Source organism: Colletotrichum fructicola (assembly GCF_000319635.2).
Source record: "Colletotrichum fructicola Nara gc5 chromosome Unknown KSG_Nara_v1_contig02, whole genome shotgun sequence".
NCBI classification, from domain to species: Eukaryota; Fungi; Ascomycota; class Sordariomycetes; order Glomerellales; family Glomerellaceae; genus Colletotrichum; species Colletotrichum fructicola.
The window spans coordinates 3,645,708-3,912,137 of record NW_027094052.1 but is presented as its reverse complement, the minus strand read 5'-3'; the positions used below and the strand labels follow the sequence as shown (position 1 = coordinate 3,912,137).

The 266,430-nt window shown below is 54.1% G+C and overlaps 81 protein-coding genes across 81 annotated transcripts; 39 read left to right on the top strand and 42 right to left on the bottom strand.

The window, feature by feature from the left end:
* Positions 1-11,088: 11,088 nt before the first annotated feature.
* ZBTB7B (Zinc finger and BTB domain-containing protein 7B) lies at positions 11,089-12,494 on the top strand (the record flags this gene model as incomplete). Its single annotated transcript, XM_066151196.1, has 4 exons — positions 11,089-11,091; positions 11,154-11,781; positions 11,840-12,412; positions 12,466-12,494. The coding sequence occupies 4 exons, from the start codon at positions 11,089-11,091 to the stop codon at positions 12,492-12,494; spliced, it is 1,233 nt and encodes a 410-aa protein (XP_066009393.1).
* Positions 12,495-12,861: 367 nt separating this feature from the next.
* Positions 12,862-14,136, top strand: CGGC5_v003834 (uncharacterized protein; the record flags this gene model as incomplete). The annotated part of the gene is made up of 1 exon (XM_066151195.1): positions 12,862-14,136. The coding sequence occupies one exon, from the start codon at positions 12,862-12,864 to the stop codon at positions 14,134-14,136; it is 1,275 nt and encodes a 424-aa protein (XP_066009394.1).
* A 627-nt stretch (positions 14,137-14,763) lies between these two features.
* On the bottom strand, positions 14,764-15,296 carry CGGC5_v003833 (uncharacterized protein; the record flags this gene model as incomplete). Its single annotated transcript, XM_032022589.1, has 4 exons — positions 14,764-14,941; positions 15,042-15,049; positions 15,108-15,135; positions 15,196-15,296. The coding sequence occupies 4 exons, from the start codon at positions 15,294-15,296 to the stop codon at positions 14,764-14,766; spliced, it is 315 nt and encodes a 104-aa protein (XP_031880519.1).
* Positions 15,297-20,089: 4,793 nt separating this feature from the next.
* CGGC5_v003832 (uncharacterized protein) lies at positions 20,090-20,529 on the top strand (the record flags this gene model as incomplete). The annotated part of the gene is made up of 3 exons (XM_032022591.1): positions 20,090-20,208; positions 20,290-20,375; positions 20,450-20,529. The coding sequence occupies 3 exons, from the start codon at positions 20,090-20,092 to the stop codon at positions 20,527-20,529; spliced, it is 285 nt and encodes a 94-aa protein (XP_031880607.1).
* A 7,557-nt stretch (positions 20,530-28,086) lies between these two features.
* SH3YL1 (SH3 domain-containing YSC84-like protein 1) lies at positions 28,087-30,329 on the top strand (the record flags this gene model as incomplete). Its single annotated transcript, XM_032022592.1, has 2 exons — positions 28,087-28,351; positions 28,429-30,329. 2 exons carry the CDS (start codon positions 28,087-28,089, stop codon positions 30,327-30,329), a joined length of 2,166 nt encoding a protein of 721 aa, XP_031880606.1.
* A 677-nt stretch (positions 30,330-31,006) lies between these two features.
* On the top strand, positions 31,007-33,576 carry arp9 (SWI/SNF and RSC complexes subunit arp9; the record flags this gene model as incomplete). Its single annotated transcript, XM_032022593.1, has 3 exons — positions 31,007-31,643; positions 31,709-33,467; positions 33,531-33,576. The coding sequence occupies 3 exons, from the start codon at positions 31,007-31,009 to the stop codon at positions 33,574-33,576; spliced, it is 2,442 nt and encodes an 813-aa protein (XP_031880602.1).
* A 734-nt stretch (positions 33,577-34,310) lies between these two features.
* On the bottom strand, positions 34,311-35,393 carry CGGC5_v003829 (uncharacterized protein; the record flags this gene model as incomplete). Its single annotated transcript, XM_066151194.1, has 3 exons — positions 34,311-34,614; positions 34,713-34,753; positions 34,809-35,393. 3 exons carry the CDS (start codon positions 35,391-35,393, stop codon positions 34,311-34,313), a joined length of 930 nt encoding a protein of 309 aa, XP_066009549.1.
* A 1,115-nt stretch (positions 35,394-36,508) lies between these two features.
* Positions 36,509-36,948, top strand: CGGC5_v003828 (RutC family protein; the record flags this gene model as incomplete). The annotated part of the gene is made up of 2 exons (XM_032022595.1): positions 36,509-36,612; positions 36,663-36,948. The coding sequence occupies 2 exons, from the start codon at positions 36,509-36,511 to the stop codon at positions 36,946-36,948; spliced, it is 390 nt and encodes a 129-aa protein (XP_031880604.1).
* Positions 36,949-37,455: 507 nt separating this feature from the next.
* CGGC5_v003827 (UPF0394 membrane protein) lies at positions 37,456-38,500 on the bottom strand (the record flags this gene model as incomplete). Its single annotated transcript, XM_032022596.1, has 2 exons — positions 37,456-38,302; positions 38,358-38,500. The coding sequence occupies 2 exons, from the start codon at positions 38,498-38,500 to the stop codon at positions 37,456-37,458; spliced, it is 990 nt and encodes a 329-aa protein (XP_031880603.1).
* Positions 38,501-39,757: 1,257 nt separating this feature from the next.
* On the top strand, positions 39,758-42,346 carry CGGC5_v003826 (putative metallo-hydrolase; the record flags this gene model as incomplete). Its single annotated transcript, XM_032022597.2, has 4 exons — positions 39,758-40,244; positions 40,295-40,697; positions 41,133-41,258; positions 41,314-42,346. 4 exons carry the CDS (start codon positions 39,758-39,760, stop codon positions 42,344-42,346), a joined length of 2,049 nt encoding a protein of 682 aa, XP_031880600.2.
* Positions 42,347-43,110: 764 nt separating this feature from the next.
* Positions 43,111-43,914, top strand: CGGC5_v003825 (uncharacterized protein; the record flags this gene model as incomplete). Its single annotated transcript, XM_032022600.1, has 1 exon — positions 43,111-43,914. One exon carries the CDS (start codon positions 43,111-43,113, stop codon positions 43,912-43,914), a length of 804 nt encoding a protein of 267 aa, XP_031880492.1.
* Positions 43,915-44,390: 476 nt separating this feature from the next.
* KRR1 (KRR1 small subunit processome component) lies at positions 44,391-45,424 on the bottom strand (the record flags this gene model as incomplete). Its single annotated transcript, XM_032022601.1, has 2 exons — positions 44,391-45,108; positions 45,171-45,424. The coding sequence occupies 2 exons, from the start codon at positions 45,422-45,424 to the stop codon at positions 44,391-44,393; spliced, it is 972 nt and encodes a 323-aa protein (XP_031880518.1).
* Positions 45,425-47,045: 1,621 nt separating this feature from the next.
* asd-4 (GATA type zinc finger protein asd-4) lies at positions 47,046-48,906 on the top strand (the record flags this gene model as incomplete). Its single annotated transcript, XM_066151193.1, has 6 exons — positions 47,046-47,115; positions 47,154-47,212; positions 47,347-47,506; positions 47,959-48,040; positions 48,146-48,206; positions 48,271-48,906. 6 exons carry the CDS (start codon positions 47,046-47,048, stop codon positions 48,904-48,906), a joined length of 1,068 nt encoding a protein of 355 aa, XP_066009548.1.
* Positions 48,907-54,351: 5,445 nt separating this feature from the next.
* Positions 54,352-54,945, top strand: CGGC5_v003822 (uncharacterized protein; the record flags this gene model as incomplete). Its single annotated transcript, XM_032022605.2, has 1 exon — positions 54,352-54,945. The coding sequence occupies one exon, from the start codon at positions 54,352-54,354 to the stop codon at positions 54,943-54,945; it is 594 nt and encodes a 197-aa protein (XP_031880512.2).
* Positions 54,946-55,178: 233 nt separating this feature from the next.
* On the bottom strand, positions 55,179-56,121 carry CGGC5_v003821 (Uncharacterized protein; the record flags this gene model as incomplete). Its single annotated transcript, XM_032022606.1, has 2 exons — positions 55,179-55,623; positions 55,685-56,121. 2 exons carry the CDS (start codon positions 56,119-56,121, stop codon positions 55,179-55,181), a joined length of 882 nt encoding a protein of 293 aa, XP_031880513.1.
* Positions 56,122-58,073: 1,952 nt separating this feature from the next.
* CUL1 (Cullin-1) lies at positions 58,074-63,592 on the top strand (the record flags this gene model as incomplete). Its single annotated transcript, XM_066151192.1, has 10 exons — positions 58,074-58,197; positions 58,275-59,081; positions 59,136-59,219; positions 60,368-60,505; positions 60,791-61,016; positions 61,091-61,160; positions 61,248-61,264; positions 61,314-61,399; positions 61,463-63,348; positions 63,404-63,592. 10 exons carry the CDS (start codon positions 58,074-58,076, stop codon positions 63,590-63,592), a joined length of 3,627 nt encoding a protein of 1,208 aa, XP_066009547.1.
* Positions 63,593-65,169: 1,577 nt separating this feature from the next.
* CGGC5_v003819 (uncharacterized protein) lies at positions 65,170-65,427 on the top strand (the record flags this gene model as incomplete). The annotated part of the gene is made up of 1 exon (XM_032022609.1): positions 65,170-65,427. The coding sequence occupies one exon, from the start codon at positions 65,170-65,172 to the stop codon at positions 65,425-65,427; it is 258 nt and encodes an 85-aa protein (XP_031880508.1).
* Positions 65,428-65,443: 16 nt separating this feature from the next.
* Positions 65,444-65,828, top strand: CGGC5_v003818 (uncharacterized protein; the record flags this gene model as incomplete). Its single annotated transcript, XM_066151191.1, has 3 exons — positions 65,444-65,500; positions 65,566-65,628; positions 65,715-65,828. 3 exons carry the CDS (start codon positions 65,444-65,446, stop codon positions 65,826-65,828), a joined length of 234 nt encoding a protein of 77 aa, XP_066009383.1.
* Positions 65,829-66,263: 435 nt separating this feature from the next.
* On the bottom strand, positions 66,264-68,006 carry CGGC5_v003817 (Bifunctional solanapyrone synthase; the record flags this gene model as incomplete). The annotated part of the gene is made up of 3 exons (XM_032022610.1): positions 66,264-67,199; positions 67,258-67,664; positions 67,832-68,006. 3 exons carry the CDS (start codon positions 68,004-68,006, stop codon positions 66,264-66,266), a joined length of 1,518 nt encoding a protein of 505 aa, XP_031880509.1.
* A 2,156-nt stretch (positions 68,007-70,162) lies between these two features.
* On the top strand, positions 70,163-70,700 carry srb-7 (Mediator of RNA polymerase II transcription subunit 21; the record flags this gene model as incomplete). Its single annotated transcript, XM_032022613.1, has 3 exons — positions 70,163-70,204; positions 70,264-70,378; positions 70,441-70,700. The coding sequence occupies 3 exons, from the start codon at positions 70,163-70,165 to the stop codon at positions 70,698-70,700; spliced, it is 417 nt and encodes a 138-aa protein (XP_031880613.1).
* Positions 70,701-70,932: 232 nt separating this feature from the next.
* CGGC5_v003815 (Uncharacterized protein) lies at positions 70,933-71,804 on the bottom strand (the record flags this gene model as incomplete). Its single annotated transcript, XM_032022614.1, has 4 exons — positions 70,933-71,102; positions 71,157-71,618; positions 71,670-71,698; positions 71,749-71,804. The coding sequence occupies 4 exons, from the start codon at positions 71,802-71,804 to the stop codon at positions 70,933-70,935; spliced, it is 717 nt and encodes a 238-aa protein (XP_031880532.1).
* An 870-nt stretch (positions 71,805-72,674) lies between these two features.
* Positions 72,675-75,293, top strand: CGGC5_v003814 (uncharacterized protein; the record flags this gene model as incomplete). Its single annotated transcript, XM_066151190.1, has 2 exons — positions 72,675-73,659; positions 73,741-75,293. 2 exons carry the CDS (start codon positions 72,675-72,677, stop codon positions 75,291-75,293), a joined length of 2,538 nt encoding a protein of 845 aa, XP_066009385.1.
* A 1,298-nt stretch (positions 75,294-76,591) lies between these two features.
* On the bottom strand, positions 76,592-76,874 carry CGGC5_v003813 (uncharacterized protein; the record flags this gene model as incomplete). The annotated part of the gene is made up of 2 exons (XM_066151189.1): positions 76,592-76,643; positions 76,702-76,874. 2 exons carry the CDS (start codon positions 76,872-76,874, stop codon positions 76,592-76,594), a joined length of 225 nt encoding a protein of 74 aa, XP_066009384.1.
* Positions 76,875-81,412: 4,538 nt separating this feature from the next.
* Positions 81,413-84,614, top strand: CGGC5_v003812 (KH domain-containing protein; the record flags this gene model as incomplete). Its single annotated transcript, XM_032022616.1, has 6 exons — positions 81,413-81,907; positions 81,970-82,239; positions 82,297-82,758; positions 82,817-83,494; positions 83,546-83,743; positions 83,802-84,614. 6 exons carry the CDS (start codon positions 81,413-81,415, stop codon positions 84,612-84,614), a joined length of 2,916 nt encoding a protein of 971 aa, XP_031880611.1.
* A 1,058-nt stretch (positions 84,615-85,672) lies between these two features.
* irc3 (putative mitochondrial ATP-dependent helicase irc3) lies at positions 85,673-87,695 on the bottom strand (the record flags this gene model as incomplete). Its single annotated transcript, XM_032022617.1, has 2 exons — positions 85,673-87,406; positions 87,465-87,695. 2 exons carry the CDS (start codon positions 87,693-87,695, stop codon positions 85,673-85,675), a joined length of 1,965 nt encoding a protein of 654 aa, XP_031880531.1.
* Positions 87,696-88,198: 503 nt separating this feature from the next.
* Positions 88,199-89,908, top strand: rrn5 (RNA polymerase I-specific transcription initiation factor rrn5; the record flags this gene model as incomplete). Its single annotated transcript, XM_032022618.1, has 1 exon — positions 88,199-89,908. The coding sequence occupies one exon, from the start codon at positions 88,199-88,201 to the stop codon at positions 89,906-89,908; it is 1,710 nt and encodes a 569-aa protein (XP_031880610.1).
* A 247-nt stretch (positions 89,909-90,155) lies between these two features.
* On the bottom strand, positions 90,156-91,326 carry EAF7 (Chromatin modification-related protein EAF7; the record flags this gene model as incomplete). The annotated part of the gene is made up of 2 exons (XM_032022619.1): positions 90,156-91,042; positions 91,107-91,326. The coding sequence occupies 2 exons, from the start codon at positions 91,324-91,326 to the stop codon at positions 90,156-90,158; spliced, it is 1,107 nt and encodes a 368-aa protein (XP_031880609.1).
* Positions 91,327-91,792: 466 nt separating this feature from the next.
* Positions 91,793-94,695, top strand: CGGC5_v003808 (uncharacterized protein; the record flags this gene model as incomplete). Its single annotated transcript, XM_032022620.1, has 2 exons — positions 91,793-91,904; positions 91,958-94,695. 2 exons carry the CDS (start codon positions 91,793-91,795, stop codon positions 94,693-94,695), a joined length of 2,850 nt encoding a protein of 949 aa, XP_031880615.1.
* A 432-nt stretch (positions 94,696-95,127) lies between these two features.
* On the top strand, positions 95,128-96,626 carry ask1 (DASH complex subunit ask1; the record flags this gene model as incomplete). Its single annotated transcript, XM_032022621.1, has 4 exons — positions 95,128-95,215; positions 95,284-95,390; positions 95,441-96,446; positions 96,502-96,626. The coding sequence occupies 4 exons, from the start codon at positions 95,128-95,130 to the stop codon at positions 96,624-96,626; spliced, it is 1,326 nt and encodes a 441-aa protein (XP_031880614.1).
* Positions 96,627-96,976: 350 nt separating this feature from the next.
* CGGC5_v003806 (uncharacterized protein) lies at positions 96,977-97,473 on the bottom strand (the record flags this gene model as incomplete). Its single annotated transcript, XM_032022623.1, has 2 exons — positions 96,977-97,015; positions 97,165-97,473. 2 exons carry the CDS (start codon positions 97,471-97,473, stop codon positions 96,977-96,979), a joined length of 348 nt encoding a protein of 115 aa, XP_031880523.1.
* A 5,000-nt stretch (positions 97,474-102,473) lies between these two features.
* Positions 102,474-104,278, top strand: ERG5-0 (Cytochrome P450 61; the record flags this gene model as incomplete). The annotated part of the gene is made up of 5 exons (XM_032022624.1): positions 102,474-102,636; positions 102,694-102,844; positions 102,895-103,859; positions 103,908-104,191; positions 104,243-104,278. The coding sequence occupies 5 exons, from the start codon at positions 102,474-102,476 to the stop codon at positions 104,276-104,278; spliced, it is 1,599 nt and encodes a 532-aa protein (XP_031880595.1).
* An 825-nt stretch (positions 104,279-105,103) lies between these two features.
* Positions 105,104-105,797, top strand: CGGC5_v003804 (Thiosulfate sulfurtransferase RDL2; the record flags this gene model as incomplete). The annotated part of the gene is made up of 2 exons (XM_032022625.1): positions 105,104-105,398; positions 105,499-105,797. The coding sequence occupies 2 exons, from the start codon at positions 105,104-105,106 to the stop codon at positions 105,795-105,797; spliced, it is 594 nt and encodes a 197-aa protein (XP_031880524.1).
* Positions 105,798-106,081: 284 nt separating this feature from the next.
* Positions 106,082-107,068, bottom strand: yip5 (the record flags this gene model as incomplete). Its single annotated transcript, XM_032022626.1, has 3 exons — positions 106,082-106,509; positions 106,574-106,964; positions 107,021-107,068. The coding sequence occupies 3 exons, from the start codon at positions 107,066-107,068 to the stop codon at positions 106,082-106,084; spliced, it is 867 nt and encodes a 288-aa protein (XP_031880493.1).
* Positions 107,069-107,812: 744 nt separating this feature from the next.
* crp-79 (Ubiquitin-60S ribosomal protein L40) lies at positions 107,813-111,038 on the bottom strand (the record flags this gene model as incomplete). Its single annotated transcript, XM_066151188.1, has 9 exons — positions 107,813-107,899; positions 107,964-108,074; positions 108,187-108,475; positions 108,559-108,602; positions 109,361-109,605; positions 109,670-110,035; positions 110,085-110,298; positions 110,347-110,859; positions 110,916-111,038. 9 exons carry the CDS (start codon positions 111,036-111,038, stop codon positions 107,813-107,815), a joined length of 1,992 nt encoding a protein of 663 aa, XP_066009538.1.
* Positions 111,039-111,820: 782 nt separating this feature from the next.
* ANB1 (Eukaryotic translation initiation factor 5A) lies at positions 111,821-112,730 on the bottom strand (the record flags this gene model as incomplete). The annotated part of the gene is made up of 4 exons (XM_032022628.1): positions 111,821-111,891; positions 111,951-112,083; positions 112,150-112,416; positions 112,713-112,730. The coding sequence occupies 4 exons, from the start codon at positions 112,728-112,730 to the stop codon at positions 111,821-111,823; spliced, it is 489 nt and encodes a 162-aa protein (XP_031880597.1).
* Positions 112,731-114,593: 1,863 nt separating this feature from the next.
* VPS52 (Vacuolar protein sorting-associated protein 52 A) lies at positions 114,594-116,646 on the top strand (the record flags this gene model as incomplete). The annotated part of the gene is made up of 2 exons (XM_032022629.1): positions 114,594-115,044; positions 115,109-116,646. The coding sequence occupies 2 exons, from the start codon at positions 114,594-114,596 to the stop codon at positions 116,644-116,646; spliced, it is 1,989 nt and encodes a 662-aa protein (XP_031880525.1).
* A 163-nt stretch (positions 116,647-116,809) lies between these two features.
* Positions 116,810-118,176, bottom strand: gyp10 (GTPase-activating protein gyp10; the record flags this gene model as incomplete). The annotated part of the gene is made up of 3 exons (XM_032022630.1): positions 116,810-117,702; positions 117,782-117,937; positions 118,005-118,176. 3 exons carry the CDS (start codon positions 118,174-118,176, stop codon positions 116,810-116,812), a joined length of 1,221 nt encoding a protein of 406 aa, XP_031880598.1.
* A 2,956-nt stretch (positions 118,177-121,132) lies between these two features.
* Positions 121,133-125,457, top strand: CGGC5_v003798 (uncharacterized protein; the record flags this gene model as incomplete). The annotated part of the gene is made up of 7 exons (XM_066151187.1): positions 121,133-121,366; positions 121,443-122,588; positions 122,643-123,163; positions 123,249-123,313; positions 123,470-123,562; positions 123,620-124,312; positions 124,523-125,457. The coding sequence occupies 7 exons, from the start codon at positions 121,133-121,135 to the stop codon at positions 125,455-125,457; spliced, it is 3,687 nt and encodes a 1,228-aa protein (XP_066009315.1).
* Positions 125,458-126,341: 884 nt separating this feature from the next.
* CGGC5_v003797 (Eukaryotic translation initiation factor 5B) lies at positions 126,342-129,738 on the top strand (the record flags this gene model as incomplete). Its single annotated transcript, XM_032022632.1, has 4 exons — positions 126,342-126,800; positions 126,859-127,365; positions 127,439-129,438; positions 129,492-129,738. The coding sequence occupies 4 exons, from the start codon at positions 126,342-126,344 to the stop codon at positions 129,736-129,738; spliced, it is 3,213 nt and encodes a 1,070-aa protein (XP_031880522.1).
* A 620-nt stretch (positions 129,739-130,358) lies between these two features.
* Positions 130,359-132,979, bottom strand: hsp88 (Heat shock protein hsp88; the record flags this gene model as incomplete). The annotated part of the gene is made up of 6 exons (XM_032022634.1): positions 130,359-130,646; positions 130,703-131,008; positions 131,177-132,626; positions 132,694-132,725; positions 132,819-132,880; positions 132,967-132,979. The coding sequence occupies 6 exons, from the start codon at positions 132,977-132,979 to the stop codon at positions 130,359-130,361; spliced, it is 2,151 nt and encodes a 716-aa protein (XP_031880500.1).
* A 2,167-nt stretch (positions 132,980-135,146) lies between these two features.
* On the bottom strand, positions 135,147-138,663 carry chsD (Chitin synthase D; the record flags this gene model as incomplete). The annotated part of the gene is made up of 7 exons (XM_066151186.1): positions 135,147-135,170; positions 135,235-137,143; positions 137,197-137,363; positions 137,423-137,492; positions 137,814-137,886; positions 137,947-138,027; positions 138,546-138,663. The coding sequence occupies 7 exons, from the start codon at positions 138,661-138,663 to the stop codon at positions 135,147-135,149; spliced, it is 2,442 nt and encodes an 813-aa protein (XP_066009313.1).
* A 3,599-nt stretch (positions 138,664-142,262) lies between these two features.
* Positions 142,263-146,327, bottom strand: UPF2 (Regulator of nonsense transcripts 2; the record flags this gene model as incomplete). Its single annotated transcript, XM_032022636.1, has 9 exons — positions 142,263-142,269; positions 142,524-142,623; positions 142,681-142,819; positions 142,871-143,176; positions 143,226-143,513; positions 143,567-144,013; positions 144,073-146,120; positions 146,190-146,234; positions 146,309-146,327. 9 exons carry the CDS (start codon positions 146,325-146,327, stop codon positions 142,263-142,265), a joined length of 3,399 nt encoding a protein of 1,132 aa, XP_031880526.1.
* Positions 146,328-147,779: 1,452 nt separating this feature from the next.
* Positions 147,780-151,308, top strand: CGGC5_v003793 (Nitrate reductase; the record flags this gene model as incomplete). Its single annotated transcript, XM_032022637.2, has 5 exons — positions 147,780-147,842; positions 147,897-147,958; positions 148,105-148,191; positions 148,664-150,333; positions 150,401-151,308. The coding sequence occupies 5 exons, from the start codon at positions 147,780-147,782 to the stop codon at positions 151,306-151,308; spliced, it is 2,790 nt and encodes a 929-aa protein (XP_031880501.2).
* Positions 151,309-152,440: 1,132 nt separating this feature from the next.
* VCX1-2 (Vacuolar calcium ion transporter) lies at positions 152,441-154,114 on the bottom strand (the record flags this gene model as incomplete). Its single annotated transcript, XM_032022638.1, has 5 exons — positions 152,441-152,527; positions 152,582-153,272; positions 153,328-153,534; positions 153,587-153,725; positions 153,778-154,114. The coding sequence occupies 5 exons, from the start codon at positions 154,112-154,114 to the stop codon at positions 152,441-152,443; spliced, it is 1,461 nt and encodes a 486-aa protein (XP_031880561.1).
* A 1,934-nt stretch (positions 154,115-156,048) lies between these two features.
* Positions 156,049-157,581, bottom strand: HRQ1-1 (ATP-dependent helicase HRQ1; the record flags this gene model as incomplete). Its single annotated transcript, XM_066151185.1, has 1 exon — positions 156,049-157,581. One exon carries the CDS (start codon positions 157,579-157,581, stop codon positions 156,049-156,051), a length of 1,533 nt encoding a protein of 510 aa, XP_066009314.1.
* Positions 157,582-157,821: 240 nt separating this feature from the next.
* On the bottom strand, positions 157,822-159,591 carry hrq1-0 (ATP-dependent helicase hrq1; the record flags this gene model as incomplete). Its single annotated transcript, XM_032022639.2, has 1 exon — positions 157,822-159,591. One exon carries the CDS (start codon positions 159,589-159,591, stop codon positions 157,822-157,824), a length of 1,770 nt encoding a protein of 589 aa, XP_031880560.2.
* Positions 159,592-160,232: 641 nt separating this feature from the next.
* On the bottom strand, positions 160,233-161,890 carry NUP56 (Nucleoporin NUP56; the record flags this gene model as incomplete). Its single annotated transcript, XM_066151184.1, has 4 exons — positions 160,233-160,304; positions 160,360-160,760; positions 160,811-161,441; positions 161,525-161,890. 4 exons carry the CDS (start codon positions 161,888-161,890, stop codon positions 160,233-160,235), a joined length of 1,470 nt encoding a protein of 489 aa, XP_066009479.1.
* A 1,298-nt stretch (positions 161,891-163,188) lies between these two features.
* On the bottom strand, positions 163,189-164,220 carry CGGC5_v003788 (Protein YIP4; the record flags this gene model as incomplete). Its single annotated transcript, XM_032027064.1, has 3 exons — positions 163,189-163,438; positions 163,510-164,083; positions 164,145-164,220. The coding sequence occupies 3 exons, from the start codon at positions 164,218-164,220 to the stop codon at positions 163,189-163,191; spliced, it is 900 nt and encodes a 299-aa protein (XP_031876530.1).
* Positions 164,221-165,105: 885 nt separating this feature from the next.
* Positions 165,106-167,046, bottom strand: CGGC5_v003787 (uncharacterized protein; the record flags this gene model as incomplete). The annotated part of the gene is made up of 2 exons (XM_032027063.2): positions 165,106-166,667; positions 166,722-167,046. 2 exons carry the CDS (start codon positions 167,044-167,046, stop codon positions 165,106-165,108), a joined length of 1,887 nt encoding a protein of 628 aa, XP_031876523.2.
* A 5,363-nt stretch (positions 167,047-172,409) lies between these two features.
* CGGC5_v003786 (uncharacterized protein) lies at positions 172,410-172,779 on the bottom strand (the record flags this gene model as incomplete). The annotated part of the gene is made up of 3 exons (XM_066151183.1): positions 172,410-172,457; positions 172,535-172,635; positions 172,698-172,779. The coding sequence occupies 3 exons, from the start codon at positions 172,777-172,779 to the stop codon at positions 172,410-172,412; spliced, it is 231 nt and encodes a 76-aa protein (XP_066009477.1).
* A 976-nt stretch (positions 172,780-173,755) lies between these two features.
* eed-b (Polycomb protein eed-B) lies at positions 173,756-175,638 on the top strand (the record flags this gene model as incomplete). The annotated part of the gene is made up of 8 exons (XM_032027061.1): positions 173,756-173,938; positions 174,010-174,087; positions 174,151-174,276; positions 174,332-174,352; positions 174,418-174,579; positions 174,634-174,693; positions 174,745-174,845; positions 174,897-175,638. 8 exons carry the CDS (start codon positions 173,756-173,758, stop codon positions 175,636-175,638), a joined length of 1,473 nt encoding a protein of 490 aa, XP_031876547.1.
* Positions 175,639-175,721: 83 nt separating this feature from the next.
* Positions 175,722-176,999, bottom strand: CGGC5_v003784 (uncharacterized protein; the record flags this gene model as incomplete). The annotated part of the gene is made up of 1 exon (XM_032027060.1): positions 175,722-176,999. One exon carries the CDS (start codon positions 176,997-176,999, stop codon positions 175,722-175,724), a length of 1,278 nt encoding a protein of 425 aa, XP_031876546.1.
* A 749-nt stretch (positions 177,000-177,748) lies between these two features.
* CGGC5_v003783 (NADH-ubiquinone oxidoreductase 29.9 kDa subunit) lies at positions 177,749-178,595 on the bottom strand (the record flags this gene model as incomplete). Its single annotated transcript, XM_032027059.1, has 3 exons — positions 177,749-177,809; positions 177,873-177,977; positions 178,039-178,595. The coding sequence occupies 3 exons, from the start codon at positions 178,593-178,595 to the stop codon at positions 177,749-177,751; spliced, it is 723 nt and encodes a 240-aa protein (XP_031876553.1).
* A 719-nt stretch (positions 178,596-179,314) lies between these two features.
* Positions 179,315-180,618, bottom strand: GVP36 (the record flags this gene model as incomplete). The annotated part of the gene is made up of 6 exons (XM_032027058.1): positions 179,315-179,350; positions 179,416-179,547; positions 179,602-180,202; positions 180,274-180,356; positions 180,431-180,512; positions 180,587-180,618. 6 exons carry the CDS (start codon positions 180,616-180,618, stop codon positions 179,315-179,317), a joined length of 966 nt encoding a protein of 321 aa, XP_031876552.1.
* Positions 180,619-181,368: 750 nt separating this feature from the next.
* Positions 181,369-183,485, bottom strand: CGGC5_v003781 (Amino-acid acetyltransferase; the record flags this gene model as incomplete). The annotated part of the gene is made up of 3 exons (XM_032027057.1): positions 181,369-183,153; positions 183,209-183,370; positions 183,441-183,485. 3 exons carry the CDS (start codon positions 183,483-183,485, stop codon positions 181,369-181,371), a joined length of 1,992 nt encoding a protein of 663 aa, XP_031876554.1.
* Positions 183,486-184,684: 1,199 nt separating this feature from the next.
* Positions 184,685-186,493, top strand: yfjR-0 (putative oxidoreductase YfjR; the record flags this gene model as incomplete). The annotated part of the gene is made up of 4 exons (XM_066151182.1): positions 184,685-184,729; positions 184,814-185,673; positions 186,198-186,281; positions 186,361-186,493. 4 exons carry the CDS (start codon positions 184,685-184,687, stop codon positions 186,491-186,493), a joined length of 1,122 nt encoding a protein of 373 aa, XP_066009478.1.
* Positions 186,494-186,830: 337 nt separating this feature from the next.
* arv1 lies at positions 186,831-187,830 on the bottom strand (the record flags this gene model as incomplete). Its single annotated transcript, XM_032027054.1, has 3 exons — positions 186,831-187,294; positions 187,360-187,519; positions 187,588-187,830. The coding sequence occupies 3 exons, from the start codon at positions 187,828-187,830 to the stop codon at positions 186,831-186,833; spliced, it is 867 nt and encodes a 288-aa protein (XP_031876548.1).
* A 1,431-nt stretch (positions 187,831-189,261) lies between these two features.
* On the top strand, positions 189,262-191,211 carry CGGC5_v003778 (Uncharacterized protein; the record flags this gene model as incomplete). The annotated part of the gene is made up of 1 exon (XM_032027053.1): positions 189,262-191,211. One exon carries the CDS (start codon positions 189,262-189,264, stop codon positions 191,209-191,211), a length of 1,950 nt encoding a protein of 649 aa, XP_031876551.1.
* Positions 191,212-192,078: 867 nt separating this feature from the next.
* Positions 192,079-197,056, bottom strand: CGGC5_v003777 (Cutinase transcription factor 1 alpha; the record flags this gene model as incomplete). The annotated part of the gene is made up of 6 exons (XM_032027052.2): positions 192,079-192,151; positions 192,218-194,635; positions 194,699-194,826; positions 194,984-195,001; positions 195,192-195,216; positions 195,312-197,056. The coding sequence occupies 6 exons, from the start codon at positions 197,054-197,056 to the stop codon at positions 192,079-192,081; spliced, it is 4,407 nt and encodes a 1,468-aa protein (XP_031876550.2).
* Positions 197,057-200,425: 3,369 nt separating this feature from the next.
* On the bottom strand, positions 200,426-203,680 carry mcd-4 (GPI ethanolamine phosphate transferase 1; the record flags this gene model as incomplete). Its single annotated transcript, XM_032027050.1, has 6 exons — positions 200,426-201,246; positions 201,297-201,405; positions 201,460-201,595; positions 201,650-201,837; positions 201,888-203,443; positions 203,503-203,680. 6 exons carry the CDS (start codon positions 203,678-203,680, stop codon positions 200,426-200,428), a joined length of 2,988 nt encoding a protein of 995 aa, XP_031876536.1.
* An 847-nt stretch (positions 203,681-204,527) lies between these two features.
* On the top strand, positions 204,528-204,828 carry CGGC5_v003775 (uncharacterized protein; the record flags this gene model as incomplete). The annotated part of the gene is made up of 2 exons (XM_066151181.1): positions 204,528-204,564; positions 204,623-204,828. The coding sequence occupies 2 exons, from the start codon at positions 204,528-204,530 to the stop codon at positions 204,826-204,828; spliced, it is 243 nt and encodes an 80-aa protein (XP_066009305.1).
* Positions 204,829-204,839: 11 nt separating this feature from the next.
* Positions 204,840-206,657, bottom strand: pcs1 (Monopolin complex subunit pcs1; the record flags this gene model as incomplete). Its single annotated transcript, XM_032027049.2, has 4 exons — positions 204,840-205,045; positions 205,109-205,519; positions 205,570-206,553; positions 206,624-206,657. 4 exons carry the CDS (start codon positions 206,655-206,657, stop codon positions 204,840-204,842), a joined length of 1,635 nt encoding a protein of 544 aa, XP_031876537.2.
* Positions 206,658-207,255: 598 nt separating this feature from the next.
* On the top strand, positions 207,256-208,709 carry MSP1-1 (Protein MSP1; the record flags this gene model as incomplete). Its single annotated transcript, XM_032027048.1, has 4 exons — positions 207,256-207,369; positions 207,434-207,716; positions 207,775-208,147; positions 208,202-208,709. The coding sequence occupies 4 exons, from the start codon at positions 207,256-207,258 to the stop codon at positions 208,707-208,709; spliced, it is 1,278 nt and encodes a 425-aa protein (XP_031876557.1).
* Positions 208,710-209,159: 450 nt separating this feature from the next.
* met-2 (Cystathionine beta-lyase) lies at positions 209,160-211,266 on the top strand (the record flags this gene model as incomplete). Its single annotated transcript, XM_032027047.1, has 4 exons — positions 209,160-209,291; positions 209,730-209,739; positions 209,797-211,124; positions 211,180-211,266. The coding sequence occupies 4 exons, from the start codon at positions 209,160-209,162 to the stop codon at positions 211,264-211,266; spliced, it is 1,557 nt and encodes a 518-aa protein (XP_031876559.1).
* Positions 211,267-211,730: 464 nt separating this feature from the next.
* On the bottom strand, positions 211,731-213,300 carry TMS1 (Membrane protein TMS1; the record flags this gene model as incomplete). Its single annotated transcript, XM_032027046.1, has 3 exons — positions 211,731-213,027; positions 213,080-213,159; positions 213,250-213,300. The coding sequence occupies 3 exons, from the start codon at positions 213,298-213,300 to the stop codon at positions 211,731-211,733; spliced, it is 1,428 nt and encodes a 475-aa protein (XP_031876540.1).
* Positions 213,301-215,432: 2,132 nt separating this feature from the next.
* MCH1 (putative transporter MCH1) lies at positions 215,433-217,322 on the top strand (the record flags this gene model as incomplete). Its single annotated transcript, XM_032027045.1, has 5 exons — positions 215,433-215,528; positions 215,610-216,237; positions 216,490-216,583; positions 216,645-216,778; positions 216,838-217,322. The coding sequence occupies 5 exons, from the start codon at positions 215,433-215,435 to the stop codon at positions 217,320-217,322; spliced, it is 1,437 nt and encodes a 478-aa protein (XP_031876529.1).
* A 2,834-nt stretch (positions 217,323-220,156) lies between these two features.
* bst-1 (GPI inositol-deacylase) lies at positions 220,157-222,151 on the bottom strand (the record flags this gene model as incomplete). The annotated part of the gene is made up of 3 exons (XM_032027044.2): positions 220,157-220,294; positions 220,348-221,364; positions 221,420-222,151. 3 exons carry the CDS (start codon positions 222,149-222,151, stop codon positions 220,157-220,159), a joined length of 1,887 nt encoding a protein of 628 aa, XP_031876534.2.
* A 2,237-nt stretch (positions 222,152-224,388) lies between these two features.
* PMS2 (Mismatch repair endonuclease PMS2) lies at positions 224,389-227,691 on the top strand (the record flags this gene model as incomplete). Its single annotated transcript, XM_032027043.1, has 3 exons — positions 224,389-224,421; positions 224,488-224,584; positions 224,669-227,691. 3 exons carry the CDS (start codon positions 224,389-224,391, stop codon positions 227,689-227,691), a joined length of 3,153 nt encoding a protein of 1,050 aa, XP_031876538.1.
* Positions 227,692-228,122: 431 nt separating this feature from the next.
* CGGC5_v003767 (uncharacterized protein) lies at positions 228,123-230,009 on the bottom strand (the record flags this gene model as incomplete). Its single annotated transcript, XM_032027042.1, has 3 exons — positions 228,123-229,511; positions 229,566-229,761; positions 229,846-230,009. 3 exons carry the CDS (start codon positions 230,007-230,009, stop codon positions 228,123-228,125), a joined length of 1,749 nt encoding a protein of 582 aa, XP_031876528.1.
* Positions 230,010-231,120: 1,111 nt separating this feature from the next.
* Positions 231,121-232,797, top strand: CGGC5_v003766 (putative NADPH:adrenodoxin oxidoreductase; the record flags this gene model as incomplete). Its single annotated transcript, XM_032027041.1, has 3 exons — positions 231,121-231,417; positions 231,472-231,930; positions 231,985-232,797. 3 exons carry the CDS (start codon positions 231,121-231,123, stop codon positions 232,795-232,797), a joined length of 1,569 nt encoding a protein of 522 aa, XP_031876539.1.
* A 59-nt stretch (positions 232,798-232,856) lies between these two features.
* On the bottom strand, positions 232,857-233,983 carry CGGC5_v003765 (putative electron transfer flavoprotein subunit alpha; the record flags this gene model as incomplete). The annotated part of the gene is made up of 2 exons (XM_032027039.1): positions 232,857-233,600; positions 233,690-233,983. 2 exons carry the CDS (start codon positions 233,981-233,983, stop codon positions 232,857-232,859), a joined length of 1,038 nt encoding a protein of 345 aa, XP_031876556.1.
* Positions 233,984-234,759: 776 nt separating this feature from the next.
* ssr2 (SWI/SNF and RSC complexes subunit ssr2) lies at positions 234,760-236,959 on the top strand (the record flags this gene model as incomplete). Its single annotated transcript, XM_032027038.1, has 3 exons — positions 234,760-234,874; positions 234,941-235,497; positions 235,565-236,959. 3 exons carry the CDS (start codon positions 234,760-234,762, stop codon positions 236,957-236,959), a joined length of 2,067 nt encoding a protein of 688 aa, XP_031876555.1.
* A 2,006-nt stretch (positions 236,960-238,965) lies between these two features.
* CGGC5_v003763 (Carnitine O-acetyltransferase) lies at positions 238,966-241,233 on the top strand (the record flags this gene model as incomplete). Its single annotated transcript, XM_032027037.1, has 4 exons — positions 238,966-239,046; positions 239,237-239,291; positions 239,392-241,054; positions 241,107-241,233. 4 exons carry the CDS (start codon positions 238,966-238,968, stop codon positions 241,231-241,233), a joined length of 1,926 nt encoding a protein of 641 aa, XP_031876543.1.
* Positions 241,234-241,740: 507 nt separating this feature from the next.
* Positions 241,741-243,680, bottom strand: SRV2 (Adenylyl cyclase-associated protein; the record flags this gene model as incomplete). The annotated part of the gene is made up of 5 exons (XM_032027036.2): positions 241,741-242,184; positions 242,247-242,757; positions 242,825-243,147; positions 243,215-243,488; positions 243,637-243,680. 5 exons carry the CDS (start codon positions 243,678-243,680, stop codon positions 241,741-241,743), a joined length of 1,596 nt encoding a protein of 531 aa, XP_031876542.2.
* Positions 243,681-245,112: 1,432 nt separating this feature from the next.
* CGGC5_v003761 (Uncharacterized protein) lies at positions 245,113-246,429 on the top strand (the record flags this gene model as incomplete). The annotated part of the gene is made up of 2 exons (XM_032027035.1): positions 245,113-245,218; positions 245,288-246,429. The coding sequence occupies 2 exons, from the start codon at positions 245,113-245,115 to the stop codon at positions 246,427-246,429; spliced, it is 1,248 nt and encodes a 415-aa protein (XP_031876541.1).
* A 237-nt stretch (positions 246,430-246,666) lies between these two features.
* Positions 246,667-249,520, bottom strand: mcm3 (DNA replication licensing factor mcm3; the record flags this gene model as incomplete). The annotated part of the gene is made up of 5 exons (XM_066151180.1): positions 246,667-246,700; positions 246,766-247,037; positions 247,121-247,209; positions 247,337-249,367; positions 249,448-249,520. The coding sequence occupies 5 exons, from the start codon at positions 249,518-249,520 to the stop codon at positions 246,667-246,669; spliced, it is 2,499 nt and encodes an 832-aa protein (XP_066009469.1).
* Positions 249,521-251,977: 2,457 nt separating this feature from the next.
* On the top strand, positions 251,978-253,583 carry CGGC5_v003759 (putative aminotransferase; the record flags this gene model as incomplete). Its single annotated transcript, XM_032027033.1, has 4 exons — positions 251,978-252,317; positions 252,370-252,719; positions 252,791-253,044; positions 253,121-253,583. 4 exons carry the CDS (start codon positions 251,978-251,980, stop codon positions 253,581-253,583), a joined length of 1,407 nt encoding a protein of 468 aa, XP_031876545.1.
* Positions 253,584-254,593: 1,010 nt separating this feature from the next.
* exo70 (Exocyst complex protein exo70) lies at positions 254,594-256,630 on the top strand (the record flags this gene model as incomplete). Its single annotated transcript, XM_032027032.1, has 3 exons — positions 254,594-254,804; positions 254,931-256,403; positions 256,479-256,630. 3 exons carry the CDS (start codon positions 254,594-254,596, stop codon positions 256,628-256,630), a joined length of 1,836 nt encoding a protein of 611 aa, XP_031876533.1.
* A 412-nt stretch (positions 256,631-257,042) lies between these two features.
* On the bottom strand, positions 257,043-260,758 carry PAPS1 (Nuclear poly(A) polymerase 1; the record flags this gene model as incomplete). The annotated part of the gene is made up of 3 exons (XM_066151179.1): positions 257,043-257,800; positions 257,858-259,539; positions 259,593-260,758. The coding sequence occupies 3 exons, from the start codon at positions 260,756-260,758 to the stop codon at positions 257,043-257,045; spliced, it is 3,606 nt and encodes a 1,201-aa protein (XP_066009609.1).
* Positions 260,759-261,585: 827 nt separating this feature from the next.
* Positions 261,586-263,193, bottom strand: CGGC5_v003756 (uncharacterized protein; the record flags this gene model as incomplete). The annotated part of the gene is made up of 6 exons (XM_066151178.1): positions 261,586-261,756; positions 261,848-262,140; positions 262,205-262,466; positions 262,522-262,585; positions 262,733-262,940; positions 263,169-263,193. The coding sequence occupies 6 exons, from the start codon at positions 263,191-263,193 to the stop codon at positions 261,586-261,588; spliced, it is 1,023 nt and encodes a 340-aa protein (XP_066009608.1).
* Positions 263,194-263,874: 681 nt separating this feature from the next.
* On the bottom strand, positions 263,875-264,535 carry CGGC5_v003755 (uncharacterized protein; the record flags this gene model as incomplete). Its single annotated transcript, XM_032027028.1, has 2 exons — positions 263,875-264,271; positions 264,324-264,535. 2 exons carry the CDS (start codon positions 264,533-264,535, stop codon positions 263,875-263,877), a joined length of 609 nt encoding a protein of 202 aa, XP_031876526.1.
* Positions 264,536-266,430: the final 1,895 nt, after the last annotated feature.

Sequence of the window (266,430 nt, the reverse complement as noted above, 5' to 3'; positions counted from 1 at the left end):
TGAGCGCCTAAGTGGTTGTGGTATTGTGTATTTCAAAAGGTAGTAGTCATTGCCCACAAATGATGTATCGTCCGCATCGTCTGCATCGTCTTCTTGCTGGCATCAGGTATCTGGTAAGGCAGCCCTACATGGAGTTTTGCTGCTTAACACCGAGTTTTATTGCGGCGGCGGTAGCAACTTCACCAGTCAGCATCAACAACTGTAGCACCACACCACTCGACCACGATGTTTCCCGTTGTCTCCGTACCCGCAATCTGTAGCGCGTGTGTGCGCCGCCGCACTGCTCTGCTGGTGGTACTGGTGCTGCTCTGCTGGTGCTGAGTGTACGTAACGAATTTTCCAGAAGCAAATCGCCTCAACCTCGGAGCGACGGTTTGGCATGGGTTCGCATACCGCTCCCACGTGGATGATCGTGGGTCTGCTGTTCCAAGTGGAGTTTTCATGCGCCCTCGTCCATGGTCCGTCGTGTCACCAAAGGCACCTCGAGGTGGTATCTGTTAGCGTCAGGTAGACAATTGAAGGGGCCCACGGCGTCTTTCTCGGAAGCAGTTGACGAACTTTTGACAAGTCTGTCACTCTTGCGTTAGGGTCTGTTGAACAATCGGTCTCCATGCAAACGCCGCATGTATGTATGTACTTATACAAAAAGCAGGTAGCGCGTGGTGGTTGTTGCTGCTCCCCCTTGCCGGCTGGAAGAGGGAATAAAAAAAATCCAAAATCCAAGCCAAAAAACCAAACCAGCTGGTCTGCGGCACCCTTGCAATCTCGGGGATAATTCGACTTGTCGACTCAGTGGCCTGCCAGCCTATCGTGCTAACGTAGCCGTGCAGCATCTTGCAGGCAGGACCCTGACATAATCCAAGTCTACCACAGGGTTCGGCCGTCTAGTCGACCTATCAAGGACGGGTGAGGGGTATGTCCAACAGGAGAAACTCCTCCCATCGTGTCAAAGCCTGACTAGCTGCCATCCGGCCGGCACTTTCTGTGTACGTACTTCCGCACAGCGGAACTCGAGGGACATGGGGCCTTACCGCTTCCGAAGCCGCCCTTCGGATACGAGCGAGTCAGAATCAGATAGTGTCGTGTAGTTCCGCGACGGGAGCTGAAGCCCAGAGTCGCTGCTGGCCAAACCGCCTAATTTAACTGACAGATGAGAAACGTAACGGCATCCTAACAAAAGTGCGCGAGAATGTGAAGCCTTTGCTGAGATCGTGTTGACGTAGTTGCTCTTCATGACTCGCGCGCCAACGACCCCATGTTCGTTATACGGTCATCGGCATCCTGAGCACGACGACGCGCTCTCTTGTTCCGACTCCCCCAAGACCAGCCTCCTCCCACCCTCCCAAGTGGCGGTCAATGGTCAGTCTAAGTACAGCCGGGGGAGCAAACTTGAAGAGGGGTTCGGTTTGGTGCGGAAACCGCCAGATAATACTGCCGCCGCGACAGATGGTCGCATCAAGCTCGTGCTGCTGCAGGGTAGAGTTTTCAGCTCAAGCGTGCCATCTCAACGCAAGGTCCGCCGAGGTGCCTCAGTGGCCAATGGTGGAGTCTTCAGGGGGAACCGCAAAACAGCCTCAACACTGCTGAAGCCACGCGGGAGAGGAGACCAGTAGAAAGCAGCTCCACCGAGACCGCGCTTGTTGTTGGAGTAGAGGGTCCATGATGTGAAGAAGCTTCAGATCCATCCCGCCGCTGTTGAATCTCCAAATCTCCAAGACAGCCTCCTCCGGGAACACCAACGCGACCGACTAGGTTGCCAGAACCACATGCCCCGCAAAGAAGGCTGGACGACCGTTGCAGCATCCCATCCACAACCAAACCAAACCCATCCGATAGATGGCTAAAGGCGGAGAATTATCAAAAGTAGCTTTATCGACGGTTTGGAGAACTGAACATCGTCGGCCGCGAGCGTGCATCGAATGCTATGGTTTCATGCTCAAGAGCTCTTCTGTATCAGGAGCGCAGCACAACCTGCGCTGATTTGGACATAAGGGCGCATGCACTTGCCATTGCTGGAAGGACGCCTTGGCAAGCAGGATTTTTTTTCCCTCCTTCGCTTTCTCTGACACGACAGAATACTGCTGATGAATAAACGATGATGAATCGATCAAAGGGACGGAACCTCCATCAGACCGAGAGGCCCTGACGCGAATCCCTGCCGAGATCGCCAGCCACAACTCAGCATCGGATTTCCTCACCTAGCACTCCGACTGCTAGTTCAGGGATCTGCTGCCAGGAGGTGCTGTCCGGCTCGTTCTCGTTCGTGGTTGATACCAGCACTTATCAGCTGATAGTACGCAATTTGTCCATCCCAATGTACTTGCAACATGGCCCAAGTCATTGCTGAAGTCGTCGTCGTCGTCTGTTCTCGCTCGCTTTAGCCGCTTTTGCTGCTGCCCCCCCTCCCCGGCTCTTCGTCTAGTCGGCGAGCATATTGTAGCTTTTCGTTGGGGCGCTTTCCCAGCCAGCTAGCCAGCCGCATGGGACTCGTCGAACCGTGGCTTCGTCACACAAGATTAGCGGACATGAGTTCCCAATTTGACTGGACTAAGCCGTGACTAGTTCCATTTGTCATTTCTCTCGGCCGATTGTAGGAGGGCGTTAAGCTTTGGACGCCAGCCGCTGGCAGACGGGAAAAGGTTCCCATCGGAGCTTCGTGCGAATCCGCCGACGATCACGGACGTGAGCCTCGCACAGGGCTGCTACCGAGTCTCGCGCAGGCCACGCGCAAGCTGTCCCAAAACAACAGACGCGATGCGGTGCCGTCGGACGGAAGCCGCTTGGCGGCGTTTGTTACTGTCGGATATCTCTCCGCTCCAACACAACACCCCCTCCCCAGCACTTTCTTATGAATACTGTGCGCGCTCTCATCGCGCCTGGAGTGAACCTTGATGCCGGACCCAGGACAGAAGCACTTGGTACTGAAGTATTCCATGTCAAACTTGTCTCTGTCGTCGGGCAAAGTTCGGACAAAAGAAGTTTTGCACCCTCCCATGACCCATGATGCAAGCGTGGCGTGAGTATTCGTCACTTGGAATTGGCTCGCATCAGAGTTTGTAAACACAGAAGCTCATTGCCACCGTCTGATGTCAAGGCGTCGACAGTGTGATTTTGACGATGAAATCTCGAGATATGGCCAAAGCTCCCGGATCCTGTGCTTCTAGAAAATAATAATGGGGAATAGAAATACCGGCAAGAAGGGTTGAATGGGGCCGTGGACCCTCTTCACCACGCACGAGCGTCATCGTCCCACGACTCTCGAGCTGTCCAGTGCGTCCCACGGCGTCTCTGGCGTCCCTCGGGTTCAGAGAAATGCGGCCAGCGACGCCACCCGGCCAAAAGGGGGGGGGGGGGGGCTGCTGCTGTCAAGCACTACGAATAGGAGCGCGCTATGCCGAAGACCCGGGTATGCCACACACACCCACGGGAATGTCGCTTCTTTGCACGCTGCAACCTCACCACCAAAAACGGTCACCAGCTCAGCGCGGCCGTTCTCAGGTGAAGGTCGTTGGTAACTCCCTTGAACCATGCGGGGGGTTAGGCCATCGCCAATGGCACCTGAGAGAGAGCACTGTGAGAAGCCAAGCGTGCGGTCGTTCGTTGCTCGCGTCCATGATCCCGTGGTATTGTCCTGATGTAAACACCCTGGTATCCTGGCAAGGGATCTGGGAAGTCGGAGCTGCAATGCAGGTTAAGAGTTGGTCCTGCAATTGTTTGGATTCCCCTCATCCCTGTTGTGCATCGTGGTCAAAGTGGCTGGGGCAGCATGCGTGCGTGGTGCGGTAGAAACGCACAGTACGCAAGGTACGGGTGCAGCGACCGGTTTGCATAGCAGAAGGAAAAATAGAAGACGACGGCTCTCAGGGGTAAAAAAGCATTTTTCCGCCCGAGGCGACCGGAATCGAGTCAGACTGCCAAATGCCAGCGTTCCCCGACAAGCGCTCGGGAAGAAAGAAGAAAGCCTTTGGAGGACGAACTGCAGGCGCGCCAGTCCGCGACAGCTTTCTGATATCTCCAATATATTCGTGATCAAAGTAGTTCGTGGTCATGGCTGCGATGGGTCCAGCGAGATCGATCTCTGTGCCCCATTCTCCGTCACCCATCTCAGATGGTCCCGTCCCGTTGCGAACGAAAAAGAAGTGCGACGGCTGACCCCATTGGATGGCGGGCGCGGGTAGAGATGGGTCGCGAGGCTCTGTGGCTCTTTTTGGGGGCAACCTCCAAAGAAACGTCCATGCCTCCTCAATTAGCCACTTGCTGGATATAATAACCGACAGGCGACACAATTGCAGAACGCGCTCTTGTTTCACAGACCGTTTCCCCGTGGCGGGATCTGAGCAAACCCCGGCCTTACAACCTCGGCCCTGGGTGTTGCTGCTGCTGGCATGGCGAATTTGGCAGCTGGGCAGCATAGAAAACGGTCGGACATACGCGACCGTAGACGACGGTGAAGCGGTGACTCGGGCAAAGTCCGATCTTCTTTGCGCAGAAAAGGGTGTTTTGGGGCCGTTTCGCTTGACTCGTGGATCCTGCACAACATCCCTCAACTCCCGTCATGGAGCAAAAATTCCCTGTCTTCGAGGCGCGCACAGTATGCAGTGGTGCGGCTTGTAGTCGGTACGTAGCGTTGTGTGCCCTTTTCGTAGGCCATCCCAGGCTGATTGGAGGTTCAAATTGCAAAGCTGCTCAATGTGCGCGATATTTCATCCAGTGCTATCCGTACCGCCATGCCAAGTACGGCATGGAACCGTGGTGTCTATCTTGGCCCCTAATCATAGGCGTGCCAAGGGCAATGGCTACTAGACCTTGATGTGAGTGTCTTCTGATCAGCAAAAAGTCGTGTCGACGGCCGTTCCAATCTTGCCTATCGTGCGCGCTATCTGGCCCGTCATCCCTGGCGCCTGAACACTCGACCGGAAAACCAGCGCTGACGCGTGTGGTAGCAAGGTTTGCCCAGCCTCCTAGCCTCGGAGCCGTCGAATCATCCGGGACTAACATGTTCTGGAGAATTTCTGGACTTGAGCATCCGCGTCGACGAGGGGTAGCCTTGTTTCTGGCAGTATGGTTGTCAATGTCAGCGGACTATCGTATAATCGCCATCATGAATGGCATGATAGCTCGAAACAGCAGTTTTGGACGCCGAGGTGACGATAACTCGGCGCAGTCGCCAGCCAGTGTGACCCGACACAGACACGCGCCGGAACCGTCCCATCATGTGACCCGACGAGAAACATTTGATGGTCATGCCGAATCAACTCTGATTTGTTATGATTAGGAGAACAAACCAAGACAGGGGCCGTCAATACCCTTGACCAACTGAGATTCTCTCTTGACGGATGGGTTGGCTGGGGACGAATCGACCAAGCGCTACAGAGTACACACTGTCTGTTTGATTGGAACGCTTCGGGCAAAGACTCCGAACATTGCCGGTGGTCTCGAGTTCCCAACACGAGATGGAAAGAGACATTGGTTCAAGCGTTGGGCGACATACGTCAAAGTGAGGAAATAGTGAAGTCTCAAGGACTCCTGGAGGGTAGTAATTGCGCATATGGTGAATTGCCGCGGCGAATCACTTTCGTCGCACGCTGCCTCGTCTTGGCCTGAGAAGAAGCCGTCTGGGTCTATTGATGGACGGCGCGCGGCGATTTGGTAACCTGCCTGGACATCTGCACGGTGAGTGAATCTTGCTGCATCTTCTTGTTGGGTGGCAGGAGGTTCATCCGGGATGGCTTGGCACTTGGGAAAGACTTGGAGACGTCCACGTCGGTACTCGGCCCCGAAGTACCCGCTTGCCGCTGCGAAGAGCTGACTTCCAATTTTGCGCGAACGGCGTGATGCCGGCAGCATTGGACTGTCAAGATTAAGTCGCCCCATGTGGTGGAGCAAGCCGTTCGGAGCATGTCCGCGTCCCGGTGATCGGAAGGAAATGGATACCTCGCGGTCATCTTTTTGTGTGCATGCACAACGACACAGGATGTTCCTCCTTTCGTTCGCGCGCAGGTTGAGGTTAGGGTTGCCGTTGCAGCAGCTGGCGGAATGCCAGATGAGGGATGAGCCGACCATCGCCAGCATGGCACCGCGTACCAGGCATCGTACAGCCGGTCTTGTCAGAGACCGATGATGAAGGGCAATTTCGTGCGCGGTTTTTGACAGTGTCGCCAGCCTTCCATGCAGCCAGATCCCTGGCGGGTGTTTGTTCTGCAGCAGACAGCAGGCGCCAAGAACAGTTCCCGGGCCAGAAAGGAGGAACGAATGCCGCCCATTATCCCACGCCCAGCGCGCATCTGCAACATTGCATCCTTGATGCACCTCGAGGGGCAGGGGCCGATCCTCGTAAGATGCAGCTGGCGGGTACCTCGGATCTCTGAGGCGGCGGCGGCGGTGGGCAGCACAGCAAGGTGCCCTATTCGTACCGTACGTTGCCCTGCCCTACCCTGGTTGCCCTGCCCTGGGCCCTGGTCTCTCCCGCGGTGAACTGTACTTGCGGTGCACTAGCCTGTGTGCTGTTCAGGTAAGGTACCCATACATTGAGCGTGCCGTGGCCGTACAGTAGTAGCCTGCCTGCTGGGAGTTGGAACGCTCAATACCACGTCGATTCGCGTGCGGTGGCCGTGACGCTTGCAGGGTTCGCCATCGTCTCATCATTTTTGGCAGAGCAGGGTCAGAGACGACCTTGCCCGATTAGACGGCCACCCTTGTGTGCTGACCGTTACAGGCAATCCATACTGTGTGCTGTGTGAGCCGCGCGACGAGACTTGGGAACGGCTTGCGTTGTGTGTACTAAGTATTCTTCGAGACGGCCTGACATGGGTGTTCCAGGCCGTCAGAGCTGCCAATTGGCGACAGAGGAAGGCGGGATTTGACGTAAAACCATTGTGTGTCTTCTCGGAAGCATTTTTAGGTGTAGGAGAGGCCGCCAGAGGGCGAGTTGGAGGGATTCGACGGCGTGTATCGTGTATCGTGGGTGTATCAAATGTACCTCTGGAAATACAGGACGGCCCCCAAAGAGGCCGAAGAACGGAGACTAGTGCAAGTCGACCGCCGAGAGACGGAAACAGAGTAGATGTCGATGTCGCGAGGTTGGCTTGGTGAGGGAAAGCGGCACGACATGTATATGTGTAATTGGCCAGGAAAGCGACCAGAATAAGGGTTCATCACATCTGCTGGCGCGTGCTGGCATGCAGGTGGAATCAATCCACTCACGCACGTATCCTCATCCTGAAGAAACGGGAGTTGGGGTTGGGGGTCGGGTTGGTGAGGAGGAGAAGAGGAGCTGAGGGGACTGAGGAGAAAGGGAGGGTCGGGGAGGGGGAACCCTTAGATTCCGCGTAGGTTGGGGGTTAGCGACGCGCGGGATAGGGAGGGGAACAGGGCCAAAGGGACGGGAAGGGCACGCTGCACAGGCGCTGGACATTGGACACCACGCCTGTAGAGCGCCCCGTGAGGGTACACCTGTAGGGCGCGACGGCGCTGCGGCAGCGCAGGTAGCGTGGGGACCTTGGGGAGAAGGGCGGCGGGAAAAGAGCTTGTGTGGATAGGATTTTGACGTCGGACGATGCGAGGGAATCTCATCTCGGGTTTTCCTGGGGCCTCGGAGTTGGAGTTGGGGGGGGGATATATTGGGGCCCCCCTCTGCCTATGCCGAACCGACGTCCCTTCCCTGGGAAACCTACCACAGGCTACAGGCCACCAGACATGGCCATGGTGCTGAGGTAAGGTTTGGGGGTGGGTGCGTTCTACAGAACTAAGGCAAGGACGACAATGTTCGGGGCAAAAGCGCACGAGGAACGACAACCGGGTCTGGAAGAGGAGCTGACTGAAAGAACGGGGACCATGGAAGACATGGAAGGCGTAGAAGCTGTGGAAGACGTGGAAGGGGCCACGCACGAGCTGGGAAGGTGCGACTAAGGAGTCGTCCATGTCCTCGTCCATCAGCCATCAGGTAGGTAGGAAGGCACCGCACTCGCTCGTCCATCGTCGCTCTCGGCAGGCACGAAGGTAGGCGCAGACAGATACCAGATACCTACGTACCTGAGATAGTGCGGACAGACGCAGCAGGAGCACTGTCTTGTCCCATACCCAAGGTGCCATACGATGCGATGCAAACACGATACCTTACGACACAGTGGTGCAGTGCAGAGACGCCGAACATGCTCAACTGGGGTTTCATTTTCGGGAAGGTGTGTGATGCGGAGTTCGTTCCGCCATTGCCTACACTACCTGCCCGCCTACCTACCTGGTGGCCTGTAAAAGGAGGCAGGTGCAAATATCTCAGGCATGGGAGCCAAGGCAAGGCCAAAAAGTCACAGTGCCCTGCCTTGCCTTGCCTTGCCTGCCAGGGAGGGAGGTCACGAAGGAGACAGGCACCTTCCCGTACGCCTCCTTGACATGACGGAAAAGCACTGGTGCAAAAAAAGATTATTTCCTTCCCTTCCCCTCACTTTCCTTATTGCCTCATTAGAGATATGAGGTAACAAGATGCGACCAGGTGAGGGTTTCCCTGGAGAAATTGGCACAATCTTTGATGAGGATCACGCGGGAAGGCATGCGCACGACGAGTACCAGTATGGGATGTGATTGCCCTGAGCAGCAGACACAGTGAGACAGTGACTCGATACCCTGGGGACTCGGCCGATGCGCCGACGGTGAGGTCAGTTGAGAAAACATGCCTGCCTACCTACCTACCTACCGGTAGAAGCCTGTCAAAGAGCCCAGGGTTTGTAGGTAGAGGTATTCAGCGAGCATAACGCAGCGATGGATAAAGGATGGCATGGGCATAGCATAGCCCGTTGATCTAATGCAGACTTTGACGATGACATGCCTGTTTCTCTCACCTCATCTCGCGCTAGACTGCGAATTATTCGTGTAGTCTCTCGCTCCCATCACTCTCTCACATCTCACGCGTCCAGCCCCCAAGGCGCAGTTATCAATCTACGGCAAGGAATTCTTTCTATCTGCCTGCCTACCTACCTAATAGTGCAGTCCGTGTGATTCCGTTTCGCCGTACCCGCAGATTCGGCGCTAAGAGAAGGTGAGGACGATCGGGTGGTTTAGGTTCGCGTCACCGCCCTGTTTGGAGGCAATAGCACCCTGAAGGCGTCGGGTAGCCTGTGCAAATGTTGACAGGCCTGCGTCCCGGCAAAGCGTGAGCCTAACTGCTGGGCGGGCCAGCCATGTACGGATAATGACAAGCCAGGCAAGGGTAGCTCGATTTTGACACTCGCCTGGACGACGACCGAGCCGACAGTTCGCATTACCTCACCATCTTTTTCTTTTCTGGTGCTTCTTTCCTCAGTGCACACCGCCGTCTCCTGAATGACGTCCCCCCTTGACCTTCACCTTCCTGGCCAAAGCTCAAGGGCCTTGTCATCCTCGTCGTCCTGTCTGTCTGCTACGGTACGGTACCGCACCACGGTATCTGATCATACACATTACCTGACCGTACAGTCGCCGCTCACAGTGCTCACCCTGTGTACATAGGACCATCTCCGAGGAAGCAGCAGCAGCAGTGCAAGAGCAGGCCCTGGGCAGGCATCAGGTTGTGGCCATTGGCAGCTGCTTCCCTCGAAATTTTCTCGACTTCCCTGGCAGAGAGCGGCATGGTGAGCCAGGCGGGTACTTGTGCCTTTGTACCCTTCTGGCTTTGCCTGCCAATTTATTCTTCCTTCTTCGTGTTGTGTATTTGAATTTCTCTTCTCCTTGGGACTTTCCTCTGCCTTCCATCTCCTCTCGTCCTTCATTCGTTTTGCCTCTCCGTCCTCATCCCAACTGCGACCTTTTATCTGCTGCCCAGCAAGTCTGACTCGACCCGAATTCCATCGAGAACCGAATCGCGGACGCGGCAAATCCTCTGATATTTATCAATTAGCCCCGAAGTGGACATCCCGAGAGAGGAAAAAAAAGGAAAAGGAAAACGGGTCCGCTTCCCTTCCTGCCCCCCCTCCCGGCTCACCTCCCACACCTCTCACTTCACCACTCCCACACCCTCCCCCCGAAAAATTTACACCAGGCGTCATCCACCGCAGATGCTTTGATCTTGTACCGCGGTCTCCAACTTTCTTGTTCTGGTCACCATCTGCACACGATACCTGGAAACTGTGCTGTGCTGTACTCGACTTGGTTCACGCGCAGCAAACCGTCCTGTCTGTACCTTCCCTCTGTACCAGATCGAGAACCTACGCGCCCAGTCACCAGCACAAAACGAAAAAAAATTCATCCCAGGTACCTTTCGCGCCTGCCGCTGGAGCAAGAAAGTTTGCCCACTTGCCTTCATCACTTACCGAACCCCCCCCCCCCCCATCCAACCATCCACACCTTTTCTCTTCTCTGTCTCCCATCGCCCACCACGGTGTCAACCAACTCAAGCGACCAACGGTCCAACCTCCCACACATTCTCCGAAAAAGGGCCTTCATAAAGGGCAGACAGGATCCACTCCTCCCAGAAGGGGCGACGTCCAAACCCACATCTTCCCTTTTTTCCTCCACCCTTTGGACGGACCACTACTCAACGGTTCCTGCTTCGCACACCCTCGGCACCCACCCCGGCAAGACCACTTTTTTTTCTGACCCCCTCTCGGCGCCGCCAGGTACCTGACAGCTTTTTTTTTTCTGCCGAAAAAGAGCAACGCGAGAGAGAAAAAAAAAAAATAAGAAGGATCGAGCCCCGTCGACCCACTCCCGACCCTCCCCAAAACCACCTCCAAACGGGATCAACTGGAGCCTCATCCCACCACAAAACCCACCTTCTCACAAAACAACACCTCTTCGCGTGTTGTCTCTTTTCTTGGGTTCGCGATTTCCATCATTCATTCACTGGTGGAATTTGTCTTCGAGCTCCTCGACCTCTCTCCTGCACTCACACGAGTATTTCCTTTCTGCTCGGCGCGCGCAGAAAATTCAGATCGGCTGGGTCGACGACTTCATTGTCCTTGTCCCACAAAATTTTCCCACGAGGCCGTTGACGAGTCCCCGTACAGACGTAGGAACGCGTCTCGACACCTCGCAACAACTTAAAGCTCTGTGCGCCTTTGTCTCGACAAAAGGCCATCAGACTCGCGGATAGCATGGACGCTTCCCAGTACCCTACCAATGGTATAAACACGAGCTCGGCCTCCTACCCGTCGCCGCCCGCAATCACGCCTCACCAGCTGCAGCACACCAACTCTCCCCTGCCTCACCAGACTCTGCCGCCTCTCCAGCCGCAGACCTCCGCGGCCATGAACCAGATGTACGGCAGCAACCCTCACACTCCTCGCACTCCCGCGACCCCCAACACTCCGGGCTCTGCGAACAACATGCCCGCCTACCCTCAGCAACCTGGAGCTCAGGCTGGACGCGGCGGTCCTTACCAGCAGATGGGCCAGTACCCTCCCCCGCCCCAGGGCTACGGCACTCAGTCTATGCTGCCCCAGACCACGATGGCTTCCTCTCACCCGCAGCCCATCGCGCCTGCTCCTGCCTCCGGTCGCGTCCCGCCCGTCCTTCGCCCCATGCCTGCTGGTGGCGTTATGCCTCAGCCCGGCATGAACTCTCCCTACGGACCTGGCTCCGTTCTCCCTGGAGGTATGGGCGATGGCGACCAGCCTACTCACGTGGTTGGCTCTCAGGGCCGCCGCGGCATCCTTCCCAGCGCTCCTGGACGCCCTGCCGCCACTCCTGCTGGCCCTGGCAACGCAAAGAGCACCGTCATTCCCGTCAAGGATGCGGACGGCAAGTTCCCGTGCCCTCACTGCACCAAGACTTACCTCCACGCCAAGCACTTGAAGCGTCATCTCCTGCGCCGTGAGTATCCCCCAATTGAGACCCCCGAAGCTGACGCTGACCAAAACGCGACTCCCAGACACGGGTGACCGCCCCTACATGTGCGTTCTGTGCCGCGACACTTTCTCGCGTAGTGACATTCTCAAGCGTCACTTCCAGAAGTGCTCCATTCGCCGAGGCAACCCGACTGGTGCTAGCCACTTGTCTCACCCTCAGGCCCACGTCAAGAAGAACGCTGCTGCGCAGAAGGCGGCTCTTGGTCAGGATGGCGGACTGAACCACCTCAATGGTCTAGGTAACATCCCTGCGGATGGCATGGTTCAGCCCTTCGGTATGATGCCTGTGTCGGATGGAATGGGCAACCTCGCGAACGATCAGAGCCAGCTGTCTCGCTCCAGCAGCCTGACCAGAATTGATAATGGCAGTAACCAAGACAGAAGGGGTTTGACAGGTTCTGTCATGGATGCTCAGGGCCGTAACGGCCAGTTCGAGCAGGCATACAACGGCGATGTCCCTAGCTCCATGACGCCCAATATGAATCAACAGATGCAAAACTACAATATGCCCCCGGGTCAAAATGGAATGTCCATGTATGGCGGGTCGAACTCGAACCAACAATCGGGCCTTGATTGGTCTCAAATGTTCCAGGCTGGTGCGCAACAAACCTACGCAAATACCTTCGAAACAACTCCTAATCTTGGACAGACGCAGATCGCAACCAACAAAGAGCCTAATGCTGGCACCCAAAGAACTGAAGGTCTCCCTGGCCCAACCCACTCCGCCGATTCCCTATTCTTCTCTACCTGGGGCGTTCCGCCATCGATTCAGGACCCTTACACCCATATTTCCAACCAGATCCTAAATTTCTTCTACCCTCCCGGCTCCCCGATTACCAACGAAAGCGCCGGCTTCAACCTGTATTTCTCGGCCGAAAACATTCGCGATTTTCTGGAGAAGTACACGCACTTCCATGTGCACTTCCCCATCCTTCATACCCCGACGTTCCGTATCCTGGAATCGTATACTGGCTTACTTGCAGGCATGTGTTGCATGGGCGCCTGCTACTCAGACCGTCTCTCTCCAGATCACGTGCGCGACATGATGAACTTCCTTCGGGCGGCTTTGATCCGCGATGTCCCATTCCTGGCCAACACCGTGGGCTCACGGCAGACTGGCAACGCTGACAACAGTTCTTCGGGCGATAGCAGTCGCGAGCTTGAGGAACTTCAGGCTGTCATGCTGCTCCAAATTCTGCTGCTCTGGAACGGCACACCTGGGCACCGTGAAAGCGCGCGTGAGATCTTGCCAGCAATGGCGGAGCAGACTCGCAAACTGCGTCTGATGGAAGTTTCCACAGCCATGCCCCTCTTCAGCCCGCTGCACCAAGTCAACTTTACCCCTCAGAACTTCGACGTCTCCACATTCGATTGGGGTGTGTGGGTTGAACAGGAAAAGCGGATACGCCTCATGCACATTATCTTCCTCTGCAACTCTGCCATGGAACTTTATTTCAACGCCAACTCCGAACTCGACAGTTTCGAGATGCGCATACCTCTTCCTTCGGACGACGCTGCATGGGATGCGCGGACGAAGAAGGATTGTGAGGACGCTCTCGGTTTCCACGGGGGGGAGCTTGTGCGACAAAAGAACCCGAATGGCACACAACGCAGCAAACAGCCGGAGATGGACCTTGCTCTCAGAGCGCTGTTGCACGGGTCGTATCAGATACAACCTGGCAGCACAAACCTGTACGGCAAGTTCATCCTGATCCACGCCATCCTCTCCTTGATCCGACGCGCTCAACTGGACGGTAACGCCGTAATGAAGGGTTACGCGACGCCCCCGTTGAGTGACTGGATGGTGAATGGAGGATCTGATGGCACTGGTACAAACAGCGGAAGAGCAACACCTGTCGACCCCGCCACAAAAGCGATGCCCGCTCACGTTCAAGAATCTTTCCGCGTGGCGCTGCAAAAGTTCAAGGTCAACTGGGACGCGGACATGGTCAATCAGTTTCCCCCTGGTATGGCCAAGAACGCGCGCAGATATGGATTCTCTAGAGATGGCATCCATTTCTACTGGTTGGCGAGATACATGTTGAAGCACACGCGGGCAACGGATCTGCAGATGGATTCGGATCGTCGCTTCATGCAGGTGATGCAACTTCTGAAGTCGGTGAAGACATGGGTACAAACGGATGGAGCCTCGAGGGGCGAGGAATTGGGATCGGTTGGAGAAATCGACAAGGATTTTGGGTCGGAAAACCTCACACTCGACCTGGCGCGACTTTTCAAACATCTTTCGGCGGTGGTGGAAGACCCGGGAATCCCTTCAGTTCAGACGGATATCAGCACAGTGGCCGGCGGCACTCTCTGACACAACAAAACTCATCTGCATTTGGTGGCGTTTGTTTTATTTTTTCATTTCATTTTCATTTTCCTTTTCACGTTGTATCCTCACGGATCCGTTTTCATCGACTCATACGCGTTGTTGTTGAAAAGCAACCTCGATTCCCTACTGCATCAAAGCCGGACACGGTGGTTATTTTTGATATGCATCTTGTGGCGGGTGGTTTTGCGCAATGATAGACGGGGATGGTGGAGTTGGCACTGCATTAGACTGCGATCAGATAGAACTTGGGAGGCTCTCGGGTGACACCACAGGTGGCCCGGCGAGGTTGTCACGATATTCATGGCTTTTCGCTCATAATGATTTTCGTGGAAGCGGTTGCGCACGGCTAGGCTGGTCTGGTCTAATGTTAGATGTCTCAAAATGGGTGGTACTCGTCGTTTATCGCGAAAACAAAAAAAGGCGGTCCGCAGCAGCGGTCTACCGCCAGCGCAGTTTCTCAGTGCTTCTTTTGGAAGTCGGCATGAACTTAGAGATTAGACATTGCAAAATTGAATCGACTGTACAAAATCACCACTTTGTCCTTGAATGATTGTGACTGCTCCAGAGACACCGTCCCTCACAAAATCGTAGTCTGGTCTCTTGACTTCTGCCTCACGACCTGTCGACGACGTGAACCTTGGGGACGTACTTGTCGACAACAGCCTTCTCCTCGACGGTGGGCTGGTACTTCTCCTCAGCCCTGTCGGAAAGGTAGAGGCCTGCTCCGCCCCAGGCCAGGACGGCGACGCCAAACCCGAGGCGGGTCTTGGGAGACAGGTTCTTGTAGGCTCTGTGGGCGTGCGGGTGTCAGCTTAGCGGGCGCGACTTGAAGTGGAACATCCCATGCCAAGACGTGGCCGGCAGAGAGTGGGAGGAGTTTTTAAGCTTACTTTAACATCTTGAGCTCGTGCGTGGGTGGGTGGATGCGTGGATGAAGGAAGTGAGTGGGTGATTACGCAGAAGAGCTTGACGGCATCACCGGCTCTAGTACACAGTCAGTCGGATGGCTCATCGAGCAGGTCGTCTGGTGGCTGGTTTCCTTACTGCAGCAACCTTGGCGGATTGGACGCGGTGAGGGAATCGGCAATGGCGCTGGCTGAGGGAAAGTTTTGGCGATGGGTTGATGGAGGAGGAGAGGTTCTCATGTTGGAAAAGGGCTGGGTCTGATTGGTTGGATGTCGAAATGTGGGTCAGTGGGAGAGTCTCTACCATCCACCACCCCTCGCTCGTTTGATTTAAGAATGTTGCAATGTCAGTTCCTGGATTTCATGTAACGCCTAGAGTTTAGATGGCAGATTGATGGCCAGGCTCAAAAGATGTCCATGGCGTTCAAGCCACCCGCCGAGGTTGTGGAACTCATCCTCAACCACATATCCTGCGGGAACCTTCGGCAGGTCGGCTACACGTCTGTCTGGTCTGTGAATCTCTGGGCTATCTAGAGCTTCTAGCCTTGTCCCTCTGCCTAATTTTAGTCCTTCTCAACTACTGGATAAAGTACCTTTTCCGGCACAAGGTCGCCCTCCCCTCTATTGTTGAAAGGAATGCGGTTTTACTTACTCCCCGATTGAGGCTCTCAGCCAAGACTGGTATAAGCCCAAGTTCGGGATCTGGAGTTCAATCATAGACTTAAGGAGTGTGATAGTGATACAACAGAGCGAGAAGTGATGAGATGGAAATCTGAGATGCTTCTGCTGGTGATAAGTGAGAAGATTTGAGCAACCCAATGAGGCTAGGACTTCGCTGAACTAATACTCGGTTTGGAAATTCTTGCGTAAGAGGAGGCTTGAGCATCAAACTTCAAGACGATTGAACACGGCACAATTTCAAGGCTCGTTTGACCTGCTGGTAAGTATGGTAGTAAAGTCTCAGGCACTTCAGGCGTTCCGAAGGTGCACGGGTGCCTGGACATGGGACCGCTGCTTGAAACTGACTATATAACTGAACGCGTTCGCAAGATGAGTTAGGAGGAAGCTAGAGAACGCAAAGCTGAGACTTAATTCAAAAGGCGTATGTTGGTTGCTCGGATGTGATTATGATAGCTGGGGCGAGCGAGCATGTCGTCGCCCTCCTAGATACGTTCAAAGGCTATCTATCAGCAAAAAGAGGAGATGAGCAAAACATACAACACCGGGCATTCGCCGGTCGTCACCGACCCGACTACTACTCCAGCCCTCACTGGCTTATCTATGGGAGAGCGGACGGGATCCCGAGTTCTCCAGTGGGTATGGTCGTATGTGATGATTGTTGGAGGTCAACATACTTAGATACCAATCATCCACACATGACTAGCTAGGTCAGTATCATCTTTTCAATGTACGTTCCGTTTCAACAGACTTATCTGGACATTGAGGGAATCAAAGCAGTGCCTGCTTAACTGAAGTTCGCAGAAGTAGCTCTAGGTACAGCTGTCTATCATGCGAATACCCTACGCTTGTCATTCAGCTCTAAACCGCAACCTCACTTCGCTTCATGAGCTGCCATCGACCGTATACAACAAAATCTGAGTTTGTACTACTGCCTTTTCATCAGGCTGCAGTTCAGTCGATCTGAAGTAAGCTTTTGATTAAGATACACTCTATCACCTATATTCTCTCAAGGCCACTCCGACCTCGTAAAGAAACCTAGACTGGGCCTCCCGTGTCGAGAACATGCAACCAATCGACTCACTTATTAAGCATGTCAACTCTGGGCCACCGAGCTTAAACCTTGTCAGAAACTGTGCTTGCGAGACGGCTTCTGGCAACCTTTCTATGAGAGATTTACCTAGTATAGGGCACTGTTCATACCGATATACTACACGAGTCAAGACTTGTGACCTCTATAGTAGAAGAAAGAGTTGATACTTGCGTTGTTGATACTTCTGACGAAGAACCTCTTGTAATCTTCAACGTAACACGGCCGAATGCATTTCAGCTGCCTGTATCTCCGTCAAACGTGTTGGTGAGGTTCCCGGCTATGCTCTCGAGGTGGCTTCACCCGACGTTTTAGAAAGGATGTTGATCTCTCTACTCAAGTTGCGTAGAGATGACTTTACAGTTGAAGAGCCCCTCGTAGCCACGAGAAAAGTATCCCCACAGGGGGCTGGGCGTAATACGCTTTCTTTATCCTCATCATCAAGTTCATATCAACAGCCTGTCCTCATCCGAGTAAATCAATACAGGGGCATCGTATTGTTTTCTTCAAGATAGCAGCACCACACCCGGTGTTCACATAAGCCAAGCACCAGCGAAGCATTCTCGTGATCGTCAAAAGTGCCCGGGAGATAAACCAACTGCTCAGCATCGAAACGCATCACGAGATCCTCAGGCTCGGACACCCTTCCCTCCCATACCAACAACGTCTCGCCAGTATTCCCCTGAAGATCGTCAAAGTCAATACGCCTACTAGTCGACCATACAGCCCACGGGTTGATCGTAGCCACAAGTCAAGTAAGTTGCTTTAGTCCGCAGTCTGGACCGTTCCAACACTCTCGCGAGATTTGATGGAATTTGGACAAGGGGAGACAACAACTTCCTACCATGAAGCAGTCACATTGTTTGCAGATTCAGACATCATACGTGGGAATCCCTGAAAGACACCGGGAACGATCGTTCGCGGCTGGTATTAGCTCACCAATCAATACCCTTGAGTCACACTATGAGAATACCCTTGAGTCATACTATGAGAGCTTCACATCTTGACATAAGGGCGATACTCGTCTGAATTCATCCCATTCTTAGCCCTTGATCTACTGACGAAGCGTCACCGCCGTGTGATTGCAGACCAAACCGCATGAGCATATCTGGCATTAGGAGCTCTCGGATCGGACTATGGTCAAGGCCAGAGCTGGCCTGTTGAAGCACTTTTCCGAGCACACGAAGATATTTGTGTGACTGACCTATGATTAGAAAACACCTCGAGCAGAGAGCTATTGGTGTCGCCCATGGGTCAGTATTCAGTTGTGGTCGTTGTCAACTGCCTGTCTGGCCGCGTCACGAAGCTCAGATGGTCGGTGGAAGTTGTGATCCTTGAAATCTACATGAATTCACCGAGCATATCAAATGACTGAAAGCTCGCTACATCAACACTGCCGCACAACGTTCACGAGCCTTGTGGCTTAGTGGCAACACCGGCAGGTGTCCACACCTACCTGTCAACGCCATCCTGATTCTACGTGATGCCACCCGGAGGCCGATCTGTTGTTTCAAGAAACCAAGTCATCTATACGGCAAGAGGACGGATCCCACCAAAGTCTCCTCTAGACAGTGATTACATACGTACTCACACAACACCGAAAACTGACGCATCGTCGGAGGCAACGAGTTGGGTCGCAATGGCTTTCAATACAGTCCGACTTGGCGTGGTGGAGTAGCTTGAGATCGAATGTAGAATTCGTCATGTTTTCATTAAAGCGAAGCGGTGATATCAAGATGACGACTTGGCCCCTGTTCCATCGCTAGTTCACTCGATGCTGTAAGCCTTCAATGAGTTTACAGGAGAAGAATATTGTTGAGGTTTCTGGCGACCTCCTGGAGTGCTGGATGTATCGTAGCCGGCTGGTAGATTATGATCAGACACCAGAACCATGGCATGTGGGCGTGAATAAGCGTAACGCCCGGAACAGGGGCATACACCCGACCCTGGACGTCATTATCGGCGCCGAGGATGTTTGCCAGAGACGATTGTTGCCCCCTGACCTCACGTTCTTCAGCATAGAGCTGCATCCCATTAAAGCATTCCTCGCGTGCTATAATGATCGACTCATGTGACCTGTAGTGAACGACTACAACAAACACAGAACAATCTCATTAGCCCTTCCCGTCTGCTCGAAGATGGCATAGATAGTGTTCAGGAAGAATGTCACACTCGCTCCCGAACTCCCAGGTCGGAAAGGAACACGCGAGGGGCACAAGAACTCACCAGAAGCGAAAGGGCAGTTGGAACCTTGGTACAAACCAACATCTGCTCCTTGACGCTAGCACTCACTTGAGGCGTAAACAGAGAAACGCTTACTTCTCCAGACCCTGCAGTGTAAATATCTTGACGTTACAGACTCAAATGAGCGTAACTCAATAATTGAAGCCGCCAACCGATAGATGCCAATCCAGGAAACCAACGGCCGTCTTCATCCGTCCAGCGTTCTACGCGGCAGCATAATCTTCATACCGGCCAGACCAACATTTGGCTAGTCAAGCGAGTGAACTGCTCGGGCGCCGTATAAGGAAAAGCAACTGCCGACCTTAAGAAGCGTGATAATAGAGCACGAGCAATCAATGCCAGCGCAGCAGGAACACGGCCCCGACACCACATCCTCACGCCCTTATGCTAGCCGTCAGCATGCACGATGAGATCGCTACAGCCGGGGGGTTCCAGAACAGCCCACCACCCGGTTGTGCTCCCCCTCCCCCGCCACGTCGCTGAAGTCATCATGCCGATAGCCACACTTGGCTTCCGGCCGGGTGGGGTCTCGTGCGACTTCATCGGGGGGTTTACGAAAAACATCCATACGTACAAAAGAAAGACACGGATAATTGCGTATGCTCCCGGGGCAAATAGGCCCAGTCTTTGATCTCACCCGCCAGAGGAATGATGTTGTTCTCGCTGCCCGCTGACGCGGTTCGCAGGCTGAATCTTGGTTCCAACAAGGCAAAAGGTGGGCGAGGACCCTGATTTTGTTCACCCTTGTCCCCCACGCAATCAGGTTCGGAGGACGTCATTGCCGATCATCTGGCTCCCGCGGGGTTGCACACAACGAGGGAAAGCTGCGAACCAGCAAGTTTTGAGGACGATGCTTGGAGAGATATAAAACGAGCAGAGTAGATGGAGGGAAATATGGAAAGAGAAGGGTAGTGACATCTCACGCTTGTGATTCACGGCGAACCTCATAGACACAGAACGCCTCTGCGCCCCTAGACATCAACTTCGAAAACACAACTTCTCACACACAAATTCAGAAACAATGGAGTCGTCAACCACGCAGTCCCTCCTCATCTCCCTCGCGATCATCGTCGCCGTGTTCGCCGGAGGCTTCTTTGCGTACCAGCAGGGAATGCTGGACCCTATCATCGAGCAGATTGGGTGAGTTTGACGGAGGCAGAAAGCACCTGCTGGATCTCGCGACCGTCCTTGCGGCAATGGCTAACCACTTATCGTCACCAGTGTCATGATGTTCAAGGCAAAGGCGGAAGCCGAGAAGAAGAAACTCCAGGCTCAGGGGCAGAAGGCCGGCCAGGATTTTGTCGATGGTAAGTCTTTGACAGCGGCAACCATGGGGCGCAAAATATCCCGAGATAACCCAACTAACAAGCCCCCCCGGCAGACCAACTCAAGGGGAACAAGCAGGCGGCCGATGTGGCGGACGGCATTGGTTCTTTTGGCGGACTGAAGAAGCAGCTTTAATATCAACCCATGATGGCTGAATGAAGCTTATTAGCCGGGTCAGTCAAGCATCACCATGGTCGACAATGCGAGCAACGAAATTACGAAGTCAAGATTATTAGGGGGTTGGAAACTCGGGATTAGACGTTGAGCGTTAACGGCGTGGGAAACAGACTTGGGCCGGCGTCTTTTGCTAGTTCTTCTCAAGCTGTTCTCGAACATTTCTTTGGCGCTAGGAATCTAGGAGGTGAATGAAAACGGCGTTTGTCAGCAGTAATCTCGCTCGGGTGCTCGAATGCTCGAATGCTCCAGTGCGAAGTCTCCGTTGCCTGTTGGTTACATCTTGTTGACATTGAGGGGCGACGAAAAGAAGAAAGAAAAAAAAACAAGTGTTTCAACCAACTTGCTTTCCAGGAACAACCTGTTGCGGAGAGATTAAGTAGAGCATGGGTTTTGATGACCTCATGGCTCCTGAAGCAGGCAAGGACCCTGGACGCTGCATGCCTAGAAACCAGCTCAAGAACACCCGTAGGCTGTGGCTCCCCCTAGCAGTTTGGAAAGTGCAATTCCGTTTGGCGGAAGGGAACAGGGCGCAGAGGACAAGGCAAGGGCTAGAGCATGCCATGCCTTGCCTTAGTGGACGGGTGCAAAGTTGCAGGGCTCTCGTGGCCCCGGCTCCGTGCAACCGTGAATCTGAACCTGTGACGATCGGCGGCGAGCTCGGGCTCTGCCTCCACCCTGAGCGTGCTGTCTTTCCACTTGGCTGTCACCTTTTACGCTTGAATATGCCGTCTGTCGACGCCAATGGGACTCTTGGACTCCAGTTTGGGGGCTATGGCGAGCAGTCCAAAAGTCCAGACAACATTGACCGGCTATATTTGGTCTTTGTTAATGGAGGGTCTAGCCATCCCTTTTGCTCAAACCACTCGTTCGAATCCTCCTGACATGCTGTTGCCACGAGGTCGACTCGGTACTTGCGGCTGCCCCATGACCAACGGTTTTTTTTTTTTTGTTCGTTCGTCCTCTCTCCCCGATCCGTCATTAGACAACCCGGTGAATCCGAATTGTCCCCCCTAATAACGGGTGGCCTGGGTTGCACAGACGGATTGACCGGCTGCGTCCGTCCGGAGGCCCTGCCAGGCCTCAAGAGTTCCGCGGGAGAGCTCCTGGCCTCATGCCCTTCGCAGCACAAGCGGAGCCCGTCGAGTTGTATATCCGGCACACGGCTCATCTGCGCTCGAAACTCGTCCGCTGCAGGGCCTGAAAGCCGCCCTGTATCGACAGCCAATTGCCGCTCACATCCCCTCCCTGAGGTTCAACGGCCTGCGGGCAGTAGCACAAAAAGCCGAGAAAATCTGTATCAAAATCTTCATCGAATGTGTGGAGTTGGGATGCCTGCTGTGGTCTCCCCTAGTACGCATGCGGCCCTTGGATTCAACGACGCCGATGAGTCAAGAACAAAGAAACGAAAGCCCCTGCTGGCTAAGCGCCGCGTATGGGTCGTCCGAAGTGGCTTGGATCCCCGAGTGACATCTCAACTCTGAAGTTTTTGCGGCCCACTCATCGCGGAATTCGCTTGGACAAGCGGAGATTTTCATTTCCCATCCATGGACAGACTTCAAGGTTGATCCTGCTATTTTTAAGTCCCTCTCGAGGCTATGCGTTCGTCGAAATAGCAACGACGGCCAAGACTTGTTTTCGGATTGCTAGCAACACGCGAGATGACTTTTGAATGTGGAATTCCCGCCAATGCTGGAGAATGCTTCCATGTGGCATTGGATCCGTTGAGGCAGAACACACGCTCTGGCGGGTCCCCTGTTTGCGTGCCATGTCTCCTGAAGGAATCGATATGTTTGGGCGAATGAAGCCGCATGGGCATTAGAAAACGAGTGAGAGGTCAGACACGTTGAAGAGCGTTGTGAAGAACGTTCGAGCGAGCCGTTTCCCGGTTTGACCTGTCTGGCGCAAGCTTGCCATCTGTAAACTTGGTTGGATGTGAAAATCTTCTGGTTGGACTCGATGCAAACGATCGAGGCCGGGAGAGCAACAAGGCCCACGGGCCGTGTTTGATTGGCGCGTACTGGCGGCGCTAGGTTTAGAGTGGGGTCTGCCCTGCCTGCATTCCGGGGTTGAAGTGAAGTTTCCGGGTGGCTGGGACCAGATGGCAGTGTCCGTATCCGCATCTTCCATTCCGGAACCGATCCTCGCCGGGCGTTCTGTCGCGGGCGGATTGATAACCTCATCAGGTCGTTGGCAAAGACAGGTCCTGCCAAAAAATCTTTTCCAGGACAAAGAGACACGAAGACGGGTGGAATCCGCGAGTTCTTGGCGACAACGTGGTGTGGTGATTGACACCTCAGTGACCCCGTTGGCATTCGATCGGCTTCGGCCATGTGCGTGTCTGGGTTGACGGACCCAACTTTGGCGCACCCCGCCTTGGAAGAATCCGGACGCAATCCGGACTGCCGATGGCAATGCTGGGCTGATGAGTTGGAATCTCAAGCCGCGAAAGGCCCGGCTCACGGCCCAAGCTGGCTGGCTGGCACTCGAGGCAGACCAGAGCTAGCCGCGCAACAGAGGCTAACTGCGGCAGCATGGCATGGCCCTTCCTGCGTGCTTTGTATCCGTCTGTAGCTACTGCGTAGGCTGCCAGGAACCCCACCTGCGTTCCCCGCGCGAAGGGAGGGAATGGAGAGGAGAGGAGCGGCTGATCGCATGAACGGCACGGGTGACGACGTTTTCTCCTCGGTCGACAACTCACGAGATCAAAGTCGGTTGGCTGCAGTTCTCGTGGAACAATTTTGAGACAAGGAGGGGCATGTGAGGCAGCTAGCCAGTAATAATGCTCTGAGAAGCAGTCAAGACAGAGACTTGCAACCCGTCGTTGAAGGTTCTGGCAGAAAGTCGAACAGTAGTGGTCACAGACCGACGCCGAATTGCAGCAAGAAAACGTCTCATGGATGCATGCACATTCCGCCCCCAAGGTAGTGAGGAGATGCAGGCCGCACCTCTGCACCTCTTGGGTCCAAGGACGCGGGCTTGAGACATTGGTGTGATAGCGTCAGATGCCACTGTCAGTTCGCACTGGAGCGATAATCTTCGGGCGCACGGGTTGCCGATGAGTAACTCTGAATCGTCTCAATCTGTGAAGAGGCGCGCTTGCAGATGCTCGGGGCAGAGATTCTCAAATTCCTTTGACACGGCAGGGTCGGGGGAGCGGCAGCGGGCGACCACGCCGAGTGAAATGAAACAATTCCCGAGTTGGTTGAGGTGCTTCATTGTCGCAGTGTGTTTGCTTTTTGCCTTTCTCCCCTGGTGGTGGCTCAAGCCCAGTGGATGTGGCGGGTTCCTCGGTTCGCTGTCGAGGTTCGTCGGCCTCTGATTTGCACGAGCTAACCCGGCGGTCGATGGCGGTGTTGTATCCGTAAGGACATCGACGAGTCAACCACGCGCAGGCTGGAAGCAAGCTTACCCGTTCCCCTTCCCGGTCGCGAGGCGAGAGGTGAGAATGACGGATGACAGCGGGGTCGGATGAGCAGACCAGCCAAAACGAGACGAACCGACCCAAATCGGCCAGAGAGGGGACGACGACGATACGACGATACGGGGCCAACAGACGGCTCAGACTGAAGCAGGCTGCCGGATACCACGCACATACGAGAAAATGGCGATTTGGGTGCGTCGATATTGGCGCAACCGCCGTGCTGCTGCGTTCCTTAGTCAGGAACACTGAATAGAGCATCACACCCTTACAAAGGAACCTGAAAGAACCCGTCACCAGAGAGCCGTCAGACTCGACATCGTTAGGGGGGCGGTTGGTCGGTTGGGTGTAGTGTAGTAAGTGTGGTGGGATGCCAGGTGGGTGGACGAGGTAGACCAAAAGTACCGATAGTCTGAAGTGTATGACGAGTGGGGAGCCGATGTGAAGAGGTGGATGGGCCGGACGACAAACCGATCCATTCCTTCGGACTATTGTTGGACTTGGGTACAGCAGTCACTGCAGCGAAATGCAGCTGAGGTGCAGCGAGCCGGGCCCCGCGAGGAGAGATGACTGCGTTGCGTAGCAGCTGCTCTGCAATGGTGGTGCGAAGTCGGCCAAGCGAGCTAGCCGGTTGGCGATGGTGGTGGTGTCGGGGTCGGAGTCACAGCAGAGTACCAAGAGTACGTGTGGTGGTAACAGCAGGAAGGAAGACTTAGATGGTGCTGATGGTGAGAGAATGACAAGAGACGCAAGAGACGAGACAAATCCCCGACTTCATTGGAGCAGGCCAGAGACATATCTCAGCCACACGATGGGAGGGATCCACTTTTCGTTACTGCAGATGGCAGTAGCACCTCACATTTGGCATGCACCAAGATGGAGCTTGATTAAATCCTTTTCTTTTCTCTGCGTGTCTTCGTTTCGTTTCTTTCTTCTTTGGTCGTTATCGAGAGCCTTGCGCACGGCAATCGGGTTTCCGTCTGAGAGCAACTCCTGTCTCGGCCGTCTCTTCGGGTTCTGTTCCGGCTTGGACCCTCGTTGACCCCTTTGACTCTCTCTCTCTCTCTCTCTGTCTGTTCAGGGACACATTAAAGTTGTCAAATATTGATTTGGGCAGTGTGTTAATATCGGGCTACTTCCAAGCAAGGGCGAAGGCGCCCGTCTCCGGACTGCTTCGCATATTGCGCACAGCTCGACATGTTCGCCCGAAGCATGGATCAGGCTGCATGTCAGGACGAGTCAAGACGAGCGTAGAGTAGGATCGTCGAGGCCGTCCGTGTCCCGTCCGCGCGCCCAGACCCTACTTGACCCTTTCCCCTCGAGAGACTGTTGCGCCTGTCTTGGACGGTGCATGGCAGAGGAGAGACGATTGGGTGGGCTGTCTGTTCTGAGGATAAGGGTCGCCGGCAGCTGGCTCGCAACGAAATAACAAGGTTTCATCTCATGATTAATCATGTAAAGCTCGCTGATGTGGCTTGACGAGGAGGATGCAAACTCTCCCTCCCTTGCTTACTGTTGGCTCACGACGACTTTGCCAATGGGCGCGACAGAATGGACCATGGCGCTCTAGACTGAAGACAATTGCAAAGTGCGTGCATCTGCAGGCATTGCATGCCCCGATGGGAGGCAGTGAAGGAGATTGGCTTTAGCTCCGTTGGGGGTTTCCTGTTTGTTTTTCCTTGCACCTATGCTTCCTTTTTCGACGTTTGCCATTCTTTTCCCCCTCTGTCTCCCTTGCGTCTGGCTAGCGGTTTGCCTGGCGGGAAAAGGCGTGGTGCGAGTGCAGTGCGGTGCGATGCGATGCCTCTTTTGAGCGTCCGATCTGCAACTGTCTGCAGGTCTGAGTAAGAAGGGTGATGGACCATCGTAAGTAAGCAATGCTTTAGGTGCTAAGTGTTACCAGGCTGTCCAAGGTGCCGGTCCTTGCCGAGAAGTTTTCTAGGATTGGATTGGATTCGTGTCGCTGCATGTACGTATATTCATCATCATCATCATCACACTGATCAGTCATGACTGCTTGGGGTGCATGTACTTGAAGAGAATGTGGGAGGGGAGGTACAGACGCACAGCTCGGATACGCAGTCTCATTGCTGGTCTCATCAGTGTTGGGTTAGCAAACATTCTTCTTCCTGCCGGAGAATGGATGCCACAGCGGGATCGTCGACCCACCACTGCAGCAGCAGCAGCAGCAGCAGCAGCAGCATCATCTTGTTAGTCAATCTAGTGACAGTTACGCCCCCCGAATGCGACGGGACGGGACTGGACTTGTTCTCGCACAGGCACCACTGTAGGCGTCCCTCAAGCTTTCAAGCTACTGCGTATGTTGATACCTTGTCTTGACACCACCAATGCATGCGCTTCCGTCGGTCCTGTTGCAGTGGGGTTTCGCCGTGAGGTCAAGCTGCATGAGAGGCGCCAACGTGTGGACTGTGGAGGAAGTTGGTGATGGCCTGCGAGTCGCAAACCGGTACGTGTGTTGGTGGCTCTCTGGATTCTCATTCGATTTACACGTGTAGAGAGAGACCTGGATAGGCTGGTGATGGTATCCGCAACTCAGCTGGGAGAGTTTGGCACCGCCCCAGATTTACGTACCTCGGGACGCCAGAAGAGGCCATGGGCCAGCCTCAATCGGGCCAGGCTTCTCGATTTCGCACTCGGCCTTGCCTGATTTGAAGCCGCCGCCTCCGGCTCGCAAAAACGTGGATAGCGCCAGCAAAGGTGGACTGGGACTGGATTGTTGAAGTGTCTCTGAAAAAGACTGGTACATACACTACACAAATACTTGAAGATCACGTCGTTTTGCCCCCCGGTGTTCCTGACCCTAGTCTCACATTTTCTTTTCTTCTTCTTCTTCTTCTTCTCCTCTTGCTCAGGTACAAAGGCATCTTTCAAAAAACTGCTGAACCGGCCGGACTCACCTTATTGTTACCCTAGGTACCTTACCGGGCACCTTACCGGCTGTTTAAGTGCAAGCGTCGGCAAGAGCCTTGCCCTGCGCCTGCCTGATTATCTGCCTGCCCTGCCCTGCCTGCTACCTAACGCACCTACCTAGCTTACTCCGTACCTACCTCTAGTATGGGATTGGCATAGGATTGCCGTTCACCTTGCTTTCACCCTCAACACGCCTCACTCAGTCAATCCCGTGGCTCCCGACTTTGGAACTTAGACACGCCTAGCCCCAGTCTTGCCAGCAACAAATATTTGCCAACACCACGAGAGGAAGGAAGAAAGAAAACACCACCACTGCCGACCGAATTCCCTCGCTCTCACGCCGTTGCTCACTTCTCCCCAACTGGCTCTTCGTCGGCCCTCTCTCTGGCCTGCTGCTGGCACCAAGTAGGTAGCTACGCAGTACTTAACTGGCACCCGGCCTATCCCACCTGGGCCTGGTCCATCTGAATTCTGGTCCGGCGCCGTCAACGAGCCAGGGGACAGGGATCGGCCCTCTCCTCACATCCTCGTCGCCCACGTCACCTGCGCGCAACCACCACCCCCAAGACCCAGGACCTTTCCTTCTCTTCCCTCCCTTGTTCGCCCACACGCCCCCCAGGAGAACGACCCAAGACCCGACGACCGACCCAGGCAAGAACCCAAGCCCACACCCACACCCACTGACTCCCCGCTTGGCCCATACACCCTTCCCGCTGCCTGCACAACCTGACGCTACGCTGCTTTTTGCGTGGTGATCCGTGAGCCCTGCCACCGTCTTGTACTTGCTGCAGCGCTGCACCTTGCTTGCTGGCGCACCTCACTTCAAAGTACTCAATTCCCAGTACCTCAGAGTGGAGGAGGCTGAGTTGACCCGGTGGACCTGAATGATCCTGTCTAACAAAGCCCAATTCGTCCCCCAAATTCTTGATCCAGCTCTTTCCTGCTTCTCTTCTTCAACACCTTCCCATACCGGCGGGATCCAGAGAGAAAGCAGGTCTTTTCTGCTAATAGGTGTTGGTGGTGAGAAAGCAACACCACAGAAGCGATCGACGAATGTCGCTGTCGTCGCTACCCCGTCTCCATCTGCGAACGGGGCTCAAAAGATATCACCAACGCCCTCGCCCATAATATCCGATTCAACCAAACCACGAACCGCACATCGGACCATGCAACGGGTCTCGAGCTTCCTCCCGTCTTGGGAGGCCAGGAGGAGGAGCAACGCCAGCACCACGAGCAACGCCCGAAGCAGCATCATCACGGCAAACAGCAAATCTCCCCTCGAGAAGGTTTTCCGCTGGTCCACCAAGCCCGCCCCTCTCACCACCACTGCTCTTGCCACGGCTGCCTCACGTATTGGTCGTGAGGCTTTCTGGCCAGCAACCCTCGATGCGGAGTGCGATCGTGCCGCCCGCATTTTGAAATCATTTTGCTGTAAGTGGCTTCATTTTACTGATCCCGCCTCGCTTGTTACATGGTGCACCCGTTCACTAACACCATTTCGCTTGCAGCCGACGGCTTCCTCGCGCCCCTGCACGATCAGCCCGACCGCTCATCGGCCCTCACTGAGCCCCAAACACCAATTCGAATTTTCAAGAAAATCCCTCCGAGGATTATCCAGAATGCTGCAGGCATCGCAATCTTCACTTGCATGCGATCGGGCCTGTGGATGACGGGGTCTGGCGGCTCAGGCATCCTGATCGCCCGCAAAGCTGACGGTACCTGGTCACCACCCTCCGGAATCGTGCTGCACACCCCGTCCCTGAGTTTCGTAATGGGCGTCGATATTTACGACTGCGTTCTTGTCATTAACAACATCGCTGCCCTCGAGCAGCTCATTACTCAACCTACTATTACGTTGGGCGAAGACATTGGTCTCACAACTGGCCCGTTAGTCGCACTGGAATCTACAGAGGTCGACCCGAAATGGAGGGAGCTGGACAACACCGTCTTGACGTACATGAAGGCAAGAGGACAGTCGCAAAACGTCAACTTGACGGGCTGCATCCTGAAGGAGCGTGGAAATGAGAACGAGAGGTTCTACGGGTGCAACGTGTCGAGCATGGACATTTGCGCCGGCAATGTGTCTAGGCACGTAGAAGAGACTCGTCCCATGTTCGAGGTCATCAAGGAAGCCGAAGGAAGAATCGACGCGGACCAGGTCATCCTCAGCAAACTCTCGGCTCTGCCCGCACCAGGAGACGCCATTCTTGAGACGCCCAGAGCCTCGCCCGCCTCGCCAAAGACCAAGATTGCTTTCGGAATACCCAACGCTGAGGACCCGGACCCCTTTGGTGTGCTGGCACTCGAGATGGCCGGACTGGAGATTCGCGAGGCCGGAACACACCAACGCCCGACAAGTCGTCAGTTCGAGTTCAACCCTACCCCGACCAGCCCTGCCTTCTCAAAGTTCAGCAGACAAAGTGTCGAAACGACAACGACAAGAAGCAATCGGGCCAGTCTCATGTCCACCAAAACGAACCGTACCAAGCTGTCGGAGGCCTTCACTCACACCAGCACGGCCATCACTACCCCCGACACCTCGCCAAGCCAGAGCCAGAGCCAAAGCGAAGACGGTGCTTCCATCCACAGCCTGCCTGCACTGAAGGAGCCCGAGGAGATTGATTACACCAAGATTGATTTCACACCCTTGCGGCAGATCAGCGGTAGCCACTCGATCGAGGGCACCATCATGACGGACAGCGACGATCACTTGCGTACCGACGTGAGCACCATGGATGATGCGGCGACCAAGGCATCTAGTGTATACACCAAGGACGACGCCAGCATCATCACCAAGCATGATGATGAGATCGAGGAGGAGGCGCAAGACGAGAACGAGGATGATGACGCCGACGACGAGGACGATGAGGACGACGAGGAAGAGGCGGTCATCTTCGAAGTGGCCGAGGTCCAGCCGGCTCGCATGGCTGCCCCGATTCACGCCAAGGGCTCCCTGGTCACGATTCCTAAGAGGATTCCGCCCCCCTTGCCTGCGAGAAGCCCTGCGAGAGGCTCCCGCGCGAGCAAGAGTGAGATGGGAGATGTGAGCCATCTTCACAGCCCACTTCAGTCTTCTTTCACCGCCTCTCCTCGCCAGTCCATTGATTCCAGCTCTATCAGAAGCGAGTCGTCGAGCAAGATCCCGTCCATCAAGGAGGTGCCTGCTGAGGATGGGTCGGATGCGGAGAAGGCGAGCAAGACCGATTCCATCATGACGGAGAAGCTGCAAGTGGATGAGTCGGCACTCCAGACCCCCACCGTCCAGGAACTGGACAAGGCCACACCTCTGGCCCCTGGGGCTTTCCCAGATGAGGAAACCGATTTTATGACCCCTTTGGGCAGCCCTTTGAAAGAAGTTTCCAGCATCGAGTCGAGGCATGTTGCCCCGAAGGCGGTTGATGTTGCATGATACCATTCACTTTCTTTTTGCTTTTTGCGTGGGACTAGGTGTGCCACCCAGGAACGTGGACACGCACGCTGTCTCATTTTCCTGCTTGAAATTTTCACTGCCAGGCGTTGGGGGAGATTTACAGCTGCAAATTCTGGGAGCAGAATACTCAGCAGTTACTTGCGATTGACGAACAACTTTACGACGGTTTTTACAGGCGTTTACGGATTCAAGGCTCAAAAAGGCCAGGCACCGGGAGGGTACAACAACACCACAAATGATGATTGGGTACACAGTTTGTACCATGGGGGAAACGGAACGGTTAACTGGATTGGGGGAGGAACTGTATACCTTAGAACCGGACGTCGGCCAAGCAGCCCCAGATGCTGCAGAGGGACATTACTTGGGCCACCGCGGGTTGACTGTGAGGGGCAACCCAACAAGATCACCCGGCAATGGTAGCCTAGCCTTACTACGTATTGCATAAAGATAATGTTCAATCATTCAGAACACTCCCCGTCCCATTTTTAAGCCGCACGATAACATGATAAGCTGCAGCTTGCTTGAGCGGAGCTGCTGCTCGATCTTAGAGCCCCAGATCTTTATGACTTTGTGACCGAAAGAAGACTCTGAGCTGCTTCCTTTGAACCATGACAGCCTCGGATTTTGTGAATCACCAAACTGCTATCATCAACATCATGATTGCTACTCTGGTGTCTATGCCTTGCTGTGTGTGCAAGAGCTGCACGGACCGGAAAAACATTGTAGCAAACATACTGTTTGCACGGACCACCCCAGCACTTTCTGGCTCCAACACCACCAGTGGCTTTACAGCTGGCGCCAGCAGCTGCACCAGCACCAGCATCAGCTCCCAAGAGGACTCTGCCAGATACGCGTTTCGATCGCGGCCCCAGACACTCGCGCAGGTTACGCCCACGAAGCCTCGAACTCGAGCCACCTACGACGACAATCCAGGCTCTGCCACGCCCTACGACACTCCAGCTCAATCCCGTGCCGCGACAACCCCTCGCGCCGGCAAGATGTCGACCCAGACGGGCAAGTTCCGCGAGGACCAGGTCCTCATCATCTGCCCCGGCAGCCAGACGACCATGGCCCAGCTGGGATGCGGCGAGCTGACCCCGCCTGTCCATCGCATGCCCACGCGCATGTTCAAGGACGAGGAGACGGGCGAATGGCGCCCTTTCCACACCTTCAAGCGCAAGAAGGCTGGCGCCAATGGCGCTCTCGCCATCGACGGGCCGCGTACCGATGAGGACGAGTACGAGTGGGTTGAAGACACAGACTCGAGCGAGGGCGCCATCTACCCTCTTCAAGGTACGTCGTGGTGGGCACGATTGCAACGCGAGAAGGTTTGCAATGCTAATTGAGTGGTTTCTCAGGCGGTCGCATTGCCAACATGGAGGCCTTCCTGGCCTTCCTCGACCATGTTCACAGCATGCTCACGACCACTTACCACAACACTCCCATCATGCTCATCGCCTCGCCCCAATGGACCCGCCCCGACAACGAGACGATTGCGCGCTACATATTCGAGAAGACGCGAACCCCGGCCTTGTGCATGATGCACAGCGGCATTGCCTCCCAGTACGGCGTCAAGTGGCCGAACGTGACTGTGGTGGACATTGGCTACGAGAAGGTCGACGTAAGTTGCATACACGACGGTCGCGTGGTCAGCTACGGCGAGCTGGGCGCCCCGAACCCTGAGCGCTTCATCTCCGGCGGTGAGATCTTTACGCGCAAGTTGGTCGAGAAGCTCAAGAGCAAGGACTTCACCTACGACATGGCTGAGCAGCTGAAGAAGAGCCACGTCTGCGAGGTTCTCCCATATGCGCCCAATAAAGCGAAGCTGATGGAGCTGCCAACTACTTCGACGGCAGGGGCTGCTGGGAGCGGGCCGTCTGCCGCGCCGGCTGCCGAGGCACCTCAGACCAGCGAGCCAGCGCGTCCCGTGGCTGCCGGTGACGAAGAGCCCGAGGAACCCAAGGGCGACGAGGGTGTTCTTGACGTAGCCAGCATCGTTACGGCGGGCAACGCGCGCGACTTTTTGGCCAAGAAGGAGAAGGAGAAGCAAGAGAAGGGCAAGGGTGGCAGAAAGGGCAAAGCTGCTCAGGAGGCAGAGGCTGCCAAGCCTGTCCGCTTGCCCAACTCGAAGCGCACGCACAACATGTTCCACTTTGAGGAGGTCATTCAAGAAGAGGTCCAGCCTCCCAAGAAGGAGGAGCCCAGGCCGGAGGCCAAGGAGGAGCCAAAGAAGGAGGAGTCCGGCAACCCCACTGAGTCCAAGGACGTGGAGATGACGGACAGCGCCGCCGAGCCCGCCGACGCGCCGGCTCCTGACGGCGAGTCGAAGCCGGCAGAGGCCACCCCTGCCGACCCTGCTGCGGCCGCCGAGACGAACGGAACGATTGCCCAGCCCGCCGCCGTCGTCCCTACCGAGACCCCTGCGGCCACCAACGGCGTGCCCGCCCCTCCCGAGAGACAGGCCAAGCGCGTGCGCCGCGACATCGAAGTCGGTCTGGAGCGGTTCACCTTTGCAGACCGTGGCGAGATTGACCGGATCGTCACGACCATCTACCGCACCGTCCAGAGCATCGACGACATGTACATCCGTCCCCTGTGCTGGGACAACATCATCTTCGTCGGCAACGGCGCCCGCCTCCGCGGCCTCAAGGACAACATCATGCAGACTCTGACGGCCCGCCACCTCATCTCGCCCAGCACGGCGACCATGTTCACCTCGGAGCTCCCCTCCAACATCGCGACGCCCACCGGCACCGGCGCCCAGACCCCCACCGGCTCCTTCACCGGCGCCTCTCACCAGCTGCCGCCCAACAGCTCCGGCGTCAACCCCCTGCTCCAGGCCGCAACCACGGCGTCGGCGCAGCACCAGGGCACCCCCGGCCCCGGCGAGGCTAACGGAACTCCCGGCGGCGCCCACCACTTCCACAGCCAGACGCCCACGAGCATCAAGCTGGCAGCGCTTCCCACGTATCTGGGCGAGTGGAACAAGAACGGCTTCGAGGAGGCCATGTTCCTCGGCGCGCAGGTCGCGGCTCGTATCGCCTTCTGCCAGCACAACCTGGATATGGCCGGCCTCGAGGCCCAGCGTCTGGCGAGCTTGAGCAGAATCGAGTACAAGTAAGTTTCTCTTCTCTTACTCTGACCGCGCATTCATATACTGATACCTTTTTTTTTTCACAGTGAGATGGGCCCCAAGGGCATCCGCACCCACTCGATGCTCAAGTAAGAGGGCAGCATGCTTCGTCATTGTTCTCTCGGTCATGGAAAGCCGGGCCAGCGCAGGCGTGGGGGATACTTGGGATGGTAAATGGTGAGAGAAGAAGAGAGACGAAAGTTTTGGCATCGACACGGGCATTTTTTGCTTGCCTTATACTGCTTGTCTTGTACCCGTTTCCAAAGGGATGGGTATGAGATGTCGGCTTTACCGCGTTCTGGAGTTTTACGGACACATCAAAAACCCGGTGGTGTGAAGGCGTGGGGGATTGTTACTTTTTTTTTCCTTTTCCTTGTTAATGAAGCTACCGTGGTAGACTTGGCCATTCGCGGGGATTTACATATTGCTTCTCTCCTTGATTGTATTCAGCAGGCAGCTTCCTCTCCGTCGGCCCCTCAAGGAGGGGCCTGGAAGGGTTGCGCGATGGACTCGAAGTTGTAGAAGGGGAGGGGGCGAGCCAGTGTTTCCACGATACTCCCAATGCATAGATCATTCAGAACCACATTCGAGTTGTGACCAAACCCACAGAGGGTGTTTTTATTTGCCAGTACCTATCATCATTTTACCGCTAGTTTGCGCTGCCAGTTTACTTGTTCATCATTCACGAGAGCTCCCGCTGATATCTCGTCATCTCCCAACTCCTCCACAATCGCTCTCCCAGCAACTATTAGCTCCCCATACCAGTTTTCTCATCTGCTCCCGTCATCCACTCATCATCTCAAAACATCAAAGCACCTGCGCATATCTCAAACATCCTGCTCCGACTTGCCAGCGGGGTTCCACTTGGCCTGGCAGGTAGGGCACTTGGTACCCCAGCCGCTGCTCTCGCGTGCGAATGTGGCGAAGCATCCGGTGTGGGCGTAGTGGCCGCAAGTACCGCAGCATACCGTCTCTAAGTCGCCGAACGCCTGGTAGCAGACGATGCAGTCTTTGCCCTCCTTGGACTTGGGAACGCCATCCTTGAAGGCGGGGTCGTTGTCGATCTCGGCCTGGGTAGGGCGGATCTTTGGGGCGCGAGCAAAGATCGTGGCGAGCTCGTCGTCGGAGATCCTTCTCTGAGGGAGGATCTCGGCAGGAGCGCGCAAGACGTGCGTAGGGACATCTAGAGCATGGTGAGCAGATGCTGGTGATGCTGAGATGCGTGGGACTCCCAGATGACATGCTTGCAGTTGCTTCGCGGGTTGAATTTCTTGCGAGATGTTAGTAGTTGCACTTCTATACTTTGATTGATGTAAACCACTTACGGCAGCGGAACAAGTGCACGACGTCTCATGCGCAATAGTGACGGTGTACATGTCGTCGCCGGCTCCACGGACAGCGAGCGAGAGCCGATTCGGGTTGCCCCACTCGTCGTTGGTGTACTGCTTGATGATGTACATGCGCTGGGTCATGGCCTTCTTGGTGGACATGATGTGTCTATGGTCGTTGACAGGGACGCCGTTGCGTTGCTTCTTCGTGCTCTTGGGGGTGGAGCTGGCGCCCTCGTCGGCGGGATCAAAGCCCTCGGCGACGGGGCGGACGTCGACTGTCTGGCCGTCGTAGTAGGTCTGCCAGTTCTGCAGGCGGTTGACGAGGACCTGCTTCCGGCCGTCGGTGGGGACGTTGCGCATCATGAGCTGCTCCTTGATGATGTCGACGGAGAGCTTAGACCAGTCAGTTCCATCTGGAAGGGGGCCAGTCTTGACGCCGTACGTGCCGCGACCGAACCGAGTGAGGCGAGGGATGTCGGCGGGATATTGGAGGGGCTTCTTGGGTGTCTTCTTTGGGGTCTTTTGGGAGCCCTCGAGGAGGGTCTCCGGATCGTCCATGTCCATGTGAGAAGACGACATAGTGGGGTGAAGTGAAGGTGGCTTCTGAGATCCCGCTGCAGGCAGGATTGTGCAAGTGTCGGGGACGGAAGAGGTAGGGTCAATGGCTCGGATTGTCGCGAAAGCCAGGGGTGACTTATGTACACGACTGTTCAAGGTTTTCCGTAATGTGTTGATGTGAAAGTGGGAAAGCATAGATTGGGAAGGTGAGATGGGGGTGAAATATTTGAGCAGCCCGGCAGGAGCAGGCTTCCTTGGTGGCCGCCCTTTCATTCTGGAAGGTGCGGCGAACCCAGCCGGTGGTCTTGCCAAAAAGGCAGACATGTTTGACCAGTTTCACTTTTTGCAATCTTTTAACGGAGCAACGATCCCAAAGATGTTCCAAGCAATTGATTTCAGCAGAACGTCGTTGCAAGCGCCAAGGTGAAGTTATTCCCATTCAGAACGCACGTATCAACCCCGCGCCTCATATCTTGATTTGTGCCATTTTCATCGACGAACTCAAAGTATTCTTCCATCTCATCTGAATTCGGTGGCCACTAAAGGCTATAGCGAATGGGATTTACCGCAGTACCTAGAACTGTCGTCAATTGGTTCTCGGTGAGCGCCGGAGCCATCGGTGTAAGGAGTCCCTCGTTGGCAGGGGTCCCACGTGGCGCTGATGTTTCCCAGAGACCGTGGAAAGACAGGTGCGGGGGTCCGTTTGACACTCCCATCTTCGCTTTTGACTTTCGCGCAGGTCGTAGCTGACCATAATGGGCCATGTACTTCTTTGCTATCTTTCCACGACGCCTCCGTTTGAAACGATTGACTCACCGAGGAAAAGAAAATTCCGGTCCTGCGTTGGTGTCTGCTGCTTTTCGGCAGCTGAAGCCTTTGTCCCAATCTGGCATGTCAGGGTCGTGAAATGGGGTCCTGATTGGCTTCACCTAGCTACCCTGTCTAATTCTCTGCATCCCCCTGTAAATCAAGTGACTCAACAGCAGCGGAAGCCCGCTTGACCTCGTCCCCTCTCTTCCACCATTCCCTCTACGGCGTAGTGTCAAAGTATTCAAGAACCTAGACTTCGGCCAACCTCTTCATCCCACGCTCATTGCCCAATACCCTTCTCTCACCCGTCCTCATCCTATCCCACAATGACCAGACGAAACATCAGTTCGGGCTCGGCCTTTGAGGCACAAATCGGCTACTCCCGCGCCGTAGTGTCGGGCGACCTCATCTTTGTGTCCGGGACGACGGGGTACGTTGCCCGTTTGAGAATTTGCGACAGGGAACTTGACAATGAGACAGGTACAACTATGAGACTGGAGTCATCTCGCCCAACATCGTCGAGCAAACCGAGCAAACAATGGAGAACATCGCTGCTGCTCTCGCTGCGGCCGGCGCGGAGATGAAGGACGTTGTCCGCGTACATTACATCTTGCCCGACCGCAACGACTTTCAGATGACTTGGCCTATTCTGCAGAAGTGGTTCGCCGATGTGCGCCCGGCTGCCACCATGATTCAAGCCGGTCTGATGGAGGAAGCCATGAGGATTGAGATTGAAGTCACGGCCAAGAAGGAGTCGGCAGCTTGAACTGAGCCAGTGTGAACAGCCTGAAAGAAGCCTGCCATGTACATACGGCTCAGCTCTTCTGCTGGTAAGAATGCGCGTGTAGTCGAACCCAAACGCTAGGGACTTTGTACTATAGAACGAAGACAGACAGCTTTAGCATCGGCCACACCACCGTCCATGTGTCAAACGTGCAGCAGTCAGCCATGGGGAGGACATTATAGCCTCACTTAGAATGCCGGTTCTTGTCTTGGACTCTTCAGATGAAGTTGAGACGGGAACTGGACAGCTGGTCGGCGACCATACAAAGTCCCGACTCTTCCGGTGACTACGGTTGGCTAGGGCCACGACTAGTTTCTATGGTCGCCGACCTCCCAACATGACGTCCACCTTGGGTTTCCCGCATACCACTGCAGAACCCCGGATTTGTACGACCTGGGCCACACAGAAGTGGCTGAGACACGGGTAAATGTTTCAGGAGATTTCGCTATGGGTGCCGCTATGCAAAAAGAACGATAACTACAGATGTATCTAGTGGAAATATGAGGCAACCAGGGCTCCCGCGCCAAACATGGACATGATGGTGACAAAACTGGCCGTAGAAAAAATAGACACGCCACTGAGACCGTGTCCGGATGTGCAGCCTCCCGCTATTCTGGATCCGAGGCCAATCAGGAATCCGCCTGCTGCAGCGAGCTCCGGCGACACGGCCGTATCCGCGGCGCCGAGCGCAAACGCCGGGTACGCGTTTGCGAGGGCCCAGGCACCCGCGGCCAGACCGGCTGAGAAGAGAATATTGCTGTACGAAGCCGGCTTGCCCTTCTCACCGCCGCCCTGGACAACCCACCAGAAGTATCTGCCAATCTCGTCGTAGGATGTTGACACGCCCAGCATGGACTTGCGTGTCAACAGGGAGAAGAGTTGGGCGAGACCGATGAAGAGGCCGCCAATGGTGGGCGCAACGACGGCATAGGGGCTAGCCGGGGTGTACTTCATCGTAGCATAGATGACGCCGGCGAACACGGCCTCGATGCCGATGAAGGAGGCTGCCCTGCTAATACCAGCGCGCTCATAGACGGTGAGCTTCGGGTTCTCAGGGGCGGCTTTGACGGCGTTGGACGTAATGGCCTTTTGGAGAAAGCCGGTCCATGCGATGCCCGCCGAGACGGCGCCAGCGAGCACGTAGATGCCAGACTGTGTGCCCACCGCGATCTGGGCCAGGACGGTGCCCGGGCAGGAGCCAGAGAGGGCCATGCCGGCGCCGAGGATTGAGCCACCGAGGATGTTGCCGTCGTACTCGGAGAAGAGGCCCAGACGAGAGGGGCTGCGGGGTTTAGGGCGGACGTAGCCGAGCTTGTCCAGAGTGACAACAATAAGTCTGGTCAACGGCGTCAGCGACGTGTTCATGCACGAGGGAAGGAAGCGCGGCATACGTGCTACTGGCGGCCGCGGCGAGAAACGCTTGGATCATGTGCCAGTTCTCCAGCTTGAGCTGAGCAATAATGACGGAGGGCTGATATACGCCCGCTCCCACCAGAGCGGCACCGAAGGCGGCGCCTGACAAGACGGTCGCCATGGTTATGGTTGGTCGCGGGTTTACTGAGATGAACCGGGTTGGTGCGAAGCAGCGCAGGACTTTATATGAGTGGTTGCCGAAACGAGTGAAAAACCTGATGATGCGTGGAGAGAGTCTATCTCCAAACGCCAAATCTCGTTAGGCTTGTCGGATGAACTTATACGGTTTGTAAAACGTGTAAAACGAGAACGAGACTGCAGTCAGGGGAAAAGGCCGCCGGACGGAGGGTGTCTCCGTTGATTACAGAATCAAGCCCGAGAGGCCATGAGCGTCGGGGACTTGGAAGAAAGTAATGGGTTATTAATGGCCTAAAATTATGGTGGTTTCGGTAGCGGGGCTCCATTTATTAAACCCCGTCGTCGCAAACGCCGCGCTTCCCCTCTGACCTAGGTGAGCTCCCGCCCCAGCAGAGGGGTCCCTGCCAATGGGGCGACTCTGTCGGCAGTGTTGCCGTCCGCATCTGCGTCGTGGTAGACCGGGTTCCTACACGTCGGCCGTTGGTTCGGCTCATTGTGGACGTAGTCCTAGATTCGAGAGATGGGTGGCGTTGAGTTAGTCTTGACTCGGCGTCCATTGCGCCTTCTTCTCCCCCGCTAACGACATGGCGCTAGATGATTCCAAAAAAACAATGCTCTGGACGAGGGAGCGCTGCTTCAGAAACTCGGGAAGGCCTGTTCTCGCAGGAAAGCCATGCGACAACTACAATGGGAGATGGGCATCGCGATGTGGAACAATTAAACAGCCAAGAAGATAACGATGCATCAGTGTGGGAGGTCGGCATTCACCAACCAGAAGCCGGATAGCGAAACTTGATTGGTGGACCAGAGTCTCAAGGGGATCAATAAGGTTGCATCAATGGGCAGCGCTCCCGCACTGGGGTGTACCTTGATAAGTATGCTTCCTCAGAGTTGAAAGTCCCCGAGACCTGGGGCACCGGTGACCGTTTCCACTCCAGGTCGCCGACGTCGGGAAACACTCCGGGGGCACGGGCGTCGCCGGAGAGTGGGTCCCGTTCACCGGGATGCTGCCTCCAAGCACGCGCTTTTGCGGGGGCTTGCTCGGTGACCACGGCGTCAACGGTCGGAGGAAGATGGCGTTGATAGACGGCGAGGCTTATGGGATATGTTTCGACCTGTCGATATAAGACTCGGTTGAGAGGCCGCCTCGATTAAGACTTTGCGACGCACTCCTGCGCAATACCGAATGAACCGCATCCAAGTCCTAACAAGACATATCCATCCACAGAGTTACCCGAAAATGGCTCCAGAACCAGTTACCCATGAAATCTTTGAGCCGGTGACGGGTACATGGCAGTACATCGTCGCTGATCCCTCCACCAAGGCAGCTGTCATCATCGATTCCGTTCTGGACTTCGACCCCGCCAAAAGCGCAATCTCCACAAAGACCGCCGACGACCTGCTTGAAGTCATTCGCGAAAAGGGCTACAAGGTCGGCATGATTCTCGAGACGCATGTCCACGCCGATCACCTGACAGCGGCCAAGTACCTGCAGTCCCGGCTGCGGGAGGCGCAAGACGGCGCAGCGCCCGAGATCTGCATTGGCTGGCGGATCGGAGAAGTGCAAGAGAGATTCGCAAACAAGTACGGCATCGCTGAGGAGGAGTATGTCCATGCCTTTGACCGGCTATTCGACCAAGACGAGGTCTTCAGTATCGGCGGATTAAAGGCAAAGGCCATCCATTTGCCAGGTCATACTCCCGACCACATGGGGTACATGGTCGGAGGTAAGCTCCCAAAAGCAGAAGTTTGAAACGAGCACTAACACGCCGCAAAGCCAACGTCTTCGCGGGCGACTCGCTCTTCAACCACGACGTCGGTTCCGCCCGCTGCGATTTCCCCGGCGGCAATGCTAGAGACCTCTTTGCTTCGGTGCGGAAGCTGCTTGACTTGCCTGAAGACACCAAAGTATGGACAGGCCATGATTACCCACCAGAGGGCCGGGGCCCCGTAGCGGCGACCGCAGTTGGTAAGCAAAAGACCGACAACAAGCATCTCGGCAACGGAGTCAAGGAGGAGGAATTCGTCAAGTGGCGCGAAGGGAGGGACTCGGGGCTCGGCGAGCCCAGACTGATGCACTGGGCTCTACAGATCAACATCAGGGCTGGCGACATGCCCAAACCAACCCAGAGCGGCGACCGGTTGCTGCATGTGCCTGTCAAGATGCAGGGCGTGAATTGGTGATTTTGAAACTTGGGCAGTGTGATGCCACTTTGTCTTGAATTTACATCCGTATGTGTATGTTAGCGCGTCTTCGAGAATTGTAAACGATACCAATGCAGAAGACGTCGCATTTTGCGAATTGTCATTTGTGAATTCCGGTTGGTTGACGACATGGAAGCCGACGATGGGCTTCAGCGAAGATCAATTCAGGTGGCCCATGCGCTGGGGCTTCTCTTAGCGCTCAACCCCCCAAAATGCCGAGGTTCCTCACGGCCGTCAGCGTCATTCAATGCGGGGGCCGGTCCCCCGGCTGTGTGGAGGTTGAGCCGGGGAACGTCCATCTCCCCCACGCAATTGCACCGTCTCCGCCGGGATTGGGATACACGGCATTAATAATCATCACCGAACGTGCAACTTCATAAAAACGCAATCTCGTCATTCTCACCTACCAGTGGACCGAACGGTACCAAATACACGCAGCAGAAGACTAAGAAGACTTATACTCAAAAGACTATCACGATGCCGTATTCCATCACGGTCAAACAGATCGAGGGAAAGCCCGGGAAGGTTTACTACCCGTAAGATACATTTCATCTGCTGGACGATCTCATGATGGCTTACCCAAAAATACAGTCTGCAACTCAATGAAGCCCCAAAACCCTCCCCAGGCCCTAAGCAGGTCTTGGTGAAGCTCACTGCGGCGGCACTTAACCACCGTGACCTTTTCATCCGGCGCCATCTTTACCCCGGCATCTCATTCGACCACCCACTACTTGCAGACGGCTACGGCTTTGTTGTCGAGGTTGGCGAGGGTGCCAGCAAGGACCTCCTGAACAAGCCCGTCGTCATCACCCCAAGCCGCGGCTGGGCCTCGAGTCCCGATGGCCCCGAGGACGCTCGCAAGTTCAGTGTGATCGGTGCAACCAAACTGTACCCTGACGGCACCGCACAGGAGTATCTTGCTCTCCCCGAAGCCGAAGTCGAGCTGGCACCGGAGCACTTGACGCCAGCCGAGGGAGCCGCATTACCCCTTGTCGGCCTCACCGGCTGGCGTGCGTTGGTCACGAAGAGTGGCAACGCTGAGAAGGGCAGAAACATTCTCGTCACGGGCATTGGCGGCGGCGTGGCGCTCCAAGTTTTGCAGTTTGGCGTGGCGCTCGGCTGCAATGTCTATGTCACCTCGGGTGAAGAGGCGAAGATCGAGAGGGCCAAGAAGATGGGCGCGGCCGGCGGTGTAAATTACAAGGAGGACGGCTGGGAGAAGAAGCTCCAAGGCCAGCTTCCCAGGTCACGCCCTTACCTCGATGCCGTCATCGATGGTGCCGGGGGAGACATTGTGGGCAAGGCCGTGAGGCTGCTCAAGCCCGGCGGTGTCATCAGCCAGTATGGCATGACCGTGTCGCCGCAGATGGACTGGTTGATGCAAGCGGTGTTGAAGAACGTGGAGCTCAAGGGCACGACAATGGGCTCGCGAGATGAATTCAGGGATATGGTTGCCTTTGTCAGAGAAAAGAAGATTCGGCCAATTGTCAGCCGCACGGTCAAGGGACTGACGAATCTTGAGGGTATTGACAGTTTGTTCAAGGACATGGAGGCTGGCAAGCAGTTTGGTAAGCTGGTCGTTGAGTTTAACGATTCTACGGCGGCGTCGCCATCCAAGTTGTAGATGAGTTCGCAGAAATTGTAATTCGAGCGCATGCCAGCTTCTTGTGTTTGCTATCCACGTATCACCTGCCGGTGTTGTCCTTGTCCCACAGTGAGAAAACATCACAGATGGCGCTGTTATTCCAGAGTTATGTGACAAGCAATTTATGAGTGCTCTTATGATGTCTACTAGACTCCGGGTTGTGGAGGGCCTTATCATTATTTGTTGTTATGTTCCTACTTGGCTCTTCTGAATAAGGTAATCCAAGTACACCGTGTCTGGGAAGGAACACTGAGGAGGTCCTTCCCAGTTCAACTCATAAGGTAGTGTATTAAAACAGCGAACTACGACAGCAACTGTCAAAGCTTCCTCCTGAATGTCAACATACAGCACCTAGACGACGTAGCCAGATGGATGGTCACCCACGAAGTCCTACAGAACTGCAAGGGCCACCTCATCTTTGTATGGATTTTTTCTCTTGTACTTTCTGATCTGCTGGACATCAGCCAGAGAACCGTCACTCTCACTTTCAACATTGAATTTTGTTCACTGTGCTGGCTCCTTCCTTGGGCTTGATGTACATCTCGCTTAGAGGGCCCTCCCACTTCACCTCTGGTCTCTTGTTCCTTACGTCCTTTTTTTCGCCCACCCTACCTACCTCACATCTTTTTTTCTTTTTTCTTTTCCCACCTCACCTCTCCCACAGATTTTCTCCAAACACTACTCCCCCAAAGAATCACAACCACTGTCAGCTGCACGACTCCCACACCATCCTTCCCTTCAAGATGCGGCACAGAGCCTTCCTTGCCATCTCAGCTGTGGCCCTCATGCTTTTCATGGCTGTGAGTGCCGTTGCTATTGATGCCACTGTTGCCATCACCAACAACGGCAACTTCGAGCACGGCAACAACAACAACAACCTCAAGCAATCCGTTGCTCCTGCCCATATCAACACCCAGCGTGCCTATGACTACACCGACAAGTCCACTTCTTCCATCAAGTCCGCCCCTGCTGTCAACTTGGGCAAGGTTCCTTCCCAGCTTACTCTCGGTCCCCACCTCGCTCCTGCCACCTTCCACCATGAGAACCCTTTCAACATCACTGAGGAGGAGGCCATCAAGCGCGGCATCAAGCTGATCCCCATCGACCCTGAGCACTGGAACGCCCTCCTGACCGCCTCCAACCTCAACAACGCCACCAGCAGCCCCGACATCTCCGAACTTCGCCGCCGCGAGGTCGATCCTCCCGACCCAACCGACTGGTGTACTCCGAACAAAGACCCCAGCCAGTGCATGTTCGGCGCCTGGTGCCACGAGATGAGCAACAGAGATGTCCCCAACCGCGCCTGGGTCTTCTACAACGATTGCGAGCTTACCGGCGACCTCCACCCTTGGACTTGGGGCGTGTGGCACGACATCTTCTCCGGCCTTCGCTGGGTCACCGTCTTCTTCATCAACCAGATGCGCTACCCGACGCTCAAGTACGCCGGCCGCGAGTGGGGCAGCTGGGACGACGGTTGGGAGCTCTACTACCCTTACGGAACGATGGGAATGTACTACTACCGTCGCTACTTTGACTGCTCGGGTTGAAAGTCGCAGACGGGACTGATACGCTGACGGAAAGAATGCGTCGAGAGAGAATGTGCTCCATGGACCAAGCGCCGTTAGGCATTGACAGCGTCCTGGACCGGGAAGAATCAAGATCCGAGATGTGCAGAGAGAATTTGCTTGGACAAGGGATTTCGTTGGAAGCCGAAGTCATCGTGGTTCTCTAGGGTAGCTTGGTCAACTTTATTCTCAAGTCAACTTCATTACATACACACACACCCCGCTAGTGCTCCCATCGTGACATTGCATGCTCTGATGTACAGCTATTGACCTGATGCATCTCCAGCAATCTACCACTGCTAACGTGAGAAAGCTCTTGAAATCTTGAATGGAAGGGTATCTTGGGCGAGCTACCATCTCACCAATGTGCGCGGCGACCCCTTTTCTGCGGAGATGCAACAGGCGTCCACCACTCCAATCTACATGATAATCTCCACCACGCTCAACACCGCCGCCTCTCACTCGTCGTCCTCGTTCTTCTTTCTCTTCTTCCTCTTGTGGCCCAACTCTTCGGGCGGGACGAAATCCTTTTCCCTCTCGCGCAGCTTCTCCTCCTTCTTCTGCTTCTGCTGCTCGATCCTCTCGGCCTGGGCGGCCTTGGCCTTGGCCTCCTTGCCGAGGAAGTACTCTCCCGTCTCGATCTGCTTGTCGACCTTGCTCTTCTCGGGCGCCGGCGGGAAGGGCGTGTACGTCTTCTTGGCCTTGTCGGTGACCTTGAGCGGCACGCGTCTCTTGCTGAGCGTCTTCTTCTTGAAGTTGGGCAGGAAGCGGTCCCAGCTCTCGCTCGCAAGCTCCGGGTCCTTTGCGAGCTCGCGCTTGATCATGAGCTCCTTGATGTGGTAGATGGGGTGGATGTTGTTCATGCAGTCCTCGACGACGCGGCGGACCTCCTTCAGGCCCTTGTAGGGTCCCATGACCGAGACGGTGCTGCCCTGCACGAGGATGTAGGTCTGGGTGAGCAGCTCCAGGGCCTTGAGCGTCGAGCCGTTGGGGCCGAGGATGCGCTGGCGGCGCTTGACGTAGCGCTCCTTGTTGCGCACGAGACTGCGGATCTTGATGACGTCGCAGGCGACGCCGTCGTCGAGAATCTTGATGGCCTGGGGCGCGGGGACGCTTCGAGCGAGGAGCTTGATGAGGTCGCGGGCGTTTAGGATGGCGGCGGGATCGAATGTTTTTCTTGTCTCGTGTTAGTGGACTTGGCCGTAAGGGTTGTGCCAGAGGACGAGGCAGTCTCTTACCTTGTCGTCTTGACGGTCATAGAACCTTCAATCAAGTCGAGCGAGCAGGCAATGCCGTGCTTCTCGAGAGACTTGGTGACGAGAGGCCATGCCTCCTTCAGATAGACTTCGCGGTACTTGGGGAAAACAATCGCAAAGGACGACTCCTCGGCGAAAGTGCCGCCAGCATTGTCGGCAGGAGTGAAAGGGTCGACCTTCCACTTGTCGATATCGTCCGTATCCCACGGCTTGTCCTTCTTATATGTGGAGGGCATCTTGGCGGATGTCGTGTGTGATTGATTGAGGATGAATGCTGCGCCTGTCCGTTTCGAAAAAATGCGGCGGCAGTACAAGCCATCGAAAAAAAAAAAAAGATTCTTATCGATAAAAAGCATAAAAGCGGGGCACTTACAGTCAGCGGGAGCACCGTCCGTGGTGGGCTCACCGAAGCCACCCAAGGTCCACCTAGGTACTAAGAGTCAGGTTCGAATCATGTTGCCAACTGACATAATGTGTCCATGCTGTTTCTCTAAAGCCTCTTCTCTGATTGAATTGCTAAGGTTGACCTACTGAGGGAGTGGCTTTGTCTCGGAGAAGTTACAATTGTCTTCAGTGACTTCCTTGTTTTCTTCTTTCGTGTCATCTTTCATGATGACTTCCAGCGAACATGTCTTTTGAGTTCAGGCCAAGACGACACCAATTACCTTGTATCTTCTAAATAATAACGAAATGGCAGGTATCAGCTAATTTGACTCCTGCCGCCATCATCGACCATCCCGTATTGAAGTCTGTGGACACATGCAATGAAGGTCCCCTCTCAACAATTGCATCAAAGCTCACCCCAGATACCGAAAGCCGGTCTCCGAGCATGATAGCCAAACATCGTGATCACCTACATCCACCATTGGTCAAGTCTAGAGCTCCTTGAACGTCTTCGGCATTATCGGTGATCAGATAACGGCACTGGTTCTCCCACACAGCAGGGGCGTTGATATGCCCCTATTACGTTGACAAAACCTCAACTTGACCCATCTCAATCTGCACAATAAGGCTGAGGGGCACTCCACCGAGAGTGCGGCATCCGGTCCAATCATTGTGCATCTTCTGCCAGTCCCCGGACTGCAACTAAGCAGAGAAGCGTGATAGGCCAAGCTGTCGCGCAGGGAGTAATTTGCCTTGCTCTCGTTAAGGGGACGAAATGGTAACACACCACCGCGGTGCCTGACTTTTCAAACACACTTCCAAGAACCAAAGCGGTTACTTAATGTCTCAGACCTGGTTGTCAGAGCTTCACCGAATTGCTTCCCCGCCAAATTGAACTACTTTCGCAGGTACAACCCACTGTGCGATCGATCGACGCGCTCTCGACTTCTGAGTCGCTATCCGGACCGTGCTCACCTGCAGCAACTAATTTTTTTTTTCTCCCCTTCCTTGCTTTCACGCATCACTGTCCCGCCTGAGCTGCGCGCGAACCTCCACGTCTCCTGCAACATCGAATTCGGCGCAGGCTTACCTCGACACATCAGACGAGACTCTCACAGGCCAACACGTGGTTCTCTTTGCTGAGAAATTTTCAACTCCACGCGCAAGAAGACGATCTCGACATCGCGCAGCCTCGATACCTCCTTCTCCACACACGAACGCGATCATCCCAGCAATCGTAAGGCCGACGCCTGCTCTTGCGCCTACATCGACGTCCATCTCACAGACCGACTCAACCTCGCGAATCGGTCTTTTCATCTCGCGATATCGGTCTGCTTTCACCATCAAAGTCAGCAACCTCGGAACCTCGATCGACTCTGTTCCGTATCTCGTCTGCATCTCCTCAGCGACGCTCAACAACGACCGCCCTCTCCTTCTCAAGCGCACAGAGTCCAAAGCTCTTTCCGACCGACCATGGAGGAGGGCACAGCACTTTCCGGCCTCCCGCCGCCGCCAACGACCCTCGAGCCCATCTCCCGACCGAGTTCGACGTCAACATCGGCATCCGCTTCTCTGCAGCAGTTGCCAGGCATCTCGGCGCTTGCGCAAGCCAACTCCACGACGAGCTCGCCACAGCTGCGGTACGTGATATCCCAGGCAAGGGCGGACGAAGGAGCCGACATTGCGTCTTGCACCTTGCAAACGCTATGCGCCCTCGTTCCGCACCGTGGCCGATAAAGTGGAGGGATAAGAACTGATAGCTGGTGATCCACAGAACCGCGACTATTCCTGCGCCCGCGCCCGCATCCGCGCCTGCGCCTATGACAGCACCCGCGCCCGCGCCCGCGCCCACGCCGACTCCCTCTGCGCCGATGCAGCAGCCTACCTATGCTTCTCCGGCGGCCACTACCGGCGGAGGATCCACTTCTGGCACTGTGAGTCCCTGTCCCTCTCCGTCGTCGTCCTCTCTCTCTGTCGCCGTCGTCCTCCGTCGTCCTCCGTCGTCCCCCATCGTCCCCTGTCATCCCCCGTCCTCGTCGTTGTCGTCCCCCGCCGTCGCCTCTGTCTCCGACACCTATCTTGCATCGATACCACTTTCCGCGCCAAATAAGCGTTGTCGGTGGTTGGCTCTCAGTGGCCAGATAAGGACCCCTGCAAGTGTGGGGCCCGCGGGTTTATGTGGGTCTGATAAGATATTTTATCAACTCAACTCTGCTGCCCCCTTCAAGAAGCCCGCCAGTCCCATCATCGCGAAGTCGAAGTGCCATATCCCATTACACAACCCTCAACACTCTTTTACAACAGAACACGCAGACGACGGTGACCAGAGACGACAGAGACGATAGCGAAGATGATGGCCACCGCTAACCAGGAGCAACCCACGCAGCCCACTTGCCAAAACTGCCAAACCTCCACAACGCCTTTATGGCGCCGCGACGAATATGGCTCGGTTCTCTGCAACGCTTGCGGTTTATTCCTCAAATTACACGGCCGGGCACGCCCAATAAGTTTGAAAACGCGCGTTAATTCTCTTCATTTTGATGTATTGGAGTGTTGCTGACGATCTATAATAGTGATGTTATCAAGAGTCGCAATCGTGTGAAGACGATGCGCCCAGATCTCGCGAAGAAGAAGGTACGCGCGCGAGCTCTTTAGCTCTTTCCGGTTGTGGGTCCACTGGCTAACTCGAAGAAAGCAGCAACAGCAACAAGCCGCCAACTTCGCCGGCGCCGATCCGAACGGTATGGACCTAAACAACGCAGCGCGCAGGAAGTCCGCGAACGGCAATATCGACGGCTCCGACTCTCCAGTATCCCGTACGGCTACGCCTTCCCTCTACAACCCAAGCCTGCCTGTCTTCGGGAATATGGACGACTCACAGCTGGGCTTCAACGTCGGCGGAGAAAACCGCTCCGCATCCCCTCTGAACGGCGACCGCCATCTCGACGTCCCGCAAACCCACGAACAGCTTATTGCAGCCAACTCAGCTCTGAAAACCCGCGTCAGCGAACTCGAATTGATCAACGAGCTCTTCCGCGGAAGGCTCAGCCAGATGGAGCAAGACGAGGCAAGCGCGAGGAGAGGGCAGGAGATTAGCGGTAAGGCCGAGGCGCAGCTACGATCGCAGTTGGAGGCCAGCAACAAGCAACTGGAAGACAGCCATCGAAGGGAGAACAACCTCAAGAGACGCCTCGATGAAATGGAGCTTGAGCTTAAAGAGGCTAAGGAAGCTGCCGACTCGTCTTCCGAGTCTGGTCGAGCTGCCAAGAAACTGCGCGTTGCCGATATGGTGGGCGACTCAGAAGTTTCTACCCCTCAGTCAACTACCGCGTAAGAGCGGGGACGGGCGACGAGGATGGACGACGAGGATGGACGACGGGGACGGACGACGGGGACGGACGATGGCAATAGGGATACCGACGATAGGGATACCGACGATAGGGATACCGACGATAGGGATACCGACGATAGGGATCCTGACAGCATCGATACCGGGGACAGTGGCGGTAGTGGGGCCGGCGGCGGCCGGAGATGCTGAGCGCCGGCGGCAGGCGTGACAACGGCAGGCGCGGCGGCAGAGGTGGGGCCGGCGTTGGTGTAGTGGCAGGAGCAACGGCTACTGCTACTTCCGCGCGAAAATCTCCCCTTATGATGGAAGGAGCGATGCAGATGCAGGCTTCTTTCTCGATGCCTATACCTATAATTTTGCGTGTTTTTCTTTGCTTTTGCTCTTTCTCTTCATAACGTCTATGCTACGTTATCTGTCCCACGGGGCAGATAACTACGAATGTTCAGGTCGCTAGAGAGTGGTAGGTAGGCGTTGGAGGCCTATTAGGTTCGAGTTACATTTTCAGGCCTCGGAGCGCTTGCGAGGCCTTAATCCAGGGACGAATGAAAAAGGGGCGAAGTGTTAGTGGTTATGGCTGCTAAAAAGGAGCCTGAAATGTCTGCTTTGCGTGGAGTATATAGGATACCTTACCTTCCGTGCGAGGTTGTGGGAACTCAAAAGTCTTTCGCGATTGAGAATAGAGGCAATAACGCATTACTATGATATAATGAATTGGCTATTGCGTGGTTTTTCTTGCCGTCGTCTCTCTCGTCGTCTCTCTCGTCGTCTCTCTCGTCGTCTCTCTCGTCGTCTCTCTCGTCGTCTCTCTCGTCGTCTCTCTCGTCGTCTCTCTCGTCGTCTCTCTCGTCGTCTCTCTCGTCGTCTCTCTCTCGTCACCTCTCGTCACCTCTCCCGTCGTCTCTCGTCTCTTTTATCGTTACCCTTCCTCTCATCTCCACCCTTCCTCTTACTGTTATCCTCTATCCTCCTTTATATTAATGTCTTAAATAAAACATTATAGTATGTTAAATATAAGGAGAGCTAATACCCCTCTATATTGTCCTTAATATTATCCCTGTTTTAGTATTTAATATTCTTTAGTACTACTCTCTTGAGATCTGCTTCAACTTGTGTATAGAAATTATCGTAACTTAATATGTGGTCACACCTAGTAAGACCACGCATCGCGTCTTCTATCCTATATATTATTCCCGCTTTTTTGATGAGCATCGCGACACCCCCTCAATTCAACCTCTTTTAACACTACAGTTCGACTTACGCGATAGCAGCACTTTGGCCTGTGTTTGATCTCAAGTGGGCATAGAACAAATACGCTGTATTTCACACAGGCGTTCACTCACCGCCCGGTCTATCCCCGGCACAGCAGGGCGGGCGGGCAGGCGACCGGGTGGTGAATGTCCTCGCGAGAACTTGACCCGCAACGCGGCAGGCTTACATTACTCGCAGCTCACGCATCCTCCACATTTGACTTACGTCTTGACAAGAAATAGATGCTGAGCGACAGCAAAATCGAGACCGTGGGTAGCATCGAATTCGACAACAAGCGCTGATAAAACAGAGTGTTTCCACATTTCTGAGTGTTGGTTCGCCGCTGCTATCTTTGGCCCTCATTTGCGCCTCTGAGACCCGTCTACCTCTGTCTCGTGATTCTGCAATGCCTGATCTTATAAGAAGGTCAAGATCAGAGCCTTTTGACCCTCAGCTAGAATCTCGTTGTTATTGAGCATCTCCTTGGTAACATACCCGTGTATTTACCTTGGGGCGTATCCTCGTGTCCTGCCTGTGTAGAAGCAGTGCCATGGGTTTGTCCTTTACAATTTTTTTGAACTTTTTTTGGACGTACTCTATTCTTCATTTGCTGTTCAGCTATATGGCTTAGTAGATTGAAGACTTGTCACAACCTTCACTGTAAAAGAATGGGTTTTCCTGAAACTGTCACTTTTGAAAAGAGAAGGGGTGCATATAGCCCTAGATCACATCGCAGGGTCTACCGTTGGCACTCTAGGAGCCCTTGGATGTACTTATGGAGGTGTTTTGTATTGCCATTATTATCATCGTGCTTGATACCACCAGTCTCCCTCTTCCGTCGGTTCCGACGCAGAAGAGTAGGCCCTCAGGGAGCACTGTAGGCGGGCGAGCTTCTCATTCCATGTAGTGCTCATCGTCGTTCTGACAGATTTCGAGGACCATGGGCCACCGAATTTGAGGTCTATTATGTGGGAGTGCAGGCCTCTGTTTCGTTCAATCTGTCTATCTCTCTAGCTAAGTGTGGGGGCCTTGCGCGGCGGGCTGCGTGGCGCTTTTGCTGCATTTTGATAGCAGTTTTGCTCCGCGATGCTCTCAAAAATGAGGGGATCATTCACTCGATTCTTGGTAAGAAAAAAATGGTCATTAAGCATTTTGATGACTTGTCTTGGGTATCTGTCTAGAGAACCCATCGGCGGGCGGTCTGGTGTATAGAAACGCAATTCTGAGAGAGATGCTTTCAACACACCCAAGGTCTCGAATTGAAGCTCTTCCATTTACTTCTACGACGTGCATGACATTTGGAAGCCCATAATCTGCCCTGTTGGCCTAGCCACAGTAAGTTCATTCTATCCTTTCCCTTGAATATCGAAAGCTTTGAGAAGCCAGCCCTGTATTCCCTGTCGTGGACTTCACAGGTAGTCTTAATACTGTTAAGCCAACTAATCACTTAAGCTAAAGTAAACATGCGTAGAGGGGCTTTAACGACAAGGACAGCGACAAAGAGGACGAGAGCGACAAGAAAGACGAAAGCAATAAATCAAAAGAGGAGGGCTGGAAAGAAAAGAAACCCGAAATTCATAGCACTGCTATTCCTACACATTTAATGAGGTACTTAGTTTTCTTCAATTGTGACTGTTTTGGTATACCACATGTAAAGTAATAAAGCATTACTTTCCGGGGTTGCAAGAGTCTACCTTCGCATTTGTCGCAATTGCGACAACTACAATAATATGATTACAGAGTTATTTCATACAATTGTTGCGGACCATCTCTCCCGAGTGATATGATGCGAACCAAACATCCTTCTGTTTGTTGCTCTGAGGATCTTCTCTGTGTGTTCGCAGCTGCTGAAAGTGACAATGAACCATCGATAATAACACCAATGCCAGATGTGGGTGGCAAAAGAGCTGGGCACCGCATGTTTTTTGATCGTGAGGAATTTCCGCTGATGCATCTTCCCTCAGCTGCGGCATGGTAAACACGCCGGGGCGAAACATGGGCCTCGGCGCGACGGACGGAGGGCAGCGGGCCCCACAAAGCCGAGGGAAGTCGTTGGGAACAACGCCCAAACCGCCGGCGAAGAGGCAGGGATCCGTGTGCATCGGCGGCCCCAAAAAAGATACCGCAGAACGGGAGGGGAGGCCGGGATCTGGTGGAGAAACCGCTGTCACAGCGCAATTGCGAACCCACGTCCCCCCGCCCCAGATTTCCCCCGCCTGGGGCTTTTTCAGCTCTTCCTCCAGCTCCCTCTCTCTCTCAGTGACTTTGAGTTGTTCCGTGGCTGATTGCCCCCAAGACTTGGCTCAATGTTTTGCATATCTCACACTTCGAGGCGGCGAATGCCAGGCAGGTCTTGACTTCTCTCGTCAACAGCCGAGCCGCCACAACCCCTTGCGCCGTTCCTCGCATGGCCTCTATTCGTTTTCGTGTATGCAATGTCCCTTTCCGTCGAGCGGGCACGTCAAGCGGCGTTTCTTATCATTTCTCTTATCAGTAGCGCAGCATCCATCGGTTCGGTGGACAGGGATAGCTGCAGTTGGGGACTTATCAGCAACAACACATCGGCCGTGCGTGGGAATTGTCTTATCTATCAGACATTAAAGTCTTTGGGGTTATCTGCGGGAGCCACTAGGAAAAAGCAAATGCGAGTCCCCTTGATTGCCTCCCACAATTAGAATTCCATAGGGCTCTCTCTCCCGCAGCAGTTTTTGTGAACCCATGGAGAATTACACCAAGTGAGGCGCAGTAACGCCATGTAGAGCGCCTCGTGGGGTAGGTTGTGTTGGGTAGAGCAACAAGTGGCGAGGGCAAATTCACAGAGCGCCAGTGAGGTGGAGGGGATATGTAGCAAAGAATGTCCCGGGCATCTGGTCACGATGGATTGAGGGGCAATTTCCCAGTCTTGCCTGCGAATTCCAGGTCTTGTGCGCCGAGGTCGAACGCTTGAGGGAGCCCAGAGTCAAGTCCAGGTGCCATTGGAAAAAATATTAGCTAGCGGATGGCGATAGAAAAAAAAAGAGGCGAAGAAGTGCATCCTCCAATTGCCCCCTTGACCAGAAGGTGAGGTGACTTTGACGAGAAAAAGATCTCCCTCCCTACATCCATGGATTGGCCCTCGCGCGGGCGGCCCGTGGTCCAAAAAAGTCGTTCATGGGCTAGCTCGGACAGCCGGAGCACGCAAACGCGCAGCTTCGTAGCGTTAGGTTGGTTGGCCTGGCCCTGTGGGTGGGGTCTACCTTAGTTCTGGCCCCCTCCCCGGCCGCCGACGGATTAGAGGGAAAAGGCTGGCTGGGCCACCTTGCTGGGCGAACTTTGTCACGGAACTCAACGAAACTACGGTACGCTTCCCCTAGCACCAAAGATGCACAACCACCAACCAACGCCTTGCATCTTCTCCCACCTACATCCTTCCTGTGCCCGAGCGGAGAGCACCCCATGGGCGAGCTGGACGAATGGGGGAGAAGAGCGGAGGGAATCAGGGGATCGGACGGGAAAAGAGGGACGGTGAGAGTAACCGTGGCGTGCTGAGGTGGTGTGCCTGCATGGCCTTGAGCCGTACTTATACACACACGCAGCACAATATACATACAACACGACACCCACTCCAGTCCAGAGTTCGATTGCACGCACGCCCGCATTTATTTCGCCATTCGAGCTCTTGTTTTACCTGTTGATTCCAATTCCGCCCCTTGGGTGTGTTTTCACTTTATTTACTCGACCCTGCCTGTGTGCCCGGCAAGTGGTGCACGTTTCAAGCTGAGCAGGGTGGAATTGGAGACTGACACCAGGGAGGAACGCGCAGGTCTGAGGCATCCCTCTCGTACCTGTGTCGTTCAAGAGACATTCCAGCAGAGGCGGCCGTCCATATCTCTACATCCCGGGCATGCATACATTCATACCACAACCCCAGGATACGGCTGTTTTGACAAGATAACGGCCCTCCATCTCGGTGGTCCTTTTACTCCGGACAAGCCCTCCATCTAATCTCCCCTCTTTCTTCCCGGAACCAACCCACTCTTTCAGAGCTACCATGAGTGCACTGGGGGCCGAAGCATCCTGACCATTTCTCTGCAATCCTCACGAAAGAAGAAGCGCGGCCCGTCCCTCTCTCCATGGTAGCCAGCCCACCAAGCTAAAGCACCCCTCGCCCATCCCAATTACACCACAATGACAACAAAAACCATGCTCAAGTTGTCGACGCTGCCGAGCCGGGCCGCCTACAGCCCGCTCATCCCGTCGCCTCTGAACCCAGATGTCGACGTCGTCGCACCTCAACGGCACCAGAGGCTGCGGGAGAAGAGAAGGTTGCAAGGCCGCGGGGACGTGAGCCCGACACAGAGACTACTACGTCACAAGGCTGCCATGGCATGGAAGTCGGAGGCCTTGACGAGGGAAAGCAGGATATATACCCGGGAGGAGATTCTCAGCATCATCGCCGACTGCGACACCCAGGACGCCGCGGCGAGAACGGCAATCATCATGCCCGACCTCAAGAAAAAGAAGCAGCCTCAAGTACACATCCGCGCAGCACACTGGAAGGAGACGGACAGCGAGGAGGACGATTTCTTTTGCGAATTGGACGACCTGCTCGGCGTCGACACATCAGATGGGAGCCCGCAGCAGTGGCCGACACTTGTCCCAAAGCTTCGCAGCCCCTTCTCCAAAGACACGGCGAGGCGAGTCGCCCTGGCAATTGGGCTGATGTGCATCTGCGGTTGCTTGCCAGTGCTTCGAGCACACGGCTTCCACATATACCAGGGTTCCGAGGCACCTTAGGTCCTGACTCCGTCTACTTTGAGAGAGAGGAGACTTAAAAGGAACAATACCCATCATCAAACAGAGAGGAGAAAAGCCGTAACAGGCAAACAGTCGAAGATGAGAGAGGAGTCTATCCGAACGTCGGAACCAAAACGCCGCATTATTCTTATTCGTATATCATTCCGGGCTCGCGTCTAAGAGCACACACACATCATACACCGTCCAGGCGGAAACTGGTAGCCTCACAGAGACTACTTCTTCTCGTCCTCACCCGGGCTCGTGGACTTTTCTTTATCCCTTGGAGCGTCGGCGTCGGCATGCTTTGCGGCTTCCTCTTGTTTGACCTTCTTGGCATGGTTGGCCTGCCAGATGGCCCTCTCGATCTCGACACCCAGCTCGGGCAGTTCGAGGGCCTTGGCTATGCGCTGGCCATTGGCCTGCGAGAGGAGGATTTCTTCGTCCTTGACGGCTTCGTCCTTGCCCTTCAGGGGGTTGACGTCGCCCGTGGCTGGCTTCGATGGCGTTGGGGATGTGTTGGCTGGGATTAATGGGTCGTAGATATCGTTCAGAAGCTTGGACGGGTTCAGAGCCAGGAGTTTGTTGTCCAACAGGAATCGGAGGTGCTTGCCTCCTTCGAGAGCGCGCCAGTGTGACCAAGCACGATACGCCAAGTAGAAGAAAGGCAGATTAGGTATCCTAATAAAAAGAAATGTCAGCAGTATTTCTTGTGCAACAACGACCTCGCGGCTTGTCTTACACCGGTACCAGGGCAAACGGCGCCGAGATAGGCATTCCAATGAGACACCACAGCATCTTCTTTCTATGCAAGGCATGTCGCTCCGTCGCCAACGTCCTCACTACCTGTTCGGCCTTGGTCGTCGGAATGATTGCGTCAGGGTATACCAGCTCAACCTTTTCCTTGCCCTTGAGCTCATCGTCTTTGCGGCGTGCAGAAACTGGCGGGACGGACTTCAGACCCCACTCTTCATATGGAATTCGGCGAAGGGCATAGTTTCCATAGTTGACAACCTTCTTCTGCCACCCGCTTTCTTTGGCCTCCCAGCCGGCCCAGAGCTTGGACGCCTTTTTGGATACCTTGTCTGCCAAGCCTTGCTTGTTTGTTGTCACTACATTGAGTCGCTGGGAATAGAGTAGAGTCCGGCTCGTGGTGAGTGGGAGGAGGTAAACACGCATCGTGGATGCCGAGGCTCAGAGGCGGATGCGGGGGGGAAACGATCGAGAAGCACGGATGTCGTCGTCGTCGTAATCGTCGTCGTCCGAGGATCTGCGACCGGCAACTGGCTGGAGTTGCGACGGACGGAGGAGGGGTGAAAAGCGGTGGGCGGGGGTAGGGCTCGGCTCGGTGAAGCTCGATAGGACTAGATGGCCGCAGGACTCATGGTGATTTTTGTACAAGACGGAGAGCGAAGGGGCGAATTGTCGAAAAGTCGCGATGCGGGCGGCCTCTGTGGTCCTTGTCGTGAAAGGAGGCAATTTTGACGCAGTTCGTGGAGTGCGAGTTTTGAAGGCAGCACTGAACCCGGCAAAAGCTGTGATGCTGCAGCCCTGGCCCCTGTCATCCATCTTAGCTTCTGGGTCAAGCTTCCTGGGTTAAGCCTGGGCCAGAGAGTGACGCACATGGGCGTCATAGGTCGCTGGAGCGATTTAAGTGGTGCGCTGAATTGGCGATCCAGTGTTAGGACGGTACACGAGGGATGCCCCGGGAGCCTCGACAGTGGTTGCATCCAGGTCCAATCGGGATCCCCAGTCGCGGGCGGTGTTGGGTAGCCATGGGGGCCAACGGGCCCTGAAGAGCACACTGCACAATCAGTCCGGGGGGTCCACCTGTCTCCCAGGAAGCGCTAGGCTTCCGTGTGCCCCTCTATCTTTTGCGAATTTTTCAGAAGTCCCAGATGGCGCGGCGCAAGTTAGGATTCGAAACCCGCTAAAAAGGCTGCGAGCTCGCGGCTCAAGGCGCTGCTATGCGAGGCGAAGGCGAGGTGAGGTGGTATTGCCTGCCCGGGTGCGAAGGGTGCGAATGAGCATTCGCATTCAGCTGTCCAGGTCCCTCTGCAGATAAAAATGTCCGCGGATAGGCGGTACGTACCTCCACCACCTTGACGCTGAAGGAGCCCGACCATCCCCAGGGGGATCCACACGTTAATCCAGTGCTACCGCGGTTTACCTGTCACTCAGGCACGCTCCATTGGTTCTCTTCGTTTTCCCATTCTCTGCTCCCTTGTTTGCAGGTTCCGTTGCCTGCGCTCTCGAGGTGTTGTTGCGCTGCGCGGCGCTGCGAAAGGAAGTCCGTAAGGTACTCGGCGCTCACTTCTCTGTCTGCACACTTTCCCGGTTTGCTGGAAACGCCCGGGACCGCTTCATACCTTACAGTACCTCTCCGTCATCACGAACAGTCCATCAGATCGGATCGTGTTGTGTGGTCTGTTCTCGCACGCTGCTGCATGCCGGCCGCCCTTATATTTGGTGGTGTTGTTTCCCCTGCCACACCAAGAGTCAGCGCCGGTATTACCTCTCATCAATCAACGGCGCCAAGCCAAGAAATAGGACCCAAGCAGGGCAAAGGCAGCTGGCCAGCAACGCTAGCCCGTCGTTCCCACGAGACACAGCCGCCGCCGCCGTTGAGTTCGACCGGCCACCTGCACTCAGCACGCTCTCACTCAACCCAACGGCTGCTGCTGCTGCTGCTGCGGCTGTCCCTCCTCCCGTCACGCGCTCTCTCGCCCTACCTCTCCAGTACCTTACCTTAAGGTTCCTTGCTTTTTTTCTACCCTTCCTTTCCCTGCCTTCCTTTTCCCTTCGCGCCTTTCCTTCAATAATCCTTCTCTTCCCCTCTATCCTCTGTGTGTGTGGTTCGAGTTCGCTTCTACCCTCTGTGCTCTCGCACCAACCTCCAACCTCCCTTTCGACTTTGAAGAAGCACCAACAGCACACTGCGTTGTCTTGTTACGCGCCTAATATCGATACATCCACCTTTTGCCGCTACCACCGGAGGGCGGAGTGCATATAATATGAGAGCCCTCCGCCGCGCGATTGAGAAAGCGTTGAACCCCAGACGCTCTCAGCCCCCGTCCACTTCGGCATAGTCGCCCTTATTCAGTCCCGCCCCAGCCGCGGCTGCGACCGCGATGAGCACAGCCAGTCACCCGCCTGGCAGTTCTGGCTCGCCCGATTTCCGAGCTTCCGTCGGTACCAGTAGCACTGCAATCGACACAGGTGCTTCGCGATTGAGGGCCCCGCGGTCTCTCCCTCGTAAGTACCCTCGAGGCGATTTTCGCTGGGTGGTCGTGGCTGGCTGCGCACCTTGCTGACCTACCCTCCCTTTGCAGCATGGATCGATTCCTACGAGACACGATACGGCCAGGCCACAGAAGACCAGCTGCGATTGCTCTCACCCCCGGCGCCGGCCGTTCCTCCTCAGCACAATCATGCGCCCGCCGAACCCGATCGTCGAGTATCCCGAGATGGCTACGTTGACCTCGCCGGCGACCCGTTCCTAGAGAACTCCCGCACGCGCCCGAAAATCAAACTCACAGACGTCTTCAGAGGCAAAGGAGCACAGCACGGAAGAAAATGGGACCACTTGCGGACCGCAGATCCCGTCATCGTCTCGAAGCACCGAGCAGCGACACAAGGCCCGCCCGCCGCATGGCGAGACTTCCTTCAATCCTCGACATATGGGCACATGGAGGGCGAGGAGTCGGAAGTTGTGGACGCATCAGTGCTGGATAAGTTGCAGCCTGACTTCAACAAGCGCTATGACGAAACGATGCATCGAGACGTGGAGAGTAAGACCTCAAGGAGGAAACAGTCCAAGACCATCTGGAAGAGGCTGTGGTCCATGGTATTACGACACTACCTGATCCCTCTCACCTTCCGACTCACGGTCATGGTTACATCGATTATTGCTCTTGCGATTGCAGCTCGTATTTATAAGGTAGAGAATGCCAAGAGCGGATCGAGTCCTGAACGCGCACAAAGCATTGTGGCCATTGCAGTCGATACGGTCGCACTGCCTTACATCGGCTACATGCTCTGGGACGAGTACACAGGCAAGCCTCTGGGTCTTCGCCCGGCTGTGCAGAAGATCTCCCTAATTCTGCTGGACCTCTTCTTCATCATATTCAAATCCGCCAGTACGTCCCTGGCGTTTGAATCTCTGGTTTTCCATAATGTGGACGCAGGCCCAGCGAGGCACCTGTCAAAGGCACTGGCATCCTTCCAGCTGGTAGGGCTGCTGGCGTGGACCATGAACTTCGTGGTCAATATTTTCCGTACGGTACAACGACTTGGCGGAGGCGAGGATGAAAGCTCTCACGATCACATGTAGCTGGACAAGCCGCCTTGGGCTCTCTTGGTTGGGTATACCCGGTGTATTAAAAGCCTGTACTATAGCTGGAGTGCGGATGCTCTTTATGGCTCTTCTTTGTTAATGATTATTACTTCAATACATGTGTTATGTCACACCAGTGGGTGTTGGGCTTCTCTTTCTTTGAGTGGGAAAAATGTGCTGTCTTACTGACTTTTAATATCTTGGCTACAGTGGAGAGGCGAGAGAACATGAGTGGAAAATCTGATGCATTTCTCTTTGGTCCAAGCGTGCCGTACATACATACCAGCAGCCCCTAGACCTCTCTGTAACTGCTGGCACTGGTTCCTTGGGTCTTGGACGAGCGGCTTTGTCCGGTGCCGTCCGCAGACCAGGACAGCGTTGCAAGGTTCCGGCAGTGTATCTTTTCAACTTCAGACGGACGGGCGTGGGGCATTCAACAACAATAAGCAGCAGGCCATTGAGACATGTTCATGACTTGACACGATTGGACGCGGCAGACCAAAAATTACAGCCATCATCTTGAATATTACGTATCTGGAAAGGGACGTCAATACGTCTTGTCCACGTGATGCATGATTATTTATGTAAGAGCCAACCTGGAATGCCATCACAACCTCAGCCTGAAGATGTCGGCGATGCTCGAGCAACCTGGGGAAAGTGATACGGAGTAAGGCTGAAAATGCCCGGAGGATACATTTAACTTGATCGATCTCACCCCCTGGCAACTAGGTAGGCAGCCCATGGGCGCCTAATTAAGCACACGGCACCGCAAAGCACGCCTTGCCTTTCCCAGAGTGCATCACTTGAGGCTGATGGGCGGTCAGAAGCGGCAAAACCGCAAGCTAGCCTCATTCAGGTATGCCCCCACAAGTCCCCCCGACCGGCCCATGGATTGAAGGTCCCACGCCCAGGACATCCACCAGTGCGACTTCAGTGTCAGTGGCCCGTCTTCAGTTCCTCCACCACCGGACGCCTCCATACGCCGTACAAGCACTCACGCACCCAAAGCAGCATCCGTCCACTGACTGCCTCCGGCTGCCTGCCTGCCTGCCTCTGCCTGATTGAACGCGCTGACCTGTTCTGGTCCAGGCTGCGACTTCCTTCTTTTCTGCTTCCATCTTCTTCCTGCCCTTTCAGAATATCTTCGTCCTCACTTCCCTCCTGCCCGCTCTGACTCAGACAAAGGGCGCCGCGTTCCTGTCCTGCCCACGCAGCTCCTCCAACTTCGTAAGGCAGCCGGCTCTCTCCTACCTCGCTCCCCTCTCTCCATCCCTCCATCACGTCCCAAACCCTTGCGACCAACAGCCCTCAACCGCGCCCGCCTCTGCTTCCAACCCTGATGCGAAAGAGGTCGACCCTGGTGCCGCCACCCTTTCTGACCACATCCATCACCACGTCCTGATTCTTCGGCACCTTTCTGGCAACCGCGGGACCGGAGACACCACGTCCATTCATTGACCCGTCCACCGAAACTTACGTCGAGATTTTTTTTAACAGTTTCTATTTCTACAGAGCAGCACCCCGCTCCCCGCGAAACCTCCTGTCGACTACCTCCCGTCGGCCAACATCTTATCCCCCCCATCAACGGCCACGACGGCCTCGCCACACTCTTCTGCCGAACAAGATACACGACGACTACGGATACGATTCGAGACCCTCGGGTGTTGACAGTAGAGAAGATGGCGCCCACAGTTCAGCAGATGCCTCCGGTTCCCAACAGGGAGGACATCGGAGCAACGTGAGTCGACTTTTGCAGCCTTGCGACGCCTCTGGCTTCGCTGCTGGCCGACAACCCGCGCTGACTGTTTGCAGATGGAAATATCTCGAGGCCGGGATCCAGCGTATCATGCTTGATCTCGAGCGCGGTATTGACATGCAGATCGTGAGTCCCCTCGCTGCCCCGCGCCTTCCCTCCCTCTGCGGGCTTGCCGCCTGATGCAAGATTGCTGACGTTTCCTTCGTGCCGCAGTACATGGGAGTATACACGTAGGTAGCGCTGATCGATTGTTGTTGAACCACTCTGACCTAGTTGCAGTGCCGTCCACAACTTTTGTACATCTCAGAAGGCCGTTGGGCTCTCAGTGCCTCAAGGAAGTATTGGTTCTGGCAATCACAGAGGAGGTAAGTCAGCAGCCAAGATTCGCATGCAAGAATGTGCCCGTGCTGACCACTGGGAATGAACAGCCCACCTCCTTGGCGAGGAACTTTACAATAAGCTCATCGAATACCTCAAGTCCCACCTCGAAGGACTCGTCCAGCAATCCAAGACACACACCGACGAGGCTCTCCTGACATTCTACATCAAAGAATGGAACAGATACACGGTCGCCGCCAAATACATCCACCACCTGTTCCGGTATCTGAACCGACACTGGGTCAAGCGTGAAATGGACGAGGGCAAGAAAAACATCTACGACGTCTACACGCTCCACTTGGTCCAATGGCGTAGGGTGCTGTTCGAAGACGTATCTGGGAAGGTCATGGAGGCGGTGTTGAAGCTCGTCGAGAAGCAACGCAATGGCGAGACGATCGAGTACGGCCAGATCAAGCAAGTCGTTGATTCCTTCGTGTCCCTCGGCCTCGATGACTCCGATCCCACCAAGTCGACCCTCGACGTCTACCGCTTCCACTTCGAGAAACCGTTCTTAGAACATACGAAGACCTACTACCAGAATGAGTCTAAGCAGTTCGTGGCCGAGAACAGCGTGGTCGAATACATGAAGAAGGCTGCTGCTCGTTTACAGGAGGAGGAGGAGCGTGTCAAGATGTATCTTCACGCTGATATCATCAATCCCCTCCGGAAGACCTGTAACCAAGCTCTGATTGCGGATCACTCCCAGCTCTTGCGAGACGAATTCCAGGTCCTTCTCGACAACGACAGAGAAGAAGACATGGCCAGGATGTACAACCTTCTATCAAGAATTCCCGAAGGTTTGGATCCTCTCCGCCAAAGATTCGAGACTCATGTCCGTAAGGCCGGCCTGGGAGCAGTACAGAAGGTGGCATCGGATGCAGAGAAGCTGGAGCCCAAGGTCTACGTCGATGCGCTGTTGGAGATCCATTCTCAGTACTCGGGCTTGGTAACGCGAGCTTTCGAAGCTGAGGCAGAGTTTACGAGATCCCTTGACAACGCCTGCCGCGAATTCATCAACAGAAACGAGGTCTGCAAGTCGGGCTCCAACAAGTCTCCTGAGCTGTTGGCCAAGTACACGGATGTTCTGCTTCGCAAGAGCAGCACCGGAATCGAGGAGGGCGAGCTTGAGAACACTCTCACGCAGATCATGACCGTTTTCAAGTACATCGAGGACAAGGACGTCTTCCAAAAGTTCTACTCCCGCATGCTGGCTCGCAGATTGGTCCACAGTAACTCCTCGTCGGACGATGCAGAGACAAGCATGATCAGTAAGCTTAAAGAGGCGTGCGGTTTTGAGTACACGAACAAGCTCCAGAGAATGTTCCAGGACATGCAGACCTCCAAGGACTTGAACGTCAGCTTCAAGGAGCATGTTGCGGGTCTTGGCATTACCAAGAACGCTCTGGACTCCCAGTACTCGATCCTGGGTACCGGTTTCTGGCCGTTGACAGCACCAAACACCAGCTTCACTCCACCCGCTGAGATCAATGAGGACTGTGAGCGATTCGCTCGCTTCTACAAGAATAGGCACGAGGGTCGCAAGTTGACGTGGCTCTGGCAGTTGTGCAAGGGTGAGCTGAAGGCAGGGTACTGCAAGAACAGCAAAACGCCCTACACCTTCCAGGTGTCGGTGTATCAGATGGCGATCTTGCTCATGTTCAACGACAAGGACAAACACACCTACGAGGATATCGCCGGTGTGACCCTGCTAAGCTCTGAGGTCCTGGACCAGGCTCTGGCCATCCTTCTCAAGGCCAAGGTTCTCATCATCTCCCCCGATGGCAAGCCCGAGGCAGGCAAGAGCTTCAGGCTCAACTACGACTTCAAGAGCAAGAAGATCAGAGTGAACTTGAACCTCGGAGGAGCCAAGGAAGCCAAGCAGGAGGAAGTGGAGACCAACAAGACGATCGAGGAGGACCGCAAGCTGTTGTTGCAGGTACGTATCTGGCGAATCCGACTCACCTTTTGACATATGCTAACAAGCCACACAGTCTGCCATCGTTCGTATCATGAAGGCGAGAAAGAAGATGAAGCACACGCAGCTCGTCAGCGAAACTATCAACCAGATTCGGTCGCGCTTCGTGCCAAAGGTTTCGGATATCAAGAAGTGCATAGAGATTCTCCTCGACAAGGAGTACTTGGAACGGCTCGAGGATGACGAGCTTGGATACTTGGCGTAATTGGGATCGGGCTTTTCCTCTCGAGAAGAGGAAATACCCTTTTGCCTCTCTCGATTGTCTATGCATTACAACACTCTCAAAACTGCATACACACAACCTCATCTTTACCAGGCACTCGATTTGCGTTACACGGGCACACTCAGGTGTGTGCAGGCTCCCCAGCGACAGGAACGAGGAATGCTTCACGAAGGGGGCTGTTTTCTTCGGGTTAGGGGCGACCGGCAGGTGGGCAGGGTTAGATAGCCGCATGCGGATTCCTCATATTGACTGTTAAAATATGCCACAGACAGTGACCACGGTGACGCCTAAGATGAGCGATTCCACTCAATTAGTACTGACTGCGGCACTGCAGTACTACGGAGAGAGGCAGCCATAGGGTAGTAGACGTCTGGGATGTGTAGGTCCGCGGGGACGTGTAAGGATGAGTGTCAAATCATTCAAAGCCATGATATCCATCGCGGCCACACCGACGATATTGCTAGAAAATAGAACCTCCAACCCTGCCCTCTAGTACCTGGCCTTACCGTCAGCATCATGGCGCTTGTTGTGCAAAGCTAGCCGCCACCGCGACACCTTTGCACATCAGTCGTACTTGCTTTCCCGGGCATTGTCAAAAGATTACTGGGTGTAAGACTGGTTCCTGGTAGCATTCCGCCTTACCCTCACCTATCAACGCAAGGAAAGTTAATTGACCCTAGACATGCTTGAGCAGGCAGATTTGGAGATTTCTAGGCACCTGGCAACGCTCTGTCGTCACATCAGCTCGGTTCCACCGACAGTTCAGCTACTTGAGAATTTTTCATATAGTTTGAGTAGGGTTCCCACTGTAGTCGGTCGCCTTCGCGAGTCTTCTTACGGATTATCGAACAGCGAAGGGGCCGTAGAGTGGATAGATGGGCCACGATCTCCCCACAGCTCGGCCTCCGATGTACGCCGCATGGTCTGTTTCCAATACGACGTGTCAAAGCATACGGTACGTTGTGATATCTAATTTCCCTCTACGGGGGGGAATTTGGACCTTGATTTAGAGACGGCTGCGCTGAACAACTGTATGTGTAGTTGCAATAAGTTGGCGAAAAGGGGCCAACCACGCTAGAGCACCACTCCTCGACATACACACACAATCAGCCCACTGCCCACGACAGTATTTTCCCATTTATGAAAGGTACTGGCGAGGTCTTTGTTCACCTTCGGATGGTCGGCAAGCTGTTTACAAAATTCAAGCGTACATCACCCTATGGATACAACTGGGAGCATGGCGCAGCAGACAAGTTGCCAAACATCACCATATCCAGTAAGAAGTCTGGCAAGATGCGGTGGGAATGATACAAACTTGTCGATTGGATGATGACTCGTTGTGAACTCGAGCTCACTGGCAATACGTCGTATCTCATGGAAGAAGTGGAAAGCATGGTTCACAGAGTCGACTGACGCTCTTGCAAGTGCTCCCAGCTCTTGGAGTATATAATTTCGCCTTCATCGTCGTTCTTGGAAATGCCTGAACCAACTCGTCAGCGCAATCTTTCAGCTTCAAAACAGTCTTATTTGCGTTCCAAGCAACTCCATCTTCAGTCAAGATGCAATTCTCCGCCCTCCTCGCCACCATCGCCGGCCTCGCCGTCGGCGTCAGCTCCGCAGCTCTCAATGTTCGCGGCGAAGACGTCGGCTGCGTCGGCGCCTGTGGTCACGACTACGTTTGCATCTCCCAGTGCTTCGACAAGCGCGGCCTCGAAACCCGCCGGTCGGCTGCGCAGCAGTGCGTCTTTGGATGCGCCAAGGATGACTATGGCTGCTACGCCAACTGCTTCAACGAGCGTGATGAGAGGACCGCCTGAGTTGGAGCTTGCGGCCATGATTATGCCTGCATCGGCAGATGCTTTGAATAGACTTCGTCATGCTGTGACCTTGGTAAGTGCGGCAGAATACTTCAACATTCTGAAATTCACGGCGGTGGCTGACCGTTCTTGTTCCAGCAGCACAGCAGTACAGCAGCAGGCAGAACACAGCACAAGTGGCATCAACTACCAAAACTGTTGGTAATAAAACATTCGTTCCATTCTTTTACAAGGCTACTAGCTCGTATCCAAAAGAAAATGTACGCACAATACTATTAGACGCATAGACTGCAATCTCGATCATCTCAGTCACTGTCCAATCGGGCTATGACCCAATTCTGTTTGTCCACAATCTCAAAGTTGGCCGTGCTAGCACGTATTATCAGACCGTGGGATATTAGCTCTGCCATAGTTTCATTTGGTGATGTCTTAACTCTTGGAGGTTCTCTGGATACAATGTTCCTGACATGAGCAGTGTCAACAGATATCATACAGGAAACCTGAAGGGCTCCTCAGTGAACGCAGGTGGACACAAAGAAGACCGAATTGTCCTAGATATGTATGGGAAGACTTGGTATACACATCTCATACTGTTAACGACCGGTGAGATTAGCAGCTCACTGCAACACGCTGGGATGTATTTGTGCTGAATCACCCGCGAGACATAGTTTGGTTTGCTACAAAACAGCTGACATTTGTTTGCTGGATAATTTACACAGAATAACAATGCCGAGATTCCTGGCTCGTAAATGCGCTCATCAGGCCCCGGAATGAGACACATCAACTAGACTCGAGCAATGGCATGCCCCTAAACTGTGTGGGACCTCGCGAAGTATTCATAGCTTGAACCCTCCCACCAGCAAGCTGGTATACACTCCTTCGGTGTCGTATTTGGCCTTGATGGTCTTTAGCCGTTGCAGATTTGCGGCGTTGTACGTGTTGAACACATCCTGCCCATTTCCCGCGTTGTTGAGATACAAAAAAGGAACCATCTTGTCTCCCAACTTGGCGCTCATCTCTGAGTTGATGTCCGCAATGAGCGTCTCAATGGCGCCAGTGTCGTTCTTGAGCGACCAAGAAAAGGTCTGCTCACACATAAAGTACGGCCCTGCATCGCTGTCAATACCCATAGGATCGCCAGCCGGATCAGCCCCCCGGTTCGTCTCGATGAAGGACCGCGAGATAAGGTTCATAGCAAGCGTGGAGATGAACCCTTTGATCGCTGGGCCGCGTTCCTGGGCAAGCTGAAAAAATGCGTCGTGCGCGGTGTACAAGGCATCGAGGTTCGACAACATGGTGAAGCCGTGAAATCGGAAGTTCTGGCCGTGCACCTGGTCGAAGCCCTGGTCGGCCTCGGCTGACCAGTTAGCCAGAGTGCGGGTTGCAAAAGTGCTGGTCTTCGGGATGACCTGCGGGGGGAGAAATCGTTGCAGTGCGGAGGGAGAGGTTTCGTTGTTGTCGTTGTAGAACAGCGTCGCCGAATATGTAATGTTAGGCCCCGCGGCTGGGACGTAGGAGATGGTCGGGAGGACAAAGGCTCGTTGGTCCTGCACTCCATTCCGGGAGAAGTCGTACAGGTCGGCAAGGAAGGAGTCACGCTGGCCGGAGCCGTAAGCCACGTTGCCAACGGCCACCTTCTCAATCTCGTATGTCTTGAGATCGAACCTGGTGACAATGGCGAAGTTGTTGCCCCCTCCACGGAGTGCCCAGAAGAGATCAGAGTATTCGTTCGTTGAGGTGGCGTAGACGATAGACCCGCTGGATAGAACAGCCTATGTCCACTTAGTCTTCTTTCTTATCATACAATCCTGGGGAGAGAGAGATTCTTACCTCATAGCCCACAACATTCCCTGACGCCCATCCATACTGGTTGCCCAAGAAGGACATTCCTCCTCCTAACATGAATCCGGGAACCCCGACGACGCCAATGCGACTACCCACAACTGCCAAACCGTCTGGGGACAGGTAGTTGTATATGTCTGCCCAATTATGACCGGACGCTACCGAGATCGACTTGCGGTCGTCGGCTAGTTGAAGGCCCGTTAGGTTTGTGGTGGCCAACAGGATTCCGTTTGAATCAACGTTCGCAGCGCCTGGTATGGGCATCCACCCGCCTCCGCGCACCGCAAATTGGACCCCAGATTGTGCCAGTATCTGCACTGCAGTTGCCATACTTTGCGGGCTGTCGGGTGTGAAGATGCAAGCCGGACCGAGCCACTCTTCCGCACTGAAATATCCTGACTGAAGCGTCAGTGTCCATCATGTTCTCCGTTCTGATACTAGTATCTTAGTGAACATATAAACTTCAAAGGAAGAAGGTGTTTGAAGGACCTGGGATCGGGTCCAAGATATTATCCATCTTCGGCGAAGGCATTGCTGCAAGAGCCATCATATGACAACATACCTTCATTGATAGAAGAGTAACCGGTATTGTTAGGAAGCAGAGTGAGTTGGGGAAAACCCTGCACGAACGAAACGCAGATTTCCGTGACAGTTCGATTCGATGAACACTCGGCGAGATTCGTGAGCATCGACGCAGCCAACATGAGTCGACTGTGGCGTGGTTGGCGCCCGAGCATCTTGTAAAGAACAAAGACTCAAACAGAAACAGAGTACAGAGGGGAGGGAAGAGACTATCAAGAAATATACTTCAGCGTAAGTCAAGTTATTTTCAACAGAGATGACTTAGTCGCCCCAAAGGAAAACAGCAAGATGTTGAACATGTTGAGGACGAGCGGAATTTATCTACTGGACCGCTTCTTCGGCACTGTCGTCAGCGCACTCCTAACTCTATATACGACGTATTTACCAGTATACATAAAGACAAGTTTTTCAGATTATAGAGTAAGGCATCTGCATTATCAATGGGGAATACGTCGTATTCGCTAATGCACCGATCTAGAGGTTTAAGATGGCAGAGCACAGACGTGCAGATCATCTGGGTGTAAGTGGACGGCAAATGCTTCGCCACGCGGGAATTAGAGACAGAGGGCCAATCTAGGGCTACTCTGCCTTATACATGCGATGTTAATGACAGCATATGTCTGTGTGTATCTTTGAGTGACCTCGTTTGACATGTTCTGTTAAGATGATGTTGTCCCAAAGCTCTCCGGACTGGTCGCAGCGAATATAGTCAACCTCACACTGGGTTATCAGCACATACGACCATACCCACTGGAAAACTCGGGATCCCGTCCGCTCTCCCATAGATAAGCCAGTGAGGGCTGGATTAGTAGTTGGGTCGGTGACGACCAGCGAATACCCGGTGTTGTATGTATGTTTTTGGTGTTGACGTCCTTTTTGCCCCACTGCAAGAGGAGTGTGTGGATGTGGGCTCCCGTAGCGTCGAGCTTTAACTACTTCCTACCGCTGTTATCTAACATAGCTCCTCGTTGACAGCAGTTGGCGGCTTCTGTTTTAGCTAAAGCAACATATCATACGTTTGTCTGAATTTTCATTTGAAGCTAGGCGTTTAGGGTTGTTGTGGAATGGTCTACTGGGGAGAAACCCGGAGGTGATTGCTATGACACCTTCACACACCTAGCCATCTGCAGCTTGAGATTTTTGATTCTGAAAACCGCACCACGGCTTCTGAGACCGCATTCTTTCTGTGATAGTCTCTTACAATTCATCCATTTGTCTCCCCGTATTATCGTCTTGACCGTGGCCATCTCCCAGTGTGTATCGGAAGAGCTCAGTCAGCTTCACCACCCTCGATGACTGTAGAATCAACGATTGTCCCAACTCGCTTGCCCTTATATGTCAAGACAACCTGCGACTCGCCGGCTCCATCTTTGGGATGACGCATAGTGACATCGACTCCCCTTAGGCCTTCCTCCTCAGCTCGTTGATTCCAGAGCATCTGCCGAATAATGCCGTCCTCGGAGCACGAGATGAATCCCATCGGCCATCGGCTTCGTCCGAGACCTTCGCGTACCCCTTTGCTTGCTGTTTTCGTGCTTACAAGGAAGGCAATGACTCCTTCGCCACGCCAACCAACTGGGGCACCAATAAAGGCCCCTTCCAATTCTCGGGTGACCGCAGGAGTTACCTTCTGAGCCCCTCCTTTGCACTGAAAGATGAGCTTCAAGCTGGTTTTTCGCGACGGTAGTTTCCAATGTCCGAGCAGATCGACACCATAGTCTGAGACGCCACCCACTCTCATAGCTTGAATTCCACATTGAGAGAGAATCGACGACACGGTGTATTCGTAATGAGTTCCAACATAGATGGTAGATGCCGTGTCAAGCCCAGTTCGATCTGCATAGTCTAGGAAAGACGCAAGGTCATGGTGCTTTGCTGTTGATGCGTCGGGAACCGGCAAGTCCTGCCCTTTTTTCCCCTTCTGTCTCAGTGATGTTCGTGTCGAGAGTTGACGTGGTTGACCGGCATGGGGAAGAAGTCGCAGAGGACGAAACCATTTCCTGTCTAGTGAGCGTCGCAGAGCATACATGCTCCTGGGATATGGCAAAGTTGGTTTCGGCAGAAGCGTCCTGGCATGTTCCGGCGCAAAAAGCCCATCACTTATTGAAGAAACATGGCCTGGGACGATGAGTTGAAGTTGAGGTACGGTGGGTACGTACCGAACACGCTTTTCTGCTGCTCCATTCGATATTGATCTGGCCCGTGCGCCACACGCGGAATACCTGCCGCTGCCAGCCGTCATACGAGCCGTCTGCGGCACTTCAACCAAACTGAGATCAATGTCAACAACGGCCACTAGACGACCGGCAACATGGGTGACAGACTCACTCAACTGCAAGACGCTGTGGATCAGGTAAGAGATAGTCCCTCCTTCTTGCCATGCGACACCGTGATCGCTGACACATCCTTTAGCTTGCCCAGCAATTCGTCGCAAGCTTCCACTTCGTCCACCGACGCCACGACCTAGAACTTCTTGGCCCCAACGACAAGATACGCGATGTCAAGCAGGAACCGGATCAGAAGGAGGGTACGATAACCGCTGCAGATGTTCATCGGTAGCCTTTGAGCATTTTGACTGACAGCGCGCAGTGGACCCTCTCCCCGCGGACGAATTCAAGGAAGGCCTAGCTGAGCTGTCACGCGACTTGATTATAACGGAACAACAAATCGAAGTCCTCATTTCCAGTCTGCCAGGCTTGGATAGCAGCGAGGTTGATCAGGAGCGATACATACAGGAGTTGGAAGACGAGCTCAAGGTTGCCAAGGCACAGAGACAGGACGCAATTAAGGAGAAGGACCAGATCCTCGGTAAGCTCGACGAGGTCATCAGAAGCATTCGCAGACCTTGAGCGTCGGCGGGTGACACATTTATCTGAGGGAAACTGGGAGCGGCGTTTGGACGGCTTTTTCTTTTGGCGTTGAGCAAGGAAAAGAATTGGGGGTATGCTACCAACATCTATGAAACCATTGATACCCATTACGTCAGGGGTTCTACATCGTTCTACATCTCTAATAATCCCCGTTACCCATTGTGCTTGATCACGACACAACTCTGTATCAGTGCCTGGGCCTTCTATGATATTAGACGTTCTTTGACTTGAAGAATTGAGGGAATGCCTCTCGTAGCTCTCTAAGGTGTCGGATCTGGTGCTTGGATGCCTGTGTCCTCGGCACAGGCAGTCCCTCCTCCACCAGGTGCGCCACATTCCAGCCGTACTCTGTGGCCTTTTGACAGTTCAAGTACGAGTCGTCTATAGTCGAACGTCAGCTCGAGGTCTGCTGTATCATGATGCCAATTAACTTACCAACAAAGTAGCAGTCCTCCATCTTTTCGACACCAGCCTCCTTCATGGCTCTGAGGTACATCTCCTTGGCAGGCTTGCAGACCAACGGCTGGGCTCCGTAATCGCAAAAGGTCAGTCCATCAAAGAGGTCGTCGATCCGGAGTAGTTTAACGACACGCTTAGCGTGATTGACATAGGCATTGGTAAGAAGCCACATGGTGCATTTGCTCTTGTCGACGTCCTCAAGCAACTCGCGCAATTCATGGTTGTACTGCAGAATGTCCTCGAGGGGAAGGGCGTCGTCGACCTTTGAGTTGTACTCCAGAGGATCGATTTGATGGTGTCTCACCAAGCCTTCAATAGCTAGGCCATAGTTCGTATAATATTCCTTGTGCAGTTTCACTGCGTCCTCCCAGGAGAGTGACAAATGCTTTGCGAAGTATTCGTCGATGAGTTGCGCCATATGGTCCTGTACCCTTGAGCCTGGAAAGTGTCAGGTTGCGAGATTACATCTCAATGGTCTCAAAAGCTTACTCCGCGGGTATAAACAGTTATCAATATCACTGATACCTGTTAGCGGTGGCTCGAAAAGATGCAAATAACGTCAACCTACAAGAACAGCACCGGCTTCGGAGCTGAGACTCCATTGGGTTGGATACTGGGATCCATGACTACTGGCCTGGAGGTGTGTGAATGGCGTAGGCTATGTCGAAAGACTGGGTTAAGAACCGGGGCAAAGTTGGGCTGCTCAATTATTCGTGTTGATATGAGTGGTCGCGGTAGTTGTTGAGAATAAGACCTTGAAGATGGAATTGGGGAACGGAAGGTTCTCAATAGGCGTGGGAGTCTGGCTGGCATGAAGGACACAAGACCAGGCAGTTGGAATCTCAGTGGCACTCTTTTATTTCTCGAGGTTGCAATCTCAATGGTTCAATGATGACAAACGCAAGCTGAGGGTCTGGCTTTGCTTAATACACGGCGTAGAGAGCTGAATAGTGTCTTGTGGTTGAGTCACGTCGGCGAGAAGGCATGCATGCTACGTTGCTACTTCTGAGGTAATTACTGAGGTAGGACGGATAGCAGCGGGCGGTTTGCAGGGGGTAGCTCCCGGCTGGATGACGGCAACGGGTGGCTCCGATGGCTGGAGAGTGCACAGGCCGGAAACAGCCCGCTTAAGTGCATCCCTGCTAGGAAATTACTGTATCCATTCTTCCAAACTTGCGCTAGGTCGCCTTGATCCCGGGAATCAAGGACCACCACGCGCACGACCCAGCTGACTCGGTTTTTCTCTCTGCATCATTTGATCCACCAGCAAACAAACAAGAAAAATCCGACTCCTTTTCGATTCTGTTCCACAGAAGAGCAAAATCTCTTTCATTTCTTCCTGTATTCTGTACTCATCAGCCTGTGTAGGGTTTTACCGTCTAGTTTTTCTGCTGTTCGCTCGCATTCCTTTCTTTCCTTGCTGTCTGTGGCTTTTTCTTGCTTGAACGTCGACCTTTCGCGCGGAGAAGATTTCTGCGCTGCTTGCTCGTCGCCATGGCTCAAGGCCAGCTTGCGACGCTGCCGCCGATGGCCTCACACGCCTCTGCCCCAAGTCTCTCGAAAGATGAACTTTATCAGTTACAGCAGTGCGAGAGGATCATTCAGTTTCGCGATGCCATTCTTGCCGGCGCCCATCCTAGGATCAAGGTGCCAGCCAATTTGGCGAAACAAACACCTGCTTTTGCAAACGCTTCTCTGTCCAACCCTTCCACGCCGGCAAAAGACTCGGCTGCAGTCGGTCAGCCCGACCAGCCTGGGGGCTTTCAGTTGGTTGCAAACACGCAAAACGCGTCTCTTCCGGGTTTGGGAAACCTGCTCCCGACTAACGCGAATCTGCCCCAAAGACCATATGGCTCCGGCAATACTGAGATCAATCCTATTTTCCTCGAGAAATCTGATGACCTGATCAAAGCCGAGATCCAGCTCCAGAGGCAGCGCCTTGAGCGAGCATTGCGGGACGAGGTCGATCAACGACGGGCGGCTGTGAAGGCTTCGGCTCAGGCAGAGCCACTCGCCGATATCGATCTCTCCGATGTCCTCTCCAAAGCTCTCACTCTTGTCCAAGCTACCACAACCATGCCTGCCAATGCTATGCTGGCTGCTAACACTTCAGCTGCAAGTGATTCATTTGATGAGAACTCGTACTACTCCTCCCAACACAACTCGCCCGACTCTTCCCTCCTCAGTTCCCGCGCAGGCAACGAGCCTGACGCTGCCACGCAAGCAAACAAGGCGTCTGCGCCTTCACAACCCTTCGACTTCCAGACTCAGGTTCAAACCAGTCCAACCTCCGGCCTGCCTTCCTCGCTTTCCCATGCGTCTGCTACTCATCAGCCACAGGGCCAAGCTTCGACGTTCACTCCATCCCACGCACGAGCTGCCCCGAGTGCAGTCGATATCGCACAATATGACCGAGAACCGTCGGTAGGCACGACGCAAAGAACAGAAGGGGGAGATAACACAGGTTCAACTTCAGGAGGTGGGAGCGGAAATGCCAGTCGATCTGAGGAGTCAGGCGTCATAGAACTTGACAACAGTGCTGATAGGTCTGTTCCAGTAGCAGGACGCCAGCAACTGAGAGACTCTTTGCTTGATCGTCAACCTTCGCCACTTATTCAAGTCCGGGCTCACAACATATCTCCCATCGCCCCACAGCCCGCACACGTTTCGTCTCTAGCCATTGCTCGGGTTCCAGCAGTAGATGCGCAAGACGTGAGCATCCCTCAAGGGACCACGGCGCAAGTCAGGGCTTTGCGCAATGAGCCCAATACTATTTCTAGTCCTGATAGTTCGCCACAAGGAGGACGGAATATTGAGAAGCGAAAGGGCAAGAAAAAGAACAAGTTGAACAAGAAGGCGGCCCGGCAAGCGCAGGAGGCCGAGCCTTACATCAAGCCTGAACCCCGGTCACCCTCTCCCATGAACGCGCCTTCGTTTATTCGACCCCCCAAGCGCCAGAGAAGACAGGGAGAGGAGGAGCCTCGATATGCCCAGTCAGAGCGCCAATTTTCTCGCTCCTACAGGGACGAAGCCGCAGCTCCAGCTTACGAAAACCAAGAGTATCGCCGAGCTGTCAGTCAAGCCGCCGTTGCTGCTGAATACGGGTACGGAAGAGAGTACGTGGAGGATGCCCGCGTCCCTAGTGGCGCAGAGTATGTACGGCGAGTACAGTCGCCTGGCGTATACGCCGTCCATACTGCGCCGAGTGAGATTTACGCAACTTCTCCAGCTAGTGTCGATCGCTACGGTAGGGAACCTGCACGATACTACCGAGACGGCTACGAGGTCACGCGTATGAGTACTCGCCCCGTGGCTGAGCGTGGAAGATCTCGTTCCCCGGCCATGAGGGAGAGAGGATCACCACTTATGGGACCCCCGAAGGGGCCGCCTGCCAGAGTCGTAGTAGATCCCACTAGCGGCCGCAGATACTACGAACCCGCCAGCGTGCTTCGTCAGTCGGCCGCGCCGCAACAACCAGAGATTATTTACGAGAGAGCACCGATCCGAGCCGAGTCCAGACGGCCCGGGCCGGACCCGCGCGACGATGACGTCCTTTACCAGAGAACCTCACCCATGTACGCGGCACCACGCCGTGTGCTCACCCAGCCAGAGTATGGAACGTCAGATGCTCATCGTATATATCGCCAGCGGGAATACTCGTCGAGACCGATGCCGCCACCAGGAGAGGAGTATGTTCAGATAAGGGGCGGAACGGAGCGGCGCATTGTGGAGGGGTTGCCACAGGAGTACATGATGCGTGCGACGACGGTGCGTCCGGCCGAGACGATACGATACGAACTTCCTCGGGAGTATGGGAGAGTACAGAGCGTGAGACCAGAGCAGCTGCCTGTTCGGGACTACGGCGGTGCGCCCATACACCCGGAAAGTCGACGGGAGGTGATCCCGCCCATTCCTCGTTCGTACAGCGTACGGCCGGCAGCCGAGTCCCACGTTGTGCGGAGAGAGTATAGTGTCAGGCCGCTGGATCAGCCGTACTACGGTCAGCCGGTCCCCGCCCGGGGTGAACCGGAGGTATCGTATATTGAGCGGCCGAGAGTGGCCGCCCCGGAAGTATACTACACCGAGGAGGGGCCCCGTCAGGTGTATCGGTGAGAAGCTTTATGAGGAACGGCAGTCATATGGCAGGCTATCGAACAGTAAAAGTAAATTTGAATGGAAGATTCCATTGGGCGCGGAAATCAGAGAGAAGGAAGGGACGGGATGGAATTCGGGATGGGCTTTTCGGCAGCAGCCGTGGTGGGACACGTGTAAGACTACACAACTACTGTCCTGGAGTTTGGATCATGAGGAGCATGTACAAGTCGACGAGCGAATAAACATAATAGCGTGAGCCTAGCAAAGGCTGGATTGAAAATAAATGTTGCCTAAACCTGGTTACGGTGTGATGGTGAGACGAACGGTACAGAAAGTTGCCGAGGCCGCGGTTGCATCCTTGGTTCTTGTCAAGTTTCCAGATGGCCTTGAAGCTTGCCACATATGCCGCGCACAACACAGTTTTGGCGCCACAAGAGAGAGAAGGGGCCGGGATCGCTCCTCGACGCCGACCGATGAGGGAGTCTGGAGTCGTTTGGGGTTTCGGAATATGCAGTGGCTTTACTTACGTACGCACGCTGGGCGCTTGCTTGTTCAGGGGTGAGGGAAGGAGGAGAAGGGAGCAGGGAAAGTGGGCAGCAGTCGGGCACGTCCAGTAGCTTTGGTTTGCATTCTCTCCCTCTGATGAAGTCATTGTGTGAGCAGTCCTTCGTTTTCTGGAGACTCTTTTCTGTGGTCCTTGCAGATCTCCCTTCAGACGGGGGGGTTGTGTGTCGGTGGGCGCTCAACTCAACTTGGACACGAAGAGAAGGGAGGGATAGACGTTGCTAGGTTTAAAAAGAAAGCCAAGTGAACGTGGTTATACGGCCCAGATTGAAACAAGTCAGAGAAAAGACAGACTTCACAACTCATGGTCTCTTTTCCTCAAAACGACGAACTTACAAATGGACGCAGACTCCCGCAGGCTGCTGGCAATCCCGCTGGTCGCACCGCTGGTCGCACCGCTGGTCGCGCAAAAGCAGACAGGCAGAGTTGACCACACGAGTTGACTTTTAGATATCAGTTGCCAGCTAGGGACAGAGTGCGAGAGTCGCTATCAACTGTGCACCTTTCTGATCGGTTGCAAAAGGTTTAGAGTGTACAGGCTCCGGCGGGTCCGGCCAAACACACATAGCCCTTGCATCAAGGTGCAATATAACATTATTCTGATCCGCTCGCCTCGTCCGGAGAAGAAAGTTCAACAGTCAATGTCACTGCAAGGACGTACCCAGTCAGCCCATTTGCTTGTTGTTGCGTTGTGTTGGTCCGGGTGCCCTTGTGTGGAAGACCAGTTCGAGGTTGAAACGTTCATCCTGGGATCATCGATCTACGTCCTTCTGCTGCTGGTGGGATGTAGGCTGTTGCAAATAGCTGAATCACCATGAGCCGGATTCGCATTGCCCACCACGGTCGGAAGAGCGCTACCAACCTCTCTGCTGGCGGTCGCCTGTAAATGCCGGATCTTGAGCGTCTTGTTCGTCCGTTTCTGGCGCTGGGAGACGATAGGCGTGCGTGAGGACGCAAACCGCCCTTCCGTAGGTCGATTCGCCGGTGGGTCGCCGTCGCAGCAAGCCGGGGCTGGGGCGCGGCCACTTTTCCCATGGTTGCAGATCAATCAACCAGACACCACTGCCAGCGCCTGTTTTTGTTTCCAGGCGAGGACGGACGGCGTCGACGGCATCTCCCCTGTCTCGGACATGTTTTTCAAGGGCGAGCTCAAGATAGGGCCAGGTAGCTCAGGCTCAAGGGCCCGCGAGGGAAGCCCTAATTCACAATCCCCATGGTGTTTGCGTGACATGTGTCAGTCACCCTCTCGGGGCCGTACAACCGCCGTATGCGTGCGCAGTGAACATTGTCTCGAAGTCTCCGAGTCGCTGTTGGAACCAACATTCCGGCGAGCGGCGCGAGCCCAGAAGGGGAGCGGCCAGTAGCCAAGTGCCACCGCCGGTACATGCCCAGATTACCCAATGCCGGCAGCCCTATCAGCTAGCTAGGAGGACTGTAGCAAATCCCGAAGGCGCCGGTGACTGGCTACCTGGATCATAGTCACGGCCACGGTCCGCGGGTGAATGGTGCGGTGGGATTCGGGACGCTCTCACTAGAGGCTCGAGCTCCCCACGCCACGCCCGCACCTTGAGACGTAAAGGCGTAGACGGAAGAGTTGGCCAAAGGGTTCAGGGATGTTGGTTGACTTCAGGGCGAAAGGCGAAAGTTCAGTCGAAGCTCCAACATGTCGGGGGATGACCTTTTGGGAAGTATGGAGATTCTCGTGTGCCTTTTGCCGATCTTTCTCGTTCAATGGGACAGACACACACACCAAGTAAGAAATGCGCGGTGGCTATTGTAGTGCTGCAAAGCAGCCCAACGGCGCCCCTAGGCCCTGGGAGCTGGAGTCGTGCAGATAGGCGGGCTGGCTGTCTGAACTAGGTATCTGCAGGCTGGCTGTTCGAGGTCCGATATGCACAGAGTGAGAGAACGCCGGAACCTTTGGACAGATCGACAGCTCCTCAGAGTGACCTGACTAAGACCGATCTTGCGACGGCGGGCCCAAATCAGGCCGTTTTCTTGATGACAGATGTGCTCCGTCGACGCACGCCGGAATCCGCGAACCGCAGGTGTTCTCGGCAGATGCACCAATGGGTGTGTTGGACCAACCTTTAGTCAATGCCCATTGGAATGGACCCGGACGTGGAGAAAGATTGGACGTCCAATGTTCAATATGGAGGCGTTCCTCGTATGTCGACGGAATCTCTCTTGGGGGAATGGCAGCACCGCGGATAGGTGGTATTAGGCGCGATGCAGGTGGTGACGCTGACGGCGGTCATGACAATGACGGCGACGGATGTGGTGGTGACGATTCAGAATCCGGACTATCATGAGTGCCGTCACTGTCGCAGCATCAAAAGTTGAGTCGTGACCAGGGCTGACTTGTGAAGGAGGAAAGACCCTCGGCCACCACCGCGTAAGCCTGCTTGGACCACATCATCCCGTTAAGCCGGGCCACAGTCGGCTGTCAGTCGCGTGCCCCAGCGTTCGGAACCCAGCAGGAGCGACTTCCTGGCGAAACGAGAGGGGGGCTCTCAGCAGCGGACGGTGGGCGGTGCGCAAGCAACCGACGAGTCGCAGGTAAGGTAGGTAGGTACCTAAGGTAAGGTCGAGGACAATGTTGTGGGGTTGAGCTGACCCTAATTCACGAGATGTCATCGTCCACGGACGACGACCTGACGGACCAACTGGTGGACCGCAGGTGATGGACGAAAGTATCAGTTCTGGGAGGAATTGAGCAGACTCATCTTGGTCGTCAACGCAGAAGTGATAACATCTTTTGGGACGACGATTAATGTTGAAATGTTGGAAGACACCGGCGGTATCTGATCAGTTGGAGCCGGGCCATCTCTGGATCTGATAGCCTTCCCGCCAAAGTGGTAGGTGCGACTGAGTGCACTGGAGAATTTGCCAAGAAAAAAAGTAGCCCCAAGGTTATTGTTTGGCGCAAAGAGGGCATAAAGCGTTGGAGGAACGCGTCCATCTACTTTCCGGTACCTCGGGGGATGGAGCTTGCGGGTGCTCGCCCGGTGCACACGCTCCTACCTGGTCCTTCCTCATCAAGCAGCATGCCAGACGAGGGCTCTAGTGCCTCCTCACAGCTGTTGGGCTGGGCGTTGTCATCAGCCGGACATGCTTCAGCAGTTGGGGACCGTCATGCCAGGAATTCCGAGAGCAACGAGCGAGAACTGTGCAGCATTCTTCGTATGGAGGTACGTAAGATGTCGGCTACCCCTGGGGCTGTGCTTGACGATGGGAGATTATGAGGTAGGCTTAAGTTCTAAACCCATGCGTGCGTGCCATGCCGCAAGCCTTTATTTAGGGGAGTAATTGACCAGGGACTCGATCTACTCGCAAGCTAAACAAGAAAACAAAGTACAAGATGGAAATGACCACCATGGGGAAGAAAAACATAAGCCGGACATCGGACACCTTCATATGGCGCACTGGGCACGGACAGGTAAGGTGCCTTAGGTAAGGTACGAATACCTTACCTAGGTACCTAGAGAGAGGTAGGACACAGCCCTACTACTAGGGGGTACTGGTTAATTGGGCCGGAGTTCGAGTTCCCTGCATCTGTTTGAATTCTTGTTTGGAGCGAGCGACATGAACGCGAAGGCATCATCGAGTCTCCCCCAGAGCAGAGACAAGGTCCGCCTGTTTCTCCCCTCCACCAGGCCCAGCTCGTGCTGTCTTCTATTTTGTCTCTGATCTGCGGTGCCGGGTTGGCTGTTCGGGCGGCACGAGGGCTGGGTACGCGTGGAATACATGCACGACGACGGTTTTGCATCCAGCCGAGCAAGTGAGAGACAGTCCCGAGGTGGCATCGACAACACACCACGACGCCGACGACAACGACGGACCAGGTACCTTAGGCACAACAGGGACGGGCAGGATGAGAGGAGGTGGTGTTCCGAACCGGAGCCCTTGGACGACCTAGACGTGGGACGGGAATTGGGATATCGCAGGTTTCCGAAGCCATAGCTCGGCGCATCCGCAGACTCTGAGCTGCCACTGACTGACTGCCAACCAACGATGGCGGGCTCGGATCCACGTTACATACCACGCATCCGTAATGCGTTGTTGTAATCGACCGTCAACTCCCACCATTAGTTGTTGGGTGGTTTGGGCCGAATGCTTCCTCGTTTTTTGACTGAGAATTTTTGTGCTCGTTGGTGGAAGAGAGTGGAATGAGAGCAAAATTGGCTTCCTTGAATGTACCTTCAAGTGTCTGAGAGCGCCAATTGGACTCGGCGGTGGTTTTGGGAGTTCCATTCGGCATCGTCCCACTGGGGCTTCCAAAACCCTGCAGGCTGCCAGTCAGCGGCGAGAGCCAGTGAGCTGCGGCCGCTGCAGCGCGGTAGCGCTCCACGAGCAAGGGTGCGCCGTGCGAGGGACCGTCACCCGTCATGGATGTTGAGATGCCGAAGTTACCTGGTACCTCAGAGGCGCCCAGCAGGTACCTAACATTTACGAGTTCACTAAGGTACTTTGTATTTGTGCATACCTACCTAAGGAGAAGAAGAAGGAGAAGAAGAAGGAGAAGAAGAAGGAGAAGAAGAAGGAGAAGAAGAAGGAGAAGAAACTCAAGAGACACGCTGAGATATTGGCGCACATGATCTTGCATGCCTTCAAGGGCGGCACACCAGCCGGACGGACGCATAGTCCCCCACTGGATATGTCCTACTTACTCCTCGCTCTCAACTTCAATCTGTGTGAGGTGATGTGCCCTGGCTTTTGGCCTGTGGGTATGTGTGTGTGGGAGCGTGAGTGGTGTGTGTGTTGTGTGTTGTGGGTGAGGTGGTGGTCTCGTCGGGGGAAACTTAGTGGTCCTCGCCTGAGGGCCTGGTTGAACAGGGGGCACTGGCCAGGTCTGAGGGCGACAAGAGAAGTACTGCGCTACATGCTGCTTCGCGCAGTTTGAACGTCTCTCAGATGTACCGATGCGGTTGCCGCTACATTTGGTGTCCAAGATACCTGCTGATGGACTGGGACGGGGAACTCTGGGACACTGGACGGGGGGGGCACCACTGCAGTGGGCTAAGGTAGAGAGGTGGATGGGCGGAGTGGAGCTCGTTGCTGGACTGGGACTGGGCGCTCTGCACACTGGGGGCAGTGGGCACTGGGGCCCTTCGAGACTGGGACGGGGAACAGAGGGATGGACTGGGAGTGGCCGGACCATGCCATGCCATGCCATGCCTTGCCTGGCCTGGCCTGGCTGGACTGGGTCTGCCGTGTGGCCTTGACCACCTATGACCATCTCTCGCTGGCTGAATCTCCCGACTCCTCTTCTCAGTTCTTCCACACTCATCATCCTCAAAATCACCACCTACAAAACATTCCCTCTCTACAGACCCCTTGTCGAGTCTGAGGAGAGAGAGAGCGAGAATAGAGAGCCTCGTGAAGCGTTACGCTCTTCTTTCCCCTTATCCCCTTATTCTTTTTTCTTTTCCAAATCCCCCTTGTTTTTCACTGAATACCCCCCCAGTTGTTGTTCGCGGTCCCTTCCTTTCGGCCTCTCGTCTTCGTCGTCCGCTAACCCTTCGCTCGCCCGGCCGCCAATCTGCACTCACAATATGAACAAACTGGCAAACATGCGTCACTGGTCCGAGAGGATGAGCCCCAACTTCGGAATGGGTCGTCCTAACATGCCCATCAACCCCATGGCCCCGAGAAGAGACTCAGCTCCCCAGCAGGCTGCTTCAATAAGCTCACCTCAGCCTCTCGATGCTCCGATGCCCATCATCCACTACTCCTTCAACGTTCCGTTCGCCTCCGACCTCGCCGGTCCCAACACCGAGGACATCCTCCATGCCACCGCCGACGCCGTCCTCCGATGGACCCATCCCGAAGACGCTCCCGATGACGTGGGTGTCCACGAGTTGCCCGTCCACACCCAGAACCTCGCGAACCTCCGCAAGGTCTGCAAGGACATCACCAGCGGCCCCTTCCAGATCGAGGCTCACGTCATCTCTACCTCGCCCAAGAACGCAAAGGGACAACAGGTCACCACCGTCTGTCTTTCGGGTACCCCGGAAATGGTCCACAAGAGCAGGGAGACGATCTTGAACGACAACCAGACTGTCCTGGTAGGTTTATTCGACGATGAGGAGCTGGGTCAAAATGTGTGGATTAACGAATGCCAATCTAGCGTTGTACGACGGTCGATGTGGAAGGTCATCTTGTCTGTGATCTTACTGCCGGAGCTCTGAAACAGCAAGTTACCGACACTCTGGATTACATTTCCAAGTACTGCGGGGTCGACATTTTCCTCCTTGGCCCCAAGTTGACTCCTATGGTTGACGGCATGACGGGCGATGCTGAGATGCGCGTTGATCAGAGATGGAGAGTCGCCATTTACGGCGACATTCTCTCGGTCGAGCATGCGAAGGCCCGTGTCCTCATCCAAATTGACACTCTGGTATGCCTGCCCAATCATTGGCTGGCTTATGTCTCAGCTTGCTGACCGAAACCACAGCTCGGCCGAGTCGTCGATGCCACCAAGCTCGACCTGTCCATTCACCAGCTCGTTTGCGGCCGCCACAGGAAGAACATCAAGCTCATCGAGTCTTCCACCGGCACCGCCATCTACTTCCCGCCTCCTTTCTCTCAGATGTACCGTTACTGCCCTCCTGGCGCCAGCCGCAGAGACCCAACGGATATCTTCATCACGGGAGAAAGCCCGCAGGCCATTGAACTGGCTAAGCAGAAGCTCCATGAGACCGTTTCGCGCATTAGGCTGTACATGAAGGATGTCACTATCGCGCCTGCCAAGATTGACAGCGTTCTCCTCACGCGCCTCGACAAGGTCCGCAAGATTCTCGAGGCAAACGGCACCTACATCTTGTTCCCGCCTCTTGCAAGCCAGCGCAACATGGTCCGAGTCCAAGGCAGCGAAGGACTGCATGTCGAGCGCACCGTACGCGAGATCATGGCTTTGGTAAGTCTGGATGGCCATGACTGCCCTTTCTCACACACGTTCTGACATGATACCACAGGCTGGACAGTTCTACAGTGCAGCTTGGTGGATCCAGCAGCCTGACAGCCGGCAGCTCCCCAACCCCGCTGACGTCAGAACCATGCTCGGCGATGTTTGTGCGAACTCGGATGCCGATCTGTCTTTCGATAAGATGAACTTCTCCATCACTGGATCTGACGACTCTGTGAAGGCGGCCCTGATGGTCATGTCCGAGATTAAGTTTCTCGTGCAGTCTCAGTACCAAATTCGCGTCAAGATCGAGCTTGCCAATGAGCACAAGGAATTCGTCAGCGGCAAGAAGAACGGAAAGATCAACAAGATTATGGGCCAGAGCAGTGTCCAGATCATCTTCGACGGCTTCAATGAGTACAACTTCAACATTGATGTCATGGCCGCCAGCTACGACTCGATGAAGCAGGGTCTGACTCTTGTTGAGCAAGAGATGCCCGCTTCCATCTCTTTCCATGTCCCTGACCAGTACCACAAGCGCATCATTGGCATCGGAGGACAGCATATTCAGCGCATCATGAAGAAGCACTCTGTCTTTGTCAAGTTCTCGAATGCAATGGACCGAGGCGGCATGGGCCGCGAAGACGACGATGTCAAGGTTGACAACGTCATCTGCCGCACGCCTGCCAGGAACGCCCAGAATCTCGATGCCGTTAAGAACGAGATTCTGGAGATGGTCGACAGAGCCGTGAGTTTCCTCAGCGATGACTTTGCCGCCCGTCACTGACATGTCTACTAGGACTCGGAGTACACCTCTCAGATCGTGAACGTCGACCGTTTGTACCATCGCCAGCTCCTTGCACGTCTCAGTGACATTGATGAACTGGAGAGCAAGTACAACTGCAAGATCGTCTTCCCAAGCACCGAACAAGCCAGCGATGAGGTGACCGTGACTGGCCCACAGTGGCAGGTCCCTCATTGCGTCGACGAGTTTTTGGTAAGCATTGGCAACAAACTTGCCCCTCACCAGCAGAACAAATACTGACAGCTCTTAGGGCATGGTGCCTGATAATCACGAGCTCGTTCTCACTCGCACTCCGGAGCTCATCAAGTTCCTTGAATCGCCGAGCTTTGCTCACGATCTTGTCCCCAAGTTGAAGACCCAGTACGAAGTCGACGTGTCCGTTCACCAGGATGCCGACTCTGAGGATGGTCTCCCAGCCATCGCTTTGCGCTGGACGTTCACTCGCAACAACGCTGGGGGCCTCCGCGATGCCATTGACTTCTTGCTTGCACAGTTCGCCACTGCTGGTGTCGAGGTGACCATTCTCAAGGGATCGATTCCCCGTCCCAAGTCGGACTCTTTTGAGGACTCCCTCCAATACTTCGACTCGAAGCTCCTTCAGCATGCTCCTGCCACCATTGCCGCCGATTCTCCCACCAAGGCCGCTTTCGAGGGCGAGGTCGCTCGCGAGCGAAGCACCATTTTCGACCGCCTGCGTAAGCCCGGCAGCATGACCTCAATTTCGTCTTTCCTCGACCGCCGCAAGAACAGCTCCCACTCGACGAACGGCAACTTTTTCAAAGGATCCAGCAATGTTTCCAAGTCTTCTCTCATTTCGATCGAGTCTACCCGCAGCTTTAATGCGGATCGCAACCCCTGGAACGATAGCGGCGTCAATCTTCCAGACGACGACAACCCTTGGGCCCACAGGCCCCTCGGGAATGGTTCGGACAAACTGACCATTCCCCAACCTGGTGACGTTACGCCCCGTCACAGCACTCGTGCGTCCGGCGACAGCGGACGCCCTTCTACGTCTCATTCTACGAATTCTGGATACCCCGGTCCCATCGGACCTTTCCGTTAGATTCCCGTCTTAGAACCTCTACGTGCAAAATACCCCGGCTGGATATACCCTGGCGTACAATACCCGGAACGTCGCTTCTGATGCATCGGTCGGCCGAAGTTTCTGCTGTTTTGCGTTGCGTCGCCCTCGTGCTTTGCTCTTGTTCTGTTTTACCTGATTTCAGTCGAAATCCTTAGTGTTGTTTTTGGGTTTTGATGGTTCCTTGTCTCGGCACGATTTCACGTCCACTCTTTATACCCCCAACGTCGAGAGACTGAGGACAAAAAAGAAAAGATACCTTGTACGCGGTTTGGTTTTCGAATGCTTGATGCTTTCATGATCTTCAGACGACGTCGTCAGCAGAGACGACGACGGTCAAATGAAGATATCAAAAAGAGAAGGGTTTAGCGGGTCGTGCGGTTTCTTCCACTGCCCCAAATCGGCATCTTAGTCGCCAGGTTGCGTAGTCACTGGCTCCGTCAACGCGAAATGCGGCTTGACGATGCGCGAGTGGCCACGAATCGGACTACAGTGATGTCTAGGTGGCAAGATGGGGAAAAAAGTTCATGCTCTTTTTATGCTGGTCGGCCCGGCGAAGCCGCCAGGCGGAGAACGAAAAGATTGTCATGGCGGCGGACAAGACAGCGCAATATTGAGCGGCTGGTTGATCTGCAGGCGGGAGTGATGAAGATGGAACCTGTACACATACCTCAGCGCACCTTTCAGGTTGGCCTTGACATGCAATGATACCCATGGTCGATCAATGACTCTCGTATGTGATGTTGTGAAATATTAGTTCGGATGTGATTCTTGGGTTTGACAAGGTGTCAGGACCACCAAAACGTCGACAACAGAACGCTACGAGGACGAATGCCGCTCAGTCAACGCCATTATTGTCTGTATCAACATGGATTCCCATTCGTCTCACACCAGCCAGCATGATCAACTAAAAACTGCAATTTTGGTTGTATATTCTACCCAAACAGGACAAATTTTAGATTCTATTCATGATCGTGCTTGACATTTGAGTTGGGTATAATCCAGAATAGTGAGAACGGTGTTCTTGACATTTCAGTCTCTCATGACGATATAGGTCCAACCGAGACCCTCTCCCGTGCCTCTTGCTGGGCTTTCTTCTGGCTGTGGCGTTCCACACGCCGTTTCTCCGTCAGTATATTGGCAAACCTGCCCCTCGCCCCGTGCTTCATCTTAGTGATCATATCAGTTGCCTTGCCCTTGTCCACGTCATCAGCTGTCAACGGTTCTTGCTTCGTACGCAGCTTGTTGAGGAAGTCGAGTTGTCCCTTGGTCGGCGGCCCCTTTCTCCAGCGCTGATACCGGTGGATGAATACATGAGGAAACACTTCCGAGGCGTACTTGTCACTGCCGTGCACGGCGTCGGTGAACGTGGCGGCCCTCAAGAGTTCTCTCGGAGCAGCAAATGGTGACTTGGAAATACCAGGCGGAAGGGCCCTGACCTCAACAGCCTGCCAAGCTGGCTGGTTTTTCCCAGCTTCGACATCCAGCTTGGAAATCCTGATGAAGCTGCCGTTGGGGGCACAGAGAACGTATTTGTCCAAGCCAACCTGTACCCAGGCATAATGGCTGATGGCCCGAATGTGCTTCTCCCCCGATGCATCCTCGATGAGATCGAACACAGAGTTGTAGTCGGTAAAAGTGACCGAGCCCGCGGACACGGATTGAGAGCTCGAGGACGCGTCGTAGGCTTGGTGCTGTCGAATCTTTTCTGCCTCCCTTCTCTCACTAGTCTTACGCATATCCGCCGTCGACGCCTGGTCAACAATCTCGCCCGGATCAAGGCCGAAGAGCGTCGGTGTTGTGACGATGCCAGTCTCAAGGCTGGAAACCATGTCAATGACATGGCAGTCCGTCTTTCCTTTGTGCAACCTCATGCCCCTGCCAATCATCTGTACGAGCAGATTTCGAGATCGCGTTGGTCGAGCGAGAATGACGCAGTCAATGTTTGGGATATCCGTCCCCTCGGTGAACACTCCGCAGTTTACGAGCACGGGAAACTCTCCCCCACGAAATGCTTCCAGGATGGCACTTCTTTCCACTTTTGGCGTATCACCAGTCACGAATCTTGCGTCGAATCCGTGTTTGCGGAACGTTTGCGTCAGTCCCGCGACGTGAGCCAGGTCGACGCAGAACACGAGAGTTGACTTTCTTTCTGCTGCCTTTGCAAGCCAGCTTCGCACGGTGATTTCATTGATCTTCTCCGTGTTGACGGCCTTGGAGAGTTCTCCGGCTTGGAAGTCGCCGTTGGCACCGCTCCTGACTTTGGATATGTCGGCTGTCGATTCGACTGTAGTGAAGATAACGTCTGATAGCCATTTGTCGCCGATCATGTCTACGTAGTCCTTGTGGTAGACGATCTCGTCAATAGCAGCGCCGAGTTTCAGGCCGTCGAACCGTGAAAAGGTGGCCGACACGCCCACGAGGGAGGGAGAGTCGGCCTGCTTGGTGTCAAGGCCGAAATGACGGAGTACGCGCATGTATCCGGGAGCGACGATGTGATGAGCCTCGTCAACGAGGACCAGCTTGAATCTCTCCGGGTCGAACTTATCCAGTCGTTCTCCGGATGTGATGCTCTGGAGGCTAGCAACAGTAATGTCTGCAGTGCCCGTGGCATGCAGAGACCCCATCTCAATATCGACTGACTTGTCTGGGTATGCATTGGTGCAGTGCCTCGCAGCTTGCTCCACGAGCTCTCTCCTATGAGCGAGGATGAGAGTCTGCGTGGTGCGGTCTTGCCTTGGCTGTATCCTTTCTATCAATTGAGTAAAGATGACCTGCCGAGTATTATTAGTCTTGTTCTACATGCGTTGCCAGAAAATAGTCTGAGCTCACAGTCTTGCCGCTGCCAGTGGCCAGCGAGATGCCCAGTCTTTTATGTCCATTTTGCAGGGACTGTAAAACCGACTGGATGCATTCCTCTTGGTAGCTTCTCAGCTGGATCTTGGTGCTTAAGAACCGTTGAGTGTGAAGAGGCAGGTTCTTGGGTATGAACCGTCCCGCTTGGCTCAGGATTCTACCTGTTGTTTGTGTCCTCAGTATCTTCCCAAAGAAAGATGACAACATTTTTGGTCGATTCCCATGTTGATGGCGAGCTAGAGGATTAGAATCACCGTCGATGCAGTCCGGGAACCCAGGAGAATTGGCTAGGATTGGAGATATCTTCCAATCAGAGAATGAGAACAAGACCCATAAATTTAGCTGGCAATCGGCACGGGTACCTACCTACCTACCTAGGTGGCTACAGTGTACCTACCACCCATAACGCATCCACACAGACAATCGGGTGTGAGCCTAGGTGCTAGGCTCTAGCGGCACAAATACTGGGGATACTTCTGTCTGAGCGATTCCCTACAAGGAAATCTTCATTCTCAAGAGACCTTCGTCTCATGAGAACCTCACATCACATGCATCCGTAGGGCAACCGCGACACCTTTATTCTTCAATTTCTCTCACAAGCCTGAGGTGTCATTTCATAATTGATCTGACATCGAGATATAGTTGTCATCGCAACATGTACCTCTCATATCGCCCGAGCAAGATCGTCGACTTCAGGGCGTTGAACGAAGATGAGCATGGATCCGGACGCCGATTTTTCACCAGACGAGGCAGGTACTGGACCACACGAGGATATCCCTCTTGAATCAACAGAGGTGGATCTTCTTGGAGCAGAAGTGCTTCGAGGCTCGTCCGATGACGACGTGGCTTCTGTCAATCGTGGCCGCTCATCCCAAAAACGACGGGCATCTGGCACGGCAGTCGAACCGATTCTCAAGCGCCACAAAGGACTCTTCAACAACGCTTATCTCGATCTTCTGAATGCAGACATTGCAGATGCCGTGAACCAAATCGAAGGCGGCACGGAAGAGGAGCTGCCACCTTCCCAGATCGGCATGACATTTTGGACTCCTTTCGAGAAGAAGCTGTTCTTTGAGGCGCTCGCCAGGCTCGGAAAAGACGACCTCCAAGGTATTGCGCAGAGGATACGAACGAAGAGCGAGATCGAGGTTCGCCAGTATATCGCCTTGCTCCAGGACGCGGTGGAGAGAAGAGAGCGAGAACAGGATCACCGCCTGGAATACCTTGCGGAACTGGCAGACTACCCGGCAGCTGTCGAAATCAGTCAACCATGCTGTCACGCCCTTGACGAGGCAGCTGATGCTTTGTCATTTAGGCAAGAAAGGCACGAAGAGCTCGCCGAACAGAAGAAATGGGGCGAGTGCTGGAACATTACTCCAGAGCTTGCGAGGCGCATTGAGGGGGGCCGCGGACTCAAGAAAGACCCGGATTTCGCAAATCACCATGGCCTTGAGTTCACGGAACTTCTTCGCGTCAAGGAATTCCTTCGGCTTACGGAGGAGATCTTCATGAACGCTCCCCACGCCGAAAACAATTGGCAGTTCGTTAGTGAAGAGCCGCCAAGTATCAGAGCTACCGCACTACAGGATTTCCATTCACTTCTCGCGTCAACCACCAAAAAGATTGTCCTGACCACGCTCTTCATGGCGGAGTCTCGGATCAGGGCGAAGAGGAAGGTGGATCCCACCGTGAGGGGTCTTGTGCGGCGGAAGGATGTTGATGCGGCGGTGGCCTCGCTGGGCATGAAGCCGAACAGCAATGAATTTTGGGTTCTTTGCGCGCGTAGGCTACGCCTGGAAGTCGTGAACGATGATGTTGACGTACAGGATGAAGGGGATGTTACGGAATCACTCGACGAAGAGGAGCAGCCAATGTCCTACGATGAGGTGGAACAGACTCTGCGCCAGGAGTCAGGAGCCTCTGACCCGTCAGATGCGGGTAGCAGGTCTGTGACGCCAGGATTCAAGCTTGAAACTGGCGAGTCTTCTGAGTCCTCTGAGCCCGATGACTCGGCGTCTGAGAACTCGGACAGCGAGTCGTCTGTCATGATGGACGATGCTGAGTTTGAAGTCAACGAAGAAGCCAAAGAGGTACTCAAGTACTCCGCGTACGATTTCCCAGAAACGCACCGCACAAGAGAGGCGCTGAAGCACAGGATCAGAAACGAGCGGGGACAGGAGGCTTACGCCGATGCCAAGGATGCGAAAGCATCTTACGAGGCCGAGGCAGAGATGTGGAGGCTTTTGCAACGGCAACCCCCGGAACCGCTGGTGAAGCCGACTCTAGCTGAGCGCGGTCGGAGGGGCATGAAGGACGTGGAAGATATTTACGATGTTGGTCGACAATGGAGGGAGAGATTAGCGTTTCACAGCGAGTGGGAAATGCTGGGGACGGCCAACTTGCTAGCGAAGCAGTCTTGACGTCTTCTGAAATCTGGGCTGTGAATGATTGCTCTTCCTGTTCTTGATACCCATAGACTTGGTCTTTCTAATGTAATTTTTTGGACAAACCGCACCGTCCAATGTCTACCGGGCTCTAATGCCAATAATGATGCATACTGATAGCACCGTGCTCGTCCACTGTGTGTTGTCGCGCCCTGCGACGGGTATCATAGTCCATACGCCATTCCAACCAACGACTTCATACGATTGGTGACTGTGAACCTGTTCACCGCCCCCGTGACCTTCCTCTGCCCCGTCCCCTGCCTCTTCCACGACCACGAGCAGCTCCTCGGGTCCTTGACACTGGTGCACCGCTCTCTTCAGCGCTCTCTTCCTCATCTTCTTCCTCGTCGGAGCCACTTCCGCTGTCGCTGCCTTCTTCCTCGTCCTCTTCTTCTTCTCCCTCCTCATTATCTTCATCCTCTTGCTCCTCCTCGTCTTCCTCGTCTTCCTCGTCTTCCTCCTCGTTCTCCTCGTTCTCCTCGTCGTCTGAGGAGGAGGAGGAGGAAGAGGAAGATTTAGTAGACTGAGCCTTTGAGTTCTTGCCAGCTTTCCCCACCTTTTCAGCTTTTTCGACTTTTTCTGCCTTCCCAGACTTCTCAGCCTTTTCCGCTTTCTCTGCCGCCTTGGCCTTGCCAGCAGCCCGCTTCTGGCTTCTGGCTACCCTGGCAGACTTTGGCGGTGGCGATGCGACGTCCGTACCGCCATCCTCCGTGTCCTCAACGGTGCTGGCGCGAGTCTTGGTGACAGTGGAAGCGCGCTTTCTCCTCCTGCTGGCCCCAGCATTGCTACCGCCAGGGGATGGCGGCGGTGGCGTAAGCTCCAACGCTCCGGGAGATGTAGGGGCTTCGCTTGGGTCTGCCAAGAGGCGCTCCAATTGCATATCGTAGAAGTCGCCAGGGGGGAGAGTAAATTCTTTGAACCGTTTATCGTAGTTTTCGTCATCTTGGGCATCGAAGTAATCCTCGCGCTGATCAATAGTCGGAAGATCGTACAAGGTGCGAAGTTTCTGCCAGATATGGGGGATGCGCGTGTGTGGACAGTCTTCCGGACCGATACCGTGATTCCGAAGGTGCTCGCTGATAGCAATCATTCTGAAATGTTTGTGCATGCCTGCAAAGAAGTGTGTTAGCTTTAGTTCGTCACTGTAAACATAGAGGTTCTCAAGCAGACTGACCCGCCGGCTTCCATCTGATGACGCCCTTGAAAAGTGATGACAACTGGTCGTCAGTCCAATGATTATTTGGCCATTCGTCAGCGGAGGGCTTGACAACCGGCGCAGCAGCTGTTGGGGTGTCGGCTGTCGGGGTGTCAACATCCATGGCATCGTCGTCGCGAGCTGGCGTCGGCGTCGCGACAGCTGAGACGCTGCTTCGCGCCTTCTTCTTGGGCGGCATCGTAGCTGCGTTGAGAAATTTTGTGATAGACCAAAGTGCGTATGTTTGGGGCGCTGAATGCAGCCGTCAAATTGCGCTCCGAGGTGATGTCGTGGTTGTGAAATTGTTGAAGGTTGCAAAGGTAGAGAAAGGTGTAATTGGAGCTTCGGTCGTTGGTCGAGCTTAGTCTCAGGCACGGCAGGGTATTTTATTTTCTGAGCCGCCAGGAGCCGCTTTGCGGGGGGTAGCCACTAGCATTCATCCCAATGCAGGGGACATCTTTAGTGCTTTGTACCTGTAAAGTATGACGCGACTGGCGCGTCGCGGGGCTAGGCTATGCAGTCCTTGCCCAGGCTTCATTGCGGTGTGCGAGAAGGGTGCGACGACACTTACGACCTGACCTTGCGATGTCACTGTCGGCAGCCTGCACTCAAGATCTGTTTACATCAATGCTACGCCACAAGCCTTCTTCAACGATCTCATAATCATGTTCGTGCAGGACGAAACTGCCGACGTCTTTGCGATCCCAGATTTCTGGGAACCACCACAGTGGGAACTTCCCAAGGACGACAATGGTTTCTTTGCGCTTGAACTAAATGGTGGGTTTTATCAGAAGCAGTCCTTGAGTCTTTCTGACCAATACGTTCCGTAGAAACGGAAGCTTCACTACTATGGAAGCTACCCGAAGACCAGCCGAACCAGCTCTTTGCACTTCCTACGATAGATCCTGACGCGGAACGAACCGACTCGAGCGCCGCCGATGCGCCGGAGGAAGAGCAGGAGGAACCCCTGCTTGAGAATGGCTTTGATCTTCGCGACCTATGGATGGCGCTCGACAAGCCAACGCTACGGCCGCCAGAGTACAAAACATGGAATCGTTTCGAGGCACCCAACTCGTCGTGGACGAAGCCCTTTTTCATAACGGAAGCTGGCCCTGGAGCAACTGACGCTCTGATGGGTTCTGACCAAAACCCATTGAGACTTGAGAGTTCTGATTTTAGTGTAGTGGAAGCGAGACCTTACTGTAACGCGCTGTTGTCTCTGGCTCTTGGCAGAGAATCGGTCTTCTTCTCCTGGGAAGAGGAGACAACTACGTTCAAGCCGGCTCTTCCAAAGATCAGGATCTCGGGCTACTCTGGAAAGACTATCCAGGAGGTTCAGAAAGCATGCTTAAGATGTGGGAACACCTATCGGCGACTACGACAATTTGTCGAAACAACGTACAAGAAACATCCAACACCATGCCGGGTAGCTTTGGCAAGCTCTGTGGACAAGGCGCTTTTGGTCATTCAGAGCAGCATTGCCTTGCACCACCAGTCACCGAGGTCGATTCTTCAGGTCCAGTCACTCATTGGCCAAACGTACACCATCCTAAAGCAGTTCGATTCTCTAGTGGCCAAAATACGACGTGGTCATCTGGATGAGGACGTATTTGTCATTGTATACCAGCAAGCACAATCGGCAGAGTATGCCGAGATACACCTGAGAGATATGATGCGCGAGGTCTTGCGGCGGGTCTCGCGACCTTGGATCGAGTTGGTCGAGGAGTGGATTGGCACTCGACGTGAAGTCGGCGTTCCTTTAGGCAAGCATGAAGTCGGCAGGCAGAAAGGCTTTATCAAGGTCGAGTCCGAGACTTACATTGATGACTTCGGAGACGAGGTTGACGAGGTCGATTACCGTTTGGACACTGAACGGATACCCAGCTTCATGCCTGATGATATAGTCAAATCACTGTTCAAGGTCGGACGAAACCTTCGGTTCATCAGAACTACCCACCCGAGTCATCCCTTGGCACAGTCAAGAACAGTCTCGTCAAGTCGACCACCTACGCTTGAGTGGCTCTTCGACTGGGATGCCATAGTTCTTTTAGAGAGTAAGGTTCACTCGTATGAGCATGAGCTGCGGGATGCTATTCAGCAACATAGCCCAGAAACGCTCACTAACCTCGAGATGCCGAGATGGCCGATGGGCGATGCAGCGGGGTACCAGCTACAGTTCTTTGGTCTCGACGAAATCCAATTGCAGAATCGACTGGAGGCATCTATACAGGACTTTGCACAGCCCATGGGCGACTCGACTGCGGAGGATCCGTTGGGAATCATCATCAGGGAGCGCCTGGCTGATGTCAGGACAGAGGTTGGAAACGCCGGTACCGACTTCACCCCTCATTGGTCTCTGCTTCCAGTTCTTTCATTCGGCTCCATCATCTCGGTCCAATCAAAGGTCGTCGGCAGAGAGAGCTTGAAGTTACTGTTCACGTCCCATGACCTCAGACAGCACCTGAGCTTGCAAAAGGAATTCCAGCTCCTTGGAAACGGATTCTTCTGCAGCCGCCTCTCTCACGCACTATTTGATCCAGACCTCGAGACGGCCGAGAGACAGGCCGGCGTCGCTCATCAAGGTGGAGTAATGGGCCTAAGGCTTAGTGGTAGAGACACATGGCCTCCTGCCAGTTCAGAGCTGCGCCTAGCACTGATGGGCGTCTTGACTGAGAGTTACGAAGGCCCTGTAAAAGGGGGCTCATCTCAATCACGAGATGGCGAAGCCCATGAACTTCCCGGCGATCTCAGCTTCGGTGTGCGAAGCCTTTCCAACGAGGAGATCGACAAATGCATGGATCCGGATGGACTGGAGGCACTTGACTTTCTTCGGCTGTCTTACAAGCCTCCCCAGGCATTGGGATCCATCATCACGCCAATCATACTGGTGCAGTATGATCGGATCTTCAAACTGCTGTTGCGCGTCTTGCGGATGCAGTACACAGTCAACCGGCTCTTCCGGGATGTCACAGCCAGAGAGTCTGGATGGCACGACGTTGAGGGTGTTTCGGTCCGTTTTTGCTACGAGGCTCGTCACTTTGTGGCGGGCATCAGCAGCTACATCTTCGACATTGGAATTGAGATGCCATGGCGGGCGTTTGGAAGTCTCCTGGACAAAGTAGAGGCAGACTTGAAAAGCGACGAGGTGACAACACTGTCAGGATCGGCCATCAGTCCCGATCGCCTGCGCGAGCAGCACTCTCAGGTTCTTGATCGGATCATGCTGGCACTGCTCCTGAGGAAGAGACAGCAGCCCATTCTCAAGCTGCTCGATGACATATTCAGAGTCATACTCAAGTTTGCCAAATTCGCGAGACTCCGGGCCGACAGGCGAAGCTCTCGTAGCCAGGGCGATGCGACGGCCAAGAGCCTGTACAAGACCTTCAGACGAAACGTTGAGGTTTTCCTGACGGTCTGCAAAGGACTCAGCGAGAAGGGAGACTACGGCGGTAAGAAGGATGTTGCTGGCGACAAGGAAGGTTCGGAAAGAATCGATGCGTTGGACAACAACCCTATCGCTCAACTGGTGCTGAAACTCGACATGTTCAGTTATTATTCGAAGGCATGATGGACAAGGATTGGCGAGTCGGTTGATGCAGAGATGCCCTAGTGCTAAACAAATAAAAAAAAAAATCTGCGGTGCACTAATGGCGTCTGCAACATAGAGAATACGGGTTTTCTCCAGACAAAAATTGCCGAAGTGCAGGAAATCTGGTTGACTTCATGAATGACTTCGGGTGATAGAAGCTTAAAGTTAGGCAGGCCTTGTCCGGGCTGTGTTTCTACCTAAGGAGGTAGGTGAGTAAACTTATGTGCCCCGCCATATTTTGCCAGCGATGCCCTGGCGTCAGTGCCCCGCATCGCGTGTCCCACTATTGAGGTCCGCGTTTGTTGACCACTTTCCATCATTGGACGAAACACGCACCTGAACAAAACAAACGCAGCTGCTCTTGCGACCGATACTTTGCAACGGCTATAGTTTGTATCGCACGCAGACAACATGTCTCGCCCAGGCCCCTCAGCACGCAACTTGACTCTTACGGAAGAGCTGGAAAAGCTCGAGCAGTCTATTACTCTGACGCTGCAAGGTAATCTGGTTTCATTGAAGAACTGTTGGTCTATCAAACGACATAGCGACTGACCGAATGTGCTTCAGAAATCGACTCCAACTTCAGCAAAGCTCACCGGATCGTGACCACCAGCATTTTACCCATCGTTGAGCAATATGGCGAGAACTCTAGAAATGTTTGGGAGGCTTCCAAGGTGCATCCAATTCTTCTTTGGTTAAAGGCGAAACTAACCTGCGCATATAGTTCTGGAAGCAATTCTTCGAGGCTTCGGCCAACGTGTCGCTTTCTGGCTACGAAGAGCTCGCGAACGATGAGGACGAGACCGCGGCCATCGAGGAATCCACCGTTCAAGACGAAACGTCGGTCAACTACACCCCACGACGCGAGAACGGCGCCGAAGACGAGTCGACAGCATCAGCCGCCGAGTCTACATTTCAAGCCGAGGAGTCCATGATCGGCGGCGATGATGACCTGACGGGTAGTACCCCGCGTCTTCCCAAGACCAAGACTATTCAGACTCAATTTTCCAGCCTCGAGTCTCCCTACGAGGCGCTCAAGCGGGAACTCAAGGGCGAGCCGCCGGCACCGCATGAAGAGGACGATGAGGACGAAGACCTTGGCATCGGCGAAGACTCGACTATTCTCTTTGCACAGCACACTGCCCGTTTGCCAGACATGTCGATGACGCCTCGAACGTCGCTCGCCCCAGCCGGTCAACAGTCTGCGCAGCCTCACAAGGACCCTCTGATGCACCGCATGCTCGACAAGACATTCCGTATCCAGGCCACACCGCACAAGGGCCCTACCTATCGCGTCTCTCCGCTGAAGCGAGAAGCGAAGCCCAAAGAGGAGGAAGATGTACCCATGTGGAAACGCCAGGACTCGCCCATGTCGTCGCCAGTTATGGCTGTTCCGACGCTACGAAGCGAGGCTTTCATGTCACCCACCAAGTCCAGGCGTCTCGCTGCAGCCACAGCAGCTGCAGGTCCCCGCACCCCCGGTGTCAGCGTCCAGACGCCTGTTACGGGCCGGAAGACCAAGGACGTCTTCGCCAGCAAGCCTATTTTCCGGAGTGCCTACGATGACGACACCACCACGACAGATATGGGTGCTGCTGGTCTAGCAAAGGACAAGTACGAGATCAACTGGGAGAGCGATAGCGACGAGGAACAGGGGCTATATGGGGGCATGAGTCCGCCGAAGACGATCCAGTTTGCGCTGCCACAATCGAAGTTGCTTCAGACGCCAGGTAAGTCGCACATTTTGGAGAATCGTGCGAACGCTGTTTACTAACGGAATCTTAGCTCGGGAAGCCAGCAAGCGCATAGTGGACGATATTCTGATGACGGCAGGTGCCGAACCGGAGAGCCCAGAATATAGTCCTACGATGGTCAAGATGAACGAAGACATTCTCGATGAGAGCTTTTGAGCTGATTGCTTGACATGGAAGAATAAAGACTGGCCATCAAACGTCCAATATTTGTATTGATAAGGTACCCAAGACTTGCACCTTCAATTTGGTCAACTTTTCTCGTCGAAATTGCCATAAGGAACAAACCCGGCCGACAAAAAAAATGCCCCCTGTGGGGGTCATACCACCAGTATTAGCGCCGACCCGTATATCGCACCCGTCTAATACGAAAGAAACCCCAGAACTCCTTGAAAGATTCCCAGTCCAAATAATCAAAACAGTTCAGCGGGGCTGTAACAGCATCCCGCGGGTCGTTACTACCGCTCCTTGAAGCCCCTGTACTGCTTTTCGCCCATCGCTTCTTTGCTCTACAGGTCGTTGCGAATGGAAGAGGACCAGTATTCTGACTGCGAAGAGAATAATCATGTCAGAAACTCATGGCTTGGAAAAAGAGACAAAAAGACGCGAACCAGAGCACGAGGAAACCATTCGAGGTACATCTCGTGTCGCATGGTACGTGTGTCTCCGAGGACCAGTATTAAAGTGAAAGGCGTACTTGGTTCTGGAGGACCTGGCCGCTGGCGTCACCAGCGGCGCGCTGGCGAGCAATCAGGGAAGAAGACTTTTTTGAGGATGAGGCCTTGTTATCATGAGAACGGTGCAGCTTGTCCTTCAGAAGAGTGACGGAGCTGCCGAAGCTGGAGATTGAGGCGGCGTCGGAGTCCTTGCGATGTTGTTGGCCGTAAAAGGACTGTGTCTGAGAGCCCTGGGCGGCGGAGCCTTGCTGAATGGCAGAGAGGACGGCATAGCTGTGTTGCTTGTCGCCGGTGATGGAGCTGGAGAAGCTGGAGTGCATGCCGGACATGATTGCGGTGTGGGTGATCTTCTGGGTGGGTGGGTTGGCTATGGATGGAAAAGGTGTAAGGCTTGAGAAGGGAGAATGGTATGAGGAAGCTGTTGTTGATTGCTTGTGTTGTTGGTCTGTCTGAGTGATGATGATCCAAAAACCTCAGGCTTCCAGAGAAAGACGAGCTCTACTTATACGACAACGACACTCTTCTCGAACAAATATCTTACAAAGCGCTGTACCCCCAAACAGCTGTCAGTCAGAAACAAGTCGAACCAGGATTCAGAGGTTGACTCGGAATGGCCTACAAGGCAGCCTGGTACCCACAGTCCAAGCTTAGTCGTAGACGACGGCAGTCGTCAACCGTCAAACGTCAACGCAACCAGCCATCACTGCCGTCGTCGACACCCCCGTAAGCCCGGGTGAAAGTGGATCGGGGCCACACGTCGTCGCCCGAGTCGATCTTACCGCCGGGGCGGGTGTGGAAGGTAAGCTAAGCTAGACCGTAGGCGTTGCTGGGCAGGGGTGGAGGGTAGAAATGGAGGAACATCTGCCCGAAAGGACTCACAATCGCAATTTCAGCATGCAGAAACAAACGTGACTCATTACGCATGGCACGCGCCTCATGCGGCGCACTCACTCAGGACTGCTTCGTGGATGGGTGCCAATTCGAGGCCAAACGTTGACTTGGCGCATGCGTCGGGATTGGCTCTAGACAGGCAGAGAGATGCGATGTGACGAGAACGCAGAACAGCAGCTATTGGGATGCAGAAGCGGTAAGCAGCCATGGACATTTGGGATTTGGATTGCACTGGTAGACGGCAGGCGACGCGTTTGTTGGTGTCTGATGTGGCAGTCATCTTACCAAAACAAAATGGAGCCCTCGAAGCTGTGTGGCTCACTTTACCTCACCTTACTCTACTTTGAACCTGCGAAGTGCGCGTGACTGCCTGGCGAACAGCCTAGGAGCCTGACGGGTGTCGCGAGAAAGCTGGGAGATATTTTCCGTTTGTGAGAATCGACATTGCCCAGGGAATTCATTCTTAGGCTGCAGCGGGCAATCAGAGCAGGCAGACGCTGCATCGCCAGGCTGTGAAAGCTTGTCCTGTTGGTTCACGTTGGCGCCGAGAGGTTCGGAAACCTGGCCGGAGAACGACCCACTTGCAATACCGCTTTCACTGCAAATTGTGTCGCAAAACTGTTCCTCATCAGTTAAGACTTTGCCAGCCCTGTTCCGCAGCGCCGCGATACAGCCCCCCTCCGCTCATGTCCGGGCTGACTCATAGGCGGCTTGTGTTCCTAGATACCTAATGGTGCAGTCGCTTTTTGGGGGCACCAGTCGCCGGTTGTCACTCGCTTCGTAGGCCTTGTGGGGCCGGATGACGCAGACTTCAGTATTCGCTTATCGGTTCGGTGCCGACTCGCTTCGCTCCGGAAACCTTCTGGGACCCAACGCTAACCGGACGGGAGACTGCGGAAGTTGAGGCAGTGAAATCTACCCCATGGATATCCAGGGTCCCTCTACAAGACTCACGTCTATCTGTCAAACCCCCTGCCTTGGGCAAGAGAAAATATCGCAACAATTCATATGAATCACGAGCGCATGTGTTCCAGTGAATAACATCAACTTCAGCTCCGACTCAAGCCGGCTCTCGCCGTCGACTGACCGCTGCCTCGAGAATTGCTCGGGGTATCATCTCTCTGTTGCGCACGCGAATCTTCGGAATTGCCGCAGATAATGGTCAGCTCGGCAAAACAAGCTTGACTTCATGGTTGTGGTCATTAGATCGCAGTCGTTCGCGACTACGAAAGTGCGCGCGACACTGCCTGCTGTCATCATCCTTGGCGGGGCCGCGTGGCTGGCCTATCGCGGCGCAGCTGCACATATCGCCGCGCAACTCATCCACTGCCTTGAACTACCTTAACTTAGCCCGCTTCGATTGAAAATTTCTCCTCTAGGCGCGGTTTTTCTTGAAGCGTTGGAGTCACAAAGAGCTCAACGTTGACATGGAACCTTGCCGCGTTGCATGATATGAGAGTATACAACTCAGCCTTATCTGTTCAGCATGTGCCAATGACTCTGCGTTGTGACTGGCGCAGATTTTGGTTGTGGCCAGTCACTTTACTCGTCGCTGTTTCGACGCAGCCTCAACTAACGTAGATGTGTTGTACCCGACTGATCCAGGTTGGATCCCCGATGTCCGAAGACCCTCATTTTCCTGTCTCATATGGAGTGGCCCGATGTGGTTGAGTTCAGCTGCCTCACACGGGATGAGATGAACGGTTGGCGTCGCTCCCGCGAGACAAGACGAATACCGTCAAGGTAACGTCGACTTGGGAACGTTGAACAATATCATACAATGATGATGTAGTTGTGAGGTATCTGCCATCTTGTCCGTGTCCCGCAGCGATGGAAGGGGTGGTCTGTGTCAGTCAGACGACAGCAGCGCAGAGGGCCTACGCCGAGTGCCTCCACAAACCTTATTTAGAGCCTCAAGATGGGAAAGGCGTCATCGAGCTCCCGAGACGGGCTAGAGCAGACTGCTGAGGCCACGGACGCCAACCAGGCATTACCCCGCCAAAGTGACCAGCAGAGAGCTGCTTATTAAGATCGTATTCGTATTCCTTGCACAAGAAGCTAGGTGGAGCTCTTGAAGATAAGCGCGGTTGATTGGCCGGGTCAGATGCCACAGGTCAGGGGTAGCTGCTGCAGATTGGTCAATGAGAAAGCTCCAAGCACCATGGCGCAACGGGGGTTGGTTGCATTGCACAATGCATACATATGTACGCAGAAGAGCACAACCCGCCTCGGCTCCAACCAAGAGAATGATTATTCGTACATCGCTGAGAGGGTATTCCAACTCCACCGGGGGAATTATGCAACCAGGTGCGGTTATGTCTATGAAACAGCGTTGCCCGGATGTGCTGCCCGCCGAGTGAGTGCATTGGTTTGGTTTTTTCACTGGCAGGTCACCGACAGAACGCCACAATCTGAGCATGTGGGAAAGTACCGCCATGTATGCGATACTTTACAGTCGAAGCGCCTTTTAGCTTGCCTCCTAGCTGCTGGGTTAGGGAACACAGGGTGACACTGACAGTTGACAGTGGAAGCTAAGCGGCGGCACATCGAGAGTTCGAACCATCCGAATTGAAGGTAGTGCCCCGCGATTGATGATTCTGTTGGACGCAGCCCGCCTTGCGCGGATGCGAGTCCTCGGGCTCGTTCGATATTGCGTGTTGTCGACAAATCGCATCCATCGGAATACGTGCGAGGGAAAAGTACGGATACCTCAGACTTGGAGGAAATATTGATCCTTGAAGCGCTGGATCACAGGCCATGAAAGGAGAACCCCACGCCTCGCGCCATTCGGAGTCGGGATGTTCGCGCTCATTGACGGCGGCCGATTTGGATGCGCACCCAATGAGACCAGACAGAAAGTCATTCAGCCAGGATAGACACACAAGGCGCAGTGCGACGGGCGAGGAATGGCGTTGGACTGGAGACTGAATGGGCAGGTTCTTGCGTGTCAGAGACGAGTTGGCCCTGAACGCCCTGGCACATGGTCGTCCAATGGTCCCAGGAGATTTGCGCGACACTAGTTGGACCCAACAGATTCGGAGACTAAACCGTTTTGGTGCGATCCTTACAAAAGCCGTTCAGTTTCGATTGAGACAGCTGCGGAAAGCAAATTGGGTTCTGCAGGCGATATTGAGGTGCTGCGGCGCGAACGGATGTTTTGTTTTCTGCTGGTCGTCGTCCGAATCAATCACGGGCAGAAGCTGCGACGCCCATCCCTTCTGGTTCTCTGGCCGTTACGCTGCCTTTTGCGAACCGTCGTCATGCAGGCCGTCTCTGGCTCTATCAGAACAAGCATGCTGCCTGCTGCTTATCAAAATTTGGGTAGGCGGGTGCGCTTCACCTTAGCTGGTGGTATTGCGGACGGGAGCTGCCAATTGACCTTCAGAGGCAAGGCAAGGCAAGACGGGAAAGTCTGATCGAAAAGACGGGACGCAGGGAATCCCAACCGCCCTGCGAAGCCTGCGAAGGTTTTGTCTGTGTCTTTATTCCAGGGACTTCCATTCACGGACCGGAAACCGCAGGCCCCCCGCCTGCAACTGCAACAGCCCTGCCTCGAGGAACTCAGCTGGCTGGCTTCGTCCCAACGACAGGCACATGGCATGAGTCCGAGGGTAAAATGGCGGTGGTGCTATCCGTACGGATACTGAATCAGAAGGAAGAAAAAAAAATTCACAACCGACCATCACACAAGCTAAACGGGGCAAACCCACAATTCCATCACTTTTTTCATCGCGCTCTCTGGCCCCCCGGCAGTAACGCTAATCGCCGGCGCATCAAGCCTGGCTCTTCCCTGGAGCCTCCTAAGCCAATCCTGGTCCTGGTCGACATGTTCGCTGTCAACAACACAGGGTACCTAGAAGATCTAGCACCGAAGACAGGATTGCCTATGAGCGGGACAGAAATGACGGCACCTGCGCCTGCAGAGGTAGAAAGCAGAGGAGGCCCGGAAGGTAGGTATGGAAGGTCGTCCGGCGCAGGTACCGGTACCTCCAAGTGACGGAGGGGGGCGAAGACTTACCACCTTACCACGCTTTTCACCTGGCCTACCACGAACACAACCTCATCCGGTATCCACTTCCTCCCATGTCCCCGTCCCCGTAACCGTCCAGGCCCATGTCCGCATCCACGGGAAGATAATCAACTCCCTTCTTTTAATCTTCCATCACCTCCCTACCTTCTGCTCTCCTTTCTCAAGGTAGTGATCCCTCAACCCTCGCTGGAGAGTCGAACCACAACCCTCACTCGCCCTGCCCATCGACTCTTTTCCCAGGACGAAGTGCGCCAGACGATTTTCTCTCATTGTGCGCTGCGCTTGAGTAGATCTGACCATTCTCTTTGCGCCTGGAGGTGGTGTTTTGTGTGTGTTTTCCCCCTTTCCACCTGGACGACCTCGAATCCGAAATCATCGATACCCTCCACCTCGAATTCGGCCACAACCATGGAGTCCAACGCGACTACCTTCACCTCGGTGTTGGCCAATGCCAAGCTTGGCAATGTCAATGTCCCTCCCCAGATCGACTACATGATCGAGACCGTCACCAACGCCAGCGCCTGGACCATTCTCTTCACACTGTTGGCCCTCGCCGTCGCATATGATCAGAGTGAGTCGCGTGCTCCGGGTCGCAAGTTGCCATGTTCGACCATCTAACCAGGCGCAGTCAGCTACATCACGTCCAAGGGCACCATTGCCGGCCCTACCTTCAAGATGCCCTTCATTGGTCCCTTCTTGGAGTCCGTTAACCCCAAGTTCGAGGAATACAAGGCCAAATGGGCCAGCGGTCCCCTCAGCTGTGTCTCCGTCTTCCACAAGTTCGTGTCCCGAGCTCTCATTTGCACACATCGATATCTGACCACCCTAGGTTCGTTGTCATTGCCTCAACTCGTGATATGGCCCGTAAGGTCTTCAACTCCCCCGGATACGTTAAGCCCTGCGTTGTCGACGCCGCCCACAAGCTCCTTGGCCCCACCAACTGGGTGTTCCTCGACGGCAAGCCCCATGTCGACTTCCGCAAGGGACTCAACGGCCTCTTCACTCGCCAGGCCCTGGCTTCTTACCTGCCCGGTCAGGAGCAGGTTTACAAGCAGTACTTCCAAGAGTTCTTGCAGACCACCAAGAACGCTGGCGACAAGCCTGTTCCCTTCATGCCGCATCTCCGTGATCTCATGACGGCCGTTTCCTGCCGCACCTTTGTCGGCTTCTACATCTCGGACGAGGCCGTTCGCAAGATCTCCGCCGACTACTTCCTCATCACTGAGGCTCTCGAACTGGTCAACTTCCCCATCATTCTTCCCTACACCAAGACCTGGTACGGCAAGAAGGCGGCCGACATGGTCATCGCCGAGTTCGCCAAGTGCGCCGCCAAGAGCAAGGTGCGCATGGCTGCTGGAGGTGATATTACCTGTATCATGGACGGCTGGGTCAAGTCCATCCTGGACTCCAAGAAGTGGCGCGAGGCCGAGGCTGCCGGTTCCACCGAGGGTCTTGAGAAGCCGACTCCTCTTCTCCGCGAGTTCACCGACTACGAGATCGCCCAAACCGTCTTCACTTTCCTCTTCGCCTCTCAGGATGCCACCAGCAGTGCTGCCACTTGGCTCTTCCAGGTCACTGCCCAGCGCCCTGATGTTCTTGACCGCATTCGTGAGGAGAACCTCAAGGTCCGTAACGGAAACCGTCATGCCGAGCTCAACATGGACCAGCTTGAATCTTTGACCTACACCCGTGCTGTTGTTCGCGAGCTCCTCCGCTGGCGCCCTCCTGTCATCATGGTGCCATACTTGGCCAAGAAGCCTTTCCCCATCACCGACACGTACACCGTCCCCAAGGGTAAGCTTTTTGTTTCACATGCTTGGGAGTCTTTCTGACAAAACCTAGGCGCCATGATCATTCCCACCGTCTACCCTGCGCTCCGCGACCCCGAGGTTTACGACCGCCCCGATGAGTTCGATCCCGAAAGATACTACACCGGCGATGCTGAGGCCAAGGGCGCGAAGAACTTCCTCGTTTTTGGCGTCGGTCCTCACTACTGCCTCGGCCAGGTCTACGCTCAGCTGAACCTGGCTCTGATGATTGGCAAGGCGTCCATTCTGATGGACTGGGTGCACCACGCTACCCCATTGTCTGAGGAGATCAAGGTGTTTGCGACCATTTTTCCCAAGGTATGTTTGTCACGTTCTGAAGGGGAGCGAAAAGGATGCTAAGAAGTGTAGGACGACTGCCCTCTGACCTTCAAGGAGCGCGCATAAAGTATAAAAGCTCCTTTGTAGGTGTGCAAAGCTAGCTTTGCTGACTAGGCTCATCCAATGAATGTGATGAGTGCGGTGTTAGAGTGGTTATACGGGATCACCGCTAGCGCATCCCGTGGATGACAGGCGCCACAAAAGGCTGACAAAACAGGAGGCTCGTAAAAGACGAGTCGAGATTGGTCGACGTCGGTTGTCTAGACTAAAATTTGTAATGAACGTTTGTATATACATAATACCTTAGGCATGGCCTCACGGCTGGGCGATTTCGGCATGTTGTTTTCCAGGGACCACGAGTTCCGGGGGAGGGGGGTAGGCCATCCTGTCTGAATGATGCTAGAGAGATAGATTCAGAGCAGCGCCAATGACACGCGTGCAAAGTTATGCCGTATCCGAACCGGTGGTTTTTGTGCTGTCTTGGTGCGATGGACATCATTCTTCTCACAGCAACCGGCCATCTCTGGCGGCTCATTTCCCAACGAGGCCACCGAACCAGCCAGTGCCTGTGTGAATCCATCACCAGATCCTTGGCCCTGAGAATGGCGATGCTTCGGCTGTCAAAGTTGGAAGGACGTCTGGAACAGAATGTCTTAGTGCGAGGTCGGGAGGTCGGCGCGTCTGCTCAAAAACGCCGAATCGAACGAACCCCGGTGACATCAGTGGGGACGAACGGACCCTTGCTGCACTGCAGTCGAGCGGGCACTGTTATCGCCGTACCTGGATCCAGTAGCAACCAATTGTCTGAAGCTCCGAAAGTGGCTACCAACACCACACTCACACACAAACCACGTCCGTAGCCGGCGCCCATCCAGAAAGATCCGATACAGTATGTCAGCCACAAGAAGAGCATATTCGAATGCGCTTCGCGCGAGTGGCCGCGTCGCCGCGCCCGCCGGCCTCGCAAGACAGGCTTTCGCCATTGCTGCGTCGTCGTCGAAGAGCTTCCGGCCTGCAGCATGCGCAACGGCGAACCGGTCTCTCGCGGCCATTGCGCCAAGATTCTACTCTTCAAAGTCTGGAGCGGACGACTACCACGAGATCTCGGCTACGGGTAGCAAGCTGTGGAGCTTTGAGCAGATGGAGAAGCTTGCCAAGGATGGCAAGCCAAACGTGGTGATTATTGGTATGTAAACTGTTTGTGGTTTCCCCCGCCATCTCCCACCTCTTACAGATCTCGAGTGTCATCACGATGCAGGCTGCTGACAAGGGCGATCTATGGGCAGACGCCCGTGAGCCTGGCGAGCTTGTGCAGTCGGGCTGCATCCCCGGTGCCATCAACATCCCTGTTGGGACAGCGCCTCAAAGCTTTCACATGACCTCGGAGGACTTTGAGGACCTACACGGCTTCAAGCGCCCAGGCCAAGACCAGGAGCTGATCATGTACTGCAAGGCTGGTGTGCGTAGTCGGGCGCTGGCGTCTCTGGCCAAGGAGGCCGGATGGAAGAACGTCGGGGAGTACCCTGGCAGCTGGCTCGACTGGGAGAAGAACGGGGGACCGGTTCAGAAAAAGAAGGAGCACTAAGGATTGATGGGTGAAAGTCACGGCTGGTTTGGCATCAAATCTACGGGCCATATCTATGGGTTGCGCGTAGCATAGACAGTCGCATTCGGGTCAATCATGATATTCGTTGTACGGTAATGGTACATGTGGTGGTCCGCACCAAGCCGGATGACGCGGCAATGCGCGGCAATGCCCAATTCCCAAATTCAAACCCAAACAATGACGATGGATCTTTCTCTTCCATTTGATCCTTCTAGCTGACTCTACAAACACAGGAGGGAGGACAGAAGGCACTCCAACTCAGCTCAGAAGAGTTGAGGGGGCTGGCCTTCAGCGGGCGGCGCAGCGGCGGGAGGCTGCGCTGGGGTGCTCGCGACAGGGCTTCCATGCGCAAAGAAGAGGATCTTGATGGCCAGGGAGAGGCCGAGGTGAAGCGCGACGACGACGATGAGGAGAATCTTGCTCGTCTGGTGGTCCGTAGCACTCAAAACAGGGTAAAGGTTTCGCAGAAGGAAAGCGACAGACATGCCACAGCCGACAGCGACGAACACCCAGTTGAGAATGTTGATGGGCGACCAACTGATGAGAGCGACAGGAATCCAAATGAGATTGGCATAGCCATAGAGGGCCCAGCATTCAAGGAGGTTTGCAGACTCGGACCCGAAGTAACGTAGAGCGACGTAGAGGCCGACGGGAACGAAGAGGGTGTAGCCGTAGATAAGGCCGGCAGCACCTGGGGCACGAAAGGTCAGCGTGTCTGTGCAGATACGAGATAGTCGTTGGATGTTGAACCTTACCACTCAGAAGCTTGAAGTCGTAGGCAAACGGCCCTGTACCGGTGCTGGAGAGGTACTGGCTGATGGTGCCTCCAAGGAAGAGAATCAAGACGACTGTCGTCGCAATCCAAAAGGGACCGTATAAGTCGGGGTTACCCTCGAGAACATCAAGGAAGTTGGCTCGAGGGAAGAGCGCGGCCCAGCAACGAGACAGTACGGCTGACGTGTCGACATCGAAGTATTGAGCATAGAAGTTCAGGCTCCACAGGAAGCGCTTCGAGGAGCTCGAGGAAGCTGTCGCAGGAGGAGGGAGGCCAGACGCGGGAGGCTTGCGACTTCCTGGTGTTGTGTCTGCGAAGTTTGAGGTGTGAAATTCGAGGTCGTCTTGAAGATCGGTGTGACCGAGGTCACCCTGCGAAAGAATCAGCAACTCGGGTTGGAGTGGAAGCGAGGGATGAAGCTCTCTACCTCATCGTCGACATCTACAACAGCATCGTACCCGGAACCTGAAGGCATAGCTGCTGTATGCAAGGCGGAGAACTCTTCGGAAAGGAATAATACTTTGGGTGACAGCCTGGCGAAAGAGGCAGGTATGCGCGCGCCGCGATCGTCGTTTGTAGGCCCTGAAGTCGATGTGTTCCGGAATCGTGGATGTCCAGTTTCTGGAGCTCAGGAGAAGCATAGGTGTCGTAATCCCACGTATAGCAATTTGGCCCTGGACACTGCAGCTCCCTGCGTGACCGGCCCCACCAGAAACATCCTCCCTGCAGCGTGTGCGCAATGCCCACCCGCTTATACTTGCGACACTACCCTGGATAACTCAACACCCCCGATTTATGCATGGAGCCAGATGTAACGAGACCGACTGATCGATGACAACAGTCACTTTACACATCAAGGTTCACGATCGTTTGGGTTTGAGGCTCTGTTATTTTTGTTTTCTACGGTGCTGATCTTCATCGTATCATCAATGAAGTATGCCAGTCGCCATCCCGCATCCATCATAGTACGTCTCTCATGCTCGTTAGCATCTCCATGCAGCACTCAGGACGCCCCGGGCGCTCTCGCCATACGATTCAGCCTCCGATCGAGGACGGACGGGTTTGAGGTAGGGCGACCAATTCAGTTTTTATTCGAAGAACTGCTTGCCGGTGGGAAGTAATGCTACCACAAAGCCCGATGAATCAAGGAAAATATTGTCATCCCTGCCATCCTCTCCAGAATGCCAGAACCCGTGACGCCGCATCCGTAATAAATCGTCTATTTGAGCTTCTTCTTGGGGCGGAGCTGGTTGGTGTGACCGCACTTGCGCTTGCGGCAGTTGGTCGCACGGGGAGGGAGACGAGCCTGGGCGGTGTTAGATGAGTCGGTCGGGGGGAATGGATCCGCTAAGCAGGCGAAGACCACTTACGTAGCACTTGCGGCAGATCATCTTGTCGCAGTTGAACTTGGAGGCCAGAGCCTTGAGCGAGGGCTCGATGATACCACCGCGGAGGCGGAGGACCAGGTGGAGCGTGGACTCCTGCGCAAATTGTCAGCTTCCGTTCGTTCCACGTCCAGTCCTCATATCCTTCATCGTCGACATTTACACCTCCTCATATCCCTGCGAGGGTAAAATGCGGTGTTCCACTAACCTTCTGGATGTTGTAGTCGGAGAGGGTGCGGCCGTCCTCAAGCTGCTTGCCGGCGAAGATCAAGCGCTGCTGGTCGGGGGGGATGCCCTCCTTGTCCTGGATCTTGGACTTGACATTGTCGATCGTGTCGGAGGACTCGACCTCAAGGGTAATGGTCTTACCCGTCAGGGTCTTCACGAAACTGTAGCCACCATCGTCAGTCCATCGGCGTTTTCGGGATAGCGGTCGTCGCACGGAAGGAGGAAATCGAGGCGGGTAAATCTTGTTTTCGGGGGTGCTCACATCTGCACTGAAGGTAAAATGTTAGCATCACCGTCAATCGAGCGAAGCGCGCGCGCCGACGTCCGCCAGAGGGGGTGCCTGTGTACTTACTCTTGCCGACCTCTCGCGAACTGGCTGTTGTTACCGAAGAAGTTCTGGTGATCGCGGCAAACTGATGGTGGGGCGAGCTTGAGAACGGTGTTCACGGCGAAAGATCAAAAACAAAAAGCCCTAATTAGGGCACGCGGTAGGTCACATGGATTACGGATAGGCGGGTGCAGGTGCGGTCGACCCCAAAGCGGGTTCCCACCCTGTGCAGCACTGTGGGAACAACCGTAGCTCACAGAGCACCACCACCTCACCCTACAACACTACCCAGCCAGCCTAAGTAGGTACCTCACTTAGGTACTTGCCTACCTACTGTACCCACTACGGCGAAGGCCCCCGACCTCAGCCCTGCGGCAGGTTACTGTCGCTGAGACCGCTGCAGATACCTGAGGTGAGGTAATGCGTATTCGCACTACCTGACCTTGGTAGGTAGGTTGCCTTCCCTACATATGTCGGGTATCATGGATAGATGACTTCACATGTGAGCTCGTTAACCCTGCGTTTGAATGTTCCCATGTCATGCCCCGTACAAAGGCGCAATTGCTCTTAATGTCATGAATCCCGTGTATGATACTATGGTATCTTGGGTATCAAAAACCTGTTTCCTCCTTGCCCCCCATTTCCTATTCAGCAAAGACTGCGTGCACAGCCATCATTCGTCTGGCGTGGGCAGCCCGCCATCAAGCTCTACGCTCATGGCTGATCGGGACCGCTCACGACGTTCACTTGCCCCTCTGCGTTGCTCTCTTTGCCAAACGAGGATGTTTGCCTCGAGCATGTTGACGGCTCGCAACAACATACTGACTGACAGACCAGAGAGACGGCCAGCAAGCCGGAAGAAATCCCTACCCGCAGGGGGCAGATCTTCCTCGGACCTGTAGGAGTATTGTCTGTTCTTTTTCAGACCCTCCTCTTCCATTGTTTCATGGACGGCAAACGACGCAGCCCGTCCTTGAACTGTGCGTAACCTTTCCTCTATCTCATCTTCAGGGGCCTCAGATGGCGGTTGCTTGGGCGGCAGTTCATCAACTGGAAAGTACCTGGCGAGCACTGAATCCTCCGCTGGTCGTAGTTAGTCATGTAACCTAGAGCAATTAACCGTCCGAAGACTTACACTGTGCGTCTGTGAGCATTGACAGCTGAGTAAAATACTCATCCAGCTCTGCTTGCGCCATCGACGTAATGTGTGAAGCCGTTACACCAAGGTAATCAGCGGTGGGAACAGTTTCTGGGGCCAATGCTGGCGCCATGGACGTCCGCCACTCATCCCACTTGAAGTCTGGTATCAAGAAAAGCTTTCCTTCTTGCACCGGTGACTTGGATTCCTCGAGGGGGAAGCAGTGGATGGTCGTGAGAACAATGACGGCAACAAGCAGAATTTCAGGCTGGTGTATAAGTCTCAGTCGAGACTTGCCTAATGGAAATTCATACGGCAGGTTGACGATGAGTGGTATCCTGCGAGCAACCGATATCGTCTCAACTACTGGCTGTCAGCAACGGCACAATAGCCATACCCACGTGAGCCTTACTGGGCAGTCCAAGCTCTCGGACGTACTGCAATGTCATCAGGACGTCATTTAGGGGAGGGAAAACTATGCCGTAGTTGGAATTAAACGACAGAGCGAGACTCAGTACGGCAGCATGCAGCTCCCCATGATCAAATTTGGCCAAGTGTGCTGCTTTCAATACCGTTGAATAGTATGCTGGTAACCGGTCACGCATCTCTTGGGGCAGTTTTCGATACTGGTCATATCAGCAGACACTCTTAACACCATTGACGCTCAAGCTTACACTATGCTTGTAGGGAATGTTTCCCGCCCTCGCCCACCTAGCCAAATCTCCTGTGCGTGTCGGCATTCTGAGAAGCATGCACCCAAGAAAGCAGAGTGCTAGAGTGTCCATCAGTCGCGGAGCGGGCCACTCGCTCCCACTCTCGGGGGTCCAGTTCTGTGCTCCCTGTGTGCGATTGCTAGGTTGCTCGTCCTGCGAGAGGTCGATTTGGGAGCTGAAGAGGGAGAGCTCGGCCTCTGAAGCAGAGTCGTTCTCAACAGCACTCGCGGCTCCTCGTATGCGAAGATCCCAAAGGTCGCGAACTACTGTCTCGAGCTCTGCCTTGTGACCTTTGACGTCGACCAACCACATCACCTGTTCCCTCAGTATGAGTTGAAGGCATTCGAGATACAGATCTCGTGCAGGCGGGCCGGTGAGGACACGTCGCACGCGCTCTTTAATTTGCTTCTCTTTCCGGGAGACTTTTCCCTTCTGGCCAAAGTCTTCATCACCGAGATCGAACTCAACATAGCCCTGAGGAATGGATCAGCTCTAGATTTTGACACACATGGAAATCATCACCAACTGACCTCGAGCTGGTGGCCTTCTTTTGCACAATATCGAAGACCATTCTCTAAATACCATTTTCGTGAACCACAGTGTTCGCAACGCTCCCCTTTGGGGAATTTGTGCAGTTCCCTGCTTGGGGCCATGTTGTTGTGGTTGGAGGTTGAGTTGCAAAGATGAGTATCGGGCAGAAACTTACCCTGTCGGAGAATATAGGACAGTGCTCAACCGGTTACCTTGATTCGACAAGATCAATTAGGCAGACGACCAGACTGCACTTTTCCACAATCTTCGAGATTGTGCATAACAGGGAAGCAAACCAGGTTACAAGCGAACTGAGCATCGTCTCAATTTACTACGAGCCGTAGATGAACGAAAAGAGTGAATGTAGAGATGCACGGTGCACCAACTGTGGACCTGAACTTGAAGTTGGGCATATTTTTGATGACTTCACGTCAGTATTACCCGCGTTCCAGCTTGACCCGGCAGCTTAAGAGTAGATTCACATAGAAATATATTTGCACAGATTGATGAACACAAGGCACTGTAAAATGGTAACGAAGAAGGAACCACGAGGTGGAGGAAATGTGCCGCTTTTCTATCGGACAGATCTGTTGCCACCGCGAAGCTCTCCCAATATTTTTCACCTATCCCATTGCTAGTCTGGTCGTCATAAGAGTCTGTGAAACAGACCAAAACAAAGGAAAAAGTCGTGCGACGTGTCTTGCAGTTGTCGAGTTCGCGTAATCAGTATCAATTCCTGTCCAGATAGTCCTCTACGCAACGATCGACGGGGAGCTCGCTGATATTCGAGGCGCCAAGAAATATCTGTAGTCATGCTCCCGATCTGCCAACATCTGCCAACAAGGCCGCACGGAGTGAGCGCTTGTGGAAGTCATTGTCTGTTGAAATAGTAGAGTTGCGACGCTTAAGCCTGCTTGGGGGCCTCCTTGGCCTCAACGGCAGCCTCCTCACCCATGGCAGTGAGAATGACAACGTCTGTTGAGCTTGCTGTCAGCAACTGTTCTCTTGAAATATGGGAGTTGATGTGTCCTTACTGGTGTCCTTCTCGTCAACCTTGAAAAGCTTGTTGATCTTGTCGCCAATCTCGCCGTCGGGGACGCGGACGTCGTCCTTGGTGTCACCGTCGTCGTTCATGAGGGAAAGGAAACCATCGTCGGAGATGTCAAGCTGAGAGTGTGCATGTCAGGAGACGGGATCTCTTTTGCCAAATTCGCAGTATAGATCGGGACTTACGAGCTGGTACTCGCGGCGCTGGACATTGGGGACGTCCATGTTGTGGGTGGAGGGGCAGAGATCCTCAAGCTTCTTGCCAGTGAAGATGTCGATGGCGACCAAGTGAACCTTGGCGTGACCGTGCTTGCCAGTCTTGGAGGTAGACATGTCGACGATCTTGCAAGGGCGGCCCTTGATGACGACGTGACCGTTCTTCCTCAGAGCAGAGCACTGCATGGGGTAGGTGGCAGACGCGCCGGCGTCGGCGGACTCGAAGGTGTGATCATGCTACAGAACCGGCGTGTTAGCATACTGACGCACGCTGGGATGAATACAACGAAAGACAATCTAGAGAAGATGGAAAGTCGAGTGTTCGCAGTCGGCGGTTCGTGGTGTACGGATGTGCTGCGCTGAGCCGTGGTGCGTCGATGCAGCCGCGGGGCTCACCCAATGCGGGGTGGTTGTGAATGTGGATGGTGGTTTTTTCCTTCGCCCGAGCAACAACAGCGGTGCAGCGCAGCGCATGCGACCAGCACAAGGACAGAGACGACAGAACAGAGATATCAGCTTGCGCATGTGCTTACCTGAGAGTCGTCGGCCATTTTGAAGGATTGACTTGAAGAAGATGTCTAAAAATCGGGAACGGAGATGTCGACGGATCAAGGGCGATACCCAGCAAAAACAACTGCTTTTATTTGTGAGGGGGGGGAGAGTGTTGTGTAAAGGAAGAAGAGCGGGCTGGAGGGGGGAACGGAGGGGAAAAAGAGGGAAAGCGAGGCGGGAGTAGATAATTTTTTTTCCTGGTTTTATTATTGGGTTTTTTTTTTCTTAGGTCCAGATTCGCGCCCCTCTCCTCTCTCCGACCCTTTCTCACGGGTGTGCAGGCGGGCTGTGTGGGACACTTGCCAGTGTAAAAAAAGGTGGAGTGTGGGCTTTTTTTTTTTTTCCTCACCCTCTCCCCTCAGCATCTGCCACGGCTGACCACGCACAGCAACAAGCTCAAAGCACAGCGCAGCACACAGCAGTCGAAATGTCTATTTCTTGACAACCTAGGTACCTGGGTGTGCTGGGTAAGGTAGGTCGAGACTGCGGCGGTGGCCTGCCACTCTGAGCACCTTAGTGTGAGCCCTTCTGCCCCTCACCTCTGCCCCTCCTTCGGCCACTGCAGCCCAGCCTTCGAGCGACAGACACTCGGGCCCCCTTGGCCCTGTGCTTCCCGCCCGCAATCATTCACCGCAGGCACCTGCCGGTGAGGCATAGGGGGTACCTCGCCGCAAAGGTAGAGTGCGAGAAGTCGGTCTAAGTCATGAAGAGCCGTCCATGTCCAATGACTCCACGCCGAAAGGTCATATGGTGCTTTTCTAGATTTGGAGTGCCCGGAACAGGCCCCTCGTTCTGAGGCTGACGAGATATAAGGAATTTCGGCGAGATACGTTACGGCGAGCCAGCAATGGACAATCTAGCTACTCACTAAGGTGCCTACGTGGTACGCGGGCGCCTGCCCAAAGTCATCGAAGCTGTCCGGTACGTCCAGCTCCCGTGGCGACAATACCTCACAGTCCGTAGCACTCATTTTTGGCGCTAATGCCGCCTGACTAGGAACCCGACTGCTGCCAACACTGGCCAATTCAGTCACCCTGTCCGGGCCTCCACTATCTAGGGGAGGCCCTGAAGGCGGGAGTGATTTGCACGGTATGCGCTCAAAATTTCCACCAAACGTGGTCATTCTCGTTGCGCCCGTATATATTGGTGCCGTGTAGATATTCGTCAATGCCTGCCCCTCCTTTCTGTGCATTGGCATTGGGTGTGTGCGTTCCTCTCGTCTTTTGTGTGTGAAAGAATAGAATCCGCGTCGTCGGAATCAGACAGAGGAAACCGCAACAAAGCCACAACGGAAAACAAACACGACCAGTTTCTACATCAGTAGACAATCCCACATACCCCTCCATTGATGTCTCTGGAATGGTTCGTTACCCGAGAAACGTCGCGGATTCTGCACAACATGTTTGATGCAGCATCTTCGTCCCTCTCCCGGATACACTTACGCAGTTTGGATGCATCAATGACCTGTTTTTGCGCCTGTCCAAGTCCTGCCCCGCACGTTTGCTTCAGTGCTCCTGCACCGTCGGCCTTCCAAAACGTTGCCCCGCACTTTCAACCTCTGGGCGGGACTTCATCAAGAGAAGCAAACATCCGAATCCCTGCTGCGCCACACTAAGCTCTACATTACGTACTCTTTGTGGCTGAAGAGCCTCGACTGCAGATTATCCAATCAGAACACATCACCCTGCAGGAGACTATCAGCCTTGTCGGCTCCCGGTCAATATCACAGGTCTACGTATCCTGAGTGATCCAGCTCGCTTGCCCCCTTCCACGCCCCCCCATCGACTCCAATCCTTCGATGTCATGGTGTACGACCGAACCGACCGAACCGCTTTGTAGCCTCTTCCCACCGCAAGCCCATCATGTGGCTTGATCGGCTCGCAGCCCAGTCGAACCCGTCTCCTTCACCGTCGCAGCCCGGCAGCCGTCCCTACTCTCCACTGCCGCGACGAACCTCCAACAGTCCCTATGTCACCTCTCAACGACCCGGCATAACGCCAAGAGGCTCTGCCCTCTCCCTCGTTTCCAATGACTCTTCCAACTCGTTTCTGGCCTCCCGCAAGGTCAACGGGTCCGGCCTCAAGCAATCGCAAACTACCTACGAGGGACCCGATTCGGTCGAAATCCTGGGCCAGATCCTGGATACCCCCTCATTGCCAACACCCGGCGTGAATGGTACAGCCGGGGCCATAGCTGAGAAGGATCTCGAGTTCCAATTCGACTTTAATGGAATGAGTCTGCGTGAGCTGGCGAGCTCCGACACCACGGCTACGGACGATGCCGATGGCTACCGCCGGCAAACCGCAGAAGAATGTAAGAGCTCTACAAGTTGGTTTTTTTTTGCGGCCAACCTTCCGTATGCTGACCCCACGCGCAGATGAGACCAGCAAGGCCCAATTTGAAGATCTGCATCGGTCCATCGCAGCTTGCGACGGCGTTCTCAGCTCTGTCGAGACGAACTTGACGAGCTTCCGCAACGATCTCGCGACGGTCTCTGCAGACATAGAAACTCTGCAGGCCCGCTCGACAGCCCTCAATGTCCGACTTGAGAATAGAAGAGCAGTGGAAAAGGCGTTCGGACCCGTGGTTGAGGAATTGAGCGTCTCCCCCCATGTCGTCTCCAAGATATCGGAAGGTCACATCGACGAGACATGGGTTAAAATGCTAGCTGAAGTGGATAAACGTGCAACAGCATACAAGAAGAACACGGCCAGTCCGCGGCAGAGTAAAGCTTGGGCTGACCTCGGCCCTCTATTGGAGAAGCTTACCATGAAAGCCATCGAAAGGATACGAGACTTCATTGTCGCCCAGATCAAGGCGCTCAGGTCCCCCCACATTAATGCCCAGATCATCCAACAACAGAACTTCCTCAAGTTCAAGGATCTTTTTGCATTCTTGCACAAACATCACTCAAAGCTTGGTGAGGAAATCAGCCAGGCTTACATGAATACTATGAGGTGGTATTATGTGAATCAGTTCACTCGATACCAGAAGGCTTTGGAAAAGCTGAAACTACACACGTTGGATAAGAATGACGTCCTTGGACACGAAGAAACATCACGAAGAGCCACAGTTTTATCTGCAACAAAGCCGGTTGGTCCGCCGCACGATGCTTTTAACCTGGGGCGCCGCATCGACCTCTTGAAGACGAGCAATCAATCCGCGATATCATCTTACTTGGCCGAGGAGGACCAGACCACTCACTACCTCGAAGTTCCTTTCAGAAACTTCAATTTGGCGCTCATTGACAACGCCACTGCAGAGTATACCTTCCTAGCCGCCTACTTCTCACCGCCGCTTTCATTAGCAGCAGTGTCGCGGCAATTCAACTACATCTTCGAACCGACCTTCGCTCTCGGTCAGACATTGACCAGGACGTTGACGAATGAAACATACGATGCTCTGGGTCTACTTCTGTGCATCAGGCTCAATCAGCACTTGGCGTTTGAGCTACAAAGACGCAAGATTCCCGCCGTTGACAGCTATATCAACATGACTACCATGCTCCTATGGCCTAGGCTACAGGTTGTCATGGACCACCACTGCGAGTCGGTCCGGCAACTAACCAATATTCTGCCCACTAAGCCCAAGGCTGCGGATCAGAACAAGCTGTCTGCAGCGCCTCATCTCGTCACCCAAAGATTTGGCCAGATCCTACAGGGTGTCTTGACGCTCAGCGCCGAGGCGGGTGATGATGAACCCGTGGTCACTAGCTTACGGCGGTTGCGTTCAGAAGCGGAAGCCTTCTTGACTCGATACAGTCAATCCTTCGGGGACAAGCGGAAGCGTGAGCGGTTTTTATACAACAACTACTCGCTGGTTTCGACCATCATCAGCGATGTGAGTGGGAAGCTGGCTACGGAACAACAGGAACATTTCGAAGAACTCAAGACGGCATTCCAGGAGGGTGCTTAAAATCACAAACCATACTGTTACGGCGTGGGCAGGCATGGCGTCGGGTGCGTAAGTCAAATGGGATATCATATGTGCGGCAGCTTTTCTCTACTACCAGGGACTTTAAATTTACACGCGGCACTTTTCCCTGCCCGTCTAAGGTTCAAACTCTACCAAGCATCATCTAGAAGGTGTGTGTCCAGTTTGTTCCGTTTGTCCACTTCGCACACCAGGCAGCCAATTCTGCGATCGGGCTGCTGTTGCGGCGCAAATATACTGTCACCAGTCCGACAACGACAGCTAAACCTGCTGCTGCTGCCCCCTTCCTATACGCCCTAAGCGTTCTTAGTATCTTCTGCCGGCGTTCCAGGGCACGGAGCTCGGCCAATTGCCTCTGGAAAAAGCTAAATCCTTCGTCCATTGTCTGCTTCGCGCAGACTTCGACGGACCGCGCTGTCTTCAGTGAGCTCGCTTTTGATATCCGCCGCCATGCTGATAGAGTCTCGGGAGGGTACCGCTCGTACAGCACAGTAGTGCTGGCGATCAGCGCCTCGAGATCCATCTTCTGCGGAACCTTGGATAATATCAGGTGCAGCATGGAAGGGTCGTTTTCGTCATTGTCAAAGAGCTCGTCTCGCCGATTCAGGACGATTTGAGCGAACATATAGACGCTAAAGACCGGCTCCCGAGTGAGGAGGATGTCGAAAAGGCGGGCGATATCACGATATGCCTGGATATCGTGGGCATACATGGTAAGCGTACCGGCTAGGGCGTAGAAAGGCTCGGTGCCGGAGAGGTGTCGCTTTAGCTTGGGGTCCGCAGCATTCAGTATGTCAGGAATCAGACGCAGCTGCGCAACGGTTGGCTCAAGGTTTGTGAGCATGAAGTCGCGAATGCGAAGGACAGAGAGGCGGGACACTAGACGGGCACGCCATGGCGGCTCCAGTACGAGTAGAAACACCTGGCAAATGTCGTGATAGCCCTGAAAGTAGCACAGGTACGGATATCGTCGGAGGACCTCGGTAATCAGATCAGATAACTCGCTCTTGTTCGTGTCGAGTTCGGCGTCAGACTGGTCTATAGGTTGGGTCGTCAGCTCATGGACGGGACTGTCGGGCCAAAACTCGCCTGGCCGTCTTCGCAAGGAGAAGCGTACGATTGGGGTAGTAAATGAAGGCTCTATTGACGTCGAGCTGGACCTGGTCCTCGTCCCTGTGACGCGGGAGGTCTTTCCACGAGTTCGTCTCGTCTATATCAGTCGCAATTATTTCCTTGAAGTCCTCGCTATCCGCAAGCCCGAGCAGTATGGGCCCTGCCCCAAAAATGCCGTGTTAGAAGGCTAATCAGAGTAGTTGCTAGGCGACGGGATGGCCACTTACATGCTTTACGGCGCAAATCATCAGTGAGGAAACCACCTCGTGTGCTGGCAAGGCTTCCAAGGGCCTCGATATTCCGCCATTTGCATGCTTCGAGGATATCGTCTGTCTTGCGACGTAGATGATCGGCTGCGCCGCCGTCCTTGACTTCGTCGCCAGTCGCTTTGGTGGCCATGACCTCGAATGACAACCTTCAGCGCGTCGTCTAGTCGTTAAGAATTGCTCGTCGCGTGAGCAGAGCAAGCATCCTGCAGCTACAAACTAGCCTCACTGGGAGCTCGTCGAGCTGCAAGGATGCTTTTGGTCCGGCCTCGTCGCCGCTGGTTGGTTACGCGAACCCCAAGACCCGTCGATCTCGACAGATCCGACAGGAGTATGATGCGGGGCGCAGGCAGAAGCAGAGATCGGGTAACTACTCGGCCAGCGAGAAGCAAATCCTGAAAGATCCAAGAGAGAAGTTAGCGAAAGCTGCCACGATGACGGACGACCTCCACTGTGGAGATCTGTCGCACCACTGGATCGCCGCCTGGAGGTCCTTGCCTGCCATGCTACCCAGGTACCTCTGCTGGCGGGGATCAAGCGGTCCAGGCCCTTGCGGGAAGGACATGGTACTTAGGTAAGCTGGAACGAAGGGAAACTTACCAAGTGCGTTGCATCACGTCCTCATGTCTATTATATTTCCATATCATGTACCCTGTCCAGTCAATGTTTAATAGTGACAAACGATCAGCCGATCTTTGCGCCTGCGGAAACTGTACTGTCACCTCAACAAGAGAACATCGGCACCGGCTGCAGTATGTAGGTCTCGAAAAAAGTATTCGACCCAAGTGACCAGCAGTGTCCAGCAACAGTCAAGAAGTTGTGTAACCCAAGTCAACATTTGCAAAGCCCCCTTAGGACTCATTATGGACGTCAAAAAGGAGCATGTGGTTTGTCACAAACGACAGATCTTGCTCGGGATGTTGGCATCGGTTGGCTAGCCTAAGAGCGCCATATTCTGCTTCTTTGCCTACTTGCTCCCTGGGCTAGGAGGGTTGCATGAGCAATGGTCAAAAAAGTCGGCCTGCAGCAGTGGATGCAAGGTAGCACACAGCTCGCTCAGTTCGAACACAAACTGACATACGCCCGTAAGGTAGGGAGGCGGCCACGAATGCCGGTCGTCCTAGCCGCCACACTGCCTGGAGACTCCAAAGGTTTTCTACATCCGCAAACATCGCGCCAGCCTCAAAGAAAAAGCGGAAGCCCTTTGCGCTTGACCTTCAGAGAAGTTAAGATCGATGCCACTGGCCGCGTTGTCTTGGCCATGTTGCAACGAGGCGAGCAACAACCGGTTGGTTCGCTCGCAGCTGTCTAACTAGCGTCAGGCAAGAGGGAGATTTCTGCCGACAAATTTGTGCTGACAGAGATGACTGGCTGTTGGAGAAACGCACAACGGCCTCGAGATACTAGGGCGCCTCCTGTTGGACGTTTGCCGGAAGTAAACGCAGACGTCCGCTAGGTTGCGCGAAGCACGTCGAGTCATTTAGAGCTGGAAGTAGGCAAGGTTGAAGGCAAGCGAGCCGGCCGGTGAGAACGGTATGGACCACGTCGACATGGATCTCAGCCAGGATGGCAGAGATTCAAATGAACCTGCAGCATCTTCCCACTTCCACCCAAGGCCAGATTCCACATACGCGCAGCCAATGCTCCTCCCGACCATTGTCTGCTGCAGCCGTCTTGATACGGCGGAAAGGGCCAAACATTCTGCGACGATTGGAGGCTCGACCGATGAATGGATATTCTCGCTTCTAATGCGGCAATAAAATGAAGGACTGCCGAGGTCCAGTCGCCTCTGAAGCATCCCGGAGTGGTTCACCGGTTGCCGCAGGTAGAAGAAACTATGCGTGTCGACAGTTGTTGGGATGAACGGCTTTTCCACTGGACCTGGCCAGCCCGCAGGCCGGGTAAGTGTAGGTAGATTCCTTGGGTAAGGTAGCTAGCTACCTTAGCTACAACGGCCCACACACTGTTGAAACGGTGCCCGTCTTGTTAGCGCCGATTCAGACAACGGAGTGGGTAGACGGGATGACGGGATGGCGGGACCGGGTCAATCCAGGCGAACCTAGGTAGGTACTAAGGTTAGAATGCCACTTGCCAGGTCAGCTTCTTCAGCGGCCGTCTGTGTCACTCAGTGGCTGAGGGCCCTGTCGTTGACTTGATCTATCCCGCCTCAGGCCTGCTCAGGGAAACTACACAGCTTGACAGCTTCGTACGTAAGGTTGGTAGGCAAGTTTTATCGATAAGGCGCGAGAGGTGGGAGGGCATGCAAAGTAGAACGATTATCTGGACTGTTTGGCCAAGCTCGGGAGCACCTCGCGGCCCAACAGCGGCGTGCATGCTTCAGTTGCTTTTTTACTTCCATTGTTTTCCCCGCGGCTCGCCTGATGGCAGACACCGTGACAGCTTCCAGGACTCGGTTTTTTTATCTTAAGAGGGCGTGCTAAGTAACAACTGAATCCAAGTCACGGGCACTCCTGCACCAGTATAGCCACACCTCCGCGTGTTACTTGCCTCTCAGGCAAGGCTTTTAATCATCCGTCAGCCACCTGAGAATTCCATACTGTTTGCGCACTTCCCAAATGATGTTGGGCAGGTTTAAAGCCGTGAGTGTACCGTGGGCAGACAACCTCAGGTAAGGTACACGCACCTGCTGCCCTGGGCCCCAATGGCTTGAGAAACGTGGGGCCCCACTGGACTACACAACTCTTAAACCACAGCAACCTAAGGTAACCTCAGTCTACTCCGCTGACCTAACTTTCGCGCCGGCTTAAGACTACAATACATTCCCACGTCCGCTGCCCTGCCCACGGCTACACCAGGTTGCTTACGCCGGCAACAGCGTTCCATTCACCACCCGGCTTCTCCTCGTACGGCCCCATCGACGCACTCATTTACTCTGTGTAAGATTGAGAGCACTGCCCCAAGTCGAATTCGAAGCTCGGGTTCCTCCCGATTGAACTCCGTCATACCGCCCGGCGATATCAAAGGTCCTCGTCCCTCTGAACGTTCTGCCCCTGGTCCTTTGCATCGTCGTCACCTGACTGCACTTTTCGGCCCCTCACAACCATGTTTACTTGACAAGATCTGTTGAAATGGCCTTTCAGACAAACGTTTTCAGGGATGGGGCTTGGGTTACCGAGACCGTCGACCTCAAGACCGTTCTTTCCAAAGGTTCGGCCGCCGCCGCATCGCCCGCTGCCCCTCCACCCCCTACTCCGCCAGACTGTGGTATTCTTACCAGGACTGTTATCGAAAGTCCCATCGCTCGCTGGGTGCTGCCTGCCCTCTTGCGATCGGCTCATCACAATGATGTTGCTTTTGTCGGCGTGAGTCTCGAATCCGAGTCCTAATCAGCTTACGCCCCACGTCAGCCTAATGTTCAACACTCGCTAATTGCTCTAGGATCGCCACGTGAGCATAAGCGAGTTGCGTAAAGATGGCCAGCTACAAGAAGTCCTTCGAAAGAAAGATTTTGGTTGCCGTATCCGCAATGCTTGTGTCATTGGGAACAAGTATGAACGTTTCCGGGCCACTGCCGATGATGCTGGTGTCGACCACATCAAGAGTGAAGATGAAGACGACGACACTCACATGGTGGATTCTTCCTCTGCCTCTGGTCCCATCGGCGCTCACGGTCTACTGCCACCGCACCTGCTGCTCCTCGTCCTCGAGACCGGCACCTTCGTCTTCCTCTTCATCAAAAGAGACATGCATAACAAACTCGAGTTTGTCGCCTCGCCCTTTCATAACCCTGCAAGGCAAATGGGCCACCACCTAGGCTTTCATGTGGCTGTGGATCCAAGATCCCGCTACATCGCTGTAGCTGATGTGCAGAACAAGTTCGTCGTTTACGAGCTTGAGTCGATGGAAGCCATGAGTGATCAGTACATGCGCAAAAACGCGATTGCCCCTGTCAGCGCCCATCACTCCCGCGCGGTTCAGGGCACGATCCTCAAGATGGAATTTCTTTATCCTCGACCAGAAGACCAAGGCCATGTCATTCTTCTTATCATTTTTGTCAAGGGCGACAAGTCAAAAATGGTGATATATGAGTGGGAACGCGGCGACGATTTGGCTCGGGTCTTTGCCGAAGAAAAACGTGGTTATCGCATACGTCCGGAACATCGCTTGCCTCTGTTAGTCATTCCGTTGACAGTAAGAAGTTCTTTCCTGGTCATCTCTGAGAATGCCTTTGGCATCTGCAAAGATCCTCTACAAGGCCCTCTCGATATTGAGAATCACTACCCGTTCGATCCAAAGGACCACCCCACGACACGTTTTCATCATGGGCTTGGCGTGCCGCTCTGGACGGCCTGGGATCGGCCTGTTCGAAGACGAGGCTACTACGACACAAACGATCATATCTATCTGGCCCGGGAAGACGGCGTTATTGTATTTTTTGAGTTCAACTCGGCAGACGTCCTTGGTGTTTCCATGAATGTGGGCGAGTGTGACTGCAACATCTCCAGCGCGTTCACCACCATGTACGATGCTTACTCTGACTTCGCCATAGTTGCAGGGGATTCTGGTCCTGGCATGATATTTCAGGTATGCTGTCTCCATCGCTTATGTGAGAGTATGAAGCCTGACACACTAAAATAGCTCAAACCTCGACAGAGTATAGTCCAGCTTGGCCCTATTCCGAACTGGGCTTGTGCTGCCGACTTCACAACTTCAGATCCTCTTGTATCCTGGAATCCAGCAGCCGACCACCGGGGCAAGCCAGTAGTTCCCTGGCGAAAACGCACTGCGGGTCATGTATCAGCTCCTGACAAAATCCTCTGCGTATCCGGTAACGATCCGCAAGGCAGCATCACTGAATTACGTTACGGACTGCCTGCAAACATAATCTCCTACTTTGATACACTCCCGATGAAAAGAGCTTGGGTTTTCTGGACTTCCGATGCAACTTGGCCACTGCAGATGCTCATTACTAGCCCCGGAACATCCGATGTCTTGGTGTTATCGGCCGACCTTTCACAAGTGGAGATGGCAGATCCGGCTATGACACGGCTAGATACAATGTCCCGCACGTTGGCGGCAGCCCAAGACTCTGACGGGAACATTGTTCAAATTACTGAACAGTGTATTGCTATCAAGGGCCCTGATCAAGGCGAAGAAAGGTGAGCTCCGACTAAACTCGCACTGAGAAATATAAAGCACTGTCCAAAAGGCGTTCGTGACGAAAGTTGGTCTGACGAGTTCTAGTGCGAGTCACTCCTTTGGCGATTTCCCGGATATCGATGGCGTGGTTGAGCATGCAGTCGTCAGGGGTAATTGTGTCTGTATATCAGTTTTTGCACAGTCGCGCTTTCAGGTCCATGCCTTGCGTATCAAGGAGACGATGGTATCTCTGGCTCATACCTACTCTGTTGACGGAGAAGTTACATGCCTCTCGCTCTGCTGCATTGACGGGCGGGAATGTTTAGTCGCTGGCTTATGGCGACACAACAAACCCTGGCTCGCTATATGGCCGGCCGAACGGTCTCAAGAGAAGCCACTCATGATTCCTTTGGATACTGGTACGTCGAACTTTTCACACGAGTAACGTTTTGACGCGTTGACCAACATTGTTACAGATGGAGTAGACGATACGGAGCAAGGAGATGCGATGGACATATCTTCAACTGTCGAACTGATCAATTCAATCGTCGTGGTTTCTGAAACCGATAAGAAGACAAACTTGGTCATGGGATCTCGAAGCGGCCATTTGATAACGGTAGAGCTGAAAGGCTCCACTCCTGCCGATCGAGCAATCTACAGAGAGAGGCTTGGAACCGTTTCAGTTGAGGTTCTGCCTATCAACGCAAAGTCTGTTCCAGGGGCTGTCTTGGTCTGCTCCAACGATGCCTTGTTACTCTTGCGAGACTTTGAAGCTAAGCGACCTGGGTATTTCGCAACGCGACATCGCGCTTGGGTAACAGACCTCAAGAATCCGGCAATGCCATCTTTACCCGTTATCTCAGCTGCCAGTATACCGAGAGCTCATAGCATGGAGAATCGCATACCATTGGTACTTCTTTCTGGTGAGCGCATCTCGTTTACAGAACTGTACCTACAAGACGGACCAGTGCCCAGACGTCTGCCACTACGGACAGGCACACCCGGAAAGGTGCTCTACTCCAAGACGCTTCAGTGCCTCGTCGTTGCGATACAGGTGGGAGACCAACCGAACATCATGTTTGTGGATCTCGAAACGGGAGAAGACTTGTCGTATCCACTCGACAAGCACGGTAACCCAACGATATTTGTCAACGGACTAGGCGGTCACGGTGATAGGATTCTTGGGATGTATGAGTGGCTGTTCACTCAAGCAGGCATGACATTTCATTATCTAATTGTCACCACAAGGGGAGGGCGCCTTATACTTCTATCCCCCACCGCTGACGAAGATCGAGATTCGGAGGGGAAGAAGCGAAAGAGGATACGTTTCTCTACTCGATACAAGTCGAAAGAGCAAGCCCCCATATCTTCCGTTGTAGGGGACGACAAAGGACTTGTGTACTGTGCTGGGAGCACTCTATATTCAGAGGTTCTCGACGCGGGTGAGAAGAAGCTGGTACGACAGAAGAGCTACGAGCTAAACTCCCCCGCCATTTCATTGCGACTAGTAAATGGCAAGATCTGTGCTCTGACTTTGGGCGACTCGGTAGTGGTCATAGATCACAAGACGGTCCACTATGGTGAGGAGATGGACCTCATTCACATGGACAAGACGACAAGAAAGTCAAATGATTTCTTTGATATTGGGGAGTGCGCAGACGGACCAGCAGCCTGGCCCATAACTCTACTTTGCGGTATGAACCGCGATTTCGCAGCAGTCTGGACTCCTTGGCAACAGAGAGGCAAAGAGTTGGAGGTCGTCGCGGAGGGTTCGTTGCCTGTGAGCGTCAGAAAGCTCGGGCGTGGGCACGTTCGTCCCGAGTGGCTGGCGACGCAACTGGCGACGCAGTCAGAGACGGATCATGGACCACGATACGGACATATACCCAGCACAGTGGATGGAGCTGAGTTACTCGGAATGTGCCTAGATGGGGCGTTGATGCATTTCAGCCTGTTGGACATGCACGCGTGGCGATTCCTGCGTTTCGTACAGAACCTTGCAGTAAGGAGCCATCTTTTATTTCCTTACAGTTATGAGGTTTCGGTGCTGGATGACGAGGATTACGATGCGGAGGTGAGGGAGGCACCTGCAACAATGAAGCACATAGACGGAGATCTGCTCCAAAGGTGTGTCGACAAGCGAGCGCTGGAGAAGCTCATATCCGAAGACAGCAACATCGACCTCTTGAGGGAGTATCTGGACTATTTGGACGATGGAAAGTGGACAGCGTCTTTTCAAGATGACAATGATGTATCGAAGTATTTCGGCTTGGCATACGTCGTGCTGGAATACCATTTGAGTCCGGTGCTATGAGTCACAGGGATGCAATGATCTTGCTCTTCTTCCAGCGAGCTGGATGGCTTGGTAGATAGTGCTAGGTCAAGAAGTAGGCCGCAACACGGCTTGCACGTACCCATGCCATAGATGTCAGAGCGATGATTGTGCTTCTATACATGATTGAACAAGGGACAAAAGAAGCTGGTCCAATGCATTTTCTTGCTATCAACCCAAGATTTGGATGTTGGAAGAGCTCGCGAGGCGAGGTGAGCAGTGGCGGACGTTCGTACGGTGTGAATGTGTGCTGCAATGGTGGAGGAGCCGTTGGGAGGTTCCCTGCTACCTTACCTAGGTTGCGCGGGCGGGGAACCCTTGGCTGCCAGGCACCTCCACTCACTGCGTTTAGTGCCACTGCGCGGGCTTTGGATCCCCTGCTCCTTCCCACACACTGCACTACGGATAGGTGCACACTTTCAAACACGACCTGTGCCCCGCAGTGAATGTGCTGATGTACGGATACGCTCTCTCTCTCTCTCTCCATCTGTCCTATTCACTTCCCAAAACTCGACGAAACATCCACGGCGGTCCTTCTACATTCGTTGGGATAAATAGCCATCAAGCGGATGTTGACTGAGTGGTATCAGCATAACAGTGATTCGTGATTTATTGCCACTTGAACTGCTGCCGTACCACCTTTTCGTGCTTGAGACGACCGCCGAGAGGGGGAAGAAAAAAAAAAAAAAAAGAAAAAAAAGGAACTACCCCACACATCCTTGGGAATTTCGATTGATTCTCTGCCGTCACTCATTTTCTGGCGTCGCCCACAACTGGCAACCTTTTCTCCCCCTCCCCTCTGGGCACACCTTGCATCCAGGAACACACTTTTCAAACCCCAGTTCGCCCAATTGATACCCGCCAAAATGCCGCCCAAGAAGAAGGGTAACAAGGCCCGGGCCAACGACGACTGGGAGAACGAGCTCGGTGAGAGCATCGCCCCCGCCGATGGCGCTCCAGAGGCTGCTGCCGAAGCGCCAGCCGAAGATGAAGATGCGGGCGGCGCGGGAGGTTTGATGGCCACCATGCGCAAGAACAGAGAGAAGAGGAAGAAGAAGGGTATTGAGGAGCCCGTCGAGCCCATCCCTGAGCCCGAAGCTTCCCCCGATCTCGCCGAGAAGGCTCCCGAAGAAGCCAATATGGACGACGAGTTCGCTCTGCCCGAGAAGAAGGGCAAGGGTGGTAAGGGTGGCAAGGGCAAGCAGGCCGCCCCTGCACCCGCTCCCCCGGCCGGCGAAGACGATGATACTTCTGGTCGTGTGTTGACCAAAGCTGAGAAGGAAAAGCTGAAGAAGGAGAGGGAGAAGCAGCGTAAGAAGGAGCAGGTGAGTATCAACAAAACCTACTGGCTCTGCACATGATCGCGCTAAACTCGTCGCGCAGGCTGCGAAGAAGAAGGGCGGCGCTCCAGCGAAGGCTGCCGAACCGGCCAAGGAGGCGGCTCCGGAGAAGAAGGACACCCCCGCCCCCGCCGCTGCTCCGGCCCCTGTCGAGGAGAAGGGTGGTAAGAAGAAGAAGATCCCTGCTCATCTGGCCATGATCCAGAAGCAGCAAGAGGAGCTGCGCCGCAAGCAAGAAGAAGAGACCCGTTTGGCTGAGGAAGAGAAGGCACGGATTGCCGAAGAGGAAGCCCGCCTCGAGGAAGAGTCCAAGCGCAGGGAAGAGGCCAAGGCCCTCAAGAAGCAGAAGGAGAAGGAGAAGATCGAGCAGCTCAAGAAGGAGGGCAAATTCTTGACCAAAGCACAGAAGGAGGAGAAGGCCCGCAATGAGCGCAAGCTCCAACAAATGCTTGCTGCCGGTATCAAGGTCGGTCCCAGCGACGAGGGCGAGAAGAAGAAGAAGCCCGTCTACGAGAACAAGAAGAAGGGAGGTCGCAAGCAACAAAACCAGGTATGGCCTAAGAGTCTGATCGTCGGTTTCTAAGATCGGTTGGCTTGGTTCTGATGCTAATCACGCAATGTAGATCGACGAGGAGAAGGCTCTCGCCGAGGCCGCCGAACGCGCGAGGCAGCAGGCAGAGCAGCTGGCCAAGGAGGCGGAGGAGAAGGCGGCGAAAGAAAAGGCCGAGGCCGTGGCCGCCGAGGCCAAGAAGAAGGCTGCCGAAGAAAGCGAGTTGGAGGACGATTGGGAGGCCGCTGCTGCTGCCGAAGACGATGATGTCAAGGACAGCTGGGATGCTGACACCGAAGATGAGCAAGAGAAGAAGGAGGCGGCCAAGGCCAACGGAAAGGCCGGTGAGAAGTCTGCTCAGAATGAAGACGAGGACGATGATGAGGACGAGGAGTCCGAATCTGAGTCCGACTCTGAGGATGAGAGAGAGTCCGCCGCCCGTCAAGCCGAACTTCAGCGCAAGAAGGAGGCTGCTGAGCGTCGTGAGAAGGCCCACCAGGCTGCTCTGGCTGCCAGATCCAAGGACAACCTGCGCTCCCCTATTTGCTGTATTCTGGGTCACGTCGATACTGGAAAGACAAAGCTTCTCGACAAGATTCGTCAGACCAACGTCCAGGAGGGCGAAGCAGGCGGTATCACTCAGCAGATTGGTGCGACTTACTTCCCCGTCGAGGCCATCAAGCAGAAGACTGCCGTCGTCAACCCCAACGGCGAGTTCGAGTTCAAGGTCCCTGGTCTCCTCGTCATCGACACACCCGGTCACGAGTCTTTCTCCAACTTGCGATCGCGCGGTTCGTCTCTCTGTAACATTGCCATTCTCGTCGTCGACATCATGCACGGTCTCGAGCCCCAGACGCTGGAGTCCATGAGAATGCTGCGTGACAGGAAGACTCCCTTCGTCGTTGCGCTCAACAAGATCGATCGTCTCTACGGGTGGAAGAAGATCGATAACAACGGCTTCCAGGAGAGTTTGGCTCTCCAGCCTAAGAGCGTCCAGAACGAGTTCAAGAACCGTCTCGAGCAGACCAAGCTCGCCTTTGCCGAGCAGGGTTTCAACGCCGAGCTGTTCTACGAAAACAAGTCCATGGCCAAGAACGTCTCCCTCATCCCCACTTCTGCACACACCGGTGAGGGTATCCCCGACATGCTCAAGCTGATTGTGCATCTCACTCAGGAGCGCATGGTTGGATCTCTCATGTACCTCTCCGAGGTTCAGGCCACTGTTCTCGAGGTCAAGGCCATCGAGGGTTTCGGAATGACCATCGACGTCATCCTGTCCAACGGTATCCTTCGCGAAGGTGACCGGATAGTCTTGTGTGGTGTAGAAGGAGCCATCGTCACAAATATTCGTGCGCTGCTGACGCCGGCACCACTGCGTGAGCTCCGTCTCAAGTCTGCTTACGTGCACAACAAGGAGGTCAAGGCTGCCTTGGGTGTCAAGATCAGCGCTCCTGGTCTTGAAGGCGCCATTGCTGGTTCTCGTATGATGGTTGTTGGCCCTGACGACGATGAGGACGACCTCATCGACGAGGTGGAGTCTGATCTCGCCACTCTGTTTAGCAGAGTCGAGAAGACGGGCCGCGGTGTCAGTGTCCAGGCCTCTACCCTTGGTTCTCTCGAGGCCTTGCTCGACTTCCTCAAGGACTGCAAGATCCCCGTCGCCAACGTTGGAATCGGTCCGGTTTTCAAGCGTGATGTCATGCAAGCTGGCATCATGTTGGAGAAGGCCGCAGACTACGCCGTAATGCTCTGCTTCGATGTCAAGGTCGACAAGGAGGCGCAGTCTTACGCCGACGAGGTCGGAGTCAAGATCTTCACTGCAGACATCATTTACCATCTCTTTGACGCCTTCACGAAGCACATGGCGGATCTTTTGGAGAAGAAGAAGGAGGAGTCCAAGATGTTGGCCGTCTTCCCTTGCGTCCTCAACACCGTTGCCGTCTTCAACAAGACAAACCCTATTGTCGTCGGTGTTGACGTCGCGGAGGGTCAGTTGAAGGTCAACACCCCTATTGCAGCCGTCAAAACGAATGCGGTGACGGGTGTCAAGGAAGTCGTCAGCTTGGGCAGAGTGTAAGTTCTTATCACCCCTTTCCAAGTACAGAGAGATGCTAATTTCTACTCAGTACTTCCATCGAACGTGACCACAAGCAGATTCCCGTCTGCAAGAAGGGCCAGCCTTCCGTGGCCGTCAAGATCGAGATGGGTGGCTCTCAGCCCACGTACGGCCGCCAGCTTGAAGAGGCTGACACTCTGTACTCTCTCATCTCCCGTGCCTCCATCGACACGCTCAAGGAGTTCTATCGCAAGGAGGTTACCAACGACGAGTGGCAACTCATCATCAAGCTCAAGCCTCTCTTCGACATCCATTAAATGCACACCCCCCAAAACAATTGCGTCTTTCATTTAATTTTGGTTCACAAACATGTCATGAGGGTTGTGTAATAGCTGGCCAAGAGAAGTATGAACATGAAGGGATGAAAAGGTTGGCGGGAAAACATATGGACGGCATGGACATGGATGGATGGACACGTAGGTGGAGAGAATTGCGAGAAGAAAAGAGTTTATGTTCTTTTGTGTACGAGACATCTTCCCCCTCCCTCAAAAAGAAGCCCCCCTCCAAAAGCATTCTTGCGGTAATTCTGGTCGTCATTAAAGAAGAAGAGAGAAGAATTTTCACGAAGCACTTGACCATGTGTGCGTGCCGCTTGGTAGCGAGCATGCTGACAAGCAACTAGGGGAGCCGCACTCAACTTACTCACCACCATCGCTCGGGAGGCCTGGTCTGTAGACATGATTGAAATTCCAGAATATCATCAAATTGTCATGTCATTGCTCTCATTCCATGATAACCGTCGAAGCTGCTCTAGCCTAATAACCCTATGCCAACCCGAAAGAAACCATAACTTGGGTCTATTCTATCTTCTTCGTTGCTTCTTTTTCTCCGTCACCACTACTTCTCTTGTTCAGAAGTCAGCCAAGTTCACGGGATTCTATTTCGTGCCCTCGCCAGCCTCCTCGACCTCGGGCTTAGCGTCTGTCATCTCCTCGTCCTTGGGAGCATCCGCAGACTTCTCGGCCTCAGCAGCCTTGCGAGCCTCCTCCTCAGCGGCTCGCTTGGCGGCTTTCTCAGCCTCTACTCTCTCTTGGACAATTCGTCGCTCCTCCTCTACCTTCTCGAAGTGGCGCTGGACAATGGGTCCGGCCATGGCACGGATCTCGTCAAGCTTGGCGACGTAAACAGCCTTGGTGGTGTCCTCGCCCTCGTCGTAGAGCCAGTCCTGAGTATCATGATTAGTTGAAGCATACTTCTCGGTAAATAACAATATGCACTCACCTCGCTCGCCTCAAGCTTTTCGCGAATCTTGGCCTTCTCCTCGTCACTGGCGAACTCGGCGTACTGGTCGTCGAGCTTGTTGCGGAGATCGTAGATGTATGCCTCCAGCTCGTTCTTCTTCTCCTCCGTGTCGGCGACGAGCTTGTCCTCCATAACCATGGCCGCCTCCTTCTCCAGGAGCGAGGTTCTCGCGGACTCGGAGAGCGATGCTGTGCCGCTGACAATAGGAAGATCACCCTTGCGGACCTGCTTCTTGACCTTGCGGGTCTTCTTGGGTCCATCGTCCTTGTTGTCAGTCTCCATGGCCTGCGAGGGAAAATAAGTTAATTTCGGCTCATCGGCATCTCCAGAAACACGAGCAGGGGAAAAGCCAGCCTCGGGGTCGGCATGGTGGCGTCGCCGCTTCAGGGGCGACTCCTGGTAGCCTCCCGATTCGGAAGACACTGTTTTCGAACGAAGCGTGGTAACACTCACATCGGGGTCCTTCTTCTCGCCATCCTCCTCCTTGATCTCCTCCTCAACCTCCTGATCCTCGACATAGTAGCCACTCTCAACGTTCAGGACACCGTGAATGTTAACACGAGCCTTGAGCTTGCAGATCATGAAGTCGTCCTTGCCATCGGCCTTGACGCCCTTGACAGAGAAACGACCGATCCAGGGGTTGATCTTGCCGGGCAGCTCTGCAGGGTTGGCGTAGCGAGCCTCCAGGTCGAAAGGCTGCTTGCGGTAGAAAGTAAGAATCTTGGTGGACGGCAGAACGTTGCCGCGGTTGAAGACGGTCAGGCTGGTGTCCTCATCAGGAATATCGGGGGCCTTCTCCCAACCAAACTCGATGGGGTAGCTCATGATGTCCTGGACAGTGAAGTCACGGACTCTGAACACAGGCGACAGGATAGCACAGCTGAAGGCTGCACCACGAGCGACAGCCTCATCCTGGTTCAGAGTGTAAGACAGGGGCTTGCCAAAGAAGTCTTGAATTCTCTCCTTCAGGGCGGGGACACGGCTACCGCCACCGATGACCTCGACAACGTCAATGTCGTCCTTAGTAAGCTTGGCATCGGCAAGAGCCTGCTCAAGAGGAACGGCAACACGGGTCAGGAGAGGCTCGACCAAAGCCTCGAACTCCTGGCGGGTGATCATAGCCGAGACATCGATGTCGTTCATGATAGACTCGATGTTGACGGGGGCCTGCTGGTTGGCAGACAGAATCTTCTTGCACTTCTCGGCAGCGGCGATGGTTCGGGCCATGGCGCGACCGTTGGAGTGGATGTCGATCTTGTACTTGCCCTTGAACTCCTTGCCAAGGTGGTCGACGAGGGCCTTGTCGAAGTCACGGCCACCAAAGTGGCGATCGAAAGCAGTACCCTTGACAGCCAGCTCGCCCTTCTTGAACTCAACGATCGAGCAAGTGTAGTTGCTGTGGCCGATGTCGACAAAGGCAACGCGGCGGGGCTTCTCCTCAGGGGCGGGAAGGTCGAGCTTGGTGATGCCCCAGCCGAGGGCGGCGGCAGTCGTGTCGTTCATGAGGCGGAGGAGCTTGAGGCCGGCAATCTCGGCAGCGTCGATGAGAGCGCGGCGCTGGATGTCGGTGAACCAGGCGGGAACGCTCATGACCAAGTCGGAGACGGGGAGCTTGAGCTCAGCCTGAGTGGTCTGCTTGATCTTGCTCAGGTACATGGCAATAAGCTGAGTGTTGGTGAACTTTTCCTTCTTGCCCAGGTAGGAGATCTCAGCGCCAACTTGTCCGTTGACGTCAACAAGGGGGGCAGTTATGTATTGCTGCTCGATCTGGGTATCAGGGTCGTTGAAGGTGCGGCCAGCCAAGCGCTTGAGGCAGCTGACGGTGTTCTTGAGGTTAGAGATTTCTTGCGTCTTGGCAGACTCGCCGAGGTATCGCGACTTGGGTCCGAAGCCGACGACCGACCTACAGGATGGTATCAGTTGAACTGGTTCGAGCATTTCCAAGAGTTTGGGGGTAGAAAGGTACATACGGCGTGGCACGGTTGGAAACCTCATTGGTGATCTGTTGAGGGCAAATGTCAGTTATCTTTCTGTCGCAAGTCCATCTTTTTTTCCCTCCGAGGAGGGGGAGGGGCAGGTAATGTTGGGTACGCACCACATCGACACCGCGATTCCTGGCGACGGCAATGACCGTCTTAAGGGTTCCGAAATCGACACCTGTAGGAGACAATGCGCATCAGCAACCGATCCGGTATTTGGGATATGGACGGGCGACAAAAGGGGGAGCGGTGCGCTCAACTTACCAACGACACTCATGATGGGCGGCGGTGTTCAAGTGCTACTCGGTTGTGTAAACAAGGGTTGTCCAGCGGACTTTTTTGGTTGGTGAAATGTGGCGGGGTTGCTCACAAACAGCGCTGCTGGGAAGGCAGATATGGTGATGGGAGGTTGAAGTGCGTGGATGGCGGTTATCCGACTTGCTGAAAGGGTATGCGCAAGCGGTCGAGTCGAAGGGTCGTCTCGTTGATGTTGGGAGTAAACAGAACACAGGTAAATGCAAGGTTTAAAGAGTTTGTCGATATGCAAGAGAGCCTGAAGGTGGGATGTGTGTGCGAGCGGGTGTGGGAAAAAAAAAGTTGCAGAGGCTGCGTCCCTCCAGCAAGCGGCTAGTCAGACCGGGGCCGGTGAGGTAAGAAGAAGGGGGGGAGTTCAGATGTGTGTGTGTGTGGATGTACTCCTGGTCGAAGCTGTGGTGGGGAGGTACTTGGCCAACGCTAAGTAAGGTAGACAGTGTAGGCCAGGGATGGTAGGTGCGCTGTACGGTTCGAAGACAGTGGTCCTGGCAGTGAGTCGTACACAGCAAGAGGCGCTTCTTCTCAGTGGATGTTGCGTGCTGGGAGTTTCAAAGGCATGGATTGGGCGGGACGGGAACGTGTGCTGCCCCGCCAGAATTTTCAACAGGTGTCGGTCCGCTAAATATTGGTGGGCGCGGAATGGGAAAGAAGATTCTCCCTCGTTCTTTGCTGTTCCCCGGGCCTCTCACCGGAGGAAAGATGCCCAGGTCCAGGCCTGCGGTGTCCGTCACCCCTCCAGCCCTGCCCCTCCGCCCCTCCACCCCTCACTTGGCCATCTCCAACTGGCTCCAGCCTCTGGAGCCTGCTACGTAAGTAAGGCGAGGCAAGCAGCATTCAAGGCAAGCATCGTGGGTTGCGCCAATGGCGGAAAGGATATGCCTTATGGTCCCCGTGAAGGACACCACATGATACCAGTGTCCTCCATCCCTCTGAATCCAACGACATGGCCGAGTCCTCCAGGCTTCAAGTTCACTCCTGGCCCTCTGTCGCATGCCAGCTCCTCGCGCGGGGCCACGCCCGCCCAGGGTATAGATACAGCCAGGGATCCTTCATCTGTCAAATCCAGATTGAGTTCCGGCGCACTAGCTCCGACCCAGCTACACAGGCACGAAGCTACCAGAAACAACGCCAAACTTGAGGCTGTGGCATCAATGGTAGACCGGCAGACGTGCTCCGTTGACAGCGTGAGCCATCGCAAGGCCCGGAGCGTCTGTCGCGGTGAGAAGGCCATCCGCGTCGGGCAGCTCATCTGTGATGCTGCTTAGTACCCAAGGCAGGCACTGATCAGTGATGCAAGTGCAACCCACCCGGTTTATCTAATCTAATCTTGGCGATATCCACCCGATGTGTAATGCAATCCCTCAAAGACACCACTGTTGCCATGTACATCCCCCTAGACTTCCCCCAACTTTACCTAAAATGCTACCTGCCGTCCAATCCAGCCTAGAGAATCATCAGTCGCTCTCGGAGCATCATCCGGAATACTGCTGATATAGACGCGAACCTGCCCGCCTGGCCAGGAAGAGGACCGACACAGCAGCTTGGCTTACCATGGTTCTTCCTCCTTCGGCCTACCACTGGCTGTGCCATCACCTCTCATTACCCAATATCATCACAACCCAAGATTTCAATCGCTTCGAAGCCACATTGCATTAGGTAAATCTTGCTAATAGGTCGGATATTGTTATCATCTGCCGACTGCCGCACAAACTCGACACAAACAAACTCTTCGCTTTCAGGCTTTTACATGGCCGACGTGTGGGCACAACGATTTGAGTATACAAAAGGAATGATGTTGATGGTGCCCACACCTCTTTAACTGTCAGCTCTTCTCTGAACCCCCGTACCAACGCCAGTAATATGCATATGAATCCATTCTTCTCACCAAACCCCACACTTCAGTCTCCGTTTTCAGCTGCTTCACCTGCCATTTCCCTTGGGGGAGTGGTCTCGGCTGGGCTCACCGCCGTTGCTGGAGCTCTCTCCCTCAGACTGAACGTCTTCCAACGGGCTTGTGCGAACGAGACTGGCACGTGCCAGAGGGCTCCGGCCGCTTCGTGCCGAGTGTGACGCGGCAAGGCCTTGACGACCTTCACCAGACTTGGGCCGATTATCAACGTTTGCCAGCCTCACATTGTCTGTGTAAGGGCCCCCTTCCAATGGGTCAGCGTCATGGTATCCGGCTCGCTTCATTTCCGACTCGGAGTACTCGTATACCTGACCCGAAGCCTGCTGTCCGCCGAATCGCTTAGAATTCGCCAAGAACTGGTTGAACTGGCTCTGCTGTGCCATTTCATACTTCTTGCGGTCTTCGTCGCCCATGATACTCTCCACACGTCGAGGAACATAGACCGAGTTGCCAGCGGTCTGCGACGACACCATACTGTCGAACGAGTCGCGCGACTGCAAGGCCCACGCCGGCCCGAACCCGCTTGGCCCGGACCGGTTGACGGTGACCGGAGAGTCTTCTGCGTTGACATACCATCCGCTGGCCGTCTTCTCTCTGGCTGCGAAACGTCCCTCGAGGTTTGAAGGTGGCTGTACCACACTGTGCTTTCGACCCATTGGTCCCATGTTTCCCTTGCCACCTGCAATGCTTTCCTTGCGAGCCTGTGTGGCAGGGATGAAACTCTCCGGCACAATGTTGAGTTCGTCTCCATTTTCCTTGGCTTGCTCAATGGCTTCCTGAGGTGTGGTATCAACATCGGCAGTGGCGGCGTCGGCTCTCGGTCCTCCCCAGGTTCTCTGACCGGCGGTGAAAATGCCGTAAACCATGTAGAACCAGTTGAAGAAGGGGTTCAGGATGAACATGATGGGGTACAGCCAGATCTTGAATCTCCTCAGCTTGGCACCGAAGTACAACATCATCAGCCAGTTCAAACCCAAGGAGATGGCGATAAATCCGACCGGCAAGTTCTCGACCTTCTTGGAAGTCGTGATGATGGCAAGGACCATGATGAAGAACAAGAGGGCCGTAGTACGGATGGTGTTTTGCATGAAGCGGACAAGAACCAGAAGGGGATAACGTCTCCAAAGACGCCAGTCAGTAAGCATGCAAACCTCGTTGGTGATGAAACCCAGGAACCAACGCCGACGCTGCTTGATAAGAGACCTGTAAGTCTGGACAGCCTCAGTTTTGCAGAAGGCCGAAGTGCACATTTGGATCTGATACCGCTTCTTGGCTCCAATCATGAACAAATGAGTGAGCCAACGGTCTTCACCCAAATGGCACTTTGCAAAGTCGAAGAGATCCTCGCATTGCTCCGCCTTATCAGCAAAGTAGTACTTGGCCATGCGACGAAATGCCGAGAAACGTAGCATTGTCAAAGCTCCAGGAAGACAGGTGACGGCACCGCATCCTGACTCGACAGTACGCTCAAAGAGTTGGCCGTGAATATACTCCATGTCTTGAAGTAGGGTGATCAAGCTGTGCTTCTTAGTCGTAGACGTGATAACACCAGTCATGGCCAACATGTCTCGGTGGTTGCCGGGGCTCAGTTCCATGTCGAAAACGAAGTTCTGCAGGCAAGTAGGGTCGAGAATGCAATCAGAGTCGATGAAGAGAATGAAGAGGTTGTCGTTTCTCTTGAGGTAAGTCTCGTAGACCTTGTCGATGAGCTTGAACGTAGCCTTCTGGCAGTGGCGCTTTCCTCCGTGGGGGAAACGGGAAACCGTAATGCGAGCGGACTTGTAGGTAACGTCGATACTCTTGGGGTACGTCTCGAGGGTCAATGGCACTCCTAGTTTTTCGAGGGTGTTCAAGTACAATTCATCCTCCTGGTCGCCATCAAATGACAGGAAGACGTGAATACATGACGGCGGGTAGTCGCAGTCGACGACAGAGTTGATGGCGACGACAAGGACATCGGGGTCTTCTTTGTAAACGGGCATGACAATCACAACCTTTGGTGCGGAGACTTCGTCGAGAACCTGCTTGATTCTCTTTGTGCGACCCAGCTGATTTGTAACCAATTGGTAAACGCAGAAGAGCCATGGAATGGTCAAGAGACCGGCAAAACTCCAGAAGGCAAACCATTGAAGGCCCTTGACCATGGCGTCAGGCCACACTGCAACGACCACACTAGGTAGCGGCAGAGTGACGATCATGATGGGGAGGAAAATGGCTCTGCAATAGGGTCAGTGGGGTCTGAGGATATGGTCCGCACGCCGAGTACCTACCTGAAGCATGTGAACAGGATGCCAACGACGACTGCCAGTACCCTAATAGTCCAATGTTCGGCCTTGAGGAAGACCTTCCACAGGCAGTAACAAAATGCAGCAATCCACAAGAACCATTCCAAGATGGCAGCCAGCATCACCACGCCGACAATCGCCGTGTAAACGATCTGAACATCGCGTTAGTCAAGACTGGCCAAAGAGTCTTTGCCAAATGGTCGTTGCTTACGTCTTTGGGCGCCCATGAGTATTCCACATCGCCCGCCATCTTGTATGATCGATATCTGTTGTTCTCTGAGCTACAGATGATGAGGTGAAGAGCTATGCAGGCTCGTTTGCCAAACCCGGGAGGGCGAAGTGCCTGACGGAAGGTTGCCCCTTAGCCGTCCCAAGAAAATTCAAGTCGCGGTGTAAGAGACGGGGTCGTGCAGGTTCGACGTGGTGTGCTCGGGTGGTTACAGTTCGCTTGTTTGGGGTGTGCTATCTTTATCACTGGTTCCCGAGAGTTTGTGGAACAGGAAAAGTCGGGCTGGAGGAAGGTATCGTGGCTCGGAGGGTGGCGACCCGGGGTAGAACTTTTCGAACCAGTGCACCACTGATTATGCGGCTGATTTCCGTACTTGCTGATGGGATAGATGCTCCCGAGAGACGGGTTTTGTCCTCCCAAAGGCGAGTGTTTGTGGGCGCCGTTGCCTTTTTGATGCGTGTGAGTCTGGGGTACCTTCTCAGTTACCGGATGAGGCATCAACTCACCTCCCAAACCAACGCTATCCCCCCTTCTGGCTTCCCAAGTGCCACAAGGTTGGTCGGATATGATCGAGTCGTCAGTCAGGTCTTATGAGGTCAACGAGTATATCATCGGCGGGATCAGCAGTCGAGGACAAAGAAGAGCTGAGGAGTGATGGGAGCTAAAGAGGCGCTGAATGGACAATCAGATGATGGGACGGGTTGACCGGCTTGTATATACGTCTTGAGAGGTCCTGAGCTTGACGTGGGGGGGCGACGGAAAGGGAAAGGGGCCGTCGACGGAGAGGCACCGATGGGTTCGAGACTCGACCCTAGGCAACACGCCCGGTTTCGATCTTTCCGGCACAGGCTGATTGAGTGAATAAGCCAAACAGAAGAGAGCAAGCAGGGAAGCAAACAAACACCCAGAAAAAACACACAGAAAAGCGAGCAAGCAACGTTCAGGGATGCCCAACATGCACGGGTCAGGTCACAGTTGTTTGGATGGACGCCGACACCGAGCTAGAGAATAATTTGGGGGGCATCAAGCGCGTACGGCCGCCCGAATTCACACATGGGTTGGCCCTTTGATATTGAGACCGGCCGGTTCGAGGCACCACACGCACTGCACGCTGCTGCAAAGTGCACGCCTCTCGGGTCCCGGAGGCGTCTTTTGGTGCGCGGTGTTAGACGCCTCCGGCTTCGTCTGCGCAGCGTGGGAACGATGACGTTCGGGGCTGCCATCGTGGCAAGAGCTCCGCCCAGAAATGCTGCTAGAGCTTCCCAGGCCGAGAACGAGAGAGCATGTAAGATATTTGGTGGTGTCAGTTGGACCCCTGGTACGGGTATCCGTAGATGAATAGATCAAGGCACATTTCCGACCTGCGGCGAAGACGGCAAGCTGGCAGACACAACGGACGTTCTTCCCATGCTTGGTCGGATTGGGCCTGCCCCATGGTCGATGTCTTGCCGCGCTCGTTGATGGGATGAGACGAGAGGATCCCGCGCGACGGGAGCAGGGACCAGGATGAAATCGATGGACATGTCTTGGCCTGCCGTGCGTGGAATGCACAGCCCAGCCGGGCCCGAGAATTTTTGGTCTCTAAGCCTGAGAGCTCCCCCACCGTTGGCAGGGCCCAAGCAGACCGCGTGCGCGATGGGTTGTCGAGACAAACATCCGAGCGCGGTGGAAAGTAGAAAGGAGCTGTGTGGTATCCGTACGGCAACAGGTGAGCTGCCTAGCTGCATACCCAAGCTCTGCAAGTTGTTCTTCACTCTTCATCACCTAGGATCAGACGAGCCGCTGAGCGGACCTGATCGACGAGAAGCGCAACCGGGGTTAGGCGGTGGGGGCCGCTAAGAGCAAGGAATCGTGGAGCGTGGACACTGGCTGGATGGATGACTTGGTGATCGATGTCTGCTGCAAGCTGATCGTAGTACGGCAGAGGAATGAATTACTGCATAAATGCATGCACGCACTCGGATGGTGTTTGAGCTATCTGAGGACTCTGGCCGGCATTGGCTCATCCTGTCATCTTCACCTTATTTTGGTCTTTTCACCTTTCTGCAGCTCCGGTTGCCGTGGATATCGATATGCTTAAACATGTGTTCTTACCTAAACCTTACCTTTCTTCAGGCGACATTTTCCATGACTGACAAACGGAACAACAAGATCAGACTGTCTGACGCGGAACACCGAGAATCTGGGCTCCCACGAATGAGATTATCTTGTGGTGTTTTCCAGAATCCTAACACCGTCTAACAAGCCAAGACTGCGTTGCTTTTCTTAGACAATCGGGACTACCTAGGTAGGGAGGCGACATTGAAAGAAGCTGTCTACGAAGACGAATAGAGCTGTACCGGGTATCCACACATGCCTGCAAGAAAGACGCCGATTGGCCCATCCGGGGTTCTCTTCCGCCCCATTGTGAAGTGACCGGGATGGTGCGCTAGGACAATTTAGTCCAGGGGCAGCCAATCTTGCAGATGAAGATCCCGGCTGTGTGGGGAATCCTTTCCTCACCACAGCACACTGCACGCTCACATCGCCAATGCCGTCGTTCCCTCTTCAGTTCTCACTAGGTATTTCAATGGCCCACCAATCTGAAGGACAAATTCCCCGAACTCCGGATCCACACTACCCTTCTACGCTGAAGCTTTCAACCGAGGAGACATACGGAGCGACGTACCGCACCATCATGACGCTTCACCAAATTGTTTGAACCGCAAGCACGTTCGTCAGTCCTGGACTCGACGCATTTCACTCCCCAGCATAAAGGCCTCTGTTCGTCTCAACGTCAATATCGCAACGGCCAAAAATGGTCAATTTGCAGATCGTCGCATGCGCTTCTCATCCTGCTTCCCAGGCTAGGCTCCATGCCGCCATAGTCTCTTGTCTGAGGACATGGTACCGGTACCATCTCCTCCTGCCCACAACGTCCGTGGACGTCCGAGCGGGCATGGAATCATCGCTGGAATGTGATATTTCAGGATATCCTGGGACAACGGCGGGAATACGAGACCTCCTGCCACCGTCTGGCGCCTCTCGAAAATATTCGAAAAATGACACACGCCTTCGTTTGCGGCTTCTCTCCTCCACTTCAAGCCTGGCCCCCGACGGAGGCCAAATGGCTATCCATCACTGCCATCCACAGTGGCACGCCATCCCGACTCAGCGCCCATATGCATGAGCCAGCCGTCACTGAAGCAGCAAGGAACTTAATAGCTCAATACAAATCGTCGATTTCCTTCAGCGCGACCGGCAGCGGCAAGCGAACGCCATCCCAAGTAACGCATATCATCTCACCTTCCGCGCATGTACTACTTGAGCTTCCGTTTGCGGGAGCCGCCGCGCCCCTCCTCGCTCGCCGTCGACCTAATTAACATCTGACGGATAAGCGACGCGGTCTACCAAACGCGAACTGGTGCCACGTCCCTTGGCTACCGTGAATGCATCATATTCCAGATCCCGTGTCAGCATGGTCCGCCATACCCGGGAGGCCTGTTCAGTCTCTATTCGTCCGTTGCCGCGGCCGCAGTTCAGGGTATGCTTTGTACCTGCATGAACTCCCAAACTCACTTCTGCCTCGCCTACAGGTGCAGGCAGGTACAGGCAGGCACAGGCACAGTCGTCCGATATTCGTGATCTGCGTAGCAACATGTTTTCGGGACGTTGGGGGGCATCATTGTCTCGAAAACTCATGTTGGCAGAGTCAAAGTCGCCTTTCCCAATGCCACTTGCCCCTACTGCCTCGCCCTGTTTCTTCTCGCCCACGAGTTGCCCACGAGATGAAACAAGTGATGGCGCCCTCTTAAAAACTGCCCCAACTGAAACACTTACACTTTTCGTATTTCCTCACTTGAGCTGCTAATACCTGCCAAGAAACACCATCGCTTCACGTCCATCCTAGGGGCATCTGCACTCTCCACCACACCCACTCTCCCCTCTGTCTCAAACCACATCCGCAACCGGCGTGTCTTAGCTGCCCGATTCTTCGCTAGAGAACCGGTCTGCCCTGGCCATCCTCTAAGCTTACATGCATGCAATAGCACGAGAAGTGGTTGCTTAGGATGCAAATCATTTACAAGTCCGGCCTGCCTTCTGTATCGCCGCTCCCATAATCTTTCCCGTCATCACCGATCTTCCTTCCCACATAATCGCTTTAAACATTGCTATGCTTGGTCGGATATCAGTCGACCATGATTTCAGTATCACCGGTCCTGCCGTTGGCGACCTCGTTTCGTGCACACATTGTCTGTATTTCGCTACACCACTGCCCCTCTATCTCTCTATTGAATGAATGCCATGAGTCTTCCGCCTGGAGATCAGAAGCAACGATGACCCAGATGTTTACCGGTAGCAATACATTTCAGCCCATGAAAACGCATATCATGTTCTCGGATATGATGCTGAAGATGTGAACGTTTTGCTTCGGCCCTTGCCAAACTGAGCCTTTCCGCCGTCTACGGCCCCATACACCCCGTCAAGCTGATCCTAGCCAGTTTCGTGACTAGCCATCGCCACATTTATCTTATCTGCGTGAGTGACTTCTCCTGGAAATCATTCGCCATGAGGCCACCCAACAAACCTCGCTGGGCCTCGTGGGCTGGCCATCCAGTTTGGCTGTTGGTTGAAGTCTTCAGGAAAGCCTCAATCTAGCCGAAGGCGGCCGGTGGTACTTCCTGTTGCTCGGGGCACGGAATCTGTGTCGTGGTAGACTTGGAAGTCGACCCTACACGCCAGATCTCCCGGCGACTCTGATGTCGAGTCGATTTCGTGAACGGCGTCTGATAGCCTGCGATGAATAGTTTCCTGGACCATAGTTCCGTAGGATGCACTTTCTTCACGTCCTGTACTCAGAGCGAGGTTCCCCCCGTTAGCAAATCATTCTTGAGTGTGGCGGAATCCGCGAGACTGTTTCTTGCGAGCATCCGATTCAGGCTTCTAGCCCATAGCTGGTTTGCCACGCTTGTCGACAACGCTATGAAGATGATGCGTCAAGGAAGCCTTTGACTGCTCCTTTTCATCTCTCTCCGTCACTGCATTGGAGCATGAAGAATGTGTCTGCGCGAAGCTGTTCCCACGCTTGGCCGAGGATTCGTACCAGTCAACGTCACTTAGCTGGAGCTTGCGAACTCTCTGTCCGCCGCGGTCTTTGCCGCGATCCGATCGGTTGTGGTGGTAAGAGGTCGGCTTGTCGTGGCCTGCTCGGACGTTGTGAATATTTGGGTTTGAATGAAGTGTTGTTTCGTTGTGATTACCATCTTGATCGTCGTTTTCTCGAAGATCATAATTCAAGACAAGATTCTTGATACGCTGCTGTTCCTCCCTCTCAGCCTGCTGCTGATTTTTCATAGCCACTGCGAAGGTTGAGTCCGAAGGCAGCTCCACGGTCCGCGTCTGATGAAATGTCAGCGACACGCATAGGAATATTGGGGAAGTGGCACGCACCTGCTGGCGATTGCCTTTCTTCGTCAATAGAGAGAATGCCATCGTGCTGCTGGGCACAGGCGCAGGAGCCTCTCCAGTCTCTCCTCCTGCCGACGCTTCCTTGTTTTTACCTCGCACTGGCAAGGGCACATCGAAAAGTGGCTTGCGCTCGAACTTGCGCGACTCTAAACTCTCAGCCATCATCTTAGCATACTCACGATCAAATTCAGCCTCAGCCTCCGGATCGATTTGCTCCTGCTGACGAGTAACAACTATCGCCTCATCTTCACTCTCGGAATCGCGATGTGAGAGATCGATTTCTTGATCCTATTCATACTTGTTAGTGCATGGTCCAACAGTACTTGTTATCTCTTACCTCGATGCCTTCATCCTCAGAATCAGTCTCTTCTTCGTCGGCCTCGGCTTCAGGTAGGTCTGCATCTCCGTCCTCGTCGTCTGAAGAAGATCCAATGGAAGCGTCATCAGGATCAATGATTTTATCTGCCCCTGAAACCTTCTGGTCCTGAGCAATGGCGAGTTGGAAGGCCTTTGAAGCTTCTTCTAGGTTGGAAGCGAGCTTCCACTGAGGTCTAGTGAGAGCAAAAGTGTCTTGGATGATGAACTCAATATCCATCGGCAAAGGGTGTTTAGTGTAAATGTAGTACTGGTCCATGTCAGTACACAAACTCAGGAACTGGAAACGACAGTCCCACGAACCTGGAAGAAGGAGAGGAAATAGTCAAGTTTCTTGCCGGCAGCGCCCTTAGCGAAGTACATGCCGCAAGTTTCGAGAACTGTCGCAATCAAACGGATGCGGAAGAAGTCGTCAGGAAGATCGAAGGGATTCAAGCGGCCCGGTATAGGAGGACCACCGTGGCCGAACGTCATAATCTTATACATGGTATCAAAGATGACTGGGTGCTCGACCATCCTGTAATTGTAGAGCTCGCCGATGTACTTGACTTCAGAAATTCGCCGTTGATAGAACTTGAAGTCGTTCTGCTCCAGGCCGAAGGAAATGGATTCCATAACATTATCGATAACCCTCACCACAAACGCGGGATGGTATCGGTATAGTGCGCTGAGCAGAATGGCGAGGAGGTGAATGTTACCGTACTTGACTTTGCCGGGTTTAGAGAAAACCTTTTCCAGGATGCTGACGACCTTGAGAGTGGAAATTAGTATCCCTGCTCTGGATTGGTTCCTGAATATATTCTGCTTACTTCTGCCTCTTCCCAATGAAGTCTGCGGATTTGCTTCAAGATCTTACTGTAATTACGCTTAGTCATGTCCATGTAGACCAGCTTGCGAATGAACAGCTCCATAGGGTTACGCTCTTTTTGCTGAATGGCAGGCCGGTCGGGAGGGTCGACGTAGTAGACAGCGTTCTCAATAAGCATGCGTTCGGCTTGGCCAATGTGCTGGACAGACTTCTTGCGTTGCAGCGTCTCGAGGAAAGTTGCCATACGAGGCGAGGTCTCCGGGTTGCGTAGAAGATAGCGGCCGCAGTTCTCCAAGAGGTTGCAAATGATTTCAATGTTCATCCTCGAGAAGTCGTCCAGGCTGACCTTGAGACAGTGGAAAACAACGTGCTCAGGGACGATGCCGAACTTGGTCAGCTCAGCAAGGTACCGGATGTTGCTCAACCGGACCTGGCCGAGGAAGTCCTTGTCCTTGCGTCTCTGAAGACTGCGAAACTCGGCATCGAGATAGTCAACCAGACCTTTGGGGATATCAGGCATATATCGTCCCAAGGTCGCAGCCAGTCTCGCCCACGACGGGAGAAGATCGCCTCGGCCTTTGGGAACCTCGGTCAGGGCCTTGATCAACCTATTCCTTGAAGCTTTGGAGTTCAGGTAACAGAAATCAATGGCAGCCTGGTCAATGATGTCTTTGTTTGTGAGATCAGGCAGTCGGGCGAGTACAGCATCAACTTGAGCACCAATCGTCTTGTTGGCAATCGCAGTAGACTGGTCATCGGACGGGTCCGGAACTTTCGGAGCTTCGGAGGCCTCAGCTGGATCAATCTTCTTGCCCACTTGCTCCTCACTATCCGGCTTCTTCTTCTTTCCATCATCCAGAAGAATTCCCGGAACCTTGCCTTTCAAGTCGACCAGATTTTCGTAGAAGCGACGCTCGTCTTCGTCCTCCCAGATACCGGCACCATCTCCGAGACCACGCAGGTACTCTCCTGCCTTGACTAGGCCGATTGACCCATTCGATGCCCCCAAAGAATCGTCGTTGTCCTTGAGATCGGGCATGTCGGCACCAATAGCATCCGCGATGGCCTGAGCGTTTGCCACGAGTCTCTCCTGAGCCTTGACCTGCTTTTCGAAATTTGCCTGACGGTCCTCGAAGACCTCGCCAGATTTGACGTAAGCCTCAGCATTGCGTCGGGCCTGTGAATGAATGGACTTTTGATCGCGAACCACGTGATTTTTCACATCTTCGAAGTACTTCTTGAGAATGGTTTTGAACTTCTCCTGAAGGTCGGGGGGCGTGATCGGTTGTTCATCGGTCTCGGTTGTGGAGTCTTCGGTGTCGCCGTCGCTTTGCGCAGGGCCGTTGGAAACCTTCGTGGCGCCGTCCTCCTCAACAGTTTTTCGGCCCTCGCCCACCGCAGATTTGACGCCAAGAATGTCCCAGCTAAAGGCCTTGACGAAAATGACGAGCAGAGGCAAATTGACATGCTCTCTGTCATGTCCAAGCAAGTCTTTGAGCACCTCAAGAGGAAATGGCTCGGCAGCACCAGTCTTGTTCGATTGGGCCTTGATCTTCAACTCGGGAACCTTGCCTGTTGCGCCCTTGGTGGCATCGTCCGGTCGGGTAACATCGTCGAGGGTCCGGAGGACATCAACTAGCCAAAGTTCAGTGACGACGCGCAAGAGCACTCGTTGGCGCGTTAAGCGCTCTTTCTCCTCCTTTTCGCGGACTTCCGGGGCCAGTGACTTGAGTAAGCTCTTGTCGGGCGTGGCCATTCCCTTGCCAAGCAGCCATCCCAAGTATTCGGTAAACTCGCTGGGGCCGAAGCGCTGGTGCAGAGCGCTGACGATTTCGACACCGGCCTCGATCTCGCCGGGGGACTTGAGTTTGCATAAGCCCTCATAGCAGGCAGAAACAATCTCGGAGAGGTATTTGTGCAGGCTGAGGGTGCGTATCTCCTGGAGGAAGGTATTCAGAGTGGCAGCGGAGATTGCGGTTCGGAGGCGCTTGATGAAGGCAGTGTTCTTTTTCAGAGAGGAATCGAGGGATTTGCTGGCGGCGAACAGATCTGTGGAGGACAGGCAGTCAGAGAGGGGCGTTTTTGAGCATCGCGGGGTGTGGGCATGATGGTACGGACCTGTCTCGCCTTCCCAAGCGCGGGTGTTCAGGGAGCGCAATTTGCCTGTTAAACGACGTCAGTCAGCAGGGGGGCGCGCAAAGGACGAGGGAGGAAAAGTTGAGGCAACGGTCACTGACGCTTCCTTGCACGATCCATGGCAGACCGCGTTTGTTAGTCTCGAGGCCTTGCCGAAAGTCAGCACTTTTGCAGGAGCGAGAAGACGATTCGTTTGACGTACGTCGACAATGCGGGCGATGCTCCAGTGGAGGTCGATGTGAGTGAGGTGCGCGCTACCTTGTTTGCTTGTATGGACAAGGTTGCTGTGGTAGGTAGGCGGAGGCAAGGTTGGCAGGCCCTAGGCGCCCAGCAGGTATCCGGACCGTAGGTACCTACCTACCTGCCTACAACGGTCCTAGGTGAGTCTGAAGGTGGCCTTGCGGGTGAAAGCCTGTAGTGGATATGGGGAGATCACGGTCGCTTTCGCGGTCCGGGCGGTAAGTCATTCCCGTCAACCTCAAGGTCGTACTCAAGATTAAGCCCATAGTGTCCATAAATTCCATCTCCCGTCTTACCTGGGACATGGAGATCTGTACGATACTTATGATGGGTAGGATAGCAGGCAATGGTTCCAAAGATTGTTTGCTACACCATGGCCTCCTTTCATGCCTCTTGGGGTACACGAACTTCCCGTGCCGTCAAGAGCAAGAAAACCATGAGCCAGCCATGCCTGGATAACGACGGCGTGTCAGGCGTTCAGGGCCTTTCCACAATTCAAGGAGGAGTCCAACGAGGCGTCATCCACCCAGGTCGAACTTACCGGCCGAGACCTCCGCGTCTTTGGGATCCGAGTACAAAGTGTGAGCCAAGGTGAGCGCGGCCACGTTGTCGCGCTGCCCATGACTAAATACCGGATGATGCAAGGCACGATTGTGGCATTTTCTCGGCGACTAGGACATGGTCGCGAATGATTAAACGTTGCTTCTCCGAACATCTCCAGGGCCCGTCCCTTTGGGTTTCTGAGCTTCGCGCCGGCTTCCGACTGGACCCAAGCAGAATGATGCCCACACCACGCAATGGACGAGATACCTGCATGCCGATGAGGCACATCGGTACCCGCACTCTTGCTTGTTGCTCCTGGCTTACATTGAGCGAATGGTTTTGGGTGCCACGACAGTAGGGCGTGAGCAGCTCGAGGGTGGGAAATCTCCGACAGTCGTCGACAGTCGTCGTCCTTCTTAAACATGGCCATCTTCACGGTGCCAGTAGCATGGTTTAGGTCCTTGAGAACCAGAGACGTGGGGCCGGCTCGCACGCTTCGTCCAATCCCATACCCTTACACCCCGGTCTGCCGATAAGGATAAAGGGAGAGAGCCCAGGAAAAAGAGTTGGTTGAAGCATCTCCGCGCTGGTGAGATAATTATATGTCTACATACCCCAGGTACATCCGTACTTCTAACGCCGTGTCGTGCTTTGTGCCCTTATCGCCCCAATGGCATCAGTCGAATTGCAGGCGCCAATTCATCATCCAAACAATACCTAGGCAAGGGCTATGGCGCGCGCTGATAAGGAGTCCCGTTTGTTCTTGTCGACCTCCGCGGAAGTTGAAGCATGCTCAGGCCCCTCCGCCTCGAAAACGGGTCAAATCTTGCATCTCCTCGCTCGCTGCCGTGTGTTCGTTAGTCTCATCGGGACGCTTGGTGGGTGCGATTGTGTGTTGCGCAGTAGTGGCCCTTTCTCCGGGACTTTGTTCAAGTTTATGGGGCTGGAAATAACTTGAATCAGGTAGGGTATGTTATGGATCCAGAGCATTCGTTGTCAAGCCTAGGCACCTTGCTGAACGGCGTGCTATCATCCTTCACCTCACTGGGCATGACGCCTCCGTCAAGTCGATCCAACTCTCCGTCAACTGCGCGGGCTGACTGGTTCTACTTAGTGCCATCCCGTCTGGCGATGTGCCGTTGCACCATCCCATTCCATCCCATGCTTCGCCATGCCATGACGGACCAGCCCAGTCTACGCCGTACGTCTGCCCTCCTTGCCTCCCGTTGTGCAGGCGGCCCGCCCACACCACAACCACACAGCTCCCGCGCCAGGGGATCCAAATCTCTTCCACCAACCCACTCTTGAGGGTATTTACTCACCAGAATCCCGACTCTCACCAGTCTGGTTTCCCACTCCTGTCCCCCCGATATGCAATCTTCGCCTTAACTCCTACTTCATCGAAAACCATCTCATCTTTGATCTGATTCATGTGTACAAAGCCATAGTTATCTGGCTTGTGATTACCGCTCAGACATTTCAGCTTACAACACTCATCTTACGTTAGGAAAGACAGTCCACCTCAGATTCCAACTTACACACAACAAGCCAGTCGTCAGTATGAATGTGCTCGCGCCCTCACCTCCTGTTTCGTTGCGGGAATCTTTGTCAAAACATGACATAACATTCCCACCGAGTCCGGCAACCACGGTGAGGGAAGGCCAATCTCATAGCGTCGACGGATCAGAGGCAGGCCTACTTGATGAATTCGCCCCCGAAGAACCCCGCGGGTATCCTTTGCCTCCAAAATCAAGAGTCAACAAGGTCTTGACAGAAGACCTCAAGACACCAGACAGCCACGTCGTTCGAGATCCTCGACTGATACGTCTCACTGGAGTTCACCCTTTCAATGTAGAGGCACCCTTGAGCGCCTTATACAACGAAGGGTTTATCACGACCAAGGACCTGCATTATGTTCGAAACCACGGAGCTGTGCCCAAATGCGCGGACGAGGACATGTTTGACTGGGAGTTCACTGTTGAGGGCGAAGTCGAGAACCCAATCAAAATGTCTGTCAGGGACCTCATCGCGGACTACGACCAAATCACGTACCCGGTAACCCTCGTGTGCGCAGGGAACCGCCGCAAAGAGCAGAACGTGGTTCGCAAGACCAAGGGTTTCTCCTGGGGCCCTGCCGGCTTGTCGACCGCCATCTGGACGGGTGTCGGCATCGGCGACCTCCTTGCTCGAGCAAAACCCAGGAGAGGGGCACGGTATGTTTGCTTCGAGGGCGCGGACAAGCTACCAAACGGGTATTACGGAACGAGCATCAAACTGAACTGGTGTATGGACCCCAACCGTGGGGTGACTGTCTGCTACCGCATGAATGGCGAACTGCTCCCTCCCGACCATGGGAAGCCCGTCCGCATCATCATTCCTGGACAGATTGGCGGCAGAAGCGTCAAGTGGCTGAAGAAAATCATAGTCACGAAAGAGCCCAGCAGCAACTGGTATCACATCTACGACAACCGCGTGCTGCCAACCATGATCTCTCCCGAGGCCAGTGCAGACCTGCCCGACACATGGAAGGACGAGCGGTATGCCATTTACGATCTCAACACCAACAGCGCTATCGCCTTCCCTGCACACGACGAGGTCTTGTCACTGACCAGTGGTCCCGAATCATACAAAGTTCGTGGCTACGCCTATGGAGGTGGCGGAAGGCGCATCACAAGAGTCGAGATTACCCTTGATCGCGGCAAGACGTGGATGCTTGCCAACCTCAACTATCCTGAAGACTTGTATCGACTGGCCCCGGAGGGCGAGACTCTGTACGGCGGCAGAGTGGATATGGACTGGAGAGAAACGTGCTTCTGCTGGTGCTTCTGGGATTTGGACATCCCCATCAGCCAGCTCGCCGACGCAGCAGACGTCATGGTACGAGCAATGGACGAGAGCATGATGACGCAGCCGAGGGACATGTATTGGAGCGTCCTAGGTATGATGAACAATCCTTGGTTCAGGGTCATCATCCACAAGGAGGGGCACAGCTTGCGCTTCGAGCACCCCACGCAGCCAGTCTTGGGAGGTGGCGGGTGGATGGAGCGAGTAAAGAAGGCCGGTGGCAATCTGTCCAACGGCTTCTGGGGCGAGAAGATCGAAGGTGAAGCGGAGGAGGTGATTGAGCAAGAACCACCCAAGGAGATCTGCATGACCAAGGAAAGCGTCAAGCGAAGCATCACCATCGAAGAATTGCGGCAGCACGGAGGCGAGACGGAGCCATGGTTCGTTGTCAATGGCGAGGTTTACGACGGAACTCCTTTCCTAGAGGGCCACCCAGGTGGTGCAACGTCGATCACGAGTGCCGCGGGTCAGGATGTATCGGAAGAGTTCTTGACCATTCGTAAGTTTTGCCCTTCCCACACACGCGCCAAAAAGTGACCATTGGAGGCTAAGACGTAATCCTACAGACAGCGAAAACGCAAAGGCAATGATGCCCGACTACCACATTGGTACTCTGGACGAGGTTGGGAGGAAAGCACTTGCTCTGGGCGAGGTTGAGGAGCTACACGACGATGGTCCACGGGCCATCTTCTTGCAACCCAAGATGTGGACGAAGGGTATTTTGTCGGAAAAGACAAGGATATCTCCCGACAGCAAGATATTCAGCTTCAAGCTCGAGCATCCGGACCAGGCCATCGGTCTGCCAACTGGTCAGCACTTGATGATGAGGCTGCGCGACCCGGTAACCCGAGAGGCCATTATTCGCGCTTACACGCCCCTTTCAGAGTGTTCACAAAAAGGAAAGCTGGATGTGCTCATCAAGATCTATAACGATCTTCCGGGTCGTCCCGGTGGCAAGATGACGCAGGCGCTCGACGCGATCCCCGTCGGCCACTGGGTCGACTTCAAAGGCCCTGTCGGCAAATTCGAGTACCTCGGCAAGGGCATCTGCAGCATTTCGGGCAAGGCGCGGAGCATCAAGCGCTTCATCATGGTCTGCGGAGGCTCCGGCATAACGCCCATTTTCCAGGTACTTCGTGCCGTCATGAATGACGCTGAAGATTCAACAAGGTGCCTCGTCCTTGACGGCAACCGCGCCGAACACGATATTCTTTGCCGCGAGGATCTCGACACCATAGCTACCGCTAACCCAGACAAGTGCCGGCTAGTCCACACGCTCACCCGACCACCTAGTGGATGGAAGGGTCTGACGGGTTACCTAGACAAAACTGTCTTCGAGGGGGAGGTGGGCCCGTGTCGCAACGACAACGGCGAGGAGATGATACTTATGTGCGGCCCGTCAGCGCTAGAAAAGAGCGCGCGCGACATCCTGTCTGAAATGGGCTGGAGAGACGAAGATTTCCTCATCTTCTAGACGAGTTGCCGTTTTTGGCTCGGAATTGAATGATGGTCTTGGATTGTCAAACGCGGCGTCGCGAACGGTCTTGAAGATCTCGGGTTTCGGCAGAGGGAACAAGGTCATGGGCGTGGAGCAGAGCCGCTTCCGCCACGGGCCGTCAGGGCGCACAGGTGTTGCAGGCCGCCACCATCAGAATGCGATAGCTCCGCAGGTGGGGATAGCCAATGCGTGTAGAGGTATTTGGAAGAGGAGACGGAATCGAACATCTCCGGAATAAGCTTGATAAGTGGTTCGAACCTTGACCTGGGCACGTGGGGGTTTGGGGGCTTATCAGCGGGTTTGTTTGGTGCTTTCTTGGAGATGGTTTTTGACATCTCCGCGGAGCGTGGAGGTTTTACGGAATCATTGCATTTGCGGGTAGGCATTTGAGCATAGCGACGGCCTTAGTGAGTGGTACACAATCTTGGGAGGTCATAGTGTCGATGTGCAAATCCAACATAAAACTGCATAAGACTGCCTAATTCTATATGTGCGCAACTATGTTTTCTTTTTGCCTAATCCCTCTGATTGACGACAGTTGAAGGAACAACAACAACAACAACAACATGACGATGATGACATTAATACTAGTCATGTGAGGTATATCAGCCATAAGATAAGTCGCTCTAGCATAGAAGACTTAGGCAGTCTCTTCTTAAAGCATACTCATTTTCGTCATTTTCTCATCTGGTATGGAATTCGATTACGCTTGCCATGAAAGAAGGAAATTCTGACGTCCACATCCGCGTTACAGCGTCGTAACCGTCGACTAGAGGCTTGCAGCTAGTTGGAAGTTGGAGGATTCCCGACCTTATGGCTCTGCAGAATGATTAGGGCAACACGACATCTGGGACACTCGTCTCTCCCTAAGTCTCAGTGAGTTGCCGTGACTTGGAGGCCGCAGGCTACTTTGTAGCATTGCCAAAGAGCGCTTCAGCAGCCAGTCCGCTATTCGGTCTAGTGACAGCTTCGGTTGGGGCCAGGTGTGGGGCCGTTCTCGATGCCGTCATCGCTTCCGGCTCCGGCCGAGAACCCGAAACCTCAAAACTCCAAACCACTACAAGATCTCGTGATACCTCAAATATTTCAATGAGCTGCCCTTATCCGATCAACGAACGAAGCCTTCTGTTACGTAATGGACGAGACCCTCGGACGCTCCTCTTGCGGCGCCGGTCCCATGGCCAGGAGGGTTGGGCTGGACTGGAATCAGTACAAGATCAACAGGAGAGCTCTTTGAAGGCATTCTTACGTAGAACCACGCAGCAGTCCCCAAAGCGGTATAGACGGCTAACAGCAGAAAGCCTTCTAGATAATTGCTTTTGCCATCTCTTAAGAAGTTTCCAACTGTAATGATAGCTAAGATGAGCATGGTTATGTCGAAAGCTTCGAAGACCAAGTCGAAATGCTTGTGTCTGCCCCAGGCAACAATAGTAACCAGAGGGGCGTTTAGTAGAGCCGTCTGGAGCGTAGCACCGAGTACATGAGAGAGGGCAAAGTTCATCTGGTTGTCCCAGGCCTCGTCGACAGCCGTCAAGTGCTCAGCCGCCTTCTCAACAAGGGGAACAAGAATCAGGCCCATGAACGGATCAGAAATACTGTGCTCCTCGACTATAGGCGCGATCTGTTCCACGAGAAATATGGCCATGAACGTAACCAACGTGATTGCGACAACAAGTGCAATGATGCACTCCGTCAGAGTCAGTTTGGCCTTCCTGATATCTCTGTGCTTGTCGTTATCTCGTTGCTCGTCATTTTTGAAGATTGCGTCGTAAATTCCGTGATGGGTTCGGGCTTGAAAGTAAACATAGACCAGGTAGGAGACAATCAGGATCAAAGACACGATCCGGGAAATATGGAGGGTTTTCTTGTCGATCTCCTCCACAGTGAGGACACCCTGGAGCGAGCGGTCGAAGATTGTAGGGATCGCCAGGGCAACGCCACTATTTAGAACATATCAGCGTTGAATTCTGTGTTAGGGGAAGTGTGGCTTCTCACGCTGTCAATAGGAGACCGCTTCCCGCCTCGGTAATGGTATCGCTAAACTCTGTTTCTTCCCGCCGCACGCCGCCGGCGACAAAGCACAAACCTAAGCATAGCAACATCGTCGCTAAGATAGAACCCAAAATTGCCGCTTGAATAACTGCGAACTGGCTGCTTTTCAGGAGAACCATGAAAAGAATGAGCTCGACCACAGATCCCAAGCTGTGTTCATGTAAGTTGAGAAACTTCAGCTAAATCGTCGATGTTAACTCACGTGGTTTCCATCAACACACCAAACACATGATTGACCTTGCGAGCAAGTTCCTGGCCCGCAAAACCAACCATGTTGGCGCAAGGAATCATCGAAATGTAAACCAGTACGAAAATCAACACATGCTCATTGGGTAGAGTATCTACAGATCATGTTAGCTGTGCTCGCCTCTACGTACACAAGCTTGAACATACATCTGACAGCAAAAGCAGCCGGGACAACAGGCCAGAAAAAGTTGCAAACCAGAGAAGCGCGACTTGACGATTTCCATGTGATTTTCAAAAACTTCATAGGATGGAATCCTTTGCGTCCGCTCTCGCCGGAGGGCTTAACGCGGACTTTGCTGCGCGGCGGCGGCCGTCGATGAGGAGGGGCATTGTTGTAGACTGGTAGTGAATCCCGGCCGTTGCCTGAGATTCCAGAAGTGCGTGCCTTTTCGGGTATAACGAGGTTGTTTGACTCTCGGCGTCTCGAGACCGACTCGCGGTAGGTTTGGCGGTATGGTGACCTCGGTGACCTCGGCGTGGACATGATGGCTGATGGGGGTGTTTAGACAACTGGTGACAAAACGTCGTCGACCCAGACACCAGCAGAAATATACAGATTCGATAACCGATTCTAGAGAGTATATACGGTGGTCGGTATGGATATCGCCAAGCCGATGCAGAGTGGTGTTACTGGGGTCAGGGACATGTATGAAGTGGAACAGCCCCAATACCAAGACTTTGTGGATTGTGGCTCAGTGGACAAAAGAAGGGAGGGGCATGGAAGGATATTAAGAAAATGGGGAGCTGAGGGGATCTCAGGATCAACGTGGTCCAGTCCCTTGGATTTCGGGCCCCTGGTCGTGGTGCTTGGGTGGCTGGTCTGGGCCTGTGGTTGGGGATTTCGGACGAGGGTGTTTCAACATCAGATTCCCAAGGGCAGTCGGTGAGGAGAGGATGACAGTTCTCACGCGGGAGATCTGGAACGGTTGAGCCCGCAAAGTAAACAGAAAATCTTCCGTCGATCCGAGGTTTGTTCTGGTAAGTCGGAGAAGAGAGAGTTCGTGACAAGTTCGGCCTCGCAGCAGGTTGGCAAGGGCAGACGACGGAGGGGTTCCCCCGGATACTTTTAACACGGAAAGGCACATCCTATGTATGATGCAGGCATCGCGGTCGACACACATCAACAGAGGAGAGAGCAACGAAAACGAGAGGTCGCCCTGGGGTCTGAATCAAGGCACAGCCAAGCTTGCTGTCATGCCAAGACTCTCTAACAGAACCCTTGTGCATTGCTCGGGAGAGTTGGGCGTGTATGGGTACACCCAGGACGTCGACCGCCTCGCTGCAATTACCGTGAAACCGCGGGTACAAGATACCTTTCTGAGGCGAGTGTGAAGCGCCGCAGGAAAAGGCTTTCTTGGTTTGTGCACCGAGAGAGCGGGCGGGAAAGAAAACCACGCTAGCCACGCCTGTTCTGCACTGTTGTGTGTGTCTCCTCCATTCATCGTTGCAATCTGGACGGAAAGCCTTGGTTCTGGACCATGTAAACAACACAGCAGCAAGCGAGAAGATCCATTCAATAGGGCGGCAAAGGGTCTCAAGGCCCTTGCGGTAAGGTGGTGCAGATAAGCCGCCAAGCCTAAACGACGTCACTGGGCGCTGTGCTGTACCCCTGCAGGACGGGACATTTCCTCCCAAATGCGACCTTTTGAGCTGGCCGATGATGAGGTCGTCCTCTTCACCTCGCCGACCCCAATCTCAACGTCCTCCCATGTCCAGCCACATCAAGCCAAAACAACTGTCTTGGCGGCCGATGATGACCCATTCTGACAAGTCGTACTTTTTGCCATTGCAATCTGACAGCAGCCACACAACGCGTGCTGCTCGCACACACATAGCACGCCCCGCGGGTGCCGAGGCTTCTGGCATCTGGGCAAAGTCATGCGATGGACGCGGCGGGCGTGATGAATCAATGCGGCCTGATTGCGACGAGGTGCTACAGACATCATCCCAGATCCACGCCTCAGTCCGCGAGTGCAAAACGAGCAGCAAAACATGAACGTTCTGAGGGAGGCAGCCAGGCACGGGCACCAGCACGCAGAACGGGATGAGAAACCGCTACAGCCAGGGACCCAGCCTATAACGTTGGACGTTCCGAGAATTAACACCAGAGCTAGCACTGTCCCGGAAGAAACCAAGCTTCGCCCAAGAAGCCACCAAGAACCGGCCATGTGGATATGCCATGAGCGCCCAGTGCCCAGAGGCTGCGACACTGCACCGGGCATCAGCTAAAAAAAAATCCCCACTCCGATTCCCCAGAGGGAACCGGACCATCCCATCCAGGCACCCTTGGCAAAAGCTTTTTTCGTCCACTCTTCACCAGACAATCCATATGTTTGCTGCTTCTTTATCCGGAAAGGTCTCGCAAGCGGATGTATGTGAGATTGGAAACTATGGAATCATCCCCATTCTTCGACTAACTCACTCGTCGCCTGTCCACACCTCTGCGTCCTCCCAAAGCACCGTGTCCTGGTCCTCGAACTCTTCCTCCTTGATGTCAATAAGCCTCAGGTTATTCCGGTCTTTGGGTGGCACAGGCTGGGCCACAATCACTGTCTCTAACCCCGCCGGACACTGCTCCTCGGGGCCCATTGGCAGAGCCTCTACATCAATCTCCATGTTCAAGATGGCTTTCAGAATGACCTGGCTGCCCGCCTTGCTCATGACATCGTTCTCCTTGCAGAGCTCCGAGGCCACGCACTCAATGCAGCCACTCTCGCAGTAACATTCCTCGACTCGTTTAAGTGCTTGCTGCAGAAGGTGGTCAATGTGTTCGAAAGCCTTGGTGCTGATCCCCGAGCCGCTGGCACCGCCCTTTGCGTCGTAAAACGTCAGTCGACCTGGCCGCTTCCTCTGCGACTCCTTCTTGGCGAACTCCTTGAGCGCCACCTTGCACTCGGTCCGCACGTCGCCGGGCAGACTAATCACAAAGTTGGGCATGAGACTCAAAATGGCATGCTCTGCCGCGTGAATGGACGCGGCAATGTGTAGTCGTCTGTCGGCCAGGATCTGCAGCGCCTTTTTCGGTATGTCCAACCACATCCCCTTCCCATATCGAATGACGGGAGGGTTGTCCACATGAACAGCGTCCAGAACACGTTTCTTCTTGTCGACTTTGAAGAATCCGTATACATTCTGCTGGATCTTGATCGTGCCGTAAAAAGCCTTCGACAAAGATCCGGATATTCGCCGGATCGCTTCTGTCTCGATGGGGTCTATGTCGGTGAAGTCTCGTTGCGTCGTGGTCCACTCAACCTTGACCCGTTCCACTCGTGCCATCATCTTTTCTGGCTGAAAATCCCGGACGAGGTACTTGCTTCCCTGATGCAGGAAGATGGCGCCATCGTAGATCGTGAACGTGGCCCTTGAAGCCTCCAGTTCCTCCAAGACTTCGTTCTTGCCATGAGTAATGTCGATGATTGCGAAATGATCGTCTTCCGTGTCGCGGATGGCAACAAACCTCGACGGAATGGGCCGGAATCGATCGTGGCAATGATAAAAGCCCATGGCGTCCCTGAGCAAACGTTCTTCGCAGATTTGGGGAAGATCTTGACCAAAGTATTCGGCATCCTCCACAGGCCTTACAGGCATCTCGTAAGCAGCACATTGGATGTGGCCCTCTCGTACCAGCATGTTTTCAAGGTCAACCTGCAGCTCGCAATTGGGCTTGGTAAAGAGTTCGTCGGGATTCTGCATGTAATGCTGGTCAGTGGGGAAGCAATCTCCCACTAGGACGGAGAGCGAGTCTTTGTTTCTTCGTCCGGCTCGTCCACTCTGCTGTCGTAGGTTGGCGATTGTGTACGGGAAGCCCCATGTCAACACGCAGTCTAGTGTGCCAATATCGATACCGAGCTCCAGAGCTGTAGTGGCAACGATTCCAAGCAGCTTTCCCTCAAACATCTCCGACTCGATCCTGCGTCTATCCTGGGCCGTATAGCCTCCCCTGTAGCCCATGACCCTATTGACACACTCCGGCCGCCCAATAGATTCTAATTCTTGCTGCACAGCGGTTACTAGCTTCTCGCACTGCTCTCTTACCCTGGTGAAGGCGATGATTCGTACGCCTCTCAGCATCAGCTGACAAAAGAGGCGCGCACATTCGAACATGGCATCGCCTCGTCCACTAGCTGGATCGCCTGGGTCTCGGTATGGAGTGTTCCAGCACAAAAACTCCTTTCGACCTAGTAACGTTAGTCACATTTGATTATTCAAAGGTTCAGGCGATGGGGGCTTGCCCGATGGAGAACCGTCGAAGTCGACCAGCCTCACATTCTCAATACCGAATATTGTTTTGAAGTGCTGCTTGGGGTTGGCGACGGTCGCCGAACATGAAATGAACTTGACGTGGCGGTTTCCCACCGCGGCACAAATTCGTCGCAGCCTTCTCATGATGAAAGACACATGAGATCCCATCTGTCCGTTATAGTAGTGCAACTCATCGACGACGACGTATTTCAGGTTCTTCAAGAACGTTCTCCATCTCTCTTCCTGTGGCAAAATCGTTATGTGCAGCATGTCTGGGTTGGTGAAGATGATCCTTGCTTCGTCTCGGATCGCATTTCGTTCTTTCATGGGCGTATCTCCATCAAAAGTTTCCACGAGCACATCTTCCATCCCTGGCATATAGCTCAGCATCTCCCTCAGGCTCCTCTTTTGATCCTGGGCTAACGCTTTCGTTGGGAAGATGTACATTGCTCGCGTGTGGTAGTCCTTTTCTAGAGCGTGTATAACCGGAAGCTGGTAGATGAGAGACTTTCCTGAGCTCGTGGAAGTGGCAACAACTACATGCTGGCCCTCCAACAGACCGTTAATCGCTTCCGCTTGGTGGGCGAAGAATTGTGTGATCCCTTTAGCATTGTACAAGGCATTGACCAAATCCTGACTGAGGAGAAAGTTAAGATCTCCATAGACGGCCTCCTGAGGCTCAAACACGCGGTGACCATCAGGTACAATCTGTCCTGTGTACCACGGGCTGTCTTTCAGCTCCTGCACGATTTCAGGAATGCTCTTCCGTTCCGTAGGTATCGATTCGGGCAACGCTCCAAGACTCTTTTCGGGCGGATCCTCCGGGGCGGTCGGCACTGGTATAAAGGCCTCTGCTGCCTTGGACAGAGCCTGCTCGGGGTCGAGATTGTCCGAGATACATTGGTTGATGAATACGTTCATTGCGTCAATGAACTTCTGATTCCTTCTCTCGATGAGATTCGTCATCTGCTTCTGGCTGTAAACGGGTATTTTCAGGGTCTCTTCCCTCAATTTCCTGTTTGGCTTGGTGATTTCGCCCGTCTTCTTGTCCTTGACTTGTCGCTTCAGGTCACCATCCACAAATTCGAAGTACAGCACTTCTTTTCCCCCTTCGACGCGCTCATCGGGGTGTTGGTCTAGCTTCTCAAGGCCAGATATTCCGCCAACGGAAGCATCGGGAGCAGGTGCTTGAGAGCGAAAGTCCCGTCCCGCCTTGAATGTCACGTCGCGCTCCGCCCCTCTGACCTCGGTTTGCAACATGATCTCGTCAACGTAGGCAAAGTTGACGCCTTCTGGCCGCACAGCTGCGATAGATGCGACATCCTCGATTGTTAATACTTTTTTGGTGTGCGATTCAACTGCAGATCTGATCGTCTCAAAGGTCGTGGCAAGGTGCTTGCGCGTACAGCAGAAAGTAAACACTAAGTTGAGAGCGCGATGTGTCTTCTCCAGTGCTTTGAAGGAGTCTGGCCAGTCAACGTTGCATGTAACCGAAGATGCGGCGCTCTCCGTCCGATTTAGAGCGGAGGCAGTCTTCTTCGGCGCGGTTCGTTTCCGGGCATTGGTACTTTTCTGGCTGTCCGAGGTATCGTCATTGCCGAGCTGGCCGCCTGCCGAAGAATCTTCTCCGTTTCTGCTGTCGGCAATCCCTCCTTGATTGTCCTTTCTCTTCCGCTTCCCTCGGGCCTTTTGCACGACTGCCTCTGTCCCGCTTTGCATGGCTACTGACTTGGAGGAGCCCAAAGCGGCCTCTGCGCGGCTAGCCATCAGCTAACATGAGGAAGTGGATGTAGATGCTGGCGGTAAACTATGTGTCCGATTTGCATCAGACTCAAAGTACAGAAATCACATGTTTCTGCACCATGTTCTGCAAAAGAGGCAGCAGGACCTGAGGGAACGCGAGACGCCACTGGCGTGGAAGATGAAAGAGTCGTCTGCGTCACGTAATCCACACCTAGTCACGTGGACCGAGCTCCCACCGCGTCGGCTCATGCTTTTCAGCAAAGAATTCTTCCTTCTGCTTCGTAAGAGTAGAGTAATTATTAAGGGCAATCCCCGAATAGTTGTGTTACTGCGGTTGATTGATATCTAAAGTGTACCAAAGGACACTGGTTTCCTGGTATCATGACAGGACAGCGTCCCGAATCCGGATGGTCAGAGGACTCCTACAAAAATGATTGCCGTGCCGCCGACTGTATGTCTCTGCCTTCCCCGCCTGGCCCCCAATAACCAGGAATACTTCCGCCACCAGTCGACCATTTGAAGGTCTTGTGCGCTCGATGGGAATCATCGAGCAAGTCCACATGGTCACCAGCTCGGTCTATGGCCATTAACTTATCCACAGCTGAGAAATATGATGCTCAATTGCTCGACAGTTCTCTTTGAACCATGCCAACCTCACTGAGGAACGATTTGGCGCTGGCTGCACTCATCTGCGATTGGTATGTCAGTACTTGATTCGGTATCGAGTGTCGGAGATATCCTTACCCTCATGTGAACGCTGACGGGCTTCGCTTCTTCACCCTCGAATGCGGTGAACATGACTCCAACGGACTTGAGAGACGTCTTCTCCTGGAACTTCATAGCAGGCAAGATAACTGTGTTGAGAAGTATCCTGTGTGTCTGATCTTGTCTCATGATCAGACGGGCAACCTTATGGGCCGTGCCGTTGCCAGCCTCTGGATCCTCGTCGTTCTCCAGGCCCGATGCATCAAAAGAACCGGGAATGGGAAGGCCTGAGTCATCAAACGAAACGCAAGCTTCAGGGACGTTGATCTTCAGCATACCGGAGCCACGCTCCTTCCAACCAACCTCCTTCTCCAGATAGAACATCTTGGCTCTGACCTGAATTATCGTAGCCTCGCCGGCCTCGCCATCATCGACAGTGACTGTGGACGGTTAGCAAAGTTAAAAGCCAAGCAAGATACGTGCCGCTAACTCTTCTGCAGCTTGGTGCGCTTCTTATCATCACCAGCCTTGGATTCTTCCTTGTCAGACTCCTCCTTTTCCTCCTTGTCACCGGACTCTGAAGCAGATCCATCATCGCCGTCAGCGTCATCGCCGCTTCCGTCTTCCACGTCGCTTTCCGGTGCGCCAAAGGGTTTGGCAGGCTTCTCGCTTTTGAAGGAAGACTCTCCTGCCTTGGCAAAGCTCGTCAAGGGTTTGCCCGACAGTGCGCTGCCGAAGCCACTGCCGAATGCCGAACCAAAACCGTTTGCGCCGGCGGTCTTAACGCTGGCGAACGGCGATGAGGCGGCGCCAGCGCCTCCAAAACTCAATGTCGGTGCGGCAATAGGAGCCGCAGCGGGCTTGGACGGCGACAGGGAGCCAAATGGCGATGCTGAGGACGTTGATCCGCCAAAAACGCTGCCTTTTGTAGAGTCTCCCAAAGAGCCAAACGGGGACGCACTTGATGCGGCCAGCTTGGCGAAGCCAGAACTGGCAAAAGCGGCAGCCGATGTCCCCTGCTTCTCCTCCTTGGCAGAATTTTCTGCTGCTGCGGACGTGGCCTCGGTCGTGGTGGAAATGCTGTTCGGCGTTTTCGTTTCGGCGGTGACGGGCGATGTTACCTGTTTGGCGGCAAAGGCAGGTCAGCACGATAGAGCAAAGGCAAACATACCGGCACGTAGGAAATTTGGAGGAGGAAACGTACAGAAGAGTCGGCGGCGGCGTCAACAGTCACTCCATCTCTGTGCCTCTTCTTCTCGGGTTCCAGTCGCGAAGCCCTGTCCTTGGCAGAATCGCTTGACGCTACGCTCTTGCTGTCCGCCTCCTCAGCGTCTCTGTCCTCGTCGTCTAGCTGGTCGTGGGCCCTCTTCTGTTTCTTCTTGGGTGACGAGACTTGCTCCTTTTGCTCATCGCCTGCACTCAGTTGGGGCGTCGTCGCGCCGGTGGCCCCCTCAGACTTCTCTGAAATGGCCGTATGCTTCAACTCTTTGCGAGCAGCAGCGGTCTCAGCATCCTCCTTGGCGTCGATGGGATCCGACTTTGGGCTACCGCTCTGAGGGTTGTCGGCCATGTTGAAGAAATGCTTGATACAACCTCGTAGTCAATCGGTGTGCTGGTTGTTGTCGTTCGTGGTTGTCCCGCTGTCGTGGGTGGTTTAGAGGAGGTTTTGGGGTCGGTCTCGGTTTCTGCCGACTTTGCAGATGCTAAAGCCAAAAGCGACAGTGGTTGACAAGCGATGGAGTGGCAGGTGACGGTGCCAGCGAATACGTAGGTGCAAGCAAAACAATGAGTCTCGGCCACCGCAAGGGTTATCTACAACAAGGGTTCGAGACGAGTGGTTGCAGGTCAAGAAGTCGAAGTTGCACGTTTTGTCGGCGATTGCGCAGGTATGGCCTTGGGCGGTAGATGAGTTTACGGTGCGGTTGTTGCAGGTGTGCGGGTGTGCGGGTGTGGATGTGGTTGTGGATGCGGATGCGGTGACAACAGTACGGTGCAGTGCCAGTAAGGTACCGTAAGGTAGGTTCCGTAAGGCATAGGTGAGCTGTGAGCTGAGGTGCAGTGTCCGCTGTTTCTGGAGGTTCAGCTTGGCTGGGAATAATTGGATGGGGCCGACCTGGAGCAGACGGCAATCGGCCCAATCATTCGGTGCACCTGGTTCGGATAAGTCGACGACAGAGCCCAGGTTCAATTGGATCGATGGCGGCCCGCATTAGCGTCTCCGGCCTGGTCAAGTCCAGCTCGGTCAAGTCCAGTGTGTTCATGTCAACCTTGAGGGTGACTTGAGGTGATGGGACTGACTGAGAGGGGTAAATTCGTACAGTGCTGAGTTGGACAGCGAGGCACACCAAAACACCCTAGCACCCCCCGCCTCAGCCGCCACCCTCACATTGCTCGCTAATTTTGCACTGACCAGACCTCGATGCTTCACTGCAAGATCCGGGATATAGCACTCCCAAACGGGCAACACGATGCCCAGCCTGTCGGCGGAAAATGCCGTGGCCGCATGCGGCGACGGCGCTCCCAGCGCCTCTGGCACGGAAGGCTCTGATATAAAGCTACCAGCAGAGAGTATCTCTATGTCGAATATCTCATCAGAACGGCGACATGACGCCATAGACAACCTGAATTTGAGGTTTCGCACTCAAAGGGAAATTCTCTCTCATAGTTTGTCCGCAAGACAGGCTTAGGTTTGCGAGTAACAACAAGGACACTTCCTGAATTCTCACTCATTGGCCTACGGCCACTACTCGAAGCTAACTCATACAACACCGTGGATATCTAAGAATACAACCTACGCCCCGGTCCTTTTCGTCGTCGATGCGAGGGGCCTCCTGAGCGATGACCGTGGTTTGCTGGGACTCCTGCACTCTAACTGATGAAGCAAAGGCAGCCTAAGCCGAGATAGAAGACAAAGAGCGGGTACACCGCGATACCGACGCGGTTCTTGACGACGCCGCTGCCACCTAGAATACTCACTCCTGCAGCCAACGACCACGCCACCAAGAAGAGATAGACGGGAACACGGGCGACTGTCGGAATACCGAACGCCGAGAGCAACGCCGCGATGACCAGGGGAAACAGCGTGTATCCTATAATGCAGACGCTCTGCGCGAATGAACTGCAGTTGCATGTTAGCGCAGCCAGGAGACGGATTTTCTGGTTGCTAGAGGCTACCAGGAGACGACTCACATGCTTCCTCCAAGAAGCTTGATCTGCAACGTGACCACGGCCTCTCCGACCCAAATCATGGCAAACACGCCGCTAAAGACAACGTCCTTCTGATCTGCTCGCGCATTGAAGCTCAGAAGAAGACTGAGCAACAGGCAAAATATGAGGGGTCCCCAGAGATCCCAGTCACGCAGACCAGGCGTCATATTGTTGCCCGACAGAAGAGCTTCCGAATCCATGAATCGATTTGCCAGCCCGGTAATCTCTTCACGAGCGCCAGCGAAGCCAGCCCCGCGAATGTTCGCGTACGCGCCCCGGAGGCCATCGGCATCGAACATGGTCCCCCCAAGGAGATACTTGGGGTAGAGGACCTCCCGCATTTTCGCCCACACGGCAAGGAGATCTCGACGAAGGGTGTCCCACACCGACTCATCGATTGTGTTTTGAGGTGCGGCGCGGTCTTCGCCAGGTATCCGCGAGGTCCAGGCATTCTCGTTTAGAGGTCGCGACGACGAAGAGCTGGAACCGATGTTGCCAGTCAGTGGCTGACGGGAGGACGTGTGGCCGAGGGGATCGTCAAAGTCATCAAGATCGGCTGTCCAACACAACGGTCAGCCTGAGCTAAACACAGCATCAGAAGCGGTATGAATGCTTACCATCATCTGGATCGATCAGGTCGTCGTCGGCCAAGGGAGGGTTGGCATAGTCGTCTCGCCTGGCTGTGGATGCCATTGTTGGCTGCAGTGACTAGAGGAGCAAGGTAGCGGTGTTGCGCGTGGATAGGAATGCGCGTGATGTCAAACGCTGCAATTAGTTTCTTCGAGCGTCGGCCTCGGCGAAGAAAGGGTCAATTGCAGCTTCGTGAAGTAGAGATGGGACGGGATGGGAAAGTCGGCCAGCTGACGTACGTAGCAGCTTGCGACTCTCAAAAGACTCCACGGTTTCCTCAAAGGCCCAGCGAGTGGTCCAAGCTCCCCGGACCCCGTCCCTTGCGTCGGACTATACAGACCCGCTCCCCGACCATCTCCCTTCACCAATCACAAGCGCATAGCTGTGCCTCTGGTCGACCCACTTCCCCGTTCCAGCCGCCGCTGACATCCACAGTGTTCCGACTTTCACTGTGGGTCTCCGCCCGGAAATGCCGATCAGCACCGGCTTACCAGAGACGACTAAATTGTCACACTGGAGATGATAATTTAGTGGCAATGGGTGCCATGTACACACAAGACCTCCGCTAATTTTCGGTGCCTGCGAATGGTAACCATGCTACACGGCTCCAAGTTATCGCGTAACTTAGTTGTACACACAGCTTTCCAAGCTGACGAGCGTTCGCCAATGTCCCGCGAGCATCTCAATTATTTGAAAAACGACTTCGCCTGCTTCATCTCGTGGGTATCTATCTATCACTCTGCCGGCATTTCTAGTAAAATGCGGGGGTGCCATAAGCCGTCCTCGCCATATGTGCTGTCAAATTGCAAACAATCCGTCCTAAACCTTTGCTGCTACAATCTTCGGTAATTCTTATAAACCAATTTATGTCGTGAATGATTGTGACCGATCGCAAGTCACAACCTCAAATCACAGCCCCCAACGCCGATGTGCCAATAAGTAGCCCGTCTACTGCCAGGAGTAGCGATAGCCATGGGATGAATCGTTTGGACCAGCCGATGTGGTGGGAACGTTGTTGGAGTGCCGATTTGAGTCTCCATTCGAATGTCCGCCACCATTGTAAGGTGGGGGGGTCTCACCCCAGGACTGGTCTTGCAATGCAGCTCGAGAGCCCGGAGGCTGTTGGTGTTGCCCTTGCTGTTGGTAATGCTGGTGCTCACTATGCTGCTGTGGATGATGTGGGGGGTGATTGTGATTAGGTCTGCCATACTGATCATACGCAGACGTGTACGCAGGCTGGAGCCCAGGCCATGTCGGGGGAGGCTGGGAGTATGTGTAGTTGCTCCTGCCAATTTGGGGAGCATGAGTATAACTCGACGATGTTTCTTGCGCCTGTGGCTGTTGGTATCCGGAGGACGATGATCCGAAACCACTCTTGTGTTTCTCGTCGTACTGTGCCCAGCGATGAACCGCCTGGTTTTCCGGTCCAAGGTAGGACATATCGCCAGCACTCGGATCCCACACCGGAAGTCCGTCAGGCTGTGCCTCGCCACGAGGTAAACCACGGGTGTAAGTAGCAAGATTGCCGTTGATACCAACGAGAGCCCAGGCGAAAACGGCAACGTCTCGGATGGAGCTCATGAGATGATCCACCGGAGGACCGCCGATGGCCATGACGTTGTCGCGCAGAGGCATATACTGTGGCATGAGAGGGGGCCTGAATGCGTAGAGCATATCTTGGGGACCTTGGGGCCGAATCGGATGATGTCCCCATGGCGCGGCGAAAAGACCGTTGGTGTATGTAGGCGTGACCAGGGGTGGGTGAGGTGCCGGAATAGGTGGGCGAGCTTTCCGTAGCACGACAACCAGCCCGTCAGACGTGCAGGACACGACGGCCTCGAGCTCGAATGTTGGGATTGGTTCACGGCGCCGGTTTCTCAGAGGCTCGGCAGGCGGTGACCTCCGAGGTGCCGGCCCGTCGAGTGGCGGGGCGGTCGTTGCAGAGGTCTGCTGTGTCCGGCTGCTCGAACCGGAAGCCGTCGTGGTTGCCGTCTGTGCAGAGCTGTGGGTTGACAAGTCGGGCCGACCGGTGTCTTCTTGCTTGATGGCAGGTTCGTCGTCAACGTCCATGCGGCCATCAAGCTGCACGCCTCCACCCTCAGAATCGCTGGAGTTCCCACTGTTATGCTCCTCGTCGTCATCCTCATCCTCAAAATCCTCCGGTCGACGCGGGTCTCTGTACCAAAATCGAAGGTAGGCAATGGAGTCGTTGGCCTTGGCACTTTCCAGGCAACGGATGGCATCGGGAAGGCAGTTCTCCTGAATGCATTCATAGAAGCTCTTATCTTTGATCTGGTCCGGCCGGACACCAAGGATGGAGGCTACGGCGTTCGTAGCGAACATGACAGTCAGGGTCCGGGTGAACCTGTTGAGAATGAGAGCGGCGCGCGGCTCGCGCTCCACTGGGGGCATCCTGAACTTGGGTGACAAATGCTCGAGCATGTGGTAGCGAGGGTCCCGAGGAGAGGACGAGAAGATTCGACGGATCTGGGGTGCCTCGATGGCTCGCCCTAGTACGGTGGTTAGCAATGAAGGAGGACATGGGAGACGGAGGCATAACCCACTTTCACTCCTTTCACCTCGTTGGTAGATACTGGTGCAAGCGACCAGGACATCGTGCACGACTGTGAAGCAACACTCGCAACTCACCCACTGGCCATTTCGGGCCTGGATGCGAACATAGTGAAGCACGGCGGCCTTGTCCAGCAGGACCCCGCGACTGTGAATTGAGCGAGCGAACGGCACCTCCTCGGGGTGGAAGAACTCGAAGCATGATTTCCCCTGCACCTCTTGGGGGTTATAACCCAGGATGTCGAAGACTGAGTCGGACACGAACAGGATAACTGCATCAGGGTCCGTGGAGTGGATGGTCATGAAGGTCTGCTCCATGGCTAACGACGGTTGGCCTGCTGGCAGAGAACAAGGTCTGGGGTTGTATGTTTGGGCACGCCGCAATATTACTTCCGCCTGTCCGCACGGTTCCCGCGGGTATGGGTATAGCCCCAAATGACAACCAAAGACTCGAAACAAAGACAGAGAAAAAACGGCGCCTTTCTGTTTTAGCCAACAGGTCGGCGCAAGAAACGACACCAATGGCTTCGGTTTGATTTCTGGATGGGGAAAGGAATCGCCAAACAAAGTCGACGGCGGGTGTTGTGCGTCGAACTGAGAGGTTGTGTCGTCCGAGAAAGTCGAGCTGAGCTGAGCTGAGCTGAGGTGGACTTTTGCTCAAGATGGCGTTGGTACTAGCGTAGGACACAGATCGCGCTGTCACCTTGGGACGAAAGGTTGCCAGTATCACGAGCTGTACCGACAAAAGTATGTTGGGCTTGCCTGGACCAGAACGGCCGAGGACAGGACAGCGGAGCGGCCAGGATGCTGGTATCCGCAAGATGGCCTGTAGAGATGTGTCGCACGGACGAACTCAAACAGTATGAATTGGAAGTGACAGGATTTGTTGCACACACACTGCCTGCAACTGACGTTTGCCAGAAGTGCTGGGCTGGCTGGTCGCGATGCCGTCGGAGCTTAGGCTGATGATGGTAGGATTGGCTGAGGTGATGCTTATGCTCGTGCTTGTGCGTTGTGCGTGTGCGTGTGCGTGTGCGTATGCGGGCGAGGAGGAGGTTGCGGTCGCCAGTAGTAAAGAAAGGTAAGGTAGTCACGGTACGCAGAAGACAGTTGAGATGGAAGTGAGACCGTTGTTTCTCTAGTGGTGGGGTATGAGCGTTGCAGCGGCGGCGGCGGCAGGTTCAAGCAGAGGCCCTGACGTAAGAGGGGAGGTCGAGGGAACGGTGTTGAAGTAAGGTAGCTAGGTAATCCAACCGACGTTGAACGAACGCTGGATGCGAGCTAGCGGGGCTTCGGCTGAGGTTTGATTTGTAGCAGTAGCGAAAAGTAGGTATATATGTGTAGAGTTTTTTCAATATGCAAGAGTTGGGGTTGGTTTGGGGGCGAGAAGATAGCTTGTTGTTATTGTTGTTCTTGTTGCTGTTGCAATTGCTGAGCATGAGTAGACGGGACTCAAGACGTAGCAGCAGTAGAGGAGGGGAGGGCACCTAATAGTGCCGTATCCTTATTGCAGCTAGGACAATGAAGGGAGAGCGAGGAGGGAGAGAGAGAGAGAGAGACAGAGAGAGAGAGAGAGAGAGAGGCTCGAGTAGTGCGGTGCGGTGCGGCCAGTGGGAGCGGCGAGCATCTTTTATGACAGCTCGTCCGGCTTGTGGTGACGGCGGCGGGGAGAGGCGTCCACTGCGTCTGTGACGGCACGGCAGCGCAGCGCATCTCATCGGCGCAGCGGTGCAGCGAGCGGCTCCCGTTCGAAAAAACGCGGAAGCGGATAGGTAGGTACCTACCTAGGTAACGTAAGGTAGGCACCTTAGGTAGGTACCTAGGCAGGGCAGGGTCCAGGGAGGAGAGCCCGCTGACAGGGGGGCCCCGACCCAAACCCCGGCATCTGAAGTTTGCAGCGGTCCAGAATGTGGATGTGTCCATTTACCTTACCCTAGGCCGTAGAGGACATTGGCTAAGCAAGGGTATCCGACTATGACAAGCCGCGACTCCTGCGATCCGTCCATATGCGTTTGGCAGGTCTCCGAATACAAAACAACACACACACACACACACACACAAAAGAACCGCAACACTTTTGAAATAAATCCAGACCCGACGTAGCTACCTAGTTTTGCCGGTTTCTAAACCCGCAGCTACGTAGGGACTCGGCCCCCGGCGTACGTCCGTATCCCATCCTGCCCCTGCCCCTGGTCCTGCTCCTGCTCCTGCTCCTGCTCCTGCTCCTGCTCCTGCTCCTCCTTGCTACTTTACGTTCGAGCAAGGTCTTCGGATGAGCTGCATCTCCAGCAACCTGTCTGTCCACAGTCCTCGTGAATACTGTGCAATGTGTATGAATACATGTTTCCCTGGTTGTCGTCCTATTCAGCGGTACTCGCGACTATCCAACGGCAGGGGAAAGGGGGCTCTATATCTCGTTAAGTACAGGTAGATACCTTATGTCCTACCTACGGTGGTAGCGTAAGGCATGTAGCTGTTGTGCAAGCACATTGTGGTGGCCCTGCATCGTCCGCACCGTTGTCCACCGCGACACACCACTACTGATACAAAGTACACAATCGTTGAATTGACGTTGACAGCGGGGCAAGACAATTCATATAGACGGGCATATGCCTATTCCCTGCTTGTCATGTGCGCTGCCTCTTTTCCCTTTGCCCCATATCGGGCTGGAAAGCCGCGCAACAGCCACAACAAATCGCCATCTTGACACGCAAAGATCCATACCAAGTCAATCAACTTGCAGGTTGACGGAAATGAAGATTGTAGGTGGCTTTGGCATTCGATACCGTATGCGCAGTCTCCATTCTAGAAAGACAATTGGACGTATCCCCGGACATGAGGTCCCCCCACTAGGACGAGCCTGACAACCTCAAATAGCTGAGCCCACGAGGGTTGATTAATGTTACACACTCCGCCTCGCGACCTGGCCTGGGGGCCAGTGGGGGGCTTTGGACTGCCATCCTTACCCTCGCCTTCTGCCTCGTCAACCCGCTCGAGAAAGCCTGCCTGTGTCGGTCGTGTATTTTATCGAGAGTCAGCCTGCCACGCATCCGCAAGTGAGATAGGTAGCTGTGCTTGGTTCGCCGGGATTTCCGACATTCCATGTCAATCACAACAAGTCCCAATCTCTACGTTCATGACTTGTCATGGTATATCACCCACGATAGCTCGCCCTGATGTCAGTCTTTCGGAGAGTACGAATAGTGCCATGTCGTTTCCCAACCGAAGTCGACCGGTGATCCGAGTTGGCAAGCTAATGAGACATGGCTTGCTTTGCCATTATACATGTGGTGGAAAAGAGCAACAGAATGCCCATCAGTAGCCCTTGTTGCATGCCCGGATGCCACACCCGGGCAGCTCGCGCGCATCGACACATCGGAACGTGCGGCGGCTGTCTGTCTGTCAACAGCTGCCGGTGGGGCATCCAACCGGACCATGTCTTTACTATGGTACGGCTTGCGGCATGGATGGCTGGAGACAGCCGCAGGTACCTGCGTGTGCATGGGTGGACGGAGGGAGGAAGGATTGGCGTCGCTTTCCGAAACCAATGGGTCAAGCGCAGTAGCAGACGACGAACGTTTGAAGGGTCTCGGATTCTGGATTTCCATTGTTGAAGAAACGGGAGCTAGGAGGAAGGCAACGAGGCGGCACGATTATATCGCCGGCTAACCGTTGAGACATGCAATACTAGGAATGCGTTCTGCGTTCAAGGCGACCCAGTGCCGGTTTACCTCGGTGGACGCCGTCCTTTTGCGCCCCTTGCAGCTTCAGTGCCTCGTTCTCTTCCCTCCTGCGTTAGCCGAGTGCGGAATTGACGAGCTGCAGAACTTTACTTTGTACATACATGCCTTACAGAGCAGAGGCCAGAGAATGTCCTCTGTCATCTGTTACTCGAGCTTGAAAACCCCATTGTCAACATCAACAACGATGAGCATCAGACGGCCCCTGTGCCTTGAGCTCCCCACTATTTTCCTTATACCCATGTCCGTGATACCGACAGCAGACATGGTGTCTGGGGATCTCGCAGGGGATGGCGGACAGCTCTTGTCTTCTTCTGGAAGAGCTTGCGAGAAGACGGCCCTTTGCCCTGATTTGTACTGACAGCCGATAGAGATTGCAGGGCACCAGAGCCCGTTTCTTTCCCCAAGGTCTCGTCTCTGATGCTTGCCCTTCAGGGCCGTCACCTTGCCAGGCCGCCCGTCATCCGTGTCAACGGGAGTGCAAAAGGCTAAACTGGCGTCCGTGTGGGTTGAGCGTTCGGGCAGAAGCTGCGCTATGCTCTGCTAGGCATAGTTCCATGTTCTGTCTTCAGTTGACAGCTGTGAAGACATGAGAACCTGGTTCACCAGTTGGGATCTGCTGCCAGGGTCCCCGAGCGAGCGACTCGAGCCAGCTTATCCGTATTACACTACAACCCGTGATACCTGCCTTCGCGTTGAGAGTGTGCCTCCCCGCTGTTGAGAGGTAGTCGTTAGTTGGTAGGGCGTAGTGCTGCAGACTGGCGCTGTCGACGGCGCACAACTGCGACCAATGGGCTAGAGCAGACCGGTGATCCGGATGCAAGATGCTCTTCTCAACAGGCCGCGGGGTTGCAATTAGAATTAGACGAGTGATTTTAGCAAGTTACAACCATTTCAATGCGTCTCCATGGCTTGGCGGTTGCGCATGCCAGTTGGGGAGAATCTGCTTGACGCTCAGGCATGTGGTGTTTGGTAGTATCTGGCATCTTCGGGGCTGCAATAAAATATCATGCCTGGATTAGCAACGACGCTTCTCGTTAAGCTCGTAGCAATCCTCTTTTCGGGTCGCATTTCCCAGACTGATGCACCAGCATTCGATCCATTGGGATTTCACAAAACCGTGGTCGCCATGGTGGATCGCCAGATTGAGATTGATCGGGGCTTGTTGGCGTCCATTCGTGACGTGAACCGCATCTAGACAGGTCGCCGGGCGCCGGGCTGGGTTGCAAAGGGTTCGTGCGACGAAGATGGAGATGTCACGGCGGCCCATGGCCATAACCATGACCATGCCTCTGCTGCAGTGCTGCTCCACGAATGACGACCCATGACGGGACAGGTTTATTGGCAGGCAGTGGAGCTCCGGCGCAACGCTTGCCGTGGACGCTGGCAAGCTGGCTGGCTGGATCCCATCCAGAGGATAAACAGCCGTGCTATGAGCAGGCTGTGTGATAATGGAATTGTTGCGAGGGCGATGCGAGGTCGATGTTGATATCCAGTGAAGGATGTCTGGCATCGAGACCCGTCGATTGGATGTGAGGGGAGTTTAGGGGGTAATTTACGTCTGTGTGTTTGGCGATCCAGTCATTTCTCACATGCCGGCTGACGTATCCCCAATGCCCGTGGCGGTGGGACGGTAGTAGAAGCTGCGCGTGGTGTCCGTACATTGGGGGTAGCAACGATTGATGTCCCAGGCGAAGCCTGATTGTTGTTGACGAGGGGAGATGGAGGGACAGAGAGAGATAGAGAGATAGAGACAGAGAGGAGCGGTCGAGGAACCTCGTGTTACACGGGCGTGTCGTTGGGCGGGCACGGTGGCCGGGGCCGGAGGAAGATGGCAGAAGCTGTTGCTGAACCAGGCATGTCCGGAAGTGGCTTGCGGCATCGGATTGCCGATGACCGCCATATCTTGGGGTTGTTCTTTTCTTGTTGATGCATAAACATTCAACAGTCATGATTGAAGTAGAATGAGTTGTTGCTGGGAAATGGGCTCTATCACAGGCAGGCAGTCAGTCAGAGTACATACAGTGAGGGTACTTTGTGCGTGCGTGGGTTGACAGGTTATGTACAATGTTCTGTACATCCAATGGAACCTCAAATGTACGTTTTCTCGTGGCCCACTTTCCCTGAAGATCCATCCGCTGCTGGCTTGAGCCTTGAGCCTTGAGCCCTGGGATAATTAGAGAAATGGCCGACGAACTGCACCGGACCACCCGACGCTACCTAGCTTACCTACTGCGCATGCGTACCTTGCTTCGACAGGCCCCGTTTTGGGTCCGTGTCGCTGCAAAGTAGATAGATACTGAGAGGGCATCCGGGACAACTTCTCCAAGGACCCTCACTGTCTGGTGGTCGAGGACGTGGTCAACCGTTTTACCAGGTCCAAAGTTGCGTGCTTGTTCCGCTCGCTTTGCCACCCCGGGGGGGGGGGCACACTAGAAAAGCGGTCACTCGGAGCACAAGGCAGGCTGTCAATCCGGAACCCTCAAAGGTCGATCGCCGTCACAAGGCGTTGGGGGTTGGAGTCCAGACTTTGTCTAATTTGAATGAAAGCAGCCGACTCCTCTGACTGCAGCCCACCTCACCTGCAGTATGCAGTACACTCGCTACCAGGCGCTGATTCAAGACACCACCTGGAGCCGCGAGCGTGCTGCCAGCCGGCCTCCACTCCCAAAAAAAAAAAAAAAAAAAAAAAAAAAAAAAAAAAAAAAAACACATACATTCAGGTACCTAGCTCACGATGCCCTGCTGCCTGCCAGCTGCCGTCTACAAACTACCAACTGCCTACGACGCGTCTGCTCCGTCTCACCTCCCTTTCGGCCTGTTTTCTTCTTGTTCTCTCTCAGTCCCGTCCCTGTCCACCCTGAGGTCGCACGAGGTAGCTACCTACCTAGGTAAGGTACTCCAGGTTGTACGGATACACTGGACCTTACGTGCCCGCATCCACCCGCCTTCGGTCGGTGTCGCTGGCCGTATCCTCCGGCTCGACCCAGCACCTAGATCCACTCGAATTGCACTCCGTCTGCATCACGTCCAGTCCTGTTACTACCAACTGAACTGACTTCGGTCGCTCCTGCTCCTGTTCCTGCTCCTGCTCCGGCCTACCGCTGTCTCTTGTCTCATCCCCCCTGGATATACAGACCTACTACCTCCAAGGCTGACAGCTGCTTGAGGTTGGGTGCCGCTTGTCGGGTCGCTGCCTGCCTGCCGCTGCTGTCCAGTTTCCTCATCCAATCTCTCCAACTGTCTGGTCACCCCAAAACGCGACCTGTCTACGGTTCAATTCCGCAATGGCCCCCACCGTCACTGCCACTCCCTACGACTTCCCTAGGCTGAGAGTCTCAGTTCACCTCGACGACGATACCAGCTATCTTGCAGAGGATGACCCTGTCCCAGAATTTTTTGATGTAAAATTCTGCCCCTACCAGCCGCTGAATGCAAGGCCAGTCTTTGCTGCTGTCAGCAAGAAGCATGTAAGTGCCCCCCCTGAGCTTCTGCCTCAACCAATGCTTCTGTACACTTCTGACTTTTGATGCCACCTCAGATCGTCATCTGCCGCCTCACAGCAACAGCAGATGACTTAAACCCTTGCGAAATCATCAGCATAATTCGCGATGATGATGTGCGTTCTCCCAAGTGGTCCACCCATCCACCCCCAAAAGCAAAATAACTGACTCGACTGCAGCCCGAGGCAAGAAACTACTGCTGCACCTGGACTAAGGATGTTGTGACCGGAAAGCCACTTCTGTGTTACGGTGGTGAGGATGCAAAGATCAAAATCTATGATATCTTTGAGAAAAAGCTTGTCAACGTACGTCCCGCAGGGATACCTACAACTTTACGTCTGTTGCTAACGCATGATTCAGTGTTTAGTTGGCCATGGAGGGGTCAATCACCCTGATCTTGAGTGCCACATATTGCCAAAAGTGCTCGTGCTGATACGAACTATCAGGACATTTGCGACATCGTCACGTCTCCGTTAGACCCCTTGATTGTTGCCTCCTGCTCAGACGACACAACCGTTCGCATCTGGAGCTTGGACCCGAGACATGAGAAACAGCCTTGCCTATGCATTCTCGGCGGCGAAGGCCATTACTGGAACCTCCTCACGTTGGTCAGTGTCTCCTATTTTCATCTCAAGGAAAGATGTTGTTAACGTCCTCTCAAGGCCTGGCATGATACTGGCCGCTACATCCTGTCCGCCGGTCACGACCAGATCATCAACCTGGTGAGCATGGATTTAGTTCAATACTTCTCTCACTGTCTAACATGAAGACAGTGGACTGTGCCGGACCTCCCGACCGAGCCTACAGATCGTCCTGTCGAGGTCCACTATCCTCACTTTTCCACTTCCGAAGTACACAGCAGTCTTGTGGATTGGTATGTGCTTTGTGGTGACCGTACGTAAACACGAATACTCACGCCAAGCAGCGTCGCCTTCTTTGGTGATTACATCCTCTCCCGCGCTTGCCACGACGATGTCATCGTTCTATGGAAGATTGAAGGTTTCTCCTCGGAAGATCCACGGCCGTCGCAAGACATGGCTCCCACCACCATCAACCCGGCCAATTTGACGCGGTCCGCGTTCAACCCAGGCGTCTCGGCCGAATGTCCAGCACCGTACACCCGTCTGATGGAGTTCGCGACTCCCGGCTGTGGTCCCCAATTTTTCATGCGGTTCAAGCTGCACTTCGTCCCAGACCAGCACCCGGTCCTCGCTTTCTGCAATGCCAACGGGAAGATTTTCTTTTGGGACTTTGAGCAAATCACAGGTTTCCATGACTACATCAAGAAAGTAGAAAAGAACCCTGATGCTCCCCCCGAAAGGCCGAGTTGGTTGACAGCCGTCGTCCATCGTACGCATGGTGGAGCCAAAGCTGAACCCACGGTAAGAGAGCGCAAAGCGGCTGGCAAGGCACACCCGTCAGATCTTGAGCAAATCCCCACGTTCGCCAATGTGTACAACAAAGAGACGCTCTTGATGTGGGATACCAAGTACAACGTCGAGAACCCGCAAGTGCCACTCAAGCCTCACAAGATAGAGAACTTCGGCGCGTCATCGTTTGTTGGTAGACAGGTGGCATGGAGTCCAGGGGGAGAATGGTGTGTTGTTGTGGGCAGCTCCAATTTTGCCTTGCTGTTGCAAAGATGGGCACCTAAACGGGAGACATAAGACAGTAGACTAAATGCACCGTTTGGATCGGCGTTGATATCGATACCTCGGATAGGGAATAATGATGAAATATCAACGATCGCTTAGCTATCTGCTCGATGCTCTCTGATGGGAAGTGACGAAAATATGGGCAGTATAGGGCCGTCGTCTTCCTCTTCCAGCGCCAGCATTTGCTGGACGAAGGCATCAGCCCGGCCGCCATGCTCGACCATTTTTTGAAAGGTGCTTCGTGCGTTATTCCTCTCTGCCTCGCGCCGTGCTTTTGCTTCAGACATGGGCCCCTCGTCCTCAGCACGCGCCGGGATGAGAAGGTCTCCTATATGCAGAGACACCATCCCTCTCAACCTCAGAATTTCAGGGTTTGTAGAATATGGCCGGTCCTCGAGCAAGTCGTCCATACGACTAGCGATCTCTCTGAGGCCGTCCAGCGTGCGCAGCCTAATCTGGTCTCTTGCCTGACGTAGCCGCCGGCCCCGCGAATCTGCCTGCCAGCGCGAGATCCCGTCCTTGTACTCGGGATCGTCCATCATCATTTCATCTTGACTGTCACCCAGAGAGTTTTCCTGCCACGAGTCATCCTCCCAGTCCTCCGCTTCCTTCTCCAGCCTGCGTAACGAGGCCCCATGCTGCGTGTGCACCTGATAAACCTCGTAACTCAGCAGCGCGGGCCAGAAGTCGATGGCAGAAACGGCTCTACGCCACTTGAAGTTGTACGGATATTGTTGGATAAGGTCCTGAAAGTACTCGCGTACCCGTGGGATGTTTCCGGCAGGATAAGCCTCCGCTTCCTTTCCCTCGTCCGTAGCGGCTACGCCGCCTTCACGCATGAGTATCTCGGCGCCAAGAGCCCAGTAATTGTTGCGTCTGATGTCGACCGGTCTACCGTGCACGCTGGACCTCACGAGGATGCCAAAAGCGCGCTTGGCATTGACGACGTCCCCTTTATCCAGGAACGAGTAGATGGCCCTGACAAGAGGCCTGAAGTGCGGTTTCTCCGATGAATACTTGGCCCTTTTCTCGTCTTTCTTCCGTGGCCGGCGCCTACTTCCAACATCATGCTCTACCTCCTCATCGTTATCGCTGTCACTCTCTAGCTGTTCCGCCACGGCAGCGGCAGCAGCGCCCTGTTTGGATGGTGCATCTGGATCCTGCCAGGCACGATGCGGGAATTTGGGCTGGTCTCGTGATGGTGGCTGGTCTGTCTCCGCTAGACCAGCGAGGCGGAGTTGACTGAGAATATATGGAGTATGGCTGAGCGGGTTGATTGAGTCGCTAGGTAGGTGAGAGTAGTAGGTGTCATGGCTGTCGCTGATGGACACGGCAGAGGCGGACCTCTTGCGGCTGGATTGCGGCCGGCTCATGGCCACGAACACGATCGGCCAGCGGCTGTTGCTTTGAATATACCCCCTGTGTAGGCTTTTGCGAATGCTTGGTCCCAAGAAAGTGCGAATGTTGGAGCACACTCAGCGGCAAAGTCGATTTTCCTTGCGTTCATTGGGTGAAGTTGAGGAGTTCTGATGGAGGCTTTGCGCCAGTGGGAATCTGGGGTGGGACCAAATCAACTCTATTTACTGATTTAGCAAGCAGGCTCCAGCCTGTTATGCACAACTACACGACAAGGCCACAACGGAATCACTCGACAGCTGAGACATTGGTCATTGGGAGACTGCAAAAAAAGAAAATAAAAAATCATGGTAGTTTCATAGACTTGTAAAAACTTCTCAAGACGGCGAAAAGGCTTGATTACGTTAGAGGCCAGCTAGGTCAATCAGACATTGACGTTTTTATCAGAGCTACCAACGCACGACCAAAAGGGTGTTTGCATCTTGTCAGAATAGACCCAGACTTTCAAGCATCAAACCAGTGCGTAAATCGCATTTCTTATTCCAACCTCCAAGGCAATCGCTAGTCTTGGCAGGAGGGCAGTGCGCGTAACATCAGCGCAACACATTCGATGTCTTGCTTTGCCGCCCAGAACAGCCTTCATTGACCGACTTCACATGGTTGGTTTCCTGTACAGAAGCAACATTTCGATGGATCTTGGTCATCATTGTTGCCTATTATACACAGTCTATATGTGGTAGACGTTTTCTGCGGCTAGCGGCTCGGCTTATTTCCGCTCAAAGTAAGTCCATTGCCCCTCGACAGGCTTCTCCTCTAGGTCCTCCCACCTGTAGTAGCGTTTTGGTCAGTACGTTCGACGCTGGATATGTCGGGACGGATCAGTGACGTACACCTTGGCCTGGATCATCGTGTCCACGAGCTTCAGCTCACCCTCGGCAACCTGGATTACCTCCTCAATGAGGCCAGCTCCAATCTTATTCTCCAGCTCAGCAATCCTAGTCGCAAGCATGTCAGTTCCGCCAATATGCTCAAAAAACCAATTTGCCCAAGACGTACTGGTCGGCCGTCAACTGCGGCTCAGACTCCCACTGAACCTTGGCTACGTCGTTTACATCCTTGCGCTCGGCAAGCAACTTGTGGTCTTGACGCTCTGCCTCGGTGCGCGGGCCCTCCATAGTGCCACCCTCGTCCTTCTCACCGTCCCACTCTTCCAAGCGAACATCCTTGGCCTCGTGCTGCTTGCCCACGACGAACATCCTGTTGCCGAGCTTGACCGTGCGAGCGCCGCTGCCGTCAACGCGACCGCTGACGAGGCGGAATTGTTCAGGCTTCTCCTTGACGATCTGTTCGGCCTTCTTCTCCCACTCCTCGTATCCGGGAGGTACGGTGGCTTCGACAAGGGCAAGACGGTGCTTCGTCAGGGCTTCGACGGATTGGCGGTATAGGGAAGACTCGGGAATCGCCTGGAGCTTGTCGAGGGTGTTGCCGTAGACGTACAGCAACGTCGACCGCGGGCTGTTGTGTGTCCAAAGGCCCGTGAGACCCGTCGGGGTGCCGGGCTCGAGATAACGAACAGGCTTGACGCCCGCGAGCAGGCGAAATGTCCTTCGCATGTTTGCGGTATCAATTGGCTCGAATTGGTGTTGCGGCGTTGGGAGGATTGGACAGTGGAGCGTGAGGTCGGGAGCTGCTATGCCAATGTCGCTCTGATTTGGCTGACCAGTAGACTTCCTTACATAAGTCAGCGTTCAAGGTCACGTGATGCCCGACTACCGACGACTCACAGCTTCGACGGCGTGGGGGGAGACTCCACAGTCATGTATCATAAGAAAAACAGCTAGAAATTAGTGTCAATCAGGTTAGGTCGCGTTGGTTCATATAGAATACACTGCGCTTCGCTCATTAACTCTATTACATTCCCCATCAACAATGTCCTAATCAGGTGGGGATATATCATGCACAACAGTTGTGAATTTCTATCAGCGCAATGGGAAACACCCATCTAGCATGGGTCATATGGGATGCTCTATCTCCTAACTTGCGGGCATCAGGCTTGAAATGGATTATCCCAGGCGGTAATGGGACTTTGGAGCGGCAATATGCCGTTCCAATACATAATGTGGTGTTGTGGTGTATAACAGCAAGGGAGGCTCGAGTCAAATTGACCACAACAAGGGGGAAAAAGAGGAAACGGGCCTCCGCCTTCGTCTCAGAGCGATTCCGTGTTGCCCGGGCCGAGAAGCTTCAGAAACGCCGACAGGCTCCTGGGGAGCAGAAATTGCCATCACTAAGAGTGTGGTAACATTCAAAGACACTAAAACCTATAGGCTTCCTAGGAGGCGCTCTCGCGGCTCTTGCGGTAGCTGGCCTAAAGCGACGGGCGTCAGTACGGTTGGGGGCTCGTTATACGTCGAAGTTTGCGGCGCGACCAACCTCCTGCTCGACCTGCAGGCCGTCCACGATAGGGGCAAGCTCGCTCAGGACCTCGTAGGCCTTCTTGTGATACTCAATCTGAGCAGCGATGAGATCGGCGAGGTTGCGGAGGGGCTCCGGGGTGTCAAGGACCTGATGGCATGATCAGCAATACTCCAGTGAGATGCAACAAGTCATTAAACGAACGTTCTTCATGACACCGACAGCCTCCTCAGTCTGTGTGACGAACTCGTCCTCGGCCTTCTCAATCTCCTCTTGGGCCTCGGGGCTCAGCTCCTGAGGCTGGCCCTCCTCCGCGCGTGGGGATCCAGGACCGAGCTTCCAGGTGGTGCCGTGAGCGCGTGCCTTGGCAGCGTCGAGAGTCAGTCGCGAGTTCTCGACATTCTTGCGAGCACGCGTGGCGAACATCAAGTTGGTGTTCAGGGTGGTGTTCCAGCCAGCAAGGAATCGGCTTTGAATCTGGGCGTCCTGGGCCATGCGAGCCTCACCAACACGCTCCATTGACAGTGCATACTTCTCCAGAGCCGTAGCCAGAGGGTCCTCTCCGGCGCCGGTGTGCTGCTGGTGGAGGACCTGACTGCTAGCCAGACTGGCACGGGCGATGGCATGGTTGAAAGTCTTGGGCTGGGGCTTCGCGGAGGGAGGTGCTGTCAGAGCGGCCTGGGCCTCGGCAGGAGAGCTTGCGGAAGACAGAAGAGTGACCTTCTCGCTAACGGTGCGGCCGAGATCCTGGAATGTCTCCTTGATGTTGGGCGGGTAGTCGTAGGCTTCGTTCGAGTATTGTGAGCTGTCCAGACGCCGTGTTAGTGGGCAAGGACGCCGACCCTGATGCGGTTGCAATGGTTGGATAGCACTCACGTCACAGCCAGCATCTTCTGGTGGACCTGCTTGAGGGCGTCGACTCTCTTCTCGAGATCGATGTAGTCAGGAGGAAGCTGGGTCTGTCACGGTAGATATCGATCAGCCTTCGCTCGGGGTAATGACGAGGTAGCTGGGTTGGCAAGCAGCTACTGACCTTATCCTCGGCTTGGCCGAGCTGCTCCTTGGTGTATTGGAAGGTACGGGAGGCAAAGGGGGTGATTGAAGCCCCGAAGGAGCTGGTTTGCGCACTATTCGTCAGCCTGGAGATGCCCCCCTCGATACGTGAGCCAGGTGCGCGACAAAGGCGTACGTAAAGTTCTTTCCGAGGTTCTTGAAATCCATCGTTGCGGTAATTTTGGGCAGCGTCTGGAGAGAGAAATGCGAATCTAGAATGGGAGTTCAAAGTCGGTGCGTAATACTGTCTTTGCAAGGTGACGTTGGCAGCGACGACAGCGGTTGTGGTTGATGAAGTTTGGCCTCGTGCCTATCAGCTTGAGGTAGACAAGTATCCCGTAAGGTAGGCAGGTACCTTAAATTAGCAGCACAGCAACGTTCACTTCTACCTAAGGTAGCATGCTGTCACAGGCCATCCATTTTCCCCTGGACCAGCGCCAGGGAACGCTAAGAGTCGCGCTAGACACGTGACAGATGGATCGGCAGAGCAACTGGACAGTTCAGTGTTTCTGATTCGTGCTGCTCAGTCATACAGAATTGTGCATGCACGGGCACAGCAACCTGTATTTTTACGCTTCAATGCTCACTCTCAATTCAGGAAGCTGTGTAGGTGGGTGATCGTCATTCTCCCCCTGGGGTTGTGGTGCCTTTCCCACGCACCCAAGAATGCTGAAGAGTCGCCCGATATCTCAAACGGGTTGAGGTTCAATCACGTTGCACCCTGACAACCACCTCCCGCTGGAATGGTCTGTTCGCTCGAGCCGACCAACAATGTGGTTCTCAATGAAATATCATGAGCAAATTGGCCCTTTCATTGACCCTTTTATTGATTCCTGCTTTTCCTGTCCTTAAAACGCCACAAGTCTATCATCAAAATCTATGCGCATGGCTCAACGCCGGAAACGCCCCCCTCAAGTCTTAGTCTGGTGGTTTTGAATCTGCCCAGGACGGTTCAATGTTACGGCAGACATTCTCGTAGTCTAGCAGCTTGGGATCGCTGAGTGGTAGATGCGGTGTTGTCCAGAACATGGTCCAGTTGGTATCCCTGAGCTTCCATGTTCCAAGAGACCGCTCAAAATACCACTTGTTCACCGGATTATCCTGTCGGCTACGCCAACATACTCCTTCAGGAAAGCAACCTCGGACCATGGCGTTGAAGACCACATCCGCAACCCCGCCGCTTCCTTGGCGGCTTTTCAGAACAGCAAACTTGTCGAGGTAAGGTACAAGCCGTCCTGTTTTGTAAGCTGTTTCCTCGTCGATACCAAAGGGCTTTTCCCATGTAAGGATCGCGCCGCCTTCATATTCCCCTGCGATGATGATACCAGCCAAGTTCTCGTTGACGCGGTCAAGATAATGTTGAACATCTAACTCTCTGTTGAATGAGTCGTTGATAAGGTAGACCAGCCGCGGAAGATCTATGCAGGTGTCTGTGAGCCTCAGACGAGGTGCTCCTGGTCGAGGAGGCAGCCAGGCGCTGATTGTAGGGTCGGGATACACCGTCAACGGCATCCCCCGTTTGATAAGGGTGGCCACATGCGCATCTCCCGAGACGGCGTCGCCTTTTTTTCCTGAGCGGACTCTTTCGATTGGTAGCGATGAGGAGAAAACAGGCTTGTCTGTTAAGAGGTTATGTATCAGAGGGTTCTGCCTGTTACGCGTCGTAACTCTGGTAAATTCTTGGATGGGCTTATTGGCTGCGGCTGCTGGTGTACTGATGATAGCCGACGACGTTGACGGCAACATGGCAAGCACGCTCTTGGCGAGTTGCAGGTTACGAGCATGCTGTTGCCGCACACTCTCGGGCACCTTTCCCCGTCGCGCCTCTGTTCCCGACGGGTGTGTGAGGGCATACATGATGCCCTCGAATTCTTGTTCCAGGTTAATGTAACGGTGGCATGAATCGTGCTCGTCCGCGAGTGGTGTCCCCCCCGCAGGATCTAGGATAATGACCTTTTCGACAGAGGCCACCTTGACTCCCGCACCCTGGGTGGATCTCGGCAATTCCACGGGGGTCTCACTCGCATTCAACTGAAGTCCACAGAAGTACTTTGTGAGGGCGACGATGGTCTCGTCAGCATCCACCACATCAATACTCTTCATGTCAGTAGCCATTGTCACGGGGGGTATGACCACAATTGCATTGTCCTGAAGAGCTCGAAGTACCATGTGTGGGTACTGAACGTAGACGCTAGAAGGCATGAAGCCCTTAGTGTCAGCCGTGTGCTTCTCTGCCTCGCCAACGCACTGGTCTAGCAGGATCGAGCCCGGTTCACCAAAGATCTCCACAGCTTGTTGGACCCGCCAAGACTGCTCTCTGAGAATCTTTCGAGACGACTGCGATCCTCCGTCAAGAACGATAACGCTCACAAGTCCAAGTTTGCGGAGTTGCGAAAACGTCTTGGCGATAGCGCTCAGCGTTTGGTCGTCCAGGTCTTGCGGAAGAGTCATCTTGACAATGGCGAGGTTGATGGGCTCATCCTCTGGCACACATTCCTGTTTCTTCGGCGTGCCTTCGCCCTGGATGAACTTCGGTGACTGGTTGACAACTCTGATAGAAGAGTAGGTCTGATCTGGTGTTTCTTGAGAAGCACCCGTCTTGCGCTTCTTGGCGTTATTTTCGCCTGGCGGAGCATATTTCTGCAGGTAGCCCTTGGCATCACGGCGAGTCGCTGAAGCCTCCAGCACAGACACTATGAAATCCTATAACAATAGTCAGAGGTTGTTGCATGGCGCAGTGATCATTGAGAGGGCATACCCGATCTTCAGCCCTCTTCTTTTCTCGTGCCTTGGAGCTAGAAGAGTGTCTGACAGCTGACAAGGCAACTTGCAAAGCTTCGTCCTGCCGGGTGCCACCCGACCTTGGACGGTGATACAGTCTGCGGTTGGGTGGGCAGCATGAATCGAAAGCGAAAGGCGCCTAATAGTACGAGTTAGAAGGTGCGCAATAAAGAGCGGAACTCGACGTGCAAGGGCAGATAGAGACTCACTCTTGAGACCAAATGCCCAGCCTGCTTTAGCGCAGGAGTACGCATATTGCCCAGTGACTTTGCTGCGGTGGCTAGGGTAGAAAGCTGCTGAGAAGAACTTCTAAGCCAGATCCTGAACACCGTCTTGGGGAAAGGGCCGCAGAGCTTCGGAATGAAATGACGAGGTCCAGTCGTCAGCTTGCTGCCAGCATCTGCTCTGCAATGGCTATGGATTTGAGAGTAAACGCAGGGGAAGCTGAACACCGGTTTCGCGAGCACTATTGTTGGACTCCACAAGCAGCGCGTGTCGAGAGGGGGGAATGGGTCAAAGCCCGGCCATCTCTTCAGACGGCCATTCAGAGCGAGGTCTGTTCGGGCGACGATCAATGACACTCTGGACAGTGCTCGGAAGGATGGCGTGTGTAGAAAGACAGTTTGAGGAGTCGGTAACGAAGCTCAAGAGCGAAGGTGAAGACGTTGGGCCCTGACCCTGCTTAGGACCAAAGACTTCCCACATTGTGAGTCAATCAACCTACCAGAAGCCCGACTGATAAGCGGATAAGGCCTGCAGGGTCCCCATCACGGAGCCGGCGATCGGCGACCGTAATGTATCACCGTAGCACCGAGGCGAGAAGTCGGACAAGCAACAGAGGTAGATGGCAACTTGAGAGAAGCGGATAATTGGCGCATAGTCTTAGGTTGTCGCGGCATTTCCACTCGCCCGCGATGCGCTGCTGCGAAATAACTCAACATGTGACGGCCCGCTATCTCTCAACTGTCCATCGCCTGAAGGGCTGCGCGCAATGAAATCACTTACACCAGATGCAACGGGCAACGAGGCAGGTTGTCGACATTACTGTGCCGCAACGCAGCGATTTGGCTGCATGGACGGGAGCTGCCGCAACCCCGTTCCATCGGAAACAAAGCCATCATCTCGGTCTCCGTTGATGTACCAGGTTGGGGCCCTAGCTAGGTACTTTGAAAGCGCCTCAGTGCTCCAGTGTCTCTGCGTTTGCCGACCCCGCTTCTACCTGACCAACCTACTGAGTGGTGGTGCATCAGCCCGCGTTGTCACCTCCAGTTTCATTAGACCGGACATCCCGAACCAACTGCCGCTGGCAAGTTACTTATTTCATCGACCAATGCTTGTTCATCCATTGACATCAAGCACTTCCGCCTTCATACATAGGTTTGTTCTTCTACTCGACGTCGGCTGATCCCTGAACCTCTCAAGTAATTCCCCATTGACATCGACAGCTTTCACAATGTCCCGGACTCTACTCTGGATCGGCCTTGGCAACATTGGGAGGGTGAGTGAGCCTGTCCACATCTCCACATGTTTGATTACCTACCTGGTCAGACAAGAACACTCACTGATCATTCTTTCATCCCAGGGCATGTGCCGAAATCTCGTCGAGCAAGCTCAACTCGACAAGCCACTGCTCATTCACAACCGGACTGTGAAACGTGCTACGGATCTCTGCCAAAGTCTGCCAAAGGGCAAGTCCGACGTTGCAGAGTCTCTCGCTGATGCCATTGACAAAGCCGACATCATCTTCTCCTGCATCGCCGATGACAAGGCTGTAGAAGAGGTCTTCGCCGTTGCTACTAATGGAGACATCAAAGGCAAAGTATTTGTCGAATGCTCAACCATTGCTCCCGAGACGACCGACGCTGTCGCAAAGTCGGTTTTGGAAAAGGGCGCTGAGTTCATCTGCGCGCCCATCTTTGGGTCCCCCGCCATGGTAGCCGCTGGGAACGCGACGTTGGTTCTTGCAGGCCCGGAATCGTCGATCAAGAAGATCCGCCCGTACGTCGATGCGATGGCGGCCCGGGAAATCAACATGGCCGACGAACCATACCGCAAGGCATCGACTCTGAAGGTGCTTGGTAATACCGTGATCCTCGGCATGGTTGAGCAGCTTGCCGAAACATATGTTGCTGCAGAGAAGAGCGGCCTGGGAACGGGTTACGTGAAGCAGTTTGTTGAGGCCATGTTTGGTGGCAGCCCGTACCCGGCGTACACAAACCGCATGCTGGAAGGCGACTACTATAAGAGAGATGAGCCCCTGTTCGCCGTGGACCTGGCGAGAAAAGATGCCCGCCATGCCATGGCTATTGCGAAAGCTGCCGGCACGCGGTTGCAGAACATCGAGACTGCTGACAAGCATCTTGAAATCGTCAAGGCACACGTTGGACCTTCCGGTGACATGGCAGGTATCTACGGTGCAGTGAGGAAGGAAGCTGGCCTCAAGTATGAAAACGACGACTCATAGACATAGAAACATGTAACGACGGGTACGAATACTTGTTTGTTACGCCATTCCATTACTGTTGCAGAGCGCTCATGTCCCCTGGGCACAGTCAGTTAGGCGTCGTCGCATGCAATACGCTTCATAAGCTGCCTTACTGTACAGACTGAGAGTACGTAGTATTCGTACCTAGCTGGTATTGACGGGGTTATTTGTGACTAAGCAGACATGCGGTAGGCGATCACAGTGATTCAATGTCCGCCTCCTGTTTCTACACTGTGCATGCACGGCGTGTGTAGCTGCATCGGTGGAGCCCAGTCCCAACCTCATAGCGTGCTCTCAGCCTCCCGTCACCGAACGACGACAGCACTGGATCAATCGACGAAGCGACAGCACTGTACCATCGCAAGCCTGACGCCTACTGCTTTCTGCATCGAGGAATTTCCTGAAAACCAGCAACATGGCGCAAGGGCATGTCCCTCCGTCTTTTCCCGTTATTGACGCGACGCTGACACAAGCCCAACAGGTATAGCATTTTCGTCGGCCTCGTCATCGTCGCTGCCATGGCCGCCGCTGCCTGGTTCCTTTCTCCAAAGGGCGAAAACCAAATGTAAGCTATCATGAAGCTCTGCGATGCCGACAAGTGCTCTGGCGTTCCTTTGTTGCACTGTGACTGACGTTAGCTTCAGCATCTGGAGATCCTCTCTCCTCCTGGCCCTCGCATGTTGTTATCTCATGTGGGCCATCACGTTCCTCGCCCAACTCAACCCCCTGATCGAACCGCGACGCAGCGACATCCGACCGGGCTTCGAGCACCACTAATGAGATTGATGTGCTGGCGGCACAGCGCCGCGATGGAACCGATGTACTATTACTGCTTCGCACTACTACAATTTCATATGGCTGGCGTTAGGGGTTGGCTGGGGTTCTGTTATAGTTGGTCAAGAGGCCGGCTGTCGTACACTTCGACGAACTCGTATTCTAAGCTCTGGTCGACGATAAAGTGTGCCGGGGAGATCGCACGCAAGCTGGTGCAGCATCAGACGCGTCAGCGGACAAGCAAGGGGCACGAGGACGCAACATCATGTTTACGCTATGTCAGGTATTAAATGCTACGGCGGGTTTCCTGCCCATGCCATTGCTCCTTTGCTATCTTCTCTTATCCTGCTGCCAAGTCGCTCGCCCATTCCCTGACGTACATAAGCAGAGCCCAGAGAGCCTTACCATCTGCGGCAATGCTCGTCTCCCCGATAGAATCAACACCATCCAACCCGGCAGCCCAGAGAATACCACGCCCTACTGACCACCGCGCGAGAGCACCGGTGGTGGCCAGCAGCGTGGCGACTCCATAACCGCAGTCCAAAAGTATCCGAAGAGCCTCAACATTGTTCGCAACAACGGCCCACCCGAGCGATCGCGCAGCAGCCGGCACGTCATACTGCCATATAACCATAAGAATAGGAAAGAGCTTGGTCGAGGAAGAGACAAGGAGTGCGGTCGATACGGAATTGGGACGAGAATAACGAGGCAAGATATTGAACATGCTGAGCGGGGAGAGTGTCGACGAGGTCATGAAGCGGATGCTCACGTGAAAGGCGACGGTCGATAGAGCACAGAGTATGACTAGTTAGGCGAACCTTTAGTTCCTACGGAAGCAGCCGCATCGGCAAAGGGAACAAAGAACGTACGAAAAAACATGTATTGCGACACGATTGACTGCTGCGTCAGACTTCCTAGGTTTGCGCCCTCGTCTTGGGCCGACATAGGACCAGTCTGCTTCTCAATGCGGGCCCAAGTCAGGTAAACATCGAAGAGTAGCAAAAGCACGCCCAGCCGGACGATGGAAGACTGAGTCGAAGCGGATGATTAGTGCGACTGTCTCTTTGGCTTTGGAAAAGGCTCATATCTAGACTTACATCAAAGCGGTCGTCGTCTTTCATCAGTGTGTTGTGGAGTAAATGGCGGTAGACCTGAGGCTTGATCAAGACGAGGTCGATGAAGAGCACGACGAAATCGTGCTCCACGTACTTGTCGCAGAACTGGCCGCAGTTCCTACAAACGGTCAAGCGAATGTTGTGGCCGCTTGACTTGTCGTCGGCATTGGAGTATTTGGTCCATAGTGTCTTCACCGGGTGCCGGCATTCGATACAGATGGGCATGTCGAACAGAGTCGGTACTATGCACGGGGAGAAGGTAGCTTGCTATCGCCACGCGTCATAGCCGAGAACCCCAGGCAGGCTCTAGCTGAGTCGCAACTGTGGTTGTTACAGACCGATGTTCGACTCAGCCTTGTCTTTCGGACGTGATGTGGTTTGAGCCTGGCCTTGGTGAAATCTGTAGCAACCTCACGCTGGTGGTGCAGACGATGGTGCTGCAGGTGCCAGGGGCTTCAGGAACGGCACCAGACTCGCATGTGTGGGGCCGCTGAACTACATCGCCCATGACACTGCACCGTAGGGACGTGGAGGGATGTCGGGGCGGAGCGCGAGGTCGGAATTCCCACGCCATCTCCGTCCACATTTCTACAGTGTACCATGCATGTAGGTAGCGACACTATCCGTAAGGTAAGGTAAGGTACCGTAAGTACCTGTCCTAAGCCCCACCTCGCACCTCAGCAATTACCTAGAGCCCGCAGGCCGCTGATTCGGGTCCCAAAAACAGCATTGAAGCGAATTGGGGGAGAGGGATGACAGGACAGCCGTGACAGCCAGGCTCCAGTGCAGCCACAAATCCAATCCACCCCGCTGCAAGCACCGCTAATCATCATTAAGCAATGGGACAGGGCTCCTGAGTTTGGTTACGTCGTCTCAACCAAGGGTCCCGTTCCCAAACTCCCAGCCCAGCCCAGTCCGGTCCCATCCAATTCCCGTCTCTAAAAGCGAAGCCAAGCCAGTCCAGTCCACGTAGCCGTAAGGCACCTTGGGTGCGTGGTGGTGAGGTCCAGAGGAAAGGCACACAATGCGCACGCTCCTATCTGTCTACATTACCTCACGCAGTAGCAGTAGCAGTAGCAAACCTTACCGAGGTCTTTGGACACCCGACTCTGTCTGTCTGTCCCCTACCTTACTTGTACCTACTTCCCTTTCCCGTGCCTTAGCTAACCTCCATTACCCCAACTGCCTTTCGCAGCGAGTCTGCAACTACTTACTACGTTATCTACTTGATACCGTACCTGCGCAGGTACTCAACGCGGCTGCACATCAATACTCTTTCTCATCTTTCTTTTCATCCACTCATTCCTCACTTCCTAGCCGGCTGCACTCATTTCTCCCTGAAGTGCGCCCTGGATCCCCCCCAGACTCTTTCAAGCGCGTGTCCGCATACTCTCCGACATCGAACTTAATCCTCCCTCCGACCGGTTCTGACGACCTCGATCAATTCGCCATTCACGTTCCTCGTTCTACCTACCGTACTCCGAAAGGTTGGTGTTAGGGAGGGGTTTTCGAGCGTGGCCAACGAAGTTCTGTCCCTCGACCTGCCGCCCATCCGAGTGAGCGACCGACCCTCGTCGATGATTGAAGCCGCGCGCTGATGCCATCTCTCCAATCTGTGTACCACCTTTCCGACGAGGTGGGCGGCCTTCCTCGACTATGGCGGACTCCCTGAACCCGGTTGGGTCGGCATCTCACATGTCTTCATCCGCCCTCCTGCCAGCACGTCACGATGCCGAAGCTCGGCCACGTAATCGCCGCCTTATCAGCACCGCCGAGGACTCCCCCGCAGGCCCCATGGAGAGGTTGACGGCTTCCTTTTCTGCTCTTCGGTCCCCGACCAGCCGCGAACCGAGCCCTATGCCCTCCGCTCAACTGTCCCGGGACAGCTCTGCCAAACCAACCTCTCGTAGTGCATCCGCCACGAATCGTCGAAATAACACTGCCCCGTCTACTGCCAGTTTTCTGGACACATCTTGGTCTCAAGGATGGGCTTCGATTCAGGGCTTGGCTTCGTCCCTCTTGTCCGGTGGGAGTGTACACGATGCCGGCTACGAGTCAGATCACAGAGAGGGGAGGCGAGGTGTCAATTCCTTGAAAAGAGACTACTCTACCCCCCCGCGAAAGGCACCCATAGCCTGGGGTCCTGAGCCGCCGTCCACTTCTCGCCCAGGTCATCAGGACATAGCAGCAGGTTCTCTAGCAGAGAGGGAGGCCGCTCTCAAGGCTGCACGAACAGCGAGCGTATTGCAGAGTCACGAAGGCGTCAACGGGGGGCTTGATGTGACGGGCAAGTTCAAGAGGAGGAACTCAGATGAAATCGCCAGGGATAATATACAGGATGAGGAAGTGCAGGATCAGTTGGTGTATATCCATCACGTGCAGCCAACTGACACCTATGCGGGCATAGTGCTCAAGTACCGGTGTCGCGAAGATGCTTTCAGAAAAGCGAATGGTCTGTGGTCCAGGGATATTCAGGTCCGCAAATGGCTGGCCATACCCGTAGACGCCTGCGAAGTCAAGGGCCGCCCGTGCGAACCCCCTTCCCACGACGGTCAAGCAGTCGACCTCCTGGCGCCCACGCCGGAACTCAGGATTGGTCACGGATATAATAGTCTGACATCGGATCATTCACAACCAGTCGACTTTTTCAGCCTGCCGACCACCAATGGACTGGCGGATGCTAAGAACGAAGAACCGGAAGATCCGCCATGGACGCACGTTCGATGGGTGACATTGGATTCGAATCCAAACCCGGTCGAGATTGCCCGTGTGTCGAGGAGATCGATTGGATACTTCCCGCCGCGGCGCAAGAAAAGTCTCCGCTCTGCTGCCTCAACATTGTCAACCCCAAGACACTCGCTCGACGCCTCCGGCTTTGCGGCGGGGTTCACAGAGAGCCCTGAACAAGTAGGCAGGCCGTCTTCTCGTAGACAAAGCAACCTGAGCACCAGGCCAAATCTGCCGAGCACACCGGGAAGGTCGACGCCAGCTTCCTCCAGGAGCAGAATGAATAGCGATGCAGCGGACACGCGACCGGCGTGGATGAGGCGGCCTGGCGGTGTCGGCTCTATGGGTAGAAATGTGCGGGCACCTGGCCCAGACAAGGATTACTTCAACACTTGGGCCAAGAAGCACCTCCCTGGCATCGCCATCGACGAATCTCTGCCGTCCATCTCCGTCATGGGATCCGAAACGGCGCATTTCGGTTTTCGGCCTGGGTCTAGCAGCGGTATTGTGGAAAGCCCGTTCGACGAGGGACAGGATGTAGCGGCAGCCTCCCGGCAGGGCTCTGGACTTGATCGCGCTGCCGCCGCTGTGGAGACATGGCTGCGCGGCGCGTTTGCCAAGTCTCCCGGGACGCCCACGCTAGGGGGCCGGGGCCGTCAGCTGGACGATCTTGACTTGATAGAGTTGACGGATGCCAACAGCGATGACGGGAGGCTGCCAACCCCGGCTGTCGGCGGGGGTGGTGTTACGAGCACAGGACTGCTGGAGGCCACGCCGATGTCAATTGGCTCAACAGGGAGGAGCGATGGAGGTGGGACTGTCAGAGGACGTGGTTCAACCAACAGCTCGAGTGCTGCGAAAGGCAAGAAGTCCGATTAGACATTGACAATCGACAACAAAGCCATCCGTCAGCCAATGGAATCCTCTGATAGCATCTTTCTTGGGTACCAGAAGCCGCCGCAGGAGTGGAGGCGGCAGCGGCAACGACGACGACGATGGTGCGTGGGGTGGAATGAGCTGGCCGTCGTGTTCTTTTACTTCATCGAGATAAGACTGTGCATGGGAAGGCGTTAGCGGGCATGACAGGGACAGGGCAATGGAAACAGAGGGCTTCCTTCATTGCCGATGGCAACCTCAGCAGGAGGGGGGTCTTAAAGCTCTTTTGAACTTCCAACATGATTTATACATCTTCATACTAGACTTGGGACAACGGGTGCTTCTTCTTTCTTGTCTATTTTTGTCCCTGCTTTTTTCCTGTTGAACCCGATGACTTCTAGAGGCAGAAGAGAGAGAAAGAGAGGTGTGCGTTAGGAGGCGAGCGGCTCACAGTCCAGTTACGCCGACTAGACAAATTCTCGATCTATCCATGTTCACAAAGTTCAGAGACTGAAGTGTTTTGAAGCTCATTGAATATGAGGCTGGGCAGATCCGGAGCATGCATTCAGTGGCCTAGAGTGGGCGTCCCACAATTCCACCCAGGTTATAGATGTGTATCTTCGTTGAACGGTTCTCAAACAAGGTAGATCTCGCCGTACCACTATTCTTGGTATCTTCCGTTTCCCTGGCTGTGTTCTCTCATGGAGGAACGCGCAATGCTCCTGATAAGCTATTCTACGACCAAAGCCCATCGGCCCGTCACACATAACTCCAGTACCGCCAACTTACGCGGTGTCTTTGCCATTGCCCCTCACCAAGAGGCATGAAGGGGGCAGTTATGAACGGCCCTGTCCCTCATCTTTCCCAGACCTACTGAGGTCCCAGCCCCAAGTCGATATTCATGTTCGCTAGGTCCCCGTTGTTAATACCGAAAAATTGGAACCTGTTGCCAGATATTAGTCCACGAACCTTCATGCTTTGTCTGTGTCAGCATGCTCGCTCGACGTACCAGTCTTCAACGTTGAGAGTATTGGGAACAGGCTGCCCTTGTGCAGATCCTGTGCTCCAGCTGTCGCTGGGACTGTGCCCATCTGGCATCAAGCCATCAAAGTTGGCCGTCCACAAACTACTGTTCAAATTGCTATTGTTCTGCCCATGGCCCTGTTGCTGTTGTTGCTGGAAACCCTGTAATCCCGGTACTACGTTGTGCCCTTGCGGAGGGCTTCCGCCTAGCCCTGCCTTCGTTGCTGCTCTCTGTTGGAATTGACTGTTCTGGCCAGACAAGCCACCCTGCAGATTGGGATTTTGAAGTTGTGCCATGAGCCCAGCGTCTATGCCCCCTTGATTTGGAATCGAGGGAGACATTTGAGGAAAAGCCGGCATGCTGGCGCTATCAGGGAACAACTGATCGGGCTGGAAATTCTCCCATAGTGATTGCGAAATGTTCGGCGAGTTGCGCGTTACTAGGTATAGATCTGGTGGCGTTGCTGGGACTGAGAATGACGGGTTGAACGGAGTCGCCGGCCTCGTCTGTGGCCTCGAAGATGTTCCACCCATGAAGGTGTCGGCATTCTGTCTAGCATTTGGAGACGTGGGTGGTGGCATGGTTTGGGAGTTGGATGATCCGTCGCCCTTCATATGGCTGGGCGTTTGAGGACGTGATCGCTCGTACGATTCCTGAGGCGTCGGTGTGTTGACGCTAAAGTCAATCGCCATATCGTCATACTTTCTCTTCGCCGCTTCTTGGGGTCGTTGCTGCTGTTGCTCGAGTTGAGCCAGAGTTTGTTGTGCCTTCCTGTGCCTCTTGCCGGCGGCCTTTTGCAGACGTTCTTCCAGTACTTTATTTCCGATGATGGATTCGAACAGGGTATAAACCATCTTGCCCACCAACCAGACGCGCGAAACCTCCTTGAGTGCTTGCATACACGTGCGTAACCTGTCTTGGGTCACCTGTTGGATCGAGGGGACCGGCGACCGCATCTGATAAACGTGCATGATGAGTGCGGAGAACAGACTGTACACGACAAAGGCCGGGCAAAAGCGTAGCTCGCCGTGAGCAGCTAGATTTTCGATGATAGAGGTAATCATGGCCGCCGCCTGAAAAGCGATGTTCCGTGATGGATAAGGAGCATCGTCGGGAAATCGGCTTCCACCGTTTGGTGGCATGTGGGCCCGATGTAACAGACATAACGTTGTGTAGTAGTTGGAGTGAAGCAGCGCAGACCAGAAGTGATGCCGAGCAACCTCCCAGTACACGAGCTTCGGGCAGTTCTGAAGCCAGTCTGCCAAGGCCATGTCGCTGTGCGTTAAATCAATGGCGTTGCGTTGACGTCCTTTGGAAGCAACGGAGTACTGCTGTGATAGCACCAAGCCCATGATCTCGCATAACTTGACGTACTGCATGAAAAATTGGACATGGATCGGATCTGGAGGGTATTCGCTGTTCCGGTCGCCTTCGTCTTCGATGAAATCGTCCTCGGTAAGCATCTCCACATCCGAGTCGTCTAGGTTGATATGCACTGGCCGACCGAGAGCTACAGCTACGGATCTGTCGCGTGTGAAGAGAGTCCACCAGATCCTTTTCCATAATCTCTTGTCGGAACGACTCAGTTGTGACTGCTCCACGCTGCGGTGCATCCCGGATCCCTGGGCAACAATGGTGGCTACACGACTCCAGTAAAAGACGTTCTTGGTCACATCTTCGGGGCCTTCCCAATACCAGCCCATCAGCAGCAAGGACTGGACGATGGTCACTCGATCGTCTTCATAGTTGGCGTCGTACAAGGCTTTGGCCCTCTTGTAAAAGGTAAGCGCGGCAGGGGTTGTCGAGCCGTTGGCATCCATCAATTGCGGATTCGTACAGACTCGAGAGCCGGCCAGCAGCACAGCCTGCAGTAGAAGTAGAGAGGGGGGATTTTTGGGGTCGCGGTATTGCCTCATGAAGCGAGTACGATTGATGACGGGCACAATCGGGTGAACCCATTTAAAGTAGGAATCAATGAGCTCGTCGCAGAGAGACCTGGGCGGGAGGAGGAAGGCACCGCGCTGGTGTAAGATATCTATTTCCACGTTGTCAAGCTCAGTGAGGCGGGCTCTTGAGCCCCTGACATTTTCGGGGAGAGGATAGTGAACCACGTCGGAGGATCCTTGGCGGTCGTGTACCAGCAATGTCAAGTTGGATGACTCTCCCAGATACGCGACTCTGCCAGCATCGGTGATGGGCGCTCTCGTGAACTTAGGCTTCATGACCAAGTTGAGGTAGGTGCCGCTATCAATTTCCTCTTTTCGGGCCTGTGACTCGGTGTATGTAGAGGACGGAGTGCCATCGGTGGTGTGATAGACGGCAGGTGTTCTCGGCGGAAAGGTGCCCGGAGCAGCAGTGCTCGCAGCTCGCGGAGAGCGGTCCTCGGCATTGTCCCCCTTCTCGCTAGAGCGAAGCTCAGTTAGCCCAGTGCTTGGGGCAGATGGCAGCGGTGAAGCTGGAGCAGACCTGTCCGAGTCTTTATTTGTTCCGGCATTTGTAGTTTTCTTTCTCTTCGGGGTCGGGATGCGACATTCGATTTGGAAGGCCACGCAGTTCGTGCAGGGCACGCCGAGGCTTGCGGCATCGCATCGTACCTGAATCGAATGTCAACACAGAAGGACGAAACTTGGCGGGTTGTGGTTGGGCGCGTGTGGGGGGGACATCTGGATATGGACGGTCTAGATATCGGGAGCCTCGGCACACGAGATTGAAAGGTGAGAGGGGGGTCGCGCTTGCAGAGGCTAATCATACCTTGCGTGCGTGGCATGTCTATGAATGCAAAGGCCAATGGTCAGCATGGTCCGGCATCGAGGATAAGATCAGAACGGGTGCGGGATCGATCTTGCAGCGCAACGCGGCGGCGCGGCGCGCTCAGCGATGCCTCGGCATAAAGTGGGCAGAGGGGCCATGGGAATGGCGGGCGCTGCTCTGGGCAAGGTAAGGCGGGAACTCTACATACCTCGCATGCTCTAGAGGCTCGTTGCCTAAAGCCAAACGAAGCAATGTCAGCACGCACTGGTTCATGACTTCTCACAAGTCATCGTGATGGTAAGGAGTATGCTGGACGTTGGGGACGAACCTGCGAAAACTCATGTGGTTGGCGGCGGCGGCAGCGGCGGCGGCGGCGGCAGCCGAGGCAGAGGCAGAGGCAGAGGCAGAGGCAGAGGCAGAGGCAGAGGTCCCAGATTGGGGATTGGGGCTTGTGTTGGCGACATTAGAAGTTCCCCCCGCCTGGGATGGCGAGTCGGATTTCTGGGGGGTTGACTGCTGCGGCCGTTGAAGATTTTGGGCCGCAAGGTCTGCGGAGGACATGTCGACGTCCATGATTGACTCGTCCTGGTCTGGCGACCTGTTGGCGGGCGATGCGACGGGGTCGGGAGAGTTGTGAAGAAGTTCGTCGACGAATTTCGCTGGTCGACTAGTAATAGGAGCAAAGGCGGATGCTGGAGCTGGAGCTGGAGCTGGAGGCCCGGGAGGGAATAGGAGTGGCAGCAGCGCCGCTCGCTCTGCTTCTGGCACTGGGCCTGGCAACTGCAGTGGCCCAGGCGCAGCAGGGTCTGCAGGTTGGAGCAGAGGCACTGGGTGTGTCGGCGTAGACGGAAGTCGGAGGGCCTCGAGGGCCTGGTGCTGGAACTTGAACTGGGATTGGGGCTGGGGCTGGAGCTGGGATGACTGGCGGTGCTGGACGTGAACGGGGAGTGGTTGTGGTGGGCGATGGTAATGGTGTTGGGCTGGGTACGGGTAGTGGTGGTTCTGGAGTTGGAGCTGGTGGGCGTAATGGCGTGGACGTTGCGGGAGATGGTTCTGGAGCAGACCTGGATGGTGCTGGCGCAGTTGGTTTTGGTACAGCCGGGACTGGTTGTGGTGGTGCAGCAGATGCGGGTGCGGGTGCGGGTGCGGGTGCGGATGCGAATGGAGGGGGGGTGCAGGCAAAGCTGTTTCTTCTGGGTGGATGGAACAGGAACTGGTGCTGTTGCTGGTGCTGGTGCTGGTGCTGAGATCTGAGTTGGGGTTCGGAATGTGCCAGTCTGCCGACGACGACCCAGCAAGACCAACAGGAGCAGTGCTTATCAAAGGGTCCAGTTGTAATAAGGAGACGAGCGGGTCTGCCGCCGAGGGATCAGCGCTGCCGTTGTCGTCGTCGTTGTCGTTTTGGTCTTTGGTTTTGTCTTTGTGCTTGTCCTGGTCCGGCTCAGGCGCAAACACAAGCGCGGGGTGTGGAAGAGGAGGCGCAACGGCGACTGCAGAAGCAGCAGCGTACTTGTAAAAGGATACAGGCAGGGGTGCGAGTGCAGGTGCAGGCGTACGTGCAGGCGGCGCCGACGCAGAAGAAGGAGACGATGACGGAGGGAAAAGCGCAGGTGCAAGTGCAAGTGCAGGCGCAGGAGTTGCAGGTGCGAGTGCGGGAGAAGATGGCGCAGCACCGCTGTGCTTGCCTTCTCTGCTTGCTGCTGGCGCCGGAGCGGCCTCGTGTTGTTGTTGTTGCTGCTGCTGCTGTTGTCGACGCTGCCGCTGGTGTTGCTGCAGCTGGGCTTCGTCCAAGCCGTCGCCGTCGCCGCTGCTGTAAGTCGTCGTCTCTGTCAGAAGCCAGGATTCGGCCGTGTCAGCACCCTGGCCTGCTTCTGCTTCCGCTTCCGCGTCTGCGTCCACTGCCGCGTTGTTGAGCCCGACGTTAATGTCGTCAACAACTCCCGTTTCAAGATTGGACTTGCTGTTCAAGTCGATGTCCAGCCCAACAGGCACAGTGCTGAACACCACGGCCGGAACCTCGATTTCGCCGTCGATTTCGAAGTCTGGCGCAAGTGGCCACTGCAGCACGGCCATCCAATCCACGGTACCGGGAGAACGGAGACCTAGAGACCTGGTAACACGAGGCGAGGTCGTTCGAGGCAAACTGTGCAAAGAAAGTACGCGAATTGAGAGGGCAGAACTCAAGACAGATTCATGGGCAACTCCCAAGATAGAAGCTTGAAAGAATCGGCTGACCCCGGCACCTTATCCTAAGTCAACCTCTCGTCTTCCCTTCGATGCGCCGCGATGCCGAGAACAAGCAATCATGCAGTGGCTGGCCTGTCACACTTTTGTGGCAACAGGTGTCAGTCTGCCTTGAGGCTCCTTTGCCCTGACGTGCAGGATGGTCTTCGGCCCTGCTTGCTTCTTGCCTCACTCTGCAGCTGCAGTTGCTGTTGCTGTTGCTCCTCCTCTCTTGTCTTGGGAACCTTGCCTTGCACGTCCTACGCCCGCTACGTAGCAAACGGTCTAGAAGTTGGACGAAGTTGCCGTCTAGAGCTTAGAGGTCGGCTGATGACGGGACATCAGAAATCGGAACCCAAGATCAGCTTGTGCCCACCCAGTTGCCGCCTACCTGCAGACCAGTTTGCCGCTTGCTTGATGAGCTCGCTCATCACCAGCTTGGCCCGCTGGTATACCCCCAAAAAGGCAATCAGCTTCGTCCGGTCCTCCCTTTCTTTTCCTTTTTTTTTTTTCTTTTCTTCTCTGGAATGGGCTCCAGATGTGGCTCGAGTGTCGGCTGACCAAACGATTGGTATTGGGCCGGCGTGTGGATGTTGCTGCTTTTAAGCGCCCTGCTACGTTTTGCGTCTATCCGTTCGTACGCTCAACAAGCCTTCTTCAGCAGTTAATCAACATGGCGTGGATGGGACCAAGACTATGTTAATATATTCGAAATCCAGTCGCCTATGCCAGTAATGCCTCGCAAATTATGCCACGGTTGCCAACACTAGAGGCTTCAGGAACCACGCATGCCTTCAACACTCCATTCCCGGTTCTCCGCATCCATAAATACCCTGCATGACCAATGCCAACCTCTCTGGACGCCGCCGCCAGCAGTCTAGCTTCCTATTGTCGATGCTATTGCTGGCTGACGCCGAGGCGACGGTCTCGTGGGTGGGTGTGCCAGCATGGTCGACATTCGCCTATGGCGTTGTCCATGGGGATGGAAATAAAATAAAAATTAAATACGCTTGAAGGGAACTGCTTGGCAAGCATGTGAGACTTCTCAACGGCGCGCGCTGCTGGAAGGATTCTGACACCTCCCCACGCTGCGCAACCCGGGACCTGGCGAAAATGCGGTCGTAGTGCAGAAAGACATACCGACTGTAAGTCTGTTTTGTGATTGGGTGTGTGTACACCATGAAGCGTGAAGTGAACTCGGGAACATTACCAATAAACGCTGGACCCTGTCTTGTCTCTCTCTCTCTCTCTCTCTCTCTCTTTTGTAAGTACTGCATAGTACAAAATATCCGTACTGCGGAACAGGTTACCCGAAATCTAATACATGCCACTGGTCGCCGTCTCATGCATCCATGTTAGATATGGGAATGAACCCACCCTTTCGACTCCTTCCGGCTTTCCTACTTCTTCTTGATGTGCTGCGTTCTCCTCTTGGCTGCAGTCGGCGCAATTTGCATTATCTGGGGTAAAGGGTCATCGGGGATCGAACGGTGTGGGAGGTGCAGTACTGTACGCGGTCCGTTGGATCGGGGATGTGCTCCGAAACGGCTTGGTCCGCGCATGTATTTCCCGTTTGGGTAAGGACTACGCTATGCCTCGACGTGATTCTGATTCTCCCCGGTGGTTCCAAGATGTTGCCGAGAAAAGCACATGATCAAGACTGAGCCTGGCTTCCTCGACTGCTGCGCTGGCTCAAAGGGCCTACATTTCCTAACGACTGTTCATCGAGAAGCTCGCAGGTCGGCTTGCCGGTATTTCCCGTTGGTATACAGCGTTTCCCTGGCTGTTTTAACGCCCAGCGTGCCGGATCATGCGGAGAGTACTGCCCACCTGGTGAAGCTGTTCCTTGAAGTTCATCCCGGTGTGTTCTTGATCAGCTCGTGTGCTTTTTTGGGGGTAGGCGCGCGCGCGCTCATGTCGCATTTGGGTAAGGGACGCGATGCAACCCGTTGATGGCTGGCACCGAAACCCAAGGCTCTTTGCGCATGGGAATTGGCAGAAATGCACAGGTCCGTGAGAGGGTTGACTGGGAAGATCGACCTGTCGGATGGAACGACCTGGTTTACGACAGACGGCTTTCAAACGTCAATAATGACTTTGCTTAGAGATGCCGCCTCACGAATCAAATTTGGTGGCACGAAATCTGCCGATGTTGGTCTTGGGATGAATGGAGATTGGAGTAGCCCTCCGAATCTGACCCCGCGCTCTCCTCACCGTCGGGAGCTAGGATCATACTACACCTCCCCCTTTCTTTTTTTTTTTTTTTTTTTTTTTTTTTTTGCTTTTGTTGGTGTTCAGGGATGCATTGAGCCAGAATACGGTGGTGGGGTGTCGTGACTTTGGCAAGGTCACCTCGTCTCATCATCACCACTGGCTTACTTGTACAAGCGTACGTAAGTGTAGGTACGCAAGAAGTATTGAACGCACTTCGTCAAGCCTGAGATGAAACTCGAACTTTCAAAATGAAATCATTGAATGTTGTCAACTCAACTGTACAGCACTGTTAGACAGTCATTTTGGCTCAGATAGACCACCTGCTCGCACCTCGACATTCATCAATTTTCATCTCGCCGCACCATAGGATTGAACCTGAAGTTGATAGCTTCGAAAGGACATGCGTTTTCCTTGTTTATACCTGCTCTAATTCTCCCAAAGTCTCCCAGACGTAAAAGGACATGGTGCTTGGAAAGCACGCCCACCACAGGACGAAGGCTGTCTTTACCTTCTTTCCAGATCAATGGCCGTTGACTACCAGAGACCAGCACGACCTCTTCTAAGACCAATGAGTCTTCGTCGTCGTCACGAGTCACTTTGTTGTCAGGCACCTTGTGCTCTTGCCTTACCCAGCGGCCCCCCTCCTCCTAAGCAAGCTCAACTCGAGACTTGTGGAAATGGTTCCGGTTTATTTTCTTACGTCGACAAAAGTCGTTCCAGTAGGTGTCGATCAATACTTCTCATAAGTGTGATCTTGTCGCTTGCCAACTACGTGAACAAAAATTGCCGAGGCTGCAGGTATTATGACCGGGATCGGACAACGACGTAGAAACAACGCAGGTAACACGAGATGACGGAACAGCCGGCAGCTTGAACGCACCCCGGATTTTGTTTTGTCGCACAAGAATGCCGTTACACTGAATATCAGGCTATAGTTCCTCAATTACGCAACTTATGCTAGTCGTATATGCGTGATGTATCGTTTCCAATCAACGCTGCGGATCACTACGATCTCACCGTTACTTGAGACACTTGACTGTTGGCTAGAGGAGCCTCGGTATAAGCCAAACTCGCCGTCCCATTTTGTTTTTGTTCACGTCTCCCCTGACGACCCTCCACTTCGACGTCGCCAATGAAGAGCGCGCTAACTCCCTCCAATGATGCCACAAAGAGGCACAGCACGTTTGCAATGACAAAGTGGCTAATGGTGGATCCGATCTCCAACCATGAGCCTTCGTCCTTGACGACCCAGAAAAAGTATAGGGTAAGTACGTCGCTGATGGCCATTACAGCCATGAATAGAGACGAGGGAGCAACACCCAGCCGGGCATTGAGGATTCCGAGGTTCGCCGAGATGAGGGCAAAAGGAATCATAAGCTTGAGAATGAGAAGTATCCCTTGCGAAAAAGGGTCAAATATCGGAATCAGACGGTACACGGCATCCAGACTGAAGGAGGAGACCGATGCTACGTTGCCTGTGCTGAAGAAAGCCGACTGCAGGAGGACGAAGAAGAACAAAGCCACTCGTGCGTCTGCCAAAGTAAGAGCTCTGAAGACCGGCTGTGGTACGCTCTGCGACTTGGCGGCGCTTCCGTTAGATGTGGGTTGCCGATGTTCACTGGCAACATCGCCGAAGACGAAGATGCGGTGTTCAAGACTAACCCATGCAACCAACAGAATGCTAAACGTCACGTAAAAAAGACCTTCGTAAGAGAGGGTGAGAATTACAAATGACGGAGCACAGGTCAGAAACAAGCTCATAAGACGATGCAAGTAGTGGTTGTTAGGCTGCAACCGGTACGTGAGAGGCATGAGGAGGGATACAACTAGATAACTCGTCAGCGCATTGATAATAGGTGGCGGACAGACGTCTCACCCAACACAATCCATCCCACAATCTGGTTTCCTCGCGGAAGCCCGAGTTTTGCTTGAAGAGACAGAGCGCTGGACCGCGTGACTACGATTGCCAGGAGAATCAAGCCGACCTGGTTGTCTCTCGTGAGATTGAGATCAATACATAGTCGGGGAAATAAGCTTACTTGAATACCTGTCAGTGCCCTCGCGATTGGCAGCCCTTGGCCGACTACTTTGCCCGTAGACGACCTAGCAAGCAACACGTCCTCCCAGACAAGATATGCTAGACCTATGGAAGCCATGATGACTCCTCCTGCCACGCTGCCAACAAGTCAGTGGACGATGTTCATTCTCGGGCTGGATTTGAAAACATACATGAGAGAGACATCCTCCACCTTCATAGCCGGGAGCAACGTGAACGTGCTCATGGCAAGGCATGACATGAACCATGTGGCAGACAGAAACGCATTAGCCTGGAGGAAGTCCAAGCCCCATGTAACCGGCCACAACGAGCCGAGAATATAGATGACCGTGAGAATCTCCCGATGGATGTATCCTAGAGCCTGCCAGCCGTCAGTATTTTTCTAAATTAACTGGTGTGAAGCTCGCTTACCAACGAAACGATGACACCGATGTAAAGAGCACCATTCAGGAGAAAAGAAACAGCACTGGGGCCAGTCTGGATATGTCCAAACAGGACCTGACGGCCTTCTACGAGAGAGCCACGTCGGGCCCAGACCTCCTCCCAGAAAACAATGGGGAAGAAAGCGTACGCATAGTACGTAAGCGGTGAGTGAGATATAATGAAGGAAGCATAAAGAGCAGCAAGAAGTGAGCTGAACATCGTTGTGCTCAGCAATGTTCGTGAAGCAGGGCGATTGCCACGCAGAACATGAAGATCAATGACGATGGTCATCGCGAATGCCATCCAGCCCAAGTAGCCGATAGTGATGAGCGTACGGAGAAAAAGCCAGTCATAAGTCTGCAGATATCTTAGACCTTCAAGTGCAATCTTCATGAGGGCAGCCGACTCCTCAATTGCCTCCTCGTGGTTTCCAGCTTCAATCAATCGACGAATGTCCACCACTCGGCGCTGTGGACTAAGGCCTGCCTCACTCAAGGGGTGGAATGGCCTATAACGCAGCTCCGTGGCCTTCTTGCGCTCTTCCTTGACCCGGTACATCTCGAGGATCTCCCGGGCATTGACCAGAGCTGCTTCGGCCTTATCCTCGATGCTTGAGGAGACATAGGACAGTGGTATCTCGCCGACCGAATTGACTGGGAACTCGACGCCAACAAGATAGGCCATCAAGGCAGCTACATCGGCCTGTGCGACATCGTGCCTCTTGACATGATCCAAATGCCAGTCAGAAGAATATTCGTCATGTCCGGGAGCTGTTGCGTTGGAAGCAAGCACCGGTGGGGCAATGCCTGAGCCCCATGTGATTAAGGGGGTACGCGTGTTGTTCGGATGGCCATCGCCATGGCTGCCCCAGTCACTCATGCCGTGGTCAGCTGTGAACACGAAGGCAGTGCGGTCGTCAGCGTAGAAACCATCTATCAATTCGGTGATTTCCTGAACGCCTTGGTCGACAACTTGGATGTTTCTCAAGTACTCCTTCGAATACGGCCGGTATGAGTGGCCGGAGGTATCCAAGCCGAGAAGATGGAGAAAGAACACAATCTTGTCCTGACGCAAGGCCGCGTTCAATGTTTCGTTTCTAGCAGCCTCGGCAAAGAAGTCCTTGACATGATCAAAGACCCAGTAGTCTAGCTCCAGCGCATCCGAGCTGAAGTCCTCGAACTCATGTCCGTAGGTATAAGAGTCGACGCGGCCAGGGACGGCTCCCGTCTCGAACATTGGGAGGATGTCGGGTGAGCCCCAGCTCCAGGTATGTCTGCTCCGGTTGAAAACGCTGTCAAAGTTGACTGGATTGAGCTTCCAGCCAGTCGCAACGGCGGAAACATCCTCGTACAGACCAGCGATGAGGGCGACATGGCCTGGACGAGATTCGGTCGGTACGCGAGTGTGTGATACACCGAAAGTGCCATGCTCGAGAACGCGGGATCGTAGGAACGGGGCCAGAGGCTTTGGCTCCAAGTCTTCCTCAGTCTTAGGGTAGGGGTCGGGGAACGACTGGAAGGCTTTGTCGGCTCGCAGACCGTCTCCTGCATTTCTTAGTCAGAGAAGTCGGGTCAAGCTAGACCTGGATTGAATGGGTGCATACCGACGAAGAGAACAAGACGATCAGCGGGGGGTTTGACACCGGCGGGACGTTCAATTGGAACGAGTTGCATGCCCGAAACGATTGGACTGACAAAGTAAATGTCGAAGATGGAGTAGATGTACACGACGTGGAAGACGAGCGCGATGGCAAGGAAGCCGGCGCGAGAAAAGACGGCCATGGTGAAGAAGGCGGCGGAACGGTGGAATCGGCTGAAGTCGTTCCCCTCGTCGTCAGCCCGTCTCACAGCGAGCGATGGCACCTAGTATCAGGGGTTGATGATGACAATGGCGGATGCTTTCAGGTCTAGTCGAGTCAAAGAAGACAGTCGGGAAGTGTCACTTCACAGACCCGAAGACTGGAGGACGAGAGCTGCAAAGAGAGGGTGGGCGCATTCAACTCACGGCTTGCGCATGGCCCTTGCCTATGTTGCTGATGACGAGATGCGCAGCTGTGGGAGGGAAACGACTCGCCCAGGGGAGGGATACTGGAAACCGCAGTCAGTCCCACTCGTTGCATCTACGCGGAAATTATTGCTGGTCGCGACACGTCTTCAATCTCTCAGGTACAACCAATTTTGGAGTTGCGGCAAAGAGTGTACAAGGGTCCAAGACGCTGATGAGGGCTGAGACTGGTAGCTGTACGTGGCGTCACGGTCAAATACCGGGCTTTCCATAGGGCATCACAAGTAGTGGTACCAGAGCCCATCCCTGCCCGTGCCGAGAACCCCACGAGCTGGCGCGGGACACGCCGGACCTGCGGCTAGGCAGCTTGGGTACAAGGATACGCAGTACATATCGCCTCAGCCGTTACTTAGCTACCTACCGTATCTATACCTCAAGGAAAGGTAAGCCACCTACCCAGCTACCTTACCTTAGTACCTTCCTATAGTACATTACCGCCAGCACCCGAAGTACCTATCCAACGACGCCTTTACACGAATTGGTCCAGACATCAAGGTGCCATGCGGCTCTCTAGGAACGTCCTTGTCGGCGTTCTCCCGTCGTTTCTCCCCTTCTCTTCCCAACATGAAGCAGACCCAGCCAAGTCTGCCTGACAACCTGGGTAAGTGATCGAGCCTTCGACATTTGTGCTCCATGTGTAATTACCTCATGCATAGTAGGCGATGATGTGCATTTTGAGAGACCTAGCATTTCCACGACGCTTGCTACCTCCAATGGTTCAACGACGCAACTCGCATCTACCCAGGCAGTCGAGAATATCAAAAAAGTTCTTCAGGGGGTATCGACCAGTTCCAAATGCATCTCGTCCTTGTTATCAACTCTGGGAAACCCGATAGAATCCTGCGCAAGACAGCTCTCTCCGTAGCCTCCATTAGTCTACTCCATCAATGACTTCGTCACTCTCGAGTAGAATTTTGCCGCGTGTGGTCGAGAAAATTCAATCTCCTCCACCAGGAAGTCAGGCAACAGGTCTATGAGGTCACGGTCGCGGTTCGAATCTAGCTGAGGTTTGTACGTAAAATGCGCTTCCTCGTAATTATCGCCTGAACTCTCGGTCTCGACCTCGAGCTTGAAGTGAAGAGCTGGAGAGATGTTAGCTTCTACGCGGAATCGCACAAGAGCTTCAAGTCTTGATGAGTACTCACTTCCATTTCTTCCTGTCTGTATGCAGTCGAAGACTTGGCCTGTCGAGTCACGCTTGACCACCCGCACAATCAATCCAGTTAGGTCACCATAGAGGTCCTCCTTCATTTGCGCTGTTTGCACCGCATCCGAACTAGCCGTAGCGATAGCCCGAGCCGCTGCGGTCCCGCCTTTGATTGCGCTTCCTGGTACCTTGGCAGTGGCCGCCGTGGCAGCGGCCTCTGCCGATCTGCTAGCCGCCAGTTTCGTTGACAGAGTCTTCACCTCTTGCCTCGCTTCAGAGAGAGACGCTGTCAACTCCGCGACTTTGGCCTCTAGCCCTTCGAGCTTCTTCCTATCTTGCTGTCCCTCCTTGACCAAAGCCCTTTGAGCCGCAAGATCCGCCTTCAAGTTGCCTATAAGTTCCGTTGCAGCTTGATGCCATCAGCGACGAGCTCCTTCGTAAATATTCTTTGAAACTTACTGTTCGCCCGTTCTTCGCTCTCCTTTTTCAAGTTATCAAAGTTGCGCTCAGCCGCCTTGATCCCGATGTCTCGCAAATCACGGTACTTCAGCTCCAGGCTTTCGTATTTCCTGTTCGCCTCGCCCAGTCGTCTCCGTATTTGCGGGTCTCCGCCGTCTGCGTCTGCATTGCTAGCCATCCGGGCAGCGCGCTGAATAGACTGTTTTGGCGCAGGCAGATCCTCAAACTGTTCGTCTTCTTCTTCCTCTTCTTCTGTATCAATATCCATAGCCTCTGCTGGCTGGGTTTCTGGGATTTCAGAGTCTTCGTTGCGAGTCGATTTGGTCCCTGCACGGCGCCCGCGCTTGATCGGTTGGGCAATGGATTCAGGCGCCTCTTCATTTTCGTCTTCTTTCACCAAGGCAGCTGTTGCCTTTGGTCGACCCCTTGTCTTCGCGGTGGCCTTCGTTGAGGGAACCACGTGTTCTTCCTCGGCGTCGGCTGTGGCATCATCGTCGTCCTTAGGCCTGGCCTTGCGCCCCCTCTTTGAAGCCTTCGAATTATCGACAACATCCCCAGCCTCAGCGGCAGCAGCGGCGGCCGTTAACTTATCATTGGGACGACGCGTAGCCTTCTGCGCTGGCTTCGTGACCTTGTTCGCCGCAGGTCTTCCGCGGGGTTTCTTCGCTGGCGCCATGGGTTTGGCCTTCAAATCTTCGTTTTTCTTGACCTGCTGTGCGCTCAAGCCAGAGAGCTCGTCCGAGTCCGAATCCACCAAGGCCAACAACCTAGCTTGTTGAGCAGCTCGCGACATCCGCACCGCGATTGAGTCTTGCTTTGCACGGTTTTGGTCGCTTGCCCGCGTAAGAAAAAGACAAACGGGTTCGGGGGCAATGGAGGCACTGGCGGCACAGGAATTGCTTGTGATTGCGAAGCCGCAAGTATTTGGTGGAAGAAAAAAGGTCGTCGCATGCGTTGTGTAGAATAGATTGCGGAAATTCGGGCCTAGTCGCGAACAACCTAGCTGTAGGTAGCCAGCGCGGGGGGAAGGTCCTTCTGTTGGCTACCCACTCACCTGCTGCCGCTTTACATTTGTGTTTTGCGGGCATTGAAAAGTAAACAAACGGCCACTGGCGCGGTACCTTACCCGCCTTACTGGGTACCTAAGGTAAGGTAGGTAGGTTGGATAGGAAGAAAGACAAGGGCACTTGAGGCCTATCGATAAGCCTATCGGCACCTTCCTACCGAGTGCACGTAGGCACTTTCCCTCTGGGACTTGGGCACGCACCTTACCTACCTAGGTACCGACCTACCTTAGGTAAGGTGTGCTAAGCGTGAAGCGTGCCGTGGCGGTGGACTGTCGTAGCGGCCTTGATGGGCGCTCCACAAAGGTGTGCCGGCGTCTGGGTTACCTTAGCCGGCATGTGGCTTGACTTTTTGCTCGAGGAACCGCGGCGTCTACTCGGCTGTCAGCGCCACGCTCTGCCAACGTCTTTGATTTAGAGGCTCTCGGCTGAAATATCATCGACAGACACGTGTACGCCCAGGGACTGTGCTAAGATTTTGACCTGAGCCCTGTCATACCAGCAGAACAAAAGCGGCAATTCAGTTCTGAAAGGATTGCATCTTTGAAAGGGTTCCATCGGCATTGAACAGCGTATACTCGACCGAATTGACTGCATCGCTTTGGTCGCGACGCCAACCCTCATGACGAGCGACCTGGATCGCTGGATTGGCTCCGTTGGAAAGCTCCTCGGCATGGGTGAGCGAAAGAGAGGTTTGGGCGATTTTGCCCTCGACTTGCTGTTGGTGGCTGGCATGGTAAGTCATGCTGTTGCTGGGCGACAGTTCAAAGAATACTGACAACGACGACGACGACCTCCAGATGGCAACAGGAGTGTACCTAGCCCGCAACTTTCTTTCGTCCCTTACGAGTACTCTTGCCGATCCCGATCGAGAAAAACATGAACAGGCGCGTCTGCAAGCCAAAGCTCACCTCGAGCGGTTACGCAAGGGAAAAACCATTGGGAAGTCGGGCGACGACACAGGGGACGACGGCAGCGTGTCTCGACGTGGTCCCAAGCCAGAGGACTTGGTGCTCAACGAGTATGAAAACCTGATAGCTTTGGAGATGGTGGCCCCCGAGGATATCTCGGTTGGCTTTTCTGGTTAGCAATCACCCTCTTACGGCCAAATATGCTTACAGACATACTGACCCTGCCACAGATATTGGTGGTCTGGAAGACATCATCGACGAGCTCAAAGAGTCTGTCATCTATCCCCTGACTATGCCTCATCTGTACTCTCATGCTGCACCGCTTCTATCTGCACCATCCGGAGTTCTCCTGTACGGCCCACCTGGTTGCGGCAAGACTATGCTCGCCAAGGCAGTTGCTCACGAGAGCGGTGCCTCATTCATCAACCTTCATATCTCGACAGTGACGGAAAAGTGGTATGGCGATTCAAACAAGTTGGTTCGAGCCGTGTTTTCTCTCGCGCGCAAGATGCAACCGGCCATCATTTTCATTGATGAGATTGATGCAGTTCTCGGCACTAGGAGGAGTGGCGAGCATGAAGCAAGCGGGATGGTGAAGGCAGAGTAAGTGGACGATGTCGACAGCTTCTACTGTCCCAGATGACTGACGATTATCAGATTCATGACTTTGTGGGACGGTTTGACGTCCTCTAACTCTTCAGGCATGCCGGCGCGAATCGTCGTCCTTGGTGCCACCAACAGAATTCACGACATCGACGAGGCTATTCTTAGGCGTATGCCTAAGAAGTTTCCCGTGTCTCTTCCCGGAAAGGAGCAGAGACGGCGAATTCTGCAACTTATCCTACAGGACACGAAGACCGACCCTGACAGCTTCAACTTGGAGTACATTGCCAAAGTTACGGCTGGCATGTCCGGCAGCGATATCAAGGAGGCGTGTCGCGATGCGGCCATGGCGCCTGTTCGTGAGTATATGAAGGAGCACCGTGCAAGCGGCAACCCAATGTCCAGCATCACGCCCGAGCACATTCGCGGAATTCGGACAGAGGATTTCTTCGGCCGAAAAGGAGGTGGCCAGATCTTGATGGAAAACCATGCGAAACAATCAGCGAAGGCGTCAGGGGCATCGGCAGATGAGTATGAAGACATGGTTGAGGAGTTGGGCTAGGCAAACAAATCGGTCCGGAGCCGTTGTTTTACTTCTTCCATATTCTTTTACCATGTGCACACGACTCAGAGGCATGCCGAAAATCTTCGGCGGAAATATACGCTACAGGATAAACATAAAGATGACTGCGAGCTTGGCGGTTGTCAACCCCTACTTTGGAAGGAAAGGGTCAGACGTCGACCTTTTGAGGGGCGACTTGTACAAATACTCGGTGTGCGGAAAGACTGGGGCAATGGAAGGTCATGAGTTACATGACTTGATTCTTGTGCTGATAAGTTCGGGACTCGACATCACGGTCGATGAGTGATTCATGAGTGATTCACGCTGTTCAAGTCGTACCTAAGACGCCATTTGGTTTTGTTACCCAGGTTTTTTTAGTGTTCTAGAAAGAGAAAATTCTTACTAATAAACTTCAAGGTATCAACAGATACCTAAGACGCCATTGTCCCGATGTACTGGGGCAACCCAACAGGTGTTCGACTTCTCAGACAGCAGGCTGGACCGGACGGGAGCAGCTTCTTCGGCCCTGGCATCGGCGCCGCGGAAGATACCGTGCTCTCACGCAGCCAGCTAACCACCAATGTAAAGACGCGCATTGGCCACTCCGCATCTCAATGTCGCCCCGCTATCGCCGACGTTCGGGGGACGTTGAGCACACCGACAAATCACGTCATTCGTGGGGCTCCATAATATCAAAGACGGGGCCTGTACTGCGCTGCGGAACGCTGGAGTCATACCTAATTGCGCTGTGCCCAGGTCCCCTTTTGTAAAACTTCTCCTACACACATCGCCAATCGTCGACTCACCCTCTCTCCAGCAATCACCTGTTTTACTCGAGTACGCCGGTGCTGCGTAGGACAATTGATTTGCTGAGCAATTCAGTCTGTCCGCGGCGAGAAGTCTGGCTCATTACGAGACCAGCGGTAGAGTACTCGATTTCCCGGCCCTCCGGACCTTCGGTCTCATCACTAGTTACGCCCTCGTCCGTCCAATTGAAGGGTCAATCGCTGCTGTACACAGGCACCGATCCGTCAGCACTCGTCTGTTCCATCAGTCTCACCATCGGAAGCTGACTCAAATTCCGAAGCCGACCTGTTGTTTGATAGATCAGTCGGCTTCCCCTATGCCTGCACCATTACCCCGCCATCGCCACCAGTAAACTGTCTCACCATGGCCACACCGCCGAACAACGGACCTGTCGAAAAGTCCAGCAACCCGCTCAAGCGTGTTGACCTTGACGGACACGACCTTCCCCCGTCTCCTGCGCCCTCCAGCCCCCGCAACGGCCGTCGCCGCTATGCCCTCGCCACAGAGCTGGTCTACACCGAGAGCAATGATCAGTATGGCGCTTCCAGCGTTCCCATCTACCAGTCTGCAACATTCAAGCAGTCGAGTGCTACTGGTGGAGGTGAGTACGACTACACGCGCTCGGGCAACCCGACGCGCACTCACTTGGAGCGCCATTTGGCCAAGATCATGAATGCGACAAGAGCTCTCGCCGTTGGCTCCGGCATGGGCGCCTTGGACGTTATCAGCCGCCTGCTGCGCCCGGGCGACGAAGTCATTACGGGAGATGATCTGTACGGAGGTACCAACCGACTTCTTACATATCTTTCTTCGAATCAGGGCATCGTCGTGCACCACGTCGATACCACCCACGTCGACTCTGTCCGACAGGTCATCTCTGACAAGACGGCCATGGTTCTTCTCGAGACGCCGACGAACCCTCTTATCAAGATTGTTGACATTCCGTCCATTGCTAAACTGGTTCACGATGCCAACGAGAAAGCTCTGGTCGTCGTTGACAACACCATGCTCTCTCCCATGCTTCTGAACCCGCTGGATATTGGCGCCGATATTGTTTACGAGTCGGGCACCAAATATTTGTCGGGTCATCACGATATCATGGCTGGAGTCATTGGTGTGAACGACTCATCCATCGGAGATAAGCTGTACTTCACCATCAACTCCACCGGCTGTGGCCTCTCGCCCAACGACTCGTTCTTGCTCATGAGAGGCATCAAAACCTTGGCTATTCGCATGGAGAAGCAGCAAACCAATGCTCAGCAAATCGCAGAGTTCCTCGAGTCTCATGGCTTCAGGGTCCGCTATCCCGGACTCAAGTCTCATCCCCAATATGAGCTTCACTGGTCCATGGCGCGTGGTGCTGGTGCCGTTTTGTCTTTCGAGACGGGCGATGCCGCTCTGTCAGAGAGGATTGTTGAAGCTGCCAAACTGTACAGCATCAGTGTCAGTTTCGGTTGTGTCAATAGCTTGATCAGCATGCCTTGCCAGATGAGCCACGCCAGCATTGATGCTAAGACCCGGAAGGAGCGGCAGATGCCGGAAGATCTCATTCGACTGTGCGTTGGAATTGAAGACGTCACTGACCTCATTGAGGATCTCTCAAGAGCTGTAAGTAATCGATCGTTATGACCTGGCTGACCAGGAGTGTTGACAACATCATTAGCTTGTTCAGGCAGGAGCTGTTAATGTAACCCTTGACGGCTTCCATGCCACATCGTCCGTCCGGCAAGCTGGAGAGACCTCGGTATGATACCCGAGTGGGAACTTCCCAGCCGCTTCGCGGGCGATGAATGGAAGAAATTCCATTGCATTTCATGCTAGGGTTCTGTTCGACGCAGCTGGGTTGGCATGAAGCAGTAAACAGTGGAGCTTGATGACCGTGGAAAATAAAGTAAATATAGATTATTGTTGATGTTTGACTGGTTGCCCTAGCCTTTCCATCCAATTGGGTGATTCGAGGTATAAATTTGATTCCGATCAGGAAATGCAAGTTTCGATTCGGACTGCCGATACTCCATATGGACAAAAGATCGCACGCTTGAAGTATACAGAAATTAATGTGACAGTAACAGATCAGAACATTCAATTCGCACCGATATGCCACACTAGTCTAACACTAAAACGAACCGCCTGGCAAGACATGGCACAATGCGACTAGCTAACTCCGGCCCCCACGTGAAGCCTCTGTAGGCTCTTGATGCAAGAAAATGACGATTAGGAAAAATCGAAGCGGTCTGGCAAAACCACAGGCGCAACCAAGGTCCAAGCATACATCGCGTAGCATACCCAAGCGCTCACAATCTTGACCCAGCTTGCCCAGTAAGATCGGCCGACAGGCGCAAAGTTACCATCATTGTGGTCATCCCAGCTCTGAGTAAGCAAAGTAGCAATCCAGGTCGTGGCCAGGAAGAAAATAATATGGAAGACGCTGTAGTTGTATTGAGTCCTGGTGCGCTCGTCATCACCCGGGGTATGGGTCCCGGTCTCGCTCTCGTCGTCGGAGAGGAGGGCATCGGCTGGCAAGCTACCCTCCTCAACTGCCCTGCGAAGAGCCTCTGCCCGCATTTGCTTGTGTGCGTTAGGTTGCTGAGTCACAAGATCATGCTCATCTTCCTCGGGGAGCCGAATGCCGCCCGCAGAGCCCAAACCGAGACTTTGCGTAGCAGCCCGAGTCGTCGTGTATGCCACTGTGAGCATAGTGACTATGGCACCAATGACAATCGAAGTTGTTCGAGTACCCTGAGCCCGTATCAGAGGGTTGCACTGTCTGTCATCAGGCTCCATGGAGACAGCTGACATTGTCAGGTATGTGCAGTAGACGGCGACCATTGCCCCCTGAGCGAGCCCAGCCTTGGGATTGTACTCCTGAACGGTGGGATGAACCGAGATAAAGGAAATTCCAACCCAGAGCAAGAGGTTGATGGTGATGGCAGCCTGGTTCATAGCACAACCGTCCTTGGCAAAAAAGATATACTGGACAATAGTCATGGCAAGCGAAGCCAAGTACATTCCCAATGTAGAGCCGATGAGTACCGTGCGCCACACCTTGGAGTCGGTTTCTTCAATCTGCTCCAGGCAGTACTCTGCCCAATTGTGGGCAAGATCCACCAGCAGAATAAGACCAAGGATGAGGAACAACATGCCGCCCACCTGAGCAATGTATGAGCCCCAAAATTGGAAGAACTCGTCGGGGATCAGGAATGAGAGGACTATCAGAGCGAGCCATGCGATGATCTTTGGTCCCCAGTATCCGTTTTGAATGGCAGCGCGCGGGTTCTTGGAAGAGCTCACACCGAAGAGGAGACCGGCGAAGATAAGGTGGAAGAGGCCAAGAGCAAAGTTGAATCGATGAACGGCCATCCAGCCGTAGCAGTTGCCGGTGGGACAACCGATTTTGACATAGTCAAGCATCAAATGTTCCAGCTTTTTGATCGCCCATGGCGTGAGCATTATCCAGGAGAGAATCGAATTGACGAGGAGTATAAGAGCGTAGCCGATACGAGTAGCGACACTGTCATGGCAGTTAGCTCCGCATTGTCTCTCGCGGTGTTGTAGGAACATACCTATTGCCGCATTTCCCGCATGCGCTGCACACGGCAGAACACGTAGCCGCGCCACAGCAACTGGCAGCAAAGCCGATGAACTGATAAGCGTTAGTCGTAAGGAGCCGTTTGCACGACAGACAGTCACATAGCTGGGCTTGTGAGCCAGGCGAGATGGGAACTTAACCTACCGTGCCCATGCTTGGCACTGCCATCAGCGGCAGAGAAAGCAAAGCACCCATGGCGCCGTTCCGTTGGGGTGTGAACAATCGATCGTAGGTCTGGTTTCAATTGAGTGAGAAGAGACGGCGAGCTGATCGTAGTGTGGTGTTGTTGTTGTTGATTGTAATGCTCACGTACTTCGAGTGGTGCGAGCTTGGATGGGTAGACGGTTTACGACTGGCGCTGGCAGCGACTCGTTAAAGGCAACGCCGCTCCAATGTTGGAGGCTGAGTGGGCACGTGCAATTACGTACCTTATCTTAACTAACCTTTACCTTTTGCCTTGCCTGGCACATGTAGGCATTACATAATCCAAGGCGGTAAGGTAGCGCTTCGGACTTCTACAGGTCGGGTCCACGGGTATGTCACTCCGAATTTCCGGCTCCACCTCAACCCACCTACCTAGGTGCCTACTTACGTACACTTGTAACTGCGGTCGGGTGCACTGAATTCCCTAAGGCACCTACCTAGGCTTAGATTCGCGGAGAGGCCGACTTCGGCGGAGGTCGGCCGGCACTGCAAGACTTCCGAAGGCATTGGCCCCGTCGCCACGGAACCCACCTGCTAAACACCAACTTCACTGTGATAGCCCGACTTGCCTCAATCCAAGCATACTGGACAGTGCAATGACACCCGAAATGTGAATGCTTGGACTGACCTGCCAGAGCAAAGCATTGGTTGTGCACCAAGGGTCTTGGTCTACTAGAGTTTCAAACTCGCTGGGGTTTCCAGGTGCATTTGGCACGAAGCACGGCATTGTCGAGTTGTCTCGCGTGCCGTCTGTTATCAGCTCAAACCCACTTCAAAATGTGTGCTTCATGCATGCCGGGCACAAACGTAAAATAACGTTTCCCATTTGGTACTCAGTGTCTTATCTATTCTACAGTCATGCAACGACTGCTCGTACCTCGGTGTTTGTGAGTGTTAACATGCAACCTTTGTCTATCGGCCACTGATCCTGCACCCCGAACTTTGCACCCCGAACTTTGGACTCTATACTACATATAAGAATAAGGACTTATCCAGCTCCCACCTGATTGCACTGGCCCGAACTGCTGGGTCGGCCGCAACTACTGAGGTGTGCTAGTGCCACCTGACAACTTTGTCTGCAGGTCAAATGACCGCCTGCACAGATCTTAAGTATCCAGAGAGCGGTTGCCGAGACCTAAGGGCCAAGTTTGACAGAATGCCCGGCGGAAATGGGGGGCACGCTCTTGAGCAGAATACTCCGTACTCCAAGAGCAATAGCCACTTATTGTCTGCAGGGGCTTTTGGACTTCGTACCGTCTTCAGGCTCGGACTAGGCCAGGAGAGCAATCAGGCGACAGCAGCAACAGGACAGAGATGGCGAGATTGGCGTGGCAGGACCGTCCGTTTGACATATGCTCGCGCTGCACGCCTAGATGCCCAGAAGATGCAATGTATCGAGTACTGCGGCTTTTACGTTACCAGTATGTAATACCCAGATTACTATTGGTACTCGTTACGTAGTGGTTTGGCCGATTTGACAAGCCACTTTTACCGGAAAGCAGATTGCTGCAGCGTCGCTGCAGCCCGAGGAGCTCATCCCCAGGGGGCACCCAATTGCTTTCTTCCCAAGACCTTCCTGAACCTCCACGACCCCTGTATCTCCCTACCTAGCAAATGCAGGTGCACGGAGCTGGTCAGGGAACCTACCACGAGTATCCGCACCTACGTTGCGATTTCCGCACTCCGCAGGAGGATTCGTGATCCCAAAGATAAGGGATCCGGCATCGTCCTGTCCTCTTAACCTCACTGCCACCACCACCACCTTCCTCCTCCACCACTCCTTTCCCGCCTACCACCAATAACGCCTACCACGATCGCTGTCGCACCCGGCCATCTCTTCTTCAACACTACGAGCATTCTACGGCTGCTTCTTCTTCTGAAATCTTCATGTTGCATGCCTACAGTATCACCCGCATCGCCATGATCATTGCACCTCCGATAGTCCAAGTACACTGAGCCGAAACATCCCAATAATCACATTCATCTCTTCGAGTGTTTGCCACCATCGCTTCCGCCGATCGTCTCTTCCCCAATTGGTATCAACGAACCGACCCCGACAGACATCCGTTTTCTCAAAGCATGGTAGCTTGAGAACGCGCGTTCCTCGATTCGAAACTGACAAAATGGCCAACCCGAAAGAGAGGGAGAAGGAGCTGCACCGCGCGCGCCTCGTCGCCAGCGTCGCGGCAACCGTCATCTCCCTTGCCTGTGGCACCAACGTGAGTTGGCGCCTGGATCGTTCCCCAAAAGCACCATGTTCGCAAGAGGACCACGGTCGCTAACAAGCCGTTATTGTGCAGTACGTCTACTCAGCATGGGCACCACAATTTGCCGAGAGATTGAAACTCTCCTCGACCGAAACGAACGTCATCGGCCTCTCAGCCAACTTGGGAATGTACTCACTCGGCGTTCCCGTCGGCATGCTAGTCGATCATAAAGGCCCTCGGTCCGCAGTCATTGGTGGTTCCGTTCTGCTTGCTCTCGGTTACTTCCCTTTCCATATTGCCTACGATCACGCGGCCGGCGCTGTCCCGCTTCTCTGCTTCTTTTCGTACCTCACCGGCCTCGGCGGCTGTATGGCCTTTGCTGCCGCTGTCAAGACGTCCGCCCTCAATTGGCCTCATCATCGCGGCACTGCAACGGCTTTTCCCCTCGCTGCGTTTGGCCTGAGTGCCTTTTTCTTCTCAACATGTGGCACCCTCTTCTTTCCTGGAAACACCAGCGCCTTCCTGGCCCTACTCTCATTTGGAACCTGCGGCTTAACTTTCCTCGGCTTCTTCTTCCTGCGTGTCTGGCCCCATACCAGCTACCACAGTCTGCCCGCCAGTGACGTCCTGTCCGGCTCACAGCAGCTTCATCGTACGTCCTCGGAGGAGGCAAAAGCCAACCGCTCCGGTCCTGGGCGCCGCTCTTCCTTGGTTGAACCTGGTACGTCGCCCAAAAACACAAAAAATACTACTACAACCACTCTCAATCCCACCGCCGACAACGAGCCGATTACCCCTCGGAATGAACCGCCTGCGCCGTCTCGCGAGGCTGATGAGGCGCGAATCGAAGCCGTCGACGACGCCGATGATTATGAGCCCGACGAGACGTCCTCGCTAGTGTCGAGCTCCTCTTCAATGCCCGGTGATGTGTTTGTCCAGAGTAGTGTTGATATGGATCGTTCCCATCGTGTAGATATTCGTGGTTGGCACCTGTTTCGTGAACTCGACTTTTGGCAGTTGTTTTGCATCATGGGCATTCTGACCGGTATCGGGTTGATGACTATCAAGTACGTTCCTCATACTTCCTTCCGCTGTCTGTGTGAATCAAGTGCTAAACAGCATTCTCAGCAACATTGGTAACGACGTGAAAGCTCTTTGGCGCCACTGGGACGAGTCAGTTGATGAGGCATACCTCATCACCATGCAACAGCTGCACGTCTCTATCCTATCCCTGTGCAGCTTTGCCGGCAGACTTTTGAGTGGTACGTCATCCCCGACTTGGCATGGCCACACAAACCCCAAACTGACCTGTCGCGAACAGGTGTTGGCTCGGATTTCATTGTCAAGGTCCTTCACGGTAGTCGGGTATGGTGCCTTGTCGCATCCAGCGTCGTGTTTTTCGTAGCTCAAATTCTGGCGCTGAATGTAACCAACCCTCACCTGTTGGGCCTGGTCTCTGGCCTATCAGGCATCGCCTATGGCTTTCTCTTTGGTGTTTTCCCCTCAATTGTTGCTGAAACATTCGGTATTCACGGCCTCAGCCAAAATTGGGGTCTGATGACGCTCTCTCCAGTTGTTTCGGGCAATATTTTCAACATCTTTTACGGCAAAATTTACGATCAGCACAGTATTCTTGGGCCGGACGGCGAACGCGTTTGCCATGACGGGCTTAACTGCTACCGCGCCGCCTATCTGATGACCTTGGCGTCGTGCTCAGTTGGCCTCGTTCTGACGCTTTGGGTCATCCGACACCAACGCGTGAAGTGGGCCAAGGAGGAGAAGGACAAGGCTGAGCAGCTGGATTAGCATGGCAGATCGTTGAGTTGTCATTGGACTGGCTGCTTGTCAACCACAACGGATCCTTGATATTGAGGAGAAAAACTGCCGATCTCAAACGGTGGAGAAGAAGCACTTCTAAACGTGGTCGTCGCCGATCTGGCGTAGAAACCACAAAGGACCATATCACATAGACGGCGGGCGTTTGATTTGGGAGACTTTGTTATGGGGCAATGGCGCACTCTGGTCATAGAATGATGGTAACTTTCCATAGTAATTTGCGTGAAATTTGCACATGGCATTTCGCCAGCATTTCATTCTCGTCAAGCGCTGCAGCTAGAAGATCGTGACACACCGTTAGCGATGATGCATGCGATGATACATGTGCCTAAGTAAACACAAGGGGCCGCTCCAACTACTTGCACCGTTTCCATTACCCCTTCCCTCTTGCTGTGCCTCTAATGCCTGGCAAATGCGGAGCTGTCGGGTGGGCGCACCTAGTAATCATATTGGTCTTCCTGACCTCGTCCTAACAGTTGTGCAACACCTCTCTGATGTCGAGGTTGCGGTCTCATTTGGACCGCGGGCGCATTAAAAAAAATCGCATCAAGCGCTAGAAATCCCCCCTCCCGGCGCAGCATTATGGCAGTAGCCTGAGAAGCGAAAATGCCCTTTATAACCTGTTCTCCGTCTCTTGTAGCGAATCCATCAGCTCCAAACATACATTTACATTCGTCCCCCCAGAGTAGCGTCAAGAGAAAGAGCGAAAGGAAAACCAAAAATGTATAAAGCCGGGGTGTGTTCAAAGGCGCCATGCCCATTCCAGGCGGAAACTTGTTCGTTTCAGCGCCTCCAGCCAAACACGTGAACCGTATGAACTCCAAGCCAATGCAAGATGCAAACGAACAAAACAATAATACCACGAAAGACTGTGCCGACGCCAACATCGTGGTCTAAAGGTCCGGTTTCAGCTGGGCACCAAACCGAGGCAAGGGAGGTTCTGGCGCCAAGCAAAGAAAGCCGAGACGTCTATATTGGAGAAGACAAGAACACCTGACCAAGGAGCACCTGGGCAGTACCCACGGCAAGGGGGTTTTCGGGACTGCCTCTTATGTACAGTGTGCGAGAAATGAAAAGAGCGTGGCTTTCAATGAAGCCGATTCGCACCGGCTGCCTAGACATCGCGTGCCGTTCACTTCACCCGACATGGTGTCGCGCCGGTTTCTTATGGTGTTTTGCCGCCCTTTCGATCCGCATTTGAACCGTTTTCAAATATCGAGCTGAAGCCCGCTAGGGGCCAATTTTCTGCTGTAGAATGAATCACGACCAGCCATGCTGCCACCAGGTTGACGAGGTAATGTAGCATATATGCATAAGAAACCCCGTAGATAGCGGCGTAGATTGCCGTTCCGAATAGCAGCACACTGGTCAAATGTCTGAGCTTGCCAGTGACCCTGGGCACCATTTTGCCAGTAGTCATGTTCTCCACTAGTAATATGAACGGCATAATGGAGAGCACGTTATGGTGCGATGAGAATGGTGTAAGCCAGTGTACGGCGAGGTTGCGGATCCAGACGGCTAATATCGGCAGATTGATGGGAAGTACCCATAGCATGAGCAGCAGAATCGAGTGGGCGTAGTGATAGAAGTCAGACGCTGGTGCAGACTTTTCGGAGGCTATTCTGAGAGCCCTTACAACTGTGAATAACTGGACGAGACACGCCACCAAGTACGCGAACTGATACGGAATGAATGTCGAAACCAAAAATAATAGGATGGCGGTGGTTATCATGCGACGCCGAGGTGAGGATGGAACAAATATAGGCGAATGGGATCTCCGCCGTTCGTCTCTACTACCATGGCCAAAAGGATGAACGACTACCCAAGAGTAGACGACGCCGAGAAGCTGTGTAAGCGCCAGAGTTACGAAATGGAGCACGGCGCAAACACCGATGCAAACGACACCGATGAGAGGAATAAGAAACCAAAAGAAAGGATCTTGTGTACCCGTCAGGAGATCGTTGCTTTGGAAGTCGCCAGCAGCAGACGTCGTGTTGCGCCAATGCCAAAACCCACCAGGCCCTGTTGGCCATGATCCCGTCATTGACAATGAGAGAAAGGTCAATGACAGCAGCATGAGTGGTAGGGATTGTCGTAAACAGAGATCCAGACTTTCAGAAAACGAGATGAATGTGCCTGTCGTGTCGTATACTCGGAATTGTTTGCGAAGTACGAGGGCTACCACCAGTAGCGGGAATGCTGCAAAAACCGTTCGATATCGCATGTACAGCTTTCCAAGACTGCCCAAGGCGTCGACCGTTAATTTGACTTGAATGCTGGACTCGCAAGTCGGGTCTGTCCAGAATTGAAAGCTCAGTCCCTGTTCATCATGCCTCTTTGGCCGCAGTGGGGGAGGGACAAATGGCGCCACTCCATGAATGCTGACACTGGCATGTCTAGCATTGACAAAAAATTTCGACTCGTACGGTTGAGCGAGATACTGACGGATCAAAGGAGAAAATATCTCAGCTTTGCCGCCGCAGACCTGGTTGCCGACCTCCAAGTTATAAGCTAGCAAGCTGGACTGAAGAGCAGGGACATTGATTTCCGCCACCATAGGGCGGCTAGCTGGCAGCCTCAATGTCATGCCAAACGCCAACAGTCGTCGAAGGCTAATATTACGCGTCCTGTGCGATTGCGAGTGGTCGCTGAACTCTGCTACAACGAAGTTTGTCGTAGGCTTGAGTGCTTTGTCAATAATAGCAACAAACTGATGATCAGCGATGTCTTCGGTGTCGTATTGTAGATATGAAAATGGACGTGTCGCAGGCTCATTATCCACGGCAAACGGATGACGATGGGACTTAGTCGAAGCGGGCAACAACATGGCGTCGTTTGCGGCGTTCTTGCATGCCAGTCGAGTAGACCCTGTACTGTCTCCTGACAGGTCCATATTCAAGGTGAATAAGTTCGTGGCCTGACCAGGTTGGAGGGGGAACAAGCTGCAAAAGAGCACCTCAAGCTTTCCATGCTCCCCCGATTTATCGAGGCCAACATCAGTCAAAAGAGTGAATCGCTTGCCCTCTGGGGTTCCTTGCGGGGGAACAGGGAGCAAATGAGCCCTCGGTTTCGAACTCAGTCCCAGTTGACGCAATACCAAACGCTCGCCCTGGGCCATGATATCGTTTGCGTTGTCTTCCAGTGTAAGCAGCGTAGATGGGCCCTCGGAAGGCAACGTTTTCTCGGCAATGGACTCCATACCCGTGAGAAGCCATTTCTTGAACACTCTCATCCTCTCGGCTCTGGGTTTTGTCTGCGATGACCTATGGACATCAACAACGTCGTACATAGCTCGGGCCACAACTTTTCTAAATTGGTCACACCACAGAATCGCCTGGTGATCCATGCTGGTCCAGACCTTGGGGATACCGGTGGTAAAGACGGTGAAGCCGTGGGTCTCGGGAATTATCGACTCAACGCTAGCATAGTCGGATGGCACTACCGTGTCCAAGCCCCCTCCAGCAATCGAGACGAGAGTAACGTGCCACAGTGGGTTATTGTTGGCCCACTTCTGCGAGTAAGCTCTGCGCCAGTAATCGTTGATGTCTTCGTAGATCTTTACAATCTGTCCGTCAAAAGTGACAGGAGGACGGGAATGCGGAGCGGACATGGTGATGATGGTATTGATCGAATAAGACTGGTAGTTGGGCATTATGAGCATGGTTCGCGCTACGATACCGCCCATGGAGTGGCCCAGGATCAAAACGGACGTCGGGTCTGGCAGGTCCGGGTCTCGAGCTGACATTCGCGGGTCCATATATAAAGACAAGATATACCGAATCGCCTCATTCAGGTATTCCGCCTGGTCCAGCATGGTCTGTCCATGGAATGCAGTGATATCCTCGTTGAAGTCGACGGTGAAGAAGTCGAGGTTGCGGGCACCAGCGGCGGCGGCAGCCTCGTCATGTTGTAGGGACTCGTGGAAATAGTTTGCGGCCTCTGCTGCTATCGGACGAACTTGTTTGTAGCTTCCAGCATTGCCTGGGATGAATAGAACAGGGACACCTCTCAACTAGAGCCTATGTTAATGTGGAATACCGCGTAGGCGCAAAAGTCCAGGGACCTACCTTTCTTTCGTCGTCAACGCCTTGCTCGCGATATAAATACAGAGAATATTTCGTCGCGAAGCGGGTATGCTCCGTGTCGAAGTCGCGTAGACGTATATACGTGGGTCGCATGTAAGACATCCGGCATCCCTTGGCGTCGAGCTGACGGGTCCAGGACGAATTCAAGATGGCGCAAAGCAGGGTGATGCCAAGAACAGTGACAGCAAGGGCGAGAATGGTGATGGACCACGGGCCACGAAATCGAGAGCGACGAGTAGTGAAGCGCATTTCAGCCATATTTTCAGTGGTCGTGGAGGCTTTCTCGTCGTCGTCTTCTCCGCCTTCGTCGGTGGCGAGGGCGTGATCTCCGTCGTTGTCGTCGAGTTGATGGACACGGACTACGGACTGGGGTTGGTGGTGGTGGTGGTGGTGGTTCGGGGGCTGGCGCTGTGTGTTGCTTCGACGAGCGGCAGAGGATGAGGGCAACGGCGCGGCCAGGGATGGGTCTGGCAAAGGCGACGAAGAAACAGTTATGGGATGGTTGTCGAATGATACATTCGGTCCATGTTCGAGCTTCCAATTGGCGTTGAGTGATCGTCTACTCCTCGCAGAAGACGGTCTCGAGGCAACTGGCAGATGTTTGGGGTGTGCGACAGAATTGCGGGTGCGAGCAGGCTCTTGGATCGTGGTTACAGGAGGCTCAGCAAGAGGGTCGTCGCTGTCGTCGGTCGAACCCGACGAGCGCCTCTTCATGGGTGGAGAGGGCTCGCTCGAGTCTTCCTCGGGAGGAAGTAGTCGGTCGATTGAGCCGTTGGGATACGTTTGGGAGGGAAAGGAGGAGAGAATGGGAGCTGGGGCGATCGTAGGTTAGAGACGATGCGGACAAGCGAGAAGAGGGACGAGAGAAAGAGAGAAGCATGCTACTAGAAGGGACTTACCTCACCATTGGAACAAGCGAGTAAGGGTCTGGGACGCTGAGCTGATGCACTGTGATGCGGAAAGGTTTTGGGGGGGGGACGCTACGTGATGCTAGGTGCCGAGCTACCTGAGGTACCTAGGTAGGTAGGTAACGCGGTGTCGGCTAATAGGTGTTCTTGAGGACCCCCATCAGAGAGTGCATACCTGGTACCCAAAGGTAGGTAGGCAGGTAGAGGCTCGGAAATGTCAATTGGGGCCTGAAGTGGCCTGTGGTTCTGGATGCGACGAATAACCAGCGGCCGTGCAGGCTTTGACAGTGCCTTGAAAGTTCCCGCGGTTCCGCTGCGCTGGGCTGGGAATGCGTGCAGTGATAAGCCGAATACCTACCGCATGTACTTTACATGGACCTGGTAAGTAGGTAAGGTGCCTTAGATTATCTCGTTTCTTCCTTCTTCTATCTACCTTAAGGTACCTAGGTCAGGTAATCACCCATCCCCTTATCTCAAGGTAAGGTTCGATACCTAGGTAAGGTACCTCCGGATACTTGCCTAGGTAGTAGGTATTTCTCTAGGTAAGCGCCTACCTGCCTCCTCACTAACAGGCTCGCCGACCTAGGTGCCTTATGAAAGGTCGTTCTCAGAAGCTTCTGCGACCCGGGCCTCCCGATATGTCGCTGTACCGCACATGCAGAATTAAATAATTGCCTCACATGCACCCTGCACTTGTTCTCATACAAAGCGATAGCTCGGGGCTAAGAGCTGGCCTTGCATTGATTACGAAAGCATGGTGGATTAGGTAGACCCCTGGTCCCCCTCGGTCTCCTTTCCCTCTAATCTCTCGCGCTGCCCCGGCATCCCTGGCCCTCGAACCGCCTATCATTGCCCCAATGTGACATGAAACGTTTTCTGCTTGTTTCTCCAGCAAACGCTGTGTTGGTCGCCGCCCTCGTTTACTTCTTCTTCTCTGTTGACATATATATCCCCTGTCTTTTTATTTTGTTCGTGAACTTGCTTTGCATCTACCTCCGGCACACATGCTCACGCCCGCCGTCTTGGAATGCAAGAGTAATACGCGACCACAAAGTAGCCTCAGAGATAAGCCAGACCAGGTTCGTTGATCTGCTGAGCTCACAAAGCCTGGCCGGAACAAGATCGAGATCCGACGCAGTCAACGGCAGCTAATCTCCGTTACGGCGCTGTGCTCTGCACGTTTCTTTCCATCTACAGATATCCATTGTAGCGGTAGAGATGGCTGGCTCCGCCAATGGCTTCAATAAGTCCATACCTTTCGTAGGAATGTCTTGGCTGGGGACTAGATGTACCTAGACGGATAATTCGCAGTGGACACCTCAGACAACGGCCCGATCTGCCACAAACCCATCAAACCCCCGTTCGGCACGGTACTCGTGTACCCGTGGATGTTCAGTGAGGTCACTGCTCAGGACCAATGACGAGCTTACGATAAATCTCACAGGCGATGGGTTTCTTGGATCAGGGCTGCGTTTGTAACGAGGCCAGAGATGGTCCTCGTTCCTAGAGACGCCGGCCTCTCTACAATTCGCCTCTCTTCAGCGAACCGTATCTTGCCTCCGGAGAAAGATTGGGAATGGCTTTTCGGCAGCGATTGGTCGCTAATTACCCATCTGCTGACTCCCAGATTAGCGGACTGACGGCCCACGTTTCTAGTGTCCACTCACCCTATAAGTCCCGAGTGTCACTCTTTTTTTTTTTTACTAAAAAAAAAAAAAAAAAAAAAACCCCTTCCAAGAAACGCGTCCTTCAGAGCGTGCCAAGGCGTCAATGGCAGTGCATGTAGCGTGGCGACTTGGGCGCGCTGTCTTGTGTTTGGGTCCGTAGGCAAGGATGACAAGATACCGTGGTAACTCTAGCCGCCTTGCTTATGTCAGGTAGCCGACCTCCCTTACCAAGTCGCGACCCAAATGCACCTTGCCTTATCCGGCAAACACACTATACGCGCCTGGCGCGTCTTCCGGTTCAATGACAACACTCGGTTCATCCTCTCGATGGAATGAATGTATGGAGTGTTGAACTTCGAAGAAACTCATCGTCGAAATGGCCGCTATAAAGGCCATCGATGGCCGCACCGTAAGCTTGATTACGCCGCCCCCTGAAAATAGCAAAACCACGACCCCCTGCTGACAACTCTCGAAGGTGCATCAAATACAATCTGGCCAAGTCATCGTTGATCTCTGTTCTGTTGTCAAGGAATTAGTCGAAAACAGCATCGATGCGGGCGCCAGTAGCGTAGGTATGGTTGCCAAACTCATTTCAGTCCAGATATCCCAGCCGTTTCACTCTTTTCCCACCCTTGCTTGCTGACGGCTCATCGAAGACGTTCGCTTCAAGAACCAGGGTCTCGATTCGATCGAGGTTCAAGACAACGGCTCAGGCATCTCGCATGACGACTACGATACTATTGCCTTGAAGCACTACACTTCGAAGCTTTCAACCTACGCCGATTTAGCTACCCTCGAGACATTTGGTTTCCGTGGTGAAGCCTTGTCTTCACTATGTGCGCTATCGCGGTTCAGTATCGTCACTTGCCTAGCAAAGGACGTTCCCAAAGGCACCAGACTCGAATTCGAAATTTCAGGCAAACTGGGCAATACAAGTGTTATTGCTGCTCAGAAAGGCACCAATGTCATCGTCGAGAATCTTTTCCACAATCTGCCTGTCCGTCGTCGCGAACTCGAACGCAACATTAAACGAGAATGGAACAAGGTCATTTCGCTCCTCAATCAGTATGCCTGCATCCAGACAGGTGTCAAATTTACCGTATCACAGCAGCCCAGCAAAGGCAAACGCATCGTTTTATTCTCCACCAAAGGCAATCCGACAACTCGTGGGAACCTCGTCAATATATTTGGCGCCAAGACGATGATGGTTCTGGTCAAACTGGACATGACGCTAAATTTCGAGCCAACCGGTGGTGTGAAAAATGCACAGAGGATTGAGAAGGTTTCTACTGAAGTCCGTGTTCAGGGGTACATCAGTCGGCCAGCGCATGGCGAAGGCCGCCAGACTCCAGATCGCCAGATGTTTTTCGTCAATGGGAGGCCTTGCGGCTTGCCTCAGTTTGCTAAAGTTTTCAACGAGGTTTACAAAGGATACAACTCGTCACAATCCCCCTTTATATTTGCAGACATTCAACTCGACACTCATCTGTATGATGTCAACGTCAGCCCTGATAAACGCACCATCCTCTTGCATGACCAAAATCGAATGTTGGAAAACTTAAGGGAGGCCTTGACTGCTCTCTTCCGATCACAGGACTACTCTATACCAGTGGGGCAGTCATCCACGCAAAAGCTTCATCGAGGTACCCAAGCCACCGTAACCGTCATGGAGGTCGACGGCGAGGGCAAAGGTACTCAGACTGTGGCACAAAACACCAAGAAGCCGACGTTCACAGCGAGTGGGCCACGCCCAGCCATCCAGCACCACGGTTCAAGCTCTGAGGATGAAGAGGATCGATCCCCACCGCGCAGCAAACAAGTCCGAAAGACTCGTGCGACACAGCAAAAAATAACATCACCCGCAGACCTACAGTCGCAAAGTTTGATGAGTCGCTGGGTTGGAAGAACTGCAAAAGACAGTCGAGAACCCGACGAGCCGCGGTCGAACAGGGGGGGCGATACCGGGATATTGACAACTCCCGGACAGCCTGGTGAATCACAAGGAGAAGATGAATTTGCTGAAGAGCCGCCAGAGTCCCCAGAGAAGATGCTGGATACTACGCCAGCAGACACAGTAGAAACCCCTCGGAGGGTGCTAGACTTTCGTGCTCGTCTCGCCGAGCTGGATGAGCGAGAGGACCCCGAAGCACCGTCAAAACATGTACCAAGCACTTCTGAAGGCGGAAAAGCCTCTGACCAAGCTGAGATCCCAGCCATTACGCCGATTAGGACTCCGGTAGACAACAGCATGCCGACAGTGACGCCACGAATGTCGAAAAGACATGCTCCAGATGTTGCTACCATTATCATTGGAGACTCCACCGTCGTAGGGTCAGCAGAAATACACGCTAAGAAATTGAAGCTCGATCAGGGGACAGGACATGCAAAATCCCCCACTAGCAAACCCACGACCTTAGGTTCATCCTTCGGCTCTCGTTTGACACAGATACTTTCAGCCAATCGATCTAGAGATGGGGCGGAAAAGGCCAATGACAGTTTGCAAGATCTAGACAAGATCGGCGCAGCCACGGACGTTGGTAGCCAAGCGAACGACTCCGATTTGCCCAGTTCTCTTAGAGAGAATCATTCAAGCGAGGCAATGGAGACTGTTAGCTTTGTTGAAGAGTTACCACGTACCCCAGGAGAACTCCACAGCCAAATCGATGCACCCAGCTTCAAGTCACCTCGTTTTGACGACGATTCAGCCCCGGATCAGTCTGTTGCGACCGAGCACCAGCCTGAGGAAGATGGGTTGGAACGATCTGAGGCTTCCAGTAAGAGGCCCAGTGCTCTCAATGCCGGAGTCAAGCGGAAGGATGCCACCCTACAACATGAGCAAAGCATAAAGATCAACGAGGGGGGTCTGCACACTCAAATGAAATTGTGGGCATCTGAAATGAAGCGAGCAAATTCACGTCAAACCAACGCCCTCAGTGCCTTGGGCTTGGAGTCGCAAGATGCTGAAGAAGTCCTGTCCCTTATTATTACAAAAGCTGACTTTGGAAACATGACTATCGTTGGCCAATTCAACCTGGGGTTCATCATCGCTGTCCGTTACGCATCAGGCAAAGGGGACGGTGGTAGTTCTAGCAGCGATGATGAGCTCTTCATCATTGACCAGCATGCTTCGGATGAGAAGTACAACTTCGAACGACTGCAGTCGACGACAGTCGTACAATCACAGCGACTTGTGCATCCGAAGCAGCTTGAACTCACGGCTCTTGAGGAAGAAATCGTGATGGAGAACATTGCTGCCTTGAACACCAATGGCTTTCAGTTGGACGTGGACAGGTCCGGCAATCAACCTGTGGGATTACGATGCAAACTTCTTGCTCTCCCTCTAAGCCACGGGACGACCTTTACGCTGTCTGACCTCGAAGAGTTGATATCTCTCCTGGGGGATCATCAATCTAACGAGGGCGTCTCCGCCCCACGACCCTCCAAGGTCCGTTCAATGTTTGCCATGCGTGCCTGCCGGAGCAGTGTCATGATCGGAAGGGCTCTGGCGCATCAGCAGATGGAGAAGCTTGTCCGTCACATGGGCGAGCTGGATAAGCCTTGGAATTGCCCCCATGGACGACCAACAATGCGCCACTTGAGTGGGCTCGGCTCTTGGGATGAGATAGGGTGGAAAGAAGACAAACCAGGCGTGGACTGGGCCACGTATGCCCGGGGCTAAAGGCGTAAGGCGCGAGATGGTCTTTGGAGCAGCATCTCTTCTAATGACTTCCTAACCTGTACCTCGTTTCATTCACACGAAACTGTCCTAGACAGTGACTAAATTCCAGTCAGTTTTCCATCTGTCCTGAGGTAAATTCTGCACAAGCACGAACGTTCTCTGTTTACAGCTGAACAGCGGGAATGATGAAACAGTCGCCGTGCGCAGACTTGACCTCTCTCTTTCTTGTGAGCTAAGTACAACATAATATCCAGTGCATGCGTTGTTCAGGGTCTTCGCCAATGAGTCAGCCTGAGCTGGCCGTCAGCATTTGAGGTCGACATGAATCGTAATATTGTCCCCGAACTAACTCCCGAAAAATCACAAATCCGTAGAGCAGACCATACAGCATCTCATCTCAGTCGAAGGCCTTTTGAAGTTCAAATTCGGCCCTATAGCACGCTGTACCTTGGATAGCCATTCTTCGACCCAGCCAGACCCTCCTCGGCGACTTTGCCGCTCACGTTACGTCGTCCATAGGTGGAGGAGTACGGCTGGTTGTCGTAGTCATTACCGGAGGACACCTGCCGGTTGTTGCCAACCATGACAGGGGGTGTTGCGGCCTTGAGCTCGCCATAGGGTTTTGAGTAGAAGTCAGACTCTGGCTGGATGGAACTGTCGCGGTTGCGTGGCCACGGCTGTCCCGCCAGCGCAGAAAGCCTCGCATCTGCAATATCATTGCTGCCGCTGACCTGACGGGAATTGAGATTCACCTCAGACAAGGCAGAGTTGCGGGGAGGCAAGAACGATGTCTTGGCTCGTGCGGTCGCCGGGTGAGGATTTGATGCTAAAGGATTCGGGTGAGGGTTCCCAAGATCGTTCTCGGAATCGCTACCCGCCAGATCATTTTCATCGTTGTCAGAATCGGAATCCTCCACGTTGTAACGGTGACCCAAAGCTTCGTACCCCTTATCACTCGAAAGCTTTTTCTCTGCTGCAACAGCGACATCCATGGCATGGTTTCTCTTCTGCGTGCGCGAGATAAGCGAGTCCGTGGCGAACCAGGTTTCGGTGAATTTGCCTGCGTTGCGAGCTTGGGTCGGGGAAGAAATAACTCCAGATGAAAGAGATGACCGGGGGTTGTTCGTGTCGTGAAGCGGGACTTCAGTGTAAGAGCCACGGGGTGAAGAACGAGGAATAGACATTCGATTGTATTCACTAGCGACGGCTGAGTTTCTCGGTGAGTTTCCTAGTGGGATCTGATATTGCCGACTGGGGAGATCGGCGTGAGAATCACGTGTGCGGTTGGACAGATCAGAGCCGGCTCTCGTCCGTTGGAAAGGAATGCTGGGCGGTCGAGAAAGGTCTTGATACGGTGCACCGGACCGACGTCGCTCTTCAAGAGGCGTAGAAAGTCGCTTCTCGCCCTCGTCGCTAACGCTGGTCGCGACACTGGATTTGTTCCTCTTATGCTTAGCTCGCGAGGTCAGATGATCCTCCAAGGGGTTCATGTCTGGAGGCATCTGAGTGATTTTGCGAAACATGAAGCCGAGCCAAGCGGAAATGCAGAATGATATTAGATGCAAGCCCCCGGCACCGATGAATGTGTAGCTGACGGCTTGAACAAAGTATTCCACGAGCCCCTGGTCAACCCAGCGAGTCGCCCAAGCTGCGCTATTGTTCATGGCCATCAAGGCACCATATGCGTAGAGAGGCATGGCGGCTAGGTCAGAGATACCGGAAAAGAGTTGATAAGCGGTGGATGACGCAGGGCTACGGTCCCCGGCTGGCCTGGATAGGTGGTAAATGGCGTAGAAACAGTGTACCATCACGACGCCGGGCTAGGTTTCATCAGCATGGTTATCAAGTGAGCGCGTCGTTTGCTGCAAACGTACCGTGATACGCATGACCCACCCAGCGAGAGCCTCGATGTTGTTCAGCAGGATGAGGAGGGCAAGCAGGCCTGCAGCCCCAATTAGTTGCAGGACTCTGAGAGCCAGCTGGACGATCCGTATGCTCTTGATCCAGCTCTTCGTCCGAGGACTGAGGGACACATAATTGCTAGACCTATGCGACAGCACCATCTGAGCGCTGGATGGCGGTTGGTCAGCACGTGATCATCGTGTAGTCCTGGCTCTCAGGCAGAAGAAATCCAGTTGCACAGAAAATGCTCACTCAGGATGGCGATTGAAAGTGACCAACGGCCCAGTGGGCTTGGGCTTGCGCGGCTTCGGCTCCCAACTCGCACGCGTTACTGCTTTAGGGTCGAACTTGGGCTCGGGAAATCGTGAGTCTCGACTGTTGCTGACGGCGTTGTAGAGATAGGGCTGCTGAACCATCTTCGCGGCATTAGACTTGGTCGTTTCGTCCTCAGTCGTAGCAAAAAAAGAGACAGACGGATAGCGAGTGTGTGTGAGTGTGTAGTTTTCAGGAATGCTTCCACAGAAGGCGGCGTCGAGGTGAGCTGGCTGGAATGCCGCTGGCTTGATCCAGTCAGCTTAATGCGCGTGGTTGGGACTTTGCTAGAGGTCTCTGGGAGAAATTGAGCATGTGGGATGATGAAGGAGGGGAATGGCCGTGAGGTGGTGGTGGATGAGAGCGAGAGGCTTGATAGTTAAGAGTACCTCAGCTTGGGGTAAGACGGGGCAGAGGGATGTGCCAACCTCAGCTAGCAAGATGCTACAGAGATGTAGGTCAGGCAGTGAGAGTAAGATAAACCAGGGCAAATCAAGGACTCAAGTGTGCCTGGCTTGACAGTCATTGCCCGTTATCAACATCACGTCTAACGCAGCTTGAAGGCGCCCTTGTTGCCACAGCAACGGGTGTCTAATACGATGTACAGCGCCTGAAACCTGGCCCAGCGCCCAAAGATGGCGTTTCTCACTGGGCTAGGCTCTAAAAGTTGCTTTTTTGGACATCCTAGGTCAGGTACACATCCACTTTTATCCCGCCGCACTAGTCTTTTGCAGGTAACCTGGAAGACAAGGTCGCAGTGAGCGAGCTGAGACCAAGCCCTCATGTTTGCGCCGTCACTTGGGGATTTGAGGATATGCTTGACTACGTACCTACCTCCCTAGGCACCTTGGATCTTAACCACATATTTCCATCTTCACGTCTCCGGACAATCCGGGGCTTTTGCGGTTCCGTCATCCCTCGTCCCCGGCAACACCGCCGCTCACACATCTCCGAGAGGGCCGTATTGGGGGCGGGTCCCGGTACTATATCCGAACTCATCCGATCTGCTACGGTTACTCATCATTGAACCTTTTCTGCTTGGTCTGCCTCCCATCCGTCACTCATAAGCCGGGCTCATCGCACAGTCCTTATCTCCATATCGTTGCAATCACTGGGATTTCCGACGATACACTCAGCTGGCGACCCAGCGGGCAAGATTAATCATTGCTTGACCGGCCCAGCAGCACCACGTGCGTGCTCCAGAACAGCACCGCCATGCTCCTCCTACTTCGAGTCCGGCCGCTTCTAGGCTGCAGCCATGCTCGGCCTCAGGTGGGCACTGGCAACTCAGCGGTCCGCCTGATCAGCACCGAAGCGTCTATCGCAAGGCGAACTCGTTCTCCCGAAGACTCGTTTCGCGTTGCTGTTGTAGGATCCGGCCCCGCTGGTTTTTATGCGTCTTACCGCGTCATGTCTCGGCTCCCAAACGCGAAGATTGACATGTTTGAGTCATTGCCAGTTCCCTTCGGTCTTGTCCGCTTCGGCGTCGCCCCAGATCACCCTGAAGTCAAGGTTGCTTTCTCTCCTCACTCACGTATTTCGGCTCGACTGACGGAACCATCGTAGAAATGCCAAGATAAGTTTGAGGAGGTCGCTGGCTCTCCTAATTTCACATTTGTTGGCAACGTTTCCGTTGGCGAAGCAGGTTTTCATCCGCATAGCTGCACTATTCCGTTTTCGAGTCTACTGCGCCATTACGATGCTATCTTGTTGTCATACGGGGCAGCAAAGGACAGGACACTTGGTGTTCCAGGGGAATCTGAGCTTCGGGGCATATATTCTGCACGTTCATTCGTTGGCTGGTACAACGGACTTCCCGAGTACGCCGGGCTGGCGCCAGACTTGACCAAAGGCGACGAAGCTGTTATCGTCGGTCAGGGAAATGTTGCTTTGGATGTAGCTCGCATGCTGCTTGAAGATGTAGATGTCTTACGCAAAACAGACATCACCGAAGAAGCGTTAGCCAACCTGGCCGTTTCCCGCATCAAGAGGGTTCATGTCATTGGAAGGCGTGGGCCTATGCAGGTGAGCGTAAAACAAAGTCTCCACCGTACGCTCGTAGTTGATAACACTCAATAGGCAGCTTTCACCATTAAAGAGGTCAGGGAGCTGATGAAGATTCCCAGTCTTGCTTTCCATCCCGTCGACCCAACCCTCCTTCCTCCTGAAATCAAGACGCTCCCCAGAGCGGCAAGGAGACTGATGGAGGTAGTAGCCAAAGGCTCAGCTGTCCGGCCCAACGATGTTGCGAGGTCTTGGTCTCTCGATTTTTGCCTGAGCCCAGTAGAGTTTCTCGCCAGCCCGGAATCTCCGTCCGATGTCGGTAGTACCCGGTTGGAACGAACGGAGTTGTCCTCCAAGTTCGACCCCGGTGCCCAGGTTCGCTTAACCGGGGAAACGATAACTGTGCCCTCAGACCTGGTCTTCCGTTCCATCGGCTACAAATCTGTCTCAATACCGGGATTGCAGGAAGCGGGCCTTGCCTTTGATGACCGGCGTGGTGTTGTCATGAACGATGGGCGTGGCAGAGTCTTGCGGCATACCTCGGGGAACTCATCAGAATTCGACGCTTCCCCTGGCGTTTATTGCGCCGGTTGGGTGAAGAGAGGGCCCACAGGAGTTATCGCATCGACCATGATGGATGCTTTCGAGACCGGCGACTCAATCGTACAAGACTGGTTGTCCGGGTTCCCATTTCTGTCCGGAACTGACATGAACACCAAGCATGGATGGGCAGGGATCAGTGCAGAAGTTGGCGACAGGGCCTCGAAAAGAGTATCCTGGGCTGATTGGCAGAAGATAGACAGGGCCGAGAAAGACAATGGCCGTGCTGCGGGCAAAGAACGAGAAAAGTTCACATCCACCAAAGCGATGCTCGATGTTATTTCGTGAGCGTAACAGAGGCCATCACCCATGCATAGACTCATCTATGTAGATTACAAAATATTATATCACTGCTTGACCTTCTCCGTCAACTCGGGCACCTTTTCGAACAGGTCTCCAACAAGACCAACGTCTGCGACCTGAAAAATAGGAGCATCCGCGTCCTTGTTGATGGCCGCGATGACCTTGCTGTCCTTCATACCTGCCAAGTGCTGAATGGCACCAGAGATGCCGACGGCCATATAAAGTTGGGGGGCGACAACCTTGCCAGTTTGGCCTACCTGAAGACTGTTGTCCGCATAGCCACTATCCACCGCAGCTCTGGACGCACCGACCGCAGCCCCCAAGGAGTCGGCCAGTGGCAGCATCACTTTGTCGAACTCTTCCTTGGACTTGAGGCCTCTGCCACCAGAGACGACTCTGCTGGCAGTTGCGAGGTCTGGCCGGTCGGACTTGGCAAGATCCTCGGAGACCCACTCGGTGGTAGACTCGGACTTGGGGTCAATGCCCGCCTCAACGCCTGCTGAACCACCGGCTATCTCTGCAGCAGGGAAAGCTGTACCCCGAATTGTGATTATCTTGACGGGATCAGATGACTCGACCGTGGCAATGGCGTTGCCGGCATAAATGGGACGAATAAAGGTGTTTTCGCTCTCGATAGAAGTAATATCAGAGATTTGCTGAGAGTCCAGAAGCGCAGCAACGCGGGGCAAGAGGTTCTTTCCGAAGGCAGTGTGTCCAGCGATAACATGGGTGTAGCCGCCCTTCTTGATGTTCTCGACCAACAACGGCGCATAGTTCTCGGGAAGGCCCTGCAAAAGAAGAAGAAAAAAAGAGCGTCAGAGAGTCCAGTCCGTATGCAAGATGTCCAAAAATTTCTCCCCTCGGAGAAGAAGCAAACCTTGTCGTATGCGCTGTTGTCAACAGCAATGATCTTCTCTACGCCTTCGACCTTAGCCGCCTCCTCTGCAACTCCCTTGATGTTGCTTCCCGCCACGAAACCGTGAATTGGTCCGCCGAGTTTCTTCGCCGCGGTGATGGCGCTCAAAGAACCGTGGTTCAATTGACCTTCCCTCTGTTCCAAGAGAGCGAGAGTGGATAGTAGACTCCTCGTCGATCTTGATCGGAGCCCCGACAGTCCGCTGGTCGCCCAAGCAGCCCCGCTGACAGCGGCTCTTCGGGTTAGGAACAGCATGATGATTTAAACAGATATGGAAAAGCGGAAAGGTATGCTTCAGTTCGAAATGAGAAAAGAACCGCCGGAAACTTGAGAGAAGCAGGTGTTGTACGACTGTTGCGGTGGACGACGCAAATAGATAGGAACGGTTTGACACGGCCCGAGGTTACTACGCCGAGTTCGCATGAAGCCTTCCTCAACTGCCAATGTGCCGTCATCAGAAGGGAGGGCCTCTGGCTAAACGCCAGGGGTGGCTCTAGGTCGAACGAATCGGCTTTATGTCTGCTTTTCCCGGCCGTGCAGCCTCAGGAACAGAGCGTCGGAGGTCACGTGTGAGAGTACATAGATGCAACTGTGGTGTTTTAGGTTACCTAAGCTAAGGTGGTCCCCAGAGTAGGTCGCCACCTAACAGTGGAGGAATGCCCAGAGCTGGCAGCGCCAGGCTTACCTTACCTACTACTGTCTGTTGCAAGTACCTACCTACCTAAGGCACCTTAAACAATACCTACACTGTATTATCCTCCAGCATCTCGCGCCAAAATTTCTCCAGGCCCAGACGCGACTACTCCATAACCACCACATCTCGTTACTCAACATCAACACCACGCGCTGCTAGAGGGGTAAAACCTGTGGGCTGCATCATCAAACAACCAAAGTCGCCAGTCGCATGCCACAGATTGATCCAATCGACTGTCTCTGACTCCGATTTGCGCGTCGCGCCATTGCATTTACTCGCGACTTCCAGGCAGCCTTGATGTCCGTTGCCTCCTGAGGTCCCTTCGCCCAAAGTTATCATGGAGGACCAGACTACCTACGGCTTATCTAGTGCTGCCTCCCCCGGCAGTAACCCAATTCTTTCTCAGCCGCCGTTGCAGCCTGCTGCAACTACATCTGGAGATGGCGCCGAAGGTACATGTTCCCGTCTGACTCTTCCGTTGTCGACGCAGCCCCAACTAAATCAACCTCACTGAGCAGACGTCCAGATGACCGAGGGCCCTATCGCGGAACCCAACATCAAGCAAGATAGCGCGACGCCTGCACCCGGCGTGACTTCCGACAACCCTCTCGATGCCCCCGATGGCCCAGCGCCCGAGGCTACCCAAGACGAGGACATGGCAGGTGCACGTGATGAGGTCAAGGACGGCCAATCGAAAGAGGGGGATGATGTCGGAGCTGGAACCGATGTGGATGGGCAGGACTCCAAGACCAAGGAGACGCTGGAAAATGCGGCTCGGGAGCACCTCATCTCTCAGACACACGCCATCGTCCTGCCAAGCTACAGCACCTGGTTCGACATGAACACCATTAACGACATCGAGCGCAAGGCCATGTCTGAATTCTTCAATAGCCGCAACCGCAGCAAAACCCCGGCCGTTTACAAGGACTACCGCGACTTCATGATCAACACGTACCGTTTGAACCCGGTTGAATACCTTACTGTCACAGCTTGCCGACGCAATCTGGCCGGAGATGTCTGCGCCATTATGCGGGTGCACTCTTTTCTTGAGCAGTGGGGCTTGATCAACTATCAGGTAACTTTCTTTTGGTTTCCATCTTTATGGGTGTATGCTGCCATGATCAGGGTTAACAGTGAACCAGGTTGATGCCGAGCAAAGACCATCGCATGTTGGCCCGCCATTCACCGGCCACTTCAAGATCATCTGTGACACGCCCCGTGGTCTTCAGCCGTGGCAGCCGTCTTCTGATGCAGTTGTGTCGGCTGGAAAGCCTAGCGCGGACACAGAGAAGAAAGCGTCGGCGACGTCTGGTCCCAAGACCGACGTCAACCTCGAGGTTAGCCGTAACATATACGAGGCAAGCGCCAAGGGCGCAAAGCTCAACAAGACGGAGCCTAAGACCAATGGAGAAGCACCAATTACCAATGGCATCTCAGGTGTCGAGGAGGCAACGAAGACGCCTATTGTTAAGGTCAACTGCCATACCTGCGGTATTGATTGCACCAGACTATACTATCACAGCTCTCAAACCGATCCCAACTCCAAGACCAAGTACGACGTCTGCCCAAGCTGCTATCTTGAGGGCCATCTGCCTGGCAACCAGACCAGTGCTCAATTCACAAGGATGGAGAACCCTACTTACACAACCGTTCTTGACCGAGATGCGCCTTGGAGCGATGCAGAAATCCTACGACTCCTGGAAGGTATCGAGAGGATGGATGACGACTGGAATGAGATTGCGGACCACGTTGGCACTCGCACTCGTGAGGAGTGCGTCTTACAGTTTTTGTCCCTAGACATAGAGGGCAAGTACGCAGACGACCTTGCTGTTAACGCACCTACGGGTCTTGCCATGCTTGGAACACAGGGTGGCCACCTTCCTTTCAGCCAGGCGGATAACCCTGTCATGTCTGTGGTTGGGTTCCTCGCGGGTCTCGCAGATCCTGCGAGCACGGCTGCTGCTGCCAACAAGTCGGCCGAGGAGCTCACGCGGAAGCTGCGCAGGCGTCTGGAGGGAGACGACTCAGGCGAGCAGGCGACTACTAACGGCAAGGGCAAGGACAAAGATGGCGACTCGATGGAGATTGACGTGACCACAACCACGACCACCACTACAACCACAACGACTCTGGCAACGATCCCGATGGCCACGATGGGTGCCCGGGCTGCTGGTCTGGTGTCACATGAGGAGCGCGAGATGACGCGACTTGTTTCAGCGGCGGCCAACCTCACACTTCAAAAACTTGAACTGAAGTTGAAGTACTTCAACGAGATGGAGGCCATCTTGCAGGCGGAACGAAGAGAGCTTGAGCGAGGCCGCCAACAACTATTTTTGGACCGCCTTGCATTCAAGCGTCGTGTTCGCGAAGTGCAGAACTCCCTGAAGACAGCAGTTGAGGCGGGTGGGGATCAGGGCCTCAAATTGGCTCAGGACGCCATGACGGACGGCGCGAGTCTTACGTTCCAAGCTGTTCCTGGATCCAGTGCAGTACAGCCATTGAGCAGCGAGGGCCAGATCAAGAGCTTCGAGGCTTGAGTGATCGCCACCGATTGGGTAGCCGAGAGCAACTGAGAAGTCATTAAAAATGATGGAAGCGAGTGACGGCGGCGACGGAGGGTTGATGTTTCCGTGTTCTTTCTTTTTCTATTCCGAAGGGTTTGGGTTGGCGACGAATAAGGTAGGAAATGGAACGAATAATTGCGGGGGGTGATTTGACATCGTTTTGGTATTCCAGGGCAGGCGTCCAAGGGATTCCGAAGGCTCGGCGACGCATTGTCTCCTGGTGCAAGTACGTGTATTAGATACATAAAGCCATTTACCTATCTGTATGATCTCTTGTTGATAAGCGGACGCTCAAGGCTCGCAAAAGTCGGCTTTGTGCAGCGCCTCGGGGGTGTATTAGTAGCATCAAGGTCTAGGCTTACGAGATGGGTTGGGAGGGAGTCGAAGATCCCCGTGCTCCGAAACTACGAAAGGAATTCTGGTCCGTTCGTCCAGGACATCCGTTAGCCCAGTCCGGAACAGTCCGGTGTCTTGTTCATCCGTTCTTTGTGCCATGAGTAGCTCCATGTGACAGAATCCTCTGTGCCTGTCGCCTGCTAGACCTGCGTGCTACGATAGGGAAACACATGACTGAGAGGAAAGAAGACGACGAGGGAGATGGAAGCAATGCCTGAGTCTGCCCGCATTACACTGCTGCCAGGGCCGGCGCGAAGCGCGGGTCGCCGTTTGGCCTGGTCCCGCATCCGGGCATACCTACGCGAACCCCGAGCCTACTGTGTAGGTTGGATAAGGCTCTCAAACGCGTCAAGAAAAGCAGCATCCAACTCGATCGTGGAGTCGCCTGACTGTAGTACAAGTGGGGATCTAGGCCAAGACACACTGTGCACTTCACTGGGGAGCTCAGCCGGGGCACGTACCTACCCAGCGGACTTCCAAACCTCTAATACCTAGGAACACTACTGCGTATGTACCTTAGGTAAGGTGGGTGGGTGCCGCAGTGGAGGGAGAAGAGTACCTACGTACGGGGTAAGGTAGGCAGTGATGGATGTGTGCAGGACCCCCTGTTTTGCCTCGGCTCAAAGGCTCTAAGGCTTTTAATCAGCCACGGTTGCCGGCTGCACCGCACAGCGCCGAGGGACACCAACGAGCAATCAGGGTGCAGGTTCCCCATTCCCCCAGTTCCTGCTCCGCCGAGCGGTCACTTTCGATGAACCGGGGTTGGACACGGGGAGGGCAGGTTTGTTCCGTACGTACCCCATCGTACTTCCCCGTCCCTGAGGTATTTGGTTATCCGCAGGTCAAGGCAAATTGACCTTCGCTCAGGAGGGAAGAGAAGGGGCGGAAGATGAGAAATGATATTGATCAAAGCCCAGCGCCAGCACCATCTCCGAGTCCAAGCCAGAATCAAGTCCGGCATCACATCACAAAAGCGCACCCAGCCCTCGTAGAACAGCGTGACTTGGTTCTTCTCCAATCGATGCTCCCCATGCCCTCGTCCTGATCTTTATTGCCTTCCATCTTGTCGGCGCATTCTCCCTAGCCACCTTATTACTTTCCGTACCTACCTCAGCTAAACGTGCCGCGCTACACCACACTACAGCTGCCGCAGCTACGCTGTCGCACTCATCCTGTCCATCGACTGGATCAATTCCACCTTCGTCTACGCGTCCTCCATCATCCCGAGGCATCTTTTCCCAGTTACCACTCCCGTTACCGTTACCGCTGCCGCTGCCGCCGCTGCTGCACCTCCCTCCCTCCCTCCCTCCCTCACGAGGCCAGTCCCCCGCCTCCGATTCTTACCTACCTCTCTCACGCACATACGCCACATCCCTGCCCCGGTTGATTAAGGCCCGCGTGGGTGCTGGGTTGCTGGGTTTTGGCTTGTGACAAGCAGCCACTCTGTCGACGGCTAGGATCCGCTCCGATCCATAACGACTGACTTGCTGCTCGACTGCCGCGGATCTCTGCGGCTACGTGTGCCAACTATTTTAATACCACTTCCACACGCACCAGTCACTGCACCTAAGCAAAAATTGGTCATGTCGGCCATCCTGCGAGCTCTGGAGGCTAGGTCTGCCACCGCAAGATCCAATATACGACTGCAAAGGTTCAATCGTCCGGTGAGTTGGACAACCCACCCCGTGGAATACTTCAGACGCTCGCTTTCCACCTACCTCCTCCCGCTCACCGCGCCCATCGCGTCCCCCACTCCGCCCACTTGTGTGTTCCGTTACAGTCGCCCGTACTTCCCTTCTTCTTTCTTCTCCAACTCGACCGTACATTTTCTAACCGGTCTTCTTTCTATTCCAGACCATCGCAGTCATGGCGCCAGCAGCGAAGCGGAACAACAGTTCGCTGCCTTCTGGTAAGTCCTGCTGCGTCCCTGCGCCAGTCGATTCTGAATGCGCTCAGTCATAGCCACGGCGCATCTCATACCACTATGCTAACGGCATCGCCAAACCCAGGCTACGTCGAGGACAAGTCCAAAGGACCGATGCTGAGATTCCAGGATTCCCTGCCTCGGCTGCCCGTACCCTCCTTGGAGGAGACTGCTGCCCGTTACGTCAAGACCCTGCACCCTCTCCTTTCAGAGTCCGAATTCGCCGCCAGCAAAAAGGCAGTCGAGGAGTTTGTCAAGCCCGGTGGCATTGGCAGCAAGTTACAAGAAAAGCTACTTGCGCGCAGAGAGGATTCTGCTCACAGAAACTGGCTGTACGAGTGGTGGAACGATGCCGCGTACCTGAGCTACCGCGACCCTGTCGTCCCCTACGTCAGCTATTTCTATTCCCATCGCGACGACCGTCGGAGGAGGAATCCTGCCAAGAGAGCAGCAGCCATCACCTCTGCTGTACTTGAATTCAAGAAGGAGGTTGATGATGGCACTCTGGAGCCTGAGTACATGAAGAAGCTCCCGATCTGCATGGACAGCTACAAGTGGATGTTCAACACCAGCCGTGTCGCTGCAAAGCCTGCCGACTATCCTGTCAAGTTCTCGCACAAAGAGCATAAGCACATCATCGCCATTCGTAAGAACCAATTTTTCAAGATTCTCCACGAGGTCGACGGCAAGCAGCTTAATGCCTCGGAGCTGGAACAACAGTTTAGCAAGGTTTACGAGCTAGCCCAACGAGTGCCTGCTGTTGGTGCCCTCACCAGCGAGAACCGGGACGTTTGGGCGGACGCACGCGAAATCCTGCTGAAAGCCAGCCCGAAGAACTCTGCCGCATTGGAGACCATTGAGGCTTCTTCCTTCGTTGTTTGTCTCGACGATGCTGCTCCTGTGACCCTTGAGGAGCGCGCGCATCAGTATTGGCACGGTGACGGCGCAAACCGTTGGTATGACAAGCCTTGTCAGTTCATCGTCAACGACAATGCCACCTCGGGCTTCATGGGAGAACACTCCATGATGGACGGAACCCCGACTCACCGCCTCAACGACTTCATCAACGACCTCATTTTCAACAACAAGATTGATCTCTCTGACCCTTCCATCCGCTCCAACTTGCCGGAACCTCAGGTTGTCAAGTTCGATGTGACGAAGGAGGTCCAGGCGGAGATCGACCGCGCGACTAAGGACTTCCATGATGTAATTGGCCAACACGAGCTGGCTGTCCAGGCGTATCAAGGCTATGGCAAGGGTCTTATCAAGAAATTCAAGTGCTCGCCCGACGCCTATGTTCAGATGATTATACAACTGGCTTACCACAAGATGTACGGCAAGAATCGGCCCACCTACGAGTCGGCTGCTACCCGCCGCTTCCAGCAAGGCCGGACGGAGACATGCCGGACTGTTTCGGATGCATCGGTTACATGGTGCAGTGCCATGGCGGATCCCAATATCGAGGATAAGGATAAGGTCGACCTGTTCCGCCAGGCTATCGATGCCCACCTCGAGTACATCACAGCGGCCTCGGATGGCAAGGGTGTTGACAGGCATCTTTTCGGGCTCAAGAAGCTTCTCGAGCCCGGCCAAGAGATACCGGCTATTTACCAAGATCCTGCGTTCTCGTATTCTGCTTCTTGGTATCTCTCAACCTCGCAGCTGAGCTCCGAATTTTTCAACGGATATGGATGGAGCCAGGTTATTGATGCTGGCTTTGGTATCGCCTACATGATCAACGAAAACAGGTATGCCTCCATGAATACGTCACCAGTGTCGTTTATAATCTGACACATTTAGCATCAACTTCAACGTTGTGTCCAAGGGTCTCGGCAGCCAGCGGATGAGCTTCTTCCTAAATGAAGCCGCTGGCGACATGCGCGATCTGCTCATGCCGACAATAAAGCCCGCAAAGGCTAAGCTATAGAATCGGCGCAAGCGGAACCAGGTTGTTATCAGAATAGACGCGGTCAATACTTCTTGTACAAGCTCGTATTTGTGAGTGCGCCTGGTCGAGGCGGCCGGATGTGGTTTTTAGCATCTATACAGTAGAAGCGTGTCAATTATAGACGGACCAGGTTTGTCAACCAATTTGACGATCAATTTGACCTGTTTCAATACGTATCGCTCGAGTAATTGTGCGCTATCCTTCAAAACAAGTTGCCAACGTAAGTATTGTATTTGCTTCCGAAATTTTCTCGAGCTCGAATCCTTCTGTAGACAGGATGGGGATGGGGCACGAGTGAAAGCGCTCGGATAAGCACGCTGAGTCGCAAGAGAAATTGAAGGGGGCCAAAACCAGAAGTCGCAGGTTGGGTTCTTGTAGGTACAAACGGATGTTGACTTGCGGTGTAAAAATGAGCAAACCGCCGCCATGCTGACGCCCACGATGCCGCTCAATTCTTTTGTGATTTGATATCGAAAGAATGTCGGACTAGCCAGAGTGAGATACAATCTCGTTGACCAAATCACCCTTACTCTCGTCAAAGTAAGAGCAAATCTGGGACGGCAAAGGCACCTCCTTGTAGTCCTCGTCTTCCCCTGAGATAACGTTAAGGTTGATGCCGGAGGACTTGCTCGAGTAAATCTTGGTTCCCGTGCTCTCCTTGCTGAAATAAATCTGGGCACCGTCGATCGAGTCCATCAAGACGGCCGGCACAGCACCGAGCACTTGCAACGCAAAGTTTTGGGACTTGATAACATCCACTGTGGATATCAGAGACTCCACGATAAGGGACAGACGCGTTGAATTCTCAATGGTGACCGCATTGGCCTTGCCCTTTACAATGATGGTGGTATTGTTGCACCTGCTGACGAGAATTGAGTGAGAGATGGAGGCTTCGATCTCGATCGGATGGGCTTCCTTTTCGAAATTCTCCTATCCAAATAAGTCAGCCGCTGTTGCACTTTCGGCGCGTAAAATTATTGTATCAGGCCTACAATAGTCCACTTGTTGCCCTCGAGCACCTTCTTGGGTGGCTTTTTAACGCGCATGCTCTCCGGCTTCGGCTTTCTCTGAGGGGCTGGGCTCTTGCCGCGCGCTGAACCATCATGATCAGGCACTGTAGAACTGGCACGAAGAGAGGGGTTCTTATGCGTCATCTCCGACCTGTCAACCTTGCGCAGACCTTTGGTCACGGCCTCGCCCTTGTTCAGCTCGGAGAAGACTGCACCCAGCCCACCTTTTCCGCCAGTTTCTTCCTTAATCTCAAGAACTGGAGGAGGGCCGGGTGGCGGTGGCGGCGGCGGCAAAGCGCCTGCGGGAGGCGGTGGGGGAGGAGCGGCGGCGGCGACGGCCGTAGCAGACGCCGTAAGAGACTTGGCAACCTCCTGGGCCGGCTGGCCCTTCGGATTCCACGGGATACCGTTGGGAAAGTGCTGCTTGACGTAATCGGCCAGATCGCGGAAAACCTGGTAGAAAGCGTTAACCCACTCCACCTGCTGGGCGTCCCTGTGAGCTGCCAGTCAGCATAGACAAACACACCGGGTAAAAGCCATCAACCCAAGAGACAGCTTACTTGTCCTTTTGCTCCTTCAATACCCTGTTACCAAAGAATTGTGCAGAACCCAAAGAATCGTCAACGTGCTTGTAAGGACGATTGTCGACGGTGACCCATGCGAGGACCATAGATCCTTCAGCTACAGCGCTGAGCTGCACGAAGACGGGAGAACCTCGGTTAGATTCTTTGATGTTGCTGACGGCAACGAGAGCCTCGTTGATGGGCTTGAGCAAGTCCTGGTACACGGCCATCTCGGCGCCGTTCAAATCGGGCTTCTTGGCCTTGGTGGTGATGAGCAAGAAGTGACGCTGAGCTTGGAAACCCTGCAAAACCTTGGCGGCCTATATTGCGAACACTGTATCAGCATCACCTGTAATTTTCGCTTGATGTATCTTGTGCCGGACGGACCTGATCGGCAATGAGACCACCCAGCTGCTTGCTGATTTTGACATATTTTTCGACGGTTGTGGCTAACAACTGATCAAACTCTTCGATGGACTCGGGAACGGGTTCGGGGGGGGCTTGGGGAGCGGCGGCAGCTTGCGGCGGAGGCGGCGCAGGCAAAGAAGCATTGGAGGCCGACGGCGGCGTGGCAACGGATTGGTTCAGCGAGGGGACAGCTTGAGGGAGTTCGATGGTAGAAGAGGCGATATCTTCGAGTCTGGCAGTGGCAGCTTCGAGCCTATTTCCAAAGTTAGGAGCTTCTACAGCACTGTCCAGGTAACGTCGGTCAAAGGCAGGGGCGAGCGCTTAGCAGAAGTGATCGAATCTGCCGCATCATGGTTGATGGCAAAATTGATTTGCGCAGAACGTGGGTGATAGACGCGTACCGCTTGATGAGGGTCGTAAGGTTGTGCATATTGTTCGTTGCCATGTTAGTCCAAAGTGAAGCCGGGGCTTCTCGTAAGGCAAGTAGAAAGTGCAGGGGAAGTTAGGTCGGGAAAAGCACAAAGGTGGATGACGGGCAGGAGAGATGGTGTGACTTCAGGAGTCGGGAGATGGAGCTCTCAATTGGCGGGGTGTTCCAGTAACAACAATAGCGACAGGAACAGCGATGGCAGGACAAGTCTGCGGTGCTTGATGCTTCGCAGTGCAACACGACTTGGGTTTGCAGGGCAGGGAGCTCGAGTCGGGTCGAAAGGTGGGAAGAGAGACCACAAAGTATTGTAAGGAGGTTTCAGGAGATGGGGGCCTGCTAGGATGGGGATAAATGCGTGCGCGCTGGGGCGAAGCAACGGCAATGGAATTGAGCGCACTGGAAGCTGGTGGTCGACGGAGAAAAGCGGCGCAGGGTGCAAATGGTGAACGAGGTGTTTTGGAAGGGTATTATCGCAAGCATCCAATATCATGCCCAAGACGGTGTTGTGTACAGAAGCAACACGTACCCTGGCTGGAGGCAAGTCAGGAAGTACCTAGAGCTCGAGTGGACCTTACGTGCCTAGGCAGCTACATTAGGTATGCATGGGTAAGGTACCTTACATCATCTCACAGTATCCGAGGTGTACCTAAGGTAGCTGCCCATTTTCTAACTGGATACGTGAGAAGAATGCTGCCCTCTTTTAAAGCTAGCTACCTACCTACCTCGCTTAAGGCAGTCAGTCAGGGAGTGCTAGCCACAGGCACTCGTTCGAAAGCCAAGAGCACCAGAGCCAGAGTATCTCCGTCTCTTCTATCCCATTTCTAGACCCATGGCCAAAGCGTGAATTCGAGTGAAATCGTTGCTCAATTGCCAAGCCATTCTTTACCTTGGTTGCCTGTGAAGTATCGCCCTGCCGAAAACGGAGTACATAGGTACACCTCAAAAACTTCACTACAGGCCTACCCCGTCTATAACGATGCCTGACATTGCGTCTAGATAATGGCACCACCAGTACCTCAATGATTAGGGCAGTTAATACATGCATCCATAGATGTAACAACCGGAATCAAACCATCTCGGAAGCTCGAAAGTGCCTTTATCGTGGTGTCAAGAACCTACCAGAGCTGAACATCAAGGCTTACCGATCTTGAACTGATTTTGTCTCATATTCCGACTCAGGCTCAAGCCCTATCTGCAGCTTGCGATTCACATGCAGTACTTATCTTGCCTCAACTGCGCTCCTTACCTTACGTGCAGAAATCTCCATACGCTCACAGGCCACGTTGGTGTCAATTCCAATTCTTTCCACCCTCGAATCCGCCAGATCAGGTACTCTGGCGATAGCGCCTTTCTTCTGGGTATAACCGAGTCTGAAAGCTCCATCTCAACCACGAGGTAGCCCGGGAAAAAGACTCCCAACCACCCTTCGCCAACAACAACGGCCACCATGGCCGACGAAAACACACAGAATGGCCATGAGCGCCGTCTTACCGAGAAGGAGGTCGCTGCCTTATCTCCAATCGACTTCGTGACCCTGGGCATGTTTATCATAGGTAAGTCCCATTGCCCACAGCTTCTCCAAATCCAACAAAAAAGGCCGAAACTAACACCTGAGCTGATAGATGAGATCCATTTCTTACCACCCACGCCGCCAGTTCAGGACATCCTCGGCGGCGCTGGATCTTACGGCGCCCTCGGAGCCCGCCTCTTCTCGCCGCCCCCTGACGCCTCGTCCGTCGGCTGGATCGTCGATCAAGGTTCCGACTTTCCACAGTCACTAACTAACATCATCAATACTTGGGAGACATCTGTAGTGTTTCGCGAGGACCCTGACCGTCTTACAACGCGCGGCTGGAACGGCTACGAGACAGCTGAGAGGCGTGCATTCAAATATACCACCCCCAAGAAACGCCTCACCGCCCAAGATTTGACCCCTCACCTGCTACTCTCCAAATCTTTCCACCTCATCTGTTCTCCGATGAGATGCAAGGATCTAGTAGGCGAAATTATATCAGCTCGCAAGCGCGTGTGCCCGTCTGACCTGTATACAAAACCTATCTTTATCTGGGAACCCGTGCCTGACCTCTGCACCCCTGATGAGCTACTGAACTGCACAAACACTCTGCCGCTGGTTGATGTTTGCAGCCCAAACCATTCAGAGTTGGCAGGCTTCATGGGTGATGACGGCCTGGATCCCGAGACTGGTGCCATCTCAAAATCAGCCGTTGAGAGATCATGTGAGCAGCTTCTGGCTAGCATGCCTCTTCAGTCCTTCACCCTTGTTGTACGCGCAGGCGACAAGGGCTGCTATGTCGCACGAAATGGCGGCCGTAAGCGTCAACCTGCTACACGTGACGGCGCGGGTACAAAGCGCCGCAAGAAGGACTATTCAAGGGGGGGTCTCCGGCCAGATACCGATATGGAGGCTTTGTTCGCCGGCCTGCTGCAAGACGACGAAGGAGTCGTTGTAAGAGAAGAAATCGAGGTTGACGCGGGCACGGAGACATGGATCCCAGCCGTCCACCAGGACCCCACCAAAGTAGTAGATCCAACCGGTGGAGGCAATACCTTCCTGGGCGGTCTTGCTGTCGCACTTGCGAGGGGTAAAAGTGTCGAAGAGGCCGCAATATGGGGTAGCGTGGCAGCCAGTTTTGCCATTGAACAAGTCGGCGTGCCAACCCTGGGCGAAGATGCCGACAGCAAGGAAACGTGGAACGGCGTTCGAGTACGAGATCGACTTGCCGACTTTCAATCTAGGTTGTGAGTAGCACAGCGCAGCAGGGACATAGACCAGATTAGACAGCCAGTTTCTATACCAAGAAGTAGAAACATTGCAGAAACAACCAAGGAGGTTTCTCGTCTTGTTCATTCACATCAAAATTCAAGTATGTATATGGTCTGTCTCCACGTGTCCAGACTTTGGTGTTTGTCTCCTGACTGCTCTAGTCCCAACGCCAGCCTTCGATTACAATCAACTTTACTTCCCCGATTCCATATCACATTAAATCTTGTACACGAGTTCGCCATCGGTATACCTGTGGTTCGATCAGCGTGGTTAGCGAATGAACGAGAATGAGCAGAGATGTTGGGAATGGCATACATGATCTGGTTGGCTTCGTCCATTTTCTTGAGGGCCTTCACACCCTCTTGCTTGCTGAAGGCACCGCCACTACCACGCCGCAACTTGCTGTTGACGGCGTTTACAACTGCGTCTACATTGGCAGAGTCATCTTCGAACAATGCTGAGTTGAGGAGCTGGCCGAGAGTTGTTCTGAAGGTTGCCAGCCGCGAAGCACTGATGGGCTCGTCCGCGATGGCAAGACCGGCCGTCCCTGAAGCAAGCTCATCTTCATCTTCTTCCTCCTCTTCGGACTGTGACGGCAGCTGTGACACCGGTACAGATGATGCAAACGATGTTTGTGTGTGTGAGGTCGCGCTCGAGGCAGCAGCCCGACCAGAACGACGCGACCTTCTTGGGGTAGCATCGTAAATGTCTTCCAACGCTTCCCGAGCTGGCGGCTCCTCGTCGCTATCATGTTGATCACTGATTGTGCCATTAGCATTGGTGCCCGGTGTTTGCGTGCTACCATTCACCCGAAGACGAGCAACTCCCCTGGTCGACCGCGCTGAGCGTGCCGCCGGTGTACGAGTTGTTGTGCTTCTGTATTTACCATCCTCGTTGTCGTCATCATCGGAGCTCTCCTCGCTAGAGGAAGCGAATTCAGTTGTCTGAGTCTTCCGTCGCTTCTTTCTTGACTCGTCTTCGACGACTTCCTTGAACATTGCGAAGCGGAGGATGGCTTCCGCGGCGAGGGCATCACGTTCGGTAACGATTTGCGAAAGACGGGACTTAGCATGGGCAGTGGCCAGACGAATTAATGTCTCCAGGGTACGGACAGTCAATGGGCTAGTCCGTCGTTGGTTGCCTTCCATTTCGTCATTTCGCAACCCGACGTAGATGTCTGCGATGCGATCCGATGCTTCTTGGGTCAGTTTGGGCTGCACCCTCTTGGCGTACTGTATGTACTTCTTCATGAAAGGAATACTAAGCACCTCAGGCTTCTTGTTGGAGCCGCGTCCCGAGGTGTGAGTGACGCCAGCATGGAGCATGGCATCGTACTTTTCGAACACGTCCGTTAGGCGTTGCACATCAGAGTCGTTGCTCAGGGCGACTCCGAGGGACTGATTTCCGTTCTCACGCACCGGCGCACCTTCTTCGGTACCGGGCTGTCGGTAGCGGTGCATTCGCAAAACATGCTCCGAAACCTGCCTATCTCGCGTATCCTCAATGTCGTCAGTGACAACAAATAAGAGATCGAAACGCGACAAAAGGGAGTCAGGTAGCGCGATGTTCTTATGAGGATCCTTGTGGGTATCGTATTGGCCGAAAACAGGGTTGGCAGCTGCGACAACGCTACATCTGGCATTCAGGGATGTGTGAATACCAGCCTTGGCAATTGTGACAGTCTGTTGCTCCATGACCTCGTGGATAGCGACACGGTCAACGTCAGACATCTTGTCAAACTCATCGATGCACACTACCCCTCTGTCAGCCATAACCATGGCTCCCGCCTCAAGTCTCCTCTCTCCTGTTTCCTTGTCTGACGTAACGGCAGCAGTGAGACCGACGCCGGAAGAACCACGCCCAGTAGTGGCGATGGCAAGAGGCGCTGTATTCAAGACAAATCGAAGCAGTTGCGACTTGGCGGTTGAAGGATCTCCCACCATGAGAATATTGATGTCACCCCTCAAGTGGGTGCCGTTCTCGAGGTTCTTTTCAACACCGCCGAGGAGCATCAGCAGGATAGCCTTTTTGATGTGGTCATGTCCATAGATACTAGGCGCCAGGGACTGGGAGAGGAGTTGAAGAAGGTTCTTCTTCTTGGCGATCTTGTTGATATTGCGGATGTCGGTATCTGTGATCGTGTGTGTGGCGACCCCAGCTCCAGATTTCGAGGACAAGAGGACTATGTGGTTGGCGATGATGACGGTCTTGAACAGGGCGCTGTTATGGTTCGTATTTCTGTTTCCTAGCGTCCTGTAAACTCCCACGAGTTGGACGCGGTCGCCAGGCTTGACTAGATCAACCAAGTCGTCGTCAAGTATAACATCAACTCCTCTGGGCAGTTGACCAGCAGGAGCACGCTCTGGCATTTCTTGAATAGATACGGTCTGGTGATCTCTGTAAGTGCTGAAGCCGTACTCGGTAGTCAGGGGATTTCCCTCGTCATCCTCTTGGGGGTAGGCACTGGATGTTGTAACTCCATTTGTCATGGTCTGATCTTGGTATTCGCGGAAGTGGAAAACGTCCTTGTTTTCGTTGTAATGCACACTCTTCACAATCTTTGGTCGAATAAGCGAGCACCTGGTCACGATGCCTTCAAGCGAGACCATGCTGTTGAGATGCTGGGAGGAAAGGGTGCGAGGGTTGCAGGCATTCATACCAAAGCTGCCTGCCCATGCACAATAGTATGATTCGTCGTTGAGCTTCTCTGCATCGCCTGAGTCTGGCAACGTCTTAACGATCTGCTTCAGAGCATGGTTGAACGCAAGAGTGTAATCAAATGGCTGCTCGAGGACTCCTCCAGCGAGTTCGGGGTTGTGGGCGCGGAGTTGGTCAAGATTGACTACAAGCCTCCGTTTCTTTTTCTGCATCATCTGGATAATCGCCGACCTGTAACTGCGTCCTTGCGAATCGTTTTCTGATGAGACGCGGGTCAGTATATAGCAACGTTGGGATATCGTGCATTTACACGAGCAATCGAGGCAAGGGAGGGCGTACGAGGGTCGAGGAACTCTTGAGCCGCACGAACGCGATCCAAGGCGGCTGCATCCTGCAGCATGAACGAGTCCATCGTGAGTGAGGGCTCTGATAGCTTCGAAGTTCAGAGGTAGACAGGCCAACGATAACGTCGAGAATGAAGTAAGACGAGAGTGTGTTGGAAGAGCACGTCAGCGTCACTTTGTGGCGATACAAAGTCGCAGTGAAGAATTGCCGTGGTTTTGATGGGAGGAGGGGCGAGGCGGTAACGCTGCGCAGCAACGAGAGGCGGGTGCAGACCTGGGCGAAAAAAGGAGCATGTATGTGGTGGGTCGCAGCGCGTCTTGTCATACAGTGCAGCGCGTCTTGACAGGAGATTTCGTAGAGGGGCGCGGGGAAAGCGCGTTAATTGAATTCTTATGTAAGGCACGTGCCTTATTGCGGGCATGTAAAGTATTTCAGGTACTCAAGTGGACCCCTCGACTTAGGTAAGTACTGGGATGTGGTGATGTGGCTGAAGCGAGCCTTTCTGGGTTAATCAGGAAACAAAAGCTCAGGTTGCTCTTCATGATGACTGATCCTTCTGTGTCTGTTTATCCACGTCAGCTTGCCTTCTGGGCGTGCTACATCAACCCAAGCTCTAGCTGTGACAATGAAGAACGAAGCACATCGCCGAACGGAAAATGGCATGCCTGCAGTATCCGGCATGTTGAGCTGCCAAATGCTGGCCTTCCATTGCAGCCGTCTTGGGCCAGCCACCCTCCACACCTCTCCTTGGTATCAATACCGGTGCCGTTGGATCGGTCCAGACTGTTTCGCCAGATAGCTCCTGGCTAGTGTATGAAGTGATGTACGCTACCTCATAAAACCCAGCCGTTTGGAATACCCTGGCCAACACTCGCCCTCCTCCTACTTTACCGTTGTATCGCAGATGCGAAGCGGGGAGCTTCTTTGTCCAAGTAGTGTACATATCATGATCATAACCAAGTGCTTAGGCAAGTGCTGGTTTCCGAGCCTTCGGATAAGCATCCTCTTCACGCCACAAAAAAAAAAAAAAAAAAAAAAAAAAAGGTTGCTTGTCAGGCGCCGCTGCCGGTCGCTCAAAGCGGGAGGCTGTGGTAAGCCCCCATACTTATGAAATGCGAGGTGTCATTCATGGACTGCGCCGTATGTAGGTTTCTCTACAACGATCTGGGTAATAATGTTTCGGTCAACCGCTTCTTACCCCGGGCCACTAAGGTACCCTCGGCCTTGTCTGTGCGGCTCGTTGTCTATGTCAACATCCAACAACACCGCCGCCGCCTACAGCGATTAGGAAAGAGTGCAGCCGTTCAACAAGCTTCCCGATTATGTCCTTTGAGCCACATCCTTCCCGCTCGCGAGGTCAGACCGCACCGCAGCGCAACGGGGACGACCACGGAGGCCCAAATTCCGGCCCGACAAAAGTCGGCATCCCGAATACCCATCATCCCGACCCGGTGTGGAAAACCCTCGGCCATTATCCACCACCACCCCACTTCACTTCAATCGGGGCCATGGTCTGGATTACGAGTTGCGGGCCGATGCAAATTCCCAATTATTGGTGACACAACAGCCAGCGGCACGGGCTCGCCAACTACATGGCAGCATCCGGTGTTCCTCTTCCGCGTTCCGTCTTCCATACGAGCGACAACAGAATACAACAAATAACTGGGTAACGGCAAAGAAGGGGGCTCGTCCAGATTGAATGGAGCACAGTTGAAGACGGCTTCTGTAAGGCGATGGGACATCACGTACCGCGGTCAAGGTCATCTTTCGATGGCCATGTGTTGTCGGCTTGCCGAACCGCGGGGCGGTACATCATATGTGCACGCAGGAGTTCATCCTGGCAGGGGACTTGAACTGGGGCATTGCCAGGTATCACGGGTCGCTAGTCAAGGGTAGGGAGGCCTACGGTGTACTGCGTATACGCTACCATGTGCGAGCCATCGAAAGTTATGGAGGACTTCTTCCCGCTTACATGCCCTGAACTCTACTCCCCGCGGCCACGCCCCTCCCCCCACTATGGCGGATGCCCCTCCGTCTTGTCCAGAGTCCTGCGTCCCGCCGGCATGGTCCCAATCACGACAAGTGGTCCACCACACTGGCATTGCGCTAACTGAGATGCGCTGCATAGTGTGTGCATGCTGGAAACCCGAGCAGTATGTGCGAGGTGTCAGGTGAAAGCCGACGGGGTTCTCCTAATTGTCACGATGTGCTGGGGTGTTCGGATAGTGTCGATTGCTCGCGGATCCAGCCTACCGGCACTTCGCATGGCAGGACCGCCGACCCCGGCAAGATACCGGGCCTGGGCCGAAGTTTCTTCATAAAAGGGTCCCCGTCAGCCATGTCGGAGAGGGTGGCATCTATCCCTTCCCATGGCACCACAGACGACTCCCTCTACCGCCACCAAACCCCGTCGGTGTTGCATATTGCCTTTCCAAGCTGGTGTCATCGTCTCTTACATTACGATCGAGACATAGTTTCTCGTCTAGGCCCGTCACTTTGCGACCCCACCACATCAACCTACGAGATGGTTCTGAAGGCTCTGAACTCTGTTGAGTTCGCGGACGCGAGCAAGTCCGCCGTCCTACATCGTGATCTCAAGAGCCAATTCCTCCGTACTGTAGGTGGCGAGGGAAACTGCTATGTCGTTGACGGCGGTCGGAAACTTTTCGATGCGTCCGGGGGCGCCGCCGTGGCATGCCTCGGCCACAGTGACAAGCGAGTAGCTGAGGCTATCATCCGGCAGCTCAGCAACATTGCCTACAGTCCCTCTACTTTCTTCACGACGTCGGTATGTGAGCAATTGGCCCAGTTTCTCATCAACACCACACATGGTCACATGTCAAGGGCCTATCTTGTGAGCAGCGGTATGTTTGCAATCTTTGAACGCATAGTCCTGGAGGCTCACATGCTTGGCAGGATCCGAAGCAATGGAGGCGGCCATGAAACTCTCCAGGCAGTATTTCCTGGAGAAGAAGCCAGCAGAGCCACAAAGACATCTTTACATTGCCCGCCAGAGATCGTATCATGGCACGACACTAGGCGCATTATCCATGGGTGGCCATGTCGCACGCCGAGCTAACTTCAAGCCCATGCTCCTCGACAATGTTGTGTCGCATATTTCCCCATGCTTTGCGTACAGGGATAAGTTGGCCGACGAATCGGACGAGTCTTATGTTGCAAAGCTCGCCAAGGAGCTCGAGGACGAGTTTATTCGGGTTGGCCCTGGTAATGTATGCGCATTCGTAGCAGAGCCAGTTGTTGGAGCTGTAAGTTGATTCCACTGTACCCATCCCATGATAATCTGTAGTCACACGGGCTGATCTCTGGGTACGTTGAGGCACTGGGATGTGTTCCGGCTGTTCCAGGCTATTTTCAAGCAATGAAATCTGTGTGTGACCGATACGGTGCGTTGCTCATCATGGATGAAGTCATGAGCGGCATGGGCCGCAGTGGAACTCTCCACGCATGGGAGGCCGAGGGTGTTGTGCCAGATATCCAGACCATCGGCAAGGGTTTGGCTGGGGGCTATCAGCCGATAGCCGGCGTCCTCGTAAACAAGAGGGTGGTTGAGGTGCTAGAAAAGGGGACAAGGTGGGTTTCGGTTCCCCGGACATGCCTCTGACGTCAAATTTGTTGGAAAGTGCTAATAAACGGCTGGCGACGATAGTGCCTTTGTCCACGGACACACATATCAAGGACACCCTGTCGCGTGTGCGGCAGCCCTGGAAGTTCAACAGATCATCCAGTCAGACGGCCTGGTTGCCAATGTGCAAAACATGGGTCAACTCTTATCTGGTCTTTTGAAAGAGAGTCTTATGGACCATCCATACGTCGGAGACATCCGTGGCAAGGGCCTCTTCTGGGGAATCGAGTTTGTCCGCGACAAACAGACCAAGGTGCCATGGCCTAGTGCAGCGCGAATAGCAGCGAGTATCAACGAGCTGGGGTTGACGGAACCATACGGCATTGTTGTTTACCCGGGCTCAGGAACAGCAGACGGTGTTCTCGGGGATCACATCATTGTAGCGCCTCCATATACGGTGACAAGGGACGAGATTGCATTTGTCGCCGAAACGGTGACGCGGCTCGTCAACGATTTTTTCTCGAAGCTGGCAATTCAGGGTATCTGAAAAGTGGAGGATCGTGTGCTAAGACGACAGATGTCAAACAATGACAAGTAAACTCAATGACTGGAATTTTATCATGTGTCGTCCGAACCAGCTAATTGAGTGTTTTACCGTAAGGGGTCAGTCTATACATTTGAACCCAACAAAATTCTGTCGTCTCGTCCCATCCCATCCCATTCCATCCCGTCCTAGGATGTAGGGACAATGGATGAGTATTACGCTGGTTGCAGCCAATCCTGGCCCGACTTCTGCTTGCTTTCTCGTACGTGTCATATCCTTCACAATTAGGGCCTTCACTGTGCACGTCCATTGCAAGGACAAGGCAGAGGCATATCACGTAGAAGAGTACGATATGGAAGCTAAGGTAGTCGAGGTATTGAGACAGCATAGGATGAAAGTGCTCAGGTTCAGACACCGTGGTCCTGTGGCTGTCTTGCAATGTGGCGGGAGATCATCTAGGAGACTAGGAAGCTCACACGTAGTGAGCTGGTTGTAGGTGCATGCATGCATCGGCTTTCATAACAAAACACCCCTGTCCCGGTCCGCATTCCTGGACCTCAGAGACGTCCAGTGCCTGTGCCTCCCTTATTCATCTGTACTGGAGGCACCTTACGGATAGGTAGGTTAGGTAAGGTAGGTACTTTTACCTGTCGTCTTTAGCATAACATGCGCCGCAATTAGCACTTGAGCCCTGACCTAGCAGCCGGAGGTACCCACCCACAGGTACAATAGGCTCTTGTATCCCACGTCAGTCCCCTCGTCGGATCCAAGCAGCTTGATCCGGCCCTCCGTTCATCCTGACCTCCCTCTCGACATCTCTTCGCACTCTGCGACCGCCGCGAAAACATCGAACATATACTGCCCTATCTGACTCGACCAACAACGCCACATTCGTTCGCCTTTCCCATGTCAGCTCCGGGCTGAACACAGGCCGCAACCGATACCCTGATCCCTCCACATCTGCCTGCCAACGTCGCTGTGCAGCAAGTCCCTTCGGAACGTTGGCACTTATCATGTCTGTCGGGCCTGCGACAAATCGCCATGCAGCCGACGAGGAGGCTCGAGCCGAAGTCGATGTGCTAAACTCGCGTCTAGAGAAGACAGCCCAATTGACAAAGAAGATTCAGGCATGCATGGGGAGGCTGGAATCTACGGGCAAGAGTGTGCGCGAGGTCGCTGGTCCCCTGAGCGGGGAGACGAAGAAGCTACAGATCCTAGGAAATAGTGCGTTTATTGCCATACCCGCAGGAGATCACTTGCGGTCATTTCCCTTTCCGCCTCTCCATTCCGAGCTGGAAAACAGCGACGAAGCATGCAATAGCGGCAGCTGACCAGTGACCTTCTCAACAGACATCGATGGCGTCCTCTCCGCAATCGAGCGCTTGCGTCAGCCGGCCGACAGCAAAAACGATGAGGAACAGATCATTCGTGCTGGCCCAGACAGGATCGGCTTGTCGAACTACCTGGCCTCCATCAAGCGTCTCAGCAAATCGCTAGCCGACATGCAGGCCTCCAATCTCCGCGCCAACCAGCAGACCATGTCGGAACTTACACGCTTGATTAAGTCTGGCAACTCTCAACTTGAGAGTCACTTCGATAAGTTGCTTCGGGGAGAAACACCTCGCTCAGTAGAACCGCTCCACTATATCACAAAGGATGTGCCGTTTCCTGTTCTGTCACAGGACAAGGTTACGCGTCTTGGCCTGGTCAACGCCTATATCTCCAATAATCACCGCCAGAACGGGGGTGCTGCCGCTCCTCAAGATTCTTCTACCGCCAAGATATACGCCGAAATCCGCGGGCCCTATCTGTCTTCTACACTGGCAAATCTGGCCGCCGCGAGCGTAAACACGACTAAGAAAAAGAATCCCGACGCCATCTATCGCGCAGGCGCCAACGGAATTGGCACATACGCTCAGGCAATGGAGGGTCTGTTTTTGGCCGAATACGACAGCATCTGCAGCATATTCACCCGCGAAGACTGGGGCCCCCTATTCCAGGCCACATGCCAGGCCGCCATGGCTGAGTTGGCCCGCACGCTACGAGAATTGAACAATCACATCAAGTCTCACCTCCACACCGACTGCTACCTTGCCTACGAGATAACCGAAATCATGTCAGGCTTGTCAAGTAACCTCGAAACGCGTACTGGCGAGCTCAAATCCTCCCTCGCAGCAGCCCTTCGGCCCGTTCGTGAGACCGCCAAATTATCGCTGGGGGAGTTGCTAGAGGATACCAGGCGAAGAGTTACCGCCATGCAGACACTTCCTCAAGACGGCGCTCCGATATCAATCGTGTCCGAGACAATGCAGCGTCTACAGACCATGGTCGAATTTTTGCGCCCTGTCTCCAGCATAATGTTCTCCTTGGGCGATGGTGGCTGGAAGTCCAGCGCTGCTACTGATGGGCGGTCTACCGATGTGATACCGAGCCTGGCTTCGTTCGATATCGGCGCTGATGGCAAAGAAATCTTTGCACACTATTGCGCAGATACAGTTGACATGCTGATGTCATCACTTGACCAGAAAGCGAAGATGGTCCTCAAGGGACGAGGCATCATCGGGGTGTTTCTCGCCAATAGCGTGGTCATCATTGAGCGGATGATTCGTGACTCGGATCTGGCCCCCTTGTTGGAGCAGCGGATGGGCATGTTGGACCAGTGGCGCAAGAAGGCGACTTCCATGTACACGATGGACTGCAAGGAAGTTTCTACCCACTTGTTTGATGTTATTCACACGAGCAAGCAGCGACCAACGTCCGGGCAAGCTGATTCAGCCTCTATCCTCAAGGGCCTGAGCAGCAGGGACAAGGACAACATCAAGGGTAAGTTCCAGGCGTTTAACGCATCATTTGACGAGATGGTCACCCGTCACAAGTCATATAACATGGAAAGAGAAGTACGCCAAATGTTTGCCAGGGACATTCAGCAAATGCTTGAGCCTTTGTACAACAGATTCTGGGACCGATACCATGAGGTCGACAAGGGCAAGGGCAAGCATGTGAAATACGACAAGGCTGGCATCGCCGCTGTATTCATGACCCTCTACTGAGAAGGGGCGTTCTTCGGTAGGGCCTACCTACCCAGTTGTTCGAGGTTTCTGCGCAGTTTGGGGCGTCTGTTTACTTGGGCTTTCTTTGGTGGGAGGGCTTGGCGTTATGGATGCGGATACCAACTCATAGGTTGGCGGGCCAGATCTATCATACACGTCCTGACATACGCTCGTCTAGAGTACGGACATGAGCTCTATCAACGTTTCTGATATTAACAATAATCAAGTGTCTGTTGGGGATAGCATTCTCAAGCAGACCCAGCAATTGACTTTGAATTCGTCTGGTTTCGTGTGTGTGTGTATGTGTGTGTTTTCCACTTACTTGAGGACACAAATTGGCAACTGGCAAATGCAAAGGTTTACTTGCAGGGTGATCTCATGGATTTCGTCGACCGCAAGGATCGGCGCCTAGCTATCTATAAGGTGTCTTTTTAAATAGCAGATCCACGCGCTTGGATCTGTCCCAAACAACGACTCCGTCGCTCCGTCGCTTGAACCAAAGAATTCTATGCTGCGGAATGAATTCTTCATGCGTCTGCTCGCTTTTCCACTCCACCAAAGCCTTCTCCTGTGCCCCTAGAAATCTATCTTCATAACCGACGACGAAGTCGTTTCCGTCTATGTCAGCGTCCCATCTCAGTCTGTTGAGAACATCCAGAGCCGTTCTGAACTTGCTCGCACCCTCGGGTTTGGGCACGACCGTTGAGCGTGGCTGGTTTGTGGCCGCCTTCGCCCTCTCCTTCTTGCCCAGCCTTCCCGGCGGTAGGCCCGAAACTGAAAGATCCTCCTCGTCTTCCTCGTCTTCCTCCTCGTCCGATTCTGTATCGTCATCGCCGTCGACGTAGTCGCCCCACTCTTGATTGTCCAGCCTGAGATCTCCCAACTCGGTGCGTTTGACAAGAGTCGCACTGAACCAGGAAGTCGTCGCATCGTAGTATTTTTTATCGCCGTGAATATGTTCTTCGAATTGATGCAGCACGGCTTGCAGGTTGCTGTGCGTCGTGGTCAGCGTTTCCTTTTCTGGCCTCTCGTCCTCGCACATCCATTTTAGGCCGACAAGATACGAGCCTTGATATTCGCTTTGTTGGCATTGTGAGTTGGGTGTCGCCGCGTCGACGAATCTCGCGGGCCAGATTCTCGGAGCAAGCTCCGGGACCTTCCTGTTGATGTCTAAATCATGGTCAGAAAACGGCTGCTAGGGATCTGTACAATCATGAGTTGGCTCACCGACGAGGAGTGATGCGCAACGGGACTCGAGCCAACCAACAAGCCGACTCCCACGTTCCAGCGACCCTCCCCAGTAGTGAATGCGGAGGTTCACGAACGTTTTGAACGAGGAAAGGAAGCTTGCGGCGCCTTGTGATAAGTCCTTTTCCGCGATCATGCCAGGTGCCGAAAGAATAGACTGCCAGGTTGCGCCCTCCGTGAATTTGGCGTTGGCTTGGCGTAGCTCCGTCGAGATGATCTTGACCGTGGGAACAGAAGCAATGAGTGCGGTGTTAAGTGTCGGCGAATGCCATCCAAGAAGGCACATGGCTTCTCTGGGCGTCCGGTGATACCGTAGCTGCTTGTGGAAGAATGGATCAAAGACAATGTCGTTCTTCCAGTCGAAGTGCGCATAGTGGTCGAAGAAGGTAGCGATGACGTCGGCAGTCGAGACTGTACCCATGCCATGTAGGAGCATTTTGCACACCCTAACCAACATAACAGACAAGTGAACGCCGCCAAGGTATCCGAACTTGGCTGCGTAGATCCCGTTCGCCTTGGCCCAAGTCTTGATCACTTGATAACAGACGCGAAACTGAGCAAGATCCGGGACAGACCTAGCAATGTAGTACATGTCCCTAGCAGGCTTCAATTTCAAGAGCGTCTGGGTTGGCAAGCTGAAAGCTGCATCAGATGGGGGACGCTTCAGCAAGTTTGGCCACTGGTTGGCAACGCTCGCTGCCTGACAATACTGGAGATCGCATCTCAGCCCAAGGACCTCGATCTCGAGCATAGTGCCGGTTTTTGCCTTCACCTGCCGTAGTATTCGGACACCTTCTCCGACCGACTTTCTCAGACGATGCCTGGCAAGAGTGAAGAAGACGCGAGGACTGATTGATCCGATGCAGAGGCAGTCAATATCGGAAGATTTCGACCATACGCCAAGACCATACGATCCGACAGGAACTAGTACAAGGGCCGGTTGACCACGCGACTGCTCCACATTCGTCTGTTCGTTCTCCCAAAGAATCATTCGTAGCAGCCCCAGGGCCTGTTTCCGGGTACGCTCATCTTTTTCTGCCGGGACAACATCGAGAAGCTCCAAAGTCTGCTTTAGAGCGGTGACATCAGACATAGATCCAGGTGCCCGTTTAGCCTCGACAGGGACGACTCGAGCACTGGTGCTGGAGCCATCTTTTAGTGAAGAACGCCGTAAAAGACAGCGAATACCCCAATGATCGCTTGCGTAAAGGGGCCCACCTGGACTCTCGCCATCGCCAGTGAGGAAGCCAAACATGTTGAACCGAGAGATGTGAAAGGGACCGCCATTTTTCACTAGAATGCGGTCATATCTCTGTGGTCGGTTGTTCAGGCCGCTTCCGACCATTTTCACGGCCTGAGGGTTCGCTCTGGGGTCAAATGTGGCACCCTGTTCGCCTTCAAAACTGTCGTGGATATCGCCCTTGATATTGTCGCTGACGCCGGCCTCGACACGAGAGATAAACCACGTGTCCAGGAAGTTGGTCTCTGCCAGAGTTGCCTCGATTCCACGAAGAAGATCCTCTGTCTGTACCGTAATGGAGCCGCGTTTCACTGCCGCGTCGATAGTGTAAGAAGAAGTGGCTATGTTGAAGTCTCCGGCCAGGATCCATTGGTTTGCTGCGTGATTACTCTTCAGATGGTTGAGGATCCGTTGCAATTCCCTGTCAACCACAGTCAGCTCCGCATTTCTGGACTCAGCGAAATAATCCATTACTTTTCTTTAGCAACGACCGCGCCATCTGTAAGGCCCTGACTTAGATGGCAGGTTGCCAAGACAAGGGGAAGGACTGGTTCCTGAGTATCATTGTGTAGGAGTTCTTCGAACTGAAGAATGGCTGATCCTTTATGCTGTCTCTTCGAGGGCAGGTATTCCCACGAGAATGGTTCCCTGCTGAGCACAACAGTGTTGAGAATATTGGGCAGGGGGCCAGCCTCAGCGTCATTTGGCGAACCCTCAGAGACGTAGAAATACGTTTTGTAGATGCGTTCATCTGCGAGCAGGAAGGCTAGAAAGTCGTCTGTCACCTCTTGGAGAACTACGATGTCCGCAATCGCATTTTCTGCGAGTAGATTTTCCACGATCAAGGAGTATCTGGTCCGGGATGGGGGATAATGAAACTCTGCTAGTACGTTCCAGCTAGCGACAACAAGATTCCCGTGTTGCTTGTTGTCGAAGACCTCTGGTTCAGATGGTTGGACCAGGCGTTTCCACGCCATGTCTGAACGGGAGAAATACCACGTTGGCCGCGGAATGGTTGGCGAAGGTGTATCCGAGCTGGAATTGGGAGCATGTCTGCAAATGTTAAAGGACTGGGAAACTAGGTCAATGACACCCCATTGCCTCATATGTCCAGAAGGACTGCGAACCAAGACTGAGAGCTGGTCAGCCTCCCAGGTTACGGCTGGTAGCCGACGAAGCTTGTCAAGCAAGAACTCGAACTTAGACGAAGGAGCTGCGTCTTCGCACTGAGCCATCGTAAGGTGCATATTGTAGGGCTCTGACCGGCTCTGGCCGATGGCCGCGAGTATGGCGCCTCGCAGCGATGTTAGCCGGGAGATATTCCCCTCATTCTCGTCACGCAAGAAGAGGGTGCTGCCATTTTTGTGGGAGAAAAAGCCCGGTGAATCAAGACGGATAGGCAGGGGAGCGAGCTCGCCTGAGGCGGCACGGTCCTTCAGGCACGATACAACGGCATCACAAGCCTGATGCAGCACGCTACTCTCCGTGGATCTGACGAACGGATAGATGAGATTGACATGAGGGGGCCATTTCGTGTAGGCCTTGTCGTTGTCAAAGCGAAGACGATTGATTGCCGTCCAATGCTCCTCTGGGGGGATGATACAGAGAGCTGTGGCGTGGCTTGCTGCTTGGGACTCCATAATACTCGGAGAGCTCTGCTGAACAGAGACCAGTGTATGACCGAGGGATATGGTGATGATTGTGCCTTGAGGTGCCTGAATGTTCCGGACTGGGAATGCGATGCGGACAGGGTGTAAGAGAGACAATGAAAGAAGGGAAGAGGTCTATTGAGCGCGAAATTGATACTGGGTTGTGTATAAAGATGAAGTGATTAGGGGGTTGTGATCTTCAAGAGCCAACTCGCAAAGATGTTGATGTGTTGCTACAGAGAGTACCCTTGTAGATCCAGGGTCCATTCAGCCATGTTTAGTTTCAAACGGCCTACCCATGTATGTGTCCAACCAGAGCTATTGTTGCATTGCAGAAGTTCTAGAAGGAAAACTTACTGCAGCGGTGGACTGCGGGGAAGCCCACGCGCGGATGATGATGTACAATCGTGACATGGCCAGGCCGTATGCGTCAGAGCAAGGCCCGCATAGTCTCGCTGCCATCCTCTTAACCACCTAAACAAGCCGGCTTGCGTTTGTGACTCATGCAATTGGGGGGGCTTGTCCAAAAAAGATTGTGCTATGGAAGCGAGTCCGCCGGTGACTCAGTTGGAGTTGTAAAATGCGACAAGCACTGCCTCGAAATCCGCAGTGCGTTCCCGGTCCAGCGGTTGGGTCTTCGAGTCTCTTTGGACCCGTGCGCCCAGTTGAGACCAGCTGGCAACGTCACAGACACGTGCTTGAAATAGGTCCGGTGCCTTAGGTTGGCCGATCATTCCTGCACAGTATTCCTTACTACCTTACCTAGGTACCTAGGCACCTAGGTTTGTTTAATATGGGCTCTTCGATGACCTCTCTATCTATCCCTCCAGCTCGGCCTCATCTGGCATGTCTATCGCTTCAACTCCTCCCCAGTCAATTGAATCTTGACCCTTGCCCTCCATCAAAGCCTCCAGCTTATCCTCATTAGTCACGTATGCGCCGTTCTGTCTCTTTTGCGAGACTGCGTATCTGATCGGGTCCCGCCACTCCTACGAAGAGCAAACACGTTAGCGAGCCTAGATACCTAGGTGGGCAAGTACTGTACACAGCGGCAAGTAGCAGGTTTGCGGAAAGGCTTACCCGCCACCAGACTTCTTCACTTTGTACAGCGCATCTCCTGCCTTCATCACCGCTTTTCGCCGTCGCAAATGGCCAAACTGACTGCACCACTTCATACTTGTGCTTTCCCGAGAAAAGCTTCTTCATGCTCGTCATGAACTTGTTTGCCTTCGGCTGGGTTTGCACCACCACCTTGGCGTGCGTTACGGGAAACGACACATGGAGCACTCCTTTGTACTGCGTCGCGGCCAACAGGGCTCGCAATTGACCTTCGATCCACATCGTGTCCAAGTTTGCAACTACTCGATCAAGTGCTATGTTGCACTCTGTTAGTTACCCAGTTCGACAAAGTAGATACGGTTTGGATAGGGTCCTCACCGAAACTTTTGACCTGCGCTGGATCTTCAACAAAGCGGCGGCACCACTCCTCAAGCTCTCTTTCGCCAACTTCGGGAATGACGTCTGGCTTTACTCCGCCCCTGTACGCCATCTCGCCCTCACTGACACAGCGAATGTACTGCATGCGCTTGCTCGTGTCATCCGGCACCAGCAATCCCATCAGATTGAGCTTGATGTCGAAGTCGACCTTGCGTCCTCGCGTCCCTTTCATGTGTATGAGAGGCTTGGGCGGGATGCTTGCCTGGGTCCTGATGAGGGATAGAAGGGCATTGGCGCTCGCTGACAGATGGTCTGACCTGGAAGAGAGAACGATACAGTCTGTCGACAGGCTGAAGTTCGGCGGTGAGTAGAGCTTGTAGTCTAGTCTTGGTAAGCCTGGGTAGTACATGGGTCCTGGACTTTCTCGAGCTCGGATCGAAACATTCGTTTCTGAGAAGTTAGATGGGCCAGAATAGGGCGGTGGGGTCAACGAGCTGGCACTGTCTGGTGTCACGTCGTCGTAGCTACGGCTGCGGGCTGCTAGCAAGCTTTTCTCTTGCACTAGAGATGTAGATGATGGTGTAGATTCTGGCGTAGGTTGTATCGGTGCTGGCGCCGATTGCGTTGAAGCCCTTGGGGCCGACGAAGCCGTAAATGTCGGAGGAGGAGGTGGAGGCGGCGTCGGCGTCGACAGTGTCACCGTTGAGGGCGGCAACGGTAAGGGGGGCAGCATAGACTCGTCAACGGTCGTCATTCTGGCAGGCGCGTCTCCGAGTACTTGATAATGCGGTGGGTGAAATGCAACATGCAACCTGGTTAGTTTGAATTCAAGCCGAACCTCGAGAATCTCGGCAGGCGGGGGGGCGGCGGCGGCACGGCGAGGCCAGAATTGAGAAGAGCTCAGCTTTACTCGCACTGGAGGCAAGATAAGTCAGGGTGCTTTATTAAGTATCTTTGCGCAAACCAGTGTTTCCAAGACCAGCGTCCATGGCTCCGACGGTATGGATTCAGCTTACGTCCATGGCTTACACTGGGTGCCTTGAAGGCAGAAATCTCCATGCCTCTAGGCACCATCAATTTCAGCCCCGCGGCGCAGCGTTCCCTTGCTCGCTCCCCATCTGCACCTAGCCACTTACGGCAACTGGCGTCGGCCGCTCGAGGATCGCCATCCTGGACGCGTTTGCTGAGCCAAACCAATCCTGAGGCAACGAACTGCCCATGTCGTTAGTGTAGCAGTCTTGGGACGCATATATTGTGCTTCATGTTCATGAACCGTGATTGCCGCGACCCACGACGCATCAGGAAAAGTCGAAACGCGATGCGTCTCCGGTATCGAGGAAACATCATCTACCACTGCCATTAACATTGCGTGGTTGGACTGCATGGTCTTTTGCCATTCGTCTACTTGCACTACCTATCCGTATGGTTAATTTAATGAGAGGAACGGAGCGCAATCCTGCGCTACACAATGCTTCCATCTCTCATGACCCAACGCCAAAATAATGTCCCAAAAACCATGATGTGCTATTGCAAAGCCCTCTCAAGCCTGTTGCCGCAATGCCATGCTTGAACCCTCAACGCCCACTCCGTCGAATCGCTAATACATCCATCATACAGTCGTTCGAGAATTGTCTTATGCTGCCCAGCCAGAGCAACTGGTGAATTTCAAATCAAACAAGCTGAAAGCCTTCATCCTCCGCGACGGACATATGCTCCTGACGGAGGTTCTGACGCGCTTTGCGACCCTTCAGAACTTGACCGTTCTCACTGAGAATCTCATACTCCTTCTCGACCATTCGTTCCGTCTCACGGCCTGAGGTCTTGATGAAGACATCAAGCGTCAGGGGGCGGTTGGGGCTCTCCGCCTTATCGAAACTGTACTTCCAGTCTTCTGAAGCAGCAAGGTTCTTCCAGCCGCCCTGAGAAGGGGCAAGGTCCATGAGAGATTGGCTGAGGGGATCCTTGATTTGCTCCTTGGCCTGCAGCGCCGAGTTGAGACGGCCCTGGTGAGGCGCCCAGTGCGATCGCCCCTTCATCACATTGTTCTGCATCTTCTTGAAGTGGGAACTATCTGTGGTGTCAGCGACATCTCGGTTCGGGATCTAGCAAAAGAACGTACATCTCGCTGTTCTTGCCTCTGGGACGAGTCTTGGCGCGCTGTTGCTCAGTGCCTCCAATAGCTTCGAGGGTGGCCCAGTCTAATCGGCAGCCTGCGAGCGGACGAGCTCCGTTGGACCACTTGGACTGGGAATCCTTGGTCCTCTTGTAGTCCTGGTGTGCGCTCCGGAGATCTCGCTCGTACTGAGCCTGGACATCGGTCATGGCAGCCATGATGCTTGTATGTGTTCGAATTTGTACCGGAAGGCTCTCTGACGTGGCGTCGCCGGTCGCGTTTCTATGACAAAGGGGCGGGCAGGTTCGAAGAGTTGAACCTAAGTCGACAAAGCTTATATTCTCTGTCGATAGCGATAATAGTCTGGGCGATTTGCTCGACACGTAGAATCGAGACACGGGTAGGTGTGGATAGTTGCTGGGAGAGAGATGACGGGAGATATAAGAGAGGTAGCCGAAGGAATCTCTGAGGTTATGCCCGTTTCGGTGCTCGGACTGACTTTGGAAGCAAGGCGGAGGCTAAGGCAATGAAGGCGTTGTGCTGGTGGTGCTGGGTAGCAGGAGAGGTAACCGAGGCTTGTGAGGTAATCACTGTGTTGGTATTGGGGCAGTAGATGCCGGTGAGTCACCGGGCTGAAGGTTGCCGGAGATTGCAGAACGCGAGGCCAAAAACGAAAGAGGCGCGGATGCGGGGGAGGTTACGAAAAAGGGAAACCGAGATCAAAATAGAGCGAGATGAAAAGAAGGACGAGTATATGAGTTTGCACAGAACTTGTTGGCGCAAGCAGTTTGATGAAGAGGTGGGTGTTAGGCGAGTGATGCGGTTAGAATCAAAGACATATACAAGAGTACAGGGTTGGGGCAGTATGAATGTTGATGAGGTAGTTGAGGAACAAAAGCAAGACGAGTCAGAAGACGAAGGCCGGGGTTGCGGGATTCCTTGGGTATATACCTTGAGACCAGATGGCTCAGGTATCCTTACGTTATCAAGGCAAGTTCTGGTCACAAGGGAAAGTGGCACGGGAGGCTAACAAACCGGGCTGAGGCCTGGGACGGGACGAGACGAAGGAAGTCGAGGACGGAAGTCGAGGACGAGGAACGAAGGAGAAGGAAGATGGTAGTGACGAACCGCGACGAGAGCGAGCTGCTTATCTCTCGGGTTGTCTCGGGGTGCTTGCTTAGGCATCTCACCGCACCCAGGCATGACCTGGGCTTTCGTGCTTTTCATCGTACCTAAAAGGATGGCAGCGGGCTTATCGTCTCGGCTCAGCGGGCATGCGGGCGATAAGAAGACCGATAGGTGAGGTAGGTGGTTGTGATGCAGCATGATAAAGCTTGGGGCGTGGCTAGAGACAGTGTCGGACATAGGTTGGAGGGGTGTGTGCATGTGGCACACGCAGCACGGTGCTGGCGGTCCTCCTGCACACTGAAGATGCTGCAGAACATGCTGCAGCTGGTCCTGTTTTTGGCCGAAATGAGTCAAATCCTCCAATCAAATCAGCCGGGCAAGCCGGGGGCGGCTACCCTGAGGTACCTACACGACTTTACCTACCTATACCCAGCAGCGTGGGGGACGACGGGGGGAATAGGGCGTAAGTGGGCAAGTGCGACTGGTGACAACTGCATGCAGCTGCGTTTGGCCGCGGTCTGCGGTCTGGAATCACCGAATCAGTCAGTCAGTCATCAAGGATGAACCAGCAGAGTCACGTCGCCGCCCGCCAAAGTGATGTCATCCATGCACCGCCCAGTCAAAGTCGACACGAGCGTCAACAGCGCCAGCGCCGACTCCCGGCGCATTCAAGTGCCTTCCTGACGAGTACCAAGAGGGCGCAGGGCGTCTGCCGTTTCCCCATCTTAGCCCCTGACCAAGACACGCGCGAGGGCTCGCCGATGACGATGGGTCGACCATCTACCACGACATCCGGCCTGCTGCTGCCTTGCCGTCAGCTGGCAACTCTTTGCCCACCTGACAGACTGTTCTGCTGGGCTGCCCTACCCCGCGCCCGTCAACACATACCTACGGTAAGGTAGGTAGTAGATGCCCCCCCATTCCCACCATCTACTACTGATTAGACACATACTGGTCAGTCATACGGCCTTTCTCAGCCGCTCTT